This window comes from Macrotis lagotis, chromosome X (assembly GCF_037893015.1).
Source record: "Macrotis lagotis isolate mMagLag1 chromosome X, bilby.v1.9.chrom.fasta, whole genome shotgun sequence".
NCBI lineage: Eukaryota > Metazoa > Chordata > Mammalia > Peramelemorphia > Peramelidae > Macrotis > Macrotis lagotis.
This window is the reverse complement of record NC_133666.1, coordinates 496,421,745-496,710,102: the sequence shown is the minus strand read 5'-3', so window position 1 is coordinate 496,710,102 and position 288,358 is coordinate 496,421,745. Positions and strand designations below refer to the sequence as shown.

The following is a 288,358-nucleotide window of genomic DNA, read 5'->3' as shown; positions in this document are numbered from 1 at the left end:
CTCACATCTCTCAGATTGTCCAATATGACTAGAAAGGACAATGATCAATGTTGGGAAATCTGGGACACTAATGCAATGTTGTTGGAGCTATGAATTTATCCAACCTTTGTAAAGAGCAATTTGGCATTATGCCCAAAGGGCAATAAAAACGTGCATACCCTTTGATCTAGCAGTGCCACTACTGGGTCTATATCCTGAACAGATCATGGAAAAAGGGTAAAAACATCACTTGTACAAAAATATTCATAGCAGCCCTGTTTGTGGTGGCAAAGAATTGGAAATCAAGGGGATGTCCATCAATTGGGGAATGGCTGAACAAGCTGTGTTATGTGTATATGATAGAGGACTATTGTTCTATTAGAAACCAGGAGGGATGGGATTTCAGAGAAGCCTGGAAAGATTTGCATGAATTGATGCTGAGAAAAATGAGCAGAATCAGAAGAACATTGTATACATAATAGCAACATGGGGTGATGATCAACCTTAATGGACTTGCTCATTCCAACAGGGCAATAATCTGGGACAATTTTAGGGAATCTGCAACAGAGAATACCATTTGTATCAGAGAAAGAATTGTGCAGTTTAAACAAAGACCAAAGATTATTACCTTCGATTTAAAAAAAAATATGTCTTATGTACACTACATAATTTTACTATCTCTAATATTTTAGTTTTTCCTCAAGGATATGGTTTTTTCTATCAACACATTCAATTTTGATCAATGCACAACATGGAAACAATGTAAAGATTACCAGACTGCGTTCTGTGGGTGGTAGGGGATAGGAAGGGTGGGGGAAATGTGTAAAATTCAAAACCTTACAAAAATGATAGGTAGAAACTACTATTGTATATAATTGGAAAACAAATAAAATATTTATAAATAAAAAATAAATTAAGGTTTTGATTCTCTCAAATTTTGAAGGCTTCTTGTTATCTCATATTTTTATCTTGCTGAAATTTCATCTGAACTATTTCCCAACTTTGTATTACAGATTTGATAAACATGTTATCTCTGTCTTCTTCTATCTTATAAAACAGTGTTGAACAGATCAGAAACAAAGACAGAACTTTAGAACTAAAAATCTCCCTCCAGGTTGTTTTAATCAACAGCCTTTGAATAGGTTCATTCTTCCATCTATCTACACACTTACTTTACCATTGTCATGGACCCCACAGTTCTTCACATTGTTCACAGGGATGTATATCATAGCAAAGATATGGGGCAAACAGTCTCATTCTTATGTTGTGTTGATGGTAGGAGGTACGGTGCATTAATCATATGGATGTGTTTCAGTGGTTGAATTTTTTTTTTAATACCACCAAGCAGAGTTAACTCCTCTCCTCCCCTTTGCCTCTGCTGCTACTTGAGTCACTGCCCATTTAGGTTCTACTGTAAAAGTATTGTGATGAAATAAAAATGCTCATTCTGATATCCCTGCAAGAGCAGAAGGGAGAAAGAGGAGTATACAAAAGCCTGCACAAGAAACTTATGTTTTGATATAAACACATTTGGAATATACTGTATTCTGAGTAGGGAGGGTAGGAATTATTTGATTTAAGTTCTGGGCTCAAATTCAGACCCTTGCTTCAAATTCTGCAATAGAATATACACAAACTATTTGGTCGATAAATAATAGGAGAAACCACAGCAAGAACAAAAAAAGGATTCTGTGTTTTATGTGTAAATAACACATCTAACTTTTTAAAAAATCCATTTAGACTGATGTATCAAAATGTATTATTTTTTTAACACTTGTCAGGAATAATTTTTATTAATTAAAAACAAGTCATTGATGTTGTCATTTTAGAGTCAATACATAACTGGATAACTCTTTTTCTCTGACAGGTATTTGAGATCTAAACAATCACAGGGTTTAAGTGACAACTCATTGTAAAAGGGTAACTTAGGTAGTACAGTGGATACAGTGCCTGCCCTGGAGTCAGGAGGACCTGTGTTCAAATGCAGCCTCAGACACTTAATAATTACCTAGATGTGTGACCTTAGCCAAGTCACTTAATCCCACTGCCTTGCAAAAAACAAAAAAAATACAGCACAGAAGCTTCCACTTCTCATGTGTTTTATTAATTTTAATTTAGTAAACATGACCATTTTGATATAAAAAGAAAAACAGGAAAGAAAATTGTATGTGAAATTGTTATGTAAGCTTTGTGTGCTTTTTAAAGCTAATCATTAATTTTAATATGGTAGTAACAAAACTGCCCTGCTTTTTGGATTTCTTGGCTCTCTTTCCTAGGCTGCTAAAAGTTGCTGAAGAAAGTGTTTAAAAATCAAGATGGGAGCAGCTAGGTGGCACAGCGGATAAAGCACTGGCCCTAAAGTCAGGAGGACTTGAGTTCAAATGTGACCTCAGACATTTAATAATTGCCTAGTTATGTGACCTTAGGCAGGTCACTTAACCCCATTTCCTTAAATAAATAATTTTACAAAAACATTAAAATAAACCAAGGTAAACTTCATCTAATATAAATTTATATTATACCTGTAACTATGGTTTTTGCTGCTTTTAATAATCATTTTACTCTAATTTTTAATACTTTCCTATCTTGAATCCTAGTGGTTCAAATGTTCAAAGGATTTTCAGTTGAAGAGCTGCCTCCAGTGTTTTAGTCAAAAGCCATCTGTGTCTATCTAATAGGCTTAACTTTTAACTACATTCTCAAAAAAATATATACCATGTCGGCTCCTGAACCTGCTAAAGGCCTTTGTTTTCTCCAGATATTGTGAGAACACCAAAGTATTCTGGCTGCCTGTCAGTCATCACTTTTACCAGATGACCAGCTCATCTTCACTTCCTATTATACAGTTCCTTGATAACTATTATACCCAAGGTCTGATGGTTGTCAATAGACCAGATATCTTGCTCCTGAAGACTTAAACTTAATGGCTAGGTGGCACTGTGTATAGAGTGTTAGACTGGAGTTAGAAGAGTCATTTTCATAAATTCCAATTTGCCTTCACTTACTAATTGTGTGTCCCTGGGCAAGTCATTTAACCTTGTTTGACTCAGTTTCCTCATCTTTAAAGTGATCTAAATGGCAAACCACTCCAGTAACTTTGCCAAAAAAAAACCCACCAAAAACAAAGATCAAATGGAATCATAAAGACTTGGACATGACTGAAAAATGACTGAACTACAGACTTAATCTTGTAATTGGTGGTTGTTTCTCACCTAGATGTATAGGGTGTTCAGGTAAGTTAGCATCTATGGTGTGAGGGCTTGCCAAGTCCTTTTCAGAAGCCATTCATCCACCTTTGGTGTCTATCTTTCACCCAACTGTCACTTGTGGGTTCAATACTCTGTAGTATGTGCAGAGGCCACACCCCAATAAAACCATCTTGACAGATGGGTTAAACCAGTTGAGATGAATTGGTTTAAATAAATCTCAAACCCATAGATGAGTTTGAGGGATGCCTACACCAATCATATGAAGACTTCCCCTAATATAGAAAGGGTGGATAAGAATAATTTTTGCTCCAAAGGTCTTGAAAGTGACTGAAGCACTGTGGAATATTTAGAGCTTGGTCACACATCAAAGATTATCCACTGCACCTTGGGCCATCACCATCCACTACATCCCAAGCCATCCCAGTCATCTTGACTTCTGTCTTACCATTGGACTTTGATGAGTCTGGAAGAGACAGTGACACTGACAACTGTGCAACTCTCCCCTCACTTACATCCATTCACACACAAAGTCAAGACATCACCCCATGATGTCAATGGATTTCTTTGAAAATGAAAGATAAACAAAACAATATCTAGTCCCAGATCCACTATCCTTCATTTCATACCCGTCATTTTTTTTCTAGTTTTGCTGCTTTTCATTCATCTTCCCCTAGCCCTGTTTTTGATCTCTGGAAACATAAATCAATTCTGTCACTGCTTCTGCAAAAAAGTGAGTCTCCTTTAACTATCTCTGTAATATTCTCAACCAAAAATATACTCTGATCACAAATTTCCTTTAAATTTTGTCTCATGGAGCACCTAGGTGGTACAGTGGGAAAGAATACTGATTCAGAGTTAGGAGGACCTTATATTTATTAGCTGTGTGATCTTGGGCAAGTCATTTACTCCAATACCCTAATAAAAAAATAAATTTTGTCTCTTCGAGTTAGAAAATAAACTCTTTGAGAGCAGGGATTTTTTTTTTTTGGTCTTTTATATTTGTAGCTACAGTGCTTAGAATAGAGTTTGGTACATAGTATTTTATAAATGCTTTTTATTTATTCATCCATTAAGTAATGTTTTCTTCAGAATTCAAAATTTTCCTTTCTCCTTAAGGCCCCCACTAAGGCTTCATATTTAAAAATATATATATTTTTTAGCTTTTTATTTTATTGAGAGGTTTGAGACCACCTGATTCATAAACTTCTTTAACACCTCTTCTCCTTTCTTTAGATTTTTTCTGATTCATCTCTCTTCTTGTTTCTGATCATAGAAAAAGTACAGACAAGCTTGTTTCCTTTCCCCTTTAATTCTTATTCTCTTTACTTTGATATTCCTCTCTTCTTTAACATATTGTTCCTTGGTCCTTCCTCTGTCATGATTCTAGGGTTGAAGAAAGGTGATGGTATCCTGGATTTATCTAAATTATCAGCCCATTAAATTATGGCTAGCAGGGATTGAGAATAAATTTATCACATAGCTGAAGTGCAATATTATATATTCCCTGTAACATCCCTCCTTCCTTCTGAGGTAACTTCTTGTGCATCAATTCTTCAGTTCACTCGGGTTAATCTGATCTGATTCCCTACCAGCTTAGTATTCCTGTAGGCTTCTGAAAGAGCTCATCTTCTTTTACTGTTTAATGAGTCTGTTTTCAGTCTTTGATGAGGATTCTTCTTGTCAGTACCTGGTTCAAATTTTGTTTTAGAGATTGCTTATTACCTGTTAGAATCAAGGCAAGCGATTTAAATTCTCTCTCTTTCTCAGTTTCAATTTCCTTATATGTAAATTATGGATAATAAGGTTTTCATTTTTTACAGGCTTATTGTAAAGATTAAATCTGATAATCTATGTAGAGGGTTTTGCAAAAAAATGGTATATAAATGTTAATTATTATTGTTGAAATAAAATGCTCACAAAAAATTTAGTATTTTAAAAGATAAAGTTAAAACAAGCAAAGTTAATGTTAAATATTATAGAGGTCTATCCTTGAGACTAAGCCAGCCACTATTCAACACACTCCCATTCATATTCCATTTTCTGGCTTCTGCCATTTCTCTTGAGAGTTGTTTTTTTAACCCTCTCAGCTAAAAATTCTTACATCCTTATTGTTTCACTTGCTACTGACTCCTTCCCAGCTAAGTATGAATATTACCAATGTTTTCTCAATTCTCTTGATCTTTCTACCTAATCCAGTTATTGATCTCTCTCTTTTCTCTCAATTCAGCTTCAGAAAGGAGCCTTTTTTTTGACCAACCATTTATCAACCTCCTCAGCTCATTCTGCACTTTTACTTAAGATAAGAATAAAAGAAAAAAAAAGAATTTTTGAGCTGTGTCAGAAATCAGTACAAGTTCCACTTAGCGATTAGAACCAATCTTCAAACTGGATACATTAATGATGATAGATGATAAGGACAAAATCAGACTCTGCAAATTTTCTCTACCAAGGAGAATTATTTCTGCAATAAGTATACCAAAAAAAATTGGAGAACAGGGATTTACAATCCAAGATAAGTGAGGTGTTGATAAGATGGTAAGCTATCCTCAAACAATTCAAATCATTGAATCACAGTGAACTTTATCATAGTATCCTAAGAAATCTGTTGGGTTTGATTACTAAACTATTGTTAATACTTTTTTTAAAAACCATAGAAAAATAGACAGGGCAAGAAATAGGAAAATGATGTTTTAATTTTTGCTTAAAGATAGTGGGTTCTGCATATTGTTGGATGGTGAACTTGTCAATCCTGACAAAGGTATAGGGTATATTTAAGGGGTAGATTGTGAGCATTTAGAAAGAGAAGCAAGCAGTGATCATGAAGAGCTCTCTTGGCCTCCTCAAGAACAAATCCCAACAAACTAACCTCATTCTTTTTGTATATGTGATAGCATTTATTAGACTGGTAAACTACAGGAACAGTATAGCTACTGAATATCCGGATTTCAGTAAGACATTTGGCAGGAACTTAGGATACTGATAAGAAGGTAGGTATGGGAGGTGATAGAAGTGGTAGAATTGGAATGACCAGACCTCAAAAGATAGTTTAGGGTTCTTAACCTTTTTATTGTTTCATGAACCCCCTTTGGACAATGAATCCTTTCTCAGAATGTTTAATTATTTAAATGAATAAAATGAAATATATATATATAATTACAAAAGAAAATAATTATATTGAAAAAGGAGCCAGAAAAATATTTTTAAAAGAAGTTCAAGGACCCTGGGTTAAACACTCATAGTCTTAGTGGATCTTGCTCTTAGTTAAGGATCAGACCCACCCTTTCACTTCTAATATATTTATGTTTAAGACTTTGATGAAGGTATAAATGACATTTTTGATTGCCTAACAACAGGTCCCAGGTCAAATTCACTTGATCCACTTTTTTGGGCCCCCATTGGCTCAGAGTGAATGTGAATAGCAATTGTTTTTATTTTGTCCAGAAACCCTGAGGATCTTCCCCTCCCCAGATTGATTTTTTTTTTAACTTTGCTTCTTTTCTTACCTGGGTGTTTTGCCTCATCAAACTGAGATCAGTTAAGGACTTTAACATAAAAAGGTCAAAGTCTTCTACTATATTCTGGACTATTTCCAGTTGTCCTTGATTCATATCTGGCCAATGAATCCAGATGGCTCCAGAGAAGAAAGTAAATCTTTCTCCTGCAATATTGACTTTGCACAGTACTGCCCCTCCTCCACTACTTAAATCCAGTCCACCTTCATGTCAAGGCATCACATCCTTGATATCATGGTCCTCTTTGAGAATGAAGGACAAACAATAACAACAGCATCAAATGGCATGTTTGTCATAGTGCCATGAATCTGGATAGTTTCCTTATAAGTTGAATGGCATAGTCATGATCCAAAAAGGTTTACAAAGTCTAGAGCAGGGACCATGGGTCAAATTCAGCCTGGTGCCCCTTTTTTTTGTATGTCCCATGAACTAAGAATGATTTTTATATTGTAAAATGGTTGGGGGGGGGAATCAAAATAAAAATAGCATTTCATGAATCTGAAAATTGAACGAAATTTTCATTGTGTTCAAAAATGAAGTTGTATGGGACACAGCTATACTCATTCATTTATAATGTCAAAGGTTGCTTTTGTGTTATAACAGTAAAGTCAAATAATTTACCAGAGATATATGGCACTTTCATCACTTTGCACTGTTGTTGGATGCATTAGAAATTAGTGATTCAATAACTTGACAGGGTTTCAAGGGCTATGTGTATCATCACATAATGACTTTAAAAAAATTATTATGAGTGAATGGCCACAATATCAAAACTAAAAGAGAAAAGTGGACTTTGAATCTTGCTTTTAAAACACAGAGAAGTATGGATTCTTTTCTTATTGAGTTACATGGCAAAAAAACCCCCTTGAGATTATTATGAAATGACACTGACAGAATACCATATATATATATATATATATATATATATATATATATATATATATATATATATCCATTTTCCAGATGAAGCATTCATCACAATATTTTCAACTCATAAAAAAGCAATGGTCAGAAAAACTGAAATTTTGGGGTGGCTAGGTGGCTCAGTGGATAAAGCACCAGCCCTGGAGTCAGGAGTACCTGGGTTCAAATCCGGTCTCAAGACACTAAAATAATTAACTAGCTGTGTGTCCTTGGGCAAGCCACTTAACCCTGTTTGCCTTTCAAAAACCTAAAAAAAAAAGACATGAGAAAAACTGAAATTTAAAATGGAATATCTCTTTTTTAGCAGTATTTTTTGACAAAATAAAAACAAAATTGGTGCTGTTACCAGTTTCCTCACCTTTTAGCCAAGCAAGGAAAGTTGCTTATCAATGATGAGTTAATTAAATCATGTCTTATTGCAGAAGTTAAAGAAATGTGTCTAGAGAAAATAAATTTGTTTAAGAATATTAGCCTTTGAATTAATTAAAATCATACACTCATGGATTGAAATCAACATTTAGCAATACTTGTATGTGTGAAGTGACATTTTTTTTTAGGTTTTTGCAAGGCTATGGGGTTAAGTGGCTTGCCCAAGGCCACACAGCTAGGTAATTATTAAGTGTATGAGACTGGATTTGAGCCCAGGTACTCCTGACTCCAGTGCTGGTGCTCTATCCACTGTTACCACCTAGTCACCCCTGAAATGATATTTTCAAAGGTGAAATACATAAAATTTCTACAGGTCAACTTTAAGAGAAGAATATTTGCAATTAATTATAATCATAGGAAACATTGACATTAAACCTAAATTAAGTGAAATGTATTTTTCTCTAAAAGAACTCCATTCTCATTATAATACCTACATTTTTAAAAGAAAAACTTATTATTTATTATTTTTATTTTCATCAATAAAAATCTGCAGCAATTTACTTTCTCTCAATATCTACACACCTTCAGTTGTGCTTAGTGGGCCACAAAGCCTGAAATATTTACTATCTGATGTTTAACAGAAAATGTTCACCAAATCCTGGTCTAGAACAATGGGTCAAATTCACTAAGATGAAATTTAATAAACATAAATGTAATATCTTGCATAAATGTAATATCCTTGCCACAAGGATTCAGAAAACCATCTTTAGAAGTACAGAGTAAAGAAAGGGGCAGCTAGATAACAATTCACATGAAATTTGACCTTGGATTTTTAGTCAGTTTTTGACTGAACATGATTCAGTTTGTATAGCACGGTAGACAAAAAAGCAAAGACTCACCTAGTCCACATTCATAGAGGTACATAGACTGATGTACTTTGGATCTGTGTCATCTAGAATACTTTATTTCAGGTGTGTGTTTAAAGAAGTATATTAAAAGAGTAGACTGTACTCAGAGGATGAGAAGCATGGTGTCAAAGAGAACTGGGAAGCAAACCATAAAAGTGTGATAAATTGTAGGGACTAGAGAGCTGTTTAAGCTGGAGAAGAAAAGGTAATTAATTGAGACATCACTTCTTCAACAATTTGATGAGCTGCCATGGGAAAAGGTTTAAATTTTTTCTTCTTGGCACTAAATTACTACGAATAATAAGTGGAAGTTACTGGAAAGTTCATTTTTGACTTAGCACAAGAGAAGGAACTTCCAGACATAGCAATTAAAAAGTGGAATCATCAGGAGATAGCGTGGGGTAGGTTTCAAAAGAGCAGTGTCTTGATGTCAGGCAATAATTGGGTCAAAGTCTGGTTAAATGAGTTCTTAAATTCTTCAAACCTTTATTTCTTCATCTGGAAGATGGAAATAATAATACATATACTAAATATCTCCCAGAGTTTTGAAGATCACAATGAGATAATGTTTAAGTAGGTTGTAAATGAAGGTTGTCCATATAATAATGTATATGACATATGGGTTGTCTAAATGCAGTTTGAATAGAGAAATTGATAGATATCTTGCCTACCTCTCTCTAAGGGAGATTTCTATTTCTATCTGGTGGGACACAAGAGAAGAGACTACAAGGATGGTTAATTTGTTTTTCTTTGAGAGCAAATGGGTCCAGACTAGAACTATTTCCATCTGCCCCCTCTATATTCTGATCTAGGAGAATGATTTTTTGGGGAGCAAGAGGTCAAGCTACTTTTCTAGTTACTGTCTCTTAAAGGGGAAGGAATGCACATTTCATTCCTTCCCATCCAATGCTAATGATACAAAGGTCATTACAAATAGTGAGTAGTGAGGAAACCATTTATTTAAGCAGAGAGCAAATAGAAATAAAAGAATTTTTACCTATTAGTATTTATAAGAAAATATATAGAATTAATGAGCAATCCAACCAGGAACAAGATAACCCAATTCAAGAAAGGGATATAAATAGGTTATTTTAATGAGACTTGTCAAAATGGTCTTCAGGTGCTCATTGGACTGTATGACTTCTAAGGTAATTTCTTAAGATTTTGTGATCAGTTGACAGATATTTTTTTTAAAAAAAAGTCTAGATCTGAGTCCTTTATTTCTTCAGGGTTGGACTTTAATAATGGGAAAATAATCTTTCTTTGGACATAATTTCATTTTACTTAACTCTTCCAGTTTTGCCTTTCCTAGTCAGCTCAGAGTCTTGTAATGTCACATTGCCTTGATAGAAATATGCCTGGCAATAACCAGTAACCCCAGCAATCTGGTTTCTATATCCTACAACTCCACTACAACTCTTTACTCAAAGGTCATCTGCCATCCTAGTTTCTTTAATTTTGTTCAGTCTTTAATTCTCCTTGAACTCTCTGCAACATTTGGCACTGTTGATTACCTTATCCTTCTATTCTCTCTTTTCTTTTAGTTTCAGAGATGCAACAATCCTCTGACTTTCTCTCTCTCTCTCCATATGTATCTTTTCTTTCTTTCCTTCCTTCCTTCCTTCCTTCCTTCCTTCCTTCCTTCCTTCCTTCCTTCCTTCCTTCCTTCCTTCCTTCCTTCCTTCCTTCCTTCCTTCTTTCTTTCTTTCTTTCTTTCTTTCTTTCTTTCTTTCTTTCTTTCTTTCTTTCTTTTTCTTTCCTTCTTTCTCTTTCTCTCCTTATATAGTTTTGATTGAATTATTTTTCTGCTCTAAAATTCCAGAGATTCCACAATAAAGTTTAGATTCTTTTTCCTGAGATTAAAGTCCCTCTAGAATTTAATGCCACCCTATTTTCTGACTCTGGATTACAAGAATTAAGAGGCATTTTTCAGTATCTTCCCCCATTCTGTCCCACTATCATTAATCTATCTCTTATGTCCTTCTTCCTCTTAGAATTTCTCTCCCATCTACCTCTAATGATGATGAAATCCAAATTTCTTAACTTTAATTAAGGATCCTTCAGAGTCTGGGCCCACTCTACTCTCCCAAGCTTGTTTTCTGATATCCCCCAAACAATATTCTCCTTTCATCTCTGTGGCTTGGCTCTGTGGTTGTTCCCTATGGCTAGAATTTATTTGCTATCTCTCAGAATCACTTTTAGCTTCCTTCAAGATTTAGTTCAAGTGTCACTTCCTAAAGAAGCCTTTCTAATTGTTCTTACTCTCTCTCTGTCTTTTCTCTCTGCCTCTATCTCTGTTTCTCTTATTTTTATATATTAATACCTATTCCACACATATGTTGTAAGGATCAAATAAAATAATATATATTCAATACTTTGCAAACATAAATTTTAAAGTGTTCAATGTGTTAACCTATGTCTAGAATGTTCTTTCCACTCATCTAAATTCAATCTGAAGTCATATTATTCATATCCTCTATCTAATCTCTCCAAACCATAACAAATGTTCCCTCCTCTGAACATTATATATACATATATATATACATATATATATATATATATATATATCACTTAATATATTTACCTTCATTTAGCATTTAACATATTCATCCTTACTTATTGTTTTTTAGGTTTTTGCAAGACCACACACCTAGGTAATTATTAAGTGTCTGAGGTTAGATTTGAACTCAGGTACTCCTGACTCCAGGGCTGGTGCTCTATCTATTGTACCACCTAGCCATCCCCCCTTTACTTATTTTTAATGTATGTTTCCATCCTCCCAAGTCTATTTTGAAATTTATGAGAATATAGACTTTTTAATTTTTTTAAAAAAGTAAATTTCTTTTATACATTAAGCATCTGACAGGCATTCAATAAATGTTATTAGTGATGGGGTTGATGGTGATACTGATGATATACTGCTATTACTCTCCAAGTGGGCTAACCATAGAATTTAAGAACTTTTCTGCTGTCCTAGGACAATTGAGGGGACAGAAGTAAAGTCAATATGCTCTTCAGGGGTTCTCAGAGGATAGGAAAGGTATAGGAAGGAGTGTAAGAAATTTCAGCCCTAGGACATATGTAGTGGGAAGAATTAGGAGGGCTTGAAGGGAACCCAGCTGTTGGATCATTGAAATCAGGACTTTTACACTTTCAATGGTTGAGTTTGTGGGTGTGTGATGAGGATTAAACTGTTCATGCTATCAAGGAAAATTGTTGACATTGTTGCTAATTATAGATCCTGGAAAAAATAAAAAGAAGAGAAAACTGTAAGAAATTGGTTTGGCTGTTTAAAAGTAATACTAATTACTGTCATTTACTTCAGCTACTTACTTTATGCCTAATTACTATATAGCACTGTAATGATTATGCATATCATTAAATAAGTACCAGATTGATTTGTTCAGTTGATTTGATTATAAGACTAAACTGTTTATAAACGCCCTGACTCTAAAATAAATAAATAACTTGAGGAAGTTATTTCCTAATTTTTTGGTTACCTAGTAACAAGACCAATAGGTCAGAAAAAAAAAGAATGCCATCAAAGTCTCTGTAAAGAATCTAGGGTTTCAAAAGAGGGATCAACTAGCTAATAATTATATAACACTTTAAGATCTACAAAGCACTTTATCTATATTGTGTCATTTTTCCCCTAAAAAATGTTGTGAGTTAGGTGTTATTGTTATTACCAATTTACAGATAAGAAATCTGAGGATGACAGAGGTTAAGGGATTTGCCCCTGGATTACATAACTAGTAAGTATCTGAGACAAAATTTGAATTCAGGTCTTTCTTATTCCAAATTCTAGACTCTATCCACAACTCCACTTAATATGCCTCAGGATTATTATTGTCAGTGACTGGGGTGGGGGGCAGGGGGAGCAGATCTAGAATGGCATGAAAGAAGAGTAGATGGATTTAGCTAGAAGATTGGGGGGGGTTGTTTTTGAAGGAAAAGTCAGAATGCCCCAGCTAGAGAAGTATTGCTGAGTAGAAAATGCTTGAGGGCAGCTAGGTGGCATAGTGGATAAAGCACCGGCCTTGGAGTCAAGAGTACCTGAGTTCAAATCCGGTCTCAGACACTTAATAATTACCTAGCTGTGTGGCCTTGGGTAAGCCATTTAACCCTATTTGCCTTGCAAAAACCTAAAAAAAATGCCTGACAAAGGCTAGAAAATTAAATTATGTTATTTAGGAATGAAAGAGTATAAATAGATGTGATTACTACTAGAAGGTGCATTGGGATCAAAAAGCAATTGCCAAGGAATTAGCCATACCTACCAGCAAAATTAAAGTCATTTGAAGACAAACAGTTTCTGTCAAGAGTCTTTAACAGGGGGGCGGCTAGGTGGCACAGTGGATAGAGCACCGGCCCTGGAGTCAGGAGTACCTGAGTTCAAATCCAGCCTCAGACACTAATTACCTAGCTGTGTGGCCTTGGGCAAGCCACTTAACCCCAGTGCCTTGCAAAAAAAAAACAACTAAAAAAAAGTCTTTAACAGGGAAAGGAATAAGGTTCAGGGTATGAGTTGAAGGGTCATCCTTTGATAGCCAAAGCATTCTGACATTTAAGTAGTGCAAGAGTAGAAGACTGTTGAGGCAGAATCATATCATGTTGGTTCCCTGTACATTTATATAGGATATAATTCTCACTCATCAGTTGTCTTGAGGCAACCACACATATACAAAAAACTCTATCCAATATCACTTGGATAGAATCCCAAGCAGTAGGTTATTTGTTTCTCAGGTATGATTTTCTACCCATCTCTTTACATGAGGTCTTTAATATATACTGCCATATTTGAGAGAGTTCATATATCCTATGGAAACCTTACCTTTTAGAGTAAATCATAATCAACATTTGGGGGCAGAGGCAAACATTTCATTTCATTGGTGTAGAAAATTTCTGTTAAGCAAACTTCCTGGTATGTCTAAACAGGTATGTCTAAATAGCTGGCAGGCTGCCTGTGACCCACATAGCCCATTCATGAAGCATTATTTTTTTTAGAAAGATTTTATTTATTTTGAATTCTACAATTTTTCCCCCAGTCTTGCTTCCCTCCCCTCACCCCCCACAGAAGTCATTCTGTTAGTCTTTACATTGTTTCCATGGTATACATTGATTTCAGTTGAATGTGATGAGAGAGAAATCATATCCTTAAGGAAGAAAAATAAAGTATAAGAGATAGCAAAAAGATAACAGTTTTTTTTCTAAATTGAAGGTAATAGTCTTTGGTCTTTGTTCAAACTCCACAATTATTTCTCTGGATACAGATGGTATTCTCCATTGCAGATAGCCCAGAATTGTCCCTGGTTGTTGCATTGAAGGAATGAGCAAGTCCATCAAGGTTGATCATCAAACCCATGTTGCTATTAGGCTGTAAAATGTTCTTCTGATTCTGCTCATCTCACTCAGCATCAGTTCATGCAAATCCTTCCAGGCTTCTCTAAATTCCCATCCCTCCTGGTTTCTAATAGAACAACAGTGTTCCATCACATACATATACCACAGTTTGTTAAGCCATTTCCCAAATGAAGGACATTCACTTAATTTCCAATTCTTTGCCACCACAAACAGGGCTGCTATGAATATTTTTGTACAAGTGATGTTTTTACCCTTTTTCATAATCTCTTCAGGGTATAGACCCAGTAGTGATGTTTCTGGATCAAAGGGCATACACATTTTTATTGCCCTTTGGGCATAATTCCAAATTACTCTCCAGAAATATTGTATTAATCATGAAACATTATTATATTTTATTATTTTACTCACTGGTAAATAGGTCATTGTAGTCAGAATTAAATATTAAATTCTATATATGGCCCTTGACAAGTTTTTGTCAGAGGTTGCAGCCCAGAAGTGCTAAAAGGTTGGACACCCATGCTCTACCTATAACTTAAAGTCTCAGCTGCCTGGAGCACTGAGTGTTTAAGTGACTTGTTCAGAGAAGTTGAGTAGTATGTGTCAAGAGTGGGATCTGAACCTTGGATTTCGTGTCTAGGAGTAAGCAGTCTCTACTCTAGAGCACTGTCTCTCCACATTGCATTAATGTTGTAATAGACAGCATTGTTGTTCAGTTATTTCAGTCATATCCAACTCTTCATGACCCCATTTGGGGCAGAGATATTGGGTTGGTTTGCCGTTTCCTTCTCAAGCTCATCTAACAGATGAGGAAACTGAGGCAGCAAAGTTAAGTGACCTGACCAAGGTCATACAACTAGTAAGTGTCTGAGGCTGTATTTGATCTCAAGTCTTCCTGATTGTAGATACAACACTCTCTTCTTTACATCACCTGGAATAGACAACATTACAAAAGGAATTAAAAAGGGAGGGAATCCATCAAAGCAGTTTCCATTGCAAACCAATAAGGTCCATTTTTTTTTTTAAAATGAAGAGTCTTTTCTGTCCAAGTATTACTTAATCATTTGTAAAACTGCTGCCAAGTGTCTTTTGACTTTTCACACTGAATCTACTCACCCAGAGAGAAAAAGCACCATATTTTCTAGGGTTTTATTTTTCAAATAAAATGCTTTCTCTTGTGGATGTAGAAGATGTCTCTATGCTTTTTACAGTTTGATGAGTAAAAAAGTTTCAAAAATCAGTCAAAAGTGTAACTGTTCTTGTAGGTCTATGTAGAAAAATGTGATACATTTTATATTTTTGGATCCTGAACATTTCATTTATTATTCCTTCCCAGATCTTAAAATCTGTGTTAAAAAATGTGACAGAAATGGATTTGTTTTCTAGAGAACTGGAAAGGTCAAAAAAAAGGAAACCTTTGCTAAAATTCAAATTATTTCATCAATAAACACTTGCCATCATTCCCTTAATCTATTCTCACAAGCTTGTTCATCACATTTTATGTATTAGATTTTTCATTCTATTATTACTCTTTTTTAAGAGATTAATTTAAGTGTAGCGGGCAAGGTTTAAAATACAAGTGGTTCTCTTATGAAAATTTCAGTATTTTTAGAGATATAGGCATGACAGAATATGAGTATGTACAAGTATAATAATGATGATATGATTCCCTGATGAAGGAGTACATGGGAGAGTAGAAAGGACAAAAGATTGATCCCAGAGGACTCAGATGCATATCCTGCCTCTTCTACTTACTACATATAAACTTGGGCAAAGTACTCAACCTTTTAGAGTCTCACTTGCCTTAACAGTAAAATAAGGAGATCAAATGTGATGGTTTCTAAGGTGCCTTTCAGATCCAGGTTCTATGAGCATGATAAAAACACATGGGTATTTACTTTAGAATAAATATCGTTTTAGACAGTAGTAAGGAATTTCACTTATTTTAAACCTGGGAAATCCCAAATAGATTTTAAAGATGTTAAAATGACTGATAAATAAAGAATAATAGAACAATAGAATCAATAATTTGGAGAAAGGAAAAAATAGACAATAAAGAAATAGCAAATAAGGGAAGTAGGTTTACAGATTTGAAGATCTGAAACAGAATTTAGACCTCTATCCTTAAGCAACCTGATCCCTTTCTTGATCTCCCACTCTTAGCAGGTGCTAATCATATTTATGGTAGACTTAGCTCAGCAGCCCCACTGGATTTGTCTCATCTCAGTTCAAAACTACAGATCTAAAAGAGATCCACCAGCCTCAGCCTAATAACAGGACTCATGGGTATTCACTACTCTGTTTTATGTGGCTTTATCCTACCCAGTAGAAAGTATTAAATTCAACAAGTATATATGAAATGTTTACCTTCTGATTGTCTGGTTCCCTCAGAATCTCCAGCTTACAAAGAGACCAGGCCAAAGATGTCTTCATTCCTCTCCAGGTGATTCTGCTGAGTCATTTCCAAAGGACTTTCTCTAACTATGACACCTTCTCCCTTCTCTCTTTCCTTTTCAGTTCCCTTATATATGTTGGCTTCCCAAATAGAATGTAAACTTCCCGATGGCAGGGACTATTTCTTGGCCTGTATTTATATTCCTTGAATGTAGCATAATGTCTGTTATTCAGAAAGTGCTTAATAAATTCTTGTTGACTGACTAAATAAATAAATAAATAAGCAAAAGGGAAAGAACCACTTTTAGAAGTTTATATATTCAATTTTTCAGCTTATTCTAGCTTTTTTATGACAATGCTATAGGGTATAGAATGAAAAATAGTATTCAATTCTATATATATAATACCAATTAGATGCTCAAATTATGCAAATCATAGAATATGTCTTTAATAGACCTACTAGTAACCAAGAATAATACTTGTGTGGGGTGGAAGAGTTGAGATTACTGAAAGAAACTTCATTTGAATTGGTTTATATGAAACTTTAATGTTAGTCTCTTACAGACTTTTCTTTTTAGGTTTTTTTGCAAGGCAAATGGGGTTAAATGGCTTGCCCAAGGCCACACAGCTAGGTAATTATTAAGTGTCTGAGACTGGATTTGAACCCAGGTACTCCTGACTCCAAGGCTGGTGCTTTATCCACTATGCCACCTAGCTGCCCCTCTTACAGACTTTTGAAAGTCATGATAGATATTTAGTTGCCAACCCCTTTATAGTATAATGAATCTTTAATATTATCTTTCTAACAAATTACTCTTTAAAAAATTAACTAATACTGGACCTGTATATTAGATCCCAATGGAAAAATGGTAAGACTTCCTATAATCTATGTTTCTTGTTATAGGAATCTATGCTGTGTAAGTGATCGTTTAACATGGAAATAAACAAGTTCTGAGTGGCAATCAGGAAAATGCAAACATCTCTTATTTTTCAAATAAACAAGTGGTCTCCAAGCATGTGGTTATCACTATCAAAAGAAAACAAAAAGTCTTTGAATAGGAGTTAAATGCACCTACTCTTGGACTTTTAATTTCAAGTATAATTGACATTCCATTCACTTGCCCAAAGCAGTTTATAGTAACTCAATACCTTCTGACTCTGACCATCTTCAGTGAATCTATTTTGGAGATTTTGAAAGCACGTTCTCACTTGTATTGTTATATATTATTTCCTTTTAGTATAATACTTTTTTTAAAAAGTATGTTTGGTCTATCAATGCCATAAAAATGGGATTTCCCTTGCCTCCTTTCTATTATATAAAATACTTTAGATAATTCTTTTGGAATAGATGGTGTCTCCAGATCCCCTTTATTCATATATATATATATATATATATATATATATATATGTATGTATATATTCCAATTAGTAGATAGTAGCAAGGTCTCTTTAAAGAGTTTTAGTGAGTCTCACACAGTAATTATGTGAACTGTCACTCATTCTGACATCTATCTATCTGTCTATCGATCTATTTACTTATTCATTCATTGATTTATTGATTTATTTTTTGAGACTGTTTAACTTTATCTCACCCTGCAGCACAGGGTCATGCACAGACTCAATCCCACTATTGATCTGCAACTTTTACCTGTTCCATTTCTGTCCTAAACTGGTTTACTCATTCTTCTGGGATAATGGAACCCAAATGTTATTTTATTTCATTCATACATCTCTCCTATTGGAGAGATGCTGTCCGAATTTTACAGTTGGGGAAATTGAGGCAAATAAGTCAGTATGGTAAGTCAGTTAGTAAGTATCTGAGGCTAGATTGGAACTCAGGCCTTAATGACCTCAGATCTAGCACTATGATCACTGTACAATAAACCACCTCCAAACCTTTAATCAATCTAGTCCTTTTTCTGGTCTCCCCTCTCTCAAGGAGGTGGGGGGGGTGCAACTACATTGATGCTGAATTTAGCTCACCAACCCTACTGCATTAGTCCAACTGAAACTCAACGCTCCTGAGCTGTAGATCTACCAGTCTTAGCCTTCCCAGTAATAGGAGTTATAGGTATTCATTGCCAAGCCATGTTTGTTTTTTCCCACCCTTTTAAAGAAATATAAATCAAATCTATCCAATTTTATGGTGTGGAGAGAATCCAAGACTGATCTGGAAGACCTGGGTATGAATCTTAGCTCTATCACTTACCAAATAAGATTTTTGGAAGAGTTTCTTCACCTCTCTGAATCTTGGGTTAAGTGATTTGCCCAAGATCAAATAGCCATTGCTCATTAAAAGAAGCACTTGAACTCATATCCTTCTGATCCTAAAACCAGTTTATTCTCCATTCTACCTTAGTGATTCTGACCTATTGAGACTGTGATATAAATTATAGAAAAAGTTCTTAGGATCTAGAGCTATAAGGGATGTCAGAGACTATCAAATCCAACACTTAATTTACAAATTAAAAAAAAATAACAAACTGAGACTCATGGAGGTGAAGGTCAAACAGGTAGTGTCAGAGGCAGGCAGATTTGAATCCAAACCCTCTGACTCTAGAATCAGTTTCCTTTTCCTTCTATCATGAAAGTCTTTATTCTTTACATTTACAGAGAGAACCCTTTTATCTTTTTAAATATGTTTCACATAAATCTAAGTGTCCAATATATTGGTATATTAGCTACTTATTCAAATTTCCATAGAAATAAATTTGTAACTGAAGCTCTGACACTTTTACCTTATTAAGAAAAGTATAATATATAAATCAAGAAAGTAAATATCAAATATAATATTAATTTGAAGTTCTCAAAGTCAGAATTCCCTTTCCTATAGGGTTGACATAAAATTACATGAGTCATAAACATTTAAATATCCATTTTCTCCCATAAGCTTAATTTCAATTCAACAGATATTTATTGAAAATCTAGTTGAAACAAACATATTTGGAAAACTTTTAAATAATGATTAAAGGAAGTATAATCAGTACAAGGGAGGTAAATGGATGATTACATCCAACTTAAGCAGCTTCGATACAATGCCATTTCTTATGCACTCTGCAAGATGCCAGTCACTTTCTGAAGAATTATGAATAACATCTCTTCAGAAATGCTTAAAAAGGAAGTCTTACTGAGGCAGCATCATAATCTACTCAGCTGACACTGATGAGTTAGTATATTTGATGAGAAGGATTGTTTGACCATCTTCTAGTCATTAGTTTGTAGGGCATTGTGGGGAGACAAAACTGGATAGATTTGATTTATATTTCTCTAAAAGGGTGGAAAAACCAAACAAGGCATGGCAAATGAATACCTATGACTCCTATTACTAGGAAGGCTAAGGCTGGTGGATCTCTTTAGCTCAGGAGCTTTGAGCTTCAGTTGGAGTGATGCAGTAGAGTTGTTGAACTAGCTATTCTTTAGATCTAAAAGACCTTAATTATTGGTCTTGTAGGTTTTCTAAACAGAAATTTAGAAGACTTGTAGTTTCTACTTGGTGAGGAGAATAAAAGAGTTAGCAGAGTGGTTTCTACTGTGTACTCATTGGTAGCTATAACCCTGATTTTATGGCATGCTTGGTCACCTTGCCTCCTTGTACTCATCAGTAGTACATATGACCAAAAAAAAAAAGGACCCTTATGACAATAATTACTATAAAGAACAGAGAAATTGATAAGATCCTCCAAATAAAATCTCAATATACCTGGATGTTTGATAACTTGTCACAACAGGGATTTAGGATGATAACAAAAACTATGTAAATAAATTTCAGTAACTAAACTTTTTTTTTTCAGTGCTTATTATGTGTCAGAGACTGTGCTAAGACTTGGGAATGTAAGGGTGGCTAGGTGGCATAGTGGATAAAGCACTGGCTTGGAGTCAGGAGTACCTGAGTTCAAATCCAGTCTCAGACACTTAATAATTACCTAGCTGTGTGGCCTTGGGCAAGCCACTTAACCCCATTTGCCTTGCAAAAAAACCTAAAAAAAAAAAGACTTGGGAATAAAATTAATGATAAAAAAAGATGGTCTCTGTCCTAGGGAACTTACAGTCTAATAGGTAGGACTACATGAAAAAAGTTCTCATATATTACATATCTCATATAGTGTAAATGGAAGATAATTTCAGAATATAGTTGAAAGGAAAGGACTTGAGTGAAGCAGGGATGTAGATACCAGAAAATGGTCTTTTAGAAAAGATGCTTTTTTTATCTGAGCCTTGAAACAGACCCAAGAAGCCAGGAGACAGAGCATTCCAGACACAGAATAGTCAGTAAAAAGCAGAGTCAGGAGTTGTAGTGCTGAGTGCAAGGAATAATAAGAGTTCTGTTGCTGGAGGGAAGTAAAGAGTAAGGGTTGTAGACTTCTGAGAAACCTCACATACTGACCTTTTAAATAGTTGGGGTTTTTTTTTCAAAAAAGAGAGTCAGAAAGTATTCAATTAGGCAAGTCCTGAATAACAAAAAAATGAAAATAAAAAATGGGCAAAAAAGAAAAATATCTTACCAAAAAATTTAACTGATTACCAGCATTACAATCTTTTCCAAATTTGCTATATGATGATTGCCTGATTAAATCAAAATTCAAAGTAAACAGCAAATTAAAAGCAGAGTCAGTCAGTATTAGATTGTTGGAAGAACTAAAATCTCATAAATTGTTGGAAGAAGTATGAACTGACCTAAGCTTTCTGGAAAACAATATGGAATTAAGTGACAAAAATAAAACTGTTACTACCCTTTTGCCCAAAAATCTCACTACTGGGCATATATAGCCATATACCAAAATATCTATAGCAATAAAACAACTCAAAACATGTAATGCAACTTTTTTTTTCCTGGTGGTATTAAAAAACAACTGAATTCAAAGGGAGTGTTCATTGACTAGAGAATATCTAAATCCATTTTGGCCAAATGTAATGAAACATTACTGTGTCATTAGAAAGAAAAAATATAAAGAATTCAATGAAACATGGAAAGACTAATCTGTACTGATGCAGAATAAAGTGAGCAGAAGCAGAAGAACAATACTCAAAATAGCTAGAATTATTATTTATATTTAAATTAGATACTGATTAAATTACATTTAAATTAAATATTATTTATATTTAAATGAAAATATTAAATGGCACTGAATTCCAATTCATCTTAAAGACTTAGCTTTATCCTAGAGACTTATTGGTGAAATACATCTTAATGTAGGGTTCATGGGAAGAAATGAGGTATGTGTTGTTAGGTGAGGTTGCTGTGCTATTTTCTTTTGCCTTAAAAAGACAGCTGGTGACCCAGAGCACTAGATCTGGAGTCAGGAATACCTGAATTTAAAATCCTGCCTCAAGACACCAATTGAGTGATCCCAGGCAAATCACTAAGCTCTGTTTGCCTCAGTTGTAAAGTGGAGATAATAGCATTTTCCTCATAGGGTTGTTGTGAAGATCAAATAAAATAATATCTTTAAAAATTTTTTAATCAAGTGGATCCCATACAAAAAATTATTCCCTTCTCTCAATAAAAGTTGTTCTTTGTTAACAGGAAGATCTCAGTTGTGAGGGAGTAGTTAAGGGGAAATGATTAAGGTGTAAAATAAAAAAATAAGAGAATTAAAAAAAATTAAGGGTGGGGGGGAAGAAATCTAATGCAAAATTAACTCAAGTGTTTGTCATCCATTGAGTTGGGTTAATCCTTAATGCAAACAATAAGAGTTGAGAGCAGTCCTTTCATGGACCCATTTTTTTTAAAAAGATTTTTTTCCTGATGCTCAAGGATAAAAATTGCTTTATAGCAGCATGACTTGAACTATGTCAAGTTATTTATGCCAGGTCTGTTTTATATAGGTTCTGAATTATGAAAACAAGAGCTTTTGTCTGTTTCTAAAATGTGGAGAAACTGGTATGAAATATCTGCAGATTTCACAGCATACTGAGCTGTATTTTTCAGCATCTGTTCCAAGATCTCACAAAGATGTCCACAGCAAGGCAATCTTCTCCTTGTCAGTGAATTGAATTTAGTTAAGGAAAACCAAGCTTGTCATTGTCAGGTCAGATCCTTTAGAACTTTTATTGTAGGAATTGGTGTTCTTCATTTTTTTCTATCAGTTTGACTGTCCCTTTGTGAAGTCATTTGGGATTTTCTTGGGTTGGTCTGATAAGGTTATGCTAATACTGAAGGAGGTGCAAACTAATTTAAATACTTGCTAATTTACTAAAGCAGGTATGGGTGGAGTCCCTGAAACTCCTTTGAAGGGTTCAGCTCCAGCTCTATTCCTTACCCCCACACCTATTGCTAAAATATGATATAATGACCTCCTCCTTCTCAGCTTCTCCTCCTTTTACTTCCTCCACCTTTTTTGCTTTTTTCTCTTTCTTCCTCCTCCTCCTCCTCCTTCTTCTTCCTCTTCCTTTCTTTTTCCTTTTCTTCCTCTTTCTCCTCATCTTCCTTCTTCTTGCATTTATTAGATACCTATTATGTGAAAGACTGTGATACTGTGATAGATACCAGGATGTAAAAGCAAAAATACCTACCAGAAGCGAGAATTCTATCGAGGGAAACCCAGGTACATACATAAATACAAAATATACAAAAATATAAAAGCAATTTGAGAAGAGAGAGGAGCTGATGGGGTTTAACTTAAAAAAATATCTGAGATGAGATCTGAACTCCAAGTCCAAAAATTATATTTGTACTTACTTTCCTATAGGATTTGAAAAGTTATATCCTCAAATGTAAAAGGACATTTTAAACTACTTTTTGTTTTGTATTTTGTTGTTGTTGATTTGTGGTTATGTTTGTCTTTTATTCTCAAGGAAGACCATGATATCATGATGCCATGACAAGCACATGGATTGGATTTGGGTGAAGGGGTGCTGTGCTAAGTCACAAGCCTCTTTCTTCTCCAGAGACATCTGGGTCCAGTGATCAGATAAGAATCAGAACAACTGGAGATGTCCTGGAGGAGAGGCAATCAGGGTTAAGTGACTTGCCCAAAGTCACACAGCTAGAAAGTATAAATTGTCTGAGGCTGAACTCAAACTCCAAGGCTAGTACTCTATCCACTGTACCACTTACTATTGTTTGTGATTAACTTCAGATGAACTACCTTGCCCCTTAACCCCTAGGGACTCAGGAAATCCCTGCCCCCTGGTAAGACAAGCCCCTATCAACAAAAAAATCCCTGCCCTAGACTGAAACAACAACAATATTTAGCATTTGTTCATGTATAAAACATTTATTAAGTGCTTATTTCATATATATATATAATATATATATATACATTTATATATATGTACATATATGTATATATATGTTTATTAGGTCCTGAGCTAAGCCCTGGGAATACCAATACAAGTAAACAAGTGAGTTTTTTTTGCAAGGTAAATGGGGTTAAGTGGCTTGCCAAAGGTCACACAACCAGGTAATTATTAAGTGTCTGAGGCCGGATTTGAACTCAGGTAGTCCTGACTCCAGGGCTGGTGCTCTGTCCACTGTGACACCTAGCCCCCCCCCCCCCCCGGAGGCTTATATTCTAATAGTGGAAGGCAACATGTAGAAGGGTAATGACATAATGACAATACATATAATGTAAATAGAGAGAGATAGCTGTATAGATATGATCTGCAAAGCCAGAGCTTTAGAGTTAGATGCTGTGAAATTCAAAGACAAAACAGAAAAAATTAGTATCTGACCTCAAGTTTCTGACTTTACCTTCTATTCTACATTTGGCTCCTTTCCTTTTTCTATTTCCTTTAAACTTTTTTCTCACATTGATGTCCTCTTCTGCCAGAGCCATCCCACACTGTTCATGACAACTTCCTTTAGAGCTTTCCCTTACTTTTAGAGAGGGCAATCAAACCCTGTTTAACCTCATCTCTGCTCCGTAATGATAGATCCTGCCCCATACTCTTCCACAGTGTTTTTTTTTTTAACAGAGAGGCAATTTATTTTAAAAAAAAAAGTTTTACCCATTTGACAAATGGTCAAAGGCAATTTACAGATGAGGAAATCAAAGCAATCCATAGTCATATGAAAAATTGCTCTAAATCACTACTTATTAGAGAAATACAAATTAGAGCATCTCTGAGGTAGCACCATACACCTCTCAGACTGGGCAATATGACCAGAAAGGACAATGATCAATGTTGGAAGGGATGTGGGAAATCTGGGACACTAATACAATGTTGGTGGAGTTATGAACTTATCCAACCTTTCTGGAGAGCAATTTGGAATTAAGCCCAAAGGGCAACAAAAATGTGCATACCCTTTGATCCAGCAATACCACTACTGGGTAGATACCCTGAAGAGATTATGAAAAAGGGTAAAAACAGCACTTGTACAAAAATATTCATAGCAGCCTTGTTTGTGGTGGCAAAGAATTGGAAATTGAGGGAATGCCCATCAATTGAGGAATGACTTAATAAACTGTGAGTATATGTATGTGATGGAACACTATTGTTCTATTAGAAACCAGGAGGGATGGGAATTCAGGGAAGCCTGGAAGGATTTGCATGAACTGATGCTGAGCAAGATGAACAGAACCAGAACACTGTACATCCTAACAGCAACATGGGGGTGATGATCAACCTTAATGGACTTGCTTATTCCATCAGTGCAACAATCAGACAAAATTTGGGGATATCTGAAATGAAGAATACCATCTATATCCAGAGAAAGAATTGTGGAGTTTGAACAAAGACCAAAGTATCTTTAATTTATTTATTTATTAGTTTGTTTTGTTTGTTTGTTTTAGCAAGGCAAATGGGGTTAAGTGGCTTGCCCAAGGCCACGCAGCTAGGTAATTATTAAGCGTCTGTCTGAGACCGGATTTGAACCCAGGTACTCCTGACTCCAAGGACAGTGCTTTATCCACTACGCCACCTAGCAGCCTCCAAAGTACCTTTAATTTAAAAAAAAATTATCTTAATGCATAATTTTGCTATCTTTTATACTCCTTTTTTTTCTTAAGGTTATGATTTCTGTCTCTCATCACATTCAACTTAGATCAATGTATACCATGAAGCAATGTAAAGACTAACAGACTGCTTTCTATGGGGGTGGAGAGAGGGAAGCAAGATTGGGGGGAAATTGTAAAATTCAAAATAAATAAATACATTTAAAAAATTTTACTAATGCATTTATATTTGGGCAAAGTTACTGTAATAAGTGTGAAAGGCAGACAGAATATTACAGACAATAGAAAAACAAAAAAGGATTTTACACATTTAAAATATTAAAAAACCTCTGGGCTTAAGGTGAATGACTTACAAATCCATTAAAAAAAACTGAAATATAGTATTATTACCTACAATATCACTAAAAGTTGAACCACAGTTCTTCAATTCTTTTCTAGTAAATCCTTTAGCTCTTCCCAAAGAACAATGTTCTCAAATGGTTATGATTAATGTAATTTCAGTGTCTTGGAAAATGCTATCAATAAAGAAAGAAAAACAAATATTTAGATCTTAGGGAGTTTTACTCAGTAAATATTCATGTCATTTTACCTGAACTAATTATAAGATCTATATGCATCTTGAATACTAAATTCATGGAGAATTTATAATTCTTAAGTATTGCCAGTGGAAATAGCTAAAAATTAGCATGTGTAATATTATTATCCTACCAAATTATTTTCCTCACAAGTTATATTCATAATAAAGCCATAAGGAGAATATTAATTACACTTGCTTATTACACATCAAGGGATAGAACAAAGATGTCTGTGGGTCTGCTGGTTTGGCTTTTACTTTATTTTGCTTACATTGTTTTAATAAAACAAGCAACACATATGGCATCCTCCCAATGCTCATGGAAATCCAGTAATGTTATAAAATTCTAAAAGGAGAATCAAGGTAACAGGAAATCATATAAAATTCTGGTTTACTTAGTAATAAGTGCTACATTAAAAACAAATAGTATTTTACATTATCTTTCCAAAGATCTTCAGTAGTAGAAATAGATCTTCTAGCAACACTGTGAGTTCCTTGAGGTCTGGGAAATGTATAGTAGGGCATAGACTTTGCTTTTATCCCTCATCAAAAAATCATGCCCTGAAGAAAAGGTGTTTTTAAATCCAGGGGAAATGAAACCAAACCTGGGTATGTCTTGCTGAAATTTCAAAACAAAACAAAGAAACAAAAATTATAGCATAAATATTGAGCAAAATTGATAGTCTTAATGACAGATAAGAAATGGATTTTGGATTGTGCTGATTTATACAGCTTATTTGATGAAATTGTTTTGAATTTAAAAAGTGAAATGCTAATTATATTTTCTTGTAAATAATTACAAAGATTAAGGAGTTCTACACAGTTTAAAGATTTAAAAACTCTGTGAATGCTAAACTCCAAGAGCAGAATTTGAGAAAGTTAGTCTTTGAATAGAATGGTACTATGGTTTCAGCAGCAGACACTAAGGAATGATCCTTGGAGAGAAAGTTGGTGGATAGAACTTCCCATTCTGATGGGACTCTTGTATGCCATAGTTTCTCTGCCTGTTTTCTTAAATGGTCATTTCAATAATGTGACATTCTTTATCAGTTGAGTATGTCAGAAGGAGGAGAGAGGTGTTTACCTTCTCAATCTGTTCCTGAATATATTTGATTTTTCTAGAGAATCTTCTCATTGTGTTTCCATGCATAAAATTAGTAGATGCTGACAAGCTAAATGGTCTTCAAGATAAGATTGCCCCCCCCCCAAACTTTTCTGCTTCTGCATAAAGGTCACTTAGAGTACGAACTGTTTCTTCAAATTGCTGTGGTCATATTTGTCTCTCCAGCTCCTTGAAGAACCTGGTCTGAAACTGGCATGGGAGCCCACTATTGTTAGCCCTGCTGGATGAAGACCTTGCTGACCATAGGGACCTCCTGCAGTCCCCCAGTGGTCTGGTGGCCCAGTACCTCCTCCTTGGCTTTCCAGTGGTTGTCACATGATCTCAGCTTTGGAAATTTCTATAGGGTCTTTTCTAATTTTGCCCCAAATCAGTCTCATTCCTGCCTTCTTCCATCACCCTCTCCCCTGCATATACATACATACACCCTATAGCTTAGAGGAATTCTGGAACCTACTATCATTTAGACAACTTTGTGATTCAGATAGGTCAGGGATCTGTCTTGGGGTCTTGTGTCCTAGGGATATTTGGGGTTTAGGACTCTGATGACAACCACCATTCATAACATCATTTCTATTTTTTAAAAAAATGAATTTCAAATTCTAAACAAACAGCTTAGAATTGAGTTAGTGTATTACAAATTAAAATCTTTACTATTATTCAATCTCTAGGAAATATTTAATCATTTGCCTTTTTAAAAAATTTACCCAATTAAAAAAAAGATACCTAGTAGCCTTTGGAGAGGCTCAGTCCAGTCCATTTTTTTCCCTATTTGTTAACTCCTATCCTAATGGGTTTCATGGGGAAGAAGGGTGAAGTTAGTGGTTAAATAGAGGTTTGTGCTTTTTTTGGGGGGGGAGGTTATTATCTGTGAATTTCAATTATCCATGGTTCACCTGGCCCCAATTAACACTAATTATTGAGTTAACCTAATAGAAGTCATTCCTCATCATATCAATTTTAGTAAGGGTTTATTTCTTATTCCATTAATGGAGACCCAAAAATACAAAGCCCTTCTCTTCTATGAGCAATCACAGTTGCATACCTCTATTTGTCAAATTAATGCTGTTTAACAGCTAGGAGGGTCTTCATAATTAATAACTGAACATAAATGCTTTTCATAAAAGGACAGATTGGAATTGAAACTCAAGAAGAACTGAATAGATTGCTAAAACATTTCTAAAGTTTACTTTAATCAGTTTCTTTTAATATTTTCAGTTCCTATTAAAGTCTTCACTCTTTTTATTATTCGATGGTCCTGTTCTGTTTCCCTGACAACAAACATGTGGATTAAAAGTGATTTGGGGTGGGGGTGGGGAAGAAGGAATGGGGGTGGCAGAGAAGGCTATTTTCTCTCTGTATGGCAACATGACTATTGTTTTTCCTAGTCCTTAACAGTTTACTCATTTCCCCAAACATATTCAAATGTCTTTTATTTATATTTACTAAGAACAATTCACGGATCTTTTAAGGACTCAATTTCTCTTCTTGGGGACATTTGTACTTATATTAAACATAATAAATATCTCCCGTTCCAAGAGCCCCCTTTTGACCTTCTTTGATCTCTAAGCCCCAACATCCCTTAACTTGACATATAAATTAGCTTAGCCCCTCCCTAAGAGGCCGGGGAGGAGGGCAGCGTTTTATGTTTTCTGCCTCCCTCTTTTTCAATCTGCAGCATCATGTTTTTCCATTGCCATGGAGATACAGCTAAGTACACAGAGAAGTCAACAGACCCAGTGAATGTTAAAAGTCCCCAAAGATAGAATTACTAACTAAACAAATGGTATTGGCAATAGGGTGTAGGGTCAGAGGGGATGGTGCTGGGGTTCTCTTTTTTCGTCCTTGCAATGTAATTACAGGTAAAAGTGCAAACAGCTAGCTGCAAGCTGACACTGTCTAAAAATAAATAAACAAATAAATAAATGATAAATAAATAAAAACACAGGGAAGTATATTTGTATGTTACTGATCCATTAAAAAAAAGAATGTTTGGTACAGATTGGGGCGGGGGGGGGGGCTCAGAGCGGTTTCTAATGAAAATATAGATGATTTAATGCTTCTTTGGAAAAAATAGCCCTGTTCTCAGATAGCTGTCTTGTTGTTAATGAAGAGATGGTAGAGCCAACAACTAAGGGCACAGTACAAGCAATGAATCAGTGAAGAGTTCTTTCCATTTAGCCTGATAACACTCTCCATATTGTTATGTGTGGAATGAATAATAATTGGTCCTTCACTAACACTGCAAGACAGCTACTCACAGGGGCAATTTCTTTCCCAAAATAATTAATTAATTAATACACAGTTCTCTTTATGGTTTCTAAAATCAGAACACTATCTATTCATCCAAATGGGCTACTAAGTTTTCACTTTTTCTTAATGTCTCTTATGTGTGTGCCGGTGCCTTTAAGCATGGTCTTATTACTTCCAGTGAAAGAAACACTGATAATCTTCCAAAGGACATTATCCAAAAAAAAAAAATCAAGTGAAAGATATAAATATTTGATAAAGAATTATAATGGAAAGTTCATGCAAGGGAAGAGTAGGTAATTTAAAAGAAAAAAAACAATGAACTATAGTGATTTACTAATAGCAAAAATTTCATGATCCCATTTTCGATTTTAGTAAATAGTGGCATCTGCCCTTTATTCAGCATGATCTGAACTTTTTCAAACAACAGAAACATGATATTAGTTGGGTGATTATGCCTGGCAGGCTTTATGACAAATCTCAGTCCCTTTTCCTGACATAATCTAATTGGAGTCTGTGTGAATTGTCACTCGTATATCATGGGCGTGCATTTTCCTGTGATCTCATCAGCTTTTCCAATTCTATTTGATGTAAAGCCTGCAAACCCTAGCCAGCTGCCTAGGACAACCTCTCAGCATCAGTAAAAGAGCATCAAACACCTAGCGTCAGGCATCTCAATCATCTTCTAATCACATTATTGTGAGTTAGACTTGTCAGTTGTTGGATTGTATTGCTACTGATTTCATAGAAATATAGATATTTGAAATTTCAAAAAAGTCCCAGTAGGGTCTTCTAAAACACTTGACTAAAACCATATTGTTTTTAAATTTGCACTTCTGTGATAGTTTCTTTATTTGCATTTCAAGAAGTAAAGTGACTCTATATTTATTTCTCTTTAAAGGTCATAGTAGTGTAATTGCCTAAGTAGCTAAGTACCTACCTAAAAATGTTTGTTAAAATCAATTTATTTGTCGTTTTCTTAGTTTTCATCTTTCCTCCCTATAAGCCAAACCCTGGCATTAATTATTTTTAATAAATGAGACTAAATTCTTTAATTCCATGAAACCACATATAATTTTATTTTATACTTAAGGCTTTTAAAATAAAGTTTATAGAGTTTTACCAAAACATTTCAACACTTTTGTTGATATCAAATTCCTGAAGGAGCCATCCTACTCTTATGTTCATAATACCCCTTCCTACACACACACACACACACACACACACACACACACACACACACACACATACACAAATAGACATTTTGGAGTTTCTGTCAATATTGTTTTGGATGGTTTGAATTAGCAGGAATGGGATCAAATAGAGAGAAAGAAATTGATTAAGATACATGAATCCCCTCATTAATTTTTATTCTCAAAATATTAGTTTATATAAATCTCACAACAAACTATAAGTTAGGTACATTTTTTTTCATTTTTTTCCCTCTAAAGACATAGACTGATGACACTTCTAATAAAATACTGCCCAAGTTTGTTTTGAAGACATTAATAAAATATTTATTGGCCTGATTGAGAATCATCTCATTTGCAAATGGCTTCAATTCGAAGAGTGAATTTAGCAATGATTTTATTTATGATGTGGTCTGTTCATTTTGGTCTATTGTATCAATTTCCATATATGCATACTTCTAAAACAGACTCTCCTTGTTAACTTTCAAAAGGTTGTGCAAAGGAAATACTGAAGTGACACCTAACTTCACTTCATAGGCAAGTAGCATTTTACTTACTTGTTGTTCCTGAATAACATTTCCACTTAAATCAAATGCAGTTTTGAATATATGGGAAGACCTCTTGATCACACATTCAAAGATAATAAGAACTGCAACAACAACAAAACTGTCCCAGCATGGAGAAACAAGCTGGACAGGGCTCACAAAACCCTTTTTGTGACATCTGCCTTGCTCTTTTCTATCACCCAAAACCTCCTTCCTCATTTAGAATTACCCTATGAAACCTTAGCCTAATTTTAACTATAGAATTGGAATTTTAGTTATCCCTAGTGTGTCTTGCTGGTTAATATTAAGAAAGCTGATGATTTTTTCTTTTGTTTTAGAAATGATTATTAGTAGACGGCCTTCAGCAAATGCCATATTAATTTTAAAAGGTGCTTCATTAGAAACTCTGCTTCCCATGGCTATATATATCTAAATGAATTGAAAGTATCCGTGAGGTTAATTTATATGTGGCTTAGGTTTCTCAGAGGCTATTAAGGATATATTGCTTTGGATTCTTAGAAATCAGTGGTATCCATTTAAATTGGCATTGTTATTGAAATAACAAAAGAAATCCCCTGGGGGCCATTTAGAAGCAGTTTGTTATGACCAAGGTTCCCAAGCAGTTTAATTGTACTTTTCCTGTTAGCCTGGATACTAAGATATAAAGAATGACTGAAAAACTGTTCTGGCTTCAAATGTGGGTTGTACTTATCATATTCAATACATTTCATGTTCACATACTAGGATAAGCCTGCTCCATAGACTGACATTGTCTCCTATGATAATATTACTAACAATTAAAGAAATGAGTTCCAACAAAGTATATTTTAAAAGTATCTTGAGTCTATTTATATAGATCAGCTTCAATGGAAGAACTTAAAAAATTTGAAGATCAGAAGTAGCATTTGCTAATCAGATATTTTTGGAAAGATTATTGTGTAATAATTGACAGCCACATGCAACATAACACAAAAATCCTTGTCTCTTGTCTATAAAGGGAAATTACTGTCTAATTTCAACTTTGAAAGCCTAGCATCTACCATAGAGATTCACACATAGTAGGTACTTAATAAATATTGAATTGATTTGTTGAAACATCTATTACAATTTTAAGCAGGCTTTCCAATTACATGTTATATCGTGCTTCCTAAATAGTCTAATTTTTGTATACATAGGCAGCTTCTTAATAGGATGTCTTGACTGAAAATTACCATATAATTCTTAAGGTCCACTGACAGAAAGAGGTTATTAAGCTCTTAATGAAAACATGAGACTGAACTGTGGTTAACCAGGGAAATCACCATTAACGCACACATACAAACACACACACACACACACACACACAACACACACACACACTTTCTGCTCCCTACAAGATTATCTACTAGAAACAGTTAAATAAAAGATTTCTCTTTAGAAGTTTGATTCTTGAGTGAACTGTAGGAAGTTCTTTTAGTTTAACTTAGTTGATGGCCAGCTATTTTTATTTTAGGGAGAAATTGCGACCTTTGCCTTTTTTTTAGTTAAGCATCAATTTGACTGATATCTGGGTTTCATTTTAGGGGCGATACACATGTGCTACCTATGTTGAGCGATCTTGCATACAGTTTTTATTTTGACTCACCAAACTAGCCAGATTGATACATGATGCATGATTGATCCATGTTGGGTTGGAGAATCAACTAATACTTCCTGTTTCAACAGAGGATTTGAGTTAAATAAGATAGGTTAAAGGCAAGTTGAATACCCTATTTGCACATTAAAAGCTGATCATTAATCCTATATTTTAACTCTACAACTGTCAAGGAGCTATTATTTCCCAGGGAGTCTGACGGTTCTAGGGATAAACTAGAGTGGGTTTCATTATAAAGGTCTATGAATAGATATCAGAATTGTTTATGCATCAACCTCCAAAGGCTATTAAATGATACTTGCAGAATCAATTCATTGCTAATTCAAGACTAAAGGAAAAGAATCCTAGAACTTGGGACACAGTAAACCAAACTATAACTATACAAAGCATTAAAACAGTTGTGTGTTTCTGTGTGTGTTTATGTGTGTGTGTGTGTGTGTGTGTGTGCGCATGTGCTGTGTTGTGCTGTGTGATAAAACTTCAAATGACCATTGATTATTTCTTTCTTAATGTTTCGAAAACAGCAGTAGCAGAGGGATCAGACTGTGAGATGCTTAAAATACTGCTTTCCAAATTATGTTTTCTAGTGATTCTAACATAAATCGATATGAGCAGCATCAGTTTACAAGGCTCTGAGCAGTCAACAAATCAAATCAAATAAATAAAGCCAAAAGCCTGTCTGTGCAAAATAGTAGCTTCTAATAAGACTGCCTACTGAGTTTTAGCCATGTTCATTAGGCTTTTAAAGCTAGGTCTACTAATTCCCGTGAAAGGGACCAGAAACTTACAAACCAAATAAAGGGAAATACTGTTCTTAAGCTTATTAAGTTTTAGTTTAATGCAAATAACTGTTTATAAATGTGCTTGGTACCTTCAGAAAACCAGGCATTTATGTCTGCTTAGGAATAAAATCCCAAGATACACAAAACTAGGTAAGAACTCAGTCCATGCCAATGAAAAATTGCACAGTTCATTGTAAAATTATCACTTTAAAAAACTAATAAACATAATTTTCTCTAATTTTAAAAATATCCTCATAGAGCATATGAATTTGAGGAAATACACAGATGCTCAGTAAATATGTATTAACAAACTAGATTTTTATTTTGCATTAATTAGCACTAATAAACAAAAGGATTATCTTAAATTTTTCTATCTTTTAACAGAAATCTATCAGGACTTGTCTATAACCATTTGATTTTGTATTTTTCATGTCTCTGAAAAATTGAGATTCTAGCTAACATTTTTTTTAAAGTGAAAATCATTTGTTTAAGGTAAGCCAGTTTCTCAGTGTTAAGGAGAACAATCATTTATTATATTGAGTAGGTTGCAGAAATAAAGCATAATATGTAATGAGGCCACAGATCATTTTAATAGCTGAAAATGGAACTCAACTCTTTACTTAGCCCAATAGAAAGGGAGGAGGGCAAAGGAAGGGAGAGCAGCATTTATTGCAAGCAAGTACTCATTCTTCATTATTATGTTTAGAGCGAGTTCAGAAACTAATGGAAACTCCATAAAAGCTCTACTTCATACAATACTCCAGTGATTATTATAGATTTTAATGCTTCATTTGGGACAATTAAAAAGGCTACTATTTCATATCATAAGAGTGAGTGAATTGTTCTCTATATTTGAGAATTTATTTATTCCTGTTTTCTGCAGATTTCAATAAATTAATAACATTTAAAAAATCCAGATATTTATTTCTCTTGTGTATGTATGCGTGTGTGTGTGTGTGTGTGTGTGTGTGTGTGTGTGTGTGTCAAAGTATGTGGTCATTTTAACAGAAAATATGTTAACAAATCAAGGTATTCAGATACCACTAATTACTGTAGTATTTTGGACAAATGATTCTTTTACATTCTACATTCACAACAATGTCCATTAACTTAAAAAATCAATGAATTGAAAAGAAAATTTTAAATGCATATGAAGTAAAAAAGTAACAGACATCTCAAGTAGTATATAACTATTGTGTCTATAACTTTTTAAAGAGGAAGGATCTATTCTTAAAAGTTTGTCTCAGAAACAAGTGTAATCACCACTAGAGGAAATGATACAACTCTGCTCAGCGGCAGCTCCAGCAGGAAAGCAAATTGTGATGTGTACAAAATGTCAGAGGATCTTTGCCAGCTCTGTGTGCAAAGAGATTTGGATCAGCATTAAAAAAAAAAAAAGACAAAAAAAACAGCCAAAAAACTAACATCCAGCAGAACTGGAGTAAAAAACAATGCACAAGTGGATGTTTAGTTGGTCACCGACTTTACCATTCTGTCTCTCACGATGGAAAAGGAGTTTTTAGTTTCATGAAAGAAACACAAATAAAGCTGGAAGCTAAATAATTAAAGACTGGCATTACAGGCAGGCCCAACTAGCGATTGCTAGCTGGAGAATATGCATTCTTTACTGTCAAAGCTTATTTGGAGAGATTTAAAAATGGTTTCCTTGGAGCAAATGTAGTTACTTCAAGTATTTTCAAAACTAAATATATGATATTAACTCTAAAAAGACTGAGTACATCTGCTTATCTGAAACCTAATACTGTTGTTATTGAAAGGTTTTGTATAACTCACTTCCTGTCTTTATACTTACACAACAGGATATTTAAATTACAAAAACAATGACAAAGCCAGATAAAATGTTCTCTGGAAATCAAATAGATATTTGCTGATTTGAAACACTCCTTGTTGTAGAGTGGGTTGATTAGGCTTAAAATTATTAAAGAACATTTACTGGTTATATTGTCAATGAATGATCACAGTTTAAGTCATGTTTCCTAACATATTAATAGTGACTTGCACCATGAGGTCTTACTAGGTTAAGTCTAGTTTTCTAGCTCATGACATTGATACATCAAAGAAAAGCTCATGAATAGCGTGACCTTTTCTTGTCCCCAAATTATTTCAGATATCATATTTAATAAACTCCCCAAATTTAATCTTTATTTTCATTTATTTATTAAGGTACCCTAATTGCATTTAAATAACATAAATTGAAATGCTAATGTCACATGTGTGTACAAAAAAAAAATCTTGAGTTGAAGAAAATTTTATCCATATCATTGAATTCAGTGCATGCAGATAATAGTTTCCTAGGAAAGTAATGAGAAACACTTAAATAAAAACCTCCATGCTATAATAAACTAGTGAGCTCTATATAAAATCAAAATTTGTAGTTACTCTAGGACTCAGAAATTTAGGGGAAGTTTTACAGAGTAAACCACAGGATCAAGTGTTCCTCTGCCTTGTTGGGTCTTGTTTTTGTTTTTTTTTGTTTGTTTGTTTTTATTCTGAAAGAGACATGAAACTTTTCTTTCTCCTAAGTGTCTCCATGTAAATTTAGTTAGTATATGCATTATGAGAATGAAAGGCATGTGCTTCTGACAATTTGAAAATACAGAGACTGCTTAAACCTGAGGAATTTAATTCCTTACAAGAGGGTTCCCAAATTAAAAATCTTAAAAACACACATGTGTACACTCACAACTTCCCTATATATGAGTCTTATCACCTATTTTCATATATATTGTAAATAGTTTGCTAATATAAATAGTTTGGTTTATATTATAGACTTATCAGTATTTCAGACAAATTATCATCTTTTTTACTCATAATATTTTAAATTGAAGAAGTAGTAAAATCATAAAACTCTAATGTTCAAAGAGAACTTAGAGCTCATTCAAGATCCAATTCTTCTTTTTATAGATGACCAAACAGCCTCAGCAAGTTAAATGGCTTGCCCCAGGCACAGCTAGTTAGACTTAGAATCCAGATCTTCTGACCCCCAGTTTTACCCTGAACTATACTGCTTACTCAATATAACTGGATCAGTTATTTTGATCAGAGGACAATAGATACTCTGCCTGTACAAAAGAAATGACCCAACAGAGGGCTTGGCTTATGACTTTTTATTATAAACTGATCTCCCCAGTCTAGAGTTTCTAGTTATTTTTTCTCTTCATATTGTTAAAAATATTTTTTAACAAAGGAGGAAATGTGCCATAGTGAAAAGAACAATGACTCCAGAGCCAGAGGACCAGCATTGATCCACCTTCCTTCCCAGTGACCTCTTTGACCTTGAGCAAGTTGGTCTCATTGTTTTTATAAAATAAAGGAGTCGAAGTCTTCAATTTTAGAGCTAAGATTCTTTATAACCATACTCAGTGTGATCAAATGAGATATGTATGTGTTTTGTACAACACAAATAAAAATAAAATAGAGGGAAAATAGATAGCCATAGGATTTTCAATGTCAATCCATTAGAGATGCAGTGTGGCATAATAGAAAGAGTGCCAAATTTGAAATCATAGAACTTACATAAAAAGTCTGCCTCTGTAAATGTGTGACTACCTATGTGACTCTAGACCTCAGGGCTTTAGTTTTCTCATCTGTAAAATAGGGGGATTTGAACTATATCACCTCTTTAAGTTTTTTTCCCATCTGAAAATTATTGATCCCATGATATAGATTTAATAGAAAGTTTAAAAAATATATGGTAATGTAATTGAGGGGGATGATATGGGCAAAGAGGAGATGACTCCCAAAGCATCAATAAACCATTTTCTTTTACTTAAAAAAAGAGAAAAACAATTATCTTGATAGTAATTTTACCATGTCATTTTTATACTATTTTATAGAATCATGTATTTTATGACATTTGGAAGTCATAATACTGTTCAGAATTACTTTACTCCATGACCTGGGTCTCCTTATACCATCCCTTGAATAGAAAGGGTGAGACAGACAATTTAAATTCAAGAATTTTCATAAAATACATCACAGGGACAGTTACTTGGCACAATGGATAGAGCACCGGCCCTGGAGTCAGGAGGACCTGAGTTCAAATAAGCTTCAGACACTTAATAATTGCCTAGTTGTGTAGCCTTGGGCAAGTCACTTAGCCCCACTGACTTAAAAAAAATTTTTTTTAAAGTTTTAAAAATTATTTTTATCATTCTTTTTTAAAAAAATTTGAGTTCCAAATTTTCTCCCTCCCAGCACTATCCATCCACTGAGAAGATAAGCAATGTTATCAAATAGACATGTGAAATCACGCAAAACATATTTCCATATTAGCCACATTATTAAAAAAAGCAAAAAGGTGAGAAAATTATCATTGAGCTTACACTCAGAGTCCATCAGTTCTCTCTCTGGAGGTGGATAGCATTTTCCATGCGTCCTTTGGAAATATCTTGGATCATTGCATTGATTAGAGTAGCCAAGTCTTTCTCAGTTGGTTATCATTACAATATTGCTGTTACTGTACACAAAGATCTCTTGGCTCTTTTCACTTCATTTTTCATCAATTCATGTAAGTCTTGCCTTGCCTTTTTTCTTTTTTTTTTTGCAACCACACCCCTCATTTCTATTTACACATCAATACTCCACAATCCTATGCCACAACTGGTTCAGTCATTTCTTAATTAATGAACTACCTCTTAATGTCTAATTCTTTCCTACCACAAAAAGAACTGTTATAAATATTTTTGTACATAAAGTCCTTTTTCTTTTTCTTTGATCTCTTTGGAATACAGATCTAGAAATGTATTGCTGCAGAAGATATGCACATTTTATAACTCTTTGTTCACTACTCCACCAATAATTTATTAGTATACCTATTTTTTCCTCATCTCTTCTAGCATTTGCCATTTCTGCTAGGTGTGAGGTGATACTACAGAATTGTTCTAATTTGCATTTCTCTAATCATTAGTGATTTAGAACATTTTTTTCTTGTAACTAAAAGTAGTTTTGATTTCTTTTTTCTGAAAACTATGTCTTCATATTCTTCAACTGTTTATCAATTGGGGAATGAATCTTATTTTTATAAAGTTAACTCAATTCTCTATATATTTGAGAAATGAGGTCTTATAAAATCACATCAAAATTTTTTTGTTATTCCTTCATTTTCTATGGTACGAACCTTTTAACAAAATAGAGATTCCCTATTTATATTTTTAATTAGAGCTATTTTTGCTTTTACTTTAAAATCATATTAGTTACCCCTGCCTTTTTTTATTTCAACTGAAACATTAAATTCTGCTCTAGCTCTTTATTTTAAGCTCTCTGCTTTTTATGTTTTGTGTGTCTCTTGTGAACAATATATTGTTGGATTCTGTTTATAATCCACTCCTCTGTCCTCTTCTGTTTAATGGTTGAGATCATCCCATTTGCACGCATAATTATGATTACTAATTCTGTATTTCTTTCCATCCCATTTTCTTCTGTTTATTCCTCTCTCTTTGAATCCTGTCTCTCCTTAAAAGTCTATTTTCTATCCACTGCCTCCCTTTTATCATCTTTCCCCCTTTTCTTGTATCCCTTTCTCCTCTTGCTTCCCTGTTCAGTTAGACAGATTTCTATACACAACTGAATATATATAATATTCTTCCTTCTTTGAATGAATTCCAAATGGGTTCAAGTATTGCTTTCCATCTTCCCTCTGCCTACCTCATAGTAAAAGTTCTACTCAACATACCTTTTTATGTGAGAAATAATTTCCCTCTTTTACCTCTCCCTTCCCCATTATCCTAGTATATCCTTATTTCTCATCCCTTAATTTTCTTTTTTTTTTAGTTTTTTTTTGCAAGGCAATAGGGTTAAAGTGGCTTGCCCAAGGCCACATGGCTAGGTAATTATTAAGTGTCTGAGGCCGGATTTGAACTCAGGTACTCGTAACTCCAAGGGCAGTGCTCTATCCACTGTGCCACCTAGCCACCCCCTCATCCCTTAATTTTTAAAAAAAAATCATTTCAACATAATAAACTTAGACCCATGCCCTTTATCTATGTAAACTCTTTTTAACTGCCCTAATAACAATAAAATTCTTAGGAGTTGCATGAACCATCTTCTCATATAGGAATAACAACAGTTTAAGCTTTTTGAGTCCCTTATGATTTTTCTTTCATGTTTACTTTTTTTGCTTCTCTTGAATCTTGAGTTTGAATGTCAAATTTTCTACTCAGCTCTTGTCTTTTCATTAGGAATGTTTGAAAAGTTCTCTATTTCATTAATTATCCATTTTTCCCCCTGAAGGATTAAACACAGTTTTGCTGGGTACATTATTCTTGGTTGTAATAATAGCTCCTTTGCCTTCCAGAATATCATATTCTAAGCTGCTAAATCTTGTATTCCCGAACTGTGGTAACATGATATTTGATTTGTTTCTGATTGTTTCCAGTATTTTCTCTTCGACTAGAATTGTTGGAATTTGGCTATAATATTCCTGAGAGTTTTCATTTTGAACTTTCTTTCAGGAAGTGATCAGTACATCCTTTTCATTTCTATTTTATCCTCTGAATCTAAGATATGAAGGCAGTTTTCCTTGATAAGTTCCTTAAAATGTGATGTCTAGGCTCTTTTTTTGACCATAGCTTTCAGCCAATCCAATAATTTTTAAATTATATCTTCTCAATATGTTTTCCAGTTCATTTACAAAATTTTCTGATGAGATAGTTCAAATTTTCTTCTATTTTTTATTAATTTTTTGATTTTTAAAAAATTGTTTCTTGATCTCATGGAATTATTAGCTTTCACTTGCCTAATTATAATTTTTAAGAAATTATTTTCTTTAATGAGCTTTTATATTTCTTTTTCCATTTGGTCAACTCTGTTGTTTTTTTTTAAGGAGTTCTAAAGTGATTTTTTCTTTTTTTGCATTCCTTTTTACCCTTAGACTAATTTTTTCAGTTGTTATATTCTTTAATATTTTTATGCCTCTTATCAAGTTGTTAATTATCTTCATAATTTTCTTATATCACTCTCATTTCTTTTAAATTTTTCCTCTACCACTCTTTTTTTTTAGGCTTTTGCAAGGCAAATGGGTCTAAGTGGCTTGCCCAAGACCACACAGCTAGGTAATTATTAAGTGTCTGAGATTGGATTTGAACTCAGGTACTTCTGACTCTAGGGTTGGTGCTCTATTCACTGCGCCACCTAGCTGCCCCCCTCTACCACTTTTATCTCTTTAACTCTTTCAGGAATTCTTATTGGGCTGGTGTTTAATTAAAACTTTTCATTGAAACTTTGGTTGCAACTGCTTGTCTGCTATTGTCTTCTTCTATGTTTTGGTCCTCCCCACCACTGTAGTAGCTTTTTATGATCAAGTTCTTTTTATTACTGTTCTTGATGTTTACTCAATTTTCCCAGTCTATTTCTTGACCTTTATGTTAAATTTGGGGTAGGGAAGCACTGAAATCAGCTTTAGGTTTTTTCATACTGCTGTTTTCAGAACTAATTTTGAAGATTTGCAAATTTTCAGTGATTCCAGGGCAGTGTGATCTGGAAAGAGTTGTCTGTGCTCTGGCCTGTACCTAAAAATGACCCCTACTCTCCTGTAGCCACAAACACTAGCCCTCCTCTTGGCCGTGGAATGTGTTCAGGTTCCCAGTTCCCTTGCCAGTGAAGGCTCTAAGTGCTCTTCTTGGCTCTACAACTGTGAGCAGGGCTCCCACTCCCTTGTGACTAACCACAAGTGTTCCTCTCCACCCTGAAACTGCAACCAGAATTTCACATAGGCACCAGAGTTGCAATCAGTGCCAGCTATACCCAGTGCCAGTAATAGGTCTTCTGAAATCTCTTTCTCTTTAGCTGTCCAACCCTCTTACCTTCTCTGGGCAGAGAGATCTATTGCTGCAGTTGCTAATGCAACTGGTAATGCATTCTAGATAAACCTCCATCCCAGTGGCACAGATCTTTCCTGAGGATTTCCTACGTTTTCTTAGACTGGAAAAATGTCTTTCATTGACTTTTTTGCTGGCTCTACCACTCCAGAATTTTATTTGAGGTGATATTTTAAAGTTGTTTCGATGGGAATGTTGAGAATTTAGCTAGGATGCTGCCTCTAATCTACAATCTTGGCTCTATCTCCTATAGTAAGTATGTTTATTTTGCAGCTCTAAGAATATCTAGTTGCACGAGCCTATTGTTCAACACTCAGGATTTGACTTATACAATACATATGAGAGCATTTTAGTAATAAAGTCTAAAATTCTAGCACTTTGATAGATCTACTAACATCAACATGGCTTTTTCCTCCAAAGGTACAGATCATAACCTCATAACTTTTTAACCTATGCTACTCTTGTTTATGCCTTCCCATAAACTTTTTCTCCCTTTTCTCTATTTCCAGTGCTTACACAGTGGCATTTAATAGATGCTTGTGACTGACTGACCATAAATACTCCATAAGGCCTCTACTAAGTGTGTTGGAGTCTTTCTGTTATATTAGCACACACCTTTTATTAAAACATGAACTCTTTATTATCTAACAGGTTCATGATAAAAATTTCTTAATGATACTTTAGACATTAAATAATTATTAACTTATGGTACAATCATATTTGAAGTATTATAATTTTGGTTATACAACAATTCAAAAGTAGCATGATAATGTGCACAATAATTTTGGTGAGCATGTAGTAATTACATCAAAATCTAAATCCTTCTATGTACATGTTCATAAAGTTTCTCAATCTGTCATCAAATGATTTCCATACTTTAAACATAAACTGAATCACAGTGGATAGTCAAATACCCATGCATTCTCTCATGCATGTATTTTGCATTGTACTCTGATACAGCTCCTTCATTCTCCTGTTACCTTATAATCATTCCTTATTAGCTGCATAATCATGTGATCAAGATATTACAAATCTCTTTGTGTTCTTGCATTAAAAATGTCATGCTCTTTGGAAAAACATGATCACTGGACATGTGCATTACAAGTCATCTTGAAACCATAACAAAAGTTTTGTAGAAACAACACTTACATTTCCTCTCCTTGCTGTATTAAGGCTGTTTTCTGATTTAAATTTATCCTCTGCTTATGTTACTATTCTTATATCTGGCAGATTTTCAAATAACTGGATGGCCACACTGGCATGTAGTTGAGTAGAGTTTCTTTGAGAATAGAGCCAGGTGCCAGAGTTAGAAAAGAAGAAAGTCAATTCTGAGGAGATTATTTCTTTATAAAGTTAGTTTATACAAAACCATTGTTAAATATGAAACAATATATGCAACCAGATGTAATGTACATTTATCATTTGATCCAGCACTTGTCCTTAGTCAGAAAAAATCAATATCTTATATCATATTCATCTTCATCAACTGGTTTGGTAGCTAAACATAAAGAAATGAATTTCCATCTCTCAGCAGGAGAGCTTGTAAAATACTTCTACTATTTTCTATCACATATTTGTGTGAGCAATCATTTTCATATTATTTTTGTATTAAATCAAAATACAGGAATTAACTCAGTGCAGAACCATATTTAAGACTATTTTTTCTAATATTGAGACAAATATTGCAAACCTCTTCAAATAAAAAGGTTCATTATGGAAATGAAGTTTATATACTTAGGCAGCTAGGTGATGGATGGATAGAATTCTAGTCCTTAAGGCAGGACTTGTGTTCAAATCCAACTTCAGGGACTTCCAACTTATAACTTCTTTCACTAAAAATGCTTTGTATATTTAACAAAATTAAATATGAAGTCTTATGGATATGTTGCATATGGATATGAGGTCTTACTGAATTATCTTAATTCTTAGAATATTTTACAAATATTCATAATTATTTTACATTTAGAATTCTCATAATCATAGGTAGAATTGTTTTATAGTTTATCATAATCATATAATGCAAATATTAATTTAGAGTTTTAGGGGTAAAAGTTATATTACTATAGTTATTGTAAGCACTTAATGAATAAATATAAATGAATATTATGAATAGTACATCAAATTACCCTAGGGATCCACAATGCATTTTTTGCTATTATTGAAAGGAATTCATGTAATCAAAATGTTAGAAATCACTTCCCTGGATCACTTGACATTGTTTTGTCACTAGTAGAGTATAAGCTATGCTCTGGTTATCTTTAACTTTCCTTATATGAATGGTCCATCACTTTCTCCAGCATATATTTCTTCTTACTATCACTTTTACCACTGATTCTGCATTTATAATGTGCTCATTCCCATGCCTTTTGGGTGAGCTGAAACATTAATGCTTTTGAGACTTACCATTCTTTGCTTCATAGTTATCTGTGTAGCATCCTGAAAGAATCTGGTTTTAAAAAAAAGTTAGTCTTTGTTTCAGGGAAAACTTTCAGGTCATTTGGACCTCCCACTGTTGTTTTAGGGCTCAAAGGAGATAAAATACATATAGCACATCACAAACTTTAAATCATTATATAAAAGTTTATTCTTATTTTTATTGTTGTTATTATGTTTTATTTTTTCAAATAATTCAGATAAGCAGTCCATTCTTAGGTTATTTTTTTAATATTTAATTTAATTTAATTTATTTCTAGAGGGACAAGGGGAGAAGATTCAGGAGAGCAGTCTGAAGAAAAAGCATGGTTAGAAGGTATGATCTAATCATCATGTTAAAGACTGAAAAGAAGCCAAAGAAAATGAGGATGATAAAAAAGCTATAGAATATGGCAACTAAGAGATCATTAGTAACTGTTTGAAGAGATTTTTTTTTGCTTGATTGATGAAGTTAGAAATTGGAATATAAGTAGTTAAAGAGAGAGTGAGAAGAGAGAAAGTAGGAGCACCCATTATAGAAGACTTTTTTGCGAGTTTAGCTATAAGCCTGAAGAATTATGTGTGTGTGTGTGTGTGTGTGTGTGTGTGTGTGTACTATAAGGTAATGACCTTAAATAATCTAAACTGAGTACTAAGTTCACACCTCTTAAAAAATAATACTTGGGCAAACTTAGAGGCAATATCCTAATTTTAAATGGTCACCATCAACTAAGTAGCTATATAGCAAAATGGATAGAGTACTGGTCTTAGAGTCAGAAAAATCTAACTTCAATACTGGCTTCAGACATATACTAATTGGGTCATCCTGGGCAATTAACTTAACTCAGTTTTTTTCAACCTGTAAAATGGGCATAAAAGTGGCTCCTACATCATATAGTTATTGGGAGGATCAAAGAAGATTGTAAAGATCCTGGAAGATAGTAAATGTTATATAAATGATTATTGCTTTTCCCTTCCCCTATTTTCATTTCTTAAAAATGTCTGACACTTCTTTTGCAAGAAAATATTATTGCCTGAGCTTACGCAGATGTCATAAGTGCATTTTGATTCCACTCTAGTATATTAGGTATTCATAAACTCCCTGTGAAGGGAAGACATCTTTGGCTATAATTTTACCAAACTGCTGTACCTGTCATCAACTATTATTATTTCTCAATTAAATGATTTATGCTATTTCAGTAGTATTTCTGTTTTTTTAAAAAAATGCATTAATCATGTTTTCTAAGAATGTCTAACAATTCTCTTTCTACTTTTGGAATGAAGGTGTTACCATATTTCCCCATGTAAAAGATGCACCTTCATTTTGGGGCCCGAAATTAAAAAAAAAAATTATTACATAAAGTTACTGAACTCAAGTTTTATTCAACATAAAATTCATAGAACTCCTCATCACTGTCAAAACTCCCTTCCATTGGCTTGACTTCATCTGTGTTTGATGATGAATCACTGTCTTAGGAGAGTCTCCGACTGCTCTCCTGCTTGTGTTCTGGTCTGTGGTTGACCATGAGCCCTCCCTGGGTCAGTCTGGTGTGTGGATGCATGCTTAGTCCATTTCATTTCATGAACCTGAAGCACCAGTTGCTCCTCCTTTGAAATCAGTCACTTTTTCATCCGCAATTCTTCTTGCCTCATGCTGAGCCATCTTTGTGGACATAGGAATTCCAATGGCCCTTTGCTCTTCCAGTATTGGATTATTTTCTCAGTTGGAGGAGCACCAAACAGGTTAAGCAGCACAACTTCTATTCTCTTTTGCAAACTGGATCACTTTGAACTTGAATTCAGCATTGTAAAAAAATCCTTCCCAAACCATTTCTGGGCAGAATGTGGCAAAGCAAAATTTAACAAACCAGTAACAAACGCAAAACAATAAACACAGACAATAAGTGTGGAAAAGCAGGAAATGCAAGTAAAAAAATTCACAACCACTGTATAAGACACTCCCAGTTTTTAGACCCCAAATTTTCTTGGAAAAGGGTGCATCTTACACATGGGGAAATATTGTAATTTCTCCCTAGTTGCTTAGGACAAGACCTTGATGATCTATTAATAGTGTATAGATTTTTATTAGGTTATTTTCAAAATCTGTCATAATCCATTTTTAGAGTTTCAAAAATAAATGTTAAGACTGGAATTGAATAGATATTAGTTGCTTTAAACAGTTTTTATTAACCATTCAGTTCTGATTTCAGGTCATAACTCTGTTACAAGCATTTAGATAAAGTCTTCTCACTGATAACTTTATTTTTTAATTTAGGTTTTTCAGGTTTCCATTCTTTTTCCTTTCATTTCTCCTCTCCCCAACTGAGAAAGCAAGAAAAACAAAACCCATTATAAACATATATAGTCAAGCTAAACAAATTTCCACAATTAAAAAAAAACCCTGTCTCAATTATACTCTGAATCCATTACCTTTCTCTATGGAGGTGGGCAGAACATTTCATTAACCTTAAGTCTGCTGTAATTTTGATTGGTCATTGCCTTGATCAGTGTTAAGGCTTTCAAAGCTGTTTTTTCTTTATTATATTGTTGTTATTAATATACATTGTTCTGATTCTGTTCACAGAACTTTGTATTAGATAATATAAATTTCCCCAAGGTTCTCTGATACCATCCTCTTCATTAATTCTTGAAGTAAAATAAGCAAATAATATTCCATCACATTCACATGGCATAACTTAGTCATTCCTCAACTGATGGGTGCTCCTAGTTTCCAATTCTTTGGCATCAAAAGAAAAGCTGATATAAATCTTTTTTAATCTAAGACATTTCCCCTCCTCTTTCTTTGATCTCTTTGGTAGACAGATGTGGTAGTAGTGGTGCTAGGTCAAGGGGATATACAGAATTAATGAGTTTTGGGGGGACCCAGTTCTAAACTGATGTTCAGAATGACTGAACCAGTTCCTAGTTTTCCCATAGCCTCTGTAGTACTTGTTATTTTCCTTTTTTGTCAGCTTTGTCAATTTGATTATTGTGAGGTAGCATCTTTGAGTTGTTTTAACTTGCATTTCCCTAATTATTTGTGGTTTAGAACACTTTTTCCTGTGGTTATTGAAAATTTGGATTTCTTCCTTTGAATCATTCCCACCAGTTGTATCCCTTGGACTCAATTCTATCATCACCATGCTCCCAAGTAAAATTCATCACCAGGAAACTCATTATTTCAGAAATTGCATCAACCTTACTACTCAAACCTCATGAGTATCCTCATTAGCTTCTGCCCCTCTGATTGGGGAGCTGACAGGAGGAGGAAGGGAAAAAAAAGCTTCTCCCAAAGCTTCCATTCAAAGAGGGTTAAGAGGGTTAATTGTCCAACCATTTCCACGAACTGTACTCCTTAGAGTTGACTCCACCATCATCATCTCTTCTCTTTCCCTCCTTCCCAGCCCCCCCCATGTTTTAAATTTCTTTTTGTGAGTTATTGATAGCTCCTTGAGGACAGGAACTATTTTTCTTTTTCTTATTTGTATCATCAGTGCTTAGCCCTAATGTCTGGTACATAGTAATTATAAGTGTTTATTGAAATTTAATGCTGCCTATTTATGACCTTTAACCATTAATCAATCAGAGTTCTTATTTTTATAATTTGGAAATGTTTCTCTCTATATATATCTTAGCAATGAGAACTTCACCAGAGAAATTTGCTGGAAAGATTTTTCCCCACTCAATTTCTTTTCTACTTTTAGCTGAATTGGTTTTGCTTTTATATAAACTTTTTATTTTTATATAATCAAAATTGTTCCTTTTACCTCCTGTTAAACTCTATCTCTTGTTTGCTCATAGGAATTTATCTCTACACTTAGCTCTAACAAGTAAATTCTTCCATGCACCTCTAAATTTTTTATGATGTCCTTCTGTAGGTCTAAATCAGGGACTCATTGGTGCTATCTTTGTTCCTTGAATATCTTTACCAGAATAGCTAGATATGACTTGACTGAAAGAGACTAAGGCAGTTATAGATACTACTTTCATCTATTGCTTCAAGTCACTTCTGGATTTATATTTAAAGCCTTTGGAATCTATCTTTCTTTGCGGTACATTTAAAATATGACACTAATCAAGTCAAAATTAAAATGTTCTATAACTGGAGAACAATTATTGTTTTTAGTGGATCCATATAACTTGATATCATTCAAATGTGGTCATACAACACCAAGTTATTAGTAAGGTTTTTTGATACCTTTAAATTGGAAATCACATCTTTTTAGGAGAGAGGATAATGGATTAAAACCTAGCCAGAACAATGAAAAATACCATATAATACAATAGCAATTATTCTTGGCATTATCTTGTTGACATATTTCACAGAGAATTGTTTTCTGTGTGTATTTCAAATACTCTAGAATTCCCACTATACTTGGATTTTTATATATTTACAGTACATGAATAAACAATTAGAGTGGACCTGAGCCAAATGATCTGGCAATATTTGTGTAGTAAAGATTGCACCCTAAGGGAAGAGTGGCCCTGCCTGCTTTGAGGTCATTACATGTGCTGGCTCAGCACTGAAGAAGTTGGGTGCTAAGCAGTTCTCTCAAAATCATGCATGGTAGGGAAGGAGTGGTATCAGTTAAAAAGGAAAAAGATAAAAATAGAATTCCCCTTCTATAAGTTAAGTAAACTGAGATAGACTGAAGTTATGTGATTTGCCTAGGATCACATAGTTAGTATGTGTCTGAACTCAAGTATTTGTGATTACTGGACCAGTGCTTTATCTATTATACCTTCTAACTTCCTCTATGAGTAAAGACATTTATAATTTTTTCCCTACACTAGTAGACAATATGATGTGACACGATTTTGAGCTGAAGATAATATTGACAAAAAGTTTTATGAAACCCTTCAGTGCTGTTCCAATATGGCATGATAAATGACATTCCATGTTTCATTGTCTGTGAACTGTTAGTGTTACAAAGTGGACTTTCACTTGCAAAAGAATCTTGGAATCAGTAAAAGAGCTTGATGATTTTCCAAATGCAATCTAGTCTACTTCTTTCAGTATATATATATATATATATATATATATATACACACACACACACACACACACACACACACACACACACACACACAGTTGGAGAAGTTCTTTAAGGTATCCAATTAAATTCATGTTAAATTCTGAAAAATATTCTCTAGCCATTTAGTTTTTGCTCTGTGGATTGATGGGCTAAACTCCTTTGAATGATTACAAATCTCTTTCAAAAGACTCATCAAGATCTTAGGATTTGTGACAGTTAACACAATGTCATCCTCAAATAGGAGCATCTGGAGAATCTATCATTCACTGGAAATGTCTCTTTGCCCTGGATTCTTTGCTGAATCTCTGAAGAATTAAAAATGAATATCACACAAAGGGAGTACATAGCCACATGTTGGGTGTAAGCTGGCTTCTACAAATAACCAGTGAAGAAACTCAAAGAATAATAGGTGTAAATGTCATCATTAGGAGCGGCTAGGTGGCGCAGTGGATAAAGCACTGGCCTTGGAGTCAGGAGTGCCTGGGTTCAAATCCAGACTCAGACACTTAATAATTACCTAGCTGTGTGGCCTTGGGCAAGCCACTTAACCCCACTGCCTTGCAAAAAAAAAAAACTTACTATAAATGATCTACCCAATATTCTGGAGGCCGTTCTCCTTCCCTGAAAATTGGGAAGGCACCATTGGACTATAACTGCTTCATTTTCATCTCTCAAACTTAATAAGTAACTAGTCCAACTTTCCTTCCTTTTATGCAATCCCTTGATGAGGACATTTTTTTTTAGGATATTGCAAAGCAAATGGGGTTAAGTGGCTTGCCCAAGGCCACACAGCTAGGTAATTATTAAGTGTTGGAGGCCAGATTTGAATTCAGGTACCCCTGACTCCAGGGCCGATGCTCTATCCACTGTGCCACCTAGCCACCCTTAGTAATTTTTAATAATATAATTTATTTTTCCCAAGTTATGTGAAAAATTTTTAAATTTAATATAAAGAAAGAGAGAAAGAAAAAGAATGAGGGAAAGAGAAGAATGTAAAAGAAGAATATAGTATGCTTTGGTCTGTATTCAGATAACATCAGTTCTTTCTCTGGAGGAGGATAGCATTTTTCATCATGAGTACTTTGGGATTGTCTCGGATCATTTTATTGCTGAGAATAACTAAGTCATTTACGATTCTTTATTTTATAATATTGTTGTTACTGTGTACAAAGTTCTCCTGGTTCTGCTCACTTCCTTTTGTTTCAGTTTATGTGAGTCCAGGGTTTTCTAAAATCATTCTGCTCATCATTTTTTAATAGCACAATAATATTCCATTACAATTATATTCCACAACTTGTTAAGCCATTCTCTAATTGATGGACATACCCTCACCTTGCAATTCTTAACCATTACAAAAGAGCTGCTATAAATATATTTGAATAAATAGGTTCTTGCTAGATCAAAGGGTATGCAGAGTTTGATAGCCCTTTGGGCATAGATCCAAATTGCTCTCCAGAATGGTTGGATCAGTGTACAACTCCACCAGCAATTAGTGCCTTACCCCTCCAGCACTTATCATTACCTTTTCTTCTTATTAGCTAACCTGATAGATATAAGATAGTGTCTCAGAGTTATTTTAATTTTCTTTTTTTTTTTGGTTTATTTATTTCATATTATTACAATAATCCTGTTATGAGAGTAAACATAACCCCCCACCCCGGCCCCAAGAAGATGAGAAACCTCAAGAATAGTGAGAGAGAGCAAAAAAATGTATTTCAGTCTGTGTTCAGATTCCAATAGCTCTGTCTCTGGGATGAGTTGCCTTCTTTATCATAAGTCCACCAAAGTCATTATTTTTCCCACAGCTGCTATTACTAGCTGTATTTCCCTCCACTCTATTCCTTCCCACCTTCATTTATTCTATTTTCTCTCTCTCCTTTTACCCTGTCCTTGTTCAAAAGTGTGTTGTATCTGAATACCCTCTCCCACTATCTTCCCTCTCTTCTATCACCTATTCCTCCCTCTTCCCTCCCCCCCTCCATTCCCCCTTATCCCATTCCTTTCTTCTCATTTTTCTTTAGGGTAAGATAGATTTCTATACCCTGTTAAGTGTGTATGTTATTTCCTCTCTGAGCCATTTCTGATGAGAATAAAGGCTCACTTATTCCCCCTCAAGTCTTCCCCCATTCCGCTCCACTGAAAAAACTTTTTCTTGATTCTTATGTGAAATATCTTAGCCCCTACTTCCTCTCCTTTCTCTTCTTCCCAGTACTTTCCTTTATTGCCTCCATCTTTTTTTCTATGTTATACCATTATAATCAGTTCCTTCCTGGGCCTTGTCTATATATGCTCCTTCTAACTGCTCTTATAAATGAAAAGGTTCATATGAGTTATCAGTATCTTCTTCCCATGCAGGAATACAAACAGTTCAACATCATTAATTTCCTCATAGTTAGTCCTTCTTGTCCCCCGCCCCCAATGGTTCACCAGAGTCCTGTACTTGAAGCTCACACTTTCTGATCAGTTCTGGTTGTTTCAACAGAAAAGTTTGAAAGTCCCCTGTTTCATTGAAAGTCCATCTTTTCCTCTGAAAGAGGATCTTCAATTTTGCTGAGTAGTTGATTCTTGATTATAAACCAAGATCTTTTGCCTTCCAGAATATCATATTCCAAACCCTACAAGCCCTTAATTCCAAGCCCTATGAGCTGCCAGATCATGTTGAATTTTTGTTTCTGGCAGTTTTTAGTCTTTTTTCTCTTTGACTTGGGAGTTTTAGAATTTGGTTATAATATTCCCAGAAGTTTTTCTTTTAGGATCTTTTTTCAAGAGATGACCAAAGAATTTCCTCAATTTCTATTTTACCCTCTGCTTCTAGGATCTCAGGGCAGTTTTGCTGTATTATTTCTTTTTTTTTTTTTAGGTTTTTGCAAGGCAAATGGGGTTAAGTGGCTTGTCCAAGGCCACACAGCTAGGTAATTATTAAGTGACTGAGACTGGATTTGAACCCAAGTACTCCTGACTCCAGGGCCAGTGCTTTATCCACTGGGCCACCTAGCCACCCTTGCTGTATTATTTCTCAAAAAAAAGATAGGTCTAGGCTCTTTTCCTGGTTGTGACTTTCAGATAGCCCAATAATTTTAAAATTATTTCTCCTGGATCTTTTTTCAAGGTTGGTTGTTTTTCCAATGAGATATTTCACATTTTCTTCTAATTTTTAGCTTTTTTTTTGGAATAGTTTTATTTCTTCCTGATTTCTCACAAAATCATCAGCTCCCTTTAGTTCAATTTTGCATTTGAAGGAGTTATTATCTTCAGAGAGCTTTTTTATCTCCTTTTCCAGCTGCCAATTCTGCTTTTTAAGGCATTCTTTTCCTCATTTGCCTTTTGTGTTGCTTTTTTTACATTTGGCCTAAACTGGTTTTTAACATATTATTTTCTTCAGTATTTTTTTGTATTTCTTTCACCAAGCTGCTGATTTGGGTTTCATGATTTATCTGCATCACTCTCATTTCTCCTCCCAATTTTTCCTCTATCTCCCTTAATTGCTTTTCAAAGTCTTTTTTTTAACTCATCCACATCCTGAGCCCATTTCCTATTTCTCTTGGAGGCTTTGGATACAGAATCTTTGAGTTTGTCATCTTCTGAATCTTCCATGGGACCAAAGTAATTTTCTATGGTTAGATTCTTCTTTTTCTTTTGTTTGCTCATTTCTTTAGCCTATGATTGATTTACTGCATTTCCAAGGCTTTGGGGGGGGGGGTTTGGGACACCCCACTGAGACCTTAATTCCTCCAGGGTCTTATGAGAGGCTCTCATTGCTTTCTTCCTTGTGCTTTGGTATGTGGATGACCACAGGCCCTCCCCTCTGCCCTGGAGCTGTGAGGATGGTCCCTGCTCCACTATGGTAATATGGGGACCCAGACTTCTACTTGGATCTGAGTGTGGGCAAACAGTAGAGTCCTGCCCCAGGGAGAGCAGAGAGGTTTCTGCAGTCTCCCCCAACCCCCTTACCATCTGTGGGATGCACTCTGGATCTGCAGGCTGGTTTCCCTGATTCTCCTGCAGGTTCTCACTGCAGGGTTGCTCTGAGGCCAGCACTCATTCCATTCTAACTCTGGTGTGGCAGAGTTCTCTCACCACCCCCTTCAAGCTGTTCCTGGTGATCCCTAGGCTGTCCTGAGGCTGCAGCTTTTTTTTAACCCCCAGTCTGGTGATACGGACCTTTCCCATGGCACTTCTAAGTTATCTTGGACTGGGAAATCGTATAACCCAGTCTTTCTGCCCCTCTAAATTTTGGCTAGAGTCATAATTTGACAGCTTTGGGAGTTTTGGGGGAAATGAGTTTCCAGGAATTTCTGCCTTCACACTGCCATCTTGGCTCCCCCTCCCCATTTCTTTGATCAATAGCAATTTCAAGCTTTTTTTTATATGACTATGGATAGCTTTGATTTTGTTAACTAAAAACTGCCTGTTCATAAATTGAAGAATGACTTGTATTGCTTTAAATTTGAGTCATTTCTCTGTATTTGAGAAATGAGGACTTTAGCAGAGAAACTTGCTGAAAAAATGTGTCCCCAGTTTTCTGCTTTCCTTCTGGTTTTGGTTGTATTGGTTTTGTTTGTGTAAAAATATTTTAATTTTATATAATCAAAATTATCCATTTTATATTACCATTATGCTCTCCATATCTTATTTAATCCTAAATTGTTCCCTTATCCATAGATCTGACAGATCAATTATTCAATGATCTCTTGATTTGCTTATGGTATCACCCTTTATATCTAAATCAAATATCCATTTTGACCTTATCTTGGTCAAAAGATACATCGTTTTTGTAAAGTTGCTTTACAGTTTTTCTAGCAGTTTCTGTCAAATAGTAAGTTCTTATTTCCAAAAGTGGGATCTTTGGATTTATCAAATACTAAATTAATATGGTCACTTACTACAATATATTGTGTACCTCATCTGTTCCACTGATCCACCATTCTATTTCTTAGTAGGACTAAATTGTTTTAACAATTAGCACTTAATTATAAAGTTTGAGATCTAGTATAGGACGCCTCCCTAAACATTTTTCTTTTATTGATTCTCTTGATATTCTTGACTTTTTTCTTCCACATGAATTTTGTTATTTTTTTCTATATGTATAAAATAATTTAGCAGTCTGATTGGTATGGTATTGAATAAATAGATTAATTTAGGTAGAATTGTCTTTTTTATGATATTATTTCAACCTACCCACAAACAATTAATATTTTTCTATTTGTTTGTATCATACTTTATTTGTGTCAAAAGTGTTTTGTAATTTTGTTCATGCAATTCCTGGGTTTGTCTTGGCAGGTGGATTCCCAAGGATTTTATGTTGTCTATAATGATTTTAAATGACCCTTCTCTTTCTATTTCTCGCTCCTGAACTTTGTTGAGATAAACAGAAATGCTAATAATTTATATATGTTTGTTTTGAATTCTGATTCAAAACAAATTTATATAAATCATCAAATCATCAGCATTTCTGTGTTTATTATATATACATATATACATACATATATCATACATACAGGGGGGGAGAGAGGGGAAGAGAGAGAGAGAGAGAGAGAGAGAGAGAGAGAGAGAGAGAGAGAGAGAGAATGAATCTGTTTGGGAATCTCAGGGTATATTATGGTATCTCTCTTCAGTTTGGACATTATACAAGATATTTTCCATCACAGTGGCAAACCTTTTTTTTCTTTTTCTATATGCTTTACTTGATATTTCTAATTAAAAGATATGCACAACACATTTTAAAGTTTAATTTGCATTATAAATACATTCTCCATAATTTTCTTAGACTTAGGCAATTAACAAGGCAATCAATCAAATGCTGATTTGTATCATTTGCTTATTTACAAGGTATAAATGCTCAAACTATCTAAGAATCAGACCTCACAGGCTAGTATAACATGATTAACCATACATAGTATAACTATGATTGACCAAGTAAGAGTCAAAAATATGCTATACAAACCATTAACTACTAACAATAAACTTAAAAATAGCTGTATAGTAGAGTCAGTTTTAGTAATGTATTTTTATATAGCAGTGCTTAAAATTGAAACAAGGAACCTGAAAATGTTAAAATCTATTTCCCAGTTTAGGAAACACTTTCAACTTGGTATCACCAAGGTCTATGGGAGCTTCTGTAACCTGATAAAGGGACTCCTACCTGTCAAAAAGACATGCTTAAAAGGGCATAAATATAGAAGATTGTGGTTCAGTGGATATATGCTGGACTTGAATTCAGGAATCACTGAGTTTAAATTCTGAATTATCTATTTGCTATATAATCCTGAGCATGCACATCATTTCTCCACCTGAAGTTTTTCCATCTACAAAATGGGGACAAAAACAGCAGGTACCTTACAGAGCTATGGTGAGCATCAAATGAGATAATATGTAAGGCATTTTGCAAACTTCAAAATGCTTTATAGATATTAGTTATTATTAGACTGCTTTGCAAAGCCAATACATTGTTTAACAGGTTATGTGCCACCAATAGAATTGTGACATAGTCACATAGGAAATTGACTTTCCTATCAATGATCTCTCTCCTGGCACACTTGCCCTACTGTACTCAAATGCCTCCTTCCAGGTACCCATTCTATGCATTCTATTGTTGTCCATTTATGTTCCAAGATTGATGATCTACAGTTCTACCACAAAATGCTACTGGATGACAAAACATGGAGATAAGACTCATGAATGTTTGCTTTTTAACAGGAGATTGGAAGGGGCAATTTTCTAATGGTAGGCTACTAAAGAAGATATTTTGAATCAAAGAAAATTAACTTATTGCTCATGTTTCCTATCTAGTGTGTTCCTCTTCAGAATCAATTGACTAGTTAATATCTCCCCAGTATCATTTGTAATCAATTGATATCAATTAGATTTTATAAGGACTACTTATTGAAAAGGTATTAAAAATAATAAAAATGTAACCTTGACTGGAATAATTTAGTTAAGAATCTTCTATCAAGGGGCGGCTAGGTGGCACAGTGGATGGAGCACCGGCCCTGGACTCAGGAGTACCTGAGTTCAAAAGTTCAAATCCAGCCTCAGATACTTAATAATTACCTAGCTGTGTGGCCTTGGGAAAGTCACTTAACCCCATTTGCCTTGCAAAAACCTTAAAAAAAAAGAATCTTCTGGCATGTCAATCTCTGCAGAGAACAGACTCAAACTTAAAATTGTTGCCACAAAAGACTCTGCTTTCACATCCACCTCCAATTCTTTTACCACCCCCCCCAACAGACAAGCAATTTCCTTGTTTGCAGGATTTGTCTCAACTGTTGGGGTTAATTCCCACCAGGATGGATCTGGTAAGTCACCCCCTCAAAGTCAGCTTCCCAACAGACTTATCTTCAGTGGTTTAAAATAAATTTGATGGTTATTCCAACCTTTCAAAACTTATAAGATCATAATCTTGCCTGTTCTCTCTCTGATACACATTCACCAAAGATCAAGAAAGAAACACAGAGACAAAAAAGAAAAGAAGTGGCACCATATACTCCTGGTAACATGGTGCCCAGAGGAATCTAAGACAGCCAGCAGAGTGGGTCGTTACCGCTCCCAACACTCCTACCACTCTCTTTCATCTAGAAGTCTATAGGGGCTCTTCCCTCCTAATCCTAATTAGCTCTTACCTCCAGCCATCCTAATTCATGTTTGGACACTGGACCCAGATGACTCCCAAGGAGAAAGTGAGGCTGTTGACTTTGAGTGGCACCCTCCTCACTCAAGTCCAATTCACCTGCTTGTTATGGAAAGACCTTCTTCATGTCATGGTCCTCCTGGAGAGGGACAACCAATGACTATCCAGAAAGAGAGTGAGATTTTATCTATTCTAGCCTTTTGTCTGCACACATCATTCTGGCTCAGCCAATTGAAAGAGTTTTCAGATCATGCAGTAAGCTAACAGAAAACTGGAAAACCCATGCCTGAGGACAAAGAAAGATTTCCTTCTTCACACATTTCTGGAAGCAGGCTCAACAACTCTCTGTGATTTGATACCAGGAAGAATGTTCATGGACTAAGGACTTGGCCCTCAAAGGTCCTTGGCCCTTCCTCCCTCTTTCCCTTCTTTCCAAAATACATGCAAATATATACATAAATGAACAAACACACACACACATACGCACACACACACACACACACACACACACACATATATATAAACACACACATACATATCCATCAAAGTAGTTTGTCATCTTCTCTGTAATTTACAATATGAGAGAATTGTTTTTGGACACCAAGAGGCTAAGTGCTTATGTACTGATGTTTGTGAAAGTTAAAGACAGGACTTAAAAAGAGGTCTCCCTGACTATAAGGCTGATACTTCATTTGTCATTCTATCATTCCTTTTCATCTTTCCAACTGTTCATTAGTAAAATATAATTCATCATTTAATGTGTATTTGATTTTAAAAGTTACAAAATAACCATTGCAGTTGATTCATTGCTGGAGAGAATTAAAGTCTATCAAGGGAATATCAAACATTTATAGTAAATCACTACTATATTTTGCTCTCAATCTAGGGTCAAGTAGAAATTATCATCCTCATTAACATTTATTGAGTACATACTATATTTGGGGCTTTTCTGCCTTCAGAATTTATAACTCAGCAATGTGAAACTAAGGCAACTAGATAGTAAACTATTAACTCCTTTTTTAAAGAAAGAAGTGAAAAAAATATTCCAAAGAACTGTCAACCTAAATCAAATCAATTTGTTTAGGGAGCATTACAGCAAGAAAATCTTTAAATATGATTATTTCATGTCAAATAATGTAAATTTGTGTAACACTACTATCTTTAAATATGGAGATTATGCAGATTTTGTGACCCAGGCTTTGAGAAAAAATGGTGGAAAGACAGACTTCGTTGTGTGGACTAATGTCAAACTCATATACCTATCTGTAGGCAGCTAGGCATCTCTCCATGCATAATTTATTCTACTTCTGACTGAGGTATGGAAAAAATCATTTAGATAGTCTATGTATTTTATTTTTTTAGATTTTTGCAAGGCAAATGGGGTTAAGTGGCTTGCCCAAGGTCACACAGCTAGGTACTTATTAAGTGTCTGAGACTGGATTTGAACCCAGGTACTCCTGATGTCAAGGCTGGTGCTTTATCCACTATGCCACCCAGCTGCCCCTATGTATTTTTTTAAATTATTTATTTAAGGCAATGGGGTTAAGAGTGACTTGCCCAAGGTCACACAACTGGGCAATTATTAAGTGTCTGATATCGAATTTGAATTCAAGTCTTCTTGATTCCAGGGCTAGTGCTCTATTCATAATAAAAAATGGTTAATAAATTTGAATCTCCTTATTGGTTTATTATAAAGAGAAATTAAAGCATATTAAAATATCATGTAGCACGGAAAATTTGAACTCCTTAGTAGAAACATACTAGGCAGATGGGATCAGAGGGATCAAGGTAGAATAGTGGAGATAATGCTAGATCTGGTGTGAGGAAATCTTCTGACAGTTATTTAGTTGTGTAGCCCTGGACAAATCACTTAATCTCTCTCAACCTCAGTTTACTGATCTGTAAATCTGGGGTTAATTATAGCACCTAAGTCCCAGGTTATTGTGAGATCTAATGATATATTTGCAAAACACTTTGCAAAACTTAAAAGTACTATATAAACACTAGATGATAACAATGATGATGATACTCTTCTGTAAAAATCCTCTGTAAAAATTCACTATTAGAATTCACCCTGAAATAACTAAGGGAATATATAGATACAGGAGTTTGATTTTTTTTTAGCTGCCCCTCTTGCTGTTTTTACACATTATTCAGTTTTATCCATAGCAAATATACCCCCGAATATCCAGGAAGTTTCAAAATTTTGAATTTGAATTTAGAAAATGAACAACTAGATATACAAATTGGATACATAGCTGGTTGATCTTACATTGTCACAATAATTAATGTAGATTTTCTAACATATAATTTACAAAGGATAAACTGTATTTTAAATTGACTACTTAAAATCTCTTATTTCATCTTTCTCCATTTTAATATCATAAGAATTTCACTCCAGCCTTTTTATAGTCACCTTATAACACTGCAAACTGTTTCCTTTTCAGATTGTTTAGTTAATAAGTAGAATGGTATTAAAATAATGAGATGTTGCACCACTGGCTTCTGGTAATTTTGCACAGCAAGAAGAGGATGAAGTAATCTTACACAATGACATATAATGGGGAAAAAAAGATATTCCTAGATGAAAGTGATATCAGTATATGTTCTTGTAGAAATAAATTTGATTTTTCTGCTGTATTCTTTGTGCTTTCATTCACTGTAGATTAGATTCACTGCATTTTAATTTTTATATATTCATCCTTGTAAATAATATTAAACTTCCTGGCACTGAATAGAAAAGAAAGAATGGGCTTGGTGTCAGTGAAATAGAGGAAGTTTGCTAATGGTAGTCTATGCTATTCTATGTGATGTTGCATGAATATATCTTTTATGATAAACAAGGTAATATAGAGCAAATTTATAAGATTGGAGGAATCTTTTAAATATTTTGTGATTGTAAGGGTTTATTCCTCCTACACAGTATTTGGTTGCCCTTTCTATTTCCATATTTATCAAGTTTTAATATTAGCAGTATCAAATAGAGAATGATTTCTTTTTTTTTTGAAGAGGAGGTAAAAATGATCACATGTTATTGTTAGGTTTTGTGCTATATATGACATGATAAGTTATCTTCCATGAGTATGTGCTATCACTTTTAGTCAAGAAATAGGTACATAGAAAATTAGACTGTTGAGATATTAAAGTTAAGGCTTTCCTTCTAACCTTAAGCAACCTGATTTGGCTGGCTGGGGCATTTCCCAAGTGTGAAGAAAGGAGAAAAGGAAACCCACAGAACATTCTTCTGTTGGTCTGTGTTTAAGGGCAGAACGCTACCTAAATGGAGCAGAAAGACACATGAATTGAGTGGTTGCTCCTCCTACTCGAATTTTCTTGCTTTTGTGAATTTGTCAGTCCCTTGGTGAACTTTATTTGAACGAGTTTTGTACTTAATGGGTGATTATATTATAGCATGACTCAGAGTGTAACACATTTTCTGTTTTTATTTTGAAGAAAGGTTGCATAGAAGCCAAAGGACTTAAATTGTAGGAAATAAAGAAATAAAAGTGAATGTTCAGACTCTGAGTATGCTGCATATTACTAAAATATCTTTAAATCCACACCACAGAAGCTTCTGAAAGCCTAGGAGTCTCTAAGTAAGGCCTTTGTTGACATGAGTGCCTCACTTGTTACAGAATGCTCTGGGTTTATTAGCTTTGGAGTTTAACAGGGGAAAAAAGCAAACTACTTACAAATTCTGTAACAGAAAGACTTTAATATCTCACATCTGCCTTTCAAAGCTAAATCAAAACTATAACCTCAAAAAATTCTCTGAAACCTCTTTTTAGTTTTAGGATAATTTTTTTTTGGTGGGGTGAGGGGAAGGTGGTAGTGGTTAGGGTTTTCAGAATTACAATCCATGTCTCTTTTCTAATAGCCAGGGGGAGCCTCAAATAGGTCTTGAATTGGAACAGTTTAAAAAATTCATGATTTTTAGTGTGATTTATGTGTAAATCAGGAGATTAGTCGTTTGACATGACCATACCGAAAGAAAAGATAGAGTGAAGAGAGGGAGAAGGGGGGGGGGGGAGGGAAGAAAAAGGGAGGAAGGGAGAGAGGGAGAAAAGAAGGGGGAGGGGAGTAGAAGGGAAAGAGACTCTAAAGTGGAGGAGGGGTAGGGCAAGGTAGAGGAATATGAAAGACCAGAGAGAGAGAGAGAGAGAGAGGAAAAATATCAGGAAAATACAAACAATGAATGATTCATGAATTTTCCCAAGGTTGAGAACAGTATTAATAAGAATTTGGCTGAAATTTCTCATGATCTTAATTGCTTTCATCCTAAAAGAATAAATGCTGTCATATCTGAAAAATGTGTTATATACACTTTTATCTAGGAAGTTAGTGTTCTAGAAAGGGATCAGCAATGGGATGCAATGTTTCTTTTTTAAATGCTATTATAGGAAGAGAGGAAAGAAGGAAAAGTCCAAACAACTTGATTCAGAGGAAGGTTACCCAAAACTCTCCTTTTGTTTTCTGCATGAATTGTGGTATGGTTGCAGTACAAGAGTCATTCCTAGCTTATAAATAAGAAAACTGAGTCAGGAATAGGTTATTGTTAATTAAAACAAATAGTTTTCAAGACCTACTATGTGCAGAAAGATGACCTTTAAGAAGAGGAACAATACAGTCACTCTTGCAGGGGTCTTTAAACTTTTATAAAACAAAACCAAACAAACAAGTTCAAAGATTTCTGGTTAAGAACCTCTGCTACTTATACACACACACACACACACACACACACACACACAGACACATATGTAAAGATAGTCAAAAGTAAGGAATATATATTAAGTGACAAATTGAATGGTCTAGACTAGAGTCATGGGTTTCTAGGCAGCTGGTTGGTGCAGAGGACAAGTGTGTTGGACCTAGAGAGTAAGGAAGATTTGAGCTCAAATCTTATTGCTGGCTAGATGACTCTGTATCTTCTTCCATTTCCTCATTAGTAAAATGGGTATAACAGCACCTGAGTAGTAAAGTGCTTAGCCTATAGTAGGTATCTGATAAATTAATGTTCCCATCCTGACCTTTCTAAGCTTTTATGATCATGTGCCTTTTAGTAAAAAAAAATTAAAAAATGTATATGTAATTGCAACATATAAACACTTTAGTATAAATACTAAAGATCAGGCTTTATTAAGAATTCTAGTCTTATCCTGCAGCCAGTAAATTATCACTAAAATAAATAATATTCATGACCAATTTTTCATATACATATATACATACATTTATACATATATTTGTATACATATATATGAAATCAGTGCTTGTTTAATTTGAAATTCTTTTAATCTGATCAAGATATCTGTGTGTGTCTTGGTGTGTTGACCTAGAAGATATATATTAAAAATGTTTAGAACTATAAAGGTTTTTTTTCCCCTACTCTGAAAATGACTTAATATCCTTTTCTATATTTTCTACTTACAATAAGAAATGGACACTAAGACATGTGATACTCTGTAAGCTGTAAGAGTCAGGTTAGTTACCATATTATTTTCCATCTAATAAGAAGCAAAGAAAAGAGTTCTCTCTGAAATTTTTTTCTTGAGGAGTCAGAATTTAAGTTTTGTTATCAAATTTGTTTATTTGGAAAACACTTAGGACTTCAAAATCCCCAAAATCAAATCCTACTTAAGTTCACAAAGTTAATTAAAGAGTCCCTCCAAAAGCAGTCTTATTTACTGGTTGGGAAACACTTCCAAGAAATTTTAACTTAACCATGAAATCTCAGTATTTAGCATTTGAAAGTGACTATCATCTTGTCTTAATTTATAGTTGAGGAAATTGAAGATTGGTGAATTGACTTTTTTCCAGTTTACAGAGTTAAAAACCAACTTCAGTCACTTAGAGAGGCCATTAGAGTTGGAACTCAGTAATTCTGTTCTTTTTTCACTAGTTTAGAGGATATTTTTACTACTTTTTTGTTAGCTATTAAGGAATTCCATGCTGCTGGTTATTTTTCTGTAATAGTTCTTTTCAGAATAGTAAGATGGACCTTAATGCAAAGTAAAGTGGAGAATTTACACAATTATGAGAATAATTTAGGCAGAGCATTCCTGAAGACTGAGGAAGAACTGGTTTGTCATAACTCACAAAGATTTAAATAACCATGTACAAAAATTTATATAGACTAATCTAACAACAACAAACTTCGATTAATACTCTTTAATAATGCCAAATGTCAACACCTCCTGCTAATGAATATTGTCTTTGTTGTGTTCAACTGTTTCAGTTATGTCCAACATAACTTCATGACCCTGTTTGGAGTTTCTTGGCAAAGATACTGGTATGATTTGCCATTTCCTTCTCTAGCTCATTTTAAAGATGAGGAAATTGGGGCAAACAAGGAGCAGTGACAGGGTCATCCAGCAAATAAGTGTTGGAGGCTGGATTTCAACTGAGATCTTTTTGACTCCAGGCCTGGTGCTCAGATAGCTGCCCCAGATATTGCCTTACTTGGAGACAAAAATTGCCACACTTCCCACTCACCTCCTATGGGTCATACAATCTTTGATTTGGAAGAACTAGAAATTATTTAATTCAGTCAATACAATATCTGGATAATGAATCTTCTCATCTAGCTTCCATCTGATAATCTGTTTAAATAGGGAATTCTCAACCTGAAAAAGCAGTCCCTTCCCTACATATTCCAATCCTAGAATTGAAAGGTCCCACAAATTTCACCTAACTGAAACTCTATTCCATGTAAAAATTCTTTTTATGATAAAAAAGGTAGTTATCCAGACTGTGCTCAAAAAAATTCATTAACAGAGAATACCCCATAAGGGCAGTCTATTCAGTTTTTGGATAACTCTGGATATTTCTTTCTTAAATCAATTAAGTCAATATCTGTTTTCTTATAGGACCTATTGATCCTACCCAAAATGACTAGATGTAAACTTCTCAAGTACTTGGAAATCACACCCAACTACCATGTTTCCTAGATTGAACATTCCCAGATCTTTCAAATGATTCACAAATGCCATGATTTTGAGACTATTTTGCATTTTGAGACTCTTCTGTGGATTGCCTATTAATTTATCATTGTTGATCCTCTTAAAATGTAATGCCTGAGCATAATTATCTTGGTATGATGTGACCATCTCAAGAAAGTGACTGGGACTTTACCTTGCTTGTTGTAGCCATTATGTTTTTTCATTGTGGTCTTAGATCACATAAGCTTTGTTAGTAGCCATGTAGCACTGTTGACTCATATTGAGCATATGGTCAATGAAAATCCCCAAGTCTTTTTCCACATGAACTGCTCTTAAACTAGATCTCTGACATCCTGTACTTGTGCAGATGATTACATGATCTGTCATCTAACAGAGATTCCCTCAGAAGGAACTTTACCAATTCTTCTCCTGCTGAGTTTCATTACAAGTGTATTTGACATATCCATATGTCAAATAAAGATTGCTACTTCCTTTTTTCCTTATTTTCAGTTCAGTTAGAAAAGTTTACATAAAAATGAAATATGATCATTTAGGCATGACTGAGATTGCAAGATTTTTAGCATAGGGAAACATTAAAATTGTTTTACTTTTAAAAGAATTTGCAGTGTTTAATAGGTCAAAATCTATTTGGTTAGTGATAAATTCACAGTAGTTCTATAATGAGAAGTTAGTATGAAAAACAGGTCACTAAATATATCTTACTTAACATGGGAACCCTTTCAAAGGAGGCATCCTTATTGAATTTGTCTTTCTTAAAATTAATTCTACTCAGTGGCCTAGTTCCTTTTATTTCTAAAACTATTATGAACCACATCTGTGGAATTCTATATCAGCTATTCTGAAACCAGCTGCTGCAGAGGTTCTCTCACTTAACTTGAAATTAAGAACAGATTTGTGGGTCCCCTACCTACTGTGAAGTCCTGATGCAGTTACCAAAAACTGCAGATGGGTGAGAAAAAGTGGCTAGAGTCATTTGAATGGTTAGTGTTTTTTCCTTTGGCACCTTTGCTTGCACTGGAAAGCTACAAATTCATGTAGTGGTCTTACATTATTTGTCTGGATAACCTTTTTCTGTCACTCTAAAACTCTCACAAAAAAAAAGGTACTAAAAGATAATCCATGTAGAAATAGGAAGATTTATATGAATTACTGTGTGGTGTAAAAAAAAAAATGTCAAGCATTTCTGTTAAAAATGCTGATTCAGTGTGAAAGTTTGCATGATTATTTCTGCCATGAAGAAAAATGAGTTGAAGCATTCTATGGATCATACATATGGATATATTTTACACAGAATCTTGAAGTAATAACTTGCCTGTTATTAGATTCACCCAAAATTCTGTTGTGGTTGCATCTTGAAGGTATCTTTGGACTCTGAAATGGTGGTACATGAATTTTTATTGTCTGCCTGTTATAAAAGAATTATTTCAAAAAGTACACTTGATTTAGCCATGACTAAGCAAAACAAATCAGTGCTTGACCCTAAATATGGCATAGCATGATAGACATGTTTGATGGGAACCTCTCAATGTAAACATTGAAATATTTTGATATTGATTGGCAAAAAATCCCATATTTTCAAAAATCAGAACCTTCTTTTGTATTTATAAGATTTTAAAAGTTCTCATTAACAAAATATTCTTTATCTTCAGTGGAATAAAATTTATAATGAAGTAAAATTGATTGGTCAATGGGGAAATACTCTGTTGGCTTATAACTCAAATATTGCTCAAATAAAATTATATTTAAAAAATAATTGGTCACCCACAGCTCCATAGAACACCCTCTGTTGGGATTTTACCAAATATTAGGGTCTCTGCTGATCCATAGATTAGATTTTTTTTCTCTGTAAATCCTATGTATAACAGACCTCGATGTAACTAAATTTTGTGGGAAAAAAGGAAAATTATACAAATTCAGATTGGGGATACTGCTAATGTCCTTTGAAATAATTAGTTATTAGAATCTCTAAATTCTAATTCTTGCTTTTAAATCATTATCCTTGGTTACAGCAGAATATATGCCACAAAGATAGTTTCTGCTGTGTTCTTGAAAAGTCTTCATCCATGAATACTTCAGTCTTGCAATCAAATTTACTCTCCAGACCCCCAGGGAAATCTGACAATTTAAGTGAGTTCTGAGATATAGAGGTAAGATTTGTCCCAAGATTTCAGGGCCTAAGATCACCCTTATTAGTCTATCTGAGAAATATCTGGTAAATTTAAACACCTATATAATTTAAATGAAATAATGACAAATTGTCTGATGGTGCTATTTTCAGTTTTGTGAAGTTGAACATAAGGGTAATATTTAATCAGAGCTTGTTTGGCTTGACTGTCTAGGAGTTGACTTGGTGTGTTTTTACCTCCAGCTCTCAGCTAGACATGGCCTTTTATTCTTAGCTGTTCTATTATGGTGTTTCTCAGGAACCTTTCTTATCTAAACTTCCACCAATCACTCCTAAAGCTAAGTTATGCAGACAAGCCATTGCACAGATTTTCATCAAAATGCCATTTTCCTTAGCTGGAGAAAGCAGAGTCCCCAATGCTGAACAAATAATTTATTAGATTATAGCAAAGGAAAATAAATGTTTCCTGTTCCATATATTTCATTAGTCAGAATTATTATATGAACAAAACTATAAATAGCCAAACATGTATTGAACCATTAATATCACTGACATTCTCTCACCAAATACTGTAATTTAACTAAAGGATTTCAAAACAGGAGTGCCTCTCTTGGAAGATTTCAGGGATTTATATAATGGAGTAATGGTGTTCTTAATCTTTAATAGGCTACTTTAAATGTATGAAAATATTAAACAGCTGAAATTTTTGGCAATGCTGGATTTGGTTATGTGAATAAAATCTAAAATCTTATTAAATATTTGATTTTTTAACAGTACTTTCTGGAGTCTATTAGGATAAGCTCCAGCAATCTACCTTTTAATGTTGCCTAGAAGGATAAACAGTTGCTGTTGACTTTCTGTCCAAATAATGTAAACAATGCTGTGATGGTCAGGGAGGAGATTCTTATGGAAATAACAACGATCCTGAGCTTCTGCTGCCCTTTTCTACGTTTTTTGGCAAGCCAGTGATTTGGAATCAACTTTTGTCTGTTACATTAATTTTCCTGATTTTGCCTATTAATCAAGAAAATATGGAGAAAAATATATTTTAGAAGCACGGTGTTGCTTACAACAGTGAATTCACAGGCAGCTGACTTAAGGAAAGACCCTTTGTTGGCTATAAAAAGAGGCAAACCATGAAAATCACAGATTGTTGGTGCTGTTATTGTTGTTGGTGGAGGTTGTTGTGGTGGTGGTGATGTGTTTTTGTCTGTGTTTGTGTGTGTTTGTGTGTGTGTGTGTGTGTGTGTGTGTGTGTGTGTGTGTGTAAGTTTCACTTACCTTCATTGCTCTAACTTGTCAATTTTCCACATGTGGAAATTATTAGTGAATACTGTAGTAACAATACAGATGTATAATGGATTTTTTAAAAACCTTCAATATAAAGGCATAACAAACTACTACTACTAAAATACCAAGATTTCAAGCAAAGCAACATGTCCATGCAACTTTCAGTGTCTTGGGATATGAAATCGAAATATTTATAAAGACTATAAAGGCATGCATTTAGTATTGGGTTTAAAATCTTACTGGAGCATATAATTTTGAGTAAAGGAGACGGTCCATTCGTTGTCTTAATGTGGGTAATACACTTTTGTGTATTTTACTGTGCATTGCAATGAACTGTGTGCACTTCAATACTTTTCTGTGAATTAGACTGAAATTTGATTGTTCTAAGAATACATCCCACTCAGGCATTCATGCTGAAACCAGCAACAATTGTCAATGACCTTTAACATGCCAGCTTTCCAAATTAGTGCAGATCATTAATCACAGAAGGCTTACTTTTATGATTCGTGTATCCTTCATGGCGTCTCTGTCTCTATCTCTTCCTTCCTTCTTTCTCCCTTCCTCTCCCTCATCCCCCCTTCCCCTCTCCCTTTCTTCTCTCTCTTTTTTCAGGGGTTCTTTACCCCCCCCACACACACAGACACACACGCACCCCCTCTTTCCCCAGGTCTGTAAGAGTATTGCTTCTACAGCAAGAGGACCTTTCTTTGGAGTTTGCCTCCAGTACTTCCCGTGGCTAGTGCCAGAAGTTGGAGGGCATTCCAGCCCAGCTTTGCCTGTTATGCCTAGAAATACCACATCGCTAGGTAACCGTTCAAACTGGAGGGCTGCTCGGCCAGCAAGAACTACCCGGGGTTCTAGTGGACAGTGACTTTTTGGGTTCCGGAAGTATCCTGAAGGGGGGAATACAAAGATGCCCTTCCACAATACACTCATTTCTGTTGAGAAGGGGTGTGGGTGGGGGGTCGAGGTGAGAGGGAGACAGAGACAGACGGAGGGGGTGGGGAAAGAGTGGGAGAGACTCTTTTCCTCCTTCTGGCTCATGGGGTTCAGTTAGAATGTACAGTGCTCCGCCTTTGGCTAGATCTAGTCTGAGTAAGTGGAGTTCTGCAAACAGATAGAAAAATAAGATTTGAACTTTTGAAGGATGAAAGTTGAAAGAAGCAAAACCACAACACACTGAAATGGAAAGATCCAGATGTCAGAAATTCTGTCCCAAGGTCCTCCGGCCAGTCCAGGGCAACCGATGGACTCTTTGATCTTGATGGAGGACTTGAATGTGTTGTTTCCCGGGCATCTGAATAAATCTAGACATGTTTTACCAGGGAGTTACACACACACACACACACACACACATACATACAACACACGCCAAACCCCGCACCAAACCGCAGCCAGGCTACGTGCATCTGGGGCAGCTTGGACTGCTCCCCATGTTTAAGCCCTCGTTTCTGGGCTCTCGAGAACACGCATCAAGCGCCCCAATGCCGTGCAAACGTAGAAGCCGACCTGTGTGGGCACATACGTGTGTGTATGTGTCTCTACATGCGTCTGTGGTGCACCCGGCGATGGAGACCCCGGGAGTGAGGCAGGACAGACGGACGACGGCAGGACGGTTCCGTGCCATCAGTGGGACAATGATTTGTTTCTGAGTCATTTGGAGCATCCAGACTTTGCCCGCATTGTAGCAGAACTTTGTGCTGATGAGACAATAGTAGATAGTGTGTGCATTTAATCTAGGGCAGACCATTTCTCCTCCTGGGGGAAGACGCCGACCTCTCCATGTGGGGGAGGCCCGGCCGGGAGGGGTCCCCTGGGCCAGCCGGGCCCGGGGGCCGCCGCGGCGCCCGGGGCCGGCGGGGCGCGGCGAGGCCGGGCGGGGAGGGGGCCCCCGGCGGGGCCTGCGGGCGGCCGGCTCCCTCGGCGTCCCCCCTCGGCCCGAGTGGAGCTGGCGCAGTCAATCATGTGCAGTCCTCTCCTTCTCGCATTCAGCGCATGGTTTCACCTTCAGATTCTTCTGTTTGTCTGCGTCCTTCCAAAAATAACATTACCTTAACTCAGCAAGGTAAGGGGCCCGCAGAGGTCTCGGCGCTCCTCCTCTTCGGGGAGCAGGGCGAGGTGGAGGAGGAGGAGAGGCAGGGGTCGTGGGGGGCGCGCAAGGTAACGGGGGATCCTGGTGTGATACGCCCGAGGGGGGGGTGGAGATGGGGGGGGGGACTGGGAGGTGGGGAGGGAAACTTCGCTTTCCCAATGAATAGTTAATCTGCTGAGTAATTTGAGGACTTAAAAATGGAACTTTGGGCTGTTTGGCCAAAACGAGATGGTTTTTTTTTTTTACCGCAGTGGAGGGGGGCGGGGGGGGGGGACGGGACTCGGAGCTGGAAGAAGCCTTTCGCTTTGTATACTCCGTCAAAGGCGACAGGGGAAGAAGGGGGGGAAGCCTGGATGCAACACTCATCCATTAAGAAACAAAGAGCAAATTGCCTGACTTTAAAGTAAAACGCTCGGGCTAATGAAGGTGGGTAATGGGGCTCCGAGCCTGGAGTCACCACTTAAATTATTAAGGGCTTTGCTGATAGTATTGATTCGGCGTGAGCACGGATCGCCTGATGTCCTGAGAATCTGTTGGTGGGTGTGGGTGCGGGTCTTTTTTTTTTCCCCTTTTAGCCCCCCTTTTCCCTAGTTCCCATCCTATCAGCTGAGCACACACAAACGAAGGAGACATTAAAGTAGCGTCTGGTTTATTAGAGGGAAGTTGGGGCGAACTGGAGGAGGGGGGGGTGAGTCAGGAGTGGGGAGAGACAATTATTCATGTAATGACTCTGAAATGCTGAAAAGGGTTTGAAGGACAATGTCTGGGTGGCGATTACTCCTGGAAGATGAACACAGCCTTGTTTGGGGTGGGGATGGGAGCTGCTGTTTTCTTCTAATATAGATAATGTATATGGATTATATGTAAAATGACCAAAAAGACGATGTTAGATCATGTGGGGGGGGGGGGCTTGGGTGCACGTTTGGGGAAAAAAATGCCTCATCTTTCATCTCAAGTGAGAATTAGCATACTAAATAGTTGCGATCCTCATTTGGATTAAACCACTTTTTCAAGTTTTAAGAAACTTTGTATGGGTAACTTTGCAAAAAGCTAGCCTAGTGGGGGTATTTAAAATGAGAGGTTTGTGAAGGTGGAATGACAATCAGCCGTTGTTTTCTGAAAAAAAAACCCCAGCTAACCTCTGCAATTAAGGACCATAGAGACCCAGTATTTTAACTGAAAAGTGTGGGTCTGTAGTCAGCACCATTTATTATGAGCGTTAATAAGCTCCCAGCAGTAGACTAGGATCTTCTGGGGAATGGGCATTGTATGTGTATCTATCTTACTCATTTCATTGCGCATATTGATAAAGAGTCATTTGGACTATAAACGTGCAAAGATCAACTTGCTTGGACCTCTTTCTAAACATATTCATTCTGCGCTTTATTTAATCCAGATGCACAAAAACCCATTTGCTGCTGCCTTATTGTTGGTTTACATTTTCTGAAAAGGCGACTGGTGTAACCTGTGGAATTTGAAATGCAAATAAAAGCCTGTGGGAGTTGAGGCAGAACAAATCATCATTTATAAAGTGAAAAAGATTTAATGTCTTTGAAATCATTGCGGGGGGGGTGGAAATTGGGGGAATGCTTTTTTTTTTAAAGGAGCCGAAATGTGACGTCAACTCTTTTGGAAAAGATTTTATATTTAATGTCTGAAACGCGGGTATGTAAAGTGCTTACAGGAAAAACAGATTACAAGATTAACATCTGTTAACATGATCGTTTATCTCCAGCCAAAAATAGGTCAGTTCTTTCTTAAGGAAACACGATTGCTGGCGCATGATTAAATAATGAAATTAGACTAATGAGTTCATAAATTAGAGACAGGCGTGGGTTATAATCCGACCTGTGACAAAAATATTTAATTCGGAAATCAATGAAAGGTCAAAGTCTCCGTTTGGGGTAGAGACCCAACTATTCACCCCTGCATCTACTCTCCCTTCTCACAGGTTCCCCCTAGTCCCTACTCCCCCCCCCCCGCCCCCACCATTAGTTATTGCTAAATGGGCTCCATTTCCTCCCCTGTGAAGTAAAAGATCATTGACTGACATCCTGCTTAGTAAGGGTCACACTTTACGTGCAGATGCTTAAGTTTCTGAGGTTTACTGTTGTTTTATCATTAATGGAAAAAAAAAGTGGCAAAGAATAGGAAACGCCGATGCAAAGTATCTCTGATTTGCATCTGACTTCCCCCTCGATGTGAGTGACAGCAGAGACGTCCAATCCGGAATCTCTTTCTCAAGCTCTGAGGTAATTGTATGTCTGTCTGCCTCTGTGTGTGTGTTTGTGTGTCTGTGTGTATGTGTGTGTGTGTGTGTATGTGTGTATGTGTACACGCACACCCTGTTAAATCCTAGTAGTCCGTGCTAATCAGTCAGGTTTCTGTACACGGATTTGTGCATGACTCTGTATAGATATTGTTTTATTTTCATCTCTATAACGTCCAAGATAACACTCCCAACTACTCAAACACGGAATAAACACACAAGCATATGCTTTGCTTTCAGATTCAAGATGAAACCTGGTAAAGAGGGAGAAAATATAAATGATCTTCTTATATTTCACACTGGTCCTGTGGCATTAGTTGATAAAAATGAGGACTACATATAAGTAATGTTAACCATCATTTCCCAGCCCCATGTGATTATTTTGTTTTAAGGGGTTTAAGATTGTACTGTGCTACCAATCTTAGTGGTGTATGACAAACAAAATATGGATGCAAATAATTGTTTAAGATAGTGAGAAGGAAAGTCATAGTTATAAACTTCCTTGTCCCATCTCTCAAATCGATGTTGCAGATTGTTGAATTTTAAAAGCCCATTGGTGGGTAAAAAAGAAAGTGCTGCTGACCACTGGACCTATGAATGCTATGAATAATGGTCATTTCTGCCCAACACAATAGGCACATTCACTGAAGGAATGCCTGCCATGAACCATGCCACATTTTGTGCTAGTCTAATCCAACACCCAACTTCACCCCCAAATATTGATATTGCAATTGATTTTTTGTTGTTGTTGAGTCTATAAAACGTGCCATTTGGAGGTGTTGATCGAAGGTGATTGCAATTCAGCATTTTTTCCTAAGACTGGATTGTCACATATCTCTGGGGTTCCATCGTGGCAATATTCATGTCTCTGTGTTTATGCCTGCATGTATGAATGGTGATGTAGATTAATTAAAGGACTAAATACCACAAAGTACAGGATCATTCCACATTAGCTGCAGATTAACAAGGAGCATGGCCTTCCTGACCCACTGGGAGCTGAGTCTGTCCAGAGAAGTATCCCTCTGCCTTTGGCTTTGTGCCACGCACTTTATTGTGTGCCCTTCTGTTGGCCTAAATGAGTTAACTATCGGAGGGGTTTTCATTAACTGGATTTGGCAGCCATATACTTAACTTCTCCCCCTTCCCCCCTTTAGCAGCATACATAACTTCATTAAAAGATGAAGTGAGCGAATACTCTTAGGTGTGTACCACTTAGACTCCCACTCAGGAAGGCTCTCCCCCTCCTCATCTTCCTTCCCCCCACCCCCCATCCATTCTTCCTTTCCTGACTGGATGCCTGTGTGGCAGAGGAGCCCACTCTAGGATGGGAATGGGTAGCGGCGGGTAGGTATTATTAGATTTCTCTCCTTTTTTATTTCTCCATCTCTGGAGCTTATGCGGGAGAACCGATGTGCCCGTGCTATACATGTGGGGGCTTGAGCCGGTGATGGAGGGGAGGGGGAGGACCCACAAAAAGGTTGTTTTTTTGTTTTTTTTTACCTGCCTGGCCTCAGGGCAGCGGCAGCAGCTTGTTGCTGTGCTTTTTAGTGAGAGGGAGGGCGCAAGAAAGGAGGCGGGAAAAGGGAGGAGTAGGAGCAGGAGGAGGGATTTGGCTGAGCACTTACACTCAGTTGTCCGCCCTCACGGCCCCCCCCCGCGCAGCGAGGACGTCACGCTGCCTTGTACTGTAATACAAGAAGTGAAAGAGCCGAGGAAACAGGCGCAGCTCAACTTCTAACCTTAACAAAGGCAGGGATCTGTCAAAACGGCTGCGGAGAGAGAGTGAGAGAGAGAGAGAGAGAGAGGAAGGACCGGGAGGGAGGGGGCGGGGGCCCGGGGAGGAGCTGGCAAGCTGGGGCTGGAGGGGGAGAAACCCCCCCGGAGGAGGAGGAGGAGGAGGAGGAGGAGGAGGAGAGGAAAGTCCTCGTAGCCTTGTAGAAAGTCAAGAAGCATGCTTCATGGAGGAAGGCTCACGGGACCGAAGTGGGGGAGGTCTGAAACCTTTGCCTTCTTGGATTATGTTGGGGTCTTGGTCCTGAAGCGTAGTGGTTTGGTCAGGTAATTGCTTTCTATTTTAAACTTCACTTTGTTATTGCTTGAGATGGGGTGGCATAAAAGGCGTGGCCCCGAGAATAATTACATAAGTATTTAAACCTGATTTGGGTCCTGGGACCGAAAAGGGGGGGCGGCGGGAAGGGAGGCACCGGGGCCAGGAATTTGGGGGTGGTGATGGGGGGGACTGGGAGTTAATTTCTTGACACTTTATGGCTTGGAGACCTTAAGGTGGGTTTTTGTTTGTTTTTGTCTCGAGCCAGAGAACTGCTCTCTGGCTGATAAAGCTTCCTAAAGTCTATAATATATATGAAACTGTTTCTAGAAACACAGATGTATTTCTGGGCGTGGAATAAAGCATTAAAACAGTACTCAGTGCATAACAAAGGACAGAAGAATGGGAGTTGGAAGCCGCTTTTCATGTACTCACTGTACTGATTTAACCACTTAAATGCTGAGAATTACACAAAACAGAATTACACTTTTTACTTCTGTTTCACCTTGGAACCACAAAATGAACTTTATTAACGATTGTGGTTCTTAATTCAAACTAAAACAGCCCATATACTATATATGGATGTAGACACATATATGTGTGTGTGTATTTATAGAGATATGCTTCTACATATGTGCCTATGAAGGCTTCCCCTTGATACGTTAGGAAAAAAAAAGATTTAAAAGAAATCTTAGTGTCTCCATATGGCTTTAGATCTACTCAAATGCTATTAGGATGTTGTCCAGGGTGAGAGCTGCAGATATGTTTTTTACTTCACCAAAGTTACCAAGAGAAAACTAGGCAGTTAATAGGTTAGAAATGTTTAGTCAGAAATTTGAGTTCTGCTTATGGGCTGAGATAATATCAAATCATTTACCTCCTGTGTGTAGCTTCATTTCCTCAATGCCACTAAGTTTTGTCACATTCTTTAGTCAGTGTTGGGAAAATGATTTTTTTTTTTTGGTTTATATTTGTACATATAAGATAACATTTAAAATGGATCACATGTTGTGGGTTGGGATTGAGTCCCACTCCCCTAAAAATGAAGTTGCTCAGTAACTTTACCTATGGTGTAATCAGTAATGGAGTTTGGTTACTCAAGGAGACATCTTTAGTTTCACAAGGGTAACCACCATGACCATCTTGAATGATCTCTAGAATAAAATGACCAGTGTTCACATTTGTTTAACTTGCAGAATCAGTAGTCTCCTCTTTATTTATTTATTTAGTTAGTTAGAGTATTATATCTTGGAGTACTTTTTCCACAAAAGTGGAAAAAACAACAACCTGTATTTCTTGATATTAACTTTTCCTCCTCAGACTTGCTAATGCAAAAATTATGTCTAAAAATTGTATAAATTCTAGAAATGATAACTTTGGAAAGGAACAAGAAATGTTCAAATCACATGAACTCTCTAGCAGTTAATCAGTATTAGGACAAATGTATTGCATTTAAGACTGAGTGAAATGCCTTTCCCAAACAATGAAGCTGGCATGGCATGTATGTATTGAGGCCATTAAGTATGTGCTAAGAAGTACTTATGAATTCTTTTTTTTTATTTTTAAATATTTCATAATCTAGCTATGATCTTTTAAGTTGCTTACCATTACTGAAATCTATGAATCAGGAAGTTTTGATCTTGGAAATGTAACTAATAATCATTACTAAGAAAGAGATAGTTCATCTGAACTATTATGTATAGCAAGTGCTCTCAATTTTCTGATTAGCTGGCTAATAGCTTTATATTTAATTCACAGATTCATAAAGTTTTTCAGATACTTTGAATAAGGTCAATATATAACTTTAGGGAGAGGTTGTATGTAGGAAAGAAGGTTGTATTTGAGAGCATAGGAATTGGGTTCAAATTCTAGCTCTACCACTCAGAATTGGTGTGACTTTGGTCAAGTCACCTAACCTTTTTGGGTCTCAGTTTCCTTAATCTTTAAAATGTAGAGGTTGGACAAGATAATCTCTTATGGTTCCTTCCAACTCTAAATCTATAATTTTCTTCTTTTGATCTTTTTTCATAATGAATTTCTTGATTATTTTCATTGAAACTAAATTGTTTTGATGAAGTATCAGATAAAAATGACTCATTCTAAATCTTTTCCTTTCTCTTTTTTGAAACTTCAGATTTACTTTTTTTTAGACTTAATTTGAGTTTAGATGACATACTATAGGGGGAATTAATCAAAATATGTGAGATTTAGAAATGACTTCAGGAAACAATTCTGTGAAAAATGAGAAATCTTTGAAGTAAGTCTTTAAATAGTTCATCTACATAATGATACTGCATTCTGTAGCATCAGGTGATGTTCTATGGACATTTCTAAAATGAATATTTAGTGTGTAGTAAAGGGCAGTGTAGAGTAGTAGAAAATAGTCTGAATTTCAAGGCATAGCTTAGAACCCCAAATTTGACACTAGTTGCATGACATTGTGCAAGACACTGGATTTATTTACACATTCATAAATATATATGTATATATATATATATATATATATATATATATGTATGTATGTATAAATACTTGGGCTTCCTATTTAACAGAGCTTATAAGAATCCTGGGAGATAATATCTATGTTTAAGTGCTTTGCAAAACTTAAAACCCTATGAAACAAGAGTTCTCTTCATCTGGAAATCAGCTAAATTTTGGTGGGTTTCTGTGGGTTTTACTTGTTTTACTATGTATTTTTTGGTTTGTATAGAGGAATCATCTTTTAAAAATAGTTATGGGAGTGGCAGAAAACTGACTGGAAATTGTGTTTAAGGTTTCTAACTACATTATACTTTCATTCCATAGAAATAGGAAGCTAAAAAATAAGCTGATTATGTTCAACAGGAAGGGACTTGTCTGAACCTGTACACTTGTATAAATGAATGTGCCTGCTCAAATTTGTAAGACCACAGAGTGGGATGATTTTTAGAAGTTTTTTCCTTAATGCAGGATAAAGAGGGATGTCACTTATCTAAAGGAAAATAATCTTCCTCTAATTGGATTCTCAGTGAATGAAGAATTATTTAAAAATATACACAAAACTGTTACTTCAGACATAGACTTTTAGATGAAAATAAGGGAATTTAGGGATATTTAGTGCAATCACTTTATTTTACAGATAACTGAGCTTAAATGGGTAAAGACCCAGTGACTTGTTGAGTGACACACTAAATAAATGATAATTCAGACATTTTTAGTGATAGCATTCTGTCCCCCTTCCCCCCCCCCCCCCCAGGCTACAGTTATATAATTAATGACTGAATGGCAGAAAGAAGCAGAATGTCAAATTTATTTGATTAGATATCTGAAATATAAATATTTGAACTTAGAAGGAACATTCCTTTTTCAAAGCAGACATTTTACATGCTGTAAATGTTTATACATTTCAGTTCTTGGATAAAGCTGAAATGACTCAGTCAATTAGTTCTAAAAACACCCCACTTCTTCTATTCCTATCCTGAAAATAAAAAAAAAAGTTCTAGTAGTTGTCTTCTCCCCCCTCAAAATGGATTAGTTTCATCTTGAGTTTACTCTGTGTGTAGATCAGTGTTCTTATTTCTCTTGAGTTTAATGTGTGCTGCAATGACTTTCATTAATCCAGTATTGCTTTGTAGTGCTTCTAGCCATTGCATAACTGTTTCCAGTCTCTTGCTTATCTAGTCATATGTCATATTTGTTTTTCAGCACCTGGAGTAGAGTATTTATTCTATTCTTTGGCTCTTGTGGCATTGGGAGCGCTCCACGCCCACAGTTAAAAACTGATAGAGCACCTCTTTGTGTCAAATTGAACCAACATTCCTCAGTAGGACAACTTTAACTGTTGCTTCATTCTAAGAGCTGAATTTCCTCAGAAATCTGATTAGAATGAGGTTAGATCATAGAGGTAGAACTCAAACTGCCATCCCAGTGTTTAATATCTATTTTAATCTTGATTTTTTGGTAGCAGTGATCTTCAGTGGTAGAGCTCTGTTCATTGCTTCATTGTAGAGACCTAACAAGTGGCATGGTTTTTGGAAGAGTGTGGCCATTTCACCTCTTCCTCCTTCTCTTCTTGCTTCCACTCCCAATCCTTTTGACCTATGTAGCAATGAGTGTAGTCCCTGTAGTATATTATTAAGTGCCTTGAATTTAGCCAGGGGCCACCGGAGCAAGAGTATTCCTTAATCCTACCTCTGGTCTCAATTCTGACCGGTCACAGGGGCACGTGGAGGTGGTGGTGGTGGTGGTGGTGGGAGTGGGACAGCAGGGACAGCTCTTGCAGGCATGTTGACTTTGATAGACGAGGGACCTCTGCCCTGAGCCAGTTAACATCATTCCCATCCCCCTCCTCCTAAAAGGAGGGAGGGAATAGAGAGAGTTACAGGGTCATGTATGCTCTTTATGAAGAACCTAATTATAAATGCTCTTAGTTTTTCACTAATATCGACAAACTCACAAATTACCTTTTTTTCTCCTTGTTTGGATTTGGATTAATTAAAAAATTTTAGAGTTTTTTGGATTGCCTTTACTTAAAGACCACTAAGTATTTTCAAAAGTACTTTAATAACTTTTAATTTTAAATGATCACTTACTGGACAGAAATAAATTGCTATCAAGAGAATGTTGTGTAGTTAACATTGAGTTCACAAAGTTCACATTTTATTTCCTATGATTATAAGAACTGCATTGTTTAACTTCTACTTGAAGTTTATAGTCTTGGCCAAGGCATATCAGCAATCAAATATATTTAAGAGAAATTGGCATAAATTAGTTACTGAGCCTATCCATTTCTTCCTCACTACATCTGGCTATATGGAATTTGAACAGAAAGAAAAGTTTTCCTTTCCAAAGCCATGGCTGTCATATTTAGTTCTAAAATGAAATGATTTCCAGCAGCCCACACCAAATAGTAAAGAAGTATAATTTTGTGGCTCCCAATGTTTTTTTTTTTTAAAGGCAGTTTTCTAAAAAAGATATGGCTTTTAATCTTCATTTCAAAGTGAAATGGAAGCTACAAAGCATGGGTAATTACAATTTGCAACTATTTTTAGAAATCAGACATGTTCAGTATATACCATGATGATGAAAACAAATACTCAGCACACAGGTAATGGCTTAAAAGAAATCATTTTTAAATCAACTGAATTCATTTTTGATGCACTGGATTTCATACAGGTTCTTTCTGGTAGATTGCCGTTGTTTTTTTTTTTTTTTTTTTTTTCTCTCTGTCTCTGTCTCTCCCCTCAGGAATATAATGAAATCTTATGTTCTCAGGAATTACTTCAAAGGATAGGAAGAAAACCTAATGCTTCTGTATTTCAGACAGTTCCTGATCAGATTACATGTTGAAAATAGGATGAGCTCTTAATGTATTTTGTTATTTTCTGAGTAAATGTAACCTAGGGTTTTCCCCCCCTTCAAAAGCAGGTAAAAGGGGAATGTAGAGTTGATGTGCTGCAGTTTCTTGTACCACAGGGAATAGCTGATGTCAAATCAGCCTCCTGGATACAGCTGTCCTGTTATTTTCTTGCTTATTTTCAAAAAATGGTGAACATAGACTAGCATGTGGTGTTAGTTTTCAAGAAATATTTAAAGAAAGACTAGTGAAAAATTGAGGTTCTTTGTTTAATATTGTGATTTTTTTCCCCTTTAAGTTGGCAGATTTACTTTTTGTTTCTACCGATGAGGAAAATTCAATATTTTCTTTAAAAAATTTATCTTCAATTCTTGTCATGTGAAAAGAATAGAAATTTGCTCAAGAATTTATGTTCTTTGTTTCAGAAAAGGGCAACATGTGTCTGTCTTTACCATATGGTAGTATTTAACCTATATTGCATGAGCTGACTAGGAGTTGCATTTAAGCATTGATTTATTTCTGCATTTCAAAATGTTCTTTGAAATTTAGTACAGTAAATGATGCATTGAGAGTTGTGCACCAGATCTGTGGCTTTAGCAGTTTATTTCTAGGTTGATATTTGACTTGTAAACAGCCATTTATAATTTTTTAAAAAAATATGTAAAATGATTTTCTTTTGAAATAGTTTAAATACAAATTTTGAAATGGGAGATGAAGGGCCTTCTTCAGGAAAGTCCGCCAGTGAGTGGTTTTGTGTGTAATAAAGACTTCATAGCTGGTGGAAGAGTATTCTTGTCTTTAATCTGAGTGGATCTAGTGGTTTCTCTCCAGTTCTTAATTCAAATGACAGTAAAAGGTAGCATGATTCAGTGGAAAGGATTCTGGACCTAGAGTCAGGGGTTCCCTAATTTTGAATCTTTATTAGCTAAATGCTTCAATTTTCTGATCCTTAGTTTCTTTACCTGAAAAATGGAGAGAATCAAACTTTATAAGAGCAGTCTCACAGGGTGGTTCTAAGGAAACCATGTATGTCAAGTACTTTGCAAACTTTAAAGGGCTATACAAATGTCAGCTGTTCTTTTTCCTCCCCAGGAGGGTTTGCATTTTCTTTGTGAATCCTTGAATGTGTGAGAGGTCTCACGACACTGTTTTCATATATTTCTGTGTGGCATACTGTTTTGAAATTGAGTTTGAAAAGAAAAATGAGCTATCTTGATTATTTTTTTTGTTAAATTTCATTATTCTTTGTATGAAGGGATGGATATACATTTGATAAACACACCATAACAGGGATTTGTTAATAGTGATGACTTTGGAAAAGCCCATTTTAATCCTACTTTATGGTATTCACTAATATAGTCTTGACATCAGACTTAATATCTTTACAGAATGGTATGCTAGAAAGATCACTTGTTTTAGAGTTAGAAACAATGAATTTGTGTTTTGGCTCAGGCTACTTAGCTGTGTGACCATCTCTGAGCCTTTGCTAATTCCTTTGTATGATGGAGATATTAACACTTGGACTCAGCTTTGTAAACCATAAGGCATAGACTATACAAGGTATTATTGTTATTACCAGCATTATTTTTCCAGTTTTAGGGAGAACAGGAAACAAATTAGACTTATTTTCCAAGTGACAAGTAATTTCTTTATAGACAAAATGGTGGTCCTAGATGAAATATTTCTCATTGAATTTGAGCAATGTAAATGAATACTGCCTTTGGTAATGCATAATTTATATTGACATTAACACTGACACCAAGAGAACATTTTTATTCCAGTTTGAGGAAATATCATTTATGTTGGTAATCATATTCCCATCAGATACAGACTGATCATGGCAAAGCTATCTGCCTGTAGCATGGCCAAAATCATAATGATGAAATAATTTTCTCTTTTTGAGTAATAACAAGCATACTTGGAGCTAATGTCATTATAATCAGTGCACTCCAGGTGTTAAATAGCTTCCCTTGTGTGCAACTTTATTTTAGAATGACTACTTAAAAAAAGTTTTAAAGAGAGAGAGGGTCAGTGGCTTTTAAATATTTTCTTAAAATTGCTAGCATGTAGTTGGTTTTTGATAAAAACACTTAACCCCTTGGGGAAATGCTCTATCAAATTCATATGGTTAATACTTTAGTGGAATGATCTGAGTAAAAACATGATCTGAGTAAATTGAGAGGCAGATTCTGTTGAAGGTTTTAGAGGAACTTTGTTTATCGGTTATTTTTTAGTTTGTTTAAGGATTATAGGTTACTATATGGTAATGCTTTAGGACTTATGCTTAATCATGTTTAAATCTAAAAATATTAAGTAGCTTTAGTTATTTGCCCAGAGAAGTAAGGTTTATGAAGTTTTTTGTTTGGAATTTGATATGCCTGTACCTGCACATTACATTATGAATCTCCTGTTTTGTTTTTTAATTTGTCCATTTTTAGCTCTAAAAGTTTAGCTCTCCTACATAAAAATATGTGTTTTTGTCATTCATAAATTAGATTCCCCAAATGTTCAAATATTCAATGAGGATGAGTTGAGTAGTTTTGGAAACTATATTAATTTTCTTGAACAACTGCCTCTTGGAGAAAATACAAAAAAGCCTCAGCACAGCATTGAAAGCCTTTCACAAACTGGCTCCCACCTATCTTTCCAGTCTTATTTTATATTATTGCTTCTGAGACACTTACCATTCCAGTCAAACTGGCCTGCTCAGTCTTCTCTGTACATAATTTCCCATCTTCTACTTCCATGGCTTCTCATAAGATGATCCTCTATGTCTGAAAGGCCTTTCCTCCTCACCTCTGCCTCATAGAATCCCTAGTTTCCTTCACAGACAGTTCAATGGCCATCCTTGTATGTAAGGCCTTTTTGGATCTCCTATCCCTACTCCAATTAATAATATCTTCCCCTCCCTTGAAATGACTTTATCCACACTTTGAGTTCAGTTGATTCTATTATCTCTCCCAAACAAACTGTAAATTCCTTGAGGGCAGGGGCTGGTTGTTTTTGTTTTTGTATCATCCATGCCTTTTTCAAGATCTTGTACTACATAGTAGGCATCTAATAAATATTTGCCATATCGAATTAAACGGAATCAGAAAAGTTCATTTATTTTACTAAAGGTAGTAGTTACTATTTATTTTTATTTTTGACAGTAAAGAATATCTTCCAAATAGAATTTATTTATTGTAAGGAAACTGTTTATAAGCACTGGCAAAGTCATGAAAGTTTTCATATTCACATTTCTTTAGACATTTTTGTAAATGTACTCAATTACCATTCATCTTTATTTTTAGACTCTGAAATTTTAAGACATACAATTTATAGGAACCATAACTAGAATTGTCTTAAAGAATTAGAAGTTATTCAGCTATTCTAGCTCCTTTATTTTGTTAATGATGAAACTGAGGAGAAAATGTCTGTTCTAAGATCACTCAGAGAAGGTAAAGCTGGGACCAGAATCCCAGTCTTCTTATTCTCTAGCTAGTATTCTTCTTATTAACCATGCTGATAAATACACGCAATATCCCATAGACTTTGTAAGACCTAAATCTGTTAGGATACCTACTAATTTGGAGATGTAGCATGAGGTAAATATTTGGCCAATAATGAGTTGAGGCTGTCACCTTTTAGATCCCTTTCAATTTCTCAGACATGGTTTATTTAAGGATAAGAAAAAGTAAGGATGAAAAAGAGTAGGTTAGAGTCTTATTTGGCTACTCAGAGGTAACTGACAAAGTATTGTATGATATGAAGACCCTACTCATTGTATTTTCAAATCCTTTAGAGGTAGCAGAATGGAAAACTGATTCCAGGCAAGTACGGAGTCAAAAAGGACCAGTCACTAAATCTCAAGTAACTTCCAGATCCAGAAATCACAAACGGCTCCCAGAACAGATTGTCTTCCCGGTGAACAAAATGGTAATCATCAAAAAAAAAAATATCACTTTCTATGACTTAGTAGAATATACATACATACATATATGCAAATACATGTATATATAAACATATCAATTATTCTTCTCATGTAGAAAGACGTATATATGTAGTCAACACAGTAAATGCTTATAGAATCTGTTGCTAAGTTTTTAAGGAAATACAGGCTAAAGAAAAGTAGCATGAAAGAAAATCTGTTCCTCAAAGACTACCACTCATCCTCTCAAAAAATAGTAATTCCAAAATAATAACAACAAAAAACTTAGGGGTGAAAAAAAAAGAAAAAAGAAAAAGAACCACAGTGAATAATGAGCAACCAAGTAAGTTAGTTTATTGTCCAAGTCTTGCAGTCATTGTGATTCTTGCTATAAAAATGAAATGAAAGATAGTTTGAGGAAAAACTTGCTCTTTTGGATCAAAGTAACTTCTCTCAGATTTAAGGAGGCAGATGACAGGCAAATATTGTAGACAAAATTAAGTTTCCACTTAAAAAAATTTCTTTTATTTATTATTTAAGGCAAATGTGTTAAGTAACTTGCCCAAGGTCAGACAACTAGGCAACTATTAAGTATCTTGAGACTGGATTTGAACTCAGGTTCTCCTGACTGCGGGACTGGTGCTCTATGCACTGAACCACCCAACTGCCCCTGTTTCTGTTGGTTTTTGAGAGAGAATTGCCAAAGAGAGATAGAGCAGACAGGCAATCTGATTTTGATAACTGGGAGTTCTATAACTATTCTCCCTTCTCTGTGTCCTTTGCTGCCAAAAAATTTGAAAGTTTATTCGTCTTTCTGTTAAAGCTATGATGCTGTTTTAGACAAGAACTGAAGACAGTGGAAGCTAGTGCCTTGGGGCAGAACCATAACACTTGAGTTGGCAGAATCAACAAACAACATGTTGATTTGAGGGTCATGAGTCACAAAGTTACACATTTGAAACTAGAAGGGAATCTCACTGGCCATACTCATTTTACAGATGAGTAAATTAGATCCAGGAAGGTTAATTGTTTTGCTCAAGATCAAGAAACTAAGAATCAGAAGCAGAAAATGAATACAGGTTCCTCCAACTTCAAAGTCAATATTATGTCTATTGTATCATATGGGTGTGTGACATTATGGAAGGAACATGGTTTCTGGTGCCAGCTATACTACTAGTATAGTAGTTAGGCTATAGTGTTTTTTTGGGGGGCGGTGTTTTTTTTTTTTTGCAAGGCAAACGGGGTTAAGTGGCTTGCCCAAGACCACACAGCTAGGTAATTATTAAGTGTCTGAGACTGGATTTGAACTCAGGAACTCCTGACTCCAGGGCTGGTGCTTTATCCACTACGCCACCTAGCTGCCCCTAGTCTATAGTGTTTTAAGGTTTACAAAGCACTTTCCCCAAAACAGTACTTGCTTGGAATTTATGCAAGTTGTACTGTTATCCTAATTTTATAGATAAAGAAACTGAGACTTAAGTAAATTCGATAACTTATCCTAGGTCATAAGCAGCAGAGATGGAATCTGAATATAGACCTTTTGTCTACAAGTCTTAATACTTTCTCCACTATGCCCATGCTACCTTGTGTGACTATAACAAGTCATTTAAAATCTTTGGGCCTGAGTGTCCTCATATCTAAAACAAAGAGGTTGACAGAGTTGCTTTTTAAGGCCCCTTTTAACTCTCATATGTTTCTGTGGGATGTTGTTTCTCTTCCAAAGTATTATATAAATTTATGTAGATTTTTTAAAGAACACCTGAATAATTCAATTTCCTTCATCTAGTTCCAGTGAATTTGGATTTATGCCAAATGGTGCAGTTAGTTTTTTCCATGTAGGATGAGAACTTGCCTTGACAAATTTCCTATCATTTGAACCCAAACTCTCAATTTTTTTCTTAAGAAAGCAGAATATATGAGAAAGAATAGTTTGGCAATTAAGTAGATTTTTACTTGTAATTTTATTGGTTGAATGTATTTCCTTTTTATTTCTGTTTTGAGAAACACTGTATATCTGAGTACATTATTTTTCTTACTAAATGATAGCTGACATTGCATGATATTGTCCCATTTGAACCTGTTTAGCCTGGTAGCTCAAGTATTGTTTGAATTTTAAAATTTAGGAACTGAGATTCAGAGAGATAGGGGATCTTGTCAGAAAGTTCACACAGTAGTCAATAGCTGAGTCAGACTTTGAAGCTAGGTTTCTTGACACCAAGGTAGATAGTACATTTGAATGAGCCATAGTCATTACTTTTCTATTAGAATTTGAATTCTGGGTAGTTTTGGTAATTTTTTTGAAAATTTATCCTCCTATTTTTTTTTCTCTTTTTCTTTTCCTTCTTATCCTCAACAGCTACTTGATGGTCAGAGATATCAATCTTTTGTTTCCCAATTTCTGGCACAAAGAAAGCAATTAATAGATGTTTACTGATTGATCATCATCCTATGTATTCTTATGACAAAATATATATCTTGAATTAAATAAGAATTAACTAAGCTCTCTTTTGCTCATTGCAATAATTTATGGACTTTATTCTGTGTTCCATATGTGTGAGAATATTTTTTCAAGTTTCTCAAAATACAGTATATTGTAATTCTTTAAAATATAATTGCTACCATATGATGAGTAACAGTTTTTGTTGATAGAATAGATAAGAATGTTGAGTACATTTGGCGATGGCATTTTAAAAAAGTGCTGACTGATCCTTTTCTACCTATAGCAAGGTATCTTTTTTAAAAAAAAATATTTATTTTTGAATTTTACAATTTCCCCCCCTAATCTTGCTTCCCTCCCCCTAGCCCCCACAGAAGCAGTCTCTTAGTCTTTTTTTTTTTTTTTTTTAGGATTTTGGAAGGCAAATGGGGGTTAAGTGGCTTGCGCAAGGCCAGACAGCTAGGTAATTATTAAGTGTCTGAGGCTGGATTTGAACTCAGGTACTCCTGACTTCAGGACCGGTGCTCTATCCACTGTGGCACCTAGCTGCCCAACAGTCTGTTAGTCTTTACCTTGTTTCCATGCTAAACATTGATCTAAGTTGAATGTGTTGAGAAAGATATATCCTTAAGGGAAAAAAATAAAATATAAGAGATAGCAAAGTTACATGATAAGATGATTTTTTTTAAAATTAGTGATAATAGTCTTTGGTCTTTGTTCAAACTCCACAATTCTTTCTCTGGATACAGATAGTATTCTCCATCACAGATACCCCCAAATTGTCCCTGATTGTTACACTGATGGAATGAGAAAGTCCATTAAGGTTGATCATCACTCCCATGTTGCTGTTAGGGTGTACAATATTCTTCTGTTCTACTCATCTCACTCAGCATCAGTTCACACAAATGCTTCCAGGCTTCCCTGAATTCTCATCTCTCCTGGTTTCTAATAGACCAATAGTGTTCCATCACATAGTTTGTTCAGCCATTCCCCAATCGATGAACAGTCACTCAATTTTCCAATTCATTATAGCAAGGTGTCTTACTCTAGATTCCATAAATTTAGTTTTAAAATAGTTTGATAACTGTTTTAATTTATTTTTTCTCAGTAAAGTTATATATCTATTTTATTTTTATGGAACTTTGAGAGGGGGTTCACAGGCTTCTCCAGACTTCCAGACAAGTCCATGACATACAGATACACACACACACACACACACACACGCGCGCGCGCGCGCAGGTTTGCCCTACAAGGTCATTTAGACATTATTGTTTTTCTTCTTATTGGAAGAATATTACTAATGGGGTATCATTGAGTCAAATTTGTTTTGTAACCTAATAGTAGGTTTGCTAAATAAATACTTTTTTTTTTAACTTTAAAATTTGAAAGATTTGAGTAATTTGTGAGTATGCGGGATATTTAGGCAAGAGTGTTTGGGTATCAGTGTGAAGAAGTGACTTTCCTTTTTCATTTTGCTGAAAATTTTGCTTTCTGCCTTTTCTTTGTTTAAGACCTCTTGGTATTTTGCAATTCTGATTTTAGGTTTCTGTATGACTATTCTAGAGGTCAGTGAGGATCTAGGGATGAGGATGCTCCTCTTTGGAAGGGAGGCTGTAGTGGAGGTGCTTAAGGGATCTGTACCTAGTCTTTTACTCACTGACATTTTTACCAGTAATTTGGAAGTAGAAATAAATGATATCACCATCAGATTTGCAGGTGACACAAAGCTGGAGGATTAGCTATTTATTGGATGACACAAATTAGAATTCAAAAAAGATTTCAACAGACTAAACTGTTGAATTAAATATGATGCCATTTGATGATGGATAATGTAAATTCTTAAACTTGAGATAAAAAAATAGCTTCAAGGATAAGTCAGAGAAGGCATGCTTAGACAATAGTAGATATCTTAGACTTTTATTGATATGGCACCCAAAATTGCTAATGTACTCCTAAATTGCATTAGAAAGGGGTCATCCTGTCTCATGATAGTCCTACTATAGTCTTTATTTTTTGGATTCTTTTGAAATATTTTGTTTAATTCTTGGTACTAAATTTGAAGAAGGAAAGTGAAAAGCCGGAGATGAAATAGCCTAATTAAGCAGAATGATGAAGAGTTTTGAGATGAAGTTATATTGAGTATTGGTTAAAGGTACTGAGAATGTAAGAGTCTAGAGAAGAGAAGATTTAAGAGGCATGTGGTGACATAAGAGCGATTATACTTATTATGACTGTTCCCAAAGGGAACAAGGGACTATGTGGAAATTGCAACAAGACAAATTTAACCGTGTTGAAAAATTTCCCAACATTTTAACTATCCAGAAGCAGAATGAGCTGTCTTAGGAGTTGGTAGGTTTTCCTCACAGGAGGTCTTCATGCAAAGACTGAATAAGCACTTGTTAGCCATTTTATAGAGGCAATTCTTGGTCAGGGATGGGTCAGACAAGATGGTCTTACAGCTTTTAGATGTGACTTGGTAAATAATAAATTGGTAAAGAGAAACAAACGAAGTAGGCAAGGTTGGTAATTCACTCCCACAAAGGTTAGATCAATTATGTGACCTATCATCTCTGCATTTCAAATTAAGGTTGGTAATTCATGCCCACAAAGGTTTGATCAATTATGCGACCTATCATTTCTGCATTTCAAATTGCTGAAAACCCAGACATATCTTTCAGGTAATAAGAATTTAAGGGATAGAACAAAAAGGGATGTGAAATTAGCAGTTAAAGGGGACAAGAAGGCTGCTTCTAACTGTTGAAGATAGGGAATGTTAGGGAGACAAAAACTAGGAATAAATGGGGGCCACCATCAAAGCCATATGTCACTAACATTAGGTCCAGAGATTGAGGTCCAGAAGAGCAGGAGGATTGTTGAATTTGGGAGATTAAAAAGTAAAGAAATGATTTGGGATATGACTTGCAAGGGATCAGAAGCATTAGCAACTTCAGATTTGACCTTTGGCCAGTTTCTTAACGTTTCTTTTTTTTTTTTAATTTCCAATGCTAGTTTTATTTAAGACAAAATATATTATAATTAATTCTTCATTATAATAAATGGTTCAAATGATGCTGAACATGAATGATTCAGATGCAGATTAATAATACAAGTACTCTAAGTAGGATATAAGCAAAATCATAAAAAAATGGAAAAGAATAAAATGGTTATTTACAAAAGGGGTTAGAGATCTCTATAGATCTTAAGAATAAATTGGGGAAGGGGAAGAGGAAGGAGACATGGGTCCTCATATAATACATGCTTTCAGTTGTAGAGGAAAAGTTGGGAATTGTGCTTTTTTTAATTTATAAATTTCTAGAGTTAACTTTTGTTTGTGCATAACCATTCACACCTTAACAGGGCCTAAAGGATAGCCATTCTCCACCCTTCAATGAAATTTTTATAAAATTTTTCTTTTGATAAGCCACTTAACGACAGCAGTTCCTTTGGGAGTCAATAGTTTCCTTATATAGAAAATAATGGGGTTGGGCTAGATGATCTCTTACTTCCCTTTCATCTATAAATCCTATGATCCTATGTATGATCAGAAAAGAAGATGTTCTGGGTCTGTAGCAAGAGAGAGCTAACAACTGCATTGATAATTTATGAGAATGAAAAGAACCAGAGGGAAGCCTCCAATGTATTGGGTATAGACATTGAGAATTTATGGAAGGACTTGGTCAAGAATGACAGCGTGAGATGTCAAGGATATTTTGTAATCTCCTTTGTTGGAAGGAGAAACCATGTTATTGTGATCAGGGAGTCACTGAAATACTGCGGTAATTATTGTTCACTAACATTAGGTCCAGATGTTGGCCTTATACAGAAGATCAGAAAAAGATTTGCTTGGTGAATTTGGGGGATTAGAAAGTAAGGAATAATTTGGGGCCAAGGTATTGACTTTCTGGGGTTCAGAAGCATCAGCAATTTCAAATGTGACCAGGATCAACATTTTTTTCCTTTTAAAGATTTTATTTATTTTGAGTTTTACAATTTTTCCCCTAATCTTGCTTCCCTCCCCCCACCCCAGACAGAAGGCAGTTTGCCAGTCTCTACATTGTTTCCATGGTATATGTTGATCCAAATTGAATGTGATGAGGATCAACATTTAAAAAAAAAATTTCCTACAATTAGTTTTATTTAAAACACAAGTCTATCTTTCTGCATGACTAATGGTTCAAATGATGACCATGAATGATTCAAATACAGACTAATTAGTACAAGTACTTTTAATAGGACATAAACAAAAGGTATTAAATATTAATTTTTTTTAGTTTCTTTGAAGCATCTTTTCACTAGTGATCTAGTAGAACTCCTTGAAGAATGAGTCAATTTGACCAGACTCAGATTAATCTGGCAAGAAAAAGGAAATGTTTTGAAGATATATTGCCTTTCTAACTCATTTTGGCTCAATGAGAAGATACAGTATAGTTTAGATTTATTCAGGCAGAAAAAAACAACTCTGCTTGATTATTCCACAAGTGATATGGGTCTTCAGCTGATTATCCTGAGCCCAGTTTCTTAATTTCTGAATAACAATTGTCTTACCAAAAAGGATATGAGGACATAATCATAAATACCACAAGGGATATGAGGACATAACCATAAACATCCAGATCTTACTTAAACTAATGATGATAATTTGATATCTTTTTGTGACATCCAGAGTTCAGGGTAAACAAGAGATCTCTTAGTCATTTTGTAATTTTAAATGACTAAATTCTTATTTTCTCTCTTTAGTTTTGAAAAGGCTTTATTTACATTATCTCCATGTAGATGATTTCTATGCCATGTAGATATGCAAAAGGAATTCCACATCTAGAATATAAGCATTTATTTCTCAATATTACGTTCTTATCTTTGAAGTTTTTATAATTTCTTTGTTTTTCAGAAAATACTTTTTAAATTGGTTGTACAATTTGAACATTGTGTACCTAGTATATTAATCTGGTTTCTGCCTGACATTATGGAATATTTATGTTTTAAAATTTAGAAATTAAGAAATTTTAACTGAGAATGAACTTTGTTTATATCTTGAACTCCACATTGATCAGATTTTTAGATGATTGTTTCTGAAAAGACTTTCCATTTGATAGGTAGTTTGCATTTGAAACGATTTTACTAGTGACAGACTACTTAACTGAGAACATTTTAATTTTGTGTACTTCCTCTTCATTAGTGATTAGCATATTTTTGTGGTGATGGAAAATTTAAAAAGGAAACATTTAGATTTTCATACTTTTAAAAGTATTAGAAGGCAGTAGTTAGCTTTCCAATTGATGCAATCATTTAAATATTCCAATTTTTCATTTTCTTTGGAGAAAAGCAATATTTGTAGATGTGATATAAACATTATTATTAATATTTTTGTTTTAGAGACTCATTGCTGTAGAGATAGTCACAAAAAATGTTGTTTTCAGTTCCTTTTCAGTAGACTCTATTGTTCAAGGGTGGATAAACCTTATTCAAGAAAGTTATTCTTTCTGTCAGAAAGGGACTTTGCTTTTTAAAAATGAAGGACTAACACCTTTGCTTATAGATTTCAATATGAAGTGGATACTTCAGTGAAGTCCACTGTAATAAAGGACTCAAATGTTTTGTAAAAACAAATTGTTTATTTAAAAAAAAAAACTACTCAAGTTTTTCTCCAGTGCTTTATCATGACTTGTAAGTGACCATGGACTCTGGAAGACTTTTCCAGAAGAATATAATGTGACAGGTCCCACCAAGCTGGAAAAGCTTCAAATTAAGGTCTTGAGATAGACTGTGTATGTTTCATTTGAAGTTCTGCTTAGCTGAGTGTGAAGATGATCAGTAGGAGTTTGGGCACCAGATGGTGATTTTTTTTTTTTTTGGCCCACCGTAATCAATCTCCCTGTGATGGATCTGAGGTCTGTCTCCATGGAAGGGGTAAATGGATATACTACAGTCCTGAAATCATAGATCCTTTGAATTATGGAAATTTTTCATTGACATAGCAGGAAAACCAATCAAATTAAATTAAACTCCCTGTAAAGTTTTGATCTTTTGAATACAAGAAGTACATTTTACTGTGAACTGAAGTATTCTTGCTAATATTAAGTATGGCATCTTGCCATTGGTATGCTTTGTCTTTTCTTCAATTATGAAAATGTAACAGGTATCTTTTTGACTATTAGGAAAAAAAATAATCTAGGAATAACAGTAAGTACCACTAGGATCATGTACAAATCACTGAAGAACTTAATTTTTTAAAAAGTACCATGATTTTATATTCTATTTACTTACTTTTTTTTTTAACCTTTAGATGATGGTTTTAATTGTTTTAACATAATACACTCCTAGTTCAAAATGGGTTAATTTGCTTTTTTGGGGGGATGGGGAGGTCTATGAAGAGAAAGGGAAAGATTGGAGTAAATTCTGGAGTAAAAAATTAAAATGTTTTCTGTCTTTTTCAAGGGGAAATGGAATACAATTTTCTCTTCTCCTCATCCCAGACCCCTTCTAGGCAGTTTAAGTGTGAATCATGTCTTAGTTGTTTTATGTCCTTATTTATTACTACTTCATTTATGTACATTATCTGGACAACTTGAGAATAGTTTAGAAATCAACTATCTCTGAAATAATGTCTTTTTCTTTAATGTTTAGAATTTGAATATTCTGCAATTATTCTTCTATTAGTGTCCCAAGTTTATTTTCTTAAAACTCTTAAAATATTAATCACTGAAGAGATTTTTTTCTTTTTCTTTTTGATGATTCCTTTGGTGTAGTAGCTAGAGCACTGGAGTCAGGAAGTCCTGAGTTCAAGAGTGAGCTCAGACATTAGCTGTGTGACCCTGGGCAAGTCACTTAACATCTGCCTGTCTCAGTTTTATTAATTATACTATGGGAATAATTACAGCACTTGAGTCTCAAAATACTTAATATTTGTAAAAAAGCATACAGTGCCAGTGCCTGACACATATAGCGGCTTTAAAAATACTTATTCCTTTCTCATTCCCCCTTAATATGATGTGAAAGAAATACTAGATTTAATTTACTATTTTTCCTATGGAGCCATCATATTGACATCAAGACAACTTGTCCTTTTTTTTTTTTTTTTAGGTTTTTTTGCAAGGTAGTGGGGTTAAGTGGCTTGCCCAAGGCCACACAGTTAGGTAAATATTAAATGTCTGAGACCGGATTTGAGCTCAGGTACTCCTGATTCTAGGTCAGGTGCTCTATCCACTACACCACCTAGCCGCCCCTTATCCTATTGTTTTAATAGGATGACTTCTAAGAGTAAGACTTTGAAATTTAAATGAAATGAATATGAAAACATTCAAATCTTATTTGCTCAGGAAAAGTACAATGTCTCTTTTCACATTTCAGTGTCTTCAGGGAAAGACTTTCTTAAATACATATTATGTACAGACATATATGTGTGCTTACATAATACCCACGTACATACATACATTTCTCCATTTATGAATGTACCTGGTGCAAATAAAATACAAAAGTTCAGTTATCAACTTAATCCTTTCATTAGTTTATGGACTCCAAATTCTCTTGAGAGTTTCACAAATCCATATGATCTCCCAAAGTGTTAGATTTCATATGTGAATTGTTAGCTTAAAGATGATTTAAAACTCTATGCCCAGTCAGTCTCCTATTGGATATACATCTGAAGAGGCTTAAGAGCTTAGGTTATTTCTTTTAAAGTCATTTGTAATTTATGTTTATTCAATTGCCTTAGGATCTGCTGGTCAGATGGCACTTCTGTATTATAATAAATTAAAGCTTTCTGATTAAAACATTTTTTTTCTTAGACAAACTATAATCCTGGTCTGGAGGTTAGTGGAAAACAGACACAAGAGTATAGGTCTTAATTTAATCATTTAGTGAAGAAACCTTTTTTTTTTCTTTTGATACTTCCCTTATCTAATATTTTAAGATCTTGAAAGTAGGAGCCTGGATTTGGAAGATAGCCTATTTTCAGATAAGAGGAATTGTAGTTGCTTAGAATAAATATAGTTTCTTTAATCTCCTTGATGTTGAATTATCATTTATTTAGGGTAGAAATTAACATCAATTTTTATATCTTATCCATTGAACCAAAATAGAGTATCAACAGTAGTGATGTGCCTTTTTTTTTGAGGTTTTTGTAAGACAATAGGGTTAAGTGGCTTGACCAAGGCCACACAGCTAGGTAATTACTAAATGTCTGAGGCAGGATTTGAACTCAGGTACTCCTGACTCCAGGGCTGGTGCTCTATCCACTGCGCCACCTAAACTGCTCCCTGATGTGCCTTTTTTTTTTTTAAAAAAAAATCTATTTCTTCTGAACTTAGAGAAAAATATTCTCTGGCATAGATAATGAGACTCAGCGATAGTGTAATAGAATGGGACAGTCCTGGAGTCTAGACAACTTGTATTTAGGTGTTTTCTTTGACAGTCACTGACAGTGTGGCCATAAGCAAATAACTTAATCTCATATCCAACCCCCTCACAACCCTTTAAGACTCTAAATTTTAAAGAACTTGCTGATCTACAGATTTAGCATGAAAAGTTATCTATGCCAGTAAAATCACAGGTCTGGCCCTGAAATAATTAATAATAGAAATTACTGATATGTGCATATAAATTTGTATTTTGAAGTGTTAAGAAAATAGGGAACAAGGAACATTAGGGTTTTTTTTTTTTAGGTTTTTGCAAGGCAAACAGGGTTAAGTGGCTTGCCCAGGGCCACACAGCTAGGTAATTATTAAGTGTCTGAGACCAGATTTGAACCCAGGTACTCCTGACTTCAGGGCTGGTGCTTTATCCACTATGCTACCTAGCTGCCCGGAACATTAGTTTTGAATTGTGTAGTAGCATTTTTAAAATTTTATGTACTTTCCATTTTTTATTATCACTTCAAAAAAAAAAAAAGAAAAAAATGGCTATGGATAAATCCACATCTACCTATTTGGAGTGTATGGACTCTTACTTATATGTACAAAATACCACAACTGAATGAAAGACTAAATATGAGTTGTGATGAAATGAGTAGTGTAATTTTGTTGGTATCCTTGGACCATAAGGATTCTCATGAAAAATTAGTTATATGAAACCAAATAATGGTGTATGATTTAATAAAATGCTTATATACTTGAAACATGCCATCTAATACAGTGTTATGCATATGATAGAAATTCAACACATTTAATGAATAAATGAAAGTACGTATGAGTCATAACTCTGGTTCTTCCTGCCTAATATTATCTATCTGTGACAGTGACAGTAGATAATTTTATGGGAGAGTATATATAGTAGGGGCTTCCCATATTGCCTAACTTTTAATGTTAGTAATGTACCCTGAATACCTATAATTTTACTTTGACAACTAATGATGAATCTATCAAATATTTGCCATCTTTGCACCTACTTGCAAAGTTGTTTGCTGTGATTATTTCTTAAATTCTCAAGAGTTGGAGGGATTTATTTTTCTGCTAGCCTTCAAAGAAAAGTGCTGGCTTTTTTGGTCTTATAGGTCTGATGCGGAAGTAGCTTAATCTATGATAAAATTTCAGAGGGATGATCTTCAGGGACCCTCTTTGGCTGAATGGGACCTTGTTGCTTGTTAAATCTATAACTTAATTTCCCCTCAAACTGATTATTATTATTAGCTTACTTGAAAAAGGGCACATAGATTTATTAGCACCTGAAAAATGTTCATATACTTGTTAGAACAGCTGTTATGATGGAGATTTCTTTTCTCCCAATCAGTGCTCATCTCTTGCTGTTGCCAGTGATCCCTTAGGTATAATAATAGTCAGCTATACTCTCTTTTTCATGATAAAATGTTAATGCTTGGTGTATCTTTGATTTTGTTTTTTTTTTGCAAAGCAATAGGATAAAGTGACTTGTCCAAGGTAACACAACTAGGGAATTATTAAGTGTTTAAGGTCAGGTTTAAACTCAGATTCTCCTGATTCCAGGGTTGGTGCTTTATCCACTGCACCACCTAGTTGCCCCCTTGGTGGTATCTTTGATCACTTTTCATTTCATTTTCATGCTCAGTATTTTGACCAGTCTAATAGAAATTTCATATGATTTATATCTCATGAATATCTAGGCCAAATTTTTGAAAAAGCTTAATTTTTCAAAGGGGTTGGGATGGAAAGACAGCATAAGAACCAGCAGGGAAAGTCTTATAAAAAAGGTAAGTTTTTTCCTTTGCTATGTTTCATAAAACTTTATTAGGACACACACATCTGCCCCTTGGGGAATCAAGTTCTAAAAGCTTTGTCACATAGCCCTTTATTGTGGAAAAGAGAAAAATTAGTCTCTTGTGTTTTTTTTTTAAAGGGAGGGGATAGCTAAGAAATTTCTTGTATGAATTAGGTCAGACTGTTAGTTAAGGATGTTGACTAAAGGATGTTGCAACATATCCAGGATGAAAATCAATTATAATGAAGTCATTAGGACAAACAGGCTATACAGTACCAAAGAATAGAATTGGATTGAGTTTCTGAATAGGTAATTTATGATACTTTCCAAAGTTGGGTTCTTAAAAGAATTCATCAGATGGAAAGCATTACCATGTAAATCATAAATACAACTTCTTTGAAAACCTTTTGAAACCTCCAATGCAAAAGATTCTCTTGATTATTGTGATGTTCATTGTCCAAGTTTTGTGAAATTGCCATTAGCTCTCTGGGAATATGTAGCTGAAAAAGATTGCTTAAAGACTTTGATGAATGTGTGCTGGAATATATGCTGATAAGAGTTACATGACTTGTTGAAGATTGTAGAACAAGATAAAAGATAATGCTGAAGACCCTCTTTAGCTCCACAAATGCAGTTTCATTGAGGAGAGGAGTACTTTTCATAGCTGCCATCAATCATGGCCATTGGCAGTCTGGGAATATATAACAGAAAAGGCTTGCTTTATAAGCTTGGGAAAGCTCAAATTGATCAGTTAAAGTGATACATTATCACTTTCAATTGACTAGGCCACTATCCCCACTAATATAAATTCTTATGTACATATATTTCTGATTTTCAGTCAAGATACTTTTAGTGGAGATGATAGCTGAGGAGAGTATATCTCCAGAAGTTAATGTTACTAGATACTAGTTTAGATCAAAATATCACATATTTACTTGAAGATATTTGAATTAAGTACTTTTTGCTTTATAATGCTTTAAACATGAATTTTGACCATCAGAATTACAGAAGTATTTTTTTAATTTTAAATCTCTACAAAATACATTTAAAGATTTATTGAGAGAAATAATTTTTGTCCAAGTCAAGCTGATATAGTCACCCATTCAGGCACTAGCGTTCCTGATGTAAGTAAGCAAATTCTCTTTGTAATCTCAACATGGAATGAAAAAAAGAAATCTAAACTGAAATGCAAGGCAAGTGACTAAAGTTGCTATATTACTTACTAATCTTAATCAATGTCTAATTAAATAATTTTTAAAATATTTCTTCTTCTGACTAGTTGAAAGTGTTGGTTGCATAGAACCAGTCAGAATGAAATGGAAACTATTACTAGATTCTTTGGTTGAGGGTAGAGGAAGAATAGGTAATCTAGGATCATGAGTACACTTAAAAAAAACCTCCTACTTAATATAATACATAAACATTTACCAAAAGATATTTTCAAAGAAGAATCTAAATATAAAGAAATGTAATGAGTACATAATGTTAAAAAAAATAGAACATCAAATCCTTAATAATAATAAGTTTGAGTGTAATTTTGAACTGCTGACTTCATCATGTTGCATGATTTACTAATTTTATGTGGAGCTGGGAGAAGGATAAAAGTTTTTTCCAGGGCTTGGAACTTTAGCACACCATAATTTGAGTGTATCAGTTATTTATATTCAGGCAATACAGCTAAACACGTGGAAGTCTTATGACTTCATCGCAAACTATGCAGAAAAGAGCTTTAAATATTTTCTTTAAATATAAGAACATATGAGCCATTGAATTGCAAACACTTGAAGTAATATACACTTAGTGTCATTATTCTTTCAGTTGTATCAGTATTTTCTGATATGAGGAGTATATTTTTATGGTTTAGATCCTTTTGCTTGTTGAGAAGAAATGTTTTTTTTTCCAAATACAGAACTGTTAAAATCTTTAATTACTTGAAAAGTCAGTTCAAAACAACCCCATTTTTTCTTCAGTACTATCATTATTTTTTTGCTGTAAAGGTCAATCAATCTTATGCCCTTAATTGGAATCTATTCTGAATTAAGTAAAAAAAAATTTTCTTTCTTTACATGTCTAGTGAAAGTAGACTTGCCTAAATGCATAAACGTTTAGGGGGCATTCAAAATCAATGGGATTGATGGCTCTAACTTCTGATAAGTGGGAGACACAAATCCTTGGGGAAGTACATGCTTGTTCAGTATTTCTGTCTGATACACTAATGCCCAGGTTCTTCAAGTCTTAGTGTCTCCAGTACTCTCTAATGGGCTTCATTGTTTTATTATGCTTATCTTTAGGTCAGCTTGCTTCACATTTGCATGACTGGTAGACTTCTTTCAAAGTTTGTTGACATTTAGTTAATTTTGAATGGCTTTTAATGTTTTTCTGCCTCTGGATAAAACCCAGTGACCCAGTTACTCTGTTCTGTCAAAAACAAAAAGCTGTTGAAATGGTAGTCCAATATGGTATAAGAGGTTTCAAAAATTAACAGAGGGTAATTAATTAGTTGAGTGATTTATTTACTTTATGTGGTCTTAAAAAAATCTGATTCTTAGAGAGTAAATATATATAGCTTTTTATTCAGAGAAAATAAGAGTCAAGTTATACATGTAAACTTAAAAATGACTAGGGAAAGGAAATTCTGTTGTAGAATAGAGATTTAGAAGAGATCTTAGGAGATGATTTCCTTAGATCACCAGGATAATAAATAATAAAACTCATATCTGAAGCCAGGCCAATATTCTTTCTCTTTCTTCCTCTTGGCAAAGAATTCGACCTAGAGCACAAAGGCCATATGCTTTATAAATTGACCCAGCACGGTTACCATCACCAACAAAAGTTTATTGAGTGTAGGAAAACTGGGAAGGCAGTAGTAAAACAGAGTTGAATCAGTTCAGTTAGTCATTCTAACATTTCTACATGATACTATAAGTTCAATTGTGTGTTTAAACTAGATGCTCATCTGAGCAGAGATCTTTATCAATAATGACAATACTACTTTGTGTTTACATACTATTTAATAGTTCCACATATTTTGCATTCACATATTGATGATATGTGAGGCCCTTGGAGGGTCACTGTATAAGCTAGGGCTAGAAAGACCTTGGAGATTATTCAGCCTATCTCCTACCTTTTACAAATGAAGTAACCAAGTTCTTTAGTTGACCCATGACTATTTAGCTAGGAAGGGAGTAATTAGGATTGAAATCCATGTATTCTTTTTATTTTGCTATAAAATTCCTTCTTTTCAGTTTGATGTCTCTCTCTCTCTCTTTTTTTTTAAGTTTTTGCAAGGCAAACGGGATTTAGTGGCTTGCCCAAGGCCACACAGCTAGGTAATTATTAAATGTCTGAGACCGGATTTGAACCCAGGTACTTCTGACTCTAGGGTCGGTGTTTTATCCACTATGCCACCTAGCCCCCCCCCCCCCCTTTTAAAATTATTTGTTCATTCATTCATTCATTCATTTATTTATTTTTATTTTTTATTTATTTTTTTTTGATGCCTCTTTACTGTTTGCCTGCATATGATTAAATCAATCAATCACTTATAAAGTTGTCTTAATGTCTATTTATGGACTTTCATCTTGCTAGAAGTGGTCAGTCTCTACTTATCACTCATTTCAGTCTATGTTTAGCAAGGTTCTTCAAGTAAAGATTGACCTCTTCAGGAGATATTCTTTGATTCACCATATACAAGTTGATGATCACTTACTGAAGGAAATTGAACCACATATCTGTGCATTGAATTTATTTTGCTCTCTTAGCAATGGTCTGGTCCTATTGATAGGATCTCCTTAGGCAGCTGAATGCTATAGTAAATAGCTGGCTGCCAGGCCTGGCTGGAGTCAGGAAGACCTGAGTTCAAGATACTCACTAGCTATGTAACTCTTGAGTCATTTAATCTCTGTTGCCTCAGATTTCCTAATGTAAAATGAGGATAATAATGACACCTATCTTATAGGGTTGTTGTGAAAATCATAGGAGCCAATATATGGGAAAACTGCTTAGCAGAGTATCTGGCACATAGTACATATTTAATTTATGCTTCTTTCCTTTTAAAAACTAGATTTCAAACAACTTAAACTTTTTTCTGTTTTCTTTCCTTTCCTTAAATACTTAATAAATGCTTAGTAAATGCAAGTTCAATTCAACTCAAAAAGTATTTAATGCAATTTATATTTTATATGTATATATTCCAGTTTAACAATTCTCTCAGTATTCATGTTTAGTAAAATATCTATTTGGCATATTTTCCATATGCATAGCAGGATTAAAAATCAAATTTAAAGGAGGTAGCTAGGTAGCGCAGTAGATAGAGTACCAGTCTTGGAGTTAGGAGGATGAGTTCAAATGTGGCCACAGACACTTAATAATTACCTAGGTACCTTGGGCAAGTTACTTAACCCTTGCCAAAAACAAAAAAAAACCATGAAATTAAAAAACCTCAAGTCAAGAGGATCTGGCATGGTAATTTTATGTGTATATGTTGACTTTTTCCCTCCTTGCCATATGGTGCTAACCTGGTGAAGGATGTAACAGATCTCTTGCAATATTGATTGATGTGAAAGAAATGTGAAATAAAAGAGTCAGATGATTAGTTATATTATGTTAACAAAACCCAATAGAATTAACATTTCCAGAAAACTATTTTAAGTCATCATCTCTTAAATAGATATCTAATTGAATCTTAGGGCTAGAAAAGATGTAGACATCAAATCTAGTTTCTCATACCAACTAATGGAGAATTTTCCCTCATATCTGGGAAGAGTAAGAGTTGGAAGTGGAAATAAAAATTGCCTTGTGAACTATCATATATTCTCTTCATTTTAGAATGAATCATGACACATTTTCCTGTTCTGTGAGTTCATAGTGACCTCATTGAGGGTAGATCCCTTGATTGGGGGGTGGTCAGAGAGAGGAGTGATAGGAAACTGACTCTTCCTTCTCAGCTTAGTGCAGTCCTCCTTCTCCTCACTCCCTTCTGACTTTTGAGTTTCAGATCAGCTTCCAGAACTATATATGGTCAGTGGAGATATCCTCCACTTAAATCTAGGGAGAAATTACTTTTTTTCTTTGTCTCTTGGATTTTTCCTAGTCCTTGAATAGATGGATGGGTTTTCATTAAAAATATTAATATAAAAGAAAACAAAACTTCTAGAGAATGTATTTTCTGATCATAGCATTCAGAGTCATTAAATAATACTAAGCACCTCACTTCATGGTCCTCAGTTTCCTTATTTATAAAATAAACAGGTTTGACAAGATACACCCAATGAATATCAACATAAGTATAATTGACTTGTTGACTCACCCAACAGAATTAGTCTCTAAATGTTTTATTGTACCTGTTTGTTCATGAAATATATAATTTTACTTTCTTGTTTCTTATTCTTTATTTTAAATGAATTCAGTATTTACTAAATGCTAGTAAGCATACCCTTTGTGCTAAAAGGCTATTTTTTCCTTTTTAGTTCTTCCCATTTAAATAAAACTATATCTATAATCCTTTCACTTGCCTCTGCCAATTCATGAGTGATATTAAATTCATCAATAGGTTGCAAAGTAAATTTTAATTTATCTAACAGTGTTATTAGTAATACTCAAATTGTCTTTTAGGACTTTATTCAATGGCTCTTAGTAAAATGGGCAATAAAGTAGGGGCTTTCCTTCAGTCTTTCCAATCTTAAAGTTGCATGGTTTAATAGTTACCCTAAATAGAATTAATATTAGAAATAAAAACATACTACAAGGAATTGAATGGGGTCTGAATTACCTCTTAAAGGAAGTCTATAAGTTCCAATATAGAATTAAATAACCCACTTGGGGAATACAAAAATGAATGAAGAATAGATCAGTCAATAATAGCCATGTGTGAGAGTTTAGGATTAGTGGTATAAATATTAAATAGTGGGTCCTCTTACTTGAATGGTTTGGGGTTCAAGGGCTAGGTGAAATTGTGAAATCAATGTAATTTATTTTTAATGCCCTGATTGCCTACTATCAGGACTTTATATTTCTTTAGTGTTTGTCTCACTAGATACTTTTTAGAGCTACCTATAACCTGTTCTTAACAGATCAATAATCGTACAGTATTAAAGTCTGAAGATACCTTCAGAGTTTAAGGGCCAGAAAAACAAAGTGATGCAGCTTGTTGAGTGTATAGAATGCTAGACTGGAGTGGAAAAGACCTGGGTTCAGATGTTGCTCCTGATACTAGCTCTATGACCCTGGCTAATTCACTTAGTCTTCTGAGTTTTACTTTCCATACTCGTAAAGTGGAAATTATGGTTGTTGTCGATCAGTCATTTTAGTCATGTCCAGTGCTTCCTGATTCCATTTCTTGGCAAAGGTATTGGACTGGTATACCATGTCCTTCTCCAGTTTATTTTACAGCCGAGGAAATAGAGGCAATCATAATTAAGTAGTTTGTTGAGGATCACACACAGGTAGTAAGTGTCTGAGGCCAGATTTGGACCCCAAAAGATGAATCTTCCTCAGTCCAGGCCCAGTCCTCTATCCATTATGCTGCCTTGCAACCCCACAGTGTAAATAAATGAGACTCAAAGGAGGATTATAAAGGTCTGATGTTATTAATTGGTATATTTATTCTTGAAGTTTTGTTCTGTCCATTACTCTTTGGACTACTTCACCTCTATCCCAGTAATCTTACCACACTGCTAACACCTCCCACCATATAACTTGTGATTGGTGAGTTCCTCCCTAAAGCTTTCATTTGGAGAAGTAATCATACCAGCCATGCTTACCTTTAACATGACTCAATCTGAGGTCCCCAGACTACTTCCCACTTTTTTGCCAACTTGGCAACATCTCTTTTTTTTTTAAAGCTCTCTCACATGCATTATCTTTCTTCTTTAGAATGTAAAGCTCCTTGACCCGGAGTCTTTCTTTTTGCTTATATTTGTATTCTCATTGCATAGCACAGTGACTGACAAATAGTGAGGCTTAAGAAATCTGTCTTTCTTTCCCTACCTCTTTCCCCTTTTCCTCCTCTCCCTTATTCCCTCCCCAGACTCCTAGTTCTAGATTTTGTTTGCCACTGCTTCAAGTTACTTTTTTCCTCTCAGATCCCTAGTTTTTCAAAAATGGTAATCTGTTGGTTTGGTTGATGAAGTCAAGTTTCTGGGATAAAACTAGATTAGATGAGCAGGATTTTTCTTTGATTTCTAAAACAAGTGTAGTTTTCATCTGAGCTCATGGAGATGGTGATCTTATTTTTCCTAAAACAGTCTTTTCTTTTGTGAGATTTTTATGTTTGGATTGGGGAATCTATTTAGGCAGGGTAAGGCTTTAAAGAACTTGCCAAATCTTGTTGTATGGGTGGCCTGATATAAACTTTCTACATGTACTCCACTTTACCTGATCTACTTTATTTGAAAAGAACACCCATGTTACCATCCAGTTATTGGGTCTTTATTGTTAGGTCAACTTGTATTGTGGAGTTTGGGCTCTAATTGTGCCTATATTCCCATAACTACAATTTTATGAAGAATGGTGTTACTACTCACCTATATTCAGTTGACCCTAAATATTCAGTAAATACTTACAGTGTGCAGGACTCTAAATAACATTTTTTTAAAAATAATAGCTAAATATTTGTTGATATACACTTATTCTCTCTCTTGGTCAGTCAGTTATCAATAAATATTTATTAAATAAATACCTTTATGTTCCAGGCACATTAAGACATAAATGACTAGTGCTAAGGCATAGTCTGTGATCCTAGAACAGAACAAAATAATCTAGGATTAAACCCATGACTTTTCCTCTTTAATATCATGCCCTGAAAACTCCAGATTTACCTTATACAGAATCCGATGTTCAGATGAATCTAGAGCTCAGTAGATATTTGCTGTAGTGTGTTCTTGTCTGCTCTCTTGATGAGACTTGTGGTCCATCCACCCAACATGTCTGGAGACTTCTGTGGGTTCTTGGAACATCTTGAACAGATCAGTGGGAGAGCACAGTGTTGTGGATAAAATGATTACTCAGTTTGAGTAAGTTGAAAAGTTTATCATGGGTTGGCTACAATTGTGAGTCTAAGCAGAGAAGGTGGAAGAAAAAAATTAATCTTTTCCTTAGTTCACTAAAAATATAATCTCACCAAGTCATAGCCTCATGCTGTGTTGACTCTTTATTCTAATATTCAGCTTGAAATTATACAACCATTCAGACTACCTCCAGAAATTCATCAGTCCTTTTGCATCTGACCTTCTGTGGAATTCTTCATAAGAACTGGCATTTTGAATGGCTTATTAGGTATTCAGTTTAATAAACATTTAATGAATTCTTACTAGGAGTTGGACCCTTTGGATATAGAGGCAAATAAAAATAGTCCCTGCCCTCAAAAAGTTTATATTCTACTGGAGATGGGGGTGTTTGGGAAGATGAGCTAGTTTTTTTTTTTAAAGCAAGGTTCTCAGTCATTGAGAGATCAATGATATATGTTGACGATCCTAATTCCAGTCCTCTTTCTTCTTCCTTTCTGTACCTTGCATTAAATTCATGGTATTTCTGCATGATTCAGAAACCACCTGTTCTTTAATAAGCCTAAAAGGGAGAAAAAGATATATAAATATTAATGAAAAGTAATTATATTTGAAATTCTATCTTTACTCCATTTTATTTTGTACTATTGTAATTGGGAATTTGTCTCTCTCTCTCTCTCTCTCTATATATATATATATATTATATATATATATATATATAATATATATATATATATATATATATATCGCTAGAAAATGTAGAGAGTCTTGTCTTTTTTCTCCTATAGATTAGTAACCTTTGCCCCGGGGAATGATAAATGAATTTTTAAAAAAAGGACTTTTCTCCCATTTTCAGTTTCTTCAACTAAAGTATTGCTACTCATACTACCAAAGAGCAACAATCTCTTTTCTATACTTAGTCATATACATATACAATATCTCTGATGTTGAAATCTTTTGCTAAAATTTATATAGTTTCTCATTGGGGCAGCAATTGCATTAGAAAGTCACATCTGAGGTGTTAACCAGTATGTGGGTAGTATATACTGTCTTAGCCTCTTTAAATGTTAATGCCTTGGGTGAAAGATTAGTTTCAGAATGGATAACCAAAGCACATGCTAGGTGTTTCATTTTAGGCTAAAGGATAAGAATGGGCCAAGAATTCTCCCTTTTTTTCCTTATAGCTAGACTACCCCTAATGTCCTACTGAAGTACCGTGAAAAGTATAAGACCATGACCATGACAACTTCTCCCCATTCCCCTTTTCCTTAAGCATTGTGGATTGCTTAAATGCATTGTAGACTTGTTAGATATAGGGAATGACTGTAATCTATTAAACCAGCTGCTTAAAACTTGTAACCTGGCCTCAATTTACTTTGAAATTAAAGATTAATTTTTGATCAGACTAGATTTTTAGACAATAATAGCACCTACATCACAGGTTGTGATGAGGATAAAATACATATTTCTATCTCTATCTCTAATTATATTTAAATAGATATATATTTTCTAACCTTAAAGGCATGAGAATATTTTCTTTTTCAGTGGCAGGAGAGAGGACTGAGAGGGAGAAATAGCTACTTAAAAATCCCATAATTCTAATTTTACTCTTGATATTGAGCTTATGTGTAAAGAAAGGACTTTTGGGATAGAGTTTTGAAAGTAAAGAAAACCTCTCCAGTTCATTCATATAGATCAAATTTGATAGCCATTGTTTTTCTATGATACCCTTGACTTAACTGAATTGTTTAGTACTTAACCTGGGAGCCCTCTAAAGTGTTGTGTTGCTAGGGAAGTTCTGAAAAATTCAGGTAAGTCAGAACATCATAGGGGTCTATGAATTAATATATAGCAAAATTTAATCTTCATTTTACTGTGTAATAAGTTTCTTTTGTATACCCTATCGTGAGAAGATGTTCAGTAGTTGTACCCAACTGCCAAAATGCAGTTCATGCTAGAAACAAGACCCAGAATTCTTACTTTAAAAAATATGGGGAACCTTTTTTTTTTTTTGCTGTCAGGAGCCAGTTGAATATTTTTAACATCATTCCAGGGCTATATTAGGTCAAACACTTAATTAATTCACCCCTAAAAAGCTGCTAAATTTATTTAATTTAGAATTCCACTTATAGTTGCTTTGGCAATAATACTACACTAGTGGAAGTTCCCCTTCCTGTTCTAAAACAGTTGTGCAAATGTATATTTACAAAACTGTAATGGTGGCAAAAAGTTGCATAATTTTTTAAAAATATTGAAACAAGCATCATATGGAAGTAGATATCAACATTTTGTGTGAACATTTGTGATCTGAATTAAGCCATGCTTATTGTAAAGTAAAGACTGCTTGTTTCAGTTTTTAAAGATGTTTTGCTGGTGAGAATATGGAAATGCAACATCAAAAATCCATTATCATGATTGGAAAAATAACCTAAGGTTGTAATATGCCCTCCTTGCAGAGGCTTTAACGTAATGCTTTAAAGTAATAGGTGCTCAATGAATTGTTCCTTGAGGTAGCATAGCGACTGTAGTGGAAATAACATTGGGTAAGAAGACCTGGGGTCCATGTTTGAATTTGATGTTTACTTTTTTGTGTGATTTTTTGTGAGTTACTTGATTGTCTCCATTCTCAGTTTCCTCATCTGTACATAAGGGATTTGGGTCTAGATCCCCTTTCCAACTCTAAATCTTCTGGTCTTATACATAATTGCAATTGCTCGATTCTCTATCTTACTCTGCTATTGGTATAGCCAGATGTAAGATGCAGAAACTGCTTATTCTTAATTGTTAATCATATAGTGTTTCACTAACAGCTGTACTTTTGGAACATTTATTTATTCTGAAAACATTTACTGTAGCTGTAGCATCAGGGAAGGAAGAATCTCATGAATTTGCATCACATGCCCCATATATTTTATTGAAGAACAGCAGTACTACTATCCTTTTGAGCATTTCAAAGTAATATTCATGAAGCCCATAGCTAAACAATTTCCTACTTCAAGGTAAAACAAATGGAAACAGGAGGAGCTCTGATTTGCCTAACTTTTGCATTGACACAGGAAAGTTAAATTTGGTTCAATCAGAATAGCTTCCTGTTTAAATTATTGGACTCCTGTTTGGGAGACCTGGTCTTCAGATAAATGCCAAAAACAACTATTTTCATTATGACCTTGACATATTTATTTTTCTTGTCATCAGTGAAAAAAATTGAAAACAAAATGAATGGTGTTGAACAAGAACCATAATGAAAAATGATCCTACTTATTCATGAAGTTGGTGGTTTTTACTTTTTATTAAGACAGCAACAATAATGGGAAGAAGTGTAACCTTGCTGTTCAAGGATTTTTTTTTCTCTGAAAAGATTAGCTAGACATAAACAGATGTATGAGCTTCATTGCTGCTTCTGCTTTTTTTCATTTTGATCATCCAGAGAAATATTGCTTGAACAATGTAACTTTTTATTGGAGTTTGTACTACTTTTTATTATTCTGTACAGACCTTTAAAGGACATGCATGACAGCTGCGTTTTCTCCTTCTTCCTCTAGTGAAGACGATAATAACATGGAGATCGATTAATTATAAAACTTATGGATGTTATTTCACTTATTTCTACAACAGATGTAGGGGAAACTGTATCATTGTGGACAAAGCCCTTAGCTTCTTTTATTATACAGGTATTTAAAGAGATGAACTGTTTAGTTAGCATGCAAGTCACCCTGCTAAAGATACTCTGGTTTCGTGCCTTTAAGTTGAATCGTTTATATGACAAAGGGACAATTCTAGTAGTTAAAATATTTTTGGTTTGCAAACACCTTATAAGGAAATGTAAGGTTATAAGCTGTTCTCTTACTTGTTCTGTTGTAATGAACCTTCTTCACTTTACATTTCTGAAATGTTAAATGATTCTATGTGGAGTTTCTTATTGAAAGGGAAGTTGAAATTCTTGCTGTGATGCTTTTGCTTAGTATGGCAATAGTATCAAAAATCATGGTTCAGTAGCTTAATTAGTTGTGAACATTTAGGTGTGGCAGTTAAATGCTCAGTGTGGAAATGACAAAAATTTTCATTTCTAAAACAGTATTAAGATTCATAAAAACTATGTCAGAAAGATTAAATTATTTTATCACTTTGTGACCGACAGAAATAATGTTATGAAAGGAATATTAAAAGGAGCATTCATATTGTGTAATCAACTAGGTTAATAATAGGAACAGAAGTCTTGTTGTGAGGAAGGGGAGAGACTGTTTCAAATATTAACCCTAAAATTTACATATGCAGGTAAAGACATTATAAAAATCTTATATTCTGATTGGCTGACAAAATCAGAGGTGAGAAATTTCTTAAGAGGCAATTCAGTGAGAAGGTTTTTTTTTTTTATACATTTGAAGTACACTTTTATGGGAGGGATTGTAGTTCTAATTCCTACTGTTAACTACTAATAATTTCAACTCGAAGAATTTTTATTCCTTTGAAAATAATTGTGATATGATTAGTATAATATTTTTACCAACTGTTAAATTTTTAGAGGATTCAGCCTGATTCAGTATTTGGTAAATATCAGTACCCACCTAACTTGTCATGGAAGCAAAAACAAAGGAGAGTGAAACATATGCCACAAGTGATTGATTTTTTTCCTCCCCTAAAGAACAAATGGGACAGAAACATAACCATTGGTTCCAGTTACAGATGAATGTTTAGCAAGTGTAATATTCACTGGCAGTAGTAGACATTTGTTGGACTTATTGTTAACAATATGTTCCCTTGACTTTTCAGTGAGTTTTTTTTTAATTATGGCCCTGCAATGATTGTTTTAAAAGTACCTTTTTTTTGAAGAAAGCACAGCTTTTAATTAAAAAATAAACTTGTATGTAGTTTGTTTTGACTCATAAATGTTTTCCAACACATACACACAAATATATTCTATCACAAAATTACCTCCCCCCAAACCAAACAAAACAAAACAGAAAAAGTATTAGTTTATTGTGTCTTAGAATTTTGACAGTATTATTCTTATACAGTGCAGTGTTTCTGGCATAGCAAATTTTATGGATCTTGCCCTGAGGGTACCTATCCCAAGCAGTAACATAGCAAATTTCTTAAATATTATTTCATGCAATATAGTGGTGGAGGAGGGAAAGGAAAGGTGGTCATTTTTGTCTTTTAGAAAGAAGTATTTTTGCCTTTTATCCCTCAGTTGGTAACTTCTCAGTTAATTAGAGCCTACTACCTCTAAAATCTTTTGTGGGAATTTTTTTGGCTCTTAGAGGATGCAAACTTGAGAATGCAATGTTCTATTGAAAGAAACTTTCCGCTAAGGATCAAGCTGTAACCCTGAACAGTACTTTGCATTTAAAGAGCATTCTTTTAATGAGAAGGTCAAAGCAGATCAGAGATGTCCGTTCATATAACATCCTAACCAAGACAGAAGCACTGGGAACCTAATTCTGGGTACATACTAGAAAAAATAATGATTGAGTTAGTCCTCCAACAATATTAAAGCTTTCTCAGCAGTTCACATTGGTTTAACCCTTTAGGGTAATTTCTAGGAACATTTGATTCTTTTGTCTTTGTACTGTTATTGTACGGGATCTAGGCATTGTTGAAGTGACTAACAAATATATTCCCTTAGTTTACAGACCACAGAGATGAGCAAAAGATTCAAGTCATCTAGAAATAAGTTATGGTTTAGTAAGTACTTGGCCCTTTTAATATTGATAGGTGCAAAGTTAAACAGTGTTTAACTTATTTAAGTAGAAAGCATTCAAGCTTGACATTGCTCAAATTCTTAAGTATAATTCACTACCCTTCCCTCTTATTATTGTAGCAGAATCAAGAAGGTAGCCTGGTTTCTTAACCACCAATCCTTTTCTCTGTCTTTTTAAAAAATATTTCTCCCTTACTTCTGAGCCTGTTGGTTTCATTGTTAGCACATTTAATATGATGTTTGCAGCCAGCCTAATCATAGACTCTATGGGACTATAATTGCCCTCTGGATCACCCCCATGTTATAGTAGAAGAGCTACTGGTTTCCAAGAAAAATATCCTGTCTTCTGTATAAGTTTTCAATCCGCCTTGGTTTTCAGCTACTGAATGAAGCTTATAACCCAAGTCTTACAAATGTTTGGGGAAGTAGGAGCCCAATCTATAAACTATTCTGAAAGCTGGATTTTTTTTTTTTTAAGCTTTGGCATCCAGAAACAAATGCAGTTTACATCCATTCAAACTAAATGAAATATCCTGCTAGGTAGAACAAATGCCTGAGGGAAGAGCAAAAGACAAGTATGTTGTTGCTTACAAGAAATAAAAGGAGGGAAGGTCTTAGAGGTTCCAAACTTGCTTTTCTTTCAAGTTGAAAAATTAACTATTGTACTAAAAATTTTTACTAAGCTTTCTCAGACTGGAAAAATCATGAACTTTGCATGTCCATGGCAGAAGCAATGCACTTTGACGAAGAGGGTTCCAAGACTAGTAAGGAGGGAGGACAACAATGCCGATTCTCTGTCCTAATTCATGTTTCTTGTTGAGAATGGAAAGCAGCTGATGAGTAACTTTGTGGATGACAATATAATCGATTCCGTCATTGATTCTGAAAGGTTCTTCTGAAATGACTTTTACCCAATCTTATGTTTATCTTCAGTACTGCTTCTCTGACTGACCCCTAAATATTTCAAAGAAAGTTAATCCCCTGGGAGAAAGCTCTAAAAAGGTACCAGAAAGGAATGTCCAAATCAAAGGAAAGTATGTCAGTGTTTGTCTTGTCAACAAGCAAGGATGCTCCACTTATATCTAAGCTCCACCAAATGCAAGGTTTAGTTCATATTTGTTTCTTTAGAGCCCTAAATGCTTTATTTCTTTCTTAGTTTGGTTGTAATATAGTTCTGGATTCGTCTGCTGTGAGCAGTTCCCCTTCAAATAGCATAATCTACTTCCTCTGAGGAAATACTTCTCTCCTTTTCACCCTCCTCACCCAATGAATTGTATGGCAGGGAGATTGTGGATAAGATCACTTGGAAGAAAACTCCAATTTACCTTACTTTAGCAGAAATAAGTCAACATTATTCATATTCTCTATATGAACACACAAACACACCCATAGGTATCCTTTCATTGGAGATTTTTAGTATTGGTGAGTATCTCTTTGGAGGATAGAACTGTGGTACTCAATTCTTTATACACACTTCTCCCTGAAGGATGGGAAGGAGCTGAATCTTTCCCAGGCCTTTTTTTGTGTCCTCCCCGCAGAGTGGTTTAGGGTGTGATCTTTTCACCCTGGCCTCTCCTCTTTAACCCCTTTATCTATGGAGATTTAATCATCAATACCCTTTTACAACAATTAGCTTCCTTTTTTAGTCTTGGGGCAATGTATAATGGCCCATGGGACCTTTTTTTGGGGGGGGGGAGTTTATGGAGATGAAAAGTTTTTTAATGTAATCATATTAGTTTGGAGCACTCTGGAGAACTCTTAACAATTAGATTTTTAGCCTTCCCCCTAAATGAGATTTTTGTGTATCTTTAAATATTTCTATTTCTATTTGAGGGAAAACTTAGACTTTAGGAAATATTGAGGTAAAAAGCAGGAAAAGTATAATATTGATGTCTAAGACAGGAATGAGGAGAGAGGTGAATTGCCACATGCTAACCACGGACTATGCTTTCCTTATAGTCTCTTTAGGTATCTCCTTTAAGTTGTTTTTTTCTCCAATTATACCTGAATGACCTATTATTTCTGACTCAGTTTGTGAATTTGCAGGTGGCCTAGGGATGCTGTCTCCCCTCTATCCACTTCTGCTCAGCTCTTGTAGGTTCCCACTCTTTTTAGTTTGTCTCTCCCAGGCTGGATGTGACCCCTTTAAGAACTCCTTTGTGACTCAAATTTATCTTCTGGCTCAAAGATTGTGATAGTCCCAATTTACTCTCAGGGCAGAGAGGGAATGCTTGTCCCTTTGAACTACAAACTACAAATCATGGAATGTCAGAAACCTCAAACTTATTACATTCCTCCCCAGGTTTTGGAACTTTGGAGACCCTTGCAAAATCAACTTCATTATAAATGAAATCTGGCTATGCAGTGTAGCATCAAATTACATCAGCTCTTAAACAAAACAAGGATGATTGTTTAATGGGGAACTCTTGGTAAATCACTGTGCCATTCAGAGCAAATGTACATGAACATATGCAGTATTCTTAGCTTGATGCAGAGCATCACTTGACACACTACTTTGACGATTTATGGGTCTAAATTTCATGGAAGGTATATTCAATCAGGGATCAGCTTTAAGAGGGCTAATATGAAACAGTGAGAAAAAGAAAAATGCTCTTAAGACTTTGCCATCACATTTCACTTAATGTGTCAGGTTAAACTTATCTAATGATCTTGGGCATACTTTCAAATAAATAGAATTAAAATATACTGGGACTTGAAGATTAGCATGAAGTATATCTCTGTAAAATGATATTTTCCATTTGTTTCCTAAGTGAAGCTGTCTTTTCAATGAGTAACACCGAGAGGAATTATCCTACTAGATTACAAGACTGGATCAACATGTTCTTATGAAAAGAACCTCCTTGTGTAAGGAAAAAAAAAGTTTATTATTCTAGAGCTTTTTTGCATTTGAGACCCCCTCACAATAGTGGTAATGCCTGCTTGTCACTCTCTAGAAGGTTTTTAACCTTCATTTTAATTTTGAAAGATTTCCTGCAAATTCTGGGTAGGCTTTTCTTTAGCAAGCATTACTTCCATTTAGAGATTTAAGCACTTGCTTTGAGAAAACTTCCATTACCTAAGAAAATAAATATGGGTGTGCTTATCTGTAATGTAGGTGGTTGTACTCTTAGAAGGAGGAAAAAAAAGTCTTAAGTATTTACTAATACTATGTCTTCTTATTTATAATTTGCCTGAAAGGATAGTCCTGCAAGCAAGTTACTTAGGCAAACATTTCATTTACACCCATCTCTAGTATGTTTTGCTTTTCTAGCAATGTTCAAAATTAAGTTTTTTAAAAAAACTACATTATGTCCTATAAAATTACTTAATGATCTTCAAGTATACTGAGCAGTTTAACTTTACAGTTGAATAGATGATAGACTTACATGTTTTCCCAACTTTTTGGTGGTTTACAGTTTTGTACAATAATAGAGCCTATGACAGAAAAATTCAGAGTACTCTCAAATGTGAAGAAGAGAATATTTACTTTTGCATACTCATTAGAGGACAAATGTGGGAAGGTAGGGAGGAGGCAGAAAGGTTGCTGAAACAGTGGAACATCAGGCTATTGATGTGAGCATGTTTTGTGATCGGCTTTGAGTATTGCCTTTTGAATAGAGAAACCAACAGTATTTGTGTATTTAAGAGCAGAATCAGAAAACACCCCATGATGAATCAGTCATGCAATAATCCATGCTTATTTGTTGTATAACAGGTTTAAGGATTTAATGGTGTAGATCAAACCCAGCTCCTTAATTCTGAGCAGAACAGTTAGAGTGGGGGTCTTCAATGGGAAATATGCTGATCAAGCATTGCTAGCCCGAGAAACGTGGAACTATTTATACTAACCTAAAATTATCATCCATACTGTGTTGTTGTTTGGGCAGCTTTAGTTTGGATAGGTTTTAAGTGGAAGCTACAGTTGCTAGGAAGATTTGATGGTGGGTTAATCCCTGTAAAAAAGAATACATTTGTTATGTGAGATTTAGTAACAGAAATCTTATACTTTCATTCTGAAGTTGTGCATGACCACTGGTTCTTCATCAGGTTTTTTTTTTAAGTATTAAAAAGAGGGGGGGGACAAATTCTGACATGTAGTTGTGCTAGATTCCAGACATGCTTCATTCTTCTTGTCTAGTATTCTTAATCAGAATTCCAGATTCTGCTGTCTAACAAGGTCAATGAATAGGTAAGACTGCCTGCAACCTCAGAGTTCAGAAAGGCAGGGAAAGGTTTTGCTTGAGCAGCTTAAGCTGCCAAGGAAATCTGGTTGGTAGTGGGGCCTAAAGTGAGTGTCTATTGTTTCACTTTAGCAAGGTTCCTTAGATGAATAAGAGGGCAGCAATGCTGTCTTTATCTGAAGTGACAAAGCTTACTTTTCAAGGAAATAGGGAGTTTAATGACATTTGATCATTGCTGCCTAGCTAGCATCATGGTACCTGTCTGCCTTTTTTGTTGCTGTTGTTGAATAACAGAGTACTGGCAATAAATGAAGTGTGTTCTGTTTTATTTCATTTTTGCAGGGGGCTTGGAGAACAGAGATTTCTTGTTCAATGACCTCTATTTCCATGAATTTAAAGAACTGATTCATTGGCAATTTTGATTAAAAACACAGTTACACGAGTCCTCCTCTCCTTAATATTTGTCTATTAATTCACTCAATAGAACAAGTTTTCATTAATTTGGTCTAGTTGGCATGGAAACTTTTTCATTACATGTGTGTAGTTATGCACATTTGATTATCTATGACATGTTCTTGCATATTTATCTCTTTATGTAAATTTTACATTGGAGTAGGCCTAGATAATCTGACCTTTTGACCTTCCATCAACTATGAATTTATATTGTTTGTTTTGATAAATGATATCATTTAGATAATTTTTCTTAATTAAGGTGGTATTGAAGTTTGGAACTTAATAGAACTTAATGCTCAAAATCCAAATAATCCCAGTTTCCTTTTTCTTTTCTTGCTGTGTAGCAGGGATGGCATGGAATTATCAGAAGTGTTCAAAGTAGACATTTAATTCCATGGTCTTTTATTGTAAACAGTCTTTTGCTACACCACCTGTGCTGGATACAGTCTTTCAGGATCTTTATCTGTCTCCTAGCAATGCATTGCACATCTGGTCACAACATTTGCACTGAACAAATCAAAGAGGAAAAAAATCAAGGGTAAAATAGAATTTAAAGAGGGAGGGAGTATAATGTTTACACTTTAAATTACATATATAAATATCTATCTATATAGATAGATAGATATAAACATCTCATTCTCTAGATAAATTGTCAATATAGATACACACATATTCAAATTGTTACATGCTTAATTCCAAATATGTGCTAACTTTAGCCAAAGAAGAGTCACTAAATATGGCTGCCAAATAAGTGTCATAGTGACAGGGTTCTTGTAAACAACTGGTTTGACTCCTGTTTGTCTCTCTGTTTGACATAGTACAGTGATGTTCTGCATTAATAGTGCAACACTTTATTCCCAAATAAGCCAAACTGGACTGACAGCTGAAAGGTTCGATTTCAAGTTCGATATCACCTCCTTAGGGATTTCTAAGTCTAAGAGCTTTGAAATTCAAAATTTGCCTGTTTAAATTTCATTTGCTTTGTAGGAAATGTTTTTTTCTTCCAGAAAATTTTTCCTTATGAAGGATCATTCGATAATCTCATGTTTATGCTTCTCTTAAATGAATGGTAGGTGACATATTTACTGATTGGTTTAATAATTGAATAATTTTGTTAGAGCAAATTGGAATTTATGATATCTGTGTGTTGGATGGGGTGTGTGTGTGTGGGGGGGTTCAGTTTAGGAAAAGAGAAGATGATCTGATCTTTGGAAAGCCTAGAACTTTCAGTGATGTATCAAATCACAATCATTAGGCTTTTTTCTCTGCCCACACCCTCCCCCCCCCAGCCAAACACCATGCTGGATAAAGCCCAGGGAGATATTACATAATGTACTTGTCAAGAATTGTTCTTTGTAAACATTCATTGATACATCGCTCTCCCTTAACTGAGCATCTAGCATCTTTCAGAGGTATTGTATATATAACATATATGTTCATACACATACATATGATAGTGATAAGCTAGTGTGTGTGTATATATATATATATATATATATATATATATATATATACAGAAATAAACTTGTACAAGCTCACATTGCACACATTATATATTGTGCAACGATTTTTGGAGAACGCATTCATTTAGAATTTTGGTCTTCATTAAATATTGATTAAAATTTTAGATATGGCAAGCAAAAAATATTAAATGACAGCTCACATGATATGCCTTAGAGCAACCCTACTAAAATACACTAAACCCCAGGATATTTTTACAGATGCATTGTATGTATGTATGTATGTGTGTGTGTGTGTGTGTGTGTGTGTGTGTGCTTAAATAATATTCAAGAAAACTGATTATTGATTTGCTTACTTATATACTTTTTCCAATGTGCTCATCCTTAAATAAGGGTTTTTTGGTTGAGTTTCTATGCTAAGAAGCATTACCTACGAAGGTAATGTTTAACAGAATGCTTTCTGGCTTGCTGCACATAATTGTCTCTCTCTTTGTATTCTAGAGCACAGTTCTTTTATTTGATGGTGGGAATTTTTAGGCTCTTTCATAAAATGGAACTTGGAAAGGAGATAATAATGTTAGAATGGGAATTAACTGTAATCCATTTTTTATAGTGATAGGAGAAATGTTGATTTGGGGTAAAGGAATGGAGAAGGGATGTGGCCCAATGTTTGTCCTTTATTATTTTGTGCATATAGGAAAAATATATATACTGTTATGAACAGGTTTAAAATGATAGGAACATAGATTTAGAGCTGTAATAGTCAGTCTTGCCTGCCAATCACAATGAAATTTTTAAAAATGGTGTGTTCAGGCAAAAGGAATTACATAATAGGGGCATCTCATAAATTTTTACCTTTCATCATTTCAGATATACTAACTTTTTCTGCTAAGAAATCTCTAAAATTATAAGAATACATTTTAGGGTTGTTTTATTTTTGTGAATGATTTCTTGACTTTGTCAATATTATAATTTCATAAGGCTTTATACAAAGAATCAGATTAGAGTTTTATTAGTTTCATGATAACATTTCTAAATTTTCCCTTAAAATGGACATTTGAGTTGATTTTATTCTCCCCTCATTTATTTTGAAGGTTATTTCAGTGATTTTCCAGTTTGATTGACTAATTACTTCTGAAAGAGTTGTATGACTCTGTCACAGTGTTTTCATACATGATGTGAAAATTACTGAGGTATATCTTAGCAATTTTTTGATCGTCAATATGCATATTAAGAGATGTGTAAACTCTCTTTGTAAAAAGTAAATCACCCCCTTGACGCCTGTATGACTTTATCTAAGCTGCCAAGTTTGGACCAGATGCAATTTAAAATGGCTAAGTTCTAAGCCTCTGGAAATAGGGTTCTTAATGGAAATAGTGACAAGATCATTAACTATAGTAGCCCTGCTGGGTGCTTGCTGCAGGAATACTAGACATGTACATCCAAATGTGTTATGTGAACTGGTCATAGTAGTGAAGTTGATTTGAATAAGTTAGCTGGTGTAAAGTGCAAGAAGAACAAGAGATTCTGTTAATCTAGCTTCTCTTAGCTTCCTGAAGGTTAATTATTTGGAGAAGAATGGTTTGGAAAGTATAATAAATTGATGTGCATGGATTTGTTTACCCTTTGATTTTGAAAGGATTTTTCCTAATTCTCAAATGGGAACGTCTTATTATATGTTAATCATATTAGTATACACACACACACATACACACATACACACACACACAAAACCTTTGTGCTAGGATAATGGTTTTTGACTTCTTAACGCATTATTAAAGACCATGGAAATAAAAAAAGATTAAAAAAACAAAAAACAAAACAAAACATCACATATTTAATTTGTACCACTTGATTTCATGGCCTCTCTATGTCTAATCACATTATGTATTAATCTGAGTTTTTTTTTTCTTTTCCATTCTCCTTTGAGGCCAGATTTTACTGTTGGTCATTAGATATCAGGAAAATAGGGAATAGACAGTATTATGCACCAAAAATTTTGGCTATCACTATCACCTTTGCTTAGCATCCATACTAGTAACTTTTAATGGTTCTATTTTACTTGTACATTTTATCACCTCTGATGATACACATTTTATCCTTACTCCTCATCTTCACCATTCATATAACAGCTCTTTGGACAGTACTTAATAATTAAACTTGATTAAAATATGAATAATTTGTTTTTGGTTAAATAACAGCAAAGAATGATTAGATATGTGACAGTTGAAGGATGCTTAACAGTTTCTGATGCTTTTTGCCTAGGTGACTATCACACATTTGCAGTCCTCTAAAGTTCTATGATCAACCAGTTAGACATTTGGGCATCTAACTTAATAAAAGCCTTTATTTCGTATTGTCAAATAATTGAAAGAGCATTTTATAAAGAGGATGTGATAATTGTGTCATGTTTTGTTCTGATTCATTATTACATTTTATTTTCTGAATGAGTTTAGGCTCACTTTTAAAATAAAAATTTCAGTTTAGTAATTGAATCTATTCATTTTTGGAAACTGCTTTGACATTGAGGTTAGTGGTAATTCTGAAAGCTTAAATCTTGGGATTGGCAATATTTGATAACTTTTTTGATGATAGCGGTATGCAGTGAAGCTTTTTGTGAGTGCTGCTGACTAGTTCTCTTTTTTTTTCATTTCTTCATATTAGAGTGGAAATTTAGTTTGTTCATAATGTATTATTGATTGGTCTGAGACAGCAGCAGCCCCAAGGCCTTGTCATCAATGGTACTTACTCTCCCAATAGTGAATGCATCACTTCTTGTAGCTCTTTGGTATCCAAGTCTGTGGGATATAAGCCTGCAATTGTTAATCTTATACAGAATGGTTTTTAGGGAGAGGAACTCTTCATTGTTGTTATGGAATTTTTTTCATTTGTTAAAGAATAGTCCCTTTGTCATAGTAGTAAGATAAGCTTGTTCAGGATGTTAATGATGTATTTTCATTCATTGCTCATAATACTACAGTGTAACAACTAAAGTACATTTCATTGTCTCCAAGAGGACAAACATGGCCAGTAGACTGAAACACAGAATCAGGCTCTCACCCGCTCAGTACATGTGTTTCTCAACATACCCTATAGCAGCAGGGCACAAGAATAACCTTTTCATAGAACTATCTCTTTAGAAAATCCCTAAGAACCAGTGGGAGGGACATGGGCATTGTTGACTGCTTTTGAAACATGTTACGTCTTTGCAATATGTCCCTATCAAAAAAAAAGTATTTTGTTTTTATTTTTAAGGCTGATTTTTGTTTAAATGAAGTGCATTTTCCTTCCCTCTCTGTATTCCTAAAAATTCCTCTGTGTCTGGCCATATAGACAAGCAATCAATCAGTCAACCAATCATTACAGAATTTGAGGCTTGTGTACAGTTTATCTTTGCTTTCTGAACTCTTGTGAATTTAATATCTGAGTGCTGAACTGAAAGGAGGACTGATATGCTAGTTATCTAGAGATCCCAAGTAAATTTTTAGCAGAATGATATTTATATCTTTAATGAAAACAAGAGTTGAAAGACAACAGTTATTGTAATAGAAATGAAAACACAAATTGAAAACTTTCATGGAAAAAGATTGTTATTGCTATCTCTAGACTTTAAAAGAATAATACTGAAATAAGTTTAGTTCTAGAAATGATGTTTATTTTTCTAGCAGCCCCTTTGGTTCCTTGGTGCAGCCCACTATGCCAATTTGGGCAGGTGTAAACAAAACTCAAGAGTTGTTTAGTGATGTATATGTGATGATGACTCTAAATAATTGAGCCTTCCATGAAAACTGGTTCAGTGTCTGAATGGGGTTTTGATTGCATTAATAACTTAGCTGGTTCTGTGAATGTAAATAAAATCATTAGCTTTCATATAATCCTAATTTACTCTGCAGTGTTGGAATTTGCTACAAATTTAGGAATATTCTATTAAAAGATCTTCTCTCACTTTCTCCTTATAAAAGTACATGATAGTTTGCTGATTAGCAAGCTGTTATCTACTGCAAACAAAAAATAAAAAATAAAAGTTTTTAAGCATGCAATGAGACTTTAAAAAAGTATGAAAAAGAATGTTGTCAGAGACAAAATAAATTCAACTGCAATGGTGCTTGGGATTTCTTTGGAAAAGGAAAATCTAGGATAAGAAAACAAGGTGCTTTGTTCAGCTCCACCTTTTCATTTCTCTCATACATCCCCTTCCCTCTACTCACTTAAGGAACATCCTAGTTTAGACCCTGATTGATTCTCCCCTGGTATATTGCAGTAACTTCATAATTGGTCACCCCTGTCTTCAATGGTTTCCCTTTTCAAATCCACATTTACAAAGGTGCCAAATGAATAATCAATTCTAATGCATAATTCTGACCATGTCATTCCCTTGCCCTAGAAGCTTCAGTTGCTCCCTTTTGTCTCTGGAATAAAATGCAAATTCCTCTGTTTGGTATTTGAACACCTTAACAATCTGACTCCTACCTATTATTTTAGACTCATTTCATTTAATACATGGGGACATACATGCTAAATTCCAGACAGATTGTCCCCAGACTCAGTATTTTGCCATGTGTTATAAAACCAGGCTATCACCAGTTACCCAGAATTCTTGACTGAAAACTCAGTTCTTCTAAGGATCTATATGTCCCTTCAAGATTCATCTTAAGTGCAGCTTCTTATATCAATTCTTTCCTTATTCCTCCTGCAATTAGTGTTCTATTCTCCCCTCCCCCATTGGAATTTCTTTCTAGTTTTTGTATTTATGTAACTGTGTCCTTGTCTCTGGCTTCCTCAGTTATCCTCTTGGGAATGTAAACTCTCTGAAGGCAGGGACAGGCTTGATTTTTGTCTTTGTATCCTTAGTGCCAAACACAATACTAATTCTATAATTAATGCTTATTAAAATGAACTGACTTGAATCTTTCATTAGGAAATGCTTTGTGGGTGGCCCAGCTTTTGAGTCTCTCTAGGTCTCTTCTAGTGTGATTCTCATTCAAGTTTTCCCTCTAATGTACCCATAGATTACCTCCCTTATATGTTAAAGACTTTCTTCAGGTTCTTATTTAATATCATAAGGGTATTTACCAATGTGCTGCAACTGTGGCTGTGTGTGTGTGTGTGTGTGTGTGTGTGTGTGTGTGTGTGTGTGTCTGGGTGTGTGTGTATATATATGTATTTTTTCTGTTATTTTTATTATAAGACTGGGCTACCTCATTTCTTGTTATAAATGATTTTGTTAATATTATTTATGTCACTTCTTGTTAGCCACTAAACATTTATTAAACTATTGTTTTTAAAGCCAGTGCAATATTAGAAGGAAATAGGAAAAAAACATACTAGGCTATACATTAATGTCCTGTAACTTGCATCTCATGGTAACCTGAAATGTGCCAAAGTTGCTACATATTCCACATCTCTTGCAGCTAAGTTCACATTCCTGTTTTGAATAGTAAACACTCCTTTGGCTACATTTTCCTTCTTGTACTGAAATGTTTTGAGTCTGACATATTTTATGTTTTTTCCCTTTTAGCATGATGAGGCACTTTGTTGTTTAGTTGCCTCTGTTGTGTCCGACTTTTTCTGACCCCATTTGGGTTGTTTCCTTGGCACACAAACTCTATTGTTTGCCATTTTCATCTCTAGTTCATTTACAGAAGAGGAAACAGGGGCAAACTAGATCAAGTAACTTGTCCAGGGTCCCACAGCTAATACATGTGTGAAGCCACATTTGAACTCAGGTCATCCTGACCCTTGGGTCCTGTGCTCTATCCTCTGCTGCTCTGGGTACTTTAAGAAACTGCATTAATTCTCTTAGAGTACCCTATAGTATGTATCTTAGGGATTGTACTAGCTTCTGAAGTTAATGTTTATCCCAAGGTTCTTACTTAAATTCAGGTAGTTATTTATTAGCTAAGTGGCTCTAACTATGAATTATAACTATCTCAAAGTAAATGTAAGTACATATCTTTTAAAATTCACTCAATTCCTCTGAGAGGGGTGTATATTGGCTAATAAAGAAAAACAATCCCCAAATCTGCTAAAACTTTACATACTCATATAACTCTGAATCTTAGAATTTATTGGACTTCATTTTTCATTTTAATTCATTTTTTATTTTCAGTTTACTGAATGTGGCCTTTCTTTTACTTTTCCCACAATTAGAAAAAATGTGTTTTCCAAAAATAACTCTGAATTGTTCATTAGATCTCAAGGGAAATTCAAAAAATAAAAAAAGGATTTGAAATCTATTTTCATACAGTAATCAGCAAGCCATTTTCATGTCTAAACAATTAAACAGTTTAGTCTGGCAAGTTCTCAATTTCAGCTTTGGAAAAAGTTATAATAATAACAAAACTGTGATTTATTATGACAGAATATGTTCTAATTGGTTTATGCGTTGTTTTGTGTGTATAGGTTGACATAATGTCATTGTGTATTCTAAAACATATAAATTCTACCTTTTTACCTTCTATTCTCCTTGAGTTGCTCTATTTTCTTTAACTCTAGTTTGTATAGAAAACTTATGTTTATGAGTTTTATAAGATTAGTGAACCTGTAAGGTCACTACCTTCCAGGAAAGTTATAACTACATGTGTTCCTTGTACTTCTTTAATGTTTGATAAAGTGAAGTGGGAATTTTTCTAAAATCCTGGAATTCATTTAAATAGAATTGAGTTTTGTGGTATATTTATTGTTTTTGAGATGTAAACCATTTCCCCCTAGAGATAAAGCAAAAATTTGCCCATTTGCCTCCATGTAGAGGTAGGATAAGGTGGATCACTAAGGCTTATTTATTACCTTTCAGATAAAGACTTTCAATTGGGCTCAGGAAAGGAGAGTTTTCTCAAATTTGAGGTTTTGATAACAATGAACTTCTTTTTACCTTTACAAAGAAAAAAACATCAGACTCTTCATAAACTCTTAACTGCTTCCCATTAAACAAGAATTATTGCAAAGATATGATAATAATTCATTTAGATCAGTTAGAAGAGATTAATTTTTGAATGCATTTTTGAAAGGCCTATAAGAAACTTTTGGCTATTTTAATGGTGGCCATGGGGGAAAGCCACTTTATTTCTTCAATAGGAAGTTTCTTTTATGTTTAGACTGGTTTCTCCAGATCATGCCCATTCTCTACGTCTATCACTGTAATCACTCCCATTTCTACATTTACATGTATTTCTACATTAAATATTAATTTTCAAGAAACAGTTTTCCTAAATGGGATGATTTTATAGTGATGATGAGGGATCAGGGGCAGCTAGGGAGCTCTGTCAGAGAGGTGAGAGTGAACTGTAATCTAAGAGAAAAAATATTAAAAAGTAGAATAAATGAGTATATTTAAGCTTCCCCACAAGTACTTGTAGTCAAGCTAGTTTTGGAATATCACTTTTAAACTGGCAGAATATAAAATAAAATGAAAATTGTATTTCCTAATTTGGGGGCTTTTAAAAGGAAAAATGCCTAGTTACTTTTTTGGGGGTTCTTGGAGATTCTGGAACTCATACCACACAGAGGGAATAGAGGTCCCTTCAGAGCAGTGTCTTGGAGCAAAAAGTTGATTTTTAAAAATTTGGTGAAGAATCTAAATGACTTGGTGAGTCCTAAGAGCAAATAGAACATTTTCATAATGTTATTGGCAAAGAAAGGAACTACTCCATAGTTATTATGTCTTAGTTAAATTTTGAACTGAGATCAATCCAAATTAATTTTTGTGGGCCTTAGTTTCCTCATATGGAAGAAATTGAACTAGATAACTAAGGTTATTTTCCAGCACCCAGATTGATGATTCTCTAAAACCTATGTAATAACAGATTGTGTTTTAATTTGATTTTATTTATTATAATTAATAATGGCCATAACTTGTGTTTTAAAGGTTACACACCAAGCCTAGCTCTTTCCATTATTTATCTGACCTTTATTTAAGCTTCATAACATTGCTCTGAGACAGGTAAAATTTTAGCCCCAATCTGATAAGTGAGGAAAATGAGTTTATATGAAACAGCTAGAATACAAGTGAAAAATGCCTTTTATTTAATTATTAATTAAATTATTTAATTTTCAGTGCTTCTCATATGATATCATGGTAGGTGGCATGGTGGATAGAGTGTTGGATTTGGAATCAGTAAATACTAAGTTAAAATCTGACTTCAGATACTAGTAGTGTGACCCTGCATAAGAATCTTAACTTTTCTATATGCCTGTTTTTTTATCTATTAAATGGGGATAATAATGGCACTTATCTCCCAGGATTGTTATGAGAATCAGATGATATAAAATGCTTTACAAACTTTAAAGCTCTATATAAGTGCTAACTATTACTGGCTATTATCATGATATTCCAGAGAAAAAGTGAGGAAACTCTGGTTGTAATGAATAGGGAGAGATAAGTAAGGAGATTTTAAAAAAATAGTTTTGATGCAGATCATCACAATGTGGTATCAGATTGAATAAAACAAGACATTTTTAAATGAATCACTTTATTCTTGAACGGTCTTAATTTATGTGATTTTTTTTTAAGCATTGGTGTTAAGAAAAGAAAAAAGAGAACTCTTATTTCAGAAAATTTATTTTCAACCTTTTTACCTGAAAAAGCCATTTTGAGTGTAAGGTGAAGATTTGTATTCATTCTTATTTATTACCAACTGGTTCTCCTTGGCCTTGCCTTTTTGTCTTATTAATAGGTTACTTTATTGTCTTGGTTACATAGACTAAAACTACATGCTGAATGAAACAAAGCCATGTGTCCAGTAGTTCTGTCCTTTCAAATTACTTCTGAGACACTAATTTTGGGGATCAGGGAGCTATTTGCTTGTTCCCTTTGTATAATTATTACACATGTGGTCCTAGACTACTTGAAATTATGTTTTTCTCTTTTAACAATATGAGATTATCTGATTAGGTTTCTAATTTTATTTAAAAAATGCTTCATTTAAAAAGTTGAAGACATTTAGTTCAAGATGTGTCTTAAGGATAAAAAAAATTTTGATAGCTCATTTAATCCTATAGACAAGAGTTTTAACTAAAATGAAACTTATTGGCAAAATGATTATAAAATGATAGTTGAAATTAAAACTCATAAGAAAAATTACTTTAAAATAATTTAAAATGCTATCTTAGAAAATGTTCAGCTTTATTTTTATGCTGATACTAGTATTTGCATGTCACATTTAACAAACATTAGATAATGAAATACATAATTATCTAGATCTTTCTCTCAGAAACTTCTCCCCTTGTGTCTTGTAATGTATTTTTTGTCATGTTTCTAGTAATGAGTTGATTTAATTTTATGTCTTATATCGAAGTAAACAATATCCTGAATGAAACAATTTTGTCTTTACTTATGCTGATTGATATTTCTGTGGCAGAAATCTAAGGAATATTTGCTTGGGACTTGAAAAGATTGAAAAATGAAATTCTAAACAAAAGTATTTCCCCTTTATGTTGAGGGCATATAGCACGTGTGTGGGAAGATATTTTACACTTGCATTGTTTTCTCATTATGTTGAGGCTATATAGAATGTGTAGTGGCAAAGTTTTAGAAATGCATTTTTTGTTGTAGGTGATAGCTCACTTTTAAGGTAGAAGTGATGACTATCCTCTTGTCATCCAGGACATTGACTAAAAAACATTGACTAAATAAACAAAAGTAGCAGGAAATAAGGGAATCCACTACTACAAAAATTCTCAGTTCTGAGTGGATATTTCTGGGGAATTTTCTGCTCACCCTCCCAAAGATTATGGATTACAAGTTTCTTCCATTACTATCAACCAATATTCTTTCTCTTATCTCATTTGTTACAGGGCTGACATATGGTTTCCCCTCCTACTTTTGGTGGCTAAAAAGTGGTGGTAGTGGGGGAAGGGAAGGCAGATGGTAAAAGCTAGTGAATGTCACATATAGTGACAAATCTTGTCACTGTATATATTGAGTACACATGTGTATATATGTATGTTATACATAATTTGTCAAATTTTTTTAAAAAGTTACTCAATGTAATAATGTTAGTGTTTTTAATAGTTGAATTTATTACAATATTTTAAAACTCAAGTTTGCATCTGGATTTCAGTATTGCTTAATATTTGACCATTAGACATCTTGTTAAGACATGTATATTTTCTCAGACTCTGTTTTAGTCGGAATAGTAAACTTAGTACAGGTTGTTCTCATGCTCTGAATAGGAAGAGCTAAATCAAGTAAAGTAGGAATGCTGAAGACTCAAAATGAGTTTTAGACCATCTATTCTATAGAAAACTTCCACTCTTAAATAAAATTAACACTCTACCTAATAATAATAATGACCTTTATATTTATATGGCAATTTAAGGTTTGCAAAGCATAGTACATATGTTATTTGATTTACTTAAGGGTATACATGGATACAGACATTTCCGTTAATTGTTTTCTTGATTCAATTAAATAAACATTTAGTAAATGAACTGTTTATTTTACATTTGTTAATAGAATATGTATTTTAATAATATGTTAATAAAGATGTAGGCTTTATATTTATATCTTTAGGAGTTTTGTACAAATCTAGAAAAGCATTAGGGCTCTTTACAGGATTCAGAATATTAGCTCTGACTTGAGAAATGTAGAATAAATACTCTGCCCAAGAGTTTTCTTAGGTTTCTAAATGTAAATAAGGTTATTGAAATATAATTTTTTTTTTTTTGCTTTTTGTAAGGCAGTGGGTTAAGTGACTTGCCCAAGTCACACAGCTAGGTAATTTTTCAGAGTCTGAGACTGGATTTGAACTCAGGTCCTCCTGACTCCAGGGCTGGTGCTCTATTCACGGTACCACCTAGCTGCCCTTAGTCCAGTGATTCTTAACTGGTGCTCTGTTATTCACTGTACCACTAGCTGCCTTAAAATTTGAATGTTTTACAACTACTTTATTTAAGCACTTTTTTGTTTATTCTGCTTATCACCTATTTAATTGTAAATTAATAGTCTCCTTTATACAACTCTTTCAAATGTTTCAGTTATGCTTTTTGAATGAATCACATTTTTTTCTGAATACTTGCATAGAGATGATCTGATACCTATTTTCAATGGCCATTTTGTGATTAGTATCTACACTTAAGGTTGGAAGAGACTTTAGATAGCATCTAGTCTAGCAAATTGTTTACAGGTAAGAGTTGTGAAGGCCAGAAAGATGAAATGAATTAGTAAGCAATAGCAGACCCAGGGGCTTGACCTAGAGCTTCTTTCTTCTAAACAAATTTTCTTTATATTAAACTTTTTTGCTCTCAGCATTGTACTTTGAATTAGTCACAGAAGCAGGATCAGAGTATGAATTTTGTCCCATTCACTTTTACTGGAAGCTTCCCCAACCTGGCTTAATTTCAGTGCTTTCCTTCTGTTATTTTCCTAAATATTTATGCGACATATAGCTTGGTTCATATATATTGGTTTGCATGTTTGTTCCTTTATTAGATTATAAGCTACTTGAGAACATGAATTTTTTGCTTCTTTTTGTATCTTAATAGTTTGTCTGGTACAGAGTAAGTGCTTAATTAAGTTTTTATTGATGGATTAATAATATGATGACTCTTAGTTAAATCGTTTCCTTATTTAAATAATAACTGGACATATACATCACAAAGGTTTGCAAAATGCCTTTTATATACAATATCTCTTTTGATTTTCATAACAACCTTATGAAGTCAGTATTATAGGTATTATTATTATTTCTGTTTCAGCAAGCAGAAATCAGAGGCTTAACTTGGTTCAATGATTTGCTAATGTTCACACTTCCAGTAAGAGTCAGAAATCTGGATTTGAACTCAGGTCTCTCTTGATTTGTTCTGTTTGTTTAATCTATAGAATAATATACCTTATATTTGTAATATACTCACAAATTTATCATGCAGTTTTTATCACAGATCATTCCTCTTCTCTGTCTCTTCTCTCAATAATAGTAATTATAGCTGACACAATGGTTTGGTTTACATGCATTATCTCATTTAAGTTGCACATCTCTTTGAGGCAGGCAATGCAAGTATTATCCATTTTATAGATGAAAATTTTGAGGCACATAAAGAGGTTACAGAACTATTAAATGCTAATTGTTGTTGTTGTTGTTCAGTTGTTCAGTTCTTGGCAAAGATACTGGAATGGTTTGCCATTTCCTTTTCCAACTTATTTAACAGATAAGGAAACTGCATCAAACTGGGTTAGGTGACTTGCCCAGTCGCATAGCTTAGTAATGTCCGAGATAGGATTTGAACTCAGGTCTTCCTAATTCCAAGCCCAGTACTCTATCCACTGTGTCACCTAGCTTTCCCTAATAAATGGGATAGCTGTATTTCAAATAAAGTCCTCTGGCTCTATCTTTCTTTTCCCTTCTTTCTTTCCTTCTTCCAAGGTTTTTTTGTTCCTCTTTAAAAAAATTTTCATCATTATCATATACATAGTCTGATTGTTAGTCTAGATTTTTCTCACATAGAAATTTTCCTTATTGTTCTTACATTCATTTAGATTGTGATATATATTATATATATATATATATATATACATATATATGTATGTATTTTGCAAGGCAATGGAGTTAAGTAACTTGCTCAAAGTCACACAGCTAGGAAATGATTAAATGTCTGAGGTTGGATTTGAACTCAGGTCCTTCTGACTGTAGGGCCAGTGCTCTATCTAGCTGCCCCTGTGATATATTTTTAAATGATTATTCTATGTAATCTCTGTGAATAACACATTTTTTTAAAAGGGGAATGAATGAATAGGCATTTATTTGATTTTGTTTGCATGAGTGACTTTTTTTAAGAAATGGAATAATCCTTTTGATTTGGGGGGAATTAGAGGGCTGTCTATTGAATATGAAGAATTCTTTTTTTGCATTTGAAAATTAGTTTACATTAGTTTTCATATACTTTTCCTATTTCAGGTGCTTATTGCCATCCTCTATGTGGTTCGTTTAGAACATGCCTGAACATAATCATACTGGGAACATCTTTTACCTTTGGAGAGGGAAAATATCACTTGAAAAAGAAGAGATAGAACAATTGCTCTTCAAGACTGCATGATCCAAAGCACAACTCTACCTGTCACTGTTGGACAAAAGCTTGCCCTTTTACCCCTCACAGCTAATGGTGCAGTAGTACAAATGGATCGCAACAGAGAGGCAGAAATGGAGTTGAGAAGAGCCTCTAGTCCTAGCAAAGCAAATAAGAGCAATGAGGTGGATGGAGATAGGTCCCTGTGCCACAGCTGTTGCATCTGTGGCAAAAGCTTTCCCTTTCAGAGCTCCCTTTCACAGCACATGAGAAAGCACACTGGGGAAAAGCCATACAAATGTCCTTACTGTGACCACAGAGCTTCCCAAAAGGGCAACTTGAAAATTCACATTCGTAGCCATCGTACAGGAACTCTAAGTCAAGGACATGAGTCAGAGATGGGAGAGGCTCAGCTTGGGGAGATGGGAGTTTCTGAGGGTCTTGATGGCTGTACGAGTCCCACCAAGAGCACCTCAGCCTGCAATAAGATCCTGAATGGGGCCACCCAGATGGAAAACAGCAAAATCCTGCTGAGAAGCAGCAAGAAGGATGCGGGGGCTGATGCTTCTGCTGCTGACGAGGACAAGGTCTCCTCCTTCCAGTGCACCTTCTGCAAAACCAAGTTTGAGAGGAAAAAAGAGCTGGAACAACACATCCATCAGATCCACAAGCCATACAAGTGCAGGCTGTGCAACTATATGACCTTGAGAGAGGAGACTCTACTGAACCACATTGAAAAGGACCATATCACAGCTCAGATTCCAAATGGAGAGACCTATGTGGAGAATGGCAAGAGTGAGCTCAGCCCCGGGGAATTTCCTTGTGAGGTCTGTGGCCAGGCGTTTAGTCAAACTTGGTTCCTTAAAGCTCACATGAAGAAGCACCGGGGCTCATTCGACCATGGATGTCACATTTGTGGCAGGAGATTTAAAGAGCCTTGGTTTCTCAAAAATCACATGAAATCTCATGGCCCCAAAACTGGGAACAAAAACAAACCAAAAAGTGATTTGGATCCCATAGCTACTATCAATAATGTGATACAAGAGGAAACCATTGTGACTGGCTTATCCCTCTATGAAGTTTGCATCAAGTGTGGGAACTTGTTTACAAACCTCGAGAGCTTAAAGGTCCATAATGCTGTACACCGCAAGGTGGAAGGGAGCCGGACCCAAGACAAAACCCAAGGGTTAGTGCCTGGAAGCCTCGACCCATCCGAAACGCAGCAGGTTTTCTTACAGTGCCTGAATTTGAGACCATCTGGAGGGGGAGATAAAGTTACAAGTGGGCAGTCTGGAAAAAGAGTCGCAGAACTGGATCCTGTCAACAGTTACCAGGCTTGGCAGTTGGCCACCAAAGGAAAAGTTGCAGAACCCTCAGAATATCTGAAGTATGGAGGGTGGGATGAAGCCTTGGCAGATGCAGATGTCACCTATGACAAGGACAAGAGGGAATACATCCTTGTGAGCCAGGAGAAGCGCAAGCGGGAACAAGATTCCCAGACTTCTAGCAATCCCAAGAGGAAGACTTTTTCAGGAGGGCGATCAGATAAGACTGGAGGCGTACATCTAGGAGACAACTGCTTTGTAGTTCAGGGTGATTCGGATTATAGACCATCTTCCCGCCAGAGCCGTAGGACCACCCAGAATAACAATAAGTCAACTGAATGCTTTGAATGTGGAAAGATTTTCCGCACATACCACCAAATGGTGCTCCATTCCAGGGTACATCGGAAAGATCGTCGGACCTGCAGTGAGAGTGGGGCCACGGTTCAGAGAGAACGCTATGGCTCCACCAGTGAAGGGGACTCAGGTTCTACTAGCCAGCCCAGCAGTCCTGGGTCTGCTTCAGCTCCCGAGGATTCATTGACCTCTGGAATGGGAGAGGAAGGTGCTGATGACAGCTTTGAGGAAGGAGCCCCAGAATCATTACCAGGTAAGGCCCCATTTTTATGTAATCTTCTGTTACTTTTATTCAATATTCACATGTCCTCACAAATGTATTTTGCTTTTGCATATTTCTCTCTTTCCTCTGATTAATTAGCTCCTGTATTTTTGCATAAATTACCCTTAGTGACACTTTTCTGCTAGTGTTCTTTCCTGGGCAACTAGAACTCCTCTAAGTTCAGGAAGCATCTTCTTTCACACTTGAAAGATTCAATTCCATTCTTCTTGCTATTGTACCCTTCTTCACTACTTTTTCTTTCCAACCCCTCAACACAGAATCACTATCTGTCCTTTCAAACTTATACAGATGCATTAAATAAAAACTCTAAACTCATGCAGCTATAATTAATCTCCTTGGATTAAACTAGTCCTCTGGGTCCAATGCTTGTTAACTGGAACAGATTACTTTCCAAATAGTAGCTAAATATTTAAAGAAGCATTGTAAACTTCTTTGGTTTAATTTGTCTATTTTTCTTCTCCATCATTTTTCAGTTTTTCAATTAATTGTTCTTCAAAAGTGGAAAATAAGCATTTTAGTCATTGAATTGGATTTACCTACTTTGTCAGCTGCATAGTGTTCTCAACCAACAAAACAAGTAATGAATCTTGCCATTTTTAAAATCTAAAAATACAATTTTTATAGTCTGAATATAGTTACATGAATGTGAATATTACATATTTGTTATTAATTCCATGTGGATTTGATATTTGTATTGACGATTTGTGTAGAGCATGATCTTTTAAAGAACAACTTCACAATCGATATTCATTTGCCTTGATTCTGAAGGCATATTCTGTAGCTAAGTAGTTACAGAAATTATTTGGGAACAGTAGATCAGTTATGGGTGTCCTTTGTCTTTATTAAAAAAGAATAAGAAGCAGTAGTTTCTCTCAAATTAAAAAAAGGAGTAATGGCATTTAGTATTTGTATAGTACTTTATAGTTTGCAAATTCAGTTCGCATGTATAATCTGATTTGATACTCAAAACTTTTAAGCTAGGCAGAGCAAGATTATGATCACGACCCCCATTTTAAACAGGAAAACTTAGGTAAAACAATACATTATATAGATATCTGTGAGTACATGTGTATGCTCATGTAAAATCAAGTGCTGCATCATGATAATCTTATTGGCTCTACTTGTAGATAATATATGGTAATATATGGCATAGTGGCTATATTTTCTATGTCCATTCTTACTCATGAATTCTGTGGCAAAGCAGCGGAAACATAATGCCTTTTGACATTATAATGTTCATTCAGGGAGGTAAATCATGGCTTCTCACCCAGTTAATTGGCACTTTGAAGCTTGACCTGTTTAATCAAGGAGCTGTCAGCTGCCACTGTGTTCCCCTTCCCATGGTTTTGTTCGGCTTTCACCAGTATCTCATACTTACCAAATCCCTTAAAATTGTTAAAAAGAAATTTTTAATTTTTCTTTATTAATTTTTTATTGACTTTCAGTGGAAAAATACCTTCTCTCCTACTCTCTCTCTCTCTCTTCTCTTCTCACTCCACCAACCAATTTGATTTTAAGACTATCTTAAGCAGATGAGCTATAGTTTGAAAAAGGTTAGGATACCTTTCATACCTTCTAGAATATTGGCCTATCAGAAGATTCTAATTCTTGAGACCATTAAATGACACCTTAGGCCCTTTAAAGAGTTAGCATACCATACCTGAATGAACACTTAATCCCTAGATGTTATTTTGATTCTTCCTTAGAGCTGTATAGAATATAGACTAGCTATACTTTCTTGGTAATAAAAGAACTGGTTTGTCTCTTCTTTGACTCCTCATCAATTACCCCCCCCCCATAAATTGTTTGAAAAAAAGTGAAAAGCCTTAGTACTTTAATTTGAACATCAGTTTTTACTCATCATGATTATAACAGGCATGACCAATATCCTTAAGAAGGAAACCAGGAAACTGGGTTTCTGGAGGTACAGTGTCAGTACCTCATTCATGCTTTGAAACTGGAGAAAGCTGCAGATTAAACCAAGCTGAATACATAGGAGGATCTTGGAAAACAAAAGAAGTTGCATTGATTGGCATGGCTATCTTAAAATTCCACCACTTCCCTATTCAAGGACTGGAATAATTAATGGGAAGAGCATAGCTTGCAAGGAATTCTTGCACAGGGCTTAAGCTGTCAAATTAGAAATTACTTGTCAGCCCTGGGAATCCTAAATCAAGAAAGCTTGAAGAAGAGAGGTCATTGTAGTCATTGTGGGAATGATCCTGGTCATGAGTGATCTTGTCTATCTTTAGGTAGAAATCACAAATTCCTAGTTTAGTGATACAAATTACTTGTTCTCATACTAGTTGAAATGGAAGGAGAAAATGACTAAAGGAGATGAAGCACAAGTTAGTGAGAAAACTAGGGTGATGAAATGAAGCAAATGATTTGGTTCTTGGTAATATATTACAAATACTAGGAACTTTGTTCTGAATTGAGTTCACCTGAAGACAGATTTCCAAGGTATTTCATTGGGAATTTGGTTTGCCTGAGAATATTGAATTAATATTATTAATGTCAATAAAATAATAACAGCTAAAATTTGTATAATGCTTTAAGGTTTACAAAGTGCTTGGCATATGTAATTTCATTTGATGAAGGTTGTATTTATTGGAGTTGTCTAGTACAACAAAAATGCATGCTAGTATCCTTCTATTTTTGTTTTTGTGAGAAACAGATTCTGGGCTTGGAATTTTTTTTTTTAGGAGTTTAATTCTTAGCTTTCATTTTTCTTCAACAATCACAGACTTTCTTGGATTCCTTCCAACAAAGTTGAACCTAATTTTCAGAGCAGAATTGGATAAAACTGTCAGGTTAATGCTCATCTCTTTTAGAATTGTTTTGTTTTTCACTTAGAGAGTTCAGTTTATTATTTGAGAGAAATTACCATTTGGCTGTTTTACACCATTAAAAAAAGTTAAGAGGATAATATTAATTAATACTAAATCTGTCCAATGGAATTTTAAAGACTAGAAATTAGAAAAAACAGTTTTAATTGTAATTTCAGAGATTTTGTTAGTGTTTTCTTACATAAGAGTGGTGGTTAGAGCTGTTATTTCTATATTTTAGTTTACTTTGACGTAGCATAACAGGAACCTTACACATTTACTGTAAATTAAAGAAATAAGGAAATGGAATATTGTGGAATAGACTATAATCTATGAACTAGGCTGATTGTGCATTTTTATAAAACAAAACTATCTGCCAAAATTTTAGCCTTTTACCATTAAAGGTTTGACTATTTTTGCTTATAAATTGATCTTTTATTTTTGTATGGGGGAAACAGAACTAGACCTAGAATTCTCAGAGTACTTGAAAAGTATTAAATCATAGATTTATAAAGCTACTTTGAAGCAAGGAATACTTAATATACTGATTTAACTGTTATGAAAAGAGTCGGAGAGGTTGTGTGATTTGGACAAGTCCTTAGAAGAAACTACTTTGTAGATGAAGTTCCTAATATTTCTAGTTTTCAAACCTTCTTTGTGCCTTTTTTCTTCAAAGAACCTATACTAACTTCTAAGAATGCTCCTAATGTCATTTAACACAGTAAACATTAAAGTTATCTTTTGTTAATCCTCACAGCACTCCTCTGAGTTGTCTGTTAAGAGCTTTTCTTGTTAGAGAAATTAAAGACAAAACCATTTATTAAATATTCATAAAGAAGTGGAATTCCAAAAAATCAATCTTAAAAAGTTATAGCAGTTATCTTGAGGAAATTAATATTCACATCTTGTGAGAACTGCCCAGTAAGCCATGATTGTGTTATAATTTTATTTTTTAACTTTGAACATTTCTTTGACCTTTAGGTACTTAATTTTGTATTTTCCCTTACATAAAATTATAGCTTGCAATATTTTAATTAATTGAAAAATAATATGTTTGTCATAGACACATGATTCTGGAAATCACTCACTGCCTGATAACTTGAGAAAGTCTAAAAAATTAGTGCATAATTTTTATTTTCTTTAACCTTGATGACAGGCATAGAGAATAACGAAGGAAAAACACACTCATACTGGTATTCTCTGAGTTTCCCTACTACATACCCCTAATCCCCTCTACACCATTCCTCATTCTGTTCTCATTTGTTTCTGGGGAAGAGATAGTACTTTTCATTGACTAGGCCAGCCCTCTTCTCTGGGTCTTTGAGCTTCTCCTGTTCCTTCTTTCTAATATTTTCAGTCTCTGTTTACTTGGTTCTTCCTAGCCACCTACAAATTTGCCTAAGGTTTTTTTTTTTTTAAAACCCACAAAAAACAAACAAAAACTAAAATCGTTTACTTTCCTAATATTTATTCAAACTTTGTTCCTTTGACAAACTCCAAGAAAAAGTAAGCTACATACATCCTTTATGTCATCTAAAGTCTTAATTTTTGCATACTTTCTTACCCTAACACTGAACCAAAAATGCTCTCTAAAGTAACTTTAAAAAATATTTTTAATTTATGGAGTAAAACATACTATAATTTTTATTATCTTTTTAAAGATGATTGCACATTAAATTGCACATCTATTATATACAACTTGCTATTCCTTTTAAATATATAGTAAAATTACTGTATATATTTCTATTTTTCCTTTTTTCCTTTCCTCCACTCTAGACATGGCTACCATTAAACAAATAAGTGTCTGTGCATATACATATATATTTTATATATAGTAAAATTACTATATCCATGCTTGGCAGTTCTTTCTTAACTTTTTAGAAGGTTTGATTCCAGCATACCTAATTTTTATTAGTAATCATTTAAATTCTTTCAAATGGAATCATCATTAATTATGTCTTGTTAAGATAGTTCTCTCTTTGGCATCTGATCAGTATTATTTTTTAACAAATGTAATCTATCTCTATCTTTTTGAGACTTGAGAACAATTTTAAGGAGAATGAAGCTATTATCCTATTTTTCATTTGAAGGGATCATAGTATGGTATAATATTGATCTGGAATTATAAAAAGGACTTGAGAGAAACTGGTCATTTGCAGAAATTATTTTCTCTGTTCTTAATTTTACTCCACTAGCTTCTTTCCTCATTAATTTAATGCTTATCTTTTGAATATGAACCTTCCTCAGTTGGACACCATAGTTTGTGTTGTAGTGCATGTAGTTTATACTGATCTCTTATCTAGTTCCCATTCATGTTCTCCAAAGTAACTGTATTAAAAAAAGAACCTCACTTCTCAATCCAATGTTGACTGGGGGAGGGGGCTATGCCTAGTTATCATTTATACCTGAACTCTCAGAGATGAGGAAGCTTAGATGTTTAGATGTTTTTCCTTTTATATATTCCTTAGAGTTTACTTCACTTTAGAGAAGAGATAGCCATGTCTAAATATCTTCTCCCCATTGTGCTGTTAGCCATGTCCTTTAATGATGCCAGGCACCTGTACAGAGGAAGCTTAGAGACTTGGGACTTAGGCTGCTTAACATTATTAGAATTTTAGACATTAGATGGATAGCTATTTATTAAATGTGATTAGATATTGATTTATAAGAATTTTTTATTTTCATTAAATTATTTCACCAATGACTCTACAGAAGAGGCTAGAGATATAATGCTATAAAGGGAAATGTGAACACTGAAGATAATAGAAAAAATTACTAAAATGAAACTGAAAAAGTTCAGGGTATAGGCTAGAAATAACAAATGACAATTTAATAGAGGGAAGAAAAAAAATCACATCTGGAAAAATATAATCCTAAACATTGATACTTTATGGGGTAGAGTAATGTGAAAATAATGTTAAATGCTAAAATGTTTTAACAAATGTGCTTAAGAAGAATATCAGTCTATAATTTATCACCTTTCTAAAGGATTGAGGGCAAAATGAAAATGCCATTTCAGTTCAATGAAACAAACATTTATTATGCTTCCATTATATGCCAGCATTATGGTAGGCATGGGGAGACAGAGACAAAAATCAAAGATGCTGCCCTTTTAGGTTAGCTGGGTCTCATTGGTTGCCCACAGTAGTCCTGGGAGACAGGTGTTATTGACCCCATTTTTACATATGAGGAAGCAGACACAGGTTGAAATCTTTAATGTAAAAATTTTGACCCAATTGATTTGCCATATGACTTTGATCAAATTATTTACTTTTTTTTGTTTTTGTTGTTCCTCAGTCTAGTTATGAGAAAATGACTTAATGAGCACATTTTGTGAAGACTCTGCTAATAGAGAGATTGCAATAGAAATGTAAAAAATCTTTGAAGGCCATGTTGAAGAACTGAGGCTGTATTTGGTAGGCAGTTTGGAAAGTTTGAGGCAGGGGATTGATAAAATTCCAACTATGCCTTAGGCTGGAAAATCTGAAGAGTACCTTAAAGATTATCTAATTTATCCTTTTCTCATTTTATAGATTTAGAAATAATTGAGATTATATCCTGATAGTAATATATGTGATGGATTGATTGATAAGGAATGGAATTTGAAGTAAGGAGACTAGACTATTTCATTTGAAATGCTATTATACTAACCTTGAATAATAATCCACAAACTAATGATAGCTAATGTTTTTATAGCACATATTATGGTGCTAGGGATTGTGCTAAGTGCCTTTCAAATATTAGTTCACTTGATCCTCAGCAATCTGAGAAGTAGAGGCTATTATTATCTCCATTTTTACAGACAAGGAAACTGAGGGAAAAAGAAATCAAGTGACTTGTGCAAGGTCACACAGCTATGTTGAGGTGAGATTTGAATTCAGGTCTTCCTTATTTCAGTCTAGCACTATCCATCATGCCACCTTGCTTCCCTCTATTCTTCATTTACTTATCTACTTGAGAAAGCATGGAGAAACATTAAATGGTTATTTGAATAATTTTAGCAACATCTTGGATTTGCCAAAGCAAAATAAACACTTAATTTATATTGACCTATTTTCTCTTATCTCATACATTTTTTGAAGTTTACTTATGCAAGGATTAAAAGAAATTAAAATCAAATCGTAGTCTAGTCAGCTGGTTGATAGCCAGTCTTAGAGCTCTTATATCCTTCTGCTGCCCTTCTAGAAGTCTGAAAGATCACACTAATTTCAGAGTCGAAGTAACAGGAAGTTAGGTTAAAGGTGATAAATTGATATTGGATTCTTCAGATTATTTTTCTGATAGAATAATTTTTTCCTCATTTCTTTGACTCATTGTTCCCTTCTCTGTTCTGTTAGTGTGTAGTTAATTTTGTTATCTTCCTTTTTAAGGGGACGCTTTACCTTCTTTTTTTCATCAAGAAAGAATATAAACTTGGAACAGATTGGGATAGCAAAAATATCACTTGTCCTAGAGGTCAGAAAGGCAGGACTCAAAGTTCTGATTTTCCTGTATTCTTGTTCAAGTTGCTTAGCTACTCCGAGCTTCCCTCCCTCCTTTGTAAAATGAGGATACTAAGACATGTTTATCTATCTTGATAGATGGTGAGGATCCACTATGCCTGTTATGAGGCAAAGATGAGGTGCTTTAAAAGTGTAAACTGTTATTATATTTAATATTTTCATCTCCAAAATGCTATTGTTTGTGACATAAAGCCAAGGATCACTTTCTTGAAAGTAGCATTTATTAATAGTGACCGAATATAACAAGCGTAAGGTCTCGAGAGACATGCAGCTCTGCAAAGAGTGGCGAGGTTGGTAAGGTGTAGGAAGAGCCTGTAGAGAGCACGTTTCTGAATTCTATTCTAAAATCATCCATGGCTGATCAGCTGAAAGAAAGACAAAAAGCAGCTGGGAATAACCAGTGGTTTTGTTGAGTGCAGGTGTTGCTAAGGGACAGGGCTCTAAGTATTGAAGCTTGATGTCAGCTGGGAGTTGGCTGACAGTGGAGGGTGTGGTTAGAAAATGGCTCTGGAACAGCATAATTTAGGCTGCTGATGGAAATAGTTCATTCACAGGCTGCGAGAAATGACCATTACATAGTTAACTGCCTTTCAGAGCTCACAGAGAATATTTTTTGTGTCATTGCTTTACTCAAGAAAATGATCATCTGTCTTTTTTTTTTTAAACACATTTCTTCAACATCTGGTGATCAATTCCCTATATGCGTATGTGTGTATGCTTACACATGTGTGTACGTGTGAGGGTAGAGATAGTAAATAATAATGCAAAATTGAATTAGGATTCCTGATATAATTAAAATGAGGAACTTTCATGTAAAATGATACATATGCTTAGAGATGAATTTTTGTCTAGTAGTGTTTGGGACAAAACCAGCCATATTCTTGTTGCTTAACAGTTGAACAATCTAATGTTTAATATTTATGTATATTCATAAGGTATTTTTTGAAAGGGTGAAAGTGCTGTAGCAATGCAAAATGATATTGTACTGCCCTTTATATTCGATTTTTGTTCATGTTTTGCTGTATATTTATGGTATACCTCAGTGGCTCTCCTTTCAGTTGAGTTTATTCAGCATTCAGAGATCTGATTCCCCAAAGGATATGATTTTTCACATTTCTGACGCTGAACATCTAGGCATTATTGTCATCAGACTCTTGATAACATTCATTTATTCTTTTGGGGTATTTGGAGAGGACCAGTGATACTGTGGAAAAGGGCAAAAATTGTGTCAAATCCATTTCTACATTTAGCTTGAACTTCTGATATTAAAGACAATTTGGACTTTACAAAATTATGGTTTTAGAAGGTCACTCAGAAGTATTTTCTTGTTTCTTCTGTATATCAATGAGTTCTCATAATCTTTACCTCCTACAAAGGTATAAGGAACCTTGGGAAATATCTTAGGTTCTTATATTAGGACATGAGGCATTAAATCAATCAATAAACTTAATTATTGATTGCCTACTATATTTGATACTGGGAAACAAAGAAACAAAAAGTAACTTAAAAGTCTAATAGGGGAGACAACATGCAAATAGAAAGGAAGCTACATACAAGATAAATAGAAAATAATTAACAGAAGGAAGGCACTAGAATTATGAGTAAAGGTTTACTGCAAAAAATAGGATTTTAGATGGGACTTAAAGGAAGCCAGGAAAGTCAGTAGGTGGAACTGAAAAGAGATTATTCTAGGTATGTAAAAACAAAGAGGAATACAGTGCTGTGTTTTTAGTGAGATCCTTTGTTTCTCTTCTTAGATGGGAAGAGCATCTGTAACTCAGTGAAAAGAAGGCTGAAAAGCCACTAGACAAAAAAAAAATATGATATCATTTGGGGGTGTGTGATAAATACTGTATAATGAATGCCAGCATTCATTATATGAATGAATTGAAATGAGCAAAGTATAGTGCCGAATGTCTGGAAAAAAAGGTGGATAATTAGGAGGGGGAAGGGGAAAAGGGAATAAGGCCTAGGGTAAGGTCCAGAATTTATTGGCCCAAAAGGATAGACCTCTACAACTTTCACTTTTCATAGAATGCCCTTTCTGAGCAAGATAGTAACACTTTTAATATAAATCCAGAGAAAGTTCTGAAAAACATCCCTTTTATTTAAATCCTAGAGCCAGGATTCTTTCTTTCTTTTTTTTTTTTTTTTGTATCCTGGATCCCTTTCCAGACTGGTGAAACCTTTCAAACCCCTCTCAAAATAATGCTTTTAATACAAATATTACATATATTGAATATGAAATTTGCAACATATTTATTCATTTATCAGAATATTAAAAAAACATAACAAGTTCTGGGTCCCTAGATTAAGAACCTCTGATCTAAAGTCTGAAGGTGTTCCTAGTTCTGGTGACTGGTCTACTTGACTGAGTCCTTTTGCTGTATTAAAATTTATGGCCATCAGTAATGAATCCTAAGCATAAATGAAAAACTTCTTGATTCTCATATTCTTCCATGCTGTATTAGATTGACTTGGTCAGTTGATTGGATATCTTAAAGAAAACTGTGGAATACTATTTTATTTGCATCATTCTAGGATGAGTTTTCATGTTGGGAGTGAATTTGTTGTGGTGAATTATTTAATATACTTACTTTTGGCTTTCAAGCACTTAAATTTTATTCAGTGAGTGTGCCCTTTTATTGTTCAGTGTTCCCTGGAATATGCTCTTAATTTTTCATTTGTTAATTTAAATATTTTCTACTTGGATGATTCCTAGATAATTTGTATTGGGATTAATCTAGGTTTGTAGATTTATGAGCACTTTCTATGCTTATGAGCTAATCCAATGCATCTGCATTTGTTTGCATAAAGCTTGGTATATTATTCCCAATTATTTATTTAGATTTATCTTTTCTATACTTAATGCTAGTAATGTTTGCTTCTGGACAAATGTATAAAGAGTAACGATTTTATTATTGAGAATTGTACTTTATTTCATGCATACTCTTACTATACCAATTCAAATTTGAGAAATTTTTGTTAAGGCTGTCTCTGTTCAAGGCACTATTATCCATTTAGAGGATTTCCATTCTACTGCTCTACTCTGTTTGCAAAGAAAACCAGTGATTTGAAAGAGGTTTGTCCTAGATTAGGAAGACATTTGGGCTAACTGTTCTGTGCCAGATGCATTCCAGTAAAAACATGTGTGATCTGAATATTATTCTAGTTCTTTCTGCCAAATACAGAATAATTATTTGAGCACTGAAAATGCGCTGATATCTTCCAAATGTTCTATGATTACTGTTTCCATTGAATATCCAAGTTAGTTATTGAAGTATGTTTTAAATAATGATGTCATTGACAGTAGATAGAGGTATTTGTATCCAATATGTTGGAGAATAACCAATTTAAAATCTTTACAAAATTTGCCTATTTGGACCTCTTAACATGCTTGTCTCTTACTGGTATGGTAGTATGTATTTTGGGAGGTAACTTAATTTCTGCCATGTATCGAACATTGCCTTAGAGTATAGTAGGAACAGTAAGGAATACAAAAAAAAAATCTCATTTGCCTAAGTGTATAATGATTAATGATAAAATGACTTTACTTTTCAAAGATAAATAGCCAGAATCTTAAAAAAATTATATCTCATTGAGCATCAAACTTTATTCATTAACATTATTTATGCTACCAGTAAGAAAAGACCTACCAAATTTCTGGTATGGTTGTCTGTAAAACTATGATTCATATTGGCATGTTTCCTGAAATTCTGCCAATTAGATATATTCATTTGGATAGTTAAGCACACTGTTTCAAAATGCAAATGCCCCTGGGAACAGAAATAATCATTTGTACCTTAGGAGAAATTATTTGCTTTTCTTAACTCAGATTATGTCAGTCTAATATAGGAAATATGGGAAATGATAGGTAATTTTCATATCATTGGACAGTTTTGATGATGACAGATCTATGTGAGGCACCAATATAAAGGACCCCAGGACAGCTAGGGGGCATCATGAAATGGCATTATTTCCAGGACAAATGAGTAGATACTAAGAATGGGAACAATATGATGGAAAGGAGTTAGAAAGTGATTGAGGATATATTTCACTCACTTCATTTTAACCCAGAAAAGTTTATTAAGGACCTATTCTGGGGAGAGCAGTTTTGTGGGTGCTAGGTGAGGTGCAGATTATAGATAAGATATACCACCAGTTTTGTTTACACATACCTCTGCTTTGCATCCAACCAATTCTTTTGTGATATAACTTAAAACAATGGGCAGAGATTCAGGACTTTTTCTCTGCCCTTTCTCCTATGCCTGTTCATATAGGGAATGTCTGATTTTTTTTTTTGGTAATGTCAAATATCCATAAAACCCTACATCTGCAAAAGAAGATAATCTTTTCATATCTATTATTTGACAGTTTCCATTTCAGTTGTTTTCTTGGAGAGACAGAGACAGAGAGTGTGTCTGTGTGTTTATGTTTATGTATCAAATATATGTGTGTGTGTGTGTGTGTGTGTGTGTGTATATATATATATACATATACATATACATATATATATATATATATATATATGTCTGCCCAGGTTCTTTGTATTTACTATAGTCACTATTTCTTAAAGTACAATAATCTTCCATTACATTCTCATATTGTAATTTGTTTAGCTATTCCCTCATTATTGGGCTTATATTTTGTTCAAAATTGTTTGCTGCTACAGGAAGTTCTGCTATAAATATTTTGTTGGATATATGAGATTTTCTTTTTTAATCATTCACTTCCTTTGGAATCTGTGAGGCAAAGGGTAGGAACATTTTAGTAACTTCCCTCCTTTAATTCCAAAATATTTTCTAGAATGATTAGAACAGTTCACAGATTTTTGAACAGTCATTAGTGGAGTCCACAACTTCTTCAGTATTGACTCTTTTATCATTTTTCAGTTTGCTGGATTTGAGATAAAAGCTGAGGGTTGTTTGATTTAGAAAGAAATAAAAATGATTGTGATAGTAACCATAGCTATAATTTACATAATGCTTCAGAGTTTGCAAAAACCTTTACATAATTTTAAATTTGATCCTCAAAACAACTCTGTGAAGTAGATGTTAGAATATTATTCTCATTTTACAGAGGAGGAAACAGGCTAGGAGTAATAAAGTGACTTGCTCATAGTAATGCAACTATTAAGTATCTGAGGCAGGATTTGAATTCTGATCTTTCTGACTTATGTAATGCTCAATACACAGTGTCACACTGCTGCCTTTAGTTGACTTCTTATTAGTGACTTGAAGCATTCTTTCATATGGTTGTTAAATATTTTGCAATTCCAATTATTCATTAATATAATTTGAAGTCCTAATAAGGACTCTATTTTAAAAGGAGTTTTTTCTTTTAACAAAATAATGCTTTCGTTACAATAGAACAAATGGGAAGGAAGCATATTTCCAGTTCCCATACCTGTACAATGTAATTAGGGGAAACCCCAACCATTAAATATTAAAAACAATTTATTTTAATAAAACTATATAAGTGAATGAAAGTTAATAAAATAAATATCAGAAAAAGATAACTTATAATGTCTATATGTGATAAAAACTTTAGACAACTTCTAAATCAGTATAATAATGATAGCTGAAATTTAAACAAGGGATTTAAGATCTACTAAAGGCATTACAAGTGTTACCATAGTTGACTATCATACTCCTAGCAACTGTGTTCCTTGGGTATTAAAAAACTTTTTCTAGTTTCCTTTTAATGGTGGTACCCTTCACTTAAGATTGTCTTCGAGCTATTCTGTGTATATCTTGTTTGTATATATCTTTGCCTGTTGCTTCATCCCTTAGATTATGAACTCTTTGGGAGAAGACACTGTTCTCATTTTTCACTGTATCTCTAACACATCTGTATCTAACACTATCTCACACATCAAATACTTAATAAATGCTTGTTGAAGACTTAAGATGGAACTGGTATAGCTCAGAAATTGTGAGCTGCCCAGAGTCTCAGTTAATCTTGTAAGGATTAAATGAGTATAAAGTAATATACTAGATAGATCATAATTTTTTCTTAATCCATTCACAAATTTATAGAATTCTGCCCTAATAAAACAAGTCAGGAAAGGTTTGAAATTTAAGCTGTCTTGGTATAGATTAAATATAAATAATTGGATTGATCAGCTCAAAAACCTAAGTTTGATAATGAAATTAGGGTCATGGTTTGGGTGAATCTCAGTTATGTTTCATTTGCTGTAAAACTGACTTTTACTTTTAGTGTCCTTTAGATGATTCCCAGATGATTGGTGTTAAATGGTTTGTAGTCAATATTTTGATATTCGAATAGAAATAGTCACTGGCTTTATAAATTTTCATTTTTTAAGGACATGTATTAGGCAGTGATATAAACACATGGGAAGAAAGAGGAATTATTAAGGGGAAATTATAATTGCCCTTTCAAAACTAAGAAATAAGGTATTCTGGGAATATAAAGTTGGAAGCCAAGTATAAAATGCTAAAGACCATTTTTATATTCTAGTAATTCATCGTGTATATTTGTTCTATAATGAAACTTGGAAAAAATAAAAACCTTGAAAAGCAATTAAATACATTTTATTAAAAAGGTTTTTAAAGATTCTGACCATTAAGTATAAAAATCATGCATTAAAATCATTGCATGGGACTTGAATGAACTATTCATGTCAAATATGTATGACAATGATTTTTACTAAGTCCATTATGTAGGAAAAATGTTTAAAATTTCAGTAATCAAGACGTGGGGGGCGTGAGAGGAGAGTACTGAAGAGGAGACCTTAAAAGCACTCAGAAATGAATTATAGAGTCTGATTTAAAAGTCGTGGTAATAAAGAGACATGGCATTTACAAGTGTGCAGGGCTGCCTCCAACATTGTGTAGATCTTAAGTTCCTTGGTTTTTGAGGGATAAAGACTGCTTTACAACATTTATTCTCTATCCTGGGTCAGAATTTTTTAGTTTATGTTTATGAATTAAAGCCCCATATTTATGGATGATGGTGAATGCTTATGAATATAGTAAATATCATTCTGGAGTACCTAGAGATCTGATCTTAGCTACATTCTTTTCTTTATTAATTCATGTTTCTTTTTGGATAATTAGTTCAGTTGTTAAATCAGTTTTTCCTAAATATCTTTGATCTGATCCACATTTTATAAGATATATTGAGGGGTGAGAGAAGGAAGTATGCTTTTTAATTATCTCCTGGGACCATCAACCATTTTCTCCATAAATGTGCATATCTTTCACCCTTAATTATTTGTGTGTCTGTGTATATATGTATGTATATACATTCATATGGACATATGTATAATTTATATGTATACCCACCTATTTTCTAAGCAAATAATGTTTATAATTATATAAATCACTGAGAAGAACCTATTGTGCATTTGTTGAAAAAATAATTTTATTTGGGAGAACAGTTGTTCAGTCATGTCAATTCTTTCTGACCCCATTTGAATTTTTCTTGGCACAGATACTGAAGTGGTTTGCCATTTCCCTTTCCAGCTCCTTTACAAACAAGACAAGCAGAGTCAAGTGACTGGCCCAGGGTCATACAGCTAGTAAGTGTCTGCAGTCAGATTTTCTCAGCAGGACTTCTGGGCCTCAAGGCCCAGGCACACTATCCACCGAGACACTTAACTGTTCCTTGGGAGAATAGAATGGACGTTTTAATGACTTCTTAGGCAAAATGTCTTTTTCATGTGTTTAAATACAAGATTCTGTGATAGATGAAGTCATTATGATAGGGTGAGAAGATTGGAGTCAAAAAAATTTCAAGTTCATATCCTTCATCAGAAACTTAATAATTTTATGACCATGAACTTAAAACTTGGCCTTTTTTGAAAATATAGTTGTTACAGTGTAAAATGTTTTCTTGTTCTGTTCACTCTGTATCACTTTATACAAAGTATTTCCAATTTTCTCTGAAAAACATTCATATCTTTCTAGCATTATAGTAATATTTTATTGAATTCATATAGCATACTTTGTTGAACCATTCCCTAGTTGATGAATACCTCCTTAATTTCCTCTCTTTGCTGCCACAAACATTTTTATACTTTTGTGTACATTGGGTTCTTTTCTGCTTCTTTTTATCTCTTTGAGTTTCAGTTTTTTCATTTGTAAAGTGGGGATATAATAACTAAAAATCCACCTCACAGGGCTCGGCTGCTGGGTGCAGCATATAATGCATAGAAAGAAAATGCTTGGCAAACCTTAAAGTATTAAATATATCATTTTAAGGTTTGCCATGCTCTTTACATATCTTTTCACATTTGATATTAGTTTTCCTCCTTCTCTTCCTCTTCTTCTTTCATATCTTCTTTCAGTGATCTTTTGAGTATTAATTCACCCAACATATGGTTACCCAAGGTGCTCCCAATTGCCCATGGTTTTTCTGCAGAGTTCAGAATGAAGGATTCTCTATTAGTCCTCCAAACTTTTCTGTTAGAAAATGTGATTTTAATAATTGGATAACCATGGACTGTTGCAGATTCCTAAGTGAAACCCATAATAACTAGAAAGAGATACATTTATTATTATTCATACTAAAAAGTAAAATTGATAAAAATACTTATTTCTCAGATTTTGATCTGCAATTCGACAGACAGCTCATTGATTTTTCAACTCTCAGTATATTTTTATGTTGAACATATCCTCCTGATGGGCAATGAAGTGATCCTAGAGTTTAGAAGTAGAGTTCTACATAACTAATTTAGGGAAGAGAAATTAGACATGAACATTAGGTGATACATTTGCCCAACATTTTCTCATAGTTCTGAATTAAATTTAGTGCATGGAACTTTTCCCATCACTCTCAATGAAAATGAAACAAACTAAACAAATACATCTGAAAATGAAAATCTGTTTTAAATCACTATTCTGGGAATTCTTTATTGTGTTTTCAAACTACTGAAGAATTACTGACATATACCCCCTTAACTGTAGCTGCCACAGAACAGTTCTAAAATCCCTTCCAAGCTGAAGTTCCTCCCATTCTCCCTTCGACCCCCACCCCATGCCAACAGAATATGCAAACACAGATTTCAAATTTATTTTAAGAGATGGGTCTGTAATTGAAATAGAAGACTTTCTTAAACCTGGTGTTACTTTGAGATAAGGCATTCATGAGTCAGCTGAAGGCTCCAACTCCACCCGACTGTATTTCAGAGGTGTGTGTTATCTCATAACAACATATGTCTTACCATGCGTTATTGCTTAAATGGCATTTGAAGCAAGGTGCTGTCAGTGAAAATTAAGTAAGTAGTAGTGAGAAAAATGCAAGAAAGTCTTTTGCTGTTTTCCCATCCCCAGAGGGACTTATTGAACTTAAAGTTTAAAAAGTTATTTACTCTTTTCCAGTTTATGAAAAAGCTTTCAATTTGCATTTAGGGGGAAAAAAAGACTTTGGCAGGCAAACATGTTGTCATTTGAAAAGATTGAATGTAGATTATGTCTTGAAAATCATATCCTGATAAACCATTTGAAGGGATTTACCTAAATATGGACATGGTATTCAGAGGTGAAATTGTGCAGTCCCACAAATAGTAGAGTACTCAGAAAATTAAATGTTTGGGGGTATGCTTTTTTCTGAAGATAGTGCAAAGTAAAGGTGGTAAGAAGATTAAATATTTAGGCTGGTAGAATGGCATAGTATTGGCAAGGAACATTTTGTTCTGGATTTTGGCAAAATTAAATTTCACAGAGAGTCATCTACTCTTGTCCAGAAAGGCTTATCTCAGGCACCACCTCTTACTGAGACTTTTCCTGATCCCCCTCATTATTAGTCCTCTTTCCTTTCTCAGATCACACTTTATTTCCTTCTCTGTGTAATTGTTGTACTGTCTCTTAAGGAAATGGAAGGTCTACATTGAGAGCAGGAACTATATTTCATTCTGCCCCTGTGTCCTCACTACATGCAGATATGTAGGGTGGTGTGGTGGAATTAGAGAGCTGCTCGGAAAATGACTAAACTGGGTTCAAGTTCTGCCACTGTCACTTCACTTCTCTATGACTCTGGTCAAGGCACTTTATAGGCATAACTATAGGAAAAAGCATTGACCTTTACTGTTAGAGGAAGTTTCTTATTGGGAGCTCCTAAAATGGATGAAATCAAGAGTCTAATGACTCTCTTGTTTGACTCCAGTGCCTAGCATTTCCTTAGAAGGCATTAAATAAATGCTTGCTAAATCAAATAGAATCATTGTCAAAATGAATAGAAAAGGACATTGCTTTATATAACCTTTATTATTTATGCATTTTAATATCTAATAGCTTATCTTCTGGAAATTCTTTTTAATACCTAATTGCTGGTCTACTACACAAGTGTCTTTTTACTTGTCCTATTTTGGGAGAAAATGAAAAACTGCTGCTCGTAATTTTTCATATATGTACTTATGAAGACTATCATTAAAATATCCCTGATCTGACCTGGTTATTCTCTTCTCCTGGTAAATATCCTTACTTTTTTTTGAGTCTTATTCCAAAAGTCAACCCTTAAGTTATTTGATCTCTTCTCACTCATTTGGCTTAAATATGGGGTGACAGATGTAATACTCTAAAAGTACTTTATCAGTGTCATAGAGAATATTAACTTTTATTTTTTAAATTATTTTCACAATTATACCTGTTTTTTAATCAAAACTACTGCTTATTTTTCTGAAACCTATTTAAGCTGATTATTTTAAGTTATTTTCTTCTTTGACTTGGGTATTTTCTTTGTAATTGATTTTATTAATTTCACCTAATTGATAACCATCCATAATTTAGAATTATAAACTACAACTCAAATTTTAATTATTGAAAAATTTAATGATTTTATATGCACATGGAAAATTTAGTGATTGTATACACACCTGAACATACATCTGCAGACATGTTTATGTATTGCATGCATAAATAAATAGATAAATGTTCATATACTTTTCATTTGCACATATGTATAATACATACTTATAATATACAAGATGTCCCAAAATAACTTTACCTATGTCCATGCTAATGGCATGCTACATAAGCACAATTAAGTAAGTTCTATAAAGGTGGACCTGGAACAAATTATATAGTACACAGCCATGAACAGAAAATTATTTAAAATAAAAAAATGAATTCAAATGTTTGAAAGTTCAGTATATCCCAATTAGTCTTTTGATTAAAATTTTAAAAGAAAACAAAACCTTTTCCAAATCAGTACAACTCTTAACATCCCCCAAACTGATTTTCATGTTGAAATAAGCCCTACCCATTGGGAGTTAGTTTACTAGTATTTGGAGGAAATTATACTGGTCACTTCTGACTCCTAGAACATGATGGAGACAAAGGTTGCCCTGTAAAAATAAACTCGGAAAATTTCAAATTAGCCTATAAGTTCAACCTCCACAAATTTGGGATGCATGCAGGAGTGTGCTGATAGATAAAATGACCATTATGCACTTTTAGATTTAATCTGCAGTATTAACATTTTCCCATTATTTTCTCATGTCTAGATAATCAACAAAATGATAAATCAAGCCTGAATAATGCTTCAGCCTTTGCTGATTTCCAAGTGTAAATGTTCAAACTGTAAATTTACTATAACCAGCTCCAGTGAGCAGGTATGAGCTGAATCTGGCACACCCTGGCTCTGCTGATAGTCTAGTGCATCCTTTCCAGAACCTGAAATTAGAAAACTGCGGTTCCAACCTTTTGTTTCAATCACCAATTACCTTTGTTACCTTAGACTAAATTCCCTTCTCTTGTATGATACCCTAGTGGGTCTTCTTTGAAAACAAAGGACAAACAACAACAACCTTTTCTTATCCTCATGGTTCTCAGCTGTTGAATGAAGCAGATGGATTAGTCATGAAGTAGAGTCCTGAACTAGAGTCTCAGGACTTAATGAAATTTGGATCCTGGCTCACCATTAACTACCTGGCTGAGCAAGTTATTTAACCTCTCTGAGCCTCAGTTTCTGCATTTTCAGATGAGCTTTTTCTAGTCTGTGAGATTTCATCTTAAGATCTCTCCAATCACTTGTATGTAGTCAGAGTTGCCTGTTAAGAAAAATGAGGCTCATCGAGATAAAATGATTTGTGCAGAAACACAGAAGTAGAAAAAGTTGTAGTTGAAATTCAAACCTAGTTCCTCTTAACTAAAATCCTACATGGCACCCTGTATAAGGAATGCTTTTCTAGTGAGAATCCAAGTGCCTATTCTGGTGACATAGTGGTTTGTCTTGAACCCTCAACCAAATTGTGACTGCTTATAACAATTCCCTATTTCCAAATACTTCTCTTTCTGCATTTCTTTCTCTTCATCCCGAAGTCAGGAATGTGATGACTTGGCTTGAGCATTTTTCGTGATAACTAATAAAAGTTCAAACCTCTTTTTCTTTACAACCACCTCCTTTCTTCCCTCTCAGAGAATATGTGGTTCCCTCTTTCTCTGTTAACATTTAAGTAAATCTATGTCAGGAAATCTCTCATCATTTCATATGCTCACTCCTTACCACTTTTTTTCTCCTAGCTAAAACAACTGCTGGTAACATTTGCCCAATTCAGAAAAAAATCCTACTTTTTTTCCTCATTCTTTGTTCTTTTATAATTCAGTAAACAACTCTAATCATAATTTATACAAAGATACTTTTGCATACTTTTGCAAAGGGGGGAAAAAGCCACCAAAACCTTGAAGTAAAATTAGATATAATTAAAGGAGCCATAATCATTTAAAGCCTTTAAGACAATTTTCTGACATCACATTTAGAATAAGCCCCACCCCCCACTGATTCCTTTGAATTTTTTGTTTTTATTAATTCTCAATCACCAAAATTCAAGGTAAAGAATATATTTTTAAAAATCAATTTTATTGCTTTTCTCTTCTGTTTAATCACAAAAATGACAGCATCTCTTGCCTTTTACATTGGTAAGATAATTTTTCTGAACTATCATGGAAACCTAAATACTATTTATACATTATTTTTTATGGGACTGTATAGCATGAAGTGAGCAATTTAAAACTGAACTTTTGGAACACTACCCATTTCTAAATTGGAAACTACCTGTATCAAAAGTAGATTATATAAAAAAAAAACAATTCAGTGCAAACCATAGTAGAAAAAAATAAACTCATCTCTCTCCTTCCAAAGATCTTATTTTGGAAATTTAGAATTATGTGTCATGAATACCTACTGTATGTGTTAAGTAAAGTCTAAGATATTTTCCAAAGGAAACAGTGTGTGCCTCAAATAAGAAATGGTGAGATAAAATAATATGAGGGCTTAAGAAAATTGACATTTTATTTATATCAAAAGAATAGATTAAGAATAAACTTCATTTTTGTCTAAATTCCAATGCATTGCATATGTTTAGCTATGTATAGCTATATCTCACTTCATTGAAATTTAATTGAGATCAGAAAGCAAGCAAAAACTACATACTAACCAACTGTAAAAGCTCATGCACTTTGCTAACATGAACTCCTCAGTGCTCACTCTGAGTTTAGTCACTCTTAATTTCACTTACACGTAGAACTAGCCTGGTTATGTGGTTCTTCAGCCTGTAGAACACCACAGGCAAGCAGTCAGAAGTTGAGAGATTCATTGCTAAAGGTAGGTACAGTGACTGCATTGAAATGTAATAGGTGAAAATAAAAAGATGAGTAATAGGAGCAAGAAGGGAAGAAACAGGAAAACTATAAAAAGCCATTGAGTCATAACTTGAAAGGTGCTACTCTGGGTTAGCCCACCTATGGATTATGAGGTTCATAATGAGGATTCTTAGTCACGGAGAAAAGTCCAAATTAATTTCAGTAGTTTTTTTTTGTTTTCCAAACAAGACCTTTTGTTTGAGAATGTTAGAAAATAAATTCATTAAAATGATTAAATTATATAGGTTTCTGACTGAATGGAGCAAACTCTTAGCTATTTTGAAATTTTGGATTTTTTGGAGAAATCTTCCAGACAGATATGATTTTAGAACAGTTTGAATCCTGGTTAACATACATACATACACACACACACACATGCATATATATATATATATATATATATATATATATATATATACACACACATATATATAGTGTAGAACAAATATTTTTAATGCTTATTTTGCCTCTTTCCAAAGATTTTGGTTTTTAATATAGAATGTACATTAATAGATACCATTAAGTTAAGTTCTTTATACAGATTAATTTGTATGGAAATAGAATTTCCTTTTTTATGTTACTTTTATTTCCTGTCTTAATGCAGGGTTTATTACAGTATGTGGTTCTAATTATTTCACCTAAAGATTGTGAGCAAAGTTTTTCTTTTCATCAATTAATACATATATATCTTCTATTAATGTGAAAAATTTACATGTATATCAGCCTAGCAATATTTATGATTAGGACTTAAGGAAGTGTTGAGAAAGAGAATTTTAAAATGTATTTATTTAAATCATAAATATTCAGATAACAAGTCAGACTGATTTTTAATTTAAGAGTTTAAAGATGTTTGCCTTCTAGTTCAAGACAACCTTGAATCCAGTAACCAGCAAAGATGTGCTTTTTCCCAACTTGAGGGGACTGTAGTCCATACCTTTTGGATATTTAAATATCACTGGTTTGTTGTTGGAGATGCTTGGTATTTTGAAACTGATACTGAAATTCATTGGCAGCTGAGACTATAGAAAGCAGAGTTTTTATGCACAAAGAGACTCTTCCATGCAGTTATTTTTTTTCTAAAGGACAAACTTACCAAGTTAATAGATTAAATTTCAACGGGAAAGTAAGAAAAAAATCCTTTCAAGCATCACTGATTCTATAGACTTTAGTAGCAAAGAAACCTAAGATACAAATTGCTGATGTAGCAGGTTTCTATGAAAGATTATTATGGATGATGTGTTTAAAGAAAGCATGTGTTTTTTTCTTAAACCTTGATTATGCATGCATTTTAAATATTTCACAAAATGTCTTTTAGAAATATTGATGTGCTTGATGCAATGATCCTTGACAAGGACAAAGGTTAATCAAATCCCCAAATTTGCTTAAATGTAGAATTATTTCTAGATTTTAAAATATCTCAAGGTGTCTTGGAAGTGTCCATTATCCTTGGCTACCAAACTTTTCATTGGTTAATTCAATTTTGAAAGAGCTATGAGCAGTCAGTCTAGAATTAAAACACTCAAGACCAAGACTGTTCTCAAACCTCTTCTTGCCTTTGCCTGGGATAGGCAGATATTGTGCTTTGAAGTTGAGAATAAGAGGGTAGATGAACCATTCAGTAGCTGTTTCAGAGCTGGAGCATTCAAAGCTCAAAGGCATTTCACTGAAACCATTTGCCAAGTTCCATTTCAAAACTTTACAGTACCTCTCAAATGATTGCAAGCTGAGAATCATTGTAAATCTGTTTATTTCTCAGGATCTTAGATCTTCCTAAGCATATATTCTTTAAGTTATTTATAGATGTTGATAGGCTAGGTTTGCCAAGTATAAAAACAGCTAAATGTTTCTGTTTACGTTTTTTCCTTATTTTTTCTTATTAACATGATTTCTGTTTATGATTAAGCCACATTTTCAAAGAGAAGGGGAGAATTGGGACCAAAGATAATCTATAGCTAGCATAAACCTTGGAAAACATAAAAATTTTCAAAATTTATATTTCATATACTCATGTAAAAATTAAGTTCCTTCAAAATCATATTTCAAAAAATGGCTTTTTGATATTTCCCAAATTAATAAAAGTGAGTTGCAATATGGGATTGTCATGTGGGGAGACACATTAATATGGGTCCATAGAAAACACATGCATATATATTAACTTTTTTATTAATTGGGGATGAATCCATTGATACTCTGACACTACTTTAAAATTTGAATTTTCCTTCAGTGTCAGTAAAAATGCTGAATTTGTTATTTTTTTCATCTTAAACTAGACCATGTGTCAAAATTTAGATAAATCACTCCAAGTTAAAATGGAGTAAGTGATTGAAAACATTTTATTTGGCATTAACAGAAAAAAATAAAAAATAAATTAGACTGTAAGTCTTTGTAACAGTAAGTCAAAAATACTTGACAGGTCATGATTCTGAATACATTGTAATTTTAAAATAAGGTTTGTGAAGCTTCACAAGCATTTTTCTCTCTTGATGAAAAAATGCAGGAGGAACCTTTTTTTTTTCCTTGTGGTTCAAACTAGATCATTTACACCCCCAAACCAGTAGTCTCTCTTTGTACTCTTGTCAGATCTTTGACAGCAAAAAACTAGTAGTTCCTCAGTATTGAGCTTTTGTTACTTTAAATATATTTTTTCCTGGGTTATGTTTTTTATTACCAAGTTAGCATTTTTCTTGTCTGAGACCTTTCAAATGCTTTCAGTGAGATTTAGTGGTTAAATATGCTGTGCTTAAAGTCTATCCTTTATTCACTGTGACCAATGTGCCTTTTTAAGTATTGAAAATATGTAATTACAGTTAACTTATTGAATCTGTTTGTTAATATAAAACTTTTCATGTTTCTTGACACATACTGAATCATTTCAAAACGACTTAATTTGCAAGAAGCACAACGACCTTGATCAGGATGCTTTAGGTTTTGCCACATGATATTGTAGCTGTAAATACAGGCATCCCCTCTTGTAGCATCTCAGTAGCTGAGCAGTTGGAACTGTCTGAATTTGAAGTACAAACTTTGAAATGAACTTTGTATTCCGGGCAAGGAGCTTGTTTTACATAAGAAAGACCACAGTGTTCCTAGAGTCAAATAAATTATGTAGCCTGTTCTTAGTACAAAAAGAGATAAAACAAGTTTCCCAAGAAGGGACTACAGAAGCACTCTCCTGTGGTCAGGTGAAGATTAGATAGATCAAAAGGACAAGAAGTGAATCTTTTACTTTTGGACCAGTGAGAACAGCCCCCAGACTTTTTATTTCATTGAGGCATTATTCTGACATCATATACCACAAAGGCGAAACCCAGGAATATCAGCCTAGGTGAATGCTAGATGAAATTACACCCCTTTGTGATAGTACTCTATTGCTTTTCTTTAAAGCTGGATACTGTCTCTTTTTAGCATAGCAACCATGAGCTGTATATATATTTACTTATATTAGAAGGTGATGGCTCAGAGAAGTGCTTTTAGTGGTTAGAAAATTGATGTTTAGTGAAGTGAGTTTGGTGCCAGTGTCAAAGCCAAGTTTGCTATTACTGTCATCAAAGTTAAATAACCATCAGCTGGATAAGTTGACCAGGTAATAAATGCACTCCAAGTACTCATAGGGTAGAATTGCTATACCATTTCTCTTCTTTAACAGTTCCATATAGCTTTAGAATTTTCTTTTCTGTAATGTGATTCACAACATCTTGGGCTGGTCTGATGGGGCATTTGGTTTTATATTTGAAGGCTTGCTGCACTTTTTATTGGGAAGGAAAATGATATATTGGATGTTGAATTGCGATTATGTAGCAGGAACATGAGAAGCAAATTCACTTTTATGCCTTGCAACTCTTAAGAGATTTAAGACCAAAACATCAGATTTAGATTTAGATTCTATATTTTAGATCCATGAGTAAATAGTGTAAAATAAGTCAATGTGGATAAATATGTTTTTAGACAACGTTTTTCTTGGATGAGATGGGTGGGATGAGTGATTTTTTGGAGTGTGTGTGTGTGTGTGTGTGTGTGTGTGTGTGTGTGTGAAAAATTAGTTATAACATTATCCTTGTAGAACTAACAAAATCCAATAGAGTAGTATTTTCATCTTTTATTGAGAAACCCTTTATTGTTGATCAAAGGTAGATAGATATATGGCATTGAATGGAAATTGTGGTTTAAATGGATAACCTCATTTATTCTTGATGAATCTTTGAGTTGCCTATATATCAACACTAAAGTTAATTTACTTTTTCAATCACCTTAAATGTAACATATATACTCTTTGAAGAAGTATATTTCCAATGCTTTACCTTATGAGTTAGCTAAATTTTAAAAATTGTGGGGTTGAAAATTGCAACATACAATGTTAAAGAGTTACTTGGGAGCACTGACAGTTTGTGACTTGCCCTGGGTCATATAATCACTATGAGTCAGAGATGAGATTTGAACCCAGGCTTTCCTAACTCTAAAATCAGTCTTCTATTGACTACCCTACACTGAACTGTTTTGTTTCTGGCATGCTACAAGATGGACATTATTCATTTGGAATAGTTAAATTTGAATTGTACAAAATAGCCTCCAAAGTAAGGGGATTACTTAGGAGAAAATTCTACTTTTCATCCAGCATTTCCTATGTTTGCAGATACTTTGCTGTTTTTATGAAATTGAAAGAATAACTCTCAATACCTGATAGCCTCATTTGCTGTCAGAATCCCTGACTTAGTTTACAGTTACTGTTAGATTAGAACAGGCAGATTGCTATGTATTCTTCCAAAAATTAGTTTATTTTTATTATTTTTTGACCAAAATAAATCTTTATTGTTAGATTCCTATTGATTTAATTTCCCTTATTGGGACACATGAAGAATATATGGGTCATATTTCAAATAGTAAGTTGATAATATATCTTTTAAAAATCTGTTTCTAAAAATTGTACTCCCTTGATATTGTCTGGCATACTTTTTAATAAAACCTTTTAAGCCCACCTCGGGGTAGGCATGAGTCTTCTTTTCTTTCCTGGATTCAGAAGAAAGTAGTTTTAATAATTTTGACAAAATAATTTTTTAGCTTGTTTTTCAGAATGGAAGAATTATGAAAAACCCTCCAAGATTCAGATATTCCTGGGATTTATCAATCAATGGTATATTTCTTCTCTTGCTAATTTAGTGTATTTCATTGTTTTTTAAACTCATAGTATGTTTTTGTTATTGCTGTTGGTATGACAACAGTCTTCATTCTAGGGAAAAATATTCTAATCCATAATCAGGCTTTTGTTTTTCTTCAAGTGAAGTAAAAACAGTGCTTTTTATACTTAGCCAGGCAAAAATATCCTCAGTTCACTTCAGGATTAGATAGTATTGCCCTTTTTAATTTTGGCTCACCCCTTCATTTGATTACATTTGTACCAATTGCAATGTTTCCCCTAAGTATTTTGAAGGCTGAACTGAAGAATCAAAATATTACTTCTACTGTCTTTTTTTTTTTTTAACTTAATAAGGAGATAATGGGACTCAAAGTATAATATTGGGATATAATCTATTTTAGGACTACAGAATGACAGAGATAAGGCTTAGATAATTTCAAATAAAACAAATAAAATGGAGAAAATGGAAGGAGTGACAAGATTATGGAAGCCTTTGATTTGTTTTTGTGCAATTTCCTGATGACCTATAACTCCAGGCTTGTATGGTGTCCTTTTCCTTTTCCTCAAAGGGCTAACCTCTTCCCTACCCCCAACTAAAGCTGCCTGTGAATTCAGCATTTCATAGCCTTTTCCTATTTAATTTTTGAGGGTTGGAAGGGCAAGGATGTATGGCTTCTATATTTGGCTTTCTCCTTATGAATGGATGGCATGGTCTCAGATGAGCAGTGTTTGTATCAGTGGTGTGAGGCATAAGCTTTTTATCTTTTCATGTGTTACTAATTAAGTCTGTTGAAGATACAAATGACTAAATGTTGATACTGAATCTCCACTGGGAGAGAAAAGTGTTTGAAAAAGTAGGCCATTATTGACAATTTACAGATACCGAGAGAGATTGTGTATCCATGAATTAATGAGAGATGAGAAAAAAATTTAAAGTGCATCTATATATTTTAAAAAGACTATTATTTTCAATGTTTTCTCACCTGTACTCTCACCTTTTTTTTTTATTATGTAGATGCGAGGCATCTTTGAGAAAATTAAACCATCCCTGCTTTAATTGCTGAGAACAAGAACAGTTAGCACTTAAATCTTCATATTTTTTTTCCCTTCAAAAATCTTCTCCAATTTAACTGATTAAACAATACACTTTGCTTATGATTTAGGTTATAGGTGCATTGCCTTTAAATTTTTTTTATCATTTTATTAAATGGGATAATCTGATGCTGAATGTGATGATTTGATGTTGGATGATAGAAGATTTTTTGAGGAAGTATGATGTAATGGAGAAGAAGTATTTCATTTAGAATTGGGAGAGACTGGTGATGAATTCCCAGATTTGATATGTGCTTGTTGGATGACTGACCACAGCATCTAACTTGCATGAACTTTCCTTTTCATCCACTATAAAATAAAGATGACAATAATACTTAAATTATCTGTCAGAGATTTGTGATATAACATTTTTAGACAACTAAAAGAGAGATCGAAATGTTACTTATTTGCTATCATATTTTCTAACAAAGACACAGTTAATTTCAGAAATACCTTTTAATATCAAAACTTAAAATCAGGTTATAGATAATTTAATATCTCATTTAATTGGAGAGCATGTTTATCTGATGAAGGTATTGACATTTGTAATGGTAGTTAGTGTATACTGTGTATAATAGTTACATGAATATGGTTTCCAATAATCTTTTTTGTTTTAAGGTAAAAGAAAGGAGTAAAGCTCTCAGCCTGGAAGTAAATTATTTAGCAGGATCAGGAAAGCGAACTTTTTTTGGGTCACCAGGGTGCTAGTTTGTGAATTAATTCTCCATTCTTAAAACCCTAAATGGCACCCACAAAGTAGTTCATTGATTTCTTGGTGACTTTGAGGGATATAATGCTTCTCTTCCTTCTCTGGGCTATGAGTGGAACTCATTGTTACTCTCTAAATAGCATTAGTGAAACAGGAAATGACTTTATGGGAAGCTGGGAATTTTTGCCACTCCTGGAACTTTAGAGAAGTGTGAGCTCTGGCTCAGTGGGAGTGGAGGGTCCTCACACTAATCCTTTTATGGATATTTCAGTGTTGTGGATATTGAATTATATAAGTTAGAACAAGAGATCCAAAGCAGTAAGGGCCTTAAGAGATCATCTTGTCCAGGAGGTCTTAACCTTTTGGTGTGCCATGAACTTCTTGGATAGTCTGGTGAATTTAATGGATACTTGTTCAGAATTAAGTTGTCAGAGTCTTAAAGTAAAAGACAAAGGCTTATAGTAAAATTAAGAAATTCTGATCCAAGGTCACAGACTCCCTGAAATCTATCCATGGATCTCTTGGAAGTCTTGTGGATCCCATGTAAGAATCTGTGGTCTATTCTGACCATCTCATAAAGATCTAGAACAGTTAAGGGGTACCTAAGGTCATATGACTGGCTAAGAACCATTTTCTTTATCATTCTTGCAAGACTTCAAACTACCATGATAGAAAATATATTTGAGAGAAATCTTACAGTCTTGAAGAGGAAACTGAGTTTTAGGATTTAGTCTTCTTATAGTCAATCCCTTGCAACTCTCCAACCTTTATCTCTGCAGTCAGTGCATGAAATTATTAGATGTTGCCATGCCATGTATAATTTCCTTAATGAATATGAATAAGGCATGGAAAAATGCCAGGCTAATATCTAGCCAAATATATATATTTATATATATATATATATATATATATATATATATATATATATATCTGTATAAAAGAGTTGAGAAGTATATTTAAGTCCATATATATGCATTAATCATGCATGTTTTAAATGAGGAATAAAATGATATTGAGCATTTCAGTAGAAGTTATGGTTTAAGTTTATTGTTATACTTCTCTATATGACTGCTTTTTTTTTTTTGCAAGGCAAGGGGGTTAAGTGACTTGCCCAGGGTACACAGCCAAGCAATTATTAAGTGTCTGAGGTTGGATTTGAACTCAGGTCCTCCTGATTCCAGGGTTGGTGCTCTCTCCACTGTGCCATCTAGCTGCCCTACTAGCTTCTTAATATAAATTTAAACTAAAAAAGCAAAGAAATTATGCAATTGACACTTTCTAGAGTCAGTCAAATCCTACTTCAGATGATATACCTGAATGACCTTGAATTAGTCACTTATTCTTCAAGCCATAGTTTTGTATCTGTGAAATAAAGGGGTTGAATTCAACATATTTTCTCATCCTCTTCAGCTTTAGATCTATGATTCTTTGGACTTTTCAAGAAATTAAATAAAAAGTTCAATAAGGGAATGAATTGCTTTGTGAAACACATGTGTAAAAGAATACAACTAACATTAGTGAGTTTCCTACAATGCTATATAATTCTGAGTTTATCTACTTGACAGGACAGAAAAGATATAGGAATTATGGTAAAAAAAAACAGCTGTCTTCTAATTAAGACTCTGTTGTTCATTATATACCTTGGAGAATGCCCTTCTTCCTCAATTTTGGTTCATGTCTATTACTTTAAAATGTAGAACAGATTTTAGATCTTCTAAGAAGTATTCTCCCTGATAAATTCTATGTTTGACATTAATGTTAAGTCACTTAACATATTTTATACATTTATATATAACATTTTACATATTGTACTTACTGATATACATGGACACATATATTTAACAGCATATTCATATACATATTTTATATATAATATATTTACCTATACACATATATATGCATGCATATACATATGTATATATATACTAAGCTAGGTGCTAAGGGCTAGATCCTTCCTAGAGGTTCATTAGGAGAGATGAGACATGACTTTTTATAATTGGCAACCGTATGTGTTCCAAGTATTTGTTAAAGCATAGTTATTGGTGTAGTATGTTTTAAGCATTTCTTTTTCTAGGAAAGAGTCCTTTTTAGAGGATACGGGAGCCACATTTTAGAAATTTTCCCTGGACCACTTCTCCTGGGGAGTGACATAATGAACCATTAAGAATAAGGAAAAAACAATTAAGGAAGAAGGGGTTCAGGCTGCCCCCAGGCTGAATTCACTCTTAGAACCATTTTTTCCTAGCTCACAGGTAACATTTTGACTTTCAGATTTGATACAGTGGAATTATTGTCACATTAGGAAGAAGTCAGATGACATCAGTGACGTTAGACTAGTAATGAATTGTATTATTAGATTTGTCACCCAACTACCTTTAACTTCATTGTGTTCAATTGTAAAAGACAGGTTATTTTGTGACTACAAATTATTCAGATGCGTGGATCTGTGATGTCATCAATGAGACTGTTCTCTCCAGAAATGAAGAACACAAACCATTCATGCCTGATCCTCATTTGTTATTCCTGTTTATGTCCTTTCTTAAATTCACCATAGGGGATCTATCCAGTGTATTGGGACCTTTCCCACTTTCTTTTGACATTATGAGGATTCCAGTGGATCTAGTGCTATTGCTTGTAACCAGCCCATCTTTTTCAATTTTCCTTGATGACATTGTTTATTCTAGATCTCCTTCAGTGTTCTTAGTTTGTTGTATGTTGTAGCCTGCTCACAGTCATTGTTCATCTCTCTATTGGCCTCTGTGTGAAACTCATTTTTAATTCTTTAGAGACTACAGTGTTCCATGATTCATAGCCATAAACAATTCTGGTAATATTGACATTTTTAAAAAATGGGCCTTAGTTTCTGAAAGAAGCTTAGCATCGTTAAAGGACCTTTGCAATTTTTCCAACGGTACTGCAGTCTACTTTCCTTCTCCAATTTGAATCTGAACCTCTTTCATTGTCCATTTGCACTACAATCCAATATATATCTAGAGAATTTCTCTTTGCAAGACTTTGTACCTTCATCAAGGATGCCTTTGATCTGTGTGGATGATTCTTGTAACAGTTTTATATAGAAAGGAAATTATATGTCGTGTGTGTGTGTGTGTGTGTGTGTGTGTGTGTGTATGCACACACATATAAGTCAATAGTTAATTATGCTTTCTGATTTTGCCTTTTTTGGGGGGTTATTAATGAAATTCTAGGTTCCCCCCCCCACACCTTTGGTATCTTCCTCCTTAAGATACCTATAATTCAGTCTCTTGATACCCTTACATTTATGATACTTGCACCATGGATCTCTTCTAACAAAATTTAATTGCAATTTTTTCTTGCCTTTTTTCTTTTTTAATGCCATTTCCATATGTTTTTATAATATACCAGGCTGTGATATTGGACTCCCAATATGATGAATTTCCAGTCCTTGATGTTGAATAAAGTTTGTTGTAAACCATTTAAGATCATTATCATTTTTCTTTTTTTTTTTTCATTGCCCTCCTATTTTTATCTTTAAATACTTTTAGGAAGATTTTGTTTAGTAGTGATTCTCAACAAGCTTTTTAAAACTGGTTTTATACTTCATTGATTCTGTTTCCTGAATCGATATTGAACATAGTTTCTATCATTCATTTCTAAGGATTTATAAGTGAGTTTTTATTCTAAATTAGTGCTGCTGCCTTGATTATCTTATCTCACTTGGTGAGTAAGTCCTATGTGTTTTGATGTCAAAGATGGTTATTAGGTTCTTTTTTTCCTCTTGTTACAGAAGTTGTTTTATATTATTTAAATTTCTGCTTAAAATTATTTTAGGTTCTAAGTCCTTTCTTCCATATCCTGTTTTCATCCTCAATTATTTATTTGAGTAATCAGAAAACATAGTGCCTACTATGTATCAGACATTGTGCAAAGTACTGTCAGGACTGATTTGTTTCCAGCTCATACCTTAACTTTTTCTTAGTTTTATTCTAGTTTTGATCTTTACTCTAACCAAGTTAATAGTCTGACTATACATAGATGGGTGATTCAGAAATGACTCCCACATTAGTAACAAGTTCTTTTTTTCCCCCCCTGTTGTTAAAATAGAATCAGTTCATCTTTTGGTGTTATTCTGTGTTTGCTATGTCCAAAGAAAGTATTCACTTCCTTAGATATGAGGTAGGGAGAGCAGTTTTGGAAAAAAAGTGAGTTCATTTAGTCTGATGGTTCACACTGTACACTTAAGTGTATGATGGTTGGCATTTGAATCGTATTATTCTTTGCACCACCATTGCTTTGTGAATTTCTCTCTTTGGTTTCCTGACATAACCTTTGCTAAAATAATTAATAAGATCATTTTAAAACAAGGTAAATTGATATGTTTCCTGCTTTCCCATAGAGGAATAGTCCTGGCCCATGGTGGCTGAAGCCATCCATCATCATTTGACTTAGCAGAAATTTTCTCCAGCTGTGCCTGCAGTTGCCCTATTGCAAAGCTCACTATATAGTAGCAATCTAGTTGTATCCTCAGGTCACCCATCTTTTGCTTACACCTTGTTCATGGAAGCCTTGTTCCAACAGTGATCGCTTCATAGATGTGGACTGATAATATCACAGGATGACAAAAATTGTAGATCTTTTTTGTCAAAATTGTGTGCAGAATAACTAGTAGGAAACTCATTTATTAGTAATTAGTCTTCGGTGAGTGTGTCTAGGTGTTCACCCTCTCTTTGACCACTTTGTAGGCAGAAGTATATTTCTGAAGACATGTGATTATTACTCTACCTCAGCCATAACATTATTATTTCTGTCTTAAATGCCAATATCTACTTATTTGATTCTTTGCAGTTAAGTCTTTTTCATGTTAACATTTATTATAAAATCAATAAAAGCATGTTTTATAAGAAAGAAGGTCAGTCTAGTGGAATTCCTGTTGTTTAGTTCCCAGTTCAATGTCTGATTTTTCACTACAAACAATTGAGTATATAGTTTTTCTGGTTTATTTAAAAAAATCCCTTGAATTTCCAAATAGTTTTTAATGTTTTTTGTTATTCAGCATAATATATTTCTTAAGGCTCTAATTCTTCCTTCTAACTATTTGGATTAGTCATATAACTCTTGAGGAGCTAGTTTCTTCATGTATAAAATGGATTAATTCAGATCTGACAGTTCTTATCAACACTTAAGAGGTATTTTTCTCTGTAGAGTACTATGTTAGATCAGAAGGAGAAAAGTTGTATTTCTGCCGTTATAGAGTTCTATGGAGTGAAAGGAAGAGAAGAAGACACATGTACAAATAGCTATTATAGCAAATACTCACATAAATATGTTAAAAGTGCAAAGTAAAATACTCTGTGAGGACCAGTGTGATGTTATGAATGTCATGACATAGGATAACTAGGAAGTCTTTTAAAGAAGCTGGTATTGAGATGGGGTTTTTTTTAGGTTTTTTTTTTTTGCAAGGCAAATGGAGTTAAGTGGCTTGCCCAAGGCCACACAGCCAGGTAATTATTAAGTGTCTAAGGCTGGATTTAAACTCAGGTACTCCTGACTCCAGGGCTGGTGCTCTATCCACCTAGTCGCCCCCTTGATGGGTTTTAAAGGGTATGGAAAAATTAAATAGAGAGAGGGAGTGAGTTCTACACATAAAGAGAACAGGGTAAAGAAAGACAAAGAGAGGTGGTAAGAAAATACTGGGGATATAGGGGGACATTGTGTAGCATCATAGCATTCCTAGAATGTGTAGTAGTACATGGAGAGGAGTTGTAGTAGTAGTATGAGATGAGGCTAGAAAGGTAAGATGGTATTAGATTATGGGGAATCTTGGTTGGCTTATAAATAAATATGAGGATTACTTTATCAGCTGTAAGGACCCTTTCAGGTCTAAAAATTCCAAAATTCTTTATTTTTTAGAAGAGTGTGTGTGTGTGTGTGTGTGTGTGTGTGTGTGTGTGTGTGTGTGTGTGTGTGTGTGTGTGTAAAAGGAAGAAGGAATAATAAGTGAATATTACCAGGAAAGTACAGCTTTGCAGTTTCATTCTGGTAATTTTCAGCCTGGTAACAAGGTGACTCAGATAGTAACCTGGATAATTAACTTATATAAAAACAATATGTCTGTTTTAAAATTTGGTTTATGGTTCTTAACAACTTTATGGCTAGAAGTCTGCTACCATTAACAATAGATCATGTTCTCTTCTGTACAATATAAATTATAAGCTGTCTGCATTTTGAGAGAAATAGAGACTATAAATTAAGAAACCCACTAGCCTGATAGAGTTATTTTTAGGCTAGTGAGAAATAGAAATAGTTTAGCTAAAAAGTCAAACCTATATTAGGTCATTAGTTTTTTTTAATCATAAAACTTTAGAAATACAGATAATTTGAAACTTTTCAATTTATTTCATTTGCCTCAACTAAGTATATGCTGAAATGCTAGTCTCAGAATGAATTTATATTCATTGAAGGTAGAGATCTTGTTCTATACTTTTTTTAATATCCCAGCAGTGCTAAATCAGGTGGCATCAATGATATCTGGGTCACTTTCAGATGGTCTGTCACTGATGTAGACCCAGTATCTACAATATGCAGAACATTTTAGTGGGCAGCCCAAGGAGAACACAAAAGAAATAGCCCCCCAAATTTCTGTTTCCATATTGTTTACATTTCAATTTAAATAATATATCAACTATGTGTTGAAAATACTCATTAAATGTCACAGGCTTTTAAAACTACAAAGATGTTAGACTTTATTTAACCCAATACCCTTATTTTACAGATGAAGAAACTGAAGCCTAGAGAAATCATTTGACCTAGGTCATGCAACTCTCAAGTGATCTTAAGTCTACAAAATAACATTAAAATCAGTTTAGCTAACAGAGTGCACATTGACCTTGAACAAGTCACTTAATGTCTTTAAATTAATGGCCAAGAATTGCATACAGAAAAACCAGGATTAAATCTTTCTTAAGGATCCTCTGAAGGGCTAAGTAAGAGCAGGTGACCAAATAGGAAGAGTGCATTAACACTTTTTATTTTTCATTTATAACAATGAAATCATTATTTAGAATGTAATTGAAAATTTACAGTTTTTTCATTCACAGCAGTCTTGTAAATTAGGTAGTACATTTAATATTTTACCTTTTTATTGGATAAGGAACATGAGGTTTATATCAACCAACAGGCACCTCCTCTGTACCAGACTCTACTAAGGAATGGGGATGCAAAGAGAGGTAGAAGCATAGTCCTTGTCTCAAGGATCTCACATTCTAATAGAGGTGAAAGAATAAGCACAAAGCTGTACATACAAGATATAAGCTGTAAATACAAGATATAAAATAAATGGAAGGTAACCTAGGAGGGAAAGTGCTAGCAGTGGTTCTGACAAAACCCTCCTACAGAAGGTGGAATTAAAAACTTAAGTCTTGTCAAGGAAACCAAATGAGACCTGGGGAGAGGAGTGGTTGAAAAGGTGTGGTTTCAAGAGGATAAGGACAGTGTTGATGATAGTAGGAAGGGACTAAAGCATAAGAAGATTGCAAATGTAGGGAAGGACCAGGTTGAGAAGAGCTTAAAACTAAACAGAGGATCTGTTATCCTGAAAGGAGAGAGAGAACACACACACACACAAACACACGAGTTGGAGGAGGGGAAGATCTCATGTGGTGAGATCTATGCTTTAGGAAAATAACTTGGGTGACTGAATTGGAGAGGGGAGAAATTTGAGCTAAGTTTTGCAATTATCCAACCATGAAATGAAGAGGGCTTACACCACAAGAGGGGTGTGTGTGTGTGTGTGTGTGTGTGTGTGTGTGTGTGTGTGTGTTTGTGTGTGTGCGTGTGTATGGAGAGAAGTCAACAGACTGAAAAAATATTGTGATGGTTACACAAGAAGATTTGCTCCCAGATTGGATATGTGTAATTGTAGAAGTTAAGTGACTTGCCCATGGTCAGGCAGCCAGTCCATTGCCTTTCCACCTACAATTCATAGTATTTCAAACCTTTTAAAAATGTTCCTTTCTTTTTCATAGGTTGAAAACTATTGCTGTCAACCAGCTAGGTTGAGGGATAGATTATATGAAGAAATAGTCTTATATTTCCCCCACAAAATGGAGGAAGTTGGGGAAATTCTGAAAGAATTAAGATTCAAGAAGAAATATTTGAGAAAATATTATAATGAGATTTCAAGATTTCCTGCAAATAGTTGGTGGCACTTCTGAATGGGACATTTAAAAGTCCCCCCCCCCCCCAACTTGTCTTTTCTTTTTATTTTCGATAGACAAAGTAGGCAGGATTCCATAGATTAGGGAAAAAGGAAAACAAGCACACAAGAAGGGGGGAAAGGATAATTTTCCACAAAGGAGTATGAAAGTAATCCCTTCTGCCTCTCAACAAAATCACAATTTCAGAATTGAATTGATAGGACAAGCTTTTTTTAGGTCAAGCAGTTTTAAAGGGACATCACCAGTAATAAAATGACTTTGGAAACTGGGCTGAAATTTAAGAAATGACCTCATGACATGAAATTGAAGAATCATTTATATCATTTTTATCTGTAAATAGAATATTTTCATATTCATATGCAGTGTGCTTTCAGATTATTAATAAAATACTTGCTAAACTCCACAAGTTGCAGAGAGGGAATAGTAATTTTTTAAAAAGCAAACTTTTTTTTTTTAGGTTTTTGCAAGGCAAATGGGGTTAAGTGGTTTGCCCAAGGCCACACAGCTAGGTAATTATTAAGTGTCTTGAGACTGGATTTGAACCCAGGTAACTCCTGACTCCAGGGCCGGTGCTTTATCCACTATGCCACCTAGCCACCCAAAAAGCAAACTTTCAGTGGTATATACTAGATTTCTAATGTCTTGAAAATGTCTAATGGCTAATATATTGAAAATATTTTTAAAGATAGAATTATCTGTGATTCTGGTAGGGGCCAGAAGCTATTGTTTGTTTAGTTAATATTTTACTTGTACACTTATATGTTTATAGCCTTGCAACTTATACTAACTTATTACTAATTCATGTCATGTTATCAGTTATCTATAATGTATGATTAGGCAATATTGAACAGGTTTTTCTTGACTCATTATAATATGTTTTTAAACATAATTTTTTATTGGACCTGTGATTTTATTTGTATAGGCATTACCATGGGAAAACTACCTCTGTACATTCATATTGCTAGGTTTTAGAATTTATGGTTTTAGAGAGTCACCTGGGTTAGAAGATGTGACTGTCTCAGAGCCATGCAGAGAGAAAGGATTTAAAGCATTTAAATCCACGTCTTTCTGCCTCAGGTTTGTGCTCTCTCCATCATGCCATGTATTTAAATTTTTTTTTTTTTGGTTTCAAAATAATATACTTTCAATTAATACTTTTTTTAAAGGTTTTTGCAAGGCAGTTGGGGTTAAGTGGCTTGCCCAAGTCCACACAGCTAGGTAATTATTAAATGTCTGAGACTGGATTTGAACCCAGGTACTCCTGACTCCAGGGCCAGTGCTTTATCCACTGTGCCACCTAGCTGTCCCAATTAGTACTTTTAAAAAGCACTTTTTTGGTAATGTTCAAAAATTTCCAAAGTAATCTGAGAGAATTCCATGTTTTTCTAGTCCTTGACTGAAATATTTTGACTGTACCAGTTTATCAAATAAATAACAACTTCTTGGAGAAAATTTGAAGAATAAAGGAGTGTGTGGTTTCTCTGAAGTTAAAGAAAGAATACCCAATCAGAGTGGGTGGTCAGTAGCTTGGAACTTGGAACACTAAGTACTTCAAATCTTATATTCTCTTGGGCCATCAACCACATCCTCTCCCATTAGGTGTGTTCTCTCGTTCTTGTTCTCTCTCTCTCTCTCCCCCCCACACACACTCACACACACAGGAAGCAGCCAGCCTACTTTACTAAGATTAAGATCATCAGATAAGAGTGTCCACAGCATATTAATTCCTCAAAAGTTTTCTGCATCATCATCGCATTCTCTTTCCTACTTTCCACTATGCATGCCTATCTTCAGAATCATTAAAAACATGCATGTGCATATGTATACTCACAAAATCACAACAAAAAAAAATCCAAACATCAGCTCAAGCCTTCATTATTTCTGCCTCTTCTTATAACTACATTTCTTTCTTCCTTACACTGCTAAGCTTTTTCGAGAAGTTATAACCACTCATTGCCTTCACTTCCTCATTACTTAATCTCTTGTGATCTAGTTTCTACCTCCATTGAACTGAAACTTCTTTCTCAAAGGTCACAAATGGTAGAATCCTTTTTCCAGTCCATTTTGTCTTTGATCTCTCCCTTGCTTTTGACATTGCCAGCTGTATCTTTCTATTAGTCATTATCTCTTCTCTTGCCTCAAGAGATATCTTGCTCCTTTTTAGAAGCTGTTTTGCCATATCCTTATTCTCTGTGCATCCCCAGAAGGTGGTTGTTTTCTCAAGACTGGCCATATTGCTTTATTCTTTCTCTACACTTGTTCTCCTTCACTCTCATCAATAGAGCTATCAAATGCTGACCAAATATCTGTGCATGACTCTTACTTCTGTTACGAGATCCAGAATTACATCTTTAGCTAATTTTGGAACATTTGCACCTGAAAGTCCCATGGGGCTTCCCTGTGTTAAAAAAAATGAGTTTATTATCTGTCTTCCTCAGGATCCTCATCCTTTTAACCTTGATATTTCTATTCTCCTATGTATGAAACCTTGGTGTTTGATTCTTCTCTCTCCTTTCCTTTGTTATCAATCATTTACTATGTCCTATTGATTCTATCTGTATAATCTCTCTTTATCTTCCCTGTCCTCTCTGTTCTTACTCATACTCCCCTAATATAGTTCTTGGTTTCCTGCTTTCATGATCTTTCCCCTTTGGACCTTACCTTCCATCATTTTGAGAATTATTTTCTTTATGAATAATTTTTTTTGTTCTGTTTCTCTGCTCAAGTCTTCAGTGGCTCCCTGTTAGCATTTGGGTAAAGTTCACTATTCATACTTATTTGCCTGGCATTCAAGGTCCTCCTCAATAGGGGGCTACATGAACTTTCCTAGCTTGATCTATATGACTTCCCACCACCCACTTCAATCAAATTGGATTGCTTTCTGAACCCAAAATAACCACTGCATTTTCCCTAACTTTGAAACTCTGTATCTATTCCCTCTCATATTTGTTAAAGTTTAAGTGCAGTCTCCTCTATGAAGCAATCCTTCAGTCTTTGGTACACAACAACATTCTTCTTTATACTCTTGACTCTTCTCATTCAGTTACGCAACATTTTGTTATTTTAACTTTTTGTATCTTATCTATCAATGAGATGGCAAGGTACATGAAGGTAATATTCGTGTTTCATCTATGTAGTTTACAAATGTCTAGCAAGTAGTATATGCTTAAAGAGATGTTTGTTGAATAAATGATGGAAGATATTAAATTATGTCTTTAATGATTAGTTTAAAAATATAATTTCCCCAAATTTTCATCTAGGGTAAAACTAGTTAAAGCACAAAGTATGTATAATGTTATCCTTATCAAGTATGACACTTTATGGTGGGATTGGTGGTATTTTTATCTTTAAGATCTCAGTTCTCTTTTCTGTAAAATGAAAGATTTGAAGCAAAAGATTTCTCAGTATCTTTCACGCAAAAATTCCAGGATCATTTTAGACACTGATTAGACAGATTTTAGAAGTAGACAAAACCCACTCTAAAATCCATAATTCTCTCAACAGAATGCTTTGACAAAATATTTATGATTGTTGCATATTCCTTATGTTTTTTTCAGAAAAGTACAGTGTCTTCCTCTGTATACATCTATATCAGATTCATGATAGGATGAGTTTTTTTCATGTTGATAACTTTGAGTAAATTCAGAAAAACTCATTATGTCCCTTTTTTAACATATAGTCCAAAGTCCAGATAATAAGTAACTTTTCCTCCTGTATTCAGACTATTTATAATTACATTTTCATTTTTGGAAAGCTAAAATGAAATACTTAGAAGTGTATTTTTTTAACCTCCTACTTAGGTTCACCTATTAGACACCTATTTAGGAATCCTTAAATAAGTTTTCAACAAGGATTTCATTTTAAAATGTGATCCTGAGACCTAATGAATATAAAAATAAATGAATAATTTATTATTGTTGCATTTTGGGAGAATGACTAGTCATTCAAACAACACTCCAGAAATCATAATTTTTAGTCCTAAACGATAACAATATTAACCTTGTATTTCTTATGTGAATGTTAAAGAATCCTTTACAACAAGTTCCAGCGATATGTTTTGAGACCTGTTGATTTTTAAGTTTAGTAAGTGACAATGTTAGTACTAGAAGAAGGCAAGGAAACCACTTTAAAATATTTTTGGATCCAATAAGAAATTTTTGGTTGGCAGACCTTGAAACAAAATTCTTAAAAAACTTGGAGCACACATTTCGCTAATAAATACCTGTTGTTCAGAGTTGTATATCTCCTTAGTTACTTTTTAAAAATTACCAAGACCACACACATTGCTTAGTGAGGGAGGGGGAGGGGGAAATGTTGTTGATACTCTGTAAGCAGGTGCCATCTAGTGGTCAGTGGCAGGTAATGCAGTTTAAAACAGCTGATGCCAGAGGCAGCTGTTCCCTGTATGGATGCCAGTATCTTACTGTATTACATTCTAAACAAAGACCATTTTATGTTATGAAATAGCCTTTGTTCAACAAATCAAACATTTGACTGATTTTAAAGCTTAAGAGTAGACTAATAAATAACACTATGTTTTAGAAAGAGCCACTGTAGTTAAGCACAAACAGCGTTTTGTGTTTTGTTTATAAAGAAAAAACACAACACAAAAGATAAAAAAACTTTAAACTTTTGGGATGCCATTGTACCTTTAAAGTATGTTACATGGTTGAACAATGTTTAAAAGATTTATTTTTCAAAAAAAATTTCTAAAGGTTTTATTACCCTTATTAGCTCATAAAACAAATTTTTGATCACTAGAGTCTTTAATTCAACAAGTTGAATAAATATAGATAAATTGTTTACTCAACTGAGGATAGCTTGGAGTGAGTACTATTATGATATTATTTCTTACTCTTTGCCCAGTTAATTGGACTATGAGGTTGGTTTTTTGAAAGGAAAAATTACAGTTTAGTACAGTTGAAAAACATTGACAAATTAATTACTTTTAACAGGTGAAATTTAAAAAAAATCAGATAAGACAAGGGAAAAATCCTTACCCACTTTTGAAACTAGAAAGTCAAAAGTAAATTATTTTATCTCACTTTTCCCTTCTTTATTCTAGGCAGTTTCCAGACTAGTAGAATAACATTTTGCTAATTATTTGTGCAAGAAAAAAATTAATTTACAATTAAACTTTTTGTAAATTTGTAGTAAAGAAATGCAGTAGTTAGGTATTTGCGTCAGAAAATTTAATCCAAACATATTGTCTGTATTAATATATGTTATAATATACATAGCATTTAAAATGTTATATATTGTCTTCTTTTCTGTGTTTGAATCTGTCTCTTCTATTTTTTTAGGCAGTTATTGCTATTTTTTGTTCTCACCAAATGCAAAATATCATAGTTGTATTTAAGTTAGAAAACTTTATTTTTAGCCCTTTTTGGGGTAGGACAACATAAAATTCATCTTTATTAAATATATTTTTGCATAATTGATAAGAAACAGTTTTTTTCTGAATGGGAAACTAGAGGCTGATTTAAAAAATGGAAATGAGATTCCATAATACTCCTTTCACATTTCAATATGACTCAGTTTGCTTTGCTATTTCCTCTTGTCTCGTATAATTTTAGAAACCTTTAGCATGGGATTGTTAATTGTACCTCTCCTTTAACTCTGTAACTGCTTAACCAGACCTTCTATTACCATGGCACATTTTCTTTCTCTCACTTGAAAATCTTTTTTTTCAGCAGAACTTCCAAATTAAGCCAGCCTGTGGCAGTGTTTTTCAGCATTTCCTCTTTAAGTCAAGCTTGGATCTTTTTTTTAATTAGAAAAAAACCCCAAACCCAAACCATATGTATTACATGTCCAAAAATGTCTTATTTCATATCATAAGGACCAAATTGTTTTACATTGATAATACCCCTGTTATATTTTTACTAAGGTAAATGATATTTCATAAAAGTTCATTTTGATTTGGAACATTTATACACGAGAGCCTGTTTATATGTGCTATTATGCCTTTTCCTTTTTCATATGCACAGATGTATTCTTTTTGTTCTATTGTTTTATTTAAAATGAAATTGATAATAATAGATAAATGGATCAAGCTCTAGTGAGTTTTGTCTTTATCCTACTTTATTCTCTTTTTGATACCAGTATCATAAGTTAATGTTTTCTTTATTAATCTGTCAGTTAATGAGCATTTATTAAATACCTATTACATGGCAGGCAGTGGACTCAGTGATAATGATACACAGATAAAAACTGAATAATCCTTGTCAAGCAATGGTGAAAATTAGCAACACTTTTTATAACTAGCTGTTTTAAAGCTGTGATTTTTTTGCTTCCTCCACAATCTTTACCCTCACTTTTTTTTTTTGTTAATTTGTAATTTTTGTTAGGAAGTTAAGAAATCAACTTCTCAATTTTACTCATGTTAAAGTTAACCCCCCCCAAAGCAGGGGGAAAAAGAATGATAAATACTTTGATACATTTCCATTTAAAAATACTCTCTTTCTCATGTGTAAGAGAGTCCTTCTGGCCTAGGATCTGACTGATAAAAAAATAATAGGAGCTGCCTGTTGGCACATGTTTGTATCTCTTGGTGTACCTAGTTTCACTTCCTATTTATTTGAATACACTCCTCTTTCCCTCCAAAGCAACAACAATAAACCAACAATATCAACTATTTAAAACTTACTGTAGATTTTTTGTTTTAGTAAAAATTAAAAAAAAAGAACAAATGTCAAGGAAAAAAAGAGAAAATGCATTTCAGACATCTTTATTAAGAAGGAAAGAAACCAATACTGTCAACTCTTAGTTTTCCTTACTATTTGGATGATCCCAATATTGTCTGGATTTTAATTAAGATAGTGATGTTAGTAATGAATCTAATATTTAAAGGCTATACATAATCCTTTTAGAGTTTAAAGTGTTGGTGAAATGGCAAGAAGAATTACCTGGACCCCTCATAACTATTCTTCCTGCCATCTCTCAGTATAGCCTTATATGAATATATAGGATTATTAAATATTTATAATTTTGGTCAGACTTGATGAGACAGAAATAATGAATAATAAAAACTATTAAAAGTGAAAACTTTCCAAGTTGTAACAATCATGGAAATAACCAAAATCACTTGAATTGTGCCATATCTGTACCATGACTTTAAAACATCTGGTTAAAACTTTTGAAACATCTGGTTCTTTTCAGCTATCTAGGTGGAACTTGGAACTTGATAATGCATGCCAATTCCTTTGTCATATGCTCAAAAATATCTTTCCATATGGTGATTCAGTAAATAGTCTTTGAAGTTCTTTCTCTTTCTATTATCTTGAGTCGTCTTTTCTCTGTGACATATATTTGTATTTTGTTTTGGTGAAACTGGTCCTTTTCTGCAATAACATGACCTTGAATTCTTTTGGAGCCCTGCTTGAGAGATTCTGCAAGATCTGAATTATAAGAGAACTCATTATTTTGCCAACTTCTCAACTCCTCCAAATATAGTCATTTACACTAATTAAAAATATTTTCTTCTATAAGATCAGGTGCTTCTCTTTCAATCACTCATCTGGACCATATATGAATAAAATAATTTGACTAACACCTGTTCTTTGCCCCAGGTGATGTTTAAACAGTATATAAAAATGTTCCTTTTTTATTGCTGGAATCACTTTATTGTAAAGTGTGTTATAGAATGTAGAGTGAAACACTAAGTTAACAAACAACAGCTGTGGGTCAAAATATTATATTTAGATATATGTTCACTTCACATGTATCCAGCAATCTTATGAATTTTCATATCCAAAACGTTCCTTTTCTGTGTTTTCATGGTCTGATACATTTAAACTTATGGTATAGAAGTGGCTCAATTCAATAGTGACTTTGTTATTTCTATTATTTCCTGAATAGTTTCTACTTCTAAAAACTTTTTCTTTTGAAATTTTTGAATCTTCATACAATTTTGTTTTTATTTCCATTTTATAGGATGATGAAACTGAGGGGTTTTTTTAAAATTTTTTTTAAGGTTTTTGCAAGGCAATGGGGGTTAAGTGGCTTGCCCAGGGCCACACAGCTAAGTAATTTTTAAGTGTCTGAGACCAAATTTGAACTCAGGTACTCCTGACTCCAGGGCTGGTGCTTTATCCACTGCGCCACCTAGCTGCCCTGAAACTGAGGTTTTAAGAGGTCCTGTGGCTTGTTGACACTATCAGAATCCATAGATGGCCGGGATTTCAGAAGGCATTTGGTTCAACTTTTTACAATATACAGAAATTCTCAAGAAAAATTGTCCTCACTATATTCCTCCACTTTTCTCATTTACTGCTTCTTTCTTCTTTCTCCTCCTCCTCCTCCTCCTTCCTTCCTTTTTCTTCTTTAGTTTTTTTTTGGCTTGCCCAAGGCCACACAGCTAGGTAATTATTAAGTGTCTGTTGGTTGGATTTGAACTCAGGTACTCCTGACTACAGGGCTGGTGCTGTATCCACTGTGCCACCTAGCTGCCCCATCTCATTTACTTCTTAACAGTCTGGTTTTAATACTTGCATTTTGCTTGCATTTTGCTGATACTGCTCTCCCCAAGATCATCAAAGATCTGTTTATTCAATCCAGTAGCATTTTCTCAGTCCCCATCCTTCTTGAGCCCTCTTCAGGATCTGACATTATTGAGTACTGCTTCCTTTTTTGGGGTTTTTGGACAGTGATCTATTGTGATTTTCTTTCTGTTCCTCTGATCTTCTGCATGCCAGACCTATTTCCTCATTCCTTTTCTCTTTTTACTCTACTCCTCATAGTCACACAACTCTCATGGGTACAATTATCATCTCTTTGCAGATCACTCCTCCCTCTCTGCCTCTCCCCCTCCCCCTCCCCTCCCCCTCCCCAAGAACATCTGTTCTTGGTTGAGACATAGGTATGTCAACTCAAATGTTTTTAAAACAGAATTGATTATCTTTCTCCATAATCCCACTTCTCCTCATTTCACTAATTTCTGTCCACGGAACCACCATTCTTCTATCACACAGGTTGAAAACTTAGAAATTATCTATAATCCTTTTCTCTCATATACCACTCATTCCCAGTAGATTGTATATCTCCCATAGCCTTCCCTTCATTTCCATTCACTTGTGCACCACTCTATTTTAAAACCCTTATCACATTTTTTTTTGGCAAGAGAATTGGGGTTGAGTGACTTGCCCAAGATCACACAGATAGGAAATAATTAAGTGTCTGAGTCCAAATTTGAACTCGGGTCCTCCTGACTCCAGGCCCAATGTTCTATCCATTGCACCATCTAACTGCCCACCCCCCCCCCCCCCCCATTTCACATGTACTATTAGAAGAGTCACCTATTTGGTCTTTCTGCATTCAACTTTCCCCTTCTCCAATTCAATTTCCTTCCTGGGCCAAATTGGCACTCCCAGTGCACAAGTTATTTATTCCTTGTCAGTCATGATCAAGGACTTTAAGAAAATTGCTGTTGCCTCTCGCATGAAATGCATGCCCTTCTCTTTGACATTTAAAGTCCTTGACATTCCAGTTTCTGACTTTTTCCAGACTGGTTACATATTACTACCTTTAATGTATTTTATACCCTGACCTGCCTATTCTTCCCCAATCATAATATTTCCTCTTCTGTCTCCATGCTTGGAATCCTCTTTTTCCTCACTGCCGCCTCTTGGAATCCTTACCTCTTGTTAAGCCTCGGCTATCTTGTTACCTAATCCTGGAGTCTTTTCGGGTTCCCCGGGGCTGTTAGTGCACCTCTCTCAAATTACTTTGTGTATTTACTCCTTTGCATCTGTGTGGTCCTCTCCCTTGCCACAGGATCCCTAAGAATTCAAGTTCCTTGAAGGCAGGGACTCTTTCATTGTTTGTTTGCAGCCCTAACAGATACTTTAGGCATAGCAAGTACTTCATAAAAACTTGTTGAATTGATTTGAATAGGCAGCCATCTGTTCTTAAACACTTTATGTGCTGAGGGGTTGTGAATTCAGTAGCTAATTAGGTACATTCCTTTTCTTTCTTTCATTTTGAAACGGGACCTTTGATTTACCCTCCTAGGGCTCTCCCTCTTAGGAAAACTTCTCCAAGCATAGAGGTTGGCACCTGCTCCGTATTCTGAGAGTCACCCAGAGGCACTGAAACATCGAGTGATTTGCCCAGGGTCATATTGTGATTGTGTGTCAGAACTGGGACTTACACAAGACCTCCCTGATTCTTCAATCATCTTTCTCTAGGCCACTTAAGATTGTGGTTGAGACTCATCTTTTTGTAAATAGTACTAATTGTTACACAGTTATTATCCCTGGTTCCCGTAACTCTCTTTCCAGATTTTCTACTGAGGAGAAATGCAATGTACTCATATTCATCACAATATACAATTACACATCAAATCTTACTTCCATTTGAGAACCCCTTTAAACACTGGAAGACATTTATCTAGTTGGGCCGGTCACGGACTGTTCTTTCCATGAAATGATTTCAAGTTCCCTAACTTTCTCAGGATGTTCTTTAATTTGTTTTCGTACTGCTTAAAATATGCAAACAACTAAGGAGAATAATCCAGATGTAGTCTGGCAAGTACATGGTGCTATTTGACCATGATCTTTGTTATCCTGTGTTTTTCAGTTTAACTTATGGCAGTCCAAAATTAGACTGGCTTGTTTGTCAGCTCCATTGCACTGCGGACTCATTTTGAACTAAATTCACTAGTGTCTGTTCATGTATAATGCTGTTGATACACATTTTCTTTGTGTCTCTGCATTTGATTTAAAAAATTCCGGTTCAGGACTTTACATCTATTTTTATTATTTTTCATCTTGTTAGATTTTTGACTTCAGTGTTCTAACCTGCTGAGAATTGTTTGAAACCTGATAGTTCAATTTAATGATTATAACCTACAGGTTTTCATCTCCCATGAAATTGATAAACCTATCATGAATTCCTTTTAGACTTTGATTAAACTGAATGTGAGAAATAAAACAAGGCTGCAAAATGCCACTAGAGGGCTCCTGATTTTCAGTACAGTATTTTTTCTGTGACAATACCGTGACATCCAGTGCCTTTACTGATAAGGCTAACTTATCTATACTATATGTTGTGTGTGTGTGTGTGTGTGTGTGTGTGTGTGTGTGAGAGAGAGAGAGAGAGAGACAGACAGACAGACAGACACTGATTGATTCAACCTGAATGAAGCAGTATATTAAGAGAAACTCCTTATCTTAGAGTTAGGGAACTTGGATTTGAATTTGTCATTTTCTCCATGATTGGACAAGTCGCTTTACCTCTCCAGACCTCACTGTCTTTCTTTGGAAAGTGAGACAGTTAGACTAAATGACCTTTAAAGTCTTCTATGACATTAAATCTTGTTTTACCTATGACACAGAGACCAATGTTCAAAATTCTAAATTGAGTCCTATGAGAACTTGTGACTCAGGAAATGATTTAATAATACAAAAATTTATTTTTTTTGTAATGAGTGCCTGATAAAAGAATGTTTCCTTGTTGTGTCCAGTAGTGTCCTCCAACGCACTGAAACAGAGTCTGTGAGCATAATTAAGTTCATCACTAAGTAAGGGATAACAGAGAGACTTTATGGTTTAGTGGATGAAAAGACTGACCTTGTACTTAGACCTGGGATCAAGTCCTTCCTAGGATGCATCTTGATTGTATGGTCCTGGGTAAGTCATCAAGCCTTCCATTGCCTGGAACAATTCTGTTAAGTCACAAAAGGTCTTCCTGGGTAAGGGTAGTCACCTATGCCATTGAGATTATAGTTTTAGACTATAGAGGGTGAAAACAAAAGAGCAAAGGTAGTTTCCTATTGACTGAACTGAAGTAGAGACTATCTAGTCTAATGCTTTCAGATCTGGCATGTTTTTCTCCTAACTACACTGACACATTAATACCAACCAAATACTTTGACATGAAGTAATTTGTTGTCCTGTGATATTTTGAAATTATATGGTATGCAGTTGTTTTTTATTATCATTGTTATTAATTGGTTTGGATCTAATATTTTATTGTTAAAGGAAACTTCCCACAAGGAAACTCCCTCTACTGACTGAGATTGGCAACTCATGCCTTTGAAAATGTTGCCTGGAATCCTTGAAAGGTTAAGTAATTTGTGCTGCAGGGTGTTAGTCATAGAGCTGGTGTGGTGTCAGAGGCAGGATTTAAGTCTTGATGCCTTTCAGGTGAGAGAGTAGAAATGTTGAAGGAGGATGATGAAATTCTTTTTGCTTTTCAAAGTTCAGCAGGCACATCATTGAAATATGAGAATGCTTCACATTGTCTTCATATTCATATGACATTTTATGCTTTTAAGAACGTTTTCATATCTATTTAAATGACAGTGACCCTTTAAAGTAAATAGAATTTTCCCATTTTCAGGAGAAGCAGCAGACCCTGGGAGGTTAAGTGATTTGTAAAAGGTGGGAGCTGTGTTGTTTAATGGTTATGACTACAAGAGTAATGTCCTTTGCATATGTAAGATTAATATAATTTTATAGAAACACAAGCCTTCAGAATTAGAGGAGACCTCATAGACCCTCAAGTTCAAACTACTGCCAAACAAGAACCCCTACCATGTTCTCAATAATTGTCATTAAACCTTTTCTTGGAAGATCTGCAGTGAGCTCTACCCTTTACCCCATGAGTCAGTCTATTCTACTTCTTCATAGCTCTCTACTTGTTCAGGAATCTTTAAAAGAACTTGTTTAGGTCATCCACCATTTATTCAACAAGTAATTTGTTCAATTTCCTTGCACTCTAGATAGGGAAACCAAAGCCCATAGTGGGAAGTGACTTTTTCCAAACTCACACATGTAGGAGAGGAAGAGGTGAATGTGATAGCCCCTTAAATGCTTGAAGATAATTTTTAGGTTAAACATCTCCAATTATTTTATATTGCAAAAATTGCCACATTTTCATCCTCCTAGTTGCTTATCTCTGGACACTCTTTGGCTTGTCAATGTCTTTCCTTTATAAAATACTGATATAATACTCCAATATAGTACTAGAAAGAGAACAGTGAGAACAGCACAAAACTATGCCTTTTTTTTTTTTTTAGGTTTTTGCAAGGCAAATGGGGTTAAGTGGCTTGCCCAAGGCCACACAGCTAGATGATTATTAAGTGTCTGAGGCCGATTTGAATTCAGGCACTCCTGACTCTAGGGCTGGTGCTCTATCCACTGCGCCACCTTAGCTGCCCTAAAACTATGCCTTTTAATGGAACCCAAGACACTAGCTTTTTCATTTTCTGTGTTGACTCAATTGAGCTTGCAAATGCTTAGTTTTTTCATGTAAATTGTTGTCTCAAAGATTGAATTTCTTGGTCTGTAAAATGAGGATAAGTTACATGTATTTTTAACTTATCTACAATCCCTATAGGCTTATTTATATATTTAATAGCTTCATGAAGAGCTAGGATATGAATCCAAAATATAAGGTATGTTATAGTGGAGACATTTATTTTTCTGGAATGGTTCAGATATGTATGGACATACCCCTTACAGGGGGGGCAGTAGAAAAATTAGATTCAAACTTTTCTATTATGTCTATGTTTGGTTTTGTTTCCTAATGCTACAATTTTTTAAACCTAAAAACAAAATAAGAAAACATGTTAAATTTAATGTTATAAAATTTATTTTCACTAGGGTTCATATAACAAATAGCTTATTCTGTGAAAGTGGTTCTCAAGTTATATCTTCTTTCTTAACTTTTTTCTTGTCATCAATTAATGGACTTCTCTTTCTTCCCTTCCCTCTGGCTTTTAGGTTTTCTTATCTGCTTTTTTACCTCCATTTAGGACTTTAACTCCTTAAGGTGCAATTTCCCAAGTTGTAGTTTAACATATAATTTTATAATTTTAAAACCTGTGTATATATTAGGTTGAGCTATATTCATCGACTTATTTATAATGTGACTATTTTTGTCACCTTGGACAGTCACTTCTCTGGAACTTATTTTCCTTAGCTTTAAAATGAGGAGATTAGGGGTGGCTAGGTGGCAAAGTGGATAGAGCACTGGCCTTGGAGTCTGGAGTACCTTGGTTCAAATCTGACCTCAGACACTTAATAATTACCTAGCCCAGTGGTCTTGGGCAAGCTACTTAACCCTATTGCCTTAAAAAAAAATCTCAGAGAAAAATAAAAAAAATAAAATGAGGAGATTGAATAATGTTATTTCATAAAGTCTATTGGGTTTAATGATTCTGTATCTCAAAACTGACTTATTTTACTCCATTGCTTCAGAGTTTCTTTTTTAAGAAAATAAACTTCTGATCATTGGCTTTATTAAAAATGCCAATATATATATATGTATATATATGTATATATATATATATGTATTCGTTTTGTCTTTTTGGTTGATGTTTTATTTATAGGTAGAAAAACAGGAAAAGCAACTCTTAAATCCTGCTGGAAAATTATTAGCAGCTTCCTTTAAAAAATGGTAAGCATTTCCTCTTTAGAATGGCTATAATTTTTGCTCACCCTTTGAACTAGAAAGTAAAATTCAAATAGAAAGTAGAGAGTAGTCAAAGTAGAAATTATAGAGTAGAAAGAGGAGCAGAAATTAGAGGACCAGTTTATCCATTCCCCTACATATATAATCTGTATTCCAACCAAATTGGACAACATGCTTGCCATTCCACTCACAGGTCTTGCCTTATTGCATTTCTTCCATATGAGTTTCCCTCTGCTCTCCTACTGCTAGCATTTTTCCATGTGTGTATATATGTCTACATTCTTCAAGATTCAACTTAAAATGCCATTTTCAGGAACTCTACTCTGATTATACTAGTGGAAGTTAACTCCTACCTCTTTTATATACTTGTACCTCTTCTGTCATTTAGAACACAGTGTCTTCTAACTTAGTTGTTTATGCACGTATTATATATATATCCTCTACTAGTCTATAAACTCCTTAAGTAAGGAGTAAATGTGCATTTATCTTTAGAGTTTCCAGAGTCTTGCTCACATAGTATACTATGCTTATACTAACTATCCATTGAATGATAATGAATAGACTTCCAAATAATAGTATTTAGCAGTTTATATAATAAGATCAGCAAGTAACCCAAGTTACTCATAAGCCAGTTTTGGAGCTTTTGAATAAGCACCAGATTCTGCTATTGCAATCACTTTTTAGAGTTCTTAGGAAGCATTTACTTACAAACAAAATTCTGGATTGATTTGTAGTTATTGAATCTTGAAAATGTTATTCAATTTTACTCATACTTAGATTTTTTTATCATGTTTTTTTTTATTTTTTTACCCTGTAGTGTTCTTCCTTTCTTTTCACTCTTCCCCTTCTTCCCTTCAGTATTAAGGTAGCAATGAGGACCACCCTTTGGCGTTTACCCAGAAAGGCTGCCAATGTTCTACTTTATGATCACCTTTGGGATGTAAACTAATTTCCTCTAGAAATGACAGAGATTCTTTAGCCTATGGAGTTTGTGAATTATTCTCTTGGCTACTATTCATATTTTCACTGCCCAGATTGAAAGAACTCAGTCTGTAGTTGCCTTTGTAATTGGTGAAACTATGAGGAATTTATTTCTTGAAAACATTCCTTGAAGAGACTGTTCAGATTTAAATTATTTTTTACATGGTATCAGTTATAATGGAGAGATAGTGATGTGAATCATGCCAAATAGCAAACAATCCAAAAATAATTATATTTTACTTTGGAATGCATTACATATTTTGGCAGCATATTTATATTCCTAATTATGTTTTGCTTAGTCTAATATTAAAATTAGTTTAAATTCCTGGACCATAAAACAGCTGACAGTAGAATCAGGAGGAAGTGGTCCAGGAATCTGTTGGTGGCAGTCAAATATTTGTCTGTGATTTGAACTTGACCTCATATAATAATTCACATAGGGGTTAATTCTCACACAAGGAAGTAGGTGTTAACTATAGTGATTATTTTTTTCTTTTAGTGGGTCTGTTGAAAATGTTTTGTATAATAATAAGATTTCTCAGTAGGCCATGGGTACTTCTGGTCATGACCTTTATGTTGTGTTAGTGAGAATTTTCCATTTACTTTTCCTTTTCCTTTTTTTGTTTAGGTAGTTGTTGAGATGCTGAGGATTAGCTGAAAAAAAAAAGTAAAAAGATCAATTTCCAGCCACAGATGTGTAACATTAAAAAAAAGAAAAGAAAGAAAATTATTATTTAGTTGTGAGAATTAAGTGATAATTGAAATAGATTATAAACATAACATACATATCTTTTAAAACTCTCTCAAATACTGTTCTCTACATTTCTTTTCTGCTTTTCCTGCTTTGTACATCTCCAGTGACTCAAGGAACCTTTGTGGATGCAGTTGTGAGCAAAGGAAGGACAAAAGCTTAATCATTTACATGTGTAGTGGGAAGCAATATAGGGTATATAAAGCTGACCTCTTATAGCAAGGAGGATAGGTTCAAATTCTTTCTCGGAAATGAATTTCTGTGTAATGTAGGGAAAGTCACTTAAACTATCAATGTCCAAGTCAACTAAGACTATCTGTAGCCCTGAGAAGGTTTTGATCTACAGTGGTAGAGGTTTTTCCTGTCTTGATGAATTTAAATATAATTTTGAGATATAAATTAAATAAAAATGATGACCATCAATCTTAAATTATTTTTTTAAAGAAGTGTTTTTCTTCACCTGAGCAAAAAAAAATGCCAAACCATAAAGAAGTAGTGGAGATATCCTAGTAGAACAAAAAGCATATGGAAAATTTATGATATAAGTAATAATTTTTTGTAACCCAAGATTGTGAGATTTTTAAAAAGAGAATCCATTTAACATCTTAAATGCAATTTATTTGATATTTATATTTTGTAATTGCATTTCAAATTTTGTATATTTTACTTTTGCATGTCAATAACTTGAGGAAAAGTACTATTGTATAGAAACATTTTATCTTCACTTACTAAGTTGACTGAAAAAAATTATCTTCAGATAATTTGGAGTGGTCTTTATGATTTCTACAATCCTCATGCCCAAACACATCCAGTATCTTAAAAAGCAGGACCTACAAATTGAACAAACTTTATTGAATTAGTCTGCTGGTTGCCTATTCATGTTTTCACTTCCTTCATTGTAAGGGCTCAGTGGGTTTTGTTTTCACAGGCAGCAGGTGTCCAATGAGACAATACTAGAGAGATTAGTCAAATTCAGAATCAAGAATGTTATGAGTTGTGAATTCCAGTGGCATTTTTTTCTCATTCATCCTCAAGAACATTTCACAGCTCTTTTGAGAGAATGGAGTGAACAATACAATGAACAGTTTTTTTTTATAGCAGAGGTTGGGTTACAGAAATGATGTGATGCAGTATTTAAAATGTTTAACAGTATAAGTAAGAAGGAACTAATGGATAGATTTGATCATTGTAGGACCTGAAATAACAAAAGTCTTGAAATATCCTTTTGCATACTTTAAAATATGCTTTAGAGAGGGGTGGATTAAAAGAGTGAAAAATTGAAAAAAAAAAGAAACTTAAAACAGTCATTTTAAAGGCAAAACTTCAGCATTTTTAATTTATATTAGGCGTTTTCTTTCATGGTGTTTAGCTTAATGGAACAAAAAAGGGAGTTAAGTTGTGTAAGAGAGTGTTTCTCTAACTGACAGAATAGAATAGAATTAGCTGATACATTGTTCCCTTGCTCTTGATGAAGCTCAGAGTCTTTTCCTTCTAAATTGAACAGCTTGTGAATTTTATTTTTTAACTTAAATAGTAGTATTTTCCTGACATTATCTTCCACGTCCATCTTCTTTGACAGTTATCACTTTAATAAAAGGTGTCAGTGATGATCAGTACTTTTTGTCCTCATGTGTTTATCTCTTCAAAGCATTATTTATTTTTTAATGCAAGAAAAACAAATGTTTCTAGTAACTTAAAGCATGCTATTGTTTTTGTTGAAAACCAAACCATCTTGACTATGAGAGTTTTTTGAAGATTTCCAGTGATGTGATTATATGGTAAGTTTACCAGAAGAAAAAACAGAGGAAAGATTTTAATAAGATGAAAAACCCCCAAATACTGAAAATTTAACTACTGGTTAGAAATTTAGTAAATCACTTACTAAGGTGGTGTTACTAAGCACACGGTGTGTCAAACTCTGGCTTACAAAGAAAGGCAAAAGTCATTCCTTGCTCACAAAGAAGCTTCCATCCTAATGGGATGGAAAACATTCAAACAACCCTAAACTATACTCCTTATGTAGGAAATACTCAAGAGAGGGAAGGTACCAAAATTAAGAGAAGTTAGGAAAGACTTCCTATACAAGATAGAGTTTAACAGAAATTGATAAAGATAAGAATAAACGTTTGTATAGCATTTGCCATGTCCCAAACCCCGTGCTAAATCATTTACAAATACCTTATTTGCTACTCTCAACAACCGTAGGAATAGGTTATTATTATTGTTATTTTACAAATGAAGACACTGAGACAAAGAGGGTAAGTAACTTTCTTAGAGCGACACAGCTAATAAGTGTCAGAGGCTGGATGACTTTTTTATCTGTTGGAACACCAAAAGCTGCCTCTAAGAGGGTGAATGAGGAGGAATAACTTTACATGTATGATGAACAGTCAGAGGAAATGCCTCAAGATGGGAGAGGAAGTGTCTTGTGTGAGGAATAGTGAAGAGGAGAAAAGAGTACATAGGGTGGGTTAGTAATAAGGTCTTAGAAGAATACAAAGATGGGGGTGAGAACTAAATTATAAAGGGCTTTGTATGCCAAACACAGGCCTTTTTATATTTAATCTTGGAGGTGATAAGGAACCACTGAAATTTACTGAGTGGGAGATAAAATGGTGGTCAATCTGGAGTCAGGAAGATCTGGTTTCAAATCTGACCTCAGAAGTTGCAAGCTGTGTGATCCTGGGAAAGTCACTTAACCTCTCTTTGCCTTAGTTTTCTCTTCTGTAAAATGGAGACACCTTCCTAATAGGGTTGTTATGAGGAGCAAATGAGATTATAATTGTAGAATGATTATCATAGTAACTGGCACATAAGTAATTACTATATAAATGTTAACTATCATCATCATCACCACCTCCCAGAGTTGTTGTAAAGCTTAAAATGAAAAATGTGTAGTGCTTTATAGACCTTAAAGTTCTAGAGTGGTGTTAGTTATTGGTTATTATCACGTAGCTGAAAGATAAATTAGGACCTTTCATTTAAAGAAACTAAAGGGCAAAAGAAACCTTCAAAAAACAAAAGGTAATGCAAAATAGGAGTGATTTTCTATCTTGAGAGTTTGTGAAAACAAATCATCTAACTAGGTAGAGTGCTTAGAAAACATGGGTTGAGCGGATCATTTCAGGGTGAAATTCGTTAATGGCACCACTCAAAAACTTCAGTTACACAGCTAGATTCAGGAGGAAAGGAGCTAGGGAAGGGAGATTTTTGGTGCATACACAAATTATACAAAAGGACCAAATTTAGGGATCAGAAAGTCCACTGTAAATATTATTTCTTTAACGAAGGCAAAGCTGCCATGGGATAGATAGAGGATAAGAAAGCTCATATCCATCTGGAGAAGCCAAAACACAGAGAGCTTCAGTTAGCTTCCTAAAGTCACAAGATATACCCATATTTTGAGCCAAGAATAGGACCAGGGACTCCTGGCACCCAAGTGCAGTGTTCCATTTCCCATTTCTCATTTCATCTCTCTGAGGAGTAAGGGAAAATAAAGTTGTTTTTGGTTGTGAGTTTTTTAATTGAGAGGGGAAAAGAGCTGAGGCACTAAGATGTGCTAAGAATTAAGTGCTTTAAAATGAATGTAAAAACTAAACTAAGAGTGAACAATGGAACCCAAATCAGTCATTAAAGTGAAAGGGGAATAATGTATGCTACAAAGTGCATTTACTGTATCTCAGTGCATTTTAAAGGGTAGTAGGTTTTTTTGTTGTTGTGGAAGATGTTGCCTCTGGGGTTAAAAACAATTAAAGGTAATAATTCTGAACAGTGAACTTCTGGTACTATTAGAAGTCATAGTCAGTATATTTCTGCTATGTGTATGTGCAAAATGAGTCATTCTCATTTACCCATTTGGATATGTATTGCTTCAGCTCATATCTAGTTTGTCAAAGCTTAAGCATAGAATTAGAAATTTTATTTTAATATAGATTTGGGATAATAGTTAAGGATTTTTAAAAGACTAAGTAATCCCTCTACATCTTTGCATTTTGCTTTGGATTGTGGTATGAGAAGTATATTAATTTTGGGACTACTCTTGATATTCTTATCATTATTTCTATTTGAATCTCATCAAATGTGATATTAAAAATAATAAATATCACCAAATCAAATATTTATAATCTCTAAACTACATAGAATGAAACCTTTCCAAAATATAGAATACTAACAAAATCATGAGAGAACAGGGTGAGATTACTCTTGGAGTTTTACCAAGGATGTTTTCATTGAACCTGTGAGTTCATATACTAAAATTTTTGTTTGACTACAAAAATCAGTCATTTTTATCCAATTACGTAATAGTCCATAGCCCATTACATATAAGGGAATGATAGCAGCATAGAGGTCTTATCCTAGGATCATTTCTATCTGAATCTCATAAAAAGAGATGAGAAGATCAGGATAGTAAATTTACAAATCAAAAGATTTATAAAGAACCTTGCATGTATTATCTTTTTTAAAAATATATAACCACCTTGTACTAAAAAAGATTTATAGCCCTCATTACATAGAAAAAAATTAAGACTCAGTGTAATTGACACACTAGCCTTTGGACCCACTTGCAACTTGTATCAGGATTCCACATTTGCTATGTCATACCTTGAATTATTTCACAGTTTCTATATATCATCCTACTCATTTCTATAGCAATGGAAATACAGCACCAGTTCCAGAGTCATGATAGCTTTTGTGGCTCTGTGATCTGGGTCAAATTATTAATTTCTCAGTTTACCAGTATAGAAAATGGTCAGTGTAAAGATGAGGATGTGTGGTTCTAGAAAGTGTAGACCTGAGAGGAAATGGAAAAGGTTGAAGGGACTGTGGAAGACAGTCACACTAATACACTTTTGGTGGTACTGTTATACTTATGAGAGTGAGACAGGGTTCTAGGTTACCTCTTCTTTAATGTTATCAGCTTAAATCTCCATTCTGATGTGTTCCTCTCACTATTGATTTTTTATCGCTCCAACCCAGTGATTTAGAGATATATTTAGAATAGAACAGAAGTACAGGTATTTCTCCTAATGCTTCAGAGTATCTTCTCCTTTATTCCTTTTCAGTCCTTCTAATTACTGTAGTTTCTACATAGCTTTTGCCTTGCCAGGTTTGCTTCCAAAATGTTGCAAAGCTATAAGACCTGAGTATTGGACTAACTGTCCATAAAACTTAGCATGGATTAAGGCTCTTGGGTTTCTGGTAGTTAATCACTATGGGCTCTTAAAGTTCACTTAGGTCATATCTATCTCCAATAGTCTTTCACCTAAAGGCAGAATGGAACATATGCAGAGAGGCAAAAAAGAGAAGTCTATATTCATGAGCCACATGTCAGCCTTGGAGAGAGCCAAAGGCTTCTTTATTTACAATATTGTCTCTCCTTAAGGGCTGCCTAGGAGGAAAAGAACAATAGTCAGTCCCATTTGAATTGGGTTGTTATCTGAATTCAGACAGTGTATTGGATGGAAGTATGGCTTAGTCATTCAGCTACCACAGAAGAAATTTTAAAATGTAGTCCTTGGTGGAATTGCCAATAATTGGCATACATTTATTGTAAAAGTTTATCTTATGTTTAGTACAAAAATGGGGTGGGAAAAATGAAAAATAGCAATGAATTAGAGAGAACTGTACCACAAGTGTTTTAACTGGGAATGTGAATTATAATATCCCTAGGATAATCAAAGGTACCCCTTTTATAACATTTTGTTTTGACCTCGCTTTAATGAAACTTGTGCCAAATGAAGGTAATGTCTGCAATGCGTGGCATTTAGAAACATTTTATTCTAGTGACTTAGGCATTTGTCCAAACCTTCTTTTTAAAAATTGCTTAAGTGGGCAGAGAAAACAGTTAAAGATAATTTAAAACCATTTCATAACTATTAGCATTTTATAGCCTTTTAAGGTATGTCTTATATGTATGTATCCATATCTCCACTCAATTGTTTATCTCTTCACTAATTTTCAATGTATATGCCACTTTTGATGTTTAAAATAATGCTATCCTAGTTTAATGAAGAGAAAAAGGTGCTGAAATAATCATACCTACAAACTTCATGTGTCCCTGCCTCCAAGTCCCAAATGGGTTTCCAGACAAAAATTAATAATTAATTTTGATAGACTGATTTCCCTTCTGTAAAATCCTTATTTTTACTTGTCTGAGTCAAACCACTCATCTTGAAGTACCTCCCCAAACTTTTTCTTCCAGAGTTAATTATTAAAATCCAATAATAATGATGAGATCAAAGTATATAATTCTTTCACATTTACAAAGTGTTGTTATAGGAAGGGTAAGTAGTTTTTTCTAATAGCAATTCATTTTCCTGAACCAACTCTTTTCTTTTCTCATTTTCATCTAATTCAATAGTAGCCATGTCATCAAACTTCTATACAAACTGATTGCAAGAGATAATAATGTTTCCAATGTAAAGTTTCTTCATTGTTTGAAGATATTTTGTCAATATATTCATTTTGGTTCAGAGTATTATTATTATTTTCTTTTAGATTTTTATGTAATGTTGGTCAAAGGTACAACCACTTGAATTTAGATTGTGAAGCTTTAGAGTCCAGTTTGGGGACACAAATGTGGGCCTTGACAGATGTTCTTTGAAAATATCACAGATGTATAGTGTCATGTTACATTGCTGCTCTCAGCCTCTTTGTTTTAAATTATAAATTCTACTAATAGTATGGGTCATGTGTTTTCATAAATTCTTATCCCCTATAATACAGGAAAAAACAAGGTGTTTTTTTTTCCTTCTCAGACTTTTCAACCCCTTTGAGAATTTGAAAATGACCTTAACAGAATGAGCGTTCAGTCCCTTGAGACTGAAAATGTATGGGTTATTTTTAACCTAATTACTTTGAATTAAACAAAGACTTAAGACATTTTTCCCCCTGAATTGAAGTCGAGGTTAAATACACTTTTATAGCAGTGAGAATCCAACCCCAAACATATGGCTACCCTTCAGTGCTTTAGGATAATCCCAGGGGGAGGATGCACTTTACAACTCTGTTTGGCTTTAGTTAAATGTTAGTTTTTTTAAGCTCATGTGAGTGGAACAATTTACCCATCATCCATCTCATCCCCATCAATTTGTGTATAGCTTTGGATTGGAAACATTTTATATATGGGCATAGCTCTTTAAATTTGTTCAACAGTGGCTCATTAACTACATACTAATTGAAACCAAACATTTGTCAGTCTGTTCCCTTCAGTTCCATAGTAAATGCATTCTGTGAAGTAAGCATTACTGCTATGGTGATCATTTTAGAATTGATTTTTAACAAATTTGAAGAGATGCATTGTTTTTGTCTCTTGCTCCAAAAGACAGAGTATCAAAGAGCATTGTGATTTAATTGATAGTCATATTTGTGTACACACATATACAATTATAATCTACTGTCAATTATGCATACATATATGTGTGTATCTATATACATATATACACACATATATGCATATATATATATGTATATATATGACTCAAAACCTAGTTAAAACAAAATGGTCAAAGAAAAAGCCTAGTTAAAACAAATTAACAAAAAGTAAGATTCTTTTTGAGAGAAATCATAAAATTTTAATCTGGCTATCTCTTCTCCCTTTCTTCTTCTCCCTGGCTATCTCTCTCACTTTCCTAAATCCCCTTATGCTTTGTCTCTTATTAGTATAAAAGTACCTTGAGGGTAGGGACTGTCTTGTTTTATTTGTTTTGTATCTCTGGTGCTTAGCATAGTGCTAACTTATAATAAATGCTTATTAATAAATTGCTATCTCTCCTGTTTGTCTGTCTGTCTATCTAATAAGATAGTACAATCTTGATCTCAGTTATGATTCATTTCATTTCATTATGTATCATTTTAGACTAATGTATTTATATGGAAAAATGCTTCCTTTCCAAAAAAGTGTCAAAATATCTATACTGGAACAATTCTGCAACAGTCTTTCTTACAGAAGAGAATGTGGAATAATATTGTTATGTTTTGTTTCCTATCCACCAGAAGATTCTAGTCAAAAAAAAATTTCATTTGTAGGCATTCCTCCAACATAGGCAATCAGTTAGTACTAGTTTGTAGATTCAGCCATGAAGAGCCCTTTGAAGCCTCTCTAGAACTTTAAAAACTGACAGTGATTTCCTTGACTTTGTATTCTCCCTACATAGCACATAAGGAAAAGGAAAATACAGATTTAATTAAGAGTCCTGATATGGAAACAGATGTGGAACCTTGGAAGACCTAAATCAAAGTTAAATACCCCTTAATATAAAGGATATCAAGGAAGCTTTTGGTATTCAAAATTCCTCAAAGTTGGCGCAGCTAACTTTTTTTTTTTAACATTTTAGAAAATCTATGAATAATAGATCTTTAATGGGTTATTAGGGGGTTGCAAGATCATTAAGGCTGCTATTAAAGAGGAAAAAACAAAATGCTTCTGAACCCTTCCTAAATAATGGGGAAAATATTAGCCCAAATTTATCATATGTATGACTCACTATGACATTTCTTATTGGCCATCTAATATAGTCATGCATCCAGTTAATCCTTTCACTACTGGACTTTCTCTCTTCCCTGCTAACAGTTATATAAAACCTGTCCTTTTACTTTCCCTTCCTGGTGTTCTTCCCAGATTTTTCTATCTACTCTGATTTGTCTAGCACTCTTTCTCCTCATTTTCTGTGAGCATCCAAGCTCTTCTATCTAAGGTTGCATTTTTACATGATAACTGGGTATAGTCCTGGGTACAGTTCTTCCTCTGCTTCTAATTACCTGAATGACCTTGGGTAAGTAATAGTTAAGTTACTCTCTGGAATTCAGTTTCTTCATTATGTAAGATAAGGGGGTTTATACTAGATCACTACTATGGTCCTTTCCAGCTTGAAATTTTTTTTTTCCTGTGGCCTATAGTACTTTTTTCCTGATGAATAGATTAATTGGACTATCACATATAACCCAGACAATTATTTCTTTCTTGAGGCATGAGATAATAATTTATGATGATAAAAAATTTTAACTGTTTTTCTGAATTTACTTAAGACAGTTGACTTTCTGAGGTCTTTTAACACTGTCAAGTAATAACGAAAAAGGCAAACAACCTGCCCTTTACATCTCAAGTTATCCTTTTTTTAATTCAATTAAGTAAATTCTATTAAGTTCCTATTATAAGTTAGGTGATAGACAGTGTGGAGGATAAAGAGCTGTCCTTGGAGTCAGGAAGTCCTGCGGTTCACATTCTGCCTTGTTCATAGCTTATACTAGCTTATCTGGTCTTGGACAAGCCGCTTTACCTTGGTAGCTCTAAGATTACAAGGTATAGACAAATTTCAGATCTGCATGAATGAAAGTATTTTCCTTACTGAGATTACCCCATTAATGCATTTACAAGTCCAGTTCCTTCTCCCTAACCCTCCTCCAAAAAACCTCCAAAGCCAGACAAATCAAAGCAAAAATATCTATCTATCTATCTATCTATCTATCTATCTATCTATCTATCTATCTATCCATCTCTCTCTCTCTCTCTCTCTCTCTCTCTCTCTCTCTCTCTCTCTCTCTCTCTCTATATATATATATATATATATATATGGCACATTGCTAGGTCCTGTGAGTATAAGAATATGGCATAAAATATAGCCCCTACCTACTACGGAGTAGAATGCAGTAGGGACAAAGGAGGGAATCTAGACAAAATGATGGAAGAAAGAGATCATTTTTTTGATGAGAGTATCAAGTAAGTTTTCATGGGTTGGGCCTTAAGGAATTGTAGAAATTCAACAGACAGAGAGTTATGAGGAATGGATGGCCTCTGGGAAGGCAGTTATAAGGGGGCAGAGCAAGACTATGGAAGAGCTAGTAGTATACCAGTTGACCACATTGAGAGATTGAGAGGAAAAAGGGCAGGAAAGTTAGGTTTGCAATCAGATAGGTTATATACCATTACTTTTCCCCCCCCATGAACCAGATTCTGTAGTATGTCTTTTTATTATTATTTATAGAGTAACTTTGGTTCTTTAATTTTAAAAAAATAATAATTAATCAGCTTGTTTAGTAAATGTTATATTAAATTAATTTCAACACATAAAATATCCTGGCTTTTCACTTACTCACACCCAAGGTTTTTTGTTTTATTTTGATATTTTCATTTCTATTTACTTGTCTTCTTATATAATTCAGTTGGTATGATTCACTTTTTTCTGATACTTTTTTTACCCATGAATTATTTCATAAAAGTCTTTTCACATTTTTGCCTTATTCATATTGACTTAATTACATTATAGTATTCCATTTCATTAATTCACTAGAGTTTATGTCAGCATTCCCTATTGTTGGGCTTTTCATTTCCTTCCAATTTTTAAAAAAAAATTAAATATAATATTATTATAAAAGTTTTTGAACAGCTGCTTTTTGCTTTGCTTTTGATAACATTTTGTGAGTATGTTTCCAAAAGTAAAATTATTAGGTCAAAGGGTATGCTATTTTTTGGAACTTTTATTCTGTAATGGAACACATTCCTTTTTGAAAAAAGATTTCCCTTCAACAAAGGAGTGTATCTGTTTTCCCATTAATCCCTCTAGCATTATTTTTTTGCTTTAATGATTTTGTAAATTTGAGGGTTGTAAGACATCCCCCCAATTATTTTGATTTACTTTTCTTTGATTATTGAATTTGAAAATTTTAAATGATTATTAATAGTTATTTTCTCTTAAAATTGTTATATCCTTTGCATAATTTTCAATTATAGGCAGAGAATTACATTCTCTTTGTATTTTTAAATTGCTTATCACAGGTTTTAATTAAAAATGTTTTGTGATCCAAAATCAGTAATAAAAAAACATTTTAGCCCCTCCAACACCCCCCCCCCAACATTATGACTAAGTTATTCAGAAAACACTGAACTAAATATAGGAAGTCTATTTGATGTTTCTTGTGTCATTAGGTTGCAGCCTTGCACTGGATTCTGAGAAAAAAAACATGCAAACAAAAGAATTGCAAACTCTCTAAAATACAGTATCTGCAAAGGCACTTAACTCCTGCTTGGAGTCAAGTTTTATGGCTTAGAAATAGACACTTGCAATAGAAACACAAACACTTTTTACTTTTCATTAAAGTATCAACTTAGCTATATAACCACAGACTTTTCTTAGTGTATTTTGTGTCCTATTAAAGCAAAATAGTGATCATCATATTATTCTTCACTATGGATTATCCATTAAACAAGGGATCCTCATTCAGAGTCAACTGAGCTTCAGGATACTATTGCTGTTTTCTTGAAAATAAAATATGCTTGAATCAATTAACTTTAGTGCATCTTTATGGTGCTAGTAGATTACCGTTATCTGTAAAGTTATTACATTTCCTTTTCATATTGCCTCCATGCCTTAATGAGAGGTGGTAACTTTTTATTTTACTTTGGGTTCTCTAGGAGGAAAGCCGTACAATTGCAACTTTTCTGAAGAGGTACCTACGGTGCTGCCTCATGGTGATCACAGTCGTCAATTTGGAAATGGTAACATGACAGAAAATAAGGCCAGTGAATCAAAATTAGGAATAGCCATTTCTGTTCCAATACTTGAAAATAACATCCAAGATGCATCTAAAAATGCTGAACAGCATAGATGTTCACTTGACTTAAAAATGCCAGTGTTTCACCGTAAGCAAGAGATTCCAGGCTCTGGCAACAATGTAGATTTTGTTTCAGGTATGGATCAAACATATTCAGAAATGGCAATAGATCTTCAGGTCTCATTAGAAAGCCAAGCTAGTCATCCTAAAGAAAAGGTGTTTGATTTGCCCAACAAGGAGTATCCTGGGGGAGGAAAAAAGGTGATGATGGCACCAGACCTGATTCCACTAGATTTAAGTGAGAAATCCACAAGAGATGATTCCAGGAATAAGGATATTGCTTCATCCTTGCAGGCTGCTTTAATTGTCCACCCATGTCCTTACTGTAACCACAAGACTTACTACCCAGAAGTGTTGTGGATGCACAAAAGAATCTGGCACAAAGTGAGCTGCAACTCTATGGCTCCTCAGTGGATTCAGCAAAATGGTTATAAAGGTATAAAGAATACCGTGGTATTTCTTGCCAGAAGTGGACGCACTGGACCTCCACCTGTTCTTGGGGGAAAAGACTGTCAACCCTTGGCCATTGCTCGATTCACACGCACCCAGGGCCCCAGTGGATTGTCAGCATCCAAAAGCAGTTCCCCTTTGGGAGTAACAGTGAAACCAGCTAGTATGCCTAAGAATAAGGACGGCCCTTTGGGTGGCAATTCTGAGCCATGGGCATCAGGTCCTGATGGGTATCGGCAATCCAAAATGACCCCTACCCAAGAGCAATACAGTTCAGCTTCGCAGCACTCACCGCAGCTGAAACCTAAGTATGAAACCAACTCCAAACTGGTGCATGCAGGCAACTATAGCCGAAGTGTAACACCTACCCAGACCGTTATATCGAGGGCAAATCCCCAGCTCACTAACAGCAAGCCAGCAGAGAAATACTTGATTTCCCCCGTGGGGGCCAGCTTTACCACTCAGAATAAACACTGTCCATCTGACTCCGTGAAGGCCAAATTCAACCTTCAGCCTCAGTATCAACCTCTGTGTAAAACCGAGCATTATTTGAAACCAGAAGGTTCCTCTCTGTCTCCCCGGGAGCCCCACAACAAGGCTGCACATGAGCTGAGGACACTGGCCAACTGCAGCGTGGGATCCAGGGGAAGTCCAGTGATGCAAGCTCAGTCCACTGTGACAGGAACTCCCTCAGTTTTACACTCCCTCAAACAAGAGCCAGCATCTGAGGGACATGACAAGCGCCTGGACATTCTAAACATTTTCAAGACGTACATTCCAAAGGACCTTGCTACGCTCTACCAGAGCTGGGGTGCTAATGGCCCTGCCTTAGAACATAGAGGTAAGACTTCTAGTACTTTTCTTTCCTCTTTGTGACTTTTTAGTCATTTATGTAACTAGATCCCTTATAAACTGTGTCTTTTCTGAGACAGTTTGAATAATTTTTCCCTCTTAGAGGGTCATGGATGCTTCTCCCACCTGCTGCGTGACTTTCCAAATGCAGGTCAGATGTATCTGTTTCATTGCAAAGCATTTATATTATATTCCCTAACCCACTACTTTGAGTGAAGGTAGAATTACACAGATGTTTTTGTTCCCTTGTAACACTAATACCCTAGTGATATGCTGGTGTTAGTACACATCATAAACTTTCCCGTTTTAGGGAAAATAAAGTCTCTCTAGGCTCCTGCATGATGTGGATTTGGGAAGCCATTTAAATTTCCTCTATAGAAATCTGCCAAGAAGAGACAGCCTTGATTGTGATTTACTTCCTTTGTCATCTAGACTATTTCTTTTCCTTATTTCTTAAAAGACAAGAGTAATCATTTTTAGTTACTATTTTAAGTTTTATTTTTATGTGTATATTATTTTAAAATATTTGCAGTCTGTGTTCAGAAATAAGTAAACAAGGTTTTACATCATATGATCATTCCATTTAAAATGCTTGAAAATAGTAACTTGGAAAAAAAGTGTTTTAAAAATGGTTTGTAGGATCCTTTCCATTTTTTTACATCAGTATTTAACAAGAAAACTGCATACATACAGCTTTCCACATGGTATCCAGAGCTTATAAAATATGTTGTTTCTGTTTTTTAAGCATATTTTGAACACAAACTGCAATTAGGTTCCTGAATACCAAGGATTTATTATTATTTTTTTTTATTTTGGGTTTTTTTGAGGATTTGTTATTAAAAAATAATTAAAACTCCATCTTTGAAATTTTTCTCTAAGACAGCCATTAGAAAACTTCTCAAGACTCCTTTCCATTCTTAAAAATGATTTCAGATCCATTCCCCCCCCAAGGACTTTGGTTTATGGGGGGGGCTATATCAATGTTTACTAGATTTTTATCATATTAGAAATGAAAACATCTTGGTGTTAGTATGAAAATAGTTTTGACCTCATGTACTCACTGAGAGGCTCTCAGGGGAGCTTGAGAGGTTTTTGGACCACCCTAGGAAACCTACTGCTCTTAGGATTTATTATTTTTCCCTTTTGATTTGAGTAAAAAACAAGGCAATGTAAAATATAAAGTGAATGCAAAATGAATATTTCTTCAAAAGAGTGAATGGATGAGTGAATGAATTCCTTCAGTAATGTAGATGACTAATCATTGAATATTTATTATCTAAAAATAGAAGGAGACTTCTCAAGGGAAAGAAATAGTTCTTGGTTTTGTGAAATAGTGGTAAGCAAAGCCTTGATTGTTAAAGAGTAGAATAAGGAACATAGTGGTGACATTGGTTTAGAGGCATGTATGCAGAAGCTTTGAGAGGTTGCATGATAGAGAAGACAGAGACCTGGCTGTGAATGTAGAACTTACTTGCTTCCTTCCTACTGGTGATGGTTAATGGCTATGAGGTGCTGGGCAAATCATTGAAGTTCTCAGTTCTCCAGGCAGTTCTCTCTCAATACAAGTTGCTGAGAAGGTGCCAATCTGCATTGGTAGAGAGAATTTCCTTGCTTGGGAGTTCCCCTATACTAAAGGAATCATAGATTTAGTTACTATTTTTATAAAAGACTTAAGATTTTATAACGGAGATAGACTGTTAGTAAGAATTGCCTTGTTATTTTTCAGCCATTTTGATTGAAAGTCCATAAACTAGAAGGCAGTATTCATAGGGGAAAGTAGCAAAGGTGTTTTGCTTGTATTAAAATATATAAACTGCCTTTAGATTTTTGGATTTTCTCTATCCTGTAAATGAATAGGTATTTGGCAGTAAAGTCCAATCCATCCCCATGTGATTGTTATGTTACCGAGTAATGCGGTGCTTCTTTTACTATTTCTCAAAGATTGGGCATCTTCCTAAATTTTCTAGGATGCAAGGGAAGGTCTTAGGCCACAGAGTGACGTGTGAAATTGTGGTGAGGGATGAATATGAAATGATAGTTGTTGCATGAACCACTTTTTTTTCAGATTTTACTTTATTTTATTAGCAATGGGGAATCTTGTAAGTTTTATTTGATGCCTTTTGTTTCTGACGTTTTAGTGATTTCCTATAAGACTGTCCCTTATAACAAAGAAAAATAATTAAATTAGAACCAAGTCATATGGGACACATAGTATCCACAGCACCCCCAGTTCTAATAAGAGAATTGTTTCATTATCTGTTCATGGAAGCATACAATCATAGATTTAGAGTTAGAAGAAACTTTTTAAGACATTTCTTCCAATCCCTCATTTTCCATTGAGGAAACTGAGGCCCAGTGAAGTGACTTGCCAAAGGTTATAAAAATATTTACATTAATAGACCTCAGATAGGTCAGTCAGTGAGTAAACATTTATTAAGCATCTACCGTGTTGTAGGGACTGTGCTGAGTGCTAGGAATGCAAAGAAAACTAAACCGCAGTCCCTGCTTTCAAGGAGAAATGAGTTTTGGAGGAAACCAGCAATTTCAAAAGTGTGCACAGGACAAACTGTGTAATGACATGGACATAGAACATAGGTTCGTGTTAATGGAAGAAAGGACAATTTGTCTAGGTTATAGAATGTGTGAAGGTGAATAGAAAAATGCATAAATAAGTCTCTAAAGGTAATCTGTGAAGTGATAGGATTTGAATCCAAGCCCTTTGCTGTAAACTCTTATGCTCTTTCCATTACACTACCTGATTTATTTAAAAAAAAACCCTCCTCCCCAAAACAAATTGATTTTCCTACCCTTCCCCTCCCTCAAAGTACATATGTTCCTAACCCAATTAAAAACCTCTGTATTGGAAATAACTACCACACAACTGAAAGTTTTTCTTTCAAAAAAAACCCCCCAAATTCAACAAATTTAAATGTGTATACATATATATATATATATATATATATATATGTATTTGTGTGTGTATATATATATATATATATATATATATATAGTTTTAGTAACATCTAAAAAAGCATTATTAAATTGATTTTTTTTAAAAAGCTGAATTATGTGACCTTCGTGCATATACCCACAAAAGAACTTTTTACTTTACATGTTTCTATTACCCATGTGATCCTGGACAAGTTAAGGATCCCTGTTTCCTTATTTCTAAAATGAAGAGATTAGATCATAATGGGCTTTAAATTTCCTCACAGCTCTAAATTCTATGAATTCTGTTTAGATAAAAAAAAAAACCAAAAGTGATTGTAAGCACTATAAATAAAAATTTAATTGTGACCTGAAGATGATCTTGGTTTCTAATAGATATGATAATTTAATGCAAGCTTTGTCAGATTCTATCAAGTTGTAAGGGTCTGGATCTTGTGATTGAAAATAGCTATTTCATGTGAGGAAGCAGCTTAAATGAATTTGATGAGCTTCACTACCAGGTGAGCCTGGTGGATGTATTTGTTGACCTTAACATTGCTCAAAATCCATATATTACATCATGGAGGAGTTGGAGTTGGCATCAGTTGAAGCTATACTTACTGTAGCTAAATCTAGTTTTTTTTTTTTAAAATAGAGACATTAATATACCTAAATCCCTATTTGATGAGATTTTGCTTAGTAAGAAGTCATACCAGTAGAACAAATTATTTAGTACTTTATATTTTAAACTGATTTAATTCCTTTTAAAAAAATGAATTGGAGGAGAAAACATTTTACACTGGTGGCATGAAAGAATTGTGTCATTATTATTGGGCCCATGATGCTGTTGAATAGGATTTATTTATTTATCTTTGGAAGATATTCTTTTTAATCTAAAATGACAGAGTTGTAGTGAGTAAAGCACTTGGTAGACTTTAAAATGGCATATAAAGATGAGTTATTGTGAATTATTATTTTTGGCAAGTATTAAAGGAAGACATAATTTCTGATCATGGCACTTGAACAACAGTGTACTTTGTAATTTTTCTTGAACATTTTCCTTACCTTTTTAAAAAGGTTTAGAGATTTTGTTGTTGTTTAAAGCATTTAAATTGCTATGTAAATATTCAAGCTGTGTGTCTTTCAGATGTAAAAATATCAAACACAGGAGATTTAAAATGCTTCCTTGTGTTAACTATGCTAACTTGCCACAAAGTCTGTCTTGGATTACTTGTTAGTGATTCTTAATTTTATACTTCATGATGTGTACATAATATTTTCCCTTATATTTTTAAATAATACTTTTCCTACATAATTAAAATTTCCAGGTCACTGTGTGAGCTTTTTGCTCACCAGGTAGTCTTCAATGCAAAACAAGTTTATAACCTTTTTTTGATAAACTCAGAATTTTGGAGCAGCCTTGACTAAAAAGGGCAAGATGACAGCTGAAAAGCCTCCAAGTACCTCCCTCCTGTTTTTTTTTTTTAAAGAATTTGATTGTTTAAAAAATATAACCAGAGGCAAGTCAGCCTTCTAGCATGCTTTTGAATAAAAGAAAGAAGTATCAGTGGATTGGAGCAGCTTTATTGTTGTGTGTAGGAGACTTACTTGATCAACAAAAACAATAATAGGTAACCTTTATGTGCCACTTTCTATAAATGATCTCATTTAGTCAGCTCAGCAATTTTACATCATTATTTTGAAATATCTGCGGGTTACTGCTGTAGGTGCTCCTCTCCTGATTGCTTGGTAGATGGTTTTCTCCAAAACATTGCCAGAAGTTGAAGATTTTTTAGCTTGGTAGAACTTGCCAAAGCTTGTACTTTAAAAGCTCAGGATCATCTTCAAGCTGTGAAGCATCTGAGTGGATCTTCAGCAGAAGGGAAAGAATAATTAGAATGCATATGTCCTGGTATGCATTTAAAAAGCTGTGCATACTAGTCTTAGTGTATTAACATAGCTCACAAACATTCCTTTGACATGTATTCATCCACAGGGTTGAGGTGAAGTGTTCCATTGTCTTTGTCATCAAGAAAGATTATTTTTAAAAATTGCTACTTTTTTGAGGTTATTTAAACATTATATGGCAATGACTAGAGGAAACATGCAAGGTTTTTAATCACTGGGATTGATCCAGACTAAATGGAATGTGAATAAAATGTTTTCCTTAAAAACTAAGTAGATTAACTTGAGAGAAATTCTAGTGATTTAGCAAACAAGAGTTTCTAGGCATCTGACCCGTTAGAATAAGTGCATTAATAAAAAAAATTATATCAATAATGTGTTATACAATAATATATATTAATACCATTATATAATGAATGTTATATATGACAATAGCATGCTACTACTACTACTACTACTACTAATGATAATAATAATAAAAAATAATAAAACACATCCTTGTTCAGGGATCTAATTTATAGGGACCATGATAAATTCCTATTCATCTTTAGTTAGATTTTTAAGTTTAGTGCTCTTTCCATTATATCACATTGCCAAATAACATTGTTTAAATTTTATTTCTTAACAGGATCATGAAAATCAGATTTCTTTTTAAAAAATTAAGATATTAACTTTTAAAAACAGAACTTTAGAAATATTTGGAGGTAGCATAAAAGAGAGATACAAAGACAGCATTAACTATCATTAAATTAACTGTTGACCAGTATGATACAAGCTAATTTTCCCTAGTTTCCTGTTTTTTACAGAAATAAATAAAAAGACTTAGGCTAGAAAATTTAGAAACTTATTTGATTCTTGAAGTTAAATGTAAATATTGTTTAAGAGTAGAAGCATAAATTTTCCAATTAGCATCTTGTCTTTTCCTATCTTTGTAGTATTGCAGAAAAAAGGCAAATGCTTAGAAATTTCTCTGAAGGCAGCATCCTATAAAAACATTAGACTTTTTGTTTTCCTTCAGAGAAGAACTTCTTACCCAAATAGAAAAGATATGCTAGCAAAGGACAGAAACCACTAGAAGCCTGAACCCAATCTCCTATAAAAGTCAGATGTGTCTTTTTTGATCAACAGAAAAAAGACAAAGACCAGTCCTTTAAGTCAGATACTGTAAACTGACCTTTGGAGAAAAAGAAGAGGTACGAGTAGCTTTCCACAAATGCTAATGGCCTAGAAAATATGTTTACCAAAGTGGGTAGGAGACTGCTTGGGCTGCCACTAGCTCCAAATGTCTGGAATGACACTCGTTTCACAGATGTCTTTGGTCTGTGCCTCAGAGGTCTGGGGTCAGAGCAGCCTGGGCAGACAGGTAAGCCAGGGCTCAAGGTTTGATCAGTCTGGGATGGCTGCACTCACTCTGCATTTGTCTCCCAGGTATTGCAGCCCGGGGGGGACAGTCGGGCTCTGGTTCTACTCACTTCCTATTATCCATGTGACTTGTCTCCACCACGCTGGAGTCACTTTGATTTTCCTGATGTACTGTTTGACAAAGCTGGGTGATGGCTGAGAAGCGGATCCAGCTGCTCTGAAAAGCACCCACCTGACATGCCAGTCCTGGCGCGGGCACATCATGGGGAACGTTTTTTAATTCAATGTAATTTATGCATTCTTGCAGTCCTGTGTGAGCCTGGTCTGTCAGCCGGTGCCTAGATGAAGGCTGACAGTTGTCATCCAGGGCCTGAAGGTAGCCTCCCATAATGACACATTAGACATACTAATGATGTTTTCTTCTGGCATAATGTTTTCCTCCACCCGTTCCTTTCTCTCCCCTCCCTCTCCTTCCTGCCACCTCGGCCACTCCACCTCCATCACCACCACCATTGCCATCTTCCCACAGGAATGCTGCGGACGCAAGGCCGCCAAGGAGAGCTCATCTGTGTAGAGTGTGGCAAAGGCTTTACCCAGCCTAATCACCTAAGGACCCATATGCGGTCTCACACAGGTATCATCTTCCCCTCTCACCATTCATTTTATCCATCCAACTGAACCAAAAGTGACCTCATCCGTGGCACAAATTCTTTTCTGACTAGTTTATTTACTTAAACGTGTGCATATATGTGTATGTACACATGTACATGCATATCACATATATACATGCATGTGCACAGTCCATATCCATATATGTGTGTGTGATATATATTTTTATTTGTGTATGGATTTTCTACCCTACATCAAGGTTATTTCTCCTTCATTTATATAAGTATTAAACTTGTTCTTTCTGTCCCTCACCTGATTTTTCCTCCCTATCAAAGTGCCTTGTGGCTTAATTTGAGATAAGCCTGTTTGCAAATGTTCCATTTTAATTAGAGTAGGCTACTCAGAAATGAATATGCTAATGAATTCTATTGCCACCAGCACAAATTGAAATCAAAGTGCCTCCTTTAAGCCTAACATAAGGCTTTGTTTTATCTCCTCATTGATTTTGACTAGAACAATGTTATATGAAACCTGAGCCCCTTCAGACTGGTCAGTGGTGTGCTATAAAGTCCCACAGTTTTTGGTTGTCTTTTTTTTTAAATCATAGTAGTGTGGACTTGAGAACACAGTGGATGAAACTGCTCTGTGTCAGGATACCCACCACGTGAACATGAGTGTAGAAAGAGACAGGGAGACTAGCAGTTTCTTATCATAAGTGTGAATGATGCATACATAAGCCAGGCTGATGCAAAATGACAGAGGCCAAATGGTAAGTAATGCAAGAAGAGGGACCCTTTACACATACACTGATAATTAATGCTGTCAGTGATTGCTTTCTTCAGCAGAGAAGTCTGAATTAAAAAGGGCAGTGGCCCTAGGCTGCCATTATCAGCCTCTCTTACTGTAAGTGTTACGGTAAATTGGTATTTTTCAGCCACAGGCTAGGAGCTGGTGCCTTATTTATCCATTCATTTATTTATCTTTCTATCTATCTATATGACTATCTATCTATGAATGAATGAGTGAGTGAGTGTGGCTAATATGTAATGGTTTCAAATAATATTCAGAAACTAACAAAGCTTGAATGTTCATCTATTAACGAACCCCCTTGTTCCCACAGTGGTATTTGAATCTAATGGACTCAGAGAGACTGAAGTTCACACCACCTCTACAGATGCCCCCAAACAACAAGTATGTTTAACAATCAATTGGGTGTTTATTGTTTTTTTTTTAATGTGGTAACTGGGAAAAGATGTATCATGCATTCATCACTAAAGCACTAACTATTTAAGTCCAAGTGTATAAATAAATTTGCAGTGTTTTGATTATAAACAAATCTGCATTGTCCTGATTTGAAAACCTAAACTTTCTTTTACAGAGGCACATTGAAAGTAGTTTTACTGTACACTAAAAATAGTTTAGCAGTGACATGTTCTGTTAAATATTATTGACTATATACTGGAGTTGAGGAAAGACAATGACAATCAAAAATATTAAGCATTTTAAAAGTGAGATTTTATAAAAATAGTTTTTTTGGATAAGTCTCCTTTAAAATAAGAAATCTGAAAAACAAACTATCTCCTTTCATAATATGATATATGTATACTCTTGGCCTTTGACTGTGGTGCTTTCCAGTCCCAGATCTAGTACTATATATGTTTAACATGATTCTGATTTCATATTTTCCATTATAAATTTTAATATTATTATTGATGTAATTATGCAGGTGTACAAGTATATGTTATACTCATGATTTGTGAAAGTCAAAGATTTTATAAGAGACCGTATTTTGAACAATTTCTTTGTGACAGAGGCAGAGTTGTTTTCCTATTGGTGTTAGGTATTGTTACTGTCTTCAGCATTAATTTCTCTGTATGATTAGCAACCTCATAGGTCATCTTTCATTATAGGACTTGAGAACGTGAGTTATTTTCTCCCATTTTTCCTTCCATTGTGATTACTTTTTTTAATCAACTGTCTTACTCATGCACATAAAACATTCTGTATGTGCTAAACCATCCTTCTAATCAGCTGCCTCAGAAGGCATTTCAACACTGATATGTTGTTACTGAAGAAAGGCTTTCTTTTCTGTTAAGGGATTCCCTAGAAACCTTGTCCTCAAGAATAAGTCTATGTTCATATATGAAGTTGGGTTTGGTTGATGTGCTGGGCCACCAACCAGTCTGTTCTCATAGATTGGGAGCTTTTTAGAGCTAGAAAAGATATGAAAAATTGAAGTCCAAAGTATGCCACTTGACTATTCATTTATAGGTGAACAGACAAGCTCATGGAAGTCTGATGACTTAAACTGGTTAAATAAGAGTTAAGACTAGAATCCAGTCAGTATCTCTTTTCAAAAGGCATTTTTTTTTATTGTGAGTAATTTTAGGAAGTTCTAGTTGAAATCTGCTGCTAAAATGTTGTTGAGGCAATGAAATAGGACTTTCTGTGATATTGCAGATTTTAATAAATTAACCTTTTGCCATTCTTAACCTTTATAGCTTAGTGGGATAAAGGCAATACTTTGGTTAAGTTGAACTAAATGAACTTGGTATGGAAACATTTCAGTGAGTGCCCAGATTAGAGTATAGACTTGAATGATGACAAAATGGAACTCTTGAACCATAGAGAAGTCATTGAAATGTTTCTATGGAATGTAACAACTGCAAGAACATGCCCTAATTGGAGAATTACATATTGAAGATTACAGTTGGAATCATTCCAAAGTATTCTTGCTTACACCAATGAGCCATTAAAACTCTCCAAAGACAGGGCTCCTTGATAAGAGCAGTTGTCAGTGAAACACCAGTCATTGCTATGAATAACTCAGTGATGGCCTTGACTGAATAGGAAAAGTTTTCCTTAAAAAAAAATACCTATGTATCTTTAAATGCTTTTATCTTCCTCTCATTAGCTATGGGTGGAAATATAAGATTTATTTTAAAAAAAAGAAATCTTGGAGTTAAGATTATTTTTTACATTGGTTTTTAACAGCATCTTTTTTGTTAGGGATTCCTGATAATCAATGATTCTTTCTTGACAATCATAGAGACAAACTGTACTTATATTTTTGTCCTTGTCCCTGTAAACTAATATCTTGTTATTAGCAGGTTGTTATAAATGTTTTCCCTAACAAATTTACTCTGATACAGTGCTGTGATCTTAGTTTCTGCTCATCAGAGACAAAGCAGACATATTATCTCTCAATTCAACAGGCCCCAGGGGGACAGAGGGAACTGTGTAATTTTTTCAGTCTAGTGACAATCGTAATCCAGATTTCAAATGTTACCCTTTGCATCCTGAGTCTCAGCGCTTTGCTATCAAGAGGGCATGATTTTTTTTTACTTTCTTAGTCACAGCCATCCCCTCTGATGGTAATCTTTATCTTTAATCATATATAAGATAATTAGAGATAGTTGATTTAACATGAAGAGTCATGATTCTTTAGTACAGTTGCATTTTATCCAATATCCAGATCTCATTTTAAAGAATGATTCTCTTTCCCTTAAAGTTTCCTATGCCTATTTCCTATTCCCAAAGTTTGTAATTTTTTCTACCAGTAATAGTCAAAATAAGCATTTATGAAGGGAAAAGCCAATTTTTCTTAGTTCTCTTACATTTAAGTCCATCATCAAAATCTGAAATTATTTTACGCATAAAAGGATATTTTGTAGTTGTGCTATAGACTTGTAATTATTTATGACTTGAGTTGGGCTCACTTTACTTGGCATGTGATTCTTTTAATCTTTTTCATACTTTACAATATTGATATTCAAATTAGTTATATTTCCTATGAGGGTTTTAATAACTATAGAACTTGAAACAGAGTAAGTCCATAAATAATGTGTATATATGTACATGCATGTATTCATGTAATGTTTATATACATATATATCCATTCACATGTGGATACATATGCATTATCATCAGCATCATCAAACACAATAAATACTTGTTTATTCATGCAGAAATTAATAGATTTCCTGTCATATTCAACTTCTTGAATATTCTATTTCTTTATGTATGCTCTCAGTAATAATTCCTCATTATTATTCTTCACAGTGCTTTATATAATCCTGTAGGTTTCCAAGCATTTTCTTAAAACAATCCTATCATATAGGTTATAGAAGAAGAATTTGAAACTCAAAAAGTGGGGCTATGTTGTCATATAGTAAATAAGTTTTGGGGCTGGAATGAGCATCTATTTCTTCTGACTGCTGAGTCTTTCTGTCCAGTATACTTCATCTCCTAACATATACTAATGAGTGCCAAATTACTTTAATATTTGTTATATTGAGAATGATTAATCTATCAAAGGGCATTATTAAGCATTTACTATATCATCATGCTAAGAAGCCCTAGAGATTCAAAAAAAAAAGTAAAAATATTCTATATTCTTTGTAAATTATCTAGGTCCTTGGTCTTTCTGTACAAACATATACATGTGTATTCCAGACCCCCATATAGTTGATGGATGTCTGTCAGAGATTAGCAGATTAAGCCTTTAGTCTTATAGGAATTCGTGTGTGTGTGTGTGTGTGTGTGTGTGTGTGTGTGTGAAAATAGCCTTGAAAACTCAAGAAAATACAGACATTTACACATTTAAAAATAGTAGCCATAAGAAATATACAATCATTTTCCTCACTGTTTTTGCCCTTGCTGCTAAGGATAATTGAGAGGACATGGAGAAAAATTTAGTTTATGCTTCTACTATCATGCTAAATTGTGACATTTTCATGCTCATATATTTTTTGAAAAAGGAACTTCTTTACTTTTTTAAAAAACTGTTCATTGACATTATGACTGCATGTGTTTGATTAAAATGAAGTATTTATGAATATTTAACTTTGGGAGCAGCAGTTAGGTAATACAGTGGATAGAGTTCTGGGCCTGGAAGTAGGAAAATTCATATTTCTGAGTTCAAATTCTGTCTTAGACACTTACTAGTTATGTGACCCTGGCATGTCATTTAACCCTGCTTGACTTGGTTCCTCCTCTGTTAAATGAACAGGAGAAGGAAATGGCAAACCACTCCACTGTCTTCAGTATCTTTGCCAAGAAAACCTCATATGGAGTCACAAAGCATCTGAGATGATTCAACAACAACAATGATACATTTTTGCATTTTTTTTTGAGTTGGACGTGACTAAAATGACTGAACAACAGAACTTTGTGAAAGATAACTATGATGGAAGAGACCACTAAAAGTATTAAAAGTTTAAGATCAAGTTTAGACAGAATAGGAACTCAGAAAAGAGTTCCTAGTAGATAAACCCCTTGTTTTGAATTATTAAGACTTAAAACAGGATTTTGAGTTGAAAAGGAACTTAGAATCATAGATTTTGGATTTGAAGGAATCTTAAAAGTCCTCTGGCCCAAGTCTTATCATTTTATGGATCAGGAAACTAATGACCAGAGAAGTTAAAGGACTTTAACATTGAGATAAAGTTGGAATTTGAATCCAGCTCCCCTGTATCGCTTTCTTTCTCTCTCTTTCCCCACTACTCTCTCACTTAATTAGAATGATTTAATAACTATGTTTGTGTGTGTGTTGATATGACCCTTAGGAACAATGTGACCTTTTCAAGGTCACATTGCAAACCAGTAGTTTCAAAGGAAGCATAACACATCCTCTGACTTAGTTGTAAAGCTTTTTTCATACTATACGATGCCTCATTACCTGTTCTCTGGACAAATCATTTTTATGCATTTCTTGTAATCACCAAATTTTTTTTAAAGGAGCATTGGCATTCACTGTTTTTCTTAGCGATTTCCAAGAAAAAAAATAATGGGGGAAATAAATCCTTCAAGGCAATGTAAACTCAACAACACCTTGTATATTTATACTTTAAAAGTTAATTATAATCATTCTGATGATTTTGGGTGCCTGCTGAAAGTCAAAGTAGCACATATTACAAAAAGTCATTTTATAAAGGCATTGTTATGCTGTTTAGTATAGGTGAAAATAATCTTTCCAGTCTCTTTATAATTATAAAAATTATAAAAAAATTAAACAAAATTTTGGTTTTTCTTATAAGCGATTAGGGAATATATAGTGAAAATAAAATTGAGTATTTGGTCTTTTTAAGTTGAGTGATAATATCTTGGTAACTTTTCATTTACATTTAGTTAGTTGAAGAGTTATTAGTCAAATCATCTAATAAAAAGTTTTAGCCTTTTTTTTTACTCTAGTATTTTAAAAGAACCAAGGAATGAAATTTTGCTGACATACAGTGAGGTGGCCTGATTCATTCTGATTCTTTGACATTTAAAAAAAAATCCATGATTAATAGTTCATTTCTCATTATTGTAAATGTCTTCTTGTTTCTAAATAGTTTTGCTGAGAATGAGAATTCCATTAATGAGAATAATTGATAATGAACATATAGATGAAAACTTAAATATTTTTTATCTATGAGGGTGGTAGATGTCATATAGATGGAAGATTATGGAAATGAGAGTACCATGCCATGTTTCTGGACCACATGCATAATAAGCTTCATTGTTAAATGCAGCTTTTGTCCTGTTTTCCTCATTTATATGACACTAAATCTTTGCATGCACATTGACTATTATAATTATATTACACTTTTAAGCTGAAAACATTGTCCAAAATATACGACTATTATATATATATATGTATATACATATATATATATATATATACCTAATAAAAACTAACTATTTTAGTTCACATCTAAGTCTTCTCACTGCTAAGACTTTTCTGTTATAAAACTATGATTATTTTGTAGAAAGGGAGCTTCATATCTGTGAACCTAGTATGATTTAGGATTTTTTATGTACACATCTGTACACCCTTAAGTACACACACATTTCCTAGCTTTATCAAAGAAATGAAGAAAAAAATAGATCATAAAATGCTAGGTGAGTCAATATCCATCCCTGGAAACATTGACATACCTTAAAGAAAGTAGTATTCTACTTCCACTATTACCTAGTCCACACACCTATAGTGGAAAGGCAAAAACCCTTAGAAATATACCTCTGATGTTTTGACTTTGGCTATTGCTCATGAGGAGAAAAAAAAATGATCTCAAAGGTGTTCATAATATAGCTACTTTATGTCAGAGTCTCTTTTTTGTGGCCTGCCCTCTGGTGGCTATATTTTCTCTTTGCCTTATTTCTTACCTGCCACCTTTTTATTGCTTTACGGAGCTCATCTGAATGACCATATTGAATAATAAAATGGTAGTCCAAATGAATCAGCTGTTTAAAATGTTTTGTTTAAAGAATAGGACAGGAACTGAATATCATATTTTGTCGTGAGTAGCAGTTAGATCTTTGTAAATTTTGCTCTCAAGGACTGGGTAGGTTTTGGAGGGTAGGTGTCATAGTGACTGGGAGTTAGGAACACTCACCTTCCCAAGTTCAAATTTGACCTCAGATACTAGCTGTGTAACCCTGAGCAAGTCACTAAACTGTTTGTCTCACTCAGTTTCCTTATTTGTAAAGTGAACTGGAGAAGGAAATAGCAAACCAATCTAGAATCTTTGCCAAGAAAATTCCAAATGGAGTCACCTAGACTCATAGACTATTGAAAAAAGACTCAACAAAAATGGATTCTTGGAATTTTGTAATTCTTATGAAAAATTTCCTCTGTTCTGTATAGGAACCACTCCTTAGATCTCATGTCACTTTTCTTCTCTTCTTTTGGTATTGAGTGACATACTTCCTCATACCTTTTCAGGACGTTAGCTCTGGATAAACACCTCAAATCAGAACAAGTTTGACATTGGCAGTTATTAGATCTTAGAGAAAGAGTGTTTCCCATCTCCTTTTTATTTAGAAACTTGATGGACATTTCCTTGTTCCCCTGGTATATCCAGAGCTTGTTCAGAATAAGCCTTGCTAATGATGAATATCTCCTCTTGGAACTGTTGGGTTCTCTCTAAGGCATGATGTAGTTGTGCAAAAATGTAAAACATCCTTCTTAGTTTATTGCAAGAAATTCAACATCCAACTAAGGAAGTTTTATCACATCCCTCATTCAGTTACTGTTTCCTACATTTCAAATATAGCACAGTAGTTGCCAGCACATTCCCACTGGCTCTCTCTCTCTAATTTTGTTGCACATTTCTCTGACTTCTACCAGACTTTGACTGGTAGATGTCATGAATCTGGGGCCAGCATTAATTAGGAATTTTCTAAATCTATTAGCAGAAAAGAGACATTTAATTCATTATGTCAACCAGAGCTGGATTTCTTTGCTGATTTTTGAGACTGCTGTAGGCGCAGCTTGAAACCATTTAGAATTTTACATGGGCACTGTATATTGTTGGTATTGTCATTGTTGTGTTTCATTTTAAATGGTCTGTTTCAGTTCATCAAGATTTTAGCTTAAGGTTAACACTTTTTATGTAAGATTAACCATGCCATGTTGTTTTAGTCATCAGAATTCTAAACTTCATTGTTTGAACAGTGATGTTCTAAATGTCATTTTAACATTTTAAAGCATTCTCTAGGAGCTTCAGGCTCACATTTATTCACATTTTTATCTTGCAGTTCATTTGACTTTAGAATATCCCTTCTATTTTTTCCAACATGGTAATTATTTATGGAAATTGGTAAAAACCTTCTCAGGTTTTGACAGACCTATGTGAGAGCTGTACTTTTCTTTTTGTTTGTATGGCCTTAAATTCAACCATTTTTGGAACTATCATTCAGTTATATATCCTCTTTGGACTGCAAAATTTGGCTTTTTAAATTCATCCTTTAATCTTCACCCAATCTTTTTTTTAAACTTTTTTTCTTCCTAAAGCTTCTGGATACGGTTATTTTCTTTTCATGTATATGTAAGAGTTTTAGGACCCTGATTTTATTTGCCTTCCCATTGAAATGATTAAAATAATTGTAATATAGTTGGTTAAATTTATTAGGGTTACAATGATCTAAAATAAAATATAGTTTACACATGGGGGGAGGTGTGACCTACTTGATCATTTTATTGTATGTAGTTTTGATTAAAGGAAAAAATACAACTACATGAATTGAAAAAATACAAAATTGTGAGATTTTCTTATGTTTCCTTCTTTTTTCTTATCTAGGGGAGAGACCATTCTAATTCAGACATCACCCATACAGTGCCTCTCAGAAAGGGAACCTAAACACATGTATCCAGTGTGTGTCCGGAGAACCATTTAACCAAGAATTAACAGTACCCTGACTGATGGTTACAGCAGCCTCTAAACAGTGACCCAGACAGCCCTGCCTGGAAGACTTCCCTTTGACCCTCAAATCCTTGGAGCCACTGTACAAGAATGAAAACTCAAGGGAGATGCCTCAATATTCATAACCATTTAAAAATAAATGAAAATCTTACATACACCTTATTATATATATATATATGTATATATATATATGATATGTATGTATGTATATGTTATACATATATCTTGTATACACATGCTAATCAGTTCCATTGTTCCACATTTCCTTTATAATTAACTGTGGAACTGGCAAGCACTGTGACATCACAAGGTTTCTGCATCATTCAAGATGAGTTTGCAACACTGGAAAACCAAGCAGAACAAAACTGCATGTCTTGGAGAACGTGATGAAGTTAAGCACTGTATCAAGACTCTCCCTGGTGATCCTGAGGACTCTGGTTTAACTGCCTTGGAACAAGTAGTGGTGTATTTGAGGGCTGATGAAGGGTTCATACTTACCACTCCCCACCATAGTGGAAAAGCAAACTGAAAATAGTTCCTAAAAAATTGGAAGGAAGTGGTATTTGGTGCTGTGAAAAACCACATTTGATCGAACAGGGACTGATGGTGAGAAGCCCGTATTTCTCCAATGGTTCTATCTCATTAAAATCTGGGGGGGCCACTTGCATTTCCCATGTGACTGTTGTAGACTGATCATTCACCAAGAGTTCTACACGAATATGGAAATGGAAAACACTTCTATGGATATGCTTATACTCTGCTTTGGACAAGAAAGCTAGTTGAACACTAAGAAAAGCAGGCTTCTCTATTTTACTCTCAGGACCTTTTTGTAACAGGGCTACATTTGGCAAACTGCTCACAAAGAAGACTGCACGTTTTAACAGCCACTGAATGCTCCTAATGTGTACATGTTTTTAATAATAGCAGAAGAATCTCTGAGCAAATGTAGGAAACCTAGATTGCCTAGGATACTGTATGCTCTGTATGCTTCTGTCATTTTGTTCTCTCCCCCCACCCCCAAGCAAGTCAGTTACCCCCTTTCCTTCTTGGGCCTAGTGACATCCCCCCCTTTCAAAAAAAAAAAAGATGACTTACCTTTTTCATGGTGGCAGGTTATTAATGTTCTTATAATATGTCATGTATTGTATTTGGTGGTCACTGGTAGTGTTAGGGGGGAAAATGCTTTATATACCTCTTCCTCAGTAACTCTTTCAAATGCAAGTTTTCGCGGTGGGGATTAAGGCACATAACAAAGGATCTTAAACCATGCAGTGTAAGCAATTAAAAATGTATTCCACAGATATAAATATTTTCTTTCCTTATTGCTGTGACACTATGTGTGATGGTAATATTTCTGAGAGTTTCAGATTTTTGCACATATGATTTTATGCATTATCAAAAGTTACTGCTGCCTTGAAAGAAAATGTTCTGTGAAATTTTTGCAAAAGCTTTACTAGGTTTTTTTTAAATTGTGACATTTTGTAAAGGCAGGAAATGGATTAAAACTAGCATGCTAAATATATTTTTCAAAAAAAGCAATAATTTTACATGTACAGAAATTATCCTAACCTTTAATACTGGTGAGAGCAAGTTTACTTAATACAGTAATGGACTAGTGCAGTTTTTTTGTAGTAAATGGGCTTCTGATACAAAGATTTGTTTAAAAAAAACACAACAGAAACAAAAACCCTAAAGTGTGGTTTTTCTGTTCTAATGATTTGTTGAGTTTTTATAATTATTATAATTATAATTATTATTATTATTATTATTAGACAAGGTTTGGTTCTGGATTCTACTTGTTACTGGTTTTGGATTACTTGACAGTTCATCTTACTTTGCAATGCTTGCAACAATGCAATGTAACTTGCTAGTGTATTTTTTTTTTACTTATTTCCCCTCATATCCCTACACCAGATGTGTACCAGAATTCTCTGTAGTACTGGTATAATTAGGAATGTCTGTGCAAATACTTAGAAGTGACTGTAATTGACTGTTTTGTAAAATTATTTTGAGTGAAGTTGCATAGACACATTCCACTGTTCACCTGTTCTGTTGATTTATGTTTGATCATCCTTTGGGGTTCACACTAGCGATAATTTTTGCCTTTCTGGGTCTTGTTTCCTTGGCTTCAAGTAAATGGTGACAATTCAGGAATGCATCAAAGCTAGCTGCTTAGCCCTGTTTGCTTCTCTATGTTTTTAGCTATTAAAAAATTATTCTGTACCCAAAGTGACACAAAAGTGTAGTGTATATTTGTGATTTTTCAGAAGTGATATGGAAAGTTCTAATTAATATTTGGAAATGAAAGCTTCTTGTGAATCTTCCTTTCTAGAGTGTCTGACAGAGAAAGAAGAGGAAAATGCTGTCACTTCCATTACCAGGGTACTAATCAACAAAGTTTACAATCAGAATTTAGTTACATAGAGAACAACAGTAGGGGGAAATCGGTTTAAATAATTATATACTGTGTATGGTGCAGAAATCAGATTTTCACTTAATTAAACAAATGTGTGGGGGTTGAGGAACCCTCCAAGAATGCCAACCTCAAAGACAAGCTGTTTTCAGGAATGAAACTCTGGTTTGTACTTTTCCATTTAGAAAAAAAAAAATTATCAATATTGTTGTATCGCTTCATTAATTTCATTTCTATGAGTTTGACCATAGTATTTAAAATTTTTTGTGTTCCATATTTATTTAGCAAATGATCAGCCTTTTTTTTAAAATTGCAATTTTAGCATGATATACTTCTGTAAACCATCTTCTGACTGTTACAGACTTCCTACTACCTCTACCAGAATCTACCTTTCCTTGCTATTTAACAGGATTTTTTACAGTGTTGCAGCCTAATGTAACTTAGACAATAAAGGGTTTGATTATCTATGCTGCAGATTCTCTGTGTATCTGCCCTCCTCTCCTCACTCATTCTTCCTTCTCTTTTTTCTTTCTCTCTTTTTTTCTTTCTTTAACTAACTTAAAGTTAACACTTGAAAAAATTTACCTACGGATGCAGGATGCTCTTACTTGGTGCTACTTGTTCATCTTTATAATGAATATATAAAGTAAATGAAAGTCAGATACAAAGTATACTTTCTTACAGATAATCTCCATTTTCATGTCTGTTTGCAATTCCTGGAAGTCTTTATGTCAAGAGCAGATGAATAAGTTCCAGGATGGCCAAAACAGAAGACAAATTACTGAGTCAAATGCTTTGAAAAATATTGGTGAAAGCAATCCACAAATAGGATGTTTAACACCCAGAAAACACTGATTTTCCAGGTTATAGTGCAGGAAACAAACAATTTGGATTTGGGAAAAAATTTTTTTAAATTTTATTGTTATAGAATTCATTTTTCTGGTTTGGTCAATAGGTCATTCTTTAGTAGAAATAAATTATACAATCAGTTTTCCTCATTTGTGTATATAACTAAAAATTGAATGAGTGAAAAATAATTTAAGTGATACTTATGTCCTAGATGTTATACAGTTTGCTGAGGATACAAATTGAAAAAACAAGATAGCCCCTGCTTTCAAGAAGCTCGAATTTGAATAGGGTGAAGGACCTCACAAAAAAAGGTTTTAGCTGTGAGTCAGGTAAAAATCCCATTGGACAAAAGGGTATCTAAAAGAAAACAGATGGTAAGCCCTTCTTTCATGCTATTTCCATTGACAGTCTGCTTGGGATTTTGAGAGGACGTGAAGGGATATTCAGTGTAGTGGCTACTCTGGAGATAAAGACTACATATGTACCTTTGAGGATATTTGCTTTAAAAGGACTGTATCCTTTGGCATTCAAATTAATAGCAAGTTTTTTCTTTATCTCTTGTGACTTTTCAGCATCACATCTATGCTCTACTCTATCAGTACAATTTAGATAATTAATGGGAGTGTCCTCTTGGATCAAAAATGTCAACAATGTCCACATTCTTCTTGAGAAGACAATTTCCCTCTTGAATATCTGTGGTCAGCTATTTTTTTTTGTAATGTTTTCCATAATAAAAACTAAAGTAGGGCAGTTGGGTTGTTGTAGGTGAAGATGTATTGTAGCAGGAGTACTTTCCCCCAGTTTCTCCATCACTGAGAGAGTTTGAGTTCTCTATGATGTTTTGAGATAACTCAGTTCTAAGCCCAGTAGAGTACATTCACTGGTAAAAATCACAAGCCAGCTTTAAGTGGATGACCTTCCATTGAACATTGAACTTCTAGTTAAGTCACAGCTCTCATTTTAGTTTAACTGATGCCAGAGAACTCCATAGGGGGAAAAAGAGTAAAAGGTCACTTTAACAATGAAAAATGAGCACTTTTGCCCTACTACTCTTGCTGAGCATTCCTAAATCAGCAGAATATAGAACATTATAAATTTTCAATGGAATTATTTTTACACTTATAATTACAATTTACATTGTTTTAGTATTCAACTTTTAAGATATTGTGGAAGGGATTTATGATTCAGATAGGTATGAGGCCGAGTCTTATCCAACTGTGAGATTTTTTGTTCTATGATTCATATTAGGAAATGTGACTAAGATTAATGAATTACACTTATTTTTCTTTTCTGTTTCCAAGTGAAGTTGTAAATATGACAAGAATGTTTAGATAACACCTCTCAAAATTTGAGGAAATACAAATATCTTCTCTGTGTTATTAGAATTTTAAAAAGTCCTACTTATTATAAGCCTCAGAATTTGGCATGAAGTCACTTCCAGGGTCTCTTAAGCTGGAAGAAAAAGAAAAAAGTGTTACTTGCTGCCTTTGTATATTGACATTATTGATTGTCTTTATGCAACTCTTAACTTCTAATAGCTTTAATAGTCAAAAGTCTTGCAAGGTGACTCCTGGACCAAACTCTCTTGCAAAATACTGGAATTGTATGTGATGTGTTTTGAAATCTCTCTGTTATGCACACCTGAATTTGCCTCTGTTGGGACAACATAGCACAGCTCTATTTTTGTAACATTCCTGGGTTCCCCAAATACATTGTCCATACTTGGTAATTAATGGATATACAATGGAATAGGTCTCAGCCATTCTTAAATTAGATTGCCCCAGTTATCCGGAATTTCAGGGAAGAGCTTAAAGTGAATAAAGCATAGAAGAATGCCACCCCAAGGATTCTCTTAAATAAAAAGTTTATATTTATCTCCCTCACTTCCTCTCCCCTCCCCCCCCCACCATGAAAGAAAATGGCAGAAACACTTAAGGCAGCTGACATCTGACCAAAGAAACCTTTTAAAATGTCAATCTGTTGAAAAAACTGACAGGCAATGACTTGTTCCTAGGCTGAGGTTGTGTTTTTCCCAGTTTCCATAGTGCTCATAGCACTCTCCAAATAATCTTAGTGGTTTTCTGGAAGAAAGTATTTAGTTATTTTTCTGTACTTACCAACCACCCAAGAGTGAACTATGCAGTTGTGTTTTTTCCACAATATGCCATAAAGAGTTGTGAAGCCTATGGGAAAAAATTTGGGGAGATGGCAGTTCACAACACATGAAAGTTTGAAGCATGACCTATTGGGGGAGAGATATGGGCCTTCTCCAAGTCTCCAAAGAAGTATAGCCAATATTCATGTGAGCTCATATTTCTGGTGCCTGGATTTCTTTTTCCCCAACTTATTATATAGCATGAAAACAAAGGCACTCCCAGCTTCTCAACTCTAGTGATACCCCTCTTTACTTTTCAAGGTAAGTTATTCTTCAAGAGCTTTGTAAAGTTTCTAAAGAAACTATGTAGTGCTGATGTTATTTTCCTATGCAACAGTCCTTTCCTTGGTCTGTCAGATTGCATTAGCTAGTTAATGCAATAAAATGGCAAAAGACCTTGAGGGAAAGAAAAATCCTGTAATCACTTCATGGAATCATCCTAGACTCCCACTTCCTCTCCTTACATGAACTGAAAAATTGAATAATTGTTCTTTACCCCATTCTTTACTAAAATACCTTTTGAAAGAGACCAGTTACTAGATTTATTTCAAGTAGAGATAGATAAAGCATTGATTAATAATTTACTATGTACTAGACATTCTACTTAGCTCAGACATACACATATAAACAAGCAAGATCATCCTTGTCTTCAAGAAGTTGACGTTCTAATAGAAAAAAAATACAAAGCACAGATGCATGCGTTGGTGCTAGAAAGGAAGATTAGACAGGAAAGAGTATTTTGTGACATGATACTGACAAATTGCATGGAGACCTGAAGCATGGATAAGGAGCTGAGAGTAGAATTCGAGTTTCATTTGGGGTCCAGAATTCTAGACCATGGTAGGGAAGCTCATATACATATTGATTGTCCATTGGTTATAAAGAAATAGTAATTTTGGGGAATAAAAGGATGAGTAAGATATACTTACAAAAGAAATACAGAGCTATAATAGGCTGTATGTGATAGATGGATTTAAAGTGATATGAAGATTTACTATGGGAATGAAGTGATGGGGAGATATCAAGAAAGACTTCTCAAAGGAAGTAGCAACATATCCTGAAGGACAGATTTGACTCATGGATTCGTTGGGAGTTGCAGGTAATTGATTTCAGATCAAGAAATATTCACCAAGAGATGTGAGGAACTGTGAGATGGGGGTTGCAAGCAACATGAGCAAAAACACTGAAGCAGTAAAGTGTGGGATGTTTTTAGTGACAAGTACATCGTCCAGCATGTCTGCAGTGTAGGACACACATATTTAAGGCATGGTTGAGAGATAAAACTGGGAAGATAAAATTGGGACCCTATTGTAAAAGGTCCCAACTGCCAAGCTGGGGAGTTTGGTTTTCATCCAGTAGGTAAATTGGAGGTTTGGGATGTGATTTAAAAGAAATTGAAAGTTTCTGAACAATGGATTGATATAATCTGAAGTATTTTTTATGATGACAATTCTGAACAGAATGGGGGGGGCGAACATGGTGAGTCAAGTCAGATTTCCTGAAATCGTACATTCAAGAACTTTTGAGCTAGAAGCGGGAATGAAAAGGAAAGGACAGCTTCAAGAAGTATTTTTGAAGTATGATACACAGAATTTAGGGGCATTTCATTGGAAGAGCAGGAAGAGAAGTTAAAGCTGTAACTGAAATACTGGTAATGACATGAACAGAAATAAAAAAAGCCAAAAGGATAAGTAACTTTGGGGAAGAAAAAATATATTGAGTTTTGTTTTTATTGAATTTGAGGTGCTGAAAAGACATAGATAGCCAATGGACAATTGGAAATGTGGGTTTTGATTTGTGAATAGAGGTAGAATTGAAATGTCTAAAATAAAAGTGGTGACTGAAGCTTTGGAGATGGATAACATTAACAAGGAAGAGGGTATGCAGAGAGAAAATGGCTTAGCCAGAACCCAGAAAAAAATCTTTGCATTTGTGGGGAAAGAAACTAGAAGCAAGAAAAGAAGATAGGGAAATAGAGGGATAATAACCAGGAATATAGAATGTCATAAAAGCCAAGCAAGGAGAGATAAGAGGGGGTGATCAATAGAATCAAGTGATAGAAAATCTATGGATGATGAAACCTGAGCAAAAATATTGGTTGTAATTGTCATTTGTGGTCATGACAAATTAAAAAAAACATTAAGCAGCTAATGTGTACTAGACAAATCCAGGTTTTAGTGACACTTTTTTTAAATGACAGATTTTTTTTTTCCCCAAGGAACTTCTATTTTAGAGAAGATTCAGACAAAGAGGTAGGAATTGACACCAGACAGTTAAGAAGGTCATGGGATCATAGCCTTAGAATAGAAGGGTTATCAAGGCTAACTTCATCAATTTATAGATGAAGAAGCCAAATGATTAGTTCAGGTTCATGCAATTAAGTGTCCGAGGCAGGTGTCAAACCTACGTCTTTCTGACTAAATCAATTACTCTGAGGAAGTTTGGTTAGAGGAAAGTTGTAATTTGAAACATGGCAGAGTCAAAGGAAAGATTTTTGTTTTAATTGGGGATATTTATGTATGTTTGAAGATGGAGGGAAACGTGGCATTAACAGAAGAAAATTCAAGAGGGAGGGAATAATTGGTGGATCAAAGAATAGAAAAGGAGCAGATGACATAAAGGACAAGTGGGGAGATTTATCTTGGTAATGAGTAAGGACTACTTTTAAAATGGAAAAATGAGGATGAAGGTGCATGACATCCATTAAATCCTATTTACTGGCATTAAGGAACACCCTTTTAAGGTCTATATTATAAAAGAAAGATAAAACAAGCAAACACTCATTTACATATGAAGCACAACCTTTCATGGGAATAGTTGGAAATTAAAATAGCTTTAAATAAAAGGTAAAAACCTACCCCCCCCCCCAAAAAAAGGTCTTGAAACAAATTCCCAAGCTTTGGTTAGATAGAAAACCACCCAGTTCTGGAACCTCTGAGTCAGGATGAATCTTAACAGGTTTAACTAAAACAATCTACCTCCGATAGCAGTCATTTCTATAAAATTACTAGAGAGTGATCATGCAGCCTCCACCTTGTACTCCACTATTAGATACATATTGCCTTTCTCCTCTGATATAGCACTAGATTTTATAACTTATTCCTTGTCCCATCAGCAATCCCCCTCTCAACAATTTTTAGTCATGAGCGCTGGTTTGGACTACCAGGGTGAAAAACAGTTTTGATTTCCCTTTCACATAAAAGCTTGCAAATATATAGTCACCTATTATGTCACTGTCTTCTCATTTCCAGGCCAAATATATCCCAGTTCCTTCTATTGATTCTAATATGAATTGATCTCGAGTCCCTTTCTTTTCTCTAGACAAGGGCTTTCCAAAATGTGACCCTTGAAGTGATTTTATGTGGCCCTCCTGTGGGTATATATTAAATGCTTTAGTAAATGAAGCCGAGATACTGCAGAGCTCTCGCTAAAATGGCAAATCAAAATATATTGTCTATTGTTTCAATAAAAACTTTTAAAAGTAAGGTTGGACAGCTCTGCTTTAGGCAATGGTTTCTGGTGTGGGGGGAGATGGATTTCAGGAGAGTCTATGAATTTAATATGAAAAATTTACTTTTAACTGAAATTTAAGTTTTTTTTTTTTTTTTTTTTGCAAGGCAAATGGGGTTAAGTGGCTTGCCCAAGGCCACATAGCTAGGTAATTATTAAGTGTCTGAGACCGGATTTGAACGCAGGTACTGACTCCAAGGCCTGTGCTTTATCCACTACGCCACCTAGCCACCCTTAACTGAAATTTAATATACAGAACTATTTTTCCATGAAGGGGGTCCTCACCAGACTGCCAAAGGGTCCATGACACCAATAGAAGTTAAGAGTCTACTCTAGACTACCTATGTTTTCACTGCTCTTCCAGAAATGGTGCTCAGCACTGATCACATTCTAAATATGATCTGACTGATGGAGTATGACTGAATTCTTTCTTTAAACTGGACAGTATTGCTCTCAATGCAACCTTACTTCATCATTTTCTAGGTATGCCACGTCTCATGATTGGCTCCTATTGAATGGGTAGTTCATTAAAACTCCAAAATAGTTTCAGATACTCTCTTTTAAGTGCTTGTCTGTGTTGTCAGACTGATTTTAAAAAATTGAAGAGTGGAACTTTACACTTGACTCTATTAAATTTCACGTTATGAGATGAGTAATTGTTCTAGCCTCCTGAGATCTTTTTATCTTGATTCTGTCATCTGTGTGTAAGATATCCCTTTTAGTTTCATGTCTTCTTCAGATTTGATAAACATGCCACTTATGTCTTTAAGTTATTGATAAAATGTTGAACAGCATAGGGCCAAAGGCATTTCTGGGAACTCCAATATAAACTTTTTTTCATGGGTCCTTGTTTAAAGGCTTTGTGGTTACAGTCATTCAATTAGTGACAGATCCATTTAACTATTCTAAAAATGAACTCACATCTCTTTCTATGTTGCCCATAAGGATGGTATGAGGTGTTTAGCCAACTGCTTACTGGAATTAGACCACTCCATCCTTCTAGCATTTCCTTGATCACCAGGCATCAAAGACTAGTAATTTCATTGATTTTGGAAATTCCTTATTTCCCCCATTAGCTTGTAAATTCCTTGAGGGCAGGAACTGACTTTCTTATTTCTATTCCCAATGCTTAGGACATTGCCTATCAAGTAGTACGTGGTTAATAATTGTTTATGCATTTGAATTGAATTGATGAGCATCACAACCTACCTATAATTTAGGGTTTCAAAAAATTTCCTATGGCTCAGTGAGATTGCTCATGATCTCTGAACTAGTAAGTTGCCAAGGCTTGAGTGCAGGCCTTTGTGTTCCAAGTGCATCAGTTATCTCCTGTGCCATATTACCTCAACACTCTTGTGACACTAACAACAGTCTCCCCCACTCCCCCCAAAAGAAATGAAGTTAAAGTTGCATGATCTTGAATTTATGTTGTGTCTCACTGGTCATTGCTTCTCTCAAAATGTTCACATCCCATCTCTGATAAAAATATTTCCCCAATTCTCCAAAATCAAAGTCAAATTCACTCACCTAGAGCTTTCAGATTTTTCTCTTGCTCCTTTTTCAATATCAGGACAAGTTTTGCTTTCTATGGTTTTTGGGGAGCCCTTCCACTAACATTAGCTCAGCAATCACTTTTGCTTGCTCTTTTAATACCTTGGATATTTGGGTATTCATCAACCTGTTTATTTGAATTTCCTGAGGGTAACCTGGTGCTTTTTGATTCTGACCTTGATACTTCTGATCTTCAAATGCTTATTTTAGTTTGATCTTTCCTTTGGTGCTTGTTCTGTCATTTTGTTCTAGTCTCCCATTGTGCTTGAAAGAAAAAAAAGAGCAAAAAGAATGTTGAGTAATCCTACATCATTTCTATTGTGCTTTATTTCATCTATTGGAGAACTGGTTATATCCATTTTTATCTGTCTTGAACCCAACTAACTTTTTTGTTTTCCTTTGCATTCATCACCTATTCACCTGATTTGATTCTCCTGACACTATCCTCCAGCATTGTAAACTTTTTTCTTTGCTCTGCATTTTCTCTCTGTGCATCCATCTTCTTTACTTATTTTTTATAACCCAAATTGGTTGGTGGGTTTCTTATGTATGCAAATCGATCTCTTCAGACACCCTTTTCTTTTCATCACACCTGTTTCTTTTTTGTGTATCTTCAGAATTTCATTTTTGATAGAATCATACCTTTTAAGCAGACTTCTTCAGAATTATAATACATTCGAGCCCAATTATCTTTTCCCTGAATCATCTACAATATCTGGCTTATTAGGTGTACAAATAGGCGATTTCCCTCTTTGCCATCCCTTTTCACTTTAAAACTCTCTTGGTCAGATAGACAAATATATTTTTACTAGCCTCTGTTGAATGTACTTCATCACTAGCCAAGAGCTAGTGCCTATATTTAAAGCTGTAAATCCCTTTATCAGACATGAGCTCCTTAATTAACTGTTCACTTCAACTCTTCCTCTCTTTTCTGAAACCCTTCACTTCAATTAGCAGCAGTTCTGAAAATACCATCTGTGCTCCGAAGGTCAACAATTGTCAGCAAGCATTTATTAATGTGACCCTGAGCAAGTCACAACCCTATTGCCTCGCAAAACAAACAAACAAAAAAGCCCTCAAAATAAGCATTTATTTAGTGTTTACTGTGTGCCAGATGCTTGTACTAAGTGCTGAGGAAAGAGAGGCAAATAAAGTCATCAAGGGGTTCATATCCTGATGGGAGAAACAACATGCTAACAGCTATGTTTGAACAAGATATGGAAAGGATAGATGAGAGAGAGTCATAGGAGGGAAGACAATACTAGTGTTAGGGGGCTGGGAAGATCTTGAGCCATGTAGGATGTTTGCTGAGACTTGAAGGTCCTTAGTTTCCTGTTTACGGTCATAATACTATTAAAGTTTGCCTGATGGGTATTTACTTGAATGGTTTATCAAGTTTGATAGGAAGGGTTCTGTCTTGTCTGAGATAAATGATCTGAGATGTCTCTAGAATGGAAGGGCCAGGGTTCAAACCTTACTTGTATGGCTTTTTAATCTGTGAATTTGAGCAAGTCCCTTAAATTCCCCAAGCATCAGTTTCTTCACTTATAAAATGAGGGAACTAAATGGAATCTTTCTGATTCTAGTTCAGTGATTTTATCATTCTATGATTTGCTGTTCAGTCATTCAGTTTTGTCTGATTCTTCATGACCCCATGGATTATTTTTTCCATGACATTTTCTTGGCAAAGGAATTGGAGTGGTTTGGTATTTCCTTCTTCAGTGGATCACTGGGCTTTGTTTATTGTTTGTTTTTTTTTGACCTGTCCATCTTGAGTAATCTTGCACAGTATAGTTTATAGCATTATTGAACCATGCACACTCCTCTGTAATGACAAGGCAGTGATCTTTATTATTTTTTTCTTTAGGCAAATAGGGGTTGGGTAACTTGCCCAGGGTCACAAAGTAAGTAAGTGTCTAAAGTTGGATTTGAACTCATGTTTTCCTGTCTCTAGAACCAGAACTTTATCCACTTCACTGACTAGCTGCTCCTCATTCTGTGACAGCCGACCTCAATATCTGTCATCAATAGTTGGTAACTCTCACCAATTTCTGCCTTTTATCTTCTGACCTTCACTTAATCTCTCTCATGATACTATTAAATTGGTATCATTGTTTCTTGATTCACAGGAAGCTCATGTATATATATATATTAAATAGCTCCTACTTTCCATACTAATCTGACTTACAATCTTTGTCTCCAATTTCCTGACACAGGTCAGGATTTCTCTCTGCTTCTTTAGATCCTTTTTCTTATTTGTTTTCATCTGAAAGTACCTCTGCCTGTCTTTTAAGGAGCACTTCAATCTATTTCCCTGATAGCTTAGGAAGAGTGTTCCTCCATTCTTTTCACTTTCTCCTGTAGGAAACAGGAGACAACCTGAACTTTGTGGATACCAAGTTATTGATTACTTCTTAGAAATAAAACAGGGTTCATTCTCTGCTGTTCAATGAAAAAAATCTTACTTGCCTTCCCTATTTGCTGAAAGCAATATACTATCAGTTTTCCCCCTCATTTACTTTGAAGTTATTTTGTGATTAGCCAAATAGCATTTCCTCATTGAAAATGGTACATTAATTGGTGAGTGAATTTCTTGGTATAGTAGATTATTGAATTATTCACAACTTTGTAGATGGATTCTCTTAAGTTGACTTAGACTCTTGAAAGTTAAATTATTTCAGTCATGTTTATCCATTCAGTTTATATTAGAGCCCAATTCAAACTTTGCCTCCAAGCCCAACATTCTGTTTATTACACCATACTACCCTCCCACCAGTTCAAACTGTATGAGACAAAAATAGAAAGAATAGACATCAATAAAATATGCTTATGATAATTTCAATGAAAGTATAACTTTAAAAATATTTGTTAACTGGTGGATGTAGGGGAAAGTAATATAGTTGTAGCAATGACTTTTATTTTATTTTTATGAGAAGCCTTCTAAATCAGAGGCAGCCTGGTATACTGGATAGACATGGGATTAGACATTAAGAAAGCCTAAATTTAACTCTTACCAGATTGACTATAATGATCAAAGGGAAAAGCTACAAGCACTGAACACATTGTTGCTGGAATTGTGAACTGATCCAACCAATTTGGAGAGCAATTTAGAAATTATACTTTATGCATTTATTTGCTGTTTGACCATGGGCAAACAACAACCATTCTGTGGTTCATTTTTTTTTTATAAAAAATGAGCAGTTTGTCCTTAATGATCACTGAAATCTTTTCTAGTTCTAAATTTGTTATCGCAGAGTGGGGTGATAAGGAGGGAGATAATAACTTCAAATAGATAGCAATCTCATAAGAAACTTAATTAAATAGAGGAACATCTTTGGGTAGTGTTAGGCATTATGGTTAGATCTATGATTTAGTTGTGGATATGATTGAAATTCTTATAAGAATATAATGGAACTATTTTCAGGGATATATTAACCTGGTTCTGTTTGGCATTTGGCAGATATTAGCCAAAGTTCTCCAAAGTTACTATAGATATAATTTTGGAAAGGGGGTAGAGTAAAAAAAAAAAAACTAAACAAAACTTTTTTGCTCTTCCCAGGGGAGGAAGGGAAAAGATTTCACCATTGATGGTAATTTGATGAAGGATCTTACAGATCTTGCCTTTGCTTATTGTTGTTAGACAAAAGCAATTTACCAGTTAACTGTTCTGTGGGCAGGGGAGGGACAGACAGAGAGCAATGACAAAAGCTTTTTCAGTGACTGCCAGAAAGGTCGGAGATTTACTCCCACAGTGTTGTGTTTATGGGATGCTCCATTTCTTACATTGTCTTTTAAAAGTTTTAGCACCTTCCCAGAATGGGCCATTCAGGAACCCCCTAGATGTCCATGTCTACTTTGCAGTCTCCCACGCAACCATCATGTAGGGGCAATTACTTGATATATGTGTAAAACGAAGCTTGGGATCACAAGCACAGATATTAGAGAGCCCACTCTCTCATATGAAACTTTTGAGTATATAATGGGTCTTTTCTCACTCATATCGTTGTCACCTTGAGAAAAGTATAGATTGGTTCTATTATAAAAGAAAATACATATTCTCTAAAAGCATTTATTGAATACTTTGCTATGCTACTATAAGTAACCTGGACAGGAGGAATTGTGGAGCTTTTTAACGTGTGCCTGGAAGTACATTGGCATCTCCGTTACCAATTCCTGTCAAATGCCTCAAATTTCACTGTTAATTACTTAGTCCCTTAGATCTTAAAAGATTGAAAATCATTGAGAACTTTCAATCAATTCACAATAAGCGATTAAACTCCAACAATATGCCCAATATAGAACCAGGTTCTGGGGTTATAAAGACACATGACAGCCTGTGCCCTTGGGGACCTTACATTCCATAGGTTGAAACAACAATTCACATATATAAGCATGTGAAGAGTAGATAAAAATTAAATTTTAAGGTGATTTGGTCAGGAAGCACTAGTAACTGAGACATCAACAAAGGTAGAAGGTAGGCAGCAGTGGTCTTTGATTACCTAAGCAGATGAATACCTCCAGGGAAGAGTCAGATCCCATTCTATTAACAAGTGACATTTTTATCTGGAGGATTATTATGTTAATGAAAAAGATGACCTTAAATTAAGATGGTTTCTTCTCTCCATAAGAATGTAATACATAAAAAAGTTTTTTTTAAAACATATAATGGTGTACACTTTTGATTTTGCCTAAAATTAGTCTTTAAAATGACTTCTCTTATTACACTTATTACCATTGACTGCTCTTCATACTAGTACCTTTGGTTTTGACACATTGCATTTCTTCCCCATTTCCATCACAGTCACTCATCATCAATGATTTCTTCCTCACCTTTTTTGCTTTTCTATTTTCACATTCTTCAAACTCAAAATAACCATCTCCAACTCTATTCATACAATTTGAAATACAGTATTTCCTATAAACCCTTTAGCTACAGCTTCTGGGTTTATCTGATCTCATGCTGTCTTAATCCGGTGATAAAGCAGTGTTATACTAGGCTTCTTTATTTTCCCTGCAGGAGTTCCAGCATGATCCTCTGCAGCCTCCACTATTGCTAGTGTAAAATGTGCATGGCAACTTCTTAGACCTTGAGCTTCATTTCCCCTTTGCACCCACACCTCTCATCTCTGCAGGTTCTGCTGTTTTACAATCCACTTAGATAATTTGGGAAATCTCACAAATCTGCCAGAAATAGAAGCAGTATTCTCTGAAGAACAATATGCTACAATATTTTGCAAGTGAGTGAGAAAATCAGCACTGACTGGGGGTCATTCTCTGCTCCCTACCCTATTTTAGCCCTTGGCTGTTGAAAAGGTTTTTATTTGTAGTTTCAGTTTTCGTCACTAGATGGCACTGGTACCTTCATTTAGGATAATTTGAATTTTTTCAAAATTTAAACTATATAGGGTTAGGTGAAACAAAAATCCCTTTCTGGTAGAAATACAGGAAGGAAGAACAAAGGAAGGAAGAGTGGGAAGGAGGGAAGGGAGGGAGAAAAGCAGGAGGGAAGAAAAGGAAGGGAAGAAAGGAAGGGGGATGGAAAGAAAGGAGTGAAGGAAGCAAAGAGGGAAGGAAAGTGAGGATGGAAGGAAAGAAGCTGGGGGAAAAAAGAAAAAGAAGGAAAGAAGGAAGGGGGGAAAGGAAGGAAGGAAGCCCTTGAGGAGGGAATCTCTCTTTGGTCACTGTCAGGTCTTTTGAAAGAGATGGGAGTAGGGTATAGAAACCAAACTTGTCACTTCACAATTCTGCTTAGATTGATTTGATATAGCATTGTGTTAAATGCCACACTAAGGAATTCAAGTCGACACAATCACTACCCTCTCTGAGCATATACTCCATAGCTCTGTGGTATAAAAATTTGCTACCTTCATGGAAAGAATCGAGAAGAACATGAATCAATAGGTAAGGATGAAGTAAGTTCATTTGGCTAGGTAGGTATGCACAGTGAAATAGAAATTTTGTGTTATAATATCTTGAGAGTGTGAGAAAGTGCAAAATTTAACAACAGAACTCTTGGCTTTGCATTAAGCCCCAGGCTATCTATTCTAACAATACCTGCATAAGAATCCATCCCCCTTATGACATTCTCATAAAGAGGTTATCCAGCCTTTCTTTGAAAACCTCCAATAAGCCAGCAAACACCCACACAGGAGAGGCAGCTGATTTCACTTTCCATTTTTAGGAAGTCTCTAATTACATCAAGCCTAAATTTAACTCTTTGCAACTTTTACCCATTGCTCCTAGTTCTGCCCTCTGGGGCTAAACAGCATAGATCACACTTATCTTCCATACAAAATACCTTCAAATACTTGAAAACACCTAGGGTTTCTCTTTTCCAAGCTAAACATTCCCAAATCTTCACCTAGTTCCTTATAGCATCATTTCTAGACCTTTCATCTCCCTGGTTACCCTTGGGTTGGATAGGGCAATCTGTATTCATTATGCTTTTCTAAATGGAGTTTCAGATCATATTAGTAGCTTGGGCAGCTGGGTGGCATAATGGATAGAGCGTAGAGTCCAGAGACAATACGACTAGCTTCCTGAGTTTAGCTTCAGACACTCATGATGTGAACCTGGGCATGTCACCTACCCCTGTTTGTCTTAGTTTCCTCAATTGTAAAATGAACGAACTGGAGAAGGAAAGGGCAAACTGCTCCAGTATATTTGCCAAGAAAACCTCAAATGGGGTCATAAAGAGTTGGATTGTACTCCTAGTGTGAGGTCCTTCCTTTTGGGAGCCTGAGGCTAGTAGCTCTCTTGATTTTAGGAATTCCGAGCCAACATAGGGCTAAAACTGATCAGAAGTTCAAATTAAATCTGCACTGACAAAGTGAGGTTAGGATAGTCAGTGACAATAGGTTGCCTAAGGAAGGACTAATTGTTGGCCAGGTTAGAAACAGCTTTAGGGTCAATCAGTGGTGGAATTAGTCTCTGAGTGACTGTTGCCTTTCTAACCTAGAAAAGATAAAGAGACAGTGTTCCCTTGCTTCCTGCCCTGCCCCACCCCCCAAAAGAGAGATCACAGGTTTTTGGTAGCCTTGTCACATTGTTGACTCATATTGAACTACACACTATAATCACATGATCTTTTACAGACTAACTCATGTCTAGCCATAGTTTCTTTTTCTTTGACTTGTAATGATGATTTTTAAAAAAGTTCCAAGAATTTCTATTTATCCTATTAAATTTCATAGATTCATATTCATCTCAATATTCAAGCCTTTTAAGATCTTTATGGATCCCAATTAATACTCGACATAACAGCTATGTCCTTAGATTTTATGACATCTGCCCATTTGATAAACATGCCATCTATGCCTTAATTCACATCATGGGTAAAAATATGGATCAGAGTACAGCCAAGTAACAGATCCTTGAGTCCCACAGTTGATACCTTCTTCCAAACTTTTATTGACCCATTTATCTTTTCATTCAACCAGTCCTGAATGCATCTAGCTGTTCTTCCATCTAGTCTTCTTCTTTCCATGTTGCCCACCTGAATTATATGAGAGAATTTGTCACATGCTTTTTAAAAAACTAGTTTGATCATATATCAGTTTTTGCTTCATCTCAGGCTGAATTTGTTCTCTGTTCTGATGCAGCTCTTAAGTATGCAGTGAAGTGGTTACTTTGTGTAAGCTCAAAAATACAAAAATAAGCTTGGTTCTCCCCTTCCTCTTGTCTGCAAAGGTGAGCTCAGTACCCCTGGATAGAAGTGGGCAGCAGAGGGGTACTCAATTAGATCTGAGGAGCTCTGAAAGGCAGGTGGGCCAATCATTCTGCTCTTTGGAGAAGCTCCTCCCTTCCAGATGGCTGATCATACACCAGATGGCTGATTATCAGCTGTTGCCAGCCGACTATGCTTAAGTTAATTCTTGGACTACCACATACTTGATCTATCCACCTTATTTGAAAAGGAAATAGTTAGTCTGGCTTGATAAAACCAACCTGGCTGAAGGGAAGAGAACTTGGCTACAAACTGATAGACTTATCCTTCCAATACCCCACATGAGTCCTTTCCTTCCCCCCATCAATAGCAATTACTTTCTAGACAACTACCTCCAATAGCAGGACCCTGGTCCTGGAACTGGTGGCCCACGTCATATGTTCCCCATGCATACTGGTACAGAATGCAAGGATGGCCATTTCTTCTTTCTCACTATCTAGAGGAGGAAACATTGGTGGGGGGGATATTAAGGAACTTGGGCTGGCATTCTCCAAGAGTGAAGGAGACCAAGCTAAATTCCCTGGGGGATTTCATGCCCTGTTCAAGTGCACCCAATTATGTAAAATTCACAGGAAAGCCACATCAGCTGCAACAAATGTGAAGTGCATTGAACATGATGGCCATCCACCCCAGAGATGCCATAGCATACCCCAACTGAATTGTTCCTCACTCCTCCCTTCCCCACACCCCAAGATTCATCTCTCCCCACTACTTTTGCCCTCTAGGCACCAGGATTTCTATTTACAGTTTTGCTATTTCTCCTTAATTTAAGAACATTGAATTTCTTTGCATTTTTTTTTTTGCAAGGCAGTGGGGTTAAGTGGCTTGCCCAAGGCCACATGGCTAGGTAATTAAGTGTCTGAGGTCGAATCTGAACTCAGGTATTCCTGACTCCAAGGCTGGTGGTCTATCCTCTCCACCACCTAGCTGCTCCCTAAGCATTTTTAAACAGATAATTTTTTCTTTTGTTTTACTTTTGTAAATAGTCTGTTCATGTCTCTCAACCATTTTTATCCATTTTGAGACTAGAAGCTTTGTTCTTACATTTTTCACAATTCCTTTTATTTTTAGGTATCAAGTTTTCTGTCACATTTGCCATAATCATTTCCTCAAAGTGATATTTTCTGTTTAATTTGATTTTTCATATACAGATGTTTCATAATTTTCACATAATCATCCTTATCTTACCTTTGAAATTTTTATTTATTTAATAGAAACAAAATTATTTTCCATTCATAATTGGGATTAAATATATTATTTTATTTTCTTCCATCTTTTTTATAGCTTACTTATAAAGAAATGATTGTCGCAACCAACGAGAATTCGATGTGAAATGAAGATCTAAATCCATTTCTTGTCATATTGGAAACTAGTTTTCTCAAGTGTAGTATTTGCTAAAGAATAGATATTTTCAATTTTTATTTTTATTATTTCTCAAACATGAACATTTTGTTTGTATTTGATTGACTCTCTGTTATCTTTCTTGGTTTCATTAGTTAATTTCTCTATTTTACATGATAGTAGATAGTTTTGCTAATAAAAGCTTTATAAAATGCCCTTTAATCTGTTATTGCAGTTCACCTTTGCCAGTTCTTTTTCAGTATGCCTATTTGTTTTTCTATATAAATTTCCATTAGATCATGAAATGTTTTCTCTAGGACCATTTCATTGAGTTCCTTAGAGTTTGGCTCACTTTTAAATCTTTTAATTTCTATTGATGTAGTTATTATGCATAAAGTTCTTTAGGTTCTATTTATTTCATCAGAAGTAAGAAACAGAAGTAATGTTTTCCTTCTATATTTATCTCTAAAATAGAATAAAATATTTATAATAATCTTTTTTTTTTTACATTATCAAAAAAGAGAGCACAATTGTGGGTTCCCATTCCTTGGACAAAATACCTTCACCTTATCATATAGCCATAACTCTGAAATTCCTCTATGTAGCAAAACTTCCCATCTTTCTAGTTTTTCCTGAGTCTATCCCTCCTAAACTGATCTTGTGTCTTCATTACTCCATCTGTCCCTACTTTCCCAGGCTGTTACCTGCTTCTTCCCTTCAAAAACCTTAACCTTTTAGATAGAAACTTTACATTGTCTATAGCCTTTGTATTTTTTATTCCATTGTCCTGTCTCTGTTTATCCCTTTCCAAACCAAAGTACTAGGTTATTCTCAAGTTTTTCTCCTCTTCTGCTGAAGTGCTACTGCAGAATATGACTGGAAGAAGTCATGTAATCATGCTTACTTAGGTCTGTTACAATTTTATTTTATTGAATTTCAATTGAGCTCTCATTTCTTTTCAATGACTAGACTTTGCTCCTCTACTCTACTTGGAATCCCTACCTCTCTTTAAGGCTCAGCTTAAATTCTGCCTTCTTCAAGTCCTAATTCTCCATTTGTCTTGATTTTCCTAATTTTTCAGTCCTCCTTTCCTAAATCAGTATATATTTATTTTGTAAACTGAATTCATTTGTCTGTTATCCAGTAGAATATAAGATCATTCAGGGTAGAGGCGTTTCACTTTTCTATCTATAATCCTAGTATCCACCACAGTACCTGGTACATAATAGATGCTTACTAAATTTTTGTACGTTGATTTTTTTTTTTGGTCACTTGAATTCCTGGACATCTCTATTGCTATTTTTTTTATAATGTAGCTACTCTCTTTTGTATTTAGATTGGTGGATATTATAGCCATTTTCTATTCCTCCTTTTCAGTAGAAAACTTTTTTGATTCAATTTGTAAGACACCAATAAATTGCATTTTTACTGACTCCTCTAAAGTATATTCCATTCCTGACAAAACTTTCATCATTTCTGTATTTTAAGTTGCAGAAGAGAAATTTCTGTACCCAAGGGAATCATTATTTCTAACCCTGTTAATGGAAGATAAATTAATGAAGTTTTGGAGAGCATTCTACTTTGGGTTGATCTACATGAAAAGAACAGGGTTGGGGCGACTAGGTGGCAGTGGATAAAGCACCAGCCCTGGAGTCAGCAGTACCTGGGTTCAAATCCTATCTCAGACACTTAATAATTACCTAGCTGTGTGGCCTTGGGCAAGCCACTTAACCCCGTTTGCCTTGCAAAAACCTTAAAAAAAAAGAAAGAAAAAAAAGAAGTAGGATTCGGTCCTACTTCAGACTTTATCATAGAATCAAAACTAGAAGGGACTTCAACATCATTTAGTCTAACCTCTTCATAACCTGATGCCCAGAGAGGTCACACAGGTAGTGGAAGAGCCGGGATATAAATTCAGGTCAGCTTACTCCAAAATCAGCTTTTGATTCAGTCTCCATTCTCGCTGAAATTTTTTTACTTGTTTAAAAGAGGTAGTCCTTTTCATGCAGAACTAGGAAACCCATGAGGCTACAAAAATCACTTTCACCACCTCAAAAGTTATGAGTGAGTTGAGAAATAGATAGAGCCATGTCTTCTAGCCTAACTTCAGATGTCACTGAAATGTCTATATTCTTTAGGAATCTGACAGACTGATTATGGTTGGTGTGGGGAAAAATGAGGGGGAGACTATTTTCCTTCCTTCTATTATTCATGGTCTGGTGACCAGGGTTAGAGAAGAGGTACAGACTTCATCAGTTTAATTAAACAAAAATCTATTAAGCACCTGCTATGTCAGAGCAGTGCACTGAATGAAGACTGAACATCTATATGTTAGTTCCTTTATGATGCTTTATGGCACACATCCAAATAATAAAATGATGCAAATAAATATATGATAAAAATTTTAGATGATAAGTTTATAGGAGAGATAGGTTTATAGGTACAAAGTTGCTACTATCATAATAAATCAATGTTTGCATGGCACAGTGATAGTTGATAAGGATACAAGACAAGAGATATTATATTCTTTAGGTGCTACAAACCCATCTTACACTTATTTTGTATTCTTTGTATCAATTTAGTATACTAGATTAAGATCAGGCTTTGATAAAAACTTGCTTAGCTGACTTTGAGAAGAATACTATTCAACTCTCCATCCACAGGGACTATATTTTAACTCATAATATAAACAATATTTTTTCTTATAAAAAGTTTATCCACTTTCAATTGTATAAGTCTTCTGTGTCCCAAAGACTGAATTCAAAGTTGTAAGTATTCAAAAACAATATCTGATACAGTACTAGGGGGATGATAATGTTTGTCCTTCATTCCCAAAGAAGACCATGGCATCAGGGAGGTGATGCCATGACAAGCACATGAGTTGGATTTGAGTGAAGGGGTGCTGTACTAACTCACCAGCCTCACTTTCTCCTCCAGAGCCTGGGTCCAGTGTCCAGATATGAATCAGGATGACTGGAAATGACCTTGGATAAGAGGAAATCAGGGTTAAGTGACTTGCCCAAGGTCACACTGCCAGTGTGATCAAGTATCTGAGGCTGGATTCAAACTCCTGCCCTCCTGACTCTAAGGCCAGCGCTCTATCTACTGTGCCAAACACATTACACACATAGATAACATCATCAGACACCGTTACTAATTTGAAAAGGGTTAAGAAGAGAGATGAGTGGAGGTCAGAAGAAATGGGGCAGGACTTCATAGAGGAAATGAGATTGAAAGCTTAGTTAAGATTTGTTAAGGTTATTTTATTTTCAAAAACAGTGGAAGAGAAACTTTTTTTTGCCATTTTTTTGCTCAGAAAATTAGAATTTAAACTTACACTATAGTCAATCCTTCTCTCCTACTTTTTAAAAACAAGTACAACCAGGTGGATAGAATTTAGAACCCAAAGTCAGGAGGATTCCTCTTTCTGAGTTCCAGTTTGGCCTCAGACACTTACTAGCTGTAAGACCTTGGAAAAATCATTTAACCCCTGTTTATCTCAGTTTCCTCATTGGTAAAATGAGATGGAGTAAAAAATGGCAAACCACTCCAGTATCTTTGCCAAGAAAATTCTAAATGGGGGTCATGAAAAGGCTAAAGTGACTGAATAACAATTTATTTTTGACATTTTATGAGCTTGGGATAATAAGAAAATGGGTTTGAACAGATAAGAGATTGGAAAGGAGTATGGGATATCACTGGATATAAAAATGATCATTCAATAGTGATTTATTAAGAAACTTCAATATGTGTCTGGCAGCTAGGTGGTATAGTGGATAGAGAGCTGTGCCTTGAATTTGAAAGATTCATCTTCCTGTGGTCAAATATGGCCTCAAACACTTACTAGCTATGTGACCTGGGCAAGTCATTTAACCCTGTTTATCTCATATGTAAAATTAGCTGGAGAAGGAAATAGCAAATTAATCAATTTGTCAAATTGCCAAAATGTCAAATTGCCAAGAAAACTCTAAATGGGGTCAAAAAGAGTCAAACATGACTGAAAATGCCTGAAAGACAACAATACACATCAAAATTAAAAACAATAACAACAACAAAAACATACTCTTCCTGTGTGTAGGACACTGTACTAGGTCAAAGACTTGGACTCAGATGACTATATTTACACTAATTTAACAACATTTTTAAATAACTATTACATTCAACACATTGGACTAAGTTCTGGGGATGTAAAGTGCAATCAAAACTGTCCTACTCCGAAAGAATTTATGTTATTTTGGTCAGAATGCAAAATGGGTAAAAGGAATTTGTCCCATACTCTAATGCCAATTAATGTATCTAACAATATTCTTTAAGCCCTGATATGTCTATAAGTGAGAATGCCTCTTTGAATTAGAGAACCAATCAATCAAATGTAAAAATGAAGTGTGAAAAATTCCTAGACATTTCTGTTGAATCAGACAATCAAGACTATTAACTAGATATTATGAACAATTTAGTTAATCAAAGTGGGAAGGAGTGAAATGTCACAAGTCACTGAATGACATCAGATGAGTAGCCCATTTATTGATATTATTTAAAAGAAGTAGACATCCCTCAGAGTCTAGGGATATAAGTAGAAATTTTAGCAGAAATGTGTCAATAGCTGCTTCAAGAGTCAAACATTGGGAAGGGAAGAAGATGGACTTCTTGTACAGGTAGGAAGTGGCTATGAACCTAGAGAGAATATCACTCTTCTTGACCTCATTGGCTATGTCACTGGTGGAGCCACGAGATGGCCAACTCAGCAACTTTGGAGAGAAGTATAATCTCAGCACTCTTCTAGGGCTTCAATCCAAGAGGCCCAGAAGGGAACTCTACATGCCTGTGGGAATTTCATGAAAACATCTCAAAAGGAAGAAACATCTTCCATCTAACCCAGAGCTTTGAGTAACCCCTGTGTTATGTGTGTTTTCCTGTTTGAACAAGTTTTCTCCAGAATTCAGTGGGAGAGTATGTCTAAGACTTTAGGGATGATATAATTCAGTATTTGATATTCCTTCTTAGCAAATTCTCTATATAAAAGTTGTTTAATGGTGATTTGATTTTAATAATTATAAAAGTTATTTGACGTTATTGGGAAGAGGTTAACTGATTAATCAATATTAGGGCAAAACAGATGGAAATTCATAAGCAATAGAATTTGATTCCTCTGCAGCACCTCTGGCTTATACCCAGAATCCTGAAGAGAGAAGTAGTCAGCCACCTCTGGTGGAGTTTGCCTCTGCCAATTTGAGTGGAACCAATGAGCTCAGTTCCTGTGCTACAAGTCTAAAATAAGCTTCTGTGAGATTTGCAAAAATAAAAATTTATATGAGATTGGGGGGGGGTCACTAAGTAGGGGAAAAGACTGAAGGAGATGAATTGATTAGAAGGCAAAATATATGGAGGATAGTCATCTGAGACAAGTCTTGAAAGGTAGGATGGCACCTTGTTATGGAAACTGCTTAAAGGAATTTGAATTTTGCTTAGATATCAAGGGGAGACCACACCATCTTTTAATTTTTTGCAATGAAGAATAACAGAATCTTATTTATATAAGGAGGATTTTATTGACAGCAGTACAACAGACACTTTGAGGAGAAATAGTCTAGGTGGAAAAATCTCTTAAGATACTTGAAATAAAGAGTAAATGATAATAAAGGATTTTTTCTAGGGTTTTTGTCAATGAGAATTTAAAGAAGGGAATATTAGAGATAAGAGTGTGGAGATGAAGTTAATAAGACTTAAAAACTAATTAGATGTGAAAGGCAAGAATGAAAGCTAACCCCAAAGTTTCAAATAAAAGAAATTGTGTTACTAGTGGTAACTCTGAGAAAACTATGAAGCCAGAGGGAGGAATCACTTTAGAGGAAAGAGATAGAATTAAAGGTGAAGTTGAAGTACTGGTGGGACATTTAGGAGGTGACCTGAGGGAAGTTTGAAATGCAGCTATAGAGCTCAGAAGTCAGGACTGAGGACAGAGATTAGGACATCATATGCCTCATTGTGGCCTTTAAAGTCTTGTAAATAAGTGAGTTGCCAAGAGGATATAACTCTTGAATCAAACCATACCCAAATCTGTATCACATCTATAACATACTCCATTGTGTATTATTATCATCTTGACTCTTCTGGAAGCAGCCTTCATTCCTGGCCTCATCCACAGGAAGAATTGTACTAGCATGCTCAGAAGGACTTAGGCTCAGAAACTCCATCTTATAGAGTATGAAAATGGGCTACTGAATTTGGTGACCAGGAAACCTTTGAAAGAACATTTTTACTTGCAGGTATGGAACCAGCTGCCAATTTGCAGGGTTTGAGAATACAGAGGTATGACAAGTGGATATGGTTAGTATGGCAGTAAGACATGGTTAGACAAAAAATATAATGTAACTATCATGGAACATTGGAGATCTTTCTCCTCAACTGAAATAACTTAAGGCAAAGAGAGGGTCTTCAGGTAAGTGATCTTAGAGGAGGTCTACTAAGATATATCTAAAGATTATCTTAACTGTTCTTTTGTTGGTTCTCAGTCCTAACTGAACTTCAGTTTCTTTAAGACCACCACCATCTGGGGTCCTCATCAAGGAGAACAGGAAGAAGCTGTATTAATTTCATATTTTTTGTCTCTGGTTGTCTCCTTTGTAATAATAAATCAAATCAAAGGTCAATAGAACACACACAAAAGAACAGGTAAACCAGCAGATTTGTATGTAGTGGAGAGGAACTAATGTATAAGGGAAAAGCTGAAGACTCATAAGGGATGGGAGATAATTCTTGAATAACTAAAATGAATGCTATAGTGATTTTTAATGTATACAAAACTGTTTTCTCCTAATAATCTTATGGGGAAGGGAGTGAGAGTGTCATCATCCCCGTTTATTAGATGAATAAACTGAAAGGATTAAATGAGTTACTAATCATTACACAGTTACCAAGTATCTTGAAGTTTGATTCAAATCAATATATAATGAATCAGAAACTAAACTGTCATTTCACTAAAACATTTAGCTCTTGAGACAAATGATAAATTCAATATAGGGTATGTTGAGTTTGACTTAGTGAAGTGGCATTTTCATCTACACGGATGAAAATATGGAGCAGGAAACTGGTTAAGAGGTCAGAGCCAGAGAAGTATATTTGAGTCATTAATGCTTATATGATAATTGAAAATCTTAGGGTACATAAACTTACAGAAGAAGAGCACATAGAAAAAAATTGAATCCTAATCCTTAGGGAATATCTGTCTACATCTGGAGATTGAGGATAAAAATGGAAGCCTAAGTGACAGAATTTCTAGATTGAAGAAAGGGTCAAAAATGTCAAATGCTGCAGAGTGGGTAGGGAGAAGGAGAACTGAATTTGACATAAAAGAGATCATTGGCTATCTTTGAGGGACTAGTTTCAGTAGATTAGAAAAAAGGGAACTGTATTGCAGATTCTTTGTGTTCCCAACATTCGAAAGATAGGCATAAATATGACACAAGCAGGCCTTGCACTGCAGGAGAGCTCACGAACATAGGGAGCTCTTGCTGGTTATCTGTTTATTTTGCAATTAACAAAGAGCAGGGGAGCCTTTTCTGAAATTTCTGTTTAGAGACCTTGAATTTAAACTTATACCATTACTAGAAAGCATTTAGTAACCATCATCGATCACTTCTATGGTTTTTAAGTGTACCATTGGAATAAAAATGTCATTAGTAGTTTCCCAGCCTGTTTTGTGTTTATAATGACAATGTTTCCAGGGAAAGATTAGGAAGCTTCTGTGATGACGTAAGATGGCAAAGGCAAAATATTTCAGCAAAACTCAATGAAGAAATGATTATGATGCACTTACAATTATGGTAGTAAATATATACAGTTTATATTGTGCTAAAATTGCTTTGTGGCATTTCGATAACAAAGTAATCTCAAGGGAAGAAAATACAGTTGTCTGATTTAAAGGGCCTGGCATCAATACAAGCCATCTTATACTTGCCAGGCAAAAAAAAAAAGTCTTAATGATCCGTTAGGTGAAAAACTTGCATCCTGTGCTTTTTACTAAGGTGAGCTTCACGAAGTGTTCTAATTTATAATGTCTTTCTACCCTGCTTAAAGCAAATGGGTAATGTAAGACCATTAAGATAAATTTTTAAAAATTCCTTGAAGGAAAATTCTTTAAATTTAATTTTAAAGAATACTTTAAATTTAAAAGGGGGAGGAAAGGAGAAAATTACCTACATGTATCTACTAAGGTAGTTAGTTACCAGAGGAAAAAAGAAGTAGCTGCAATATGTGAAGAGTGGCATTTCAGATTCCCAGTAGTCAGTCAATCAATAAATATTTATCCAGTAGTACCCAGAAGATAAAGGCCAAGTAAGAAGACCACATTAAATCCTCCATTCTTAGATGTTTATACACAAATATTCCCAGTAAGGATAATGGGCAAGATGAATTAGAGATTCTAATGCAAGGAGCTAAATTTTACCTGGTCTTGGAAGATTTGGGGAAAAAAATATGTTTTATTAAATAGGAACAGAACATATGAAAAGAAGGGAAAGGAATAGGTTCATATATTAAGAAGATAATTGACAAGAACCAGAGAGAGAAAGAATTGTGGAAAGCATCTGGGTAAAGATCAACAAAATTACAAAGAGAAGTGATATTGTCATGGGACAGATCACCAGGATAGAAGGAAGAAATAGATAAAGAGATTGGGAAATAGATTACAAGTCTGGAGAAGAATCTTGATATAGTAGTGATGGAGTACTTCATTTACCTTAAGATCTACTTTAGTCCTCTTTCTCTGCAAAAGTAGAGCAACTAATTAATTCTTTAGTTTCTGTAATGAAAGTTTCTCTATTCAATAATGGATGAAGTGATAAGGGAAACAACTATTCTGGATATAATTCTGTCAAACAAACTCTGGGATGAGTGAGTTACCCATCTTAATACTGGTGTTAAGGAAAAAGATAAAAACAGTTATAGTATAATTAGTACATAGAATATTGAGAAAGCAGATTTTAAAGTATTCAGATAAGTGATAGGTAACATTTTATGGTCTAAAACTCTATAAAGGGAGCCAGAAGGAAAGGGACGTGAAACTTTTAAGAATAAAAATTTTGAGATTGAAAGCAAGAGACAATTAAATGAAAAAAAATAGAAGAATATTTCAAAAGGAAAATAATATGGATCTATGAGCAACTCATCAACTTAGATCTTAAGAAGACATGTTATAATGGATGATTCTCTGGGAGGAGAGAGGAAAGTCATATGGTAGGCCTATAAAAACAAAAGATGATACCTAAGAACTGATTGTTCTTAAAATTAGAATGGATCAAATAGTAAACATGACTTAAAGAAACAGGAAGTAATAAATATATATTTTTAAAGCTTTCATCCCTGCTTACTATTGTGCTGTTTCTCTTCTGCCTTTTGTGGCTAAACTCTTTGAGAAGGCTCTTTGTGATAAGATTCTCCGCTTTCTGTCCTCTGACTATTGTCTTAATCCTTTACATTCTAGTTTCTGATCTTTCATTGCAGGAAAGCTGTGAAGATGAGTGCAGGCAGGTACATAATGTTTAGATACAGAAAGCAGCCAAGGTCACTGTTTCGCTATCTCTTGGCTGCCAAAGCAAATCATCTTTTTTCAGTCCTTATCCTATTTACCGGTATGCAATCTTTGCCATTTTCAATTATTTTCTTTTCTCCTCAATGCTATCTTCTTTCTAGGTTTTCAGAAGCCCACCCTCTCTTGGTTCTCTTCCTATTTGTCTGACTACCCCTTCTTTGTCTTCTTTGCTGAATTCTCTTGCAGATCATGCTCTCTAACCATTTGTGACCCTTAGGGTTCTATCTTGAGCTCCCTACCCAACTTCACTTGGTGATTTCATCACTCCTATGGATTTAATTACCACAACTATGTTGTTCAACCTCTCCTGCCTCAATCTCTCTTTTGACTTACAATTTTGCATCTTCAGTTGTCTTTCAGCTATCTCCAACTGGATGTTCAGAAGACATCTTAAACTCAATATGTCCAATATGGAACTCATTATCTTTCCTTCTAAACTCCCCCCCCCCCCCCAAAGAAAACAACAACATTCTCTATTACACTTGAGGGCAACGTAATTCTCCCAGTCCTTTAGGCTCACAACCTAGAAATCATCCTGGATTCCTCATTATCTCTCATCTTCCCTCATATCCAGTCTTAATCAAGGCTTGTCTTTTTCACCTTTTGCAACATCTCTTCAATGCCCTCTTCTCTCTTCTGACACTGCCATGTTTTAGATCATCACCTCACACCTTGATTATTGGAATAGCCTGCTGGTGGACAAATGTTTGTCTCAAGTTTTTCCTACTCCAATCCATACTAATTCATTTGTCTACCAAAATGATTTTCTTATAGTGAAGGTCCAATGATTTCTTTCAGTCAGTTCAGGAGCTTACATTTCAGTAATGTAATGCATATTTCAGTATTGTTTCTCTTGTGCTGTTATAAATAAGAGAATAAAAATATTTTTATTGTGTCATATGGCCTATCACTAATTCATTTAGTCAACTAGTATTTATTTTAAGTTTCTACTATGCACTAGGTAGCTTACTAAACATGGTGACACAAAGAATAAGCAAAAAGTCTTGCTCTCAAAGAGCTTGCTATCTATCTAATGGAGCAAACATCTAAAAAAAGTACAAATAAAGCATATAAGGAATGAACTGAATGTCCCTTAGGGGGTAAGATTAAAGAGGACTGGAAAAGGATTCTTTTTTTTTTAGATTTTTTTTTTTGCAAGGCAAATGGGTTTAAGTGGCTTGCCCAAGGCCACACAACTAGGTAATTATTAAGTGTCTGAGACCAGATTTGAACCCAGGTACTCCTGACTCCAAGGCTGATGCTTTATCCACTACGCCACCTAGCCATCCCTGGAAAAGGATTCTTGCAGAAGATATGACTTTAGCTGGGACAGGAAGGAAGACAAGAGATAGAGAAGAGGAGCCAGAGCATTCCATGCATGGGTACAACCAAGAAAAATGTTCAGCTTGTGAGATGGAATGCTTTATATGGGGTATAGGAAGATCAGTGTCAGGAGATCATGGAGGATATGGAAGCAATTGAGATATGAGGATTAGAAAGTTAGGAAGGGGCTAGGCCATAAAAGGTCTTGAAAACCATTAGGATTTTAATATTTGATCTTAGAGGTAAGAGGGAATAACTAAAGTTTATTGACTATGAGTTTGCTATATGGTAGGACCTGTATTTTAGGAAGATCATTCTGACAACTGGGATAGATTGATTATGGGACACTCACTTTGAGACTTGGAAATGACAGTTTGAGATGCAAGTAGAGATTAGGAAGGGCTGGACAAGTAGTCATCCACATAGAGATTATAAATGAGTCCATGGGTGCTGATCACAAAGTGAAATGGGGTGAGAGAGAGAAAGAAAGAAAGTGGGAGGAGAGACAGAGACAGAAAGTCGGGGGGGGGGGGAGGAGGGAGGAAGAGGAGAGGGAGGGAGGGTGGGGAGGGAGAGGGAGAGAGAGGAGGGAGGGAGAGAGAGATTCACACTCAGAGCTTTGGGGTTAGCAGGTGTAACAGATGATGCTACAAAGGAGGCAAGGCAGAAGCAGTCAGGAGGAAAACTAGGAGACTGCAATGTCATGATAATCTAGAGAAAAGATAATATCACGGAGAAGAGGGTGAGGGACAGTGTCAAAGTCTGCAGAGGTAGAGTGGTCAAGAGTGATGTGCACTAAGGAAAGACTATTAGATTTGGTAATTAAGAGATCATTAGCAAATTTTGAAGAGAATAATTTTGGTTGAATGCTGAGGTCAGCCACACTGAAAAAGTTGAGAAGAGAAGGAGAGGAAAGGAAGTGGAGGCACCTATTGCAGACAATCTTGTCAAGTTTTACCATGTCAGTCAAGAAATCAATCAACAAGCATTTAAGTTCCTGTATTGTTTCAGGAACTATGCTAGAATTGGAGATACAAATATGAAAATCAGGCATTATTTGCCCACAAGTAGTTTTTATTGTACCAGGGAAAATAGAACACGCATATGTTAGTACAAAATGCATTCATAAGGAGTAATTTTCAAGGGAGGTCCTGGCAATTTGTGAGAATTATAGGAGGATGAGGAAAGGTTTCATCTGGCAGGTAGTCCCTGAATTGAGTTTTGAGGTAGAGGATAGAGAAAAGTTAAGGATGACTCTGAGGCTTTTGAACTTGGGCAAAGGGAAAGTTAGGCATGCAGTAAGATCAAAATAAATGTATCTGAATGATGATGAGAATTTTTAGACAACAGGTATGAAAAAGTCACTTGATCAAGAATTCACCTAATTTAAAATGCCTAAAGAAAGAATTCCTGTAGGCTAAATATCATTGTTATAATTCTTCTAGTCTTTGGATTTATAAAAGGGAATGTCATTCGCAAATCTCCACAGCTTCCTTGGGCTTTCCCAAAATAGAGGACGTCTGTGATCATGAAAATCGACTTATTCCTCCTTTTTTTGTTATTGTTTTTGTTAAACATGTAGTGTATCTAATATCCTCTGTAAGTTTCTTTGGGATTAGATGCCATATGAAGCTTCATTAACTTTTCAAAGCCAGTTCTGAACTTTTTCACAGAGTTGCTCTTAGAATCAAGTTAGGTAGTGCATCAATCACAATCAATTAACAAGCGATTATTAAACATCTAATAGATGGCAGGCATTGATATAGATAGAAGGACCATAAAAGACACAAAAGACCAAATTAACATATCCTTAAAGAACTTCTGTTCTATTGGGTTAGATAATATATGAGTACATAGAGATAAACATAATACAACAAAATAAATATGAGGGAGTTTAAATACAAGGGATTTTGAGAGGGAGGGCACTAGCAGTTGAGGGAATCAGGAAAAGCTTTGTGTAAAAGGTTGTGCTTGGGTAATCTTAAAGAAAATAAGGGACTCTTAATCAGATGTGAAAAAAATGCCTTCCAGTCATGGATGATGAGCAGAGCAACTCAAATAAGTCAACAAGCTTTTATTAAGTTCTTCCTATGTCCCAAGAATTGAGTAGATAGCAGGAACTTTAATATAAATATAAAAATTGAAAACAATTTTCTGTAAAGAACTTACTTTTTAATGGAGAAGACAAATATGACTCTAAGTAGAATTAATTTAAAAAGCTAAATAAAAGACAAATTGAAGGGAATAGAAAGGGCTTCCTATAAAAAGGTGGTATTGGGAAGTAATAGAGGATGCTGAGATGGAGGTGAGAAAGGAGTATGTTTCAGGTGTGGTCTGGCATTGATGTTGGAGTGACTTATGTGAAGAACAGAGAGAAGCCAAATTTAACCAAGCTATAGCATTTAATAAGGAAGGATGAAAAATAGGTTGAGACCAAGTTATGAAGCACTTGAAAAGCTAAATAGAAGAGTTTTATATTTGGTCTAAGAGATACTAGGAACCCATTTGAATTTAATGAGTATGGTAGTAATATAGTCTGACTTGCCTTTTGGAAAATCAAGTAAAAAAAGCATAGGACTATGACTTTTGAGACTGGGTTTTAATGGAAACTAACAGCTAAAGGAGCTGTATGACTCAAAAAAAAGCACTTAATCACTAGGTCTCAGTTTCCTTTTCTGTAAAAACAGATGGGATTGGAACAGATGATCTCAAAAGCCTTTCTAACTTTAAAATTCTGTGCTTCTTGGTAAAAAGAACAGATATACATATGGCTATGATTACATAAATGACTATTTCATTGTATGCAATAGTATGCCAGGGTTCTGAAAGAGTTAACACAATTACAGACTGTATCAGGAACTATTTCTCTTATTGTACAAGCATGAATATTAAGGCCGCATCTACCGATTTCAGTTCAATTCAGCAAACACTTATTAAATGTCTACTATGTGCTATTTTTCTTATACCTTTTCTTTTTTTTTTGCTGCTTTTGCAGGTCTGCCTTGGAAACTAAGTCAAACAAAGTAAGTAGCAGGGACAAAAAGGTAAGAAACTATCTAGAAATCTGGTTTGCAGTAAGTAACGTTATACCTAACCTGTTTTTAATTATAACTTGGGCTCATTTTAGAAATGAAGTTATTGAAAGAAATACCTTTCACATGGCGGAAAGTCATTGAAATAGCCTTAATATTGATAAAGTGCAAAAGTGATGAGAGGATCCTTAAACTACTTTTGAGGTCTCCCTAATAGGGCTGCTTTCATTGGGCCAGGCCTGACCACTTCATTATTTAATTTTTCTTACCCAGCCCAGGCATACCATTTTTACACTGGTAAGGAACAACTATTTCTGAGCCCTTTACAATTACTAAGAAATTTTTTAACAAAGTATTGAGCATTTCTTAGCAAAACAATGAGCTAATCCTGCCAAAGGCAGGTTTAATTTTATATCTATATCTATATCTATATCTATATCTATATCTATATCTATATCTATATCTATATCTATCTCTATCTCTATCTATATCTATATCTACATCTACATCTACATCTATCTCTATCTACATCTACATCTACATCTACATCTACATCTATATCTATATCTATATCTATATCTATATCTATATCTATCTATCATATATCTATATCTATCATATATCATATATCAATGTATATCTATCTATCTCTATCTCTATCTCTATCTCTATATCTGGTCATTTTTCTTTCTCACACCCACGTTTATTTTTAAGACATATCATAGGAGAAAATGCTCTCTTGACTAAAGAATTATTGTTGTCCATGTGATTTAACCTCATTTTAGACTTAAGAACATTATCCTTTAAAATTATTTGGATTGTATATGTGTGTGTGGCCGACTAAGAATTTGGGTTATGCCATAAAGGACCCACTATCACTAATCAGTGTTTTTGTATGATTATATGCATATGTGTGCTTATATGTTTCAAAACATGGAATGCAGATGATAAACTTGTAGAGAAAGTTTTGTCTATGAAAATTTGAAGCTCATAGTTTTTAGAGTAGAAGGATTTGTGAGACTATCTTGTCTAACTTCACTTTTTACTAACAATAACTAGTAAAACTAGAATTCGAACCATCACTAGAGGTGATGTTTTTTCCATAATATCACAAACTTCTTCTATGGTAGTAGGAAAAAATAAATGCCTTCATTCTTCTTCTTTTTAAAGAAAGTAGATTATACAAGATTACTCTCTTAAGGTAACAAGAGTTCTATTTCCATAAATCATTTTCTTTCCCACATTATTTGTAGTAGCTTTGGGTCTGGATTAGGAGCAGCCATCTTTACTAACTCCAGCTTTTTTTTTTTTTATTTTGAAAGCTTTTTTTTAAGTTATGTCTCTATTGAACAAGGCAGTTACCATTCATTTGCTTTAGACCAAAGACCATCTTCTCTCATTTTTTAAAGAAGAAAACAACAACAATAAAAGCATCAGTTTGGTTTGTTAATAGAATCACTGTGTTTCAGTGACCATGAAGAAACTGCCCCAGTAGCATGTGAATTATCTCCCCTTTTCTCCCCTTAGTCACAGCAGATCCTCATAGGCTAAGCATTCTTCCAAGTTCTTGCACAGGGACATTTTGTAATCAAGGCTGTAAATTGCATTTAAAACTGTACTGCACCAACCATGGCTGTCTGAAATCATAAATGAGCATATTGTCCTGCTCTCGCTCTGACTTACCCTTCCATCCGGAATAGATCCTTTCATTTGTGCTCAATTAGTTTTCTCAGCCAGGCCTGCTTTCAGTCCCTGAAAGTTTCTACTGTTCTCTTCAGGTAGTGAATGTTGATAGTGTGGTAGACATTTGCCTCTACCTAGTAATTTGTTTAGTTCCTTTGTGCTGTAGATTTCTTTTTCTTTTTTTAAGGGGTGGAGGGGTGAAAGAGATTTATTTGTTTTGACAAGTCCAAGTGCTGCCACTGTATTATGCCATGTACATGTCATAATATAAAATAGTCCCTGCAATTAGCTGGAGGGGTGGTGGTGGTCATGCTATGATTTTTAAAATAGCTTCTTTATAAGTTTTGTCAATTTGAAGCTCAAAGGGCTTTGACAAAATATTCTCATATATATATATATACACATCTATGTATGTAGACACAGACACATATACAAATCTATATAATAAATACATTCTCTCTATATAAATATATACATGTATGTGTTTATTAGGGTTTGATATGGCCAAGATTCAGTGTACATTGATGAATTTCTGCTTTTGAAACATAAAGCCTCAGAGCTGAGATGTAATAAGTGCTTGGGTTCCATTTTACCAAAAAGCCAGCTGAATTGAGGAACCTAGATGACATTTCCAGTCCTGCTGAGCAATGTGGTGTCCAAACATCCTCAATCCTATTTCATGGGTCAGGACAAGCACCCCAATATGATTAACTATATACCACTCATGTAGCAAACTTTTGAAATACTGCTTCTAGAGTTCTTCTCTTCCATATTACTCTCTCCAATGCTTTGACCAAAATATTTATTTGCTAATAGTTTGAATGATTTGTTATAAAAATGCCTTGCATATTAATTGATATTTCTGATCTGAGTAAATAGAAAAGGTAAATAAAAAGCATTATCTTTTCAATTCATATTTCATTCCCCCATCCCTACTCTCCCTCTTTTACAAGGGGGACAGAAGACAAAAGCTAAAGAATCTTGATCCATTCTTTCCCTCAGTTCACTTTTCTCAATAATTGCTAGTTGGTATGTGACTTCTCTGTCTGCTTTGATTAGGAGGGATTCAGATGGGTTGTGCAATCTGCCTTGGCAATTTAAGACTCTAAGGTTTTCTGAATTTTGCTATCTGTTCTGTTGCTACTTACTATTTGAGTCAAATGTTTATTATGCACTTACTACGTGCTAACCAATGTGGGAATATCAAGACAAAAGGTCCTGCTTTCAAGGATAATTGTCTTTTGACATCTCATTATTGTTGTTTTTTGTCCTTTGTTCACAAGGAAGACCATGATATCAAGATCATGGTGATGCCATGACATACACAGGAATTGGATGTTCACTTTCTCCTCTGGAACCATCTGGGGCTAGTGGCCAGATTTGGGTCACAGTGCCTGGAGATGGTCTTAGATATGAGGCAATCAGGGTTCAGTGACTTGCCCAAGGTCACACTGCCAGAAAGTGAATAGGGAAGCAAGATAGTGCAGTGGATAGAGCAGAAGTCCTAGAGTTAGAAGGATGTGTGTTCAGATCTGGCCTCAGACACTTGACATTCACATCCATTGCACTCTAGGGACTCCTGGGCCTTGTGATCCACCCCAAAAGTCACTGGAATTTCCATCTGCCCTGGAACCTACATTGTTGATACTAATTAGAATATAATTCCTTATCTATCTTGCTTTTCTCTTTGTATCCCCTAACTTAAAACAGTGTTTGTCACATAGTAGGCACTAAATAAATGTTACCTTTCATTATTCTATTCCATTATTATCCTGCTCAGTTAAACTAACCAATTTCACAAGATAGATGTGATGAAGAAAGAACCAATACACAACAGATATTATAAAGCTTTGTAACCATAATCTGCTATGAGCACAGAGCAATAATTACAGTAATAATATGATTTACTTCCTATACTTGAAAAACAACCCAGGAATATCTGACTTTGTCAGGGTAGTTAGGTGACTTGTTCCTTCTCCTTAGCATTGTTAACTGTAAACAGAGAACGTGACATTGCCTGTGTTTAGCAAAAATATTTTATTATCTTACATTGCTTTATAAATAATAACTAATAACAGTGCTGCCAAATCACAGAATGCTTTCTGAATTTTTTTCTCTCACCATGTTAAAAGCTGGCTTTTCCTTCTATGCTCTCCTTGTTCAACTTATTCTCTCAGTGTCTCCTGCTCACAGTATAAGCTTGAATTCTTTAAGTATACAAAACATGACAAATATATTCTATTATATGTGTCTCCTATTTTGCATTCATGATGGAATTTTGATTTTTTTTGAGCATTGTGTACCCGGGTTTCTGGATTGACTCTTACATTCATGGCTGAAGTATTCAGAATATTTCTATTGTTTGATAGATATTCATTAGCATATCTTTTTAGGATACAAATACAATTCAACTCAATTAAAAAAAACTTTAAAAATATCTGATAGAATTCTGATATCCAAGATAAATGAAGAAGTAACCTATAGATAGGATCAGGAATCAGTTTCCTAACAATTAGTGGACAGAATACAATTCTAAAAAAATTGCAAACTAATAAGATCCATGTAAAAGACTTCTCCAAATCACAAATCATAAGAAGAATGAAATTCAAAATAACTTTGAAAACTTGCCTTGTACTTACTTAGCACATTGTAAAAGATGATGAAAGATGAGGAATAATCCATATTGTAAGGAATGGGAGAGAAGATAGATATGCTAATACACTATTACTAGAATTACAAATTGATCCAATTCTGTGAAGCAATTTGGAATTATTCTAAAAATATTCATATCCTGAAGAGAGAGCCAAGATAGTGGAGTAAAGGTAGGGACTTCCCCAAACCACTCCAAATACCTTTAAATTATTATTCTAACCAAATCTAGAGTGACTAAACCCACAAAAAAGACTGAATGAAACAATTTTCCAACCCAAGACAACTTGGAAGATCCCCTGCCTGGGTCTGTTTCACTGGGGTTAGATAGAGTCTTCATTTTTATTCATTCATTCATTCATCTATCTATTTATCTATCTATCTATTGGCTTTTTCTAGGCAATGGGGTTACATGACTTGCCCAAGGTCACACAGCTAGATAATTATTAAGCATCTGATGCCTCATTTGAACTCAGGTCCTCATGACTTCAGAGATGGTGCTCTTAGACAGGGTCTTTAGCAGAGTCCAGGCTGCTCTAGAGCAAGCCATTTCCAGCCATCCAGGGTCCAGCAGTGGACAGTGGCAGTGGTGGCCAGACCTCTCAGTCCAGTGATTGTCAAGGACAACTTGGAGGGTCAGTAGAAAAATTCTGCTGCACCAGCGTAAAGGGAGAGCCTAGTCCAATGCAGGCCTCAGCACAGAACCAACCCCAGTGAACAAGAACATACCTTGGGAGTCACTCAGCCCTCAGATATTAAGGAGGTCAAGGAGATTGTAGGGATCTCTTTGCTATCCCTGAGGCAGGACTCTATTTGACTTTGGGTGAAATCAAGAAACAATAAAACAAAACCACAAGAATGAAACACCAGAAGAAAATGTGAAATATCTCATTGGAAAAACAACTGACCTGGAAAACATATCTAGGAGAGATAATTTGAAATAACAATTTACTGATAATTTATTGGACTACTTGAAAGTTTACCTAGATATTTTTTTTAGGTTTTTGCAAGGCAAATGGGGTTAAGTGGCTAGCCCAAGGCCACACAGCTAGGTAATTATTAAGTGTCTGAGACTGGATCTGAACCCAGGTACTCCTGACTCCAGGGCCAGTGCTTTATCCACTGCACCACCTAGCTGCCCCATTGTGATACCTAGCCGCCCCTAGATATTATTTTTAAAGAAGTTATCCTAAAAACTGCCCTGGTATTCCCAGAAGTAGAGGGTAAAATAGAAATTGAAAGAATGCACTGATCACCTTCTGAAAGAGATTCCAAAATGAAAACTGCCAGGAATATTATAGCCAAATTTATGAACTCCCAAGACATGGAGAAAATATTGCAAACAGCCAGAAAGAAACAATTCAAATATTGTGGAGCTAGTCAGGATTATACAAAATTTAGAGTGTCTACATCAAGGGCTCATAGAACTTAGACTATGATATTCCAGAAGGCAAAAGAACTTGAATTACAACCAAGAATCAGTTATCCAGAGAAATTGAATATCCTCTTTTAGGGGGAAAACTAGATATTCAAAGAAATAGGGGACTTTAAAACTTTCCTGATGAAAAGACCAGAGCTGAACAGAAAGTTTGATCTTCAAGTACAGGACTCAGATGAAGCATAGAGAGGGTGGATGGGATGGGCAAAAGATGAGAGACTTAATGATGTGAACTATTTGTATTCTTGCATGGGAAGATGATACTGATAACTCATATGAACCTTTTCATTTATTTGGGCAGATAGAAGGAGCATATATAGACAAGGTACAGGAGGGATTGAATTTGAAGGTACAATATATTAAAAAGATGGAGTTAATGGGGGAGAAAAGAATGTCCTGAGAGAAAGGGAAAGGAGAGGTAGAATAGAGTAAGTTATTTCCTATAAAAGAGGCAAGAAAAAACTTTTGCAGTATAATGGAAGAGGGGGAAGGTGAGAGGGAGTGAGTGAACTTTTTTCTCATGGGAATTGTTTGAGAGGGACTACACACTCAATTTGGTATAGAAATCTATTTTATCCTAAAGGAAAATAGGAGAGGAAAAGGATGGGAGAAAGGAAGGGGGTGTAGGTGATAGCAGGGAGGGAAGATTATGGGAGAGGGTAGTGAGATTCAACATACTTTAGAGGAGGGACAGGGTGAAAGGTGAGAGAGAATAAAATAAATGGGACTGGGGGGTAAAATAGGATGGAAGGAAATTGGTGGCTGTGGGGAGAAATATTGAACTGTTTCTCTGATAAAGACCTCATTTCTCAAACATAGAAAACTGAGTAAAATTTATAAAAAATAAGAGCCATTCCCCAATTGATTTATGATCAAGAAATATGAACAGTGTTCAGATGAGGTTATCAGTGCCATCTATTTAAATATATTTTTAAAATGTCCTATCATATTATTGATGAGGGAAATGTGGCTTGAAACAATACCTATTTGGATTGGCTAATAGGACAGAAGGAGAAAATGACAAATGTTGGAAAGGATGTAGGGAAATTATTACAATAATGTAAATGAAAAGAACAAAATGGAAACATTTCTGTATGGTTATAATAACTAACTTATCTCTAAAGAAAAAGATGGGAAATATAAGTTATTTTATTTTTTATAAAAGTCAGGGACTATGGGTGTGGAATTATGTTATGGTATTTAGTTTTGCAAAATTGTTTTCTTATTCCACTTCCTTTTTTATTCTTTATTGAGTAAGAAGTAGAAGGAATATGTTGGGGAATCAAGGTGAAGATAAAGAAAATATCAGTTAAATTGAAATTTAATAACTACAATAAAATATCAGAAACATAAAGCTTAATTAGCAGTCACTGAATTTTTTAATAAATTCTTTCCTTCCTTCTCCCTTTTGAAAAAGATTAGGTAAAGATTCTTAATCTAGAGTCCATAAACTTGTCTTTCTTAAAAAATTGATGGCTACATTTCAATAGAATTTGTTCTATTTGCAATCCATTTTTATTTTATGTATCTAAAAACATTATTATGAGGCATCCATAGTTCTCACCATATTGCTGGATGGGCCTATGACACACAAAATGATTAAGAGCCCCTCGGCTAAAGAGCGTATAGCACACCAGGCTTCTGTAGTTTTTCATGAGTCAGAGAGACCTGAAAACTAAGATTAAGGGACAACTGGGGATATAATTTAACCAAGTTTTAGCAAAGCATTTGACAAAATCTTTCATGTTATTCTTGTGAATGAGATGGAAACATTTGTTAAGGATAATATACTATTGTACATAATATTGTATATAGAACACACACACATATATGTAGTAGAGGGAGGCAGCATGATATAGGAGAAAGAGAGAACACTGACTCTGGAAATAGAGGATCTGCATTCAAATTCATACTCTTTCATTTGTCTCTCAGAACTGTGGCATCACTTAATCTCTCTTGGCTTTGGTTTCCTCTTCCGTAAAATAAAGCGGTTATCCACTGCTTCTTCTTAGATCATCGCCAGGCATCTTGACCTATGTCTTGTGACTTGGAGTCACTCTGATGACTTGGAGGCAAGCATGAGGCTGACAACTTTGCACAGCTCTGCCTCATTTAAATCTAATTCACTTCCAAGCCAAGACATCACTCTCCTGATGCCAATGATTCTTTTAGAGAACAAAGGACCACCACCACCACTGCCAACACCACCACCACCAGGATGGGGTTGGATCAGGTGGTCTCTGAGGTGAGTTCATGATTTAATCTTTTCCTCCTGAGAGATGAAAGTCATGAGCAGAGAAACAAAGCAGGAGAAAGGAGAATTAAGTAATGTATTCTTATAACTTGCACAATCCTAGTTGAGTTCTTAAAGTTCATAACCAGACTTTTAATTTTTGTTGTTGAGTCATTTCAGTTGTGTCTTATTCTTCATTGACTCCATCTTTATTGCTGCTGCTGCTGCTGCTGTTGTTGTTGTTGTTTTTGACAAAATTACTGGAGTGGTTTGCCATTTCCTTCTCCAGCTCATTTTATAGTTGTGGAAACTGAGGCAACCAAGGTTGAGTGACTTTCCCATAGTTATTAAGTATCTAAGGCTGAATTTGAATTCAGGAAGATGAGTCTTCTGACTCCAGGTCTTACATTCTATCCACTATGTCTTTTGGTTGCCCATATCGATTGCAGTAGTGTTATCTATTATTTATTTATCTATAGATATTTATCTATCTATAAAGATCTATTTAGATTTATCTATTTATTATCGATATAGATTTGGAACTTATTTGTACATAGTTGTGTGCATTCTATCTCTCCTATTAGGCTATGAGGTTCTTGAAAGTAGGGAACTTTTGTTTGTTTTGCCATTATTTATATCCCTGATACTTTCCCCTTTGCCTTGCACACAGGAGAGGCTTAATTTAATAAATACCTGCTGACTTGGGATCAGCTTTGTTGATGAGACAGAACACTGTTGGAAACCCACAATTATTAAATATGTCCTGAATGAAGATCCAGAAAAGGAAATGAAAATGAACATCAGGTAGGGGAAAAACCAAGAGAGCAGTATCACCAAAATCTAGAGATGGAGGAATAATCAGGAGAAGATGGAGATCTAAAGAAAGACTGCATTGCACAGGTTTAAAAAAATATGAAGGTTGAGAAGTCATTAAATTGGGAAATTAAGGCATCTGACTCAACTCCTTGTCCATCTATAGTGTCTTTCCAACATATATAAAATAATAGATTATCCTTATAGGTTGTTAATATAGCTATACATAACATTCTATACCAAAGGCATTCATCATGAACTTGATATTTCTTATTTGTTTTATTAGGTCAAAGTTCTTCAGTAATTAAAAATCTCATTTGGACTTTCATTATTTCCAGATATGACAAATGTCATAAAAAATATGAGTATCTGGAGAACTTGACCATATATTGGGAAACTCTCTTGATTTAGAATATTTCCTAGACTTTCTCCACAACATGGCAAACAACTTTGATAAGCATATGTTGCCTTATCTTATACCTACTCAGAAGGTCATTGAATAATGTATTTCAAGGTCACCAACTAAATTACAAATGGATCAGCTCTACATTGATAGAGACCAATGACATGTACATTAAAGGTAAAATTATTTTTCAATCAGTTTGGAATCGAAGCTAAATTTTCCTAGTTAGAGAAATCAAATAGTATGATAGAAAAAGTATCTAGGTTTGAATCTAGCTTTGATACTTACCACCTGCCCCAATTTTGGCAAGCTATTTTACCTCTTTGGTAAAGTGAGATTGAGTGACCATCAAGGTCCCTTCCAACTTATATCTTAGAGCCTATGATCTCTTTGCTTCTTTGGGGAGGCAGAGCAATGGGGTTAAGTGACTTGCCCAAGGTCACACAGCTCAGTAATGATTATGTGTCTGAGGTTGAATTTGAATTCAGGTCCTCCTGACTCCAGGGATGGTGTTGTATCCACTGCACCACCTAGCTGATCTCTTTGCTTCTTAACGTGTTGAGAAAAATGGGATATTTAAGTTCATGGATAATGTAGTATCTGCAGGATACTGAGAAGCATGAGCATATGCTGTGGAATTTCTTTGTTTCTAGGTTTCAACTAAAGTCCTTGGTCAGTGTTTTCTGATCCTTTTGAAGAAAGTGGGCTCAGCCCTGCTCTTTTAGGTCAAACACTAAGTGTTTTTATAAGTCTTAGAAAAGCAGTCTATCTTTGTTTTATCTATAAGACAAACAGCAGGACTTCCTAAAAGAAAAATAGAGGGACAAAAAAAAGTCTTCCCCAACTAATTTGTTTTTCTCCTCAGAGTAATCTGTCCTTCCCAAAATCTTGGTTAGACATTTTTTCTATAATCAGTGTAGTGGAGGGAGAAGTCAGCTCTAGTGGAATAGCAGTGAAATTAGAAAAAAGAATTTAGTAAGTGCTGTGCCAGTCACTGTTCTAAGCCATGGTATTAGAAATATAAGCATAAAGAAGAAAATCCTGCCTTCAAGGAACTTATAGGAACTAATAGGAAAAGACAACATAGAAGAGAGCTGAAAGCCATGGTGAGAAGTCACTCTAAACTGATCAAGCAATAACGGGGAATCATAGGTTGCACTTCATTGGCAGTGACTAGACAAATAGACTTCCTTAATGGCAACAAAAATCCAGGAATGAACTCATTAATCAAAGGAGACTGCAGAGATGGAAGCGTTGTCTGCATGAAAAGAACTTTGAAGTAAGAAGTACATTTTGATTTTATTTTCTCTACCAAAAAATCTTTAGATTGCAAAGGAAAGACAATAGTAAAATACGGAACCAAGATTCCAAAATTAGGAATATATTTGGAGAGCCCATCACAAACCTCAATGAATTCATATCAGAAAAATTACATGACAAGAAAACCACTTTCTTTTCTCTCTCTGCTATTTCCCCCAAACTATACAATGTGCTACTTAGAATGAAAAAATGATCACAGTTAGTCCAAGATGTTATTCATTCTTGACTTTTCATGCTCAACCTTAGCCAAATCTTGTTGATTCTACCTGTGTAATATCCCTTTTGTGTGTCTCTTCTGACAGTGAAACCATCTTGATTCAGGCTCATCACTTCATCTCATCGTTTGTCTATCGAAGTAACTTGCTGATTGTTCTCCTTTCAAGTCTGTCCTCCCTTTAGTCCATTCTCCGGTTAGTTGTCAAATTCATTTTTCTTTTTTTTTCTGCCCCCCCCCCCAATTCAGTAAACCTAGTGACTCTCTTTTATTTCTAGAATGAAATATAAGGTCCTCGGGTTGTCTTTCAAAGACTTCCTTACCTGGCTATTCATTTTTCCAGTTCTCTTTCACCTTACACACCTACCCCACATACTCTGACTTTTGGTGATTTTTGACCTCCTTGCTATTCTTTGAGTATGACACTCTCCATCTCCCAACTGAATGTTTTCCTGGATTGTTCTCTCTCTCTTCCCCTCCCCCCTCTCTCTCCTTCTCTCCCCCTCTCTCTCTTCCCCCTTCTCTCCCTCTCTGTCTCTTTCTCTCTCTCTCTCTCTCTCTCTCTCTCTCTCTCTCTCTCTCTCTCTCTCTCTCTCTCTCTCTCTCTCTCTCTCTCTCTCTCCCCCTCCCTCTCTCTATCTAGCTTTTGCCCCTCCTCTCCTGACTTTCTTCAACTGTCAGCTACATTTCATTCCCATATTCTGCAAGTAACCTTTCCAAGTTCTCCTTAACATTGATGATTTACATATGAAACTATGATTTATATTGAATATTTCTTATTTTCTCATTTGTACATGGTTTTTTTTTTTTATCTTGCTTCTCCCATGAGCTTCATGGAAACAAAGTCTAACCAATCACCAGTGGTCCTTTACAGAAAACTAAATCTTTAGTACCTAGAGAGTTACTGAAGGTTCACAGGAATAAATGACTTTCCCATAATCACACATCTAGTGATTATCACAGTCAGTATTTGAACTTGGGACTTCTCCACTCCTCTGTCATATGCAACTGTACCCCTTGTCAACTAATCATAGGTTCTAGAATGTGCTGGCACATACTTGGGAGCCTTCTCACCTGCTCTTCCTCTCTCCCTTGTTTAATGACTCTGGGCTGTGTCCATGCTCTATATTCACCTATGTTAGGAACCTGAAAGAGATGACATTAATATGGCATGAATTGTCTAACAGTTCTATGTTAAATATGTTTTAAGCCTCTTTACCTCAGTTGGTAGAATTACTTACTGTTGCATACTAGGCTGTTAGATTCTATGTAATTGGACCTTCTAAAGTAAATCTAGATCTCTCTTAGCCTAAGAATATTTTGCAAGCCTACCAAGAGTGAATTCCTTAAATTCTCAGGTAGTCCAATTCAATTAAATGAACATTTTTAATATGTCTACCATCTACCAGAGCATTAGGGCTATAAAGACAAAAAATGAAAATAGTCTTTCACCTCAAGGAGCATCCCTTCCATCAGAGGGACTTGATATCTGCACAAGTAAGTAAATGCAACACATATAGAACATTCATTCAAACTAATTTTTCAAGGGTCCCACACATTTATGACTGGTAAGGATGGGGCAGATCAGGAAAGGTCTTACTTAGGATGTGGCTTTTAATTTGAGACTTGAATGAATATAGGGAGTCCAAGAGGTGGAAGTAACAGAGAAGATTGCAAGGTATGGCAGAACTGCTCTTGCAGTGATGAAGAGGAAGTAGTTGGAACTTGGCATATTTTGTTGTTTTTTGGTGATTTTTAATTGTTTCTTATTCTTTGTGATCCTTTTTGGGGGTTTCCTTACCTGGAGTGATTTGACATTTTCTTCTCCAGTTTATTTTATAGATGAGCAAACAGAGACAAATAACATTAAGTAACTAGCTTTGAAGCCAGTAAAAGTGTTTGAGTATGGATTCCAACTCAGGTCTTCCTGAGTTCAATACTCTATCCATTGTGCCGCCTAGCCACCTCCTGTGTTATACAGAGCACAGCAAAAAGCCAATCGTGGCTAAAATCTAGAGTGTGAAGTAGAGCAACATGGTAAAAGTCAGTCCAATTTCAAAGGACTTTAAAACTCAGTCAAAAGATGTAATTCTATAGATAATAGGAAATCACTGAGGCAGTTTCTAGCAGGGGAATGATGTGGCTATTATATCCTTCCATCAAATGCTCAGAGCTCTAAGGGTGAAAAGGACCTGAGAGGTCATCTAGTCAAACTCCCCAATTTTATAGATGTGGAAGCTAAGATCCTGTATAGTTAGACGACTTTCCCACTGGCACTGGTATCTTATATAAGAAATCTTAGCCCTGATATTGGCTATGTGGTTATTCTTCATACTGGAATTGTGCTGCTGTGGGAGATACTCTCATGTGCAGAAGTGTGTCTTAAAAGACCAATAGTCAATACATTTATATTCTAATATTTACCTTTTGGAAACTCATCATTCCTTTAGCTCTTTCCTTTTGTCTCATAGGTGTATAGGGTTATTGAATAAAAATAAAACCTTGCTCCATCTGATTGTGATTTTATTGGTTAGGTTGGGTGGTTGCTACAATTTCCATTTTTGTGTCACATGGACTAAAATTTTTCATTGAAGTTTCATTTATGTTCTCCTCTTTATGTTCTGCTTACAGGTAACCTTACAGGAGCTGCTGACAGAAAAGTTCTTCAGTCTGAATCACATTTCCCTGAGAATGTAATATAAGCAAAGGGCCAATGAGATCTTATGGGTAGAACCTGAAAAGATTTGACCCTCTTTAGAAATAACAGATATTTACTTATTGTGAAAAATAAGTAAAATCTTAGATTTATATTTGTTTTCTTCCTTGACTGCTGGTATCTCAATATCACTGAGAACCAATATACAATGAGTTTCCTGACTTTCTATATTTCATGGAGACTTCTGTATTCTCTTAACCCGAAGTGGGAATCAGGGATTGATTCACTTGACTGAAGTCAGAATTTTTGTATTATTTTATTGTAGTTCTTTGTATTTAATATACAAGGATTTGACAAAGTACTACAGCCTAATCTTCTAATAATATCCATTTTGCCCCATAAAATTATTCTATCCAGTCTTAACATGTTAAATATGTCACTATTAAAGGAGAGGAACATAAAACTCAGTTTATAATATTAAAACTCCCCAATATGACATGAAGCTATCAATCACATTCTCTGGTAATATTAAACTTTCCTCATTTTTCTTTAATTTTGCATTTTTAGTGTAACAAATTGAGATGAAAGCAGCAGGCTCATGTTCAAGATCTTTTGGCAGTGAATGCCAGTCAAGTTGCAAGTCAAGTGAGAAGAAAACAAATCACATGAAAATCTAATATTTAATAACATTTCCAAAAGATTACTGAGATTTAAGACCTTGCACTATAATCAGCTCTGGATCAGTGCAGGCGCAGCAGTAATTACTAAGGGTATGGTTTGGTTCCATTCAGGATAAATGAAGATCATTACAAAAAGACTTGAAGTAAATTTCATTCCATTTGGTAAACTAAAAAATATTCTTTTTTGAAGGACTCTTAGTTTCTTTGCAGTAGCCTTTTGTGCACAGTATGGTAGAAGGGAAGAAGAATAGTAGGGGCAAGAAGAATTATAGTATCATAGATTTTGAGTTAGAAGAGGCCTTGAGGGCCCTCCTGCTCAACTCCTTCACTTCATAGATGAGGGAGTTCAGATTTGTTATATTATTATCTAGGTAATAAGAGACAGAGGGAAGTTTTGAACTCACATCTTCTGACTCAAGAAGCAGTGTGTTTTCCCCCATGCCATGCTTTCCCTAGAGTCAGAGGAGGGTACATTGGATAGAACATTGGATGTAGATTTGAAAATGTAAGTTCAATCTTGTGTGACACACAAGCTATGTGACTTTGGGCAAGTCATTTCCTAATCTGTAAAAGAAGGATAATAATAGTGCCTATCTCACGGGGCTAATGTAAGAATTGACTGAAATAACATCTGTAAAGTTCTTTACAAAGAAAGTATGATATAAATGATAGCTATTATTATTGTTGCAGTATATGACTGAAGTTAGATTTGAACTCTGGTTTCCTAGAGTCCAGGTATAACCTTCTATTTCTTCCACATCACCAAATGTCTCTAAAGTTAGAGAAAACTGTCAACACTGGAATTACTATTAAAATTAGGACACTAATACTTTATCATGAGTGATTGGACTTCTGAACCCCCTACTAGAAAGCTACAAAAAATTAAAATGGCAAAAAATATATCTAAATGATTTGAAATATCTCAAAATGCTCACCCATTTGTCTATTTCTCAACAATATCAAATTATAAAAAGTTGCTCTTCTGATTAGCTAATAAACTATGAAATCTCCTTTCAAAAATCAATGCATTTAGATATGAAATGATGGCTAAGTTATACAATAGAATTTTTAAAAAAATTACAGTTGAGTTAGCTGGGCTTTCTTTTTCACATAATGTACATATCAATTACTTAGAAATGCTCTATATAGCAAAATCGAATTCATCTTGTCAAACTTCTCAACTCAATTTTGAAATTCAGCAGCATCAGACTTTGCATCATTTACATCATATAATTTTTGTTCTCAAGAAATCAGTTTCCATAAAGAATTGGATAGTTTTTATTGCTTGCTGCATCTAGGGCCTGGTGTGGCTCCTTAGTTTATTTAATGGATAAAATGAAGTCAGAGTCTCACCTTCAGCAGAATGAGGTTGTGTGTATCGTATTTTATGTATTGAGCTTTTTTTTCCTTTTCTTTTGCATTCTTCCCAGTGTTCCTCCCCAACAAGTCTTCAATATGTCAGGGTACCTTGAATGCATAGCTATTGAAATCTTCACTGATAGTTTATGGTGAGGAAACAGAAATGTGAACTAAAATGCCATGAGGTTATCTCATTATTTCTCTTCCATTATTTAAAAAAGGTGGGAAAGAAAAAAAGTCACTTTTTTGTTAGATGGGGGAATTTCAATCCTTCAGTATCTTTAGGATCTGGCAATCATAATTCTATGCTGAAATTTACTGACAGCTTATAGTGTAGTTGCTGATTTAAATGACCAAGAAAGTAACTCCTCTGTCTCCTATAAAGATAGGATTGCCAGTGGTTAACTAGACCAAAAAAGATAATTTAGATTTTCTAAGCTTCTTCTCCCTTCTTTTCCACCCCCTGCTCCACCAAAGTTTTCTTAGAAACAGATCAACAGAATGCTAGCATTGGATGAGATTTGAGGTTGTAATATCTCAGGGGAAACTAAAACCTAGAAAAGTGAAATGCTCTGCCCATGTTTCCACAAGTAGTAAGTGGTAGAGCAAGAGGTTAGGTGTCAGTCTTTTGTCTCTTAGTGCAGTGTTTTCCCCTGTACAGTACTTGTTGAAGATCTCTGCTAAGATATGTCTAACTAAGATAATGACAGTTGATATTCTTTTGCTATATTTAGTTTTTTGGCAACATAATGATATAATTCAATTCAACAAAAATTTCTCAAGTATTCTTGTGCTTGGGGCAGATGATACAAATAGAGAGAGATTTTGGACTCATTCTCCTGGAGGAAGCACGACTAAATCTCTGCTACATTGCTCTAGGGTAGGACTGCAGAGCCATGAATGTCTTCCTTGAGTCCCCAATCTGGTATTTTCCCTCCCATAATTAACCACCAGTGATTAGTTTCCCAGTTTCATTTAAACAACTAAAATCAATTAATTTAGGTTATAATGGGGTTACCCATCCTTTTAAGTCTTCTAGGCTTATCACCCAAGAAAAGTCAAGGACTGCACTTAGAATTCAGTTCTCATTCATGAAAACAAAGCAACTCACACACCAACACAGGTTGGGCACACCTGAAGTAGAATAGTAGTAATAGTACAAATTGGGACAAAAAAAAGGTACAATCTCTCTCATACCACTTTGAATTTGAATTATATTGGACTTTAACTCAAAGTAGTTTCTTTATAACATTTACCCCCACCAAGTTCATTTCCAAATACAACATCACGAAAAGATGGGATTGAATAACTACACCTCTGCTTCTGATAGCTACTCTAAGCTGAGTAGTTCTATTGAAATTTCATCTTCATTCTATGCCCTTTGGCAAATCCCCTCCTGGATCTCAGACCTCTGGTGGCTTACTATTCTGACATTTTGAGGGTCATAAAACTGCAGTTGTCTCCAAAACTTCACCTGAAATTAGAAAGAATAGTCACCACTGAGACAAAGGCAACAACAGGGCCATGCACCTCTAGTGAGGAAATGAAGGACGGAGATCTCTCTTTCCCCCAAGGGCTCTCAGCAGGTTTTGCTTCTTTAGAGGAATATACCCTAGCAAGAATGAAGACCAGCCTCCTTTTGAATGTTTTGTCCTTTTTTTTTAAAATACACCCTGGTTCTGGCTATGTAAGAGATAAAAAACACACATGATTACTATATTGGGATTAGTTTCTGAATGTCTGTGTAACAGGGAGCTGGGTATTTCCATGCTGTGTTACCTTTCCAGAAGCAGGCAGCTATGATGGAGACTGTACTATATGCATGCCCAGCAACTGCCTCCCTTCCCAACCCCACAAAAACAAAAATGAAATCATCCTTGCTCTCAAACTTACTGGTAAGATTGAGCACATTAAGGATAAGTATGTAAATATAAATATGTGCAAATTATGATATATTATTTTCAAGAGGGAGAAATAATAATTCAAGAGGGAATCAGAAGAGGCTTCATGTATTGGGCAATTATATTTTGTAAGAAATAGAGAATTGTCTAAGGCAGATGTGATGACAGAATACTTCTAGATATGGAAGATCATTTGTGAAAAGAAATAGAAAAAGGAAATGGAACACCATGTATAGGAGATAACTAGTAAGCCAGTTTAACTAAAATACAGAGTATAGAGGGTGGGACTTAATAATAGGAAGCTAGTTCATATCCAGATTACAGAAAACTTTAAATGTCAGACTGAAGAATTTCTATTTTATTATAGTGGCAGTTAGAGAGCTATTGAAAATTTTTAAGTGTAGTGATGGTATACTCAGAAATGTGTTTTAGGGCTATGCATTTGGCAACTATGTGGAGGATAGATTAGAGAGGTAAAAGACTGAAGTTGGGGAGACTATTCAGGAGATTGTCATAATAGTATAGGTGATAGAGTATGAAGGTAGAAATAAAGACTTTGTGAATGGAGAAATGGGAATGGATTCAAGAGAGCTTATGGAGGGAGGGTTGATAAAGCTTAACTAATTCAATTTATTTTTGAGGGAGTTGGAAGAGTCAAGAAATGTTGAAAACCTAGATTGTGTCATCAGACAAAATAGGGATCCTTAGGGAAGGTTTTTCAGGGAATAAGGGTAGTTGAATTCATGTGCTAATAGGACATGTGGGACAAGTGGGAAGCTCAGTGAATAAAGTTCTAGCTGTGGATCAAAAAGACCTGAGTTCAAATTTGGCCCCAGAATCTTACTAGCTATGTGAGCTTGGACAAATCACTTAAGCCTCTTTGCCTCAGTTTCCTCATCTGTAAAATGATTTAGAGAATGAAATATCAAACCACTCCCATACCTTTGCCAAGAAAACCCCAAATAGGGTTCTGAAGAGGTGGACGAAACTAAAATGACTGAGTAACAATGGCGCATCCAGGTAGAAATGCTGCGCAAGCAATTTATAATCTAGAATTGGATATCTAGAGAGGGATTTGAACAAAATTAATAGATTTTGGATGCATCAATGTAGAGATAATCATGATTCCATGAATATCACCCAGAGTGAGCAGAAATCAAAAAGGTCCAGATCAGATTCCTATACTCAGTGGTGGGAGAAGGAAGAGGAGGATTTAGTGAAGGAGACCAAGGAGTAGTTAGACATGTAGGTAGAGACAAATGAAAAACATTATGAATATTGTTTAAGGAAAGAATGTACAGAAGAGGTTTTTCTATGGTCTTATAGCTTTAGAGAAGTCAAGTAAAATAAAGTTTAAATAAAAGACAATGGATTTAGAATAGGGTTTATATTTGAGATATCATTTTACACCTACCAGATTGGCTAACATGATAGAAAGGGAAAATGACAAATGTTGGAGAAGATATGGGAAAAATTGGGACACTAATTCATTGTTGATGGAATCATAAAATTATCCAACATTTTAGAGAGCAATTTGAAATTATTATGCCTGAATAATTATATCCAAAGAGTTATTAAACTACCCATAAACTTTGACCCAGCAAAACCATCTCTTGATGTTTTTTTTTTAGGTTTTTTTTTTGCAACTTGCCCAAGGCCACACAGCTAGGTAATTATTAAGTGTCTGAGACTGGATTTGAACCCAGGTACTCCTGGCTCCAGGGCCAGTGCTCTATCCACTGCACCACCTAGCCACCTCTCTTGATATGTTTTAAAGGCCAAGATCTCCCACTGCATCCAAGGCCATCTCCATTTGTCCTGATCCATATCTAGCTCATGGACCCAGATGGCTCCAGAGGAGCAAGTGAAGGACTTTCACAGTCCTCCCTCAGTTCACCTCCCTGATATCATGGTCCTCTTCAAGAACAAAGGACGAGTAATAGCAATATTAGGGGGAAAAGGAAAAGAACCTACATGTTTTAAAGTGATTATAACATCTGGTAGTGACAAACAACTGGAAATTGCAGCAATGGGAATGAATGGCCAGACAAGCTGCGTTAAATTGTTGTGATATAATACTACTATGCAATAAGAAATGTTGAGTTCAATGATTTTAGAAAAACATGGAAAGACTTACATGAAATGAAGAGTGAAATGAGCAAAACCAAGAGAATATTTTTACAGTAACAGAAATATTGTTTTAAGAATGACTGAGCAAGTAAGTTATTTTGTCCTTTATAAACATCAAAATTAACTTTAAAGGTTATAAGAAGAAAGATGGTATCTGCATCCAGAAACAGAATTAATAAATAGAAATATAGAATAATTATATATGAATATACTTATTTGTATGTAATGGTAGCCATCTCTAAAGTGGGGAGGGGAAAGAAATTTCATGATAATTTTGTTGTATATTTGAAAGGAATAACAAGTTGTATGTGGTAGATTTTCAGTTTCATGTGCAATCATCTTTTTTATTGTGGTGTATTATGGAAATTCTTGTTTCATTGCATAAATTAAAAATGAAACTTAAAAATAGGGATTTTATAACCTTTTTGACCCCTTTGACATTCTGGTAAAGTCTATAGATCCCATCTCAGAATAATGTTTCTAAACTCATAAAATGTGGGATAGCAAAGGGAACCAATTATTTTGAAATATAGCTATCAAAATATAATTTTAAAAATCATAGACCCTAGGTTCAGAACTTCTGATTTAGAAAATCAATGATGGCCTTAAGCAAGGGTGGTTTTAGTCAAGCAATGGTGGAATCTGAAGCCAAATTGCAGGGATTGAGAAGTGAGGAGGAGGAGGTGCAGAAATGGAGAAAATAATGGTTAACAATCTTCTAGAAATTTAGCTTTGAAAGGGGAAAATATTATCATGAAGAAATGTCTCTGTCCTCATTATGTTACTTAATAAAGGTCTTTACCTGAGATCTAATTGTGTTTACTGGCATGACTGTCAAAGGGAAGCATATTAGTGGGGGCTCTTGATAAATAGTGTTTGGAAAGGATATTCAAAGATACCTGATAAAACCCAAGAAAGTAGCCACCTGCTCCTTAGCCAAGAAGAGTGTTGTGTTGGGGAGTAGCTCAGTGAAGCTGCTGCATATACAAATAAATATAACATAAGGTTAACTTAGAGAACAGTAACAAGAAGTATTATGGAAGGCTTTATGAAGGAAGTGACATTTGAATTTAATTTGGAAGAAACTCAAGGTATCAGAGAAATGGAACTAAGAAGGGAGCTCGTTAAAGACCTGGGGATGCCTTGTGCAAAACCTAGAGGTGTGATTTGGAGATTTTAATTTAGGGAACAACTAGCAAAGTAGTCTCATTGGAATGTAGAGCCCATAAAGTGGAGTAATGTGAATCATGGAAAAATAGAGAGAAATCATGATACTAAATGGAGGAATTTATTTCTTATCTTACATTAAATGGGAAAACACTTCATTTCTTTTGAGCAGGCCAATGACAATGTCTTTTAGGAAGATAACCTTCAGCAGCAGTGTGAATAATATAATTGAGAGGTGAAGAAACTGGAGGTGGGAAGACAAATTAGGAAATTGTTTTAACAATTCATAGCTGAAGGCTTGAATTAATCTTGGGAGGAGATAAGAGGATGAATATGAGAGAAATTGTGGAGGTAGGATTTACCAGGCATAATAGCTGGATATTTTCTACTTCCACAATAAGTGGGAGAGGGAGGATTTCAAGGTTTCAAATCCAGATAACTGGAATAGATCCAGGAAAGTTTGGAGGATAAGTGCATGTAAGAGAAAATATGAGTTTCCAGTAAAACTGGAATTGAGTGGGAGGTCTATGGAATATAATGTACATCTGGTAGTTGATAAGGTACTACTATTGTTTAGGATAGTCTTTAGGGTTGAGCATTCAGATATCAGAGTTATCTGCATAAAGATGATAAATGAACCCATGGAAGCCGGTGGAGAATGTAGAAAGAGGTAAGAAGATCTAGAACAGTATTTTGGTGGACTCTCATGGTTATGGCATAGGGAATGAATAATAAGTCAGCAAAGGAAACTGAGGAGTATTATCATACCTTGAGGAAGAGATCCAGGCATTGTAAGCAACATGATAGAGAGTATCCAGGAGAAAATGACCATCAATTTAAGAAAAATGAAAAGATTCAAGAATATGAGAACTGAAAAAAAACTCATTGCCTTTATCAGTTGAGTTTGATGATATTCTTAAAGAGAGCATTGAAGTGGAGTTAGAAGCCAGAGTACTAAGAATTGAAAAGTGAGTAAGGATATGAAGAGATGCAGGTCATGAGTACCGATGACTTTTCCTAGAGATATAGAATGCAAATGAGGATATTTCAAGTGAAGGTTTGAAACTATGCAAGAGATCTAGGCATTTTTATAGTTATCAGGAAGAGAGTAAGTTCATAAAGAAAGATTAAAGATGAGAGAATGATCAAAGGAGCAAGCTCTTAGAGAAGATGTGATTTAGTGAATTTTATATGTGTATTGATAACTTTGATTTATTCTTCTGAACGCTGACTGTTCATATCCTTTGACCATTTATTAATTCAGGAATATCTCTTATTTTTATAAATTTGATGCCATTTCCTATTTGAGAAATGAATGAAAGAAACTAGTTGCAAAATTCTTGCTTTTCTTCTACTCTTCACTGTTTTGGTTTTGCTTGTGCAAAACTTTTTAATTTCTTGTAACCAAAATTATTCATTTTACCTCCTGTGATCTTCCCCATTTCTTGTTTGATTATAAAATCCTCTATTATCCATAGATCTGATAGGTAAAATTTTGATGCTCTCCTAATTTACCTATGACATCACCCCTTTTGTCTTAATCATACCCATTTTGACCTTATCTTTGTATGTGATATGAGATGTTTATTTATGTTTAGTATCTACCAAATTGTTCTCCAGTTTTCCCAGTAATTTTTTTTGTCAAATGATGAGCTCTTATCCCTAAATCTTGATTCTTTGAGTTTATCAAACACTATATTATTGTTATTATTTATATCTGTGTATTAGGTGCTTAATCATTTCCACTAGTCCATTACTCTATTTCTTACTAGTAGCACATTGTTTTGATGATTATGATTTTGTAATATTGTTTGAAACCTGTTACTGAGAGGCCACCTTTTTCAAATCTTTAAATTAATTCCTTTGATATTCTTTTGTTGTTCCAGATGGTTTTCATTATTTTTTCTAGTTCTTCAAAATAATTCTTTAGTAGTTTGATTGATACAGCACTGAATAAATAAATTAATTTTTGTAGATTTTTCATTTTTATAATATTGACTTGGTCTCCCCATGAACTATGAATATTTATCCAGTGCTTTAAATTTATCTTTATTTATATGAAGTATTTTGTAATTTTCTTCATCTAGGCCCTGGGTTTGTCTTGGCAGGTAAACTTCCAAATATTTTATAAAGTCTGAAATTATTTTAAATGTAATTTTGCTTTCTCTCTCTCTCTCTCTCTCTCTCTCTCTCTCTCTCTCTCTCTCTCTCTCTCTCTCTCTCTGCCTGCTGATAATATTGATAGTATATGGAAATGCTGGTCCCAAAATATAAGCTGAGTTCTCTATGCTTCCTTCCCATCCTCCACCCCAATCCTCCAAGTTTGGTTTGCTTAGAAACAGATTAATAGAATGATAGTCTTGGATGGGTCTTCAGGTTGTTAGGGGATGGGACCCTATTATATTATAGATAAGGAAACTAAAACCTAGAAAAGTGAAATTATCTGCCCTTGTTTCCTGAGGGAGTAAATGGTAGAACTGGAGACATTGTTTTGTGGAATTTGATTGCTCTCTATTGAGGCATTCATGAAGAACATATATAAAAAGATCACTGGGAAGCTTGTTGCAATTGGTGTAGAACTAGAGAAAATCTATGAATAAGTTGATAAGAACATCCAAATTTTATATATATATATATATATAACTGGAGATATATATATTATATATATATTATATATATATATATATTATATATATAATATATATAATAAGACTTCAATACAAGTGGGCAAAAGGAAAGATGGGGAAAATCATATAAAATATGGTTTAGAACTCTGCCCAAAAGGCTATAAAACTATACATACCCTTTTTGATCCAGCAATATTACTACTAGGTCTGAGTCCCCAAAAAGACCATAAAAAAGAGAAAAGGACCCACATGTATGAAAATATCTATAGCACCTCTTTTTGTGGTGGCAAAGAATTGGAAACTGAGGGAATGTCCATGAGTTGAGGAACGCCTGAACAAAGTTTAATGTGATGGAACACTATTGTATATGAATGTGAAGGAATACTATTGTTCTGTTAAGAAATCATGAGAAAACAGATTTCAGAAAAACCTGGAAAAGCTTATATGACCTGACCAGCAATATTGTGTGATGATCAACTTTGATAGACAGCTTTTCTCAACAATAGAGGATCAAAGCCAAGTCCAAAAGACTTGTGATGGAAAATGCCATCCACATACAGAGGGGAAAAACAAAACAAAACTATGGAGTCTGAATGCAGAGCAAAGCATACTATTTTCACTTTTTTAAAATTTGTTTAGTTTTTTGTTTGTTCTTTGTTTTTTTTCTTTCTCATTTCTCTTTTTTCTTTGGTCCTGATTCTTCTTTCACAACATGACTAATATGGAAATATGTTTAAAATGATTGTTCATGTATAACCTATATCAGATCACTTGCTCTCTTAGGGAGAGGGGAGGAAAAGGGGAGAGGGAGAAAGATGTAAAACTCAAAATCTAAAACTATCTATACATGTTGTTGGAAAAAATAAATAAAAATAAAAATATGGTTCAGAAATAAAGAAATTAGATGGCATATGGATATATTTGTGGGTAGCTAGATGAAGTAGTAGCTAAATTGCCAGACCTAGAGCCAAGACTCAGCTTCTTGAGTTTAAATCTGACCTCAGATATTTACTAGCTATGTGATGTTAAACAAGTTACCTGACCCTGTTCGTCCAAGTTTCCTCATTCATCAAAATGAACTGGAGAAGGAAATGGTAAACCACTCCAATATTTTTGCCATTAAAATTCCAAATGAGGGTCACAAAGTGTCAGAAACTGCCAAGCAACAACAAACAAAAAACAAATGCATTGATTATTTAATAACTTTTCATCATTATAGCAAGAATATTTTGAAAAGAGGAATTGGGGCTCAATATAATAAAAAATACCATTTTACCCAAATTAATGTACATATTTAAGCCATTCCAATTAATTATCAAACATATGCAAATGAGTTAAGAATATTAACAAAATTCATTTGGTAGAACAAAAGAATATCAAAGGAACTGATGAAAACTGTAAAGAAAGAGGTTTAGCAGTACCATCAAACTAAACTATAAGGCAAAAATTAAGGAAAAACTATCTGATCCTGGCTAAGAAATAGAAAGGTAAATCAGTTGAACAGAGAAGACTTATAATTTATAGCTGCAAATGACTATAGTAACCTTGTGTTTGACAAGTATAAAGATTTAAGTTTTGGGTACAAGAACTCATTATTTGGTAAAAATTGTTGGGAAAACTGGAAAGCAGTCTGCCAGAAATTGGGCATAGACCAATATCTTATACTATTTATAAAGAAAAGGTCAAAATGAATAGTCAACTAGAAATATTACACGAAAATTTGAAGAACATGGAGCATATTACCTATCAGACTTATAGATAGACAAACAATTTATGAATAAACAAAGGATAGCAACGTGAGGCATGAAATGAATAATTTTGATTACCTTAAATTAAAAAGGGTTTGTATAAATAAAAAGGTAACCAAAATCAGAGGGAAAGCAGAAAGTTGGGGAAAAATTATAAAAAATTTCTCAAATAAAGGTCTCATATCTAAAATATATAAAGAACTTTATTAAATCTATAAGAAAACAAATCATCTCACAGTTGATAGTCAAATGATATGAACAGGAAATTTTCTGATGAAATCAAAGCAATTTGTAGTAATATGGAAAATCCTTTAATCATTATTGATTAGAGAAATACAAATCAAAACAAGCTTAAGATATCATTTTATGCCTATCAGATTAGCTAAAATGATTGAAGGGAAAGAGACAAATATTGAAAGGAATAGGAAAAATTACTAATTCACTGTTGGTGGGAAAATGAACTGAGTCAATCCTTTTGGAATACATTCTGAAATTATTCCCCAAACCTATACCTGTCAATAATACTACTAGATCTGTTTCCCAAGATGATTAGGAAGAAAGGAAAATAGCATATATGTTCTAAAATATTTATAGCAGCTCACTGGTGGCAAAGAACTGGAAATGGTAGAGTTGCCTGTCAGTTGGAGAATGGCTGAATAAGTTGTGATATATGTTCATGATGGCATAGTAATGTAGTATAAGAAATTATGAGTTCAATGATTTTAGAAAACATGGATAGACTTGCATGAAATAATGAAATGCAAAATGAGCAGAATCAAGAGAACATTGTATATAGTAATTACAATTTTTTAAAGTACAACTTTGAGCAACTAAATCATTTTGACTATTTTAAACACCCAAATTAACTATAAAGAAGTTTTGAAGAAACACATTATCTGCAATGAGAAAGAACTGATAAATAGAAATATAGTTAGAATGATAACTATCTTTAGGGCAGATTGGTCAGGAAGAAAAAAGAAAAACATTGTATGATAAATTTAATATATATATTTAAAAGAAATAGCAAATTGTATATCATATATCATCTATTTTTCATTTTATTTTGTAATGGAAATACTTGTTTTATTTCTTAAGTTCAGATTTTTAAAAAATTTAAAAAGAGAAGGACTGGATAGTGAAAAGTTTTCATGCCAGAAAATAATGTTAACAGACCATAAAAATATTTACAGTTGACAGTCATTTCTGAATCAATTACCTTTGTTCAGACTGTCTATCAACTTGTCAGAGAAAAGATAAAATCATTACCAAATTAAAAAGGAAGAATAAACTTGAGAAGCTATGGCATATGATTGTGCCGATTGATTTGAGTAAGCTGTTATGTTTGAAATTAAGTAATGGACAAAATAACAGATGTTGATATGGACTATCATTACTTCCTAAAAAGCATTAATTGTACATCATTTTTTATAATAAGGTGACTAAAGAATCTAGAAACTGCCTCAGTCAGCAGATTTCATCTCCTTGCCAAGCAGAAATATATGGTGTCAAGAAGAATGCTCATTTAGAATATGAATTGTTCTATAAAATAATATGGAGGTATAAGATGGAAAATTATGAAAAATATTATTTAATAAAACAGTGAGAAGAAATGGATGGAAAAACAATCTTACAGCAAAAATTTAATTAAAATCCAACTATGTAAAATCATATCTGGGGAAGGAAAAATTCCTAAGAAAGGAATACAAGTAGAAAAACTAGAAAAGATCTAGCAAGATTTCTAAATCGAGGTATTTTTCATTAATATTGCTGAAGACACTGCATTTATTTCCTAGTAACCACAGTCCTCAAGTACTATTCAAAGAAATAGAAATAATGTTCAGCCCAATTCAGAAGATAATGATAAGGCATTATTACTCTCCAAAAAAAGTGAACTAAAAAATTATCAACAACTAATTGTCTACTTTCCAGATCAAGAATAATCTACCTTATGTGAATATATTTTAAGAGTGGTATTCTCCTGTAAAGGAGGCTACCCACCTTTTTTTTTTAGGTTTTTGCAAGACAAATGGGATTAAATGGCTTGCCCAAGGTCACACAGCTAGGTAATGATTAAATGTCTGAAACCGGATTTGAACCCAAGCACTCCTGACTCCAGGGCCGGTGCTTTATCCACTGAGCCACCTAGCTGCCCATGTGAATATATTTTAAATGAAAGTTTGCAAAACAGAGATTTTCACAGAAACTTTTACAGAAGGGAACATCTTTATAATTTCACAATTCATTTCATGCTATAAAGAATATCACACTCCATCATGCTTTTTTTATTGACCCCAACCATTGATCCAATAAAAATAAATCACCTAAAAGTTTTCCAATAAATTGTCAACTTTGTATGTCAAAAGTCACATAAGCATCCTAGAAAGATAGTTATCAAAAATAACTTTGTTCAATGAACTGAGTTAGGCATAAAATAAAGAGACATATGCTTGCCAAAGCATGTTTGCTATTTTTTTGTAAGAAGTCTAGGAAAGATTCTAAACTAAAGCAGGTTTCCCTTTAGATGGTCAGGTTCTCCAGATACTCATATTTTTGGATGACATTGGTTATATCATGTCTGGGAATAATGTAGAGTCTCCCAAAAGATTTTTAAATTCTGAAAAATTTGACCTTGTTTACCAAATAATAAAAACTAAGTTCTAGAAGAATACCTTTTGTCTAGAATATTATTTGAAGTTATATTAACAACCTATAAGGATAATCCTTTATTCCATATATATTGGAAATGTTTATTGATGTTCAAGGAGTTGAGACAAATGCCTTAATTTCCCAATCTCATGATTTTTCAACCTCAACTTTTTTTTAACCTGTGTAATGTAGGCTTTCTGACTGTAAATCAACATTTTCTCCTGAATATTACTCTCTCTCTAGGTTTTGGTAGTACCACTCTCTTAGTCCCCCCCCCCCCAAGTCTGATTGCTCATATTCATCTCCTTTTCAGGATCTTCACTAAATTTATATTTATTAATTGTGAATTTCCACTAGGGTTCTGTCTCATCAACCAAGCTGATTCTGTCCCAAGTCAGCAAATATTTATTAAGCTTTTATTTTGAGCTAAGCATTGTGGTAAATACTAGAGATATAAATAATGACAAAAAAAAGAGAAAAAAAATTCTCTACTTTTAAGGACATTACAGTCTCCCATATCTATCTATGTCCCATAGAATTCAAACAATTATGTATAAATAGGGTCTAAATCTAGATGGAATCCAAGTAGATCTATGTAGATAGATAAATATCTGGATTTATACAGAAACATATGATTCCACAGAACTCTAGCTAAATAGATAAATCTAGATAGATCTAAAAATCTAGATCTATATAAATAGATAAATATTTATATAGACCTAGAAAGATAAATCTAGAAAGATCTAGATAGGTAACTATTCAGATCTAGGTAGACATTATCTATCTAGATCCATTAGGTAAGTAATTCTAGATTTAGATCTATGTAGATACATTAGTTTCCATATGGATCCATTAAATAGATAAATGTAGTTAGATCTATTGGAGCAAAACTCATCTTCCTGAGATCATATCCTCAGACACTTGTTAGCTGTGTGACCTTGGTCAAGTCAATCCTATTTGCCTGGAACTAGAGAAGGAAAAGGTAAACCACTTCTGTATCTTTGACAAGAAAATATCAAATGCAGTTACAAAGTGCTGATCAGGACTGCAATTTTTAAACACCAAAAGATGTAGATAGCCAACTAAATTTATATAAATACATAGAAACAGCATTAAAGAAAAAAAGAGATAGGATGGACTAGACTTATCTATATAGGTCTAGATATAAATAACTTTCTATCTATTTACATGATAAGTCAGAGATGATCTCGGGGGAAAAACTCTAGTATTAAAGTGGTTCTGAAAAGCCTTCTTATGTAAGCTGAGATTTTAGTTGTTACTTGAAGGTAACTATGGAAGTTACGAGGGGTAGTTGGGGAGGGAAAGAACTCGAGGCAGAGTCAACAGGAAATGTGAGGAATAACAAGGAAACCAACTATTGCGTCTGTGTGTGTGTGTGTGTGTGTGTGTGTGTGTGTGCTGTGTAAGAAGACTTGAAAACTATAAGGGGTTATGAAGAACTTTAAAAAATCAAGAAACTGATTTAATGTTTGATCTTTTAGGCAAGAGAGAGGTTATGTTTATTGAATAGAGGGAAGTTGTGTTTATTGAATAGAGGGTGGCAAATTCAGACATATTTTAGGAATATCAACTGAATGGAATCCTATGTGTATTGGGTTGTGATAGTTCAGATTTGAGGCATAGAGAACCTTATTGGGTACCTAATAAGTGCTTGTTGGCTTTGTCTTAAATTTCTTAATTAAAATATCATCTGTTCACGTAAGATTTTTTCATAATCTTTAGTAGTGCTTTTTAGCATTAATTTTGAATATATTTTTTCCCCATTTGAATCATACAAAGTAGGTAAGTAGTAATTTTATTTGATATGTCATGGGAAATTGTTCATCTCCTTTTTAGATACATACTCATGATAGATTGCATACTACAGTAGAAGAAATACTGGAGTTCAATTCAGATAACCTAAGTTAGAAATTCTATCTATCTCAACTACTGTCATGGTCTTGGGAAGGTCATCATTCATTCATCAATGAGAGGATATTCCCTTATAGTTCCTAAACTATGAATTTACATATAATGCTGATAGCTACTTCAATGCTGAGTTTATAATGGTAGAACATCTTATTAGAGATGTCTTATAAGTTATTTAAAAAAGATGGTACATAAGAGAAGAAGAGGAAAAAGCTCAGAAGAAAAGTCAGGACTGGAGAAAAAGATTTATGAGTTATATAGCAATAATGGACAGACAGACAGGCAGAGAGACATAGGGAGAGAGAGAGAGAGAGAGAGAGAGAGAGAGAGAGAGTCAGATCTTTGAGGAATATCAGTTTTAGGGAATCAGAAAGAGGATGAAAGGTCAGTAAAAGAGACCTATGAGAATGTGTTATTTCTAAAATTACTGGAGAAGAATGAAGTCAGTTAGAGCAGGTACCTAATGATACCAACTACTGAGAGATATCAAGGAAAATGAGACCTGAAAAACAAAGGAGACTTTTTGAGATGGCAGTTTTAGTAGAGTAGTTGGACTGAAAGCCTCCTACTGATAATGTTGAAGAATGTGTGTGTCAGAGATAGAAACAAATTTTTTTTCAATAAGTGTTACAGCATAAAGAAAAAGAGAACTCATCCAGTGACCAGATGGAATAGAAGGGCCTGAGGTTGGCTTTTTTTGGGTCAGACAAGTGACTGTTATAGTAGACCAAACTTATGATAATATGCCCCTATAATTTGCTGGTGACTACATGGAAACAGAAAGGTGAAGATTAAGTATAGAAATATTTTATAGTTTTTCATGAATGGGTGACTGTTCATGGTGTTATTGAGGGATAAAGAGAAGTCAAAAGTCACAGAAACTTAAGAACTCAATGGGATATTGAAGATCCAAATGATATCTGAACAGGGCCCTTCTATAATAGCCCCAATAAGCTGTGACACATCCTCTGCTCAAGGACCTCCAATATTGGAGAAATAGCTACCTGATGAGGCAGGTCATTCCAATTTTAGCTAATTCTAACTGTTAGGGAGTTTTTCTTAAACTGAGCCAAAATCTGCTTCTCTGCACCTTTCACCCATTGTTCCTAGTTCTTTTCTCTGGGACCAAACAGAGCAAGTCTAATTCATCTTCCACATGACAGCCCTTTAAATACTTGAAGATGACTATCATGTGCCCTCCTCCCCCCACCACTAACTCTTCCTCTTTAGACTAAACATTCCTAATTCCTCCAACAGATCCTCATATGGCTTGATAGCCAGTTTTCTCACTGTCCTGGTTGCCCTCCTCTGGACACACTCCAGGTCATCAATCTCTATTCAGTTCTGAACAGAACAGAATGTCCTATAGGACACATTGTGCAGACACTTTCCTGACTAATGGTCTCCATTTGTGAGAATAATAATAGCTGACATTTATATAGTGCTTTAAGACTTGCAAAGTATTTTACATACGTTCTATCAAATCTCATTTGATACTCAAAAGAACTGTTTGTACCAGATAAAGAAACTGAAACCTAGAGAGATGAAATTATTTGTCTATGGTAACAACAATATGTATTGAGTGGTGGTGGTGGGGCGTGGGGAGGGGAAAGGGAATTTTGTAAGAGAGCTCATGAGAGGTCTTTCTCCAGTACCATTCTTCAACTCAAAAAGGTTAGTTTATGTTAGGATAGAAGTCTATGTCCACAGAACAAAGCAAATCTAGGGAACTCACACAAGGATGGAGTCATTGTCCTTGACCCCATGATCACCATTCTGTTTAAAAAAAATCACCCAAAACTGAGTTAACTGACTGCCAATGTCCAATACTTTACTAAGTGAGACTTAGACATGGTTCCATTTGGAGGGCAGAATTTATAATGAGTATGATCCTCAGTGTGTATGCTTTGAGTCACATTGATGGAAAGTAGAATTTTTTAGGTAGGTTTACAAAGAGCCATTTAGGATCTTCTATATACAAGGAGCCAATGAAGGTCAGAAACAGAAAAGTATTCACAGAAATAGTGTATTTATATAAGATGTTTGAAATCATGCTCTATGATAAATTATCTTTTGGGCATAGTTATGATTTGGGGGAAAGAGAGAAAAACGATGGGAATATGGATACACGTGGGTACAACACTGTTGTAATTGTTATCCCTATGGTTACCCTGGCTTAGCAAATGCCTGAATTCATCAGAAAGGAGATGGGGTTGTCTTTTTACTGCTCTGCTTAATTCTTAGCAATAACACACATAAAATCATGTTTATTTGCATTTAATTTTCAAAATCTCCTTTGCACATGTCTCTTTGACAGGAACATTCCCTGTGTAGGCAACCTCTTTATAGAACTTGGGGCACAGTCTCTGACAGGGATTACTTTATAACCGGGAGAAAAAGTATTTGTATAAAATGTAAGACTGTATACATGGGATTGCATCCAGAGCACTCAGCCAAAAGAAATACTGAGCTATTGCTAAATCATCTTAATGAGTTAAGTATTGTGTGTGGTTTTATTTTTTTAAGGAAATCCATTCGTATTTGTCTCTGAAACTATCAGGGATCAGTCAAGCAAATATTTCAGTGAAAGGGAAAAATGTATATGTTTATAAAATTCATGTTGGCTTTTTCCCTTCATGGTGAAAAGATGCCATTCAATACAATGCTATTTTACTGAATTTAATTTGTTTTTTTTTAGTTAGCCATTGAAGGGGTCCCAAATAATGTATAAAATAAATAATTTTCTCCACCCCATCCTTTTACACCAATGCCTAGTCACCTTTATCAGTTCCATATGTTATACAGAATGAGCCCCTTTTCATTTGAAAGCAAGACTAGAAAGAATCATACTTACAGGGCAAAGGAAACTATTTGAATGGTTTCCAGGTTCATACCTTCCCCCTTCAATCTTAAAAGAAAAAAGGGAAATGGGTCCACATCAACCAGAACTGACTGTTGAGAAGCCAGAACGGGGGCTACCTATATAGACATGTGTACAAAAACCTTGAGTCTATGTTCCACTTCAAATTTCTGTTGGTATAAGAAATAAATAATTACTGTACTCCCTCCATGAATGTTCTCCCTCCCACATGTCAAACACCTTCCAAGGAGCCTGGCTTGCTAGTTTGAAAACATCTGCATCTTTTCTCCTCTTCCCTTTGCTCCCTTCCCCCTCCTCCCTCCTCCAAATCATGTGGATTTTAACTGGTGTGATAGAGAGGTAAAAGAGTTCTCTAGAAATTATAATGAGTGCTTGTTTTCTCTTAGACAAAGGGCGAACATTTCACTTTTATGGATAATGAAACAAAACAACCCAACTATGTGCACTTGCTCATATACAGTCAGCAGTGGGGGGGCTTGGAATTGATGCGAAAATTTTAGCTTGTGACTCCTGATGTCATGTTTAGACACTTGCATAGAGCTTTAGAGGGTTACAAAGCTAGAAAAGTTCATCTCTTTTACCTATTTAAATAGAGATAATAGCATGATCTCAGTATTTTTTTTGGGGGGGTGCTCCTTTTTCAGTCGTAGAATATTCTGTCTGCCTTCTTATTTTAGAGGCTGGCATTTATGGGAAAAGCTGAAAATTACTCAAGAGATGTGACATTCATAGGTGGTAAGTAAAGAAAATAGTATACCTTTTTAAAAAATAAATATCTCAATTAACATCATTTCATCATGTCATGTGTGTTCCAATGGCATATGGAACTGGGGATCTTTAAACTAAGGAAGAGAAGATTCAGGGGTAGGGGACATGGATGACCATCTTCAGCAATGTCAAGAATCTCTTCTCTGTGGTAGAGGGATTGGATTGATTCTGTTTGATCATAGAGGGCAGAGATGGGAACATTAAGTAGAAGATGAAAAGAGGCAATCAGACAATCTGGCAATCAGAAGTGGCAGTTGGGGAACTTCTGAACAGAGGTATTGCAAAGCAGAATAGACTGCCTTGAGAGGATTCTATTTATTATTGGTCATCAAGAAGAGGCTAGATGAATGTCTTCTTGTTCATTATGGTGTAGGGAAGAATTCTAATTCAGCTATGGGTTGGACTATATGGTTGCTGGGATTTCCTTTTAAGTTAGACTTTATGTAATTCAATGGTTTTGCTTGCTTCTCAGTTGATATTATATTTTTCTTCTTCAGATTAAAAAGAAAATTCAACAAGGAGCATGTATAGAGATTAAAAAATAATATTCCTTTAAAAAAACCATCTCTCAAATATCATGTCATTTCATCATGTCATGTGTACCAGTGGCTTATGGAACTAAGGATCTTTAACCTAAGGAAGAGAAGATTCAGCAGTAATCAGTCAATAAACATTTATTAAGTGTCTACTTTGTGCCAGGGGCTTTGCTAAGTGCTGGGAACACAAATACAAGTTAAAAACAAAAGGCAATTACTGTCCTCAAGCACAGGAAGGGACAGCTAGATGGTGCAATGGTAGAATATTGGTTCTGAGGACCTGAATTCAAATCCAGTCTCAGATCCTTATTAGTTGTGTGACCTTGGGTTAGTCACTTAACCTTAATTTCCTCATATCCAGGATCATCTTCAGTCGTCCTGATTCATATCTGGTCACTGGACCAGATGACCCTAGAGGAAAAAGGGAAACTGGTGACTTAGCACAACCCCTCTCCTCACTCAAATTCAGTTCATGTGCTTGTCATGACATGAAAACAAAAAACAAACATCACCTTCAATCTACTTAAGGAAGATCACACATAAAACGAAGCTGAAAAGGCAGGGAATGAGCAAGGAAAGGGTTGTAAGATAGAGAAATTCAAAAGCAGTGTAGCTGGTGGGTGGGAAATGGGACAAAGAATTCATACAGCCCCATTTTTAAATAGTGGTCCTGGATCATGGTTCTGCCCATGCAGAAGTCCAATCAGAGGTCAGAGAGTATTGATGAGATATGAATACCAGGTAGATTCAATTTTTCAGGACAGTAATGAGTTTCTTGAGAAAAAGTCCAAAGAAATCCAAAAGGAATTTATCTGTTGGAAAATGGGAGCCATTTCCACTAATAGAATGAAGCTATAGTTTACATAATACAAAAGAGTGGATAACCCCCAAATCAGTGGGATATATAATTATACAATTAATATATTCAAATGGTTCTGTGATCTTATCTGTTTGAATGCTTGACATGATGCAAATTACAGCCTATCCATGCCTACTTATTCTGTATGACTTCTTTGTGCGCTCCCATAAATTTATCACAAAGAGTCTATCTGGTACATTGGTGACATGGAAGGAACATTATTGGAATCAGTGGACTGTCTGTCTGTTAGTGTATAGAAACTTCATATATATAAACATTGTATGTACTATATATATATATATATATATATATATATATATATATACATATACACACTCTCAAACTACACTAAACTTAGTTATTCTATTGTTTTCAGTCATATTTGACTCTGTGACCTCTTCTGAGATTTTCTTGGTGAAGATTCTGAATGGGCTTGCCATTTCCTTCTCTAACACATTTTACAGATGAAGAAACTGAGGCAAACAGGGTTAAGTGACTTGCCCAGAGTCACAAAGCTAATGTGTCTAAGGCCAGATTTGAACTCAGAGAGATGAGTCTTTCTTACTTGAGGCCTGGGATTCTATCCATTCTTGGACTATTTTGGATTTCCTCCAGAGTTGTGGTGAATTAATGAGGTCTACATGTTTTTCCAGGACTTTGCTGTTTTTCTATCTTTCATATATGTTGTGAGTACATCCTTCAATGCCTCATACTTGTGTAGCTGCCAGCAAGGATCTCCTCTATGGATATTTGATCTGATCTTTTTTTTTTTTTGGGGGGGGGGTGATTCTATTTCTTCATTTTCTATAACCAAGAGCAAGATGGTGCTGGAAGATCCAAAAGTGGAAAATCTATCACTGAGGGTGAAAAACAAAGCAAAACCTTGTTATATTAATCTCTGCAGATTTTTTCAATTTTCCCCATTATTTGTCCTTCATTTATATCCTTAAATGCTTTCAAAATGACTTTGTAAGGAACTGAAACTGAATCTCATTTCAAGCTTTATTTAAATGATTTCTTTAATATTGTTATGCTTGTCCTTCATTCTTGAACAAGACCATGACATCAGTGGGAGGTGATGCTATGATACGCACATGATTTGGATTTGAATGAGGATATGTGTTTGTGTGTGTGTGTGTGTGTGTGTGTGTGTGTGTAAAGATTATATGTACACATTTGTAGTATTTTATAAATATTAAAACTTTTTGTAATAATAATAATAACAATTATTATTATAATTAGTAGTAGTACAATCCTCCACTGATGTCAATACTGCTACTTCATCATTTTTCTCTGTAAGATTTTATAAAGGAGTTTTTCATATTCTAAACCAATGCTATGTTTGGCTTCCCCCTGGCAAAGAGATCAAATGTTAACTGATTCAGGTACTTTCAGGTTCTTTTTGCCTCCTTATTATGACAATTGATTTATATTCATTACTCTTCTATTTTTCAATTATTATAGTTGATGTGTCTGCCCTCTCCTCTGTCCATTATCAATTTTCTATTAACAACAACTTGTTGGAATTAGACAAGATGGAATTATTTAAATTACATGTATTCTTTCTTTCTTTTTTAAAATTCTTCTAGCTTTTTTCTAATTTTGATCTTTGCTCTAACAAGTCAGTCATTTGACTGTCCATAGATAGCTGATTTAGGAATGACTCCCACATCAGTAATGATTAGTCATTTTTCCATGAAGATATATTATTTTTGGAATATTATTTGATGCTTTTTGTGCTCAATTAGTAGAAGAGAGTATTCATAATTATATATGTTTGAGACTTCTTTGTAATGTGAGTCAATATCTTCTCTCTGTTTTTATTCCTTTATCTTCCAACATATTTTTTGATATCCTTACCTATTCCTACCATGTATTGAAATCACTATCAAAGTATATGTTAATTTAATTTACAGGGTCTTATCAAATTTGTCCATCAGTTAAAAGCATTTTTAAGTGCCTACTACCAAAAATTGTACTAAACACTAGGAAAAAAAACAATCCCTGCCCTCAAGGAGCTCAATCTAATTGGAGAGACAACATGAAAATAACTGTGTACAAACAAGTTAACACATACATATAATACATATATGTATATGTTTTGACTATATATATATATATAAAATATTCAATTTATCTGACAATACCTCAGACCCAATCATGAAATCATACTCAGAAAATTTGCTCAGAATTTCTAGAGTTCCATAAAAATTTAATGGGCTGTCTCAAGAGTCCCTGAACTCTATAAAAGTACAAGCAGAAGTGGAGTGAAGGCTTACTGGTGATGCCATAAGGCAGTGGCATCAACATTCAAGTAGAAATACAAGCTACCTTTGGCTATATGTATTGATTTAGTTTTAAATGCAGCATTGTCTATGTTTTATTTTATTTTTCTTAATTTTGTTAAATACTTCCCAATCACATTTTATTCTGATTTGGGATATACTCAGGAGTATTATGGGTCACAAGTGGCTTGTGTAGATTGCATGTTTGATACCTCTGCTATAAGAAATTTCTAGGTTTGTTTGAGACCTCTGAATTCTCTTTAAGTTCAGGTAATGATATCTCATGTTTTTTAAATTAAATTAAATTAAATTCCTTCACAAGATCCTTGTGATGTAGGATAGAGAATACATTATCTGTATTTTTAAAATCAGGAAACTTAGCCTGAGAGTATTTAGGTTTATACACTTAAGTATCAGAACCAAACTTGGAACAAGGTCTTTCCTGACTTGAGGGGACCTTTTAGTACTCCTGACTCCAGGGCCAGTGCTCTATCCACTTCACCACCTAGCTGCCCCTTGAGGGGGCCTTTTGGAACTGGGAAATGATGGTATAGTAGTTAGCACGATTAATTCTCTCTTTCTCTCTCAATTAAAATCTACATCTTAGTACAGAATGAAAAGGCTCTTACATTTGAGAGGTGACATGGCTCAAGAGAAAGGGCAGAACTAATGTTGGAATAAATGGAATGCCATTAATTATCAGTGTGATCTTGACTAGGTCAATAATGGACCTTTATTCTTCATCTAAAAAAAGAAGACTGGATCACTTCAGAGACTACTTCCAATTCTACATCTATGAATCTGTTGTCAAATCTAGAAATTTTACTCTATGCCTTTCTGAGAATGAAGTTGAAATCTACCTTAGTTTCTTCATTGTAATATTCTATTCAGGGCTTGACTGATACTTACAGAAGAAAGGATTACTTTCTTCTGAATTATGTGTTTAAAACAAAAAAAATGTTTTGGATAGAAAAGAGGGGGGTAATTCAATAACTGTATTGATTTAAGGGGAACATTCCTGATGATTGTGTATCAATTAAGAAAAAGGAATGTACAATTTTCAAACCTCTGCTTCTTCTAGCTTCTGCCACATTATGACTCCTAAGCCTTCATGGAAAAAGTTCAAGGAACAAGCTACAAATATGAATAAAACTATTCAGAGCTAATTGAAGGCCAACAATATAACACCATATCTACCTTTACTACTTTAACCTGGACTGCTTCTTTAACTTAATTACTTGGAATAGATATAATTTATTTTTAGTTGGAAGGGAAAAAAAGACTAAAGGAGCAACTCATCATCATCATCATCATCATCATCATCATCATCATCTTCTGGTTTTTGTTCTCTTCTTCTTCCTCCTCCCCTTCCTCCTCCTTCTTGTCTTTTTGGCAGTAAATGTGAATGTGGTTGAAGTAATTTAAGAATATATAATTAAATTGGACTCTCAATCTTATGTCACTTGGGTATACATACTTTTCCTGAAGCTACAGAGAGCAGATTGTAGGTTATGGAAGTCTTTTCCTGCAGACTCTGAGATCTAACTGCATGAATACTGAGATTTGTAGTCCAGGACAGATAACACTGTTTTCTTCCTGTATGAGATTCTCAAGGGAGTTGGTGCATGGGAGTGTAAGGCTAGGGGGGTGGGTTGGGGGATAGGTAGTGATTGGTAGGGAGAGAGAGGGAGGGAGGGCAGAGAGATCTGGGAAATGTAGGTTTGACTTCAGCAGCCACAGTCTCTACCCTTTAGGGGAAAAAAAATTCTTATGGGGCTGGTTGAAAGCTGTTAGTTGTTCTTTGTAGAAATAATTAAAAGAGAAGTGAAATTTTAACTTCTCTTTTTTCTTCTTTTCCTATGGGTATTTTCTATAAAGTTTCTCCATTTATTTACAGTGTTTCTAATGCTTACTCTATTTAATATAAAACAATAAACCCATAACTTCTCTGTGATGCATGTCTGTATATTAATGGTATAACTGGGGGAATGGCATTTGGAGGAAGTCTTTCAAAAAGCTTGGTAAAGAAAATAAATAGACTGAAACTTCTCTTTCTCACTGTTAGTGCTGGCAGAAAAGGAGTTCTTTTCTCTCCCTTCTCTGAAGCTTACCACCCACCCTTTAACCAAGCTGAGATGCATGAGAAAAACAGTTAGAGTTTTGATTTTATTAATTATAAGCTTCTAAATAATCGAAATAGATAAAGCAATGACTCAGGACCAATTATCCCAGTCTATGGAATCATGTATGGGCAAGATTCAGATACCTTAGAACAGCAGGCATTTTAGTGAATATTCTAGCTTTGGTGTGAAGTAGAATAAGCATGTAGAACTGTAGATCCAGGAATGGCATGCCTCATGGGCCACCCGGTGAGAGGACTAAAGTGTAGTGGGGGTCTGGGGTGGGAACTGGCTATGCTTAAGGGCAAATTCAAAACAAAGCAAAATTCTAAAGTCTTCACCTAAATCTCTCAACCTTGTCAGCTAGCACCACTTGGTGGCTACACTTATAACACCTTTTTCTTAAAAGGTTCTAAATCCTTCAAAAAATTGAAGAGAATCAAGTCTCCCCCAAATAGGAGCAACTAATCACATACAGGGTGAACCAAAAGTTTTGCTATAGTTTTAGACTATTAAAACTTCAATATGATAATTTGATAATTTTATAACAATTTTGATAAATTTGATAATTCAATTAATGGAGGGTCTTGAAACTGTTAAGGGGTTCCTGAACTTGTTTTTTTTAAAGTTGTCATATTTTCTAGAAACACTGGACCCAGATAATGCAGAAGGCCCTGAATGTATCAAGGACCAACCCCACCCCCATCCCCCAGCTAACATAATTTATTGTTGCACCCCAAACTGAACTCTCTGTGTGTCCTTGGCAGGCAAGATGATCTGTGCCAGGCTGGGATAATGCCGGTGCAGCTGGGGTCTTTTGCAGATAAGCAGAGTCTCCTATCTTCAGAGTCTAGCAGTTCTCAAGGGAAAAGAATAAGACTTTTGCCATCACCTCGCTCCTCCTTGTGGGAAGTAGTCTTGTCTTTTTCCCTACCTCTGCTGCACTGCTCCTATTTTCATGTCACCACCCCTTCATGTTATCCCTACCTTCCTTTGTCCTGCTATTATAAAAATGTAAACTTCTATAAAGACTGGGAAACCTTTGGGTTTCACTTGCATGTTCATCTCTCACTTATGTCTCAAGATGTAGTGTTTGCCTGTTGACAAAATGAAGAATAAATTATCTCAGAAAATCCAATAGGAGTTTTTTTTTAAAGACAGTAGAAGAATTCAAAACTGTGATGAAGAGAAACAGGAATATATATATATAGTTTATGAAATGTAAAAATTCTATGTTTTTTATGACAAATTTCTTTTAATCAAAGTCCTTTATATGTTTCTATATGGAACTTTACATGGTTGAGTATATGTGCTGTTTTGCCTCAATTAGAGTATAAACTATTTGAAGACATCATCTACTTATTTTTGTCTTTTTTAATAAATGGCATTTATATGGTATTTAAAACTTTTCAAATTTTCAAATTATTTATGCATACATATATGCATATGTATATATGTTTATCTGTATCTCTATAGAGTCATTTGAATCTCACAACAACTGTATGTGGTGTTAGAAGTATGCTATAGTTATTATTGTATCATTTTATTGATAAAAGCAGTAAAAGTTCTATGACTTGCCCAGTGTCACATAGCAAATGAGTTTTTTTAATTTTAGTTTTTTAGGTTTTTGCAAGGCAATGGGGTTAAGTGGCCACACAGCAAGGCAATTATTAAGTGTCTGAGTCTGGATTTGAACTCAGGTACTCCTGACTCCAGTGCCAGTGCGCTATTCACTGCGCAACCTAGCTGCCCCTTCCACTGTGCCACCTAGATGCCCTGCAAATGAGTTTTTGAGGAAGAATTTGAACCTGTCTCCTAAGTTCAAGTCTAATATTTTACTATTTTGATCATGTTGCCTCTCTTTATATTCCTTGCCCCTAACCTAATACTTTACATACCGAATAACTGCTTAAAGAATTATTATAATTAGTTCCAAGTCCAGAATGAGTGCTTAATCAAATTGTTAATTATAAAAGAGCATACACAATGACATAACATATGCACAATAGGGCCTCAATAAATATTATTATTGTTGGTGTTGTCCTACATAAATATTTACATATATATTTATCCATAACTTATGCTTTTCAGTCATTATGTCTCATTTTAAAATGAAGGGATCAGAGTGTAGGAGAATCTTAGTATGTTTGAGAGGAAACATAACTCCTGGAAGAAAGCAAGAGCTTACATATTTCACCTCTTTTTAATTTTGTGTGTAAAAGCTGCTCTTATAGCTACCCCCAAAATGAAAATCATTGGAATGGGATAAAAAAGCATTTAAATAAGTTCATAACCACCAGAGTACTAAAATTGTCCCCATTTTGCAATTGAGGAAACTGAGGCAAACAGAGATTAGTGTTACATATCTAGTAAGTATCTGAAGAAGCAGGTTTTGAACTCAAGTCTTCCTGGCTCCAGAACCAGATTGTACCATCTAGCTGCCCATTTGCTTCAGGGATGCAACTGAGAAGGAATATATTATTCTCATTTAAAAAAAAATCCAACAACAACCAGTTAAAGATGTTTTGCTGACATTCTAAATGTTGATCAGGAATATTTCCTTTGCTCCCCGAGGGCATGCAAATCTATCACACATAGACAAGTCCCTAGAACACACCTTTGAGTCACTGTTAAACAACAATCATTCTCATACACTGAAGCCTGAGTTTCAGATTATATACAGAATAAATGAAATTGGACAGAATTGAAATGAAATGATTAATATCACAGGGGTTACACTCTCATTCTGGAAGTGATTTGCCCTCTTGGGTCAGTGTCTCCATTCTCAATTGCATGTACTTTAAAAGATTCTCTCCTTTTTTTCAGGTGGGATCTGTTAAATTTGAGAGCAATGTAACCTCCTGAAATTCTTTGTATAAGTGAACTGCTGTTTGAAGCATCCCTGAGTGCAACCTCCCAGGAGGTTTGAGGAGATAACAATAACATGCCTGTCTTTTCAGAAACCACAATGTGGCCAGAGCATTAGATTTAAGGGATGTTTGTGATCTCCATTCCTAAAAAAGTACAGTATGTTCTTCAGTTTCAGGAGGGAAAGAATTCCACTATGAAAACAGCTGCCTGTGTTCTGTCTAATCTCTTCTGTATCTTCAGGGACTACTCTTTTCTGGTTTTAAACCTCAATGCTTGGGCTCACTAAGAAAAGAAACAATGAATTGCTTGATCCTTTGGACAGAGCTCTGTCAATTTTGAGGTCAACCTACCTCTAAGATCAACCAACAGAATAAATCATCCACCTGTCAGGTGAAGATGACCCAGTGGCAGCAGCTTCCACAAGGGGAGCTAAAGATTTTATTTAATTCCCAAATTAAAAGAAAATAACGTGCATTGATTCTGTGATGCGAACGAATGTTATTTCCAATCTCCAATTATTGGAAATCACGATGTTCATGACTGGTGCTACCTTTTTATAATATGATGATAATATAATGTAATAATGTTCCTATAATTTCCCGTAAATTTTTATCATTTGGAATCCTGCTGAGGTCACTAAATCAGAACTGATATCGACTGAGATACTTCTCTGATAGAGAAAGAGGAAAAAAGAGTACGGGAATAAATCATATTGAAAAGCCATCCCTCCAATTGGGCTGTAATTATTAGTCGGTTTTGAGGGGGGCAGTCCATATTAAACAGGTTAACTGGTGCCACATTAATAGAAAAGCTGTAACATGATAAACAAATATTACTTAATGCACCCTGCTTTGAATTCAGGGTTCATATGTATTCCAGACAAAAGGCCAAACAAATTTACAACACTTCATGCATTTCTATGGAGGAACATTTTTACTGAAGGATATGTAAATATTGCACTAATCAGAGGTTCTGGAATTCCAAATGCCACAAAAGGTTATGACCTGAAGCCCTGTTAATAGATGACTGAGGGCGTAGACTAAGTCGTTTTGAATGACAGCTACCACAGGGTGTTTTGCATGAAAAATAACCTCTAATAAATGACCTCTGCTTTTTTCTTTTCAAATCCCTGACAGTAATGAATGTGGAAGGGGGAGCTTCATACACATCAAATGTTATTTACACCTAAACACGGGCAAAAAATGGAGCCTTGCCTTGTGCTGCACTTTACATATAGGAGAGAGTAAGGGGAGGGGAAGATCTTGGACTCCCTTTGCGAGGAAGTCTTTTCATTCCAGGGCTTCCCTGAGAGCAGCAAATAAAAGGCATGAAATAAAAACACATGCAAAGTTATTAAAACTAACATTTCTTTTTCTAAAGGACTCTTTCAGTTACAGACTGGATGTTAAATCTCCTGGAATGCTGATAAAACCTTTCATGTTTTAGCTGGTCCGTGACCTTTAGCTGGTCGGAGTTGTGTCTCTTCAGTGGGATGAGGATGTTTTTAGTAGCACAAAATCCTTGCCAATAGAAGATTTTTTTTTCCTTTCAGCTGCTTTCCCAAGCCCAGAAACCTCGGCTGTTTCTCCTTGATTTTAGCTGGGTCAGAGAAAGCAAATCTGCTCTAAAAACAATGGAGGTTCTCCCCCGCCCCAGATCCTCAATACACATGTACCTTTGCCACCCACAAAATCTACTTTTGCTTTCATCTTTTTAAAGACTGCAAGAATTAGGGATAGGGACGATTATATTGCAATTTGATCCAGGCCTCCCTCCAATTTATGCCCTCGAAGCATTTTCTGCAGGGCTTTGTCAAATTTGACTTTAAAAGATTTCAAGTCCCTGAGGCTCCCTTCTTTTCCTTTGGGAGTCTGTTCCACAGTTTTAGAGG

The 288,358-nt window shown here is 34.7% G+C and overlaps 1 protein-coding gene across 9 annotated transcripts; it reads left to right on the top strand.

The window, feature by feature from the left end:
• The first annotated feature begins 68,889 nt into the window (after positions 1-68,889).
• ZNF516 (zinc finger protein 516) lies at positions 68,890-226,963 on the top strand. Of its 9 annotated transcripts, none has more exons than XM_074202505.1 (7): positions 68,896-68,996; positions 82,459-82,592; positions 127,877-129,917; positions 193,569-195,059; positions 201,795-201,899; positions 202,995-203,065; positions 210,940-226,961. In XM_074202505.1, exons 3-7 carry the CDS (start codon positions 128,012-128,014, stop codon positions 210,997-210,999), a joined length of 3,633 nt encoding a protein of 1,210 aa, XP_074058606.1. In that variant the 5' UTR covers positions 68,896-68,996; positions 82,459-82,592; positions 127,877-128,011; the 3' UTR covers positions 211,000-226,961. The 9 variants fall into 9 exon arrangements, with proteins under 9 accessions (XP_074058603.1, XP_074058606.1, XP_074058607.1 ...); XM_074202506.1 differs by lacking the exon at positions 68,896-68,996 and adding an exon at positions 69,334-69,449; XM_074202504.1 differs by lacking the exon at positions 68,896-68,996 and adding an exon at positions 73,193-73,350.
• Positions 226,964-288,358: the final 61,395 nt, after the last annotated feature.

Excerpts from the sequence above, each read along its gene's own strand:
- ZNF516 (XM_074202502.1), top strand. The coding sequence starts at position 128,012 with ATGATCCAAAGCACAACTCTACCTGTCACTGTTGGACAAAAGCTTGCC. Across the intron at positions 201,900-202,994 it reads CCATATGCGGTCTCACACAG|TGGTATTTGAATCTAATGGA; the intron begins GTATCATCTTCC and ends TTGTTCCCACAG. Across the intron at positions 203,066-210,939 it reads CAGATGCCCCCAAACAACAA|GGGAGAGACCATTCTAATTC; the intron begins GTATGTTTAACA and ends TTTCTTATCTAG.